This window comes from Mauremys reevesii, linkage group 4, assembly GCF_016161935.1.
Source record: "Mauremys reevesii isolate NIE-2019 linkage group 4, ASM1616193v1, whole genome shotgun sequence".
Taxonomy (NCBI): domain Eukaryota; kingdom Metazoa; phylum Chordata; order Testudines; family Geoemydidae; genus Mauremys; species Mauremys reevesii.
Genome location: NC_052626.1, coordinates 1,950,840 through 2,239,197, shown reverse-complemented (window position 1 = coordinate 2,239,197; position 288,358 = coordinate 1,950,840). Strand labels below are relative to the sequence as shown.

The following is a 288,358-nucleotide window of genomic DNA, read 5'->3' as shown; positions in this document are numbered from 1 at the left end:
TTGTTGATCAAAATAAATATAGGCCACAGTTTTGGTTATCACCTTTGTTTAATAATTTCAGAGTTTTCTTGAATCACTCCTCATTTACTGCTTTTTTTGTTGTCTTGCAAAGCGTGTGTGTCTATAGTTGAATTAAACACAGTCAAGGCAGCTGTGAAGTGCTGCCAGTATTTTAATAAGGGATCCCATAAAATTGTTTCCCTGTTGCCTGGAACAAACTCTTTTATAACCAGGGCTGCAGAGAAGAGGGATGAGGCCTGAGGGACCCACTCATTTTCCCCCCTTTTAAATCAGAAGCCTGGCATAACTGTAACCGGGACGAGAGGCAAAGTCACTTGGCAGACTGATTTGTATTGAGGCACTTGCTGGAAATGGTTACATTTTGCTCTTGAATATGCACTGAATGCTCCACTCCACTTAGCTCAATGCTGTGTCCTTACAATATGAAATGGGAGGAAGTATTTTGCCCGGGGAATTCTATGTTAAATACCTGAAACTTTGTGCAGTCTAAAGGCAAACATTCTGCTCTTCAGAAGTGTCTTTAGGAGCCCCAAGGGGAGTCAGCTCTGGCAAAGAGGACTAAGTAATATCCACAGAGTGGGTGCTCGCTATCAGAGACAGAGAATTTCCTGTGGTTCCCCCTAACAAGCGCACCACTGCAAAGTAATGTAAGTGTGGGTGCTGGGGGGAGGGGATGTGGGGGGAGGAGAGGAAGGGTGGGTTCTAGATGTTCGGGCATGGGCAGAGCGTTAGGGGTAGACTGAAGGACAATGTTAAAAGAGCCCTAATATGAATTATTGGAATTGTACATTCAGCTTCTTTTTATTCTCAAGATGTGCATCAATAACAAACCATTAAGGCCTGTGCAATCAGTCACCCATCTTCAGTTTGTCAGTCCAGTCAGACAGCTACATGTTAGATTTCAGAAGGGTTTTGTTGTTGCTTCCAGTGACTATTACTGAGCTGGTTAACAGCATCAGCAACTTTGATTCTAACATGTTTAACCTGGAATAAATTTGCAGCCATTTGGCCCCCAAACTAATGCTTGTGTCTGCCCCTCCCCAGGCATGAGCTCTGTCTTGCACACAGGGGCGGCTCTAGACACCAGCGGGCCAAGCGCCCGCTTGGGGCGGCATCCTGGGGAGGGCGTCATTTGGCTCCTGTGGAGCTCCCGCCGGCATGCCTGCGGCAGGTCCACCGGAGCCCGGGACGAGCGGACCTGCCGCAGTCATGCCTGCGGCGGGTCCCGTCTTCCCGCGGCTCCGGTTGAGCTCCCGCAGGCATGACTGCGGCAGGTCCGCTCGTCCCGGGCTCCGGTGGACCTGCCGCAGGCATGCCGGCGGGAGCTCCACAGGAGCCAAATGCCGCCCTCCCCAGGATGCCGGAGCCGCGGGAAGAGGGGACCCGCCGCGGGACTGGGGAAGAGCGGCGCAGCGCTCCGCGCTGCTTGGGGCAGCCTACTTTGTAGAGCCGCCCCTGCTTGCACAGTATAATACTGTTCTTAGAATTGCACATTTTGGTGTGGATGATTTGTGTTTGCTGTGCTTCAAAAGCTGAACAGCTATTGTTATTAGCTCATTAAACCTGCATATTAGGTTTGTGATGGAGAGTGGGGGAGCAATAGCAATATACACGATCTGAAAAGATTAGCTTGTCTGGCTTTTTTTTTTTTTTTTTTTTTAATAAGCAGGCCTCATCCATTAGTCAGAAGCCGTTTGAGATTATTTGATCACAATAGAAGTGGAAAAAAGGCCCATTTCTTTTTCTTTTCATTTTGAATTCCTATGACACCAACGTACCAAAGAAAGTTTTAAAATTAATTGCTCCCAGTTTGAAACCTTGAATAATGAGCAACAGCCTGATTTTATGGCCCAATTCCACAGCCTAAAACCAAGGAATTACAATGGAATTGTGATCCCAACGTTAACTGTAGCAGTTAGGGTTTAAAAAGGGCCACTATAATGGCCATTATAGAAGCCAAAGCACCAGGAGCATTGGAACAAAACCCATCGATTCATTAGCCAGCTTCTCCGGCAACTCGTCTTAAGGCTGTCTGGTGAAGCAGCCAATTAGCGCTGAACTGGAGACACAGAAGCAGGGAAATACTTTTTTCGACTACAGAAGTCAAGACAGGCATCGTCTAGAAGCCAGTGATATAAGGATTATTGCAACGGTCACAATATGCACCATACAAGACCGGGTGTTTGTTTTGTATGGAATCCCCACTGAGGAGTGAACAGATCATTAACATTGAGCAAATAATTTGTTCTTATTTGATTAATTTAGCATCTTTTTTTCTGGTGAAATGTCCTTGAGCGTATTTATCAATGCTTTTCCTTCATATTTATCAATGTTTCGGATTTATTCATTATTCAAATTTATTTGAATATTTGTATGTTATCTTGAATAGTTCCCTAAGGCTGTGTCTGTGCCACCAGCTAGGGGGGTGACCCCGGCTTGTCTACACACACTTGCAGCAGCTCGTGTCAAGCGACTGGGAGTATAAATAGCAGTATCCACAGTAGTATGGGAAGTGGCAGCGGGGGCACGGCAGAGCCATGCCAAGTATGAACCCACCTGCAACCAGGGGCAAGTACCTTGGCATGGCTCAGCTGAGCCTCCCTTGCTGCTACCAGTGCTACTCCAGCTACGCTGCTATTTATACTGGCACTAACACAACGAGAGCGCGTTTGAGTATGTGTATGTAAGCAAACAGAACAGGAGTCCTTGTGGCACCTTAGAGACAGACAAATATATTTGAGCATAAGCTTTCGTGAGCTGCAGCCCATTTCATCAGATGCAGCTGTAGCCCACGAGAGCTTATGCTCAAATATATTTGTTAGTCTGTAAGGTGCCCCAAGGACTCCTGTTCTTTTTGCAGACACAGACTAGCATGGTTGCTACTCTGAAACCTGTATGTAAGCAGGGTCTGAATGAACTCTCCTCTGACAGCTAGATAATATGCCCCAACTCTAAAGGAATCTCTGATGTGTCTGTGCTGATAGGGACCAACTCCAGTCTCTTCAAGGTACTTGCAGATTGCTGCAGACAATGAGCTGGGGACCAATGCCTGAACATCCTGATGATCCATACATCTTGTGATGAAGCCTATTGGAAACCTGAGAGCACTAAAAAGATGTCTGAGCTACTGATGGGAGCATGACCCCCTTTGTAGTGCCTGCAAGGATGGAGCGAGAAGTGCTTGTCATGAGCACCTGGCTGAAAGGCAGTAAAGGGGCATTAGCCATGGTAGAGCAGCTGGCTGAGGGAGGGCTCCAGGAAGGAGTGCTGGTCCAATGGAGTCCTAACCCTACCTGCTGGAGCGCAGGAAAAGGTGATTATACTGATTGCTAATGAAACAAGCCGTGATGTTGTTTTGGAGCAAGGGGAGAAGATAGCAGACCTCTTTGAGCCTGAAACCATTGTAGGACCCCAGTGTGAAACTGAAGTTCTGGTAATAGATCCTGCAAAGTTTGACTTTGGAGATTCACTATTGTCTGAGGAGTGGAAGGAAATTTGTTAAAGATCCAGGGTGTTCTCACTGCATGACTGGGACGTGGGATGTGCAAAAGTGGTAGAGCACAACATCAGACTCCATGACTCTCGACCTTTCAGGGAGAGATCTAGGAAGATTGCACTCTCAGAGATGGAAGATATGAGACATCTTCAGGAGCTGATTGCAAATGGTATCATTACAGACTCCCTCGGCCCATACGCCTCACCCATTGTGGTTGTCCATAAAAAAAATGGGAAAATCCAGATGTGTATCAACTACCTCACCCTAAACAGCCGTACTATGGCTGACCAGTACACCATGCCCCGAGTCCAAGGTGCCTTAGACTGTTTGCTGGGAAGCCAGTGGTTCTCTGTGTTAGATCTTTGGAGTGGATACTACCAGATCCCTCTGGGAAAAGAAGATAAGGAAAAGATGGCCTTCATCTGCCCATTAGGGTTTTATCAGTTCGAACACATGCCCCAAGGGATTTCTAGAGCACCTGCCACATTTCAACATCTTATGGAGAAAGTTGTGGGAGACACGAACTTACTGCAAGTCTTAGTTTATTTGGGAGACCTTATTGTATTTGGAAGAACCTTAGAAGAGTATGAAGAAAGACTTACTTAAAGTGCTTTACAGGTGGGCGCCCTATGGACTGAAGCTTTCCATTGATACATGCCAGTTCTGCAGAATATCAGGAAAGTATGTGGGTCGCATCATGTCCCAAGAGGGCGTGAATACTGATACGGATAAAATAGAAGCACGCACTACATGGCCACGCCCACGTATTTACAAAATGCTTAAGACCTTTCTGCGATTTAGTGGCTGCTATTGCAGGTTTGTGAAGAATTATGCTACCATCATAAAGCCTCTGAGTGATCTTACTGGGGATACCCATCCAGCAAGAACAAGTCTAAGATGAAGAGTAAGGAGAGGTCCCCAAAGCCTCCCAGGCAGAGACACTATGGCCCCTTAGAGCCCTTTGGACCATGACAGGACGAGAGATGTGAAAGGGCTTTTCGAGAAATCATTAACTGCTGGAGCCAGGAAAGAGACTGGCTGTGCCTGGAGCTGACCGAGGTGGGCCTGCAGAGAAGGACAGTGAGTAACCCCCGCTCTGGCTTGGGAAAGTACTTGCAAGGGGGGCGGAGCAGAGACTGAGTCCGAGGAGAGGCAGAGGGATCGTCCCACTGAACCAGGACCCAGAGCTGCTGACATTTGGTGGGGTCAGCTCCAACCGTCAGCGGGGTTGTGCAGCTTGTTGCCTTGGCTGGGCTGATACACAGACCCACAGAGCCCTGTCTCCAGCTGCAGATCTTCCAGCGCCCACCAAGCAAGTGCCTCAGACTCTGCAATCCAGCGGAGTGTGCCCTGCGGGGTGGGGCGAATGGTGGCAGGGTAAATGCCAGTTACATACATTTCATTTATCACCGTATACTATATTCGTTAATTGATTTTATTCAACTGCCCCCTGTGGATTTAAATTAGTAGTGACATTTAATCTTAGTCTGTTATACCCTGTTTCTTTAAAGTATTATGTAAAGGAGTGTTAGCTCTAATTTAATTATATGGGATGTACATTATTTATAATTGGTATTTCAGTCAGACCCATGCCCAGGGTGGTTATTATTACTATTTGAAGGGGTTTATTCCTGGAGGTTCCCCAGGCACGCCCTTGAGTGTGTACAGGGGCCAGCCAGGTGGAGGCACTGCCAGTTGGAAATTCCTCTAGGAGGGAAGGGACTGCAGCAGAGGGGTGGATAGAGGGTTCCCACCTCTCCAACAGCACCACTGGGATACTCAGGTTCTCCTTTAACGTCAACAACATCAGGCACCTGGGCACACAGGTGCAGGGAAGAAACAGAAATCATGAGATAAGAGGGAAGGTCCTTTCATAGATCAGGAACTGGTTAAAAGACAGGAAACAAAGGGTAGGAATAAATGGCCATTTTCACATTGGAGAGACGTAAATAGTGGGTCCCTCATGAATTTGTACTGGGATCACTGCTGTTCAACATATTTAGAAATGATCAGGAAAAAGGAGGGAAGGGACCTTGTCAAAGGCTTTCTGAAAGTCCAAGTACACTATATCCAGTGGATCACCCTTGTCTACATGTTTTTTGACCCCATCAAGAATTCTGATATATTGCTGAGGCATGATTTCCCTTTACAAAAGCTATGTTGACTTTTCCCCTAACATATCGTGTTCATTGCTGTGTCTGATAATTCTGATTTTACTGTGGTTTCAGCCAAATTTCCTGGTACTGAAGTTAGGCTTACTGGCCTGTAATTGCCAGGATCACCTCTGGAGCCTTTTGTGTTTTTTTTTAAATTGGTATTACATTAGCTATCTGCCAGTCATCTTGTACAGAGGCTGATTTAAGCAGTATGTTACATGTCACACTTAGTAGTTTTCCAATTTCATGTTTGAGTTCCTTCAGAACTTGTGGGTGAATACCATCTGTTTCTGATTACATATTACTGTTCAATTTATCAATTTGTTCCAAAACCTCTTCTGTCAACACCTCAATTTGGGACAGATTTGTCACCTAAAAAGAGTGTCTCAGATGTGGGAATCTCCCTCACATCGTCTGCAGTGACAGCCAATGCAAAGAATTCACTTAGCTTCTCCAAAATGGCCTTGTCTTTCTTGAGTGCTCCCTTTGCACCTCTATCATCCACAGGTCCCACTGATTGTTAGGCCAGCTTTGTGCTTCTGTTGTATTTTTAAAAAATGCTGTTAGGTTTTGTGTCTGTTTTTGGTTGCACTTCAAATACTTTTTTGGCCTGCTTAACTATAGTTTTACCCTTAACTTGCTAGAGTGTATGTTCCTTTCTATTTTCCTCCTAGGATTTATTTTCCAATTTTTAAAAATGCCATTTTCACTAACCACCTCTTTTGCTTTCCTGTTTAGCCATGGTGTTGTTTTCTTGGTCCTCTTACTGATTTTATTTATTTATTTTTATTTGTGGTATAAATATAATTTGATCTTCTATTATGATGTTTTTAAAAAATTTCCATGCAGCTTGCAGGCATTTCACTTGGTAATTCCTGCGCCCCCCATCCCCCAAAAGATGGCAATTAATGAAGAGGACTGGTTACTCTTACAGAGTGATCTGGATCACTTGGTAAGCTGGGTGAAAACAAACTATATGTTTTTAATACAGCTAAATGAAATTGTGTGTGTGTGTGTATGTGTATGTATATATATAGTAAATGATAGGACAAAGAATGTTGACCATACTTACATGATGGGGTGCCCTTTCCTGGGAAGCAGTGACTCTGAAAAAGCCTGGATTAGGGGGAGGAGGTGGATAAGCAGCTGAACATGAGCTCCCCGTGGTGCGTCGTAGCCAAAAGGGCTAACGTGATGCTTGGATATGTAAACGGGAATCTTGAGTAGGAGTAGAGAGGTTATTTTACCTGGTGAATAGTACAGTTCAAGAAGGATGTGGATAAATTGGAGAGGGCTCAGAGAAGAGCCACAAGAATATTTAGAGGATTAGAAATCCTGCTTTATGGTGAAGGACTCAATGAGCTCTGTCTATTTAGCTTAACAAAGAGAAAGTTAAGGAGTGACCTGATTAGTCTATAGGTACATGCATGGGGACCACATTTGATAATGGGCTCTTCAGTTTAGCAGAGAAAGATCTAACACAGTTCAATGGCTGGAAGTTGAAGCTAGACAAATTCCAACTGGAAATAAGGTGTAAATTTTTACAGTGAGTGTAATTAACCATTGTAAAAACTTACCACAGGTGGGTGTTGATTCTCCATCACTAGCAATTTTTAAATCAATATTGGGTGTTTTTCTAAAAAATCTGCTCTAGGAATTATTTTGGGGCAGTTCTCTGGCCTGTGTTATAAAGAAGGACAGACTAGATTATCACAATGCTCCCTTCTGGCCTTGGGATTTATGAATAATGTGGAGTTAATTTGCTAGTAAAGTCAAAAGCTTGTTCCATTTTATATAGATATTTCTATAGCCACCACCATGTTTACTTCAGATTTTGCAAGACACAAAACCCCTTTCAGCCTGAGCCCTCTCAAATGCCTCACTATTAGCACCCAAGGCATCAAAAGTTAGAGTTCTAGCATCTTCAGGCAGTAACTGTTCACCTACAAGGTCATTGGCTACACCAATCACAAAAATATCCCTGGGCATGTTCATCATCATGTCCCCAAATTCACACTCACGGGCCAGTCACTGCAAATGACATGCAAACTGACGTATAGTTTTGTTGGGCTGCTGGTGAGCGTCAAAAACCATTTTCCTCTTTAGTAGAACAAAGTCTCCTGTGCCAAATTAACTATTGAGGTGCTGGCTCAGCTGCATCGAAAGGGGACTTGGGCTCTGGGAGTCCATCATACATTTCAGTGCTATCATAGTCAAAGCAGTTCTGCAGCAAAGGTAACATAGCTGCATCGGAGACTGGCAGAATCTGTAGATGGTTCTGAAAGTTCTGAACAAACTATCACCAGTCAAAAGTCGAAGGACGTGCAGGCCGCTTTTGTTGCAGCATAGAACTAGTCATTGCCATGATGTGACACTCTGATGTACTCCAGAACATCAGGAAATCGAAGCAAGACATGCAAGTCGGTGGTCAATCCCAGCGTGTAATCATCATGGACCAGTTACGTCAGCAACAGTCTGAACAAACCATAATAACAGTCCAAATAGCAGGGGTTTAGCCCTGCAGGACCCCAACATTGGGTGTGTACACACAGAGAGAGCAACAGGAAGTGGAACACTGAGATCAGGGAGCGGGGAAAAAGGCAACTAACCGAGCTGCTCAGGCAGCCCTGTGGCCAACTGCACGTTCCCCCTCACCCCCACAACAGCGGTGGTCCTGTGCTTCCCCCCATCAGCACCAGTGGGTGCCCTGGAGCCCCCTCCCCCAAGCACCAGTCTTTTGGGGGGCTCACTAACTTTTGCCAAGAATTTATAGTGGAATATGCAGAAAAGGCAGGTCACTTGTATGAGGTGCATAAAAAACACCATGAACCTGGACAGAAGCAGCAGCCAGTGCATGGGAATGCTTAAAAAAGGGGCTAAGAATAGTGCCTAACAAGGCGTTCCCCTTCGTGTTGTATCCTAGTGTTAAAAATGTCTGAATTGTTAGTGTAATCACTCGGAATGCGGGGGCCGGGGAAGGCTCTGTTGTGTGCTTTAACAGCTCCAAAAGGCAAACTGGACATGTGTGAACCAGCTGCTCTTGCTGCTTACTGGACACTACAAAAAGCCCAGGCAATTATCAGAGCAAATAAAGTAATTGTTAAAAGCCATCAAGCTCTGGGAAAATTACTGAGTTAAAAAAAAATGAATCCCAAGGGCATGTAAAAGTAAATAAGGCTCCACAATGGGTCTTTGCTCTCATGACAGAAAATGTTCAGTTGGTCACCCTGAAAAAACCTGAAATACCTGTATGGGGCCTGACTTTCAATGGTCAGGAATAGGCTTGTAAGCCCCAGGAAAAATCAAAAGTGCCCCTGTCTTTAAGGCAACTCCAATGGAACAGGTACATGGGAACACACTTTGTTTTGTGAATGGGAGTTCATATTATAAAGAAGGGAAATTAGCTACAGGATTCACAGGGCTATGCCTAACTGGCGACAGGCAAATACTTAAATCCTTTCAATACAAGCTAGAGAAGGGAGGAGCACAGTCTGCAGATAATGACCCAGGTTGGTCACCATCCAATGGCTTGTGGGCAGGGGCTACTGCACAGCCGCCAGGTTTTAAAAAACTTTCACTGAAACCGAGATCAATTCCTGTTAGAACGTGACCAGTGGGTAAATTAGAGGGGGGGGGCAGGCTTCCCTCCCTTCCTGAGTGCCATGTCCACCAGAACGCAAGGCCCGGTCATTCCGGCTTTATTAACCTAGGCTAGGGTGTGCATGGTTAGTGTAAACACATGTTGAGAGTGGCGGCCTGCCAGACTCTCTCATTGCTCTTCCTCTCTTCCTTCAGATCTGGGATAATGCTAATGAACAATCTTGGTCGCAGCTTTGAAATGTAAATTCTGCTCGCAGTCGTTCTGCGGATTGCTTAAAGGTTAAATAAATGAATATACAATTCAGATCCAAACAATAATAATGTGGTTGGTGTGAAACAAACCCGCAAGAGCGAGGGAATCTTTTGTTCAGGACTGACTGTCTTAGGCTGTGGCTACACTACAAGGCTCTTAGCGACACGGCTGTGATCGCACACCCGTGCCACCAAAAGGCACGCAGTGTAGCTGCTGTTTGTCCGCAGGAGAGAGCTCTTGCCAACAAAGCACTGTTCACACATTGGTAAAAATGTTGTGGTTTGGGTGTGTGGTTTTTTAACACTCCCGAACGACAAAAGCTTTGCCGACAAAGTACCAGTGTAGACAAAGCCTTAAGCTACAGCAGGGGCCCAGTGAGGTAATGCTAAAGGCCAGTGTGTACTGGATCTGCTCCCTGCTTGGATAAGCAAAGGGAGGGCAAGGGCGTGGCATATCTCCATCTCTGAGCCCTGTAGGAAGCCTGAAGCCAATGGGGGACCCTTGTGCTCCAAGACTACCGCTGCCCATGAAGCTACTTAGAGTCTCCTGGAAGGGGAACCAGTTCTGAACAAGAAAACACTTGTTACAGCCTGGTGACAAGATTTATTCCCTTGATGGAAAGCCAAATTAGCCGTGCCATTCTGTTCTTAGTCTGATTGACAGGGCAAATCTCTCATAGGTTAGGGCACCTAAATAGAAGATAAATCAACAAGCAGTAAACTGTGTTACACTTAAATTAATCTTCCATATAACTACAGGGCAGGATGCACAATGGGGCTGTGCGTGTTCCTCCTGGACTCTGTAATGGATGATTATTGCCAAACTGTGGACTAAAGAAAGCAAATTGTGATGGCTCCCCTTTGCCTACAGACAGGCGCCTCTCCTGCCCTGAGGCTGCTACAGATCTGCATCTTAACAGGTTTCCTTAAACAATTGGATGATAGGTCAGAGTTGGCACATTTTACCTTAGGCTTCATTTAACTGATCATTAGAGATAATTAAATAAGTCAGTGGCCTCTGCCTCTGTTTAAGAACTTGACAATGATTGCTGGTGTGTGTGTGTGTGTACGTGTGGGGGGCAGGGGGGTACTCTTTTAGTTCCTTCTTCTTTGCTTGCTTTGCCAAGACGGATATAAACAGAATATTTCAAGTTGTCTGCTTTTGCCCCTTTTCATACCACTCTCAATTGCTGGGTGTAAAGTGACACTGACCAGAAGATTAGTGACAATTATGACTAGAGCCAGGCAAATAATTGATTTTTTCACTTTAGTGGCATTTTGGAAAAACTGGAAAAAAAAATTGGTTCCAGTTGACCTGAATCTGAATTTTTTCCAAATTTTTCATCAATCAAAAAAGTCCATCTCTCGTCTTTTCCAGAGCAGGCAGTTAAATCTGGGTCTTTGATGTCCCGGCTGAGTGGCCCTGAGTCAATGATATAAAATGGGGGGAAGTGTGTGTGTGTGGGTGGGGGAGCACCACGCCCACCTCCTCCTACTCTGGCCATTTTGTGAATGGCCAAAAGTATTGGTGTCGAACTTGGAAATAGTTTCAGGTTGACAGAGCCATGCAGTTTTGGCTGAATAAGCTACTCTCCCCCCCCCCCACAAAAATCGCCGAGTTCTAATTAGAACCCACCTAAATATAAATTGATGACGGGCTAGGAAGGGATGTCACCTGTCTCTGGAGCACATTTACCCACAGTCATTGGTAAAGCGATGCCATTTCAGCAAATCCTGAGTTGCTCACATTTTAAAACTTTAGGGACCAATCCTATAATCTTTGCTATGGGCCTGATCCACTTCCAGCTGAAATAACCATGAGCCTTTCCACTGAATTAAAGGGAAGTTGGACTGGACCATGAGCAATTAGGCAAACTTCCCTTTGAAAATAATGGATTTTTTCCTGAATAAAGACTACAGGATTTTCCTCCATCAATTTAGCTTTTATCTTGCACCAACCAGCTGCCTCAGCGAGGCATCTATTATCATGAAAAGAAACAATGTACATTTTTAGCACATGCAAGCAAAGGCAGCAACATTTCAAGTGTCTCTGTTTTAATTTAAATCAGGCACAGATAAATTAGGTATTTCATTCATGTACGTAAATTTTGAAGAGGCAGATCAAATCTTTCTCAGAGTTCTTCAGAAGCAATAATATTTATGGTCATAAAATATTTTTTTTTCAAGAATTAACTTTTTCCTGCCAAAGAGTAAGCTGTTTCAGCCAATCTAATCATGTCTGTTTATAAGGAAACCTGTACTTGGTATCTGAGCATTTAAGTCCAAAAAGTAATGCAGTACTGTCCAAAAGAGAGCATCTGGGCTACGTCCTGCTTGTCTGATTCACTTGAATAGCCACGCCGAGCACACACAGATACTGGTTTAATTATACAACATGAGAAATTCCCATTAAACAGGGGCTAGATACTACAGCTATACAGATTCATTTGCAGGATCTAGCCCGGGGTGATTAATTGTTAGCAATCCCTCGAGGTCAAGGATGATCTTTCACAGGTTTCATTTTTCATGGGTCCTTTGGTGACTGAGGAGTCTGATCCTTGAGCCATAGTCTCGTTGGCAGACATTGCAGATGGTGTTGGAAGATGGGGTTGGGCAGTGATTTCTATGTGACCATTGTCTTTCTTTTCTGGTGTTTTTCTGTGACCAGGGCAAGGTGATTTTCGTCAAAAGTGGATATTCCCTCTCTGACAAGTCTTCACCAGTTAAGAGAAAATGTTCTTCCTGTGAAAGAAGCCTACATGTGAGTAGTTTAATGTGGGGGAGCTGTTGCTCCAGCAGCAGCACAAATCTTGGCAGAAGAGGCACCTGTGTCCAGTGGCAAGGAGATCCAAGATGATTGGGGCTTTCGCCTCCATTGCAGCCTTCGTCCCCCTTCACAGGAAAATGTGGTCTCAAAATTACTATAAGGGGGATGCATAACTGGTTGAAATATGTATTCAAAGAGTAGTTACCAATGATTCACTGTCAAAATGGGTGGGTGTATCTAGTGGGGCCCTGCAGAGTTCACTCTTGGGTCTGATAATGTTCAATGTTTTCATTAATGACCTGGACAATGAAGTGGAGAGTATGTTTATCAAATGTGTAGATGACTCCAAGCTGGGAGGGACTGCAAGCACTTTGAAGGATAGAATTAGCATTCAAAAGGACTTTGACAAATTGGAGAATTGGTCTAAAATCAATAGGATGAAATTCAGTACAGACAAGTGCAAAGTACTTCACTTAGGAAGGAAACAACAAATACACAACTACAAAATGGGGAATAACCGCCTAAGCAGTAGTATTCCTGAAGAGAATGGGGGTTACAGTGGATCACAAATTGAATATTATTCAACAGTTGTGAAAAAGACTAATATCATTCTTGGAAGTATTAACAGGAATCTTTTGTATGAAGGACACAAGAATTAAATGTCCCACTCTGCACAGCACTGGAGAGGCCTCATCTGGAGTACTGCATCCAATTCTGGGCACCCTGCTTTGGGAAAGATGTGGATAAGTTGGAGAGAGTCCAAAGGAGAGCAATAAAAATTATAAAAAGTTTAGAAAACCTGACCTATGAGGAAAGGTTAAAACAACTGGGCATGTTTAGTCTTGAGAAAAGAAGACTGAAGAGGGACCTGGTAACAGACTTCAAATATGTTAAGGGCTGTTATACAGAGGACTGTGAGTGATTGTTTTCCATGTCCACTGAAGAGAGGACAAGAAGTAATGGGCTTAATCTGCATCGATGGAGATTTCGATTAGATATTAGGGAAAACTTCCTAACTCTAAGAGTAGTTAAGCATTGGAATAGGTTTCCAAGGGAGGTTTTGGAATCCCCATAGTTGAAGGATTTTAGAAACAGGTTGGACAAAAACCTGTCAAGGATGGTCTAGGTTTACTTGATCCTGCCTCAGTGCAGGGGGGCTGGACTTGATGATTTCTTGAGGTTCCTGCCAGCTCTACATTTCTATGAGTCTGTGATTTCTGAATCTTCAAAAGTTGAAGTATTGAATATTCAGTTAAACAAGGTCAAACGGAGCATGTGTCCTGGGAGAAGTGAGAGGGAGAGTCCTTTACATGGTTTTAGGCCCAATAACAAGTTTGAAGAGTTTCACTTTTTATGCAAGTTTATGAACATACCATAAACCAAAATGCAACATTTTTCACCTCTGGAGACCTGATTATTGTGGATCCGTTGGTACAGTATAACTTGTTAATTGCTACAGTGGGACCATATGTAAATACAACTGACATGCTAGAAATACTATATAAAGTTGACAGTGTGGTGCCATAATTCAATAGTCCAGATATTTGTTCACCAGTCCAGAAAAACTTCATCGAGCAGCCAAACAGCTTCCTTAATGGGATAGCTGCGGGTGCCCCTGCCATAGAGAAGCACAGAGCAGTGGGAGTGTGTATGTCATGAGATGGGGAAACCGGGACAGAGAAAACTGTCCTCTCAAACCCTGTAAAATATCCAGGCTGGCCTTTTATACCAGCCAAGGTGAGACATTGTGAAGAGGTGTATTTATAAGCAGAGACAAAAACCTTCAGACGCCAAATCCTCAGCCCCCCTTCCCCCCTGACTGCTTTGCTTGACTCTGGCAGTAACGGTGTGACCAGTGTCTCCATCTCTCTCTCTCTCACATGCACACAAACAACAATGGAAATCTAGGGGCTTTCCTTCCATTTCCACTAAAATACAATGAAGTAGAAAAAAATGGGCCGTCCTTCCTAAGCGGGGAGAACCAGTATATATGTAACAACATGGGTTGCCAGTTACTGTGAATTTAATATACTTACAAAATTGTAATCCTATAACTACTGATACAACGTTAAGTTAATAAAACTTCATCCAGACTGATACCTTCCAAGCTAACTAAACCTGCTGTAAAATGTGTCCTTCTCATGTGTCTTTTTTTAAAATAATTAATGCATTGTCTAGGGATATAAAAATAAATTACTTATAACTATGTCTCTTTTAAAGGCTAATCAAGAAATAATGACTTAATACAGTTTACTAACTCATGTAACTCTTTCCTTCACCTCAAAATAACATTGTGTATTATGAAAAATAGCACCTTCTCATCACTCAACTGATCTGCTAGTGTGTCTTGGAAGTGCTTACATTAGAGCCATAACAAGAGTCATGTTCTTTGCCCTCCAGAGATGATAAGGCCATGTGAGAATCCTCTGAATTGTTCTCTGGCTCAAGCATCCAAACAGAATTGTTATCTAAGCGTCAGTTCCAGAATCTCCATTGCTGGAGACACATGATCCCAGAGGAAGCCCATCTGGACTTTTAGACCTCAAGCAGAATTTGTAGGGCTGGTAGCTAGCAAAATCATAGTTTACTCATAAATGGAGTAGATTTGATCCAGAGATTGTTGAGATGCAGTCAGCATGCTACCCCAGGAGTCCTCTTTTATCGAACAACCCTTTGAAGAACAGCTGTAACTCTATCAGCAGGGTTAGTGGCCAAAGTCTGACCCAGATCAGTCGAGGGGGAGTGAAGAAATCCCTCATTAGCTGCCTCCGCAACTGAACTATCCACCCCCTTCATCCAGCTCATGGTAGGAATCCATGTGGGGGTCAGGATCTGGCAACTGGACCACAGAGATCACCTCTGCAACGTAGTGCAGCCTGAGGCCACAGGACATTTTCTGTGGCCGCTCAGGAGAGGAGAAAGCCCCTTTAACAGCATTCCATGAGCAGCTGCTCCAGGTGGGGCTTCTCTGAGCTGTGCTGTCAGGGAACCAGGCCCCGAACACAGGGTGGCCACAGAAGGTTGCCATGCAGAGGGTTCTTGACCTTTGCAGATCCTGGGGGGCTCTATGGGTTTTGGGGGCAGAACCACAGTCCTGCACCACTCCTTATGCCATCACCTCCCATGGATGGGGCAACCCAGGCCTCTGCTCTCAGCCTAAAGTGTGCTGACAAAAAGCCTGGCAGCTGATTGCTGCAAGGCAAGAGGCCTGAGACACAAACCCCAGCCCCAGAGAGAGGGCTGATGGGGAACTCCTGTTTGGAGGAGGGAGATAGCGAGCACTCTAAAGGCAAGAGACAGGCACAGGGCTGGGAGTTGTCTTTGTAAAGTACCTTCGTAGCTGGGTAAGGAGAAGCTGTGAGGAATCATTGCTCCAGGTGGGGATAGCTGGGTCCAGAGACCCAGTAGAGATGTTGGCATGTGGGCTGAAGGTTGGAACAGCTCAAGAAAGTGGCGGAGGGACTGAAGAAACAGAGGCCTTTCCCACCTGAAACAGGGTCCATGGGCTCAAACCTATCGGAAAGGGGGGTGCTGGGTTCCCCCATCTCTTACCCCAACAAAGAGGGGTTGTATGGGTGTTAAAAGACACCAAGAATGACAAGTTCCAGGTAGATGTCAGGAGATTGTATTGAAGGCCATTCGATTTTTTATTTTTCTGGGTTTTGGACTATTTTTTGTTGACCCCAGAAGGGGAATGGACTGAGCAGTAGCCTAGCCAGAAGTCTAGGCCACAGAAAATGGCATATTGCTGAGGAACCAGAACAGCTAAAGGGGGATGCTAAACTGAAAACCTCCCTGCAACACCACACCTGAACACATGGAGGCGCTCTAGAGATGAGGCGTCTCTACACCATGGTGTTATTGAAACTATTCTTCCTATAGAACTCACATCTACCTTTTATAGTAGAGCTCTGATACTTGCCATGGAAATTCATTAAAAAGTTGACTGTGAACTGATAATGACTATTCGTGTTTGATCAGGCAGAGTGCTCCCAGAATAAAGCAATCACAGAGAGATCAAAATGAGCTATGCCATGGAGCACAAGCAGGAGTGTTCCTCATTTGCTGGCTATTAAACTGGTTTGTTTTCAGGCAAATGTGGCAGGCCAGGTATCCTACAGCTTCGGGATGTGTTTAGAAATAGAATCTGACAAACTGCATGTCCTAATTAAGGATGCATAAAGGAATCTGTATGATAGGAGAAATGCACCTGCAAAGTTCTTATGGGCTGAGAAGATGGAGTTGTAAAATATGAGTCTAGTCTAGTCTATGTGGGTTCTTATCCCACCCTCTTCACTGCCTTCCATATGTGTGTTAACCAGTGTGACTAAAATCTGTCAAGTGTGCTTCATTCACTTTCATCCTTTTCCGAGGAGATTTTTGTGTGCAGTGGTTTTGTTTTTATAAATGTGTCCAGAATGCTTTGTGTTAATATTAGTAAAGGCAGGTCACAGACGTGTTCCTTGCACTTGGAGTAGAAGGTGGTGACATTTGTGATGGTCCTTAGTTCCTGGGGGAGTTTCTTGCACAGTCTACTCTGATAAAGCTCTGTCCCCTGTACAGACGAGCTTTACACTTGTGGTATTAAGTTCCCTGGGGCTCGAGGCAGAGAGCTATTGACCCCCTAGCCCCAGAACTTTATGCTATTTTAGTTAAGTAGGGAATCATCAATGGGGAATCATCATCACATGGGGATTTTTCTATTGAGGGTCTTTGGGGATCAGTTCTAGGCCTGACTCCATTCAGAGCTTTCATCAATGATCGGGAAATAAATATAAAATTACTACTGATGAAATCTGTGGATGATACAAAGATTGGTGGAGTGGTAAATAACGACCAGGACAGGAATACAGGTGAAAGGTAACGGCATCTGCTATACAGGAGGTTATACTAGTTGATTTAATGGTCTCTTCTGCCTTTGAACACTATGAATCTGCTTGGCTCAGGACTTGAAGTGCCTTGGAGATAAGGACTGAATTTTTTACCTTGATTCAATATTCCATGGGAAGCCAGTGCAGAGAGTGAAGGGTAGATATGATAGGCTCCTTTTCTGAGGTGATGCACTGCTGCTTTTTTTAAAATGGAGTCACAAAAGATTAGGGTTGGAAGAGACCTCAGGAGGTCACCTAGTCCAACCCCTTGCTCAAAGCAGGACCAACCCCAACTAAATCATCCCAGCCAGGGCTTTGTCAAGCCTGACCTTAAAAACCTCTAAGGAAGGAGATTCTACCACCTCCCTAGGTAACCCATTCCAGTGTTTCATCACTCTCCTAGTGAAAAAGCTTTTTCCTAATATACAATCTAAACCTCCCGCACTGCAACTTGAGACCATTGCTTCTTGTGATGTCATCTAGGGTGACCACATGTCCCAATAAAATCAGGAGTGTCCTGATATTTAACCCCTTGTCCCATGTCCTAATCAATGTACGATCGGGATGCCATTTGTACTGATATTCAGGTAATGAGGCAAGTGGGAGGGAGGTGCACCCATAGGGAAAAATTAGCGGGTGCTCCGCACCCACCAGCAGCCAATCTCCCCTAACCCTCTGCCCCACCTCCTCTTCTGAGCGTGCAGCATCCCTGCTCCTTCCCCTCCCTCCCAGCACTTCCCGCCAACTAACAGCTGTTTGGTGGTGCTTTGGACTTTCCGGGAAGGATGGGGGAGGAGTGGGGCTGCTGCGTGCTCAGGGTAGGAAGCAGAGAGGAGGCGTGGCAGGGACTTGAGGGAAGGGGGTGGAATGGGGGCAGGGCGAGGGTGGTGAATGGGCGGAAAGAGGCAGGGAGGAACACCCACCGGGCAGAGGGGAAATTGGCGCCATAGGCCCAGTGAGTGGCAGGCGGGCAGGCGAGTGAAGAAGTGAGTGTTGGGTGGGAGACTGAGGCGGGATGCAGCAAGCCAGCGGCTGGCTGGTGGTTGAGGAAGGGTGTGGTGTCAGGGGGGGCCAAGTGGGGAGGGAGTGGGACATGGGGCAGAGTGGGGGCGGAGCCTGGCAGGAGTGGGGGTGGAGTGTGGGCGTGGCTGATGGCACCCCAATGTGTCCCGATATTTCACGGTTGTGATCTGGTCACCCTACTATCATCTGCCACCACTGAGAACAGTCTAGATCCATCCTCTTTGGAACCCCCTTTCAGGTAGTTGAAAGCAGCTATCAAATCCCCCCCTCACTCTTCCCTTCTGCAGACTAAACAAGCCCAGTTCTCTCAGCCTCTCTTTGTAAATCATGTGTCCCAGCCCCCTAATCATTTTCATTGCCCTCCGCTGGACTCTCTCCAATTTTGCGACATCCTTCTTGTAGTGTAGGGCCCAAAACTGGACACAATACTCCAGGTGTGGCCTCACCTGTGCTGAATAGAGGGGAATAATCACTTCCTTCAATCTGCTGGCAATGCTTCTACTAATACAACCAAATATGCCATTGGCCTTCTTGGCAACAAGGGCACACTGCTGACTTATATCCAGCTTCTTGTCCACTGTAATCCCCAGGTCCTTTTCTGCAGAACTGCTACTTAGCCAGTCAGTCTCCAGCCTGTAGCAATGCATGGGATTTTTCTGTCCTAAGTGCAGGATTCTGCACTTGTCCTTGTTAAACCTCATCAGATTTCTTTTGGTCCAATTCTCCAATTTGTCTAGGTCACTCTAGACCCTATCCCTACCCTCCAGTGTATCTATGTCTCCCGCCAGCTTAGTGTCATCCGCGAACTTGCTGAGGGTGCAGTTCATCCCATCATCCAGATAATTAATGAAGATGTTGAACAAAACCGGCCCGAGGACCAACCCCTGGGGCACTCCACTTGATACCAGCTGCCAACTAGATATCGAGTCTTTGATCACTACCCGTTTAGCCCAATGATCTAACCAGCTTTCTATCCATCTTATAGTCCAATCATCCAGCCCAGACTTCTTTAACTTGCTGGCAAGAATACTGTGGGAGACCATATCAAAAGCTTTGCTAAAGGCAAGATATATCACATCCACCACTTTCCCCATATCCACAGAGCCAGTTATCTCATCATAGAAGGAAATCAGGTTGGTCAGGCATGACTTGCCCTTGGTGAATCCTTGTGCTTGCTCTGCTATCTTATCAGTCACTGTATACGATAGCTTTGGCAGCCTACCAGTCTCCAGCAGGTTCAGAAAAAACAAAGGCAATCACAATATCTCTGTTTATCAACAGAGGGTCTGATAATGCTGAACTCCACTGTTAAACTCTTTCTGGATGTAGCAAGAAGACACGGTGAGAAAGGACTGAATGGGGCTGCCTTCTTGTTGCCACAGATGAGCCCTGAAGAGAACTGAAGGTCCAGATTTCAGCAGCTTTCACATTTCAGGGATGAGAGCCTGGGACAAAAGCACATCTTCTTGTTAGTGTTTTAGAAATTTTCACTCAGCTTCATCAGGGTTTGCAAACAAACAAAACCAACCAGAGAGGAAGGACGGTCTTGTGGTTCAGGCACTGGGATGGAAGTCAGGAGCTCTAAATTCGGTTCCCAGATCTTCCCCAGACTCTCTCCGTGACCTCGGACAAATCATTTAATCTCTGTGTGCCTCGATTCCACGTATGTAAAGTGGACATAATAATCCTTCCTTTCTCTCTTGTCTAGTTTGACTGTACATTCTCTGGGACAGGGATTGCCTGTTACCATGAGTCTGTACAGTGCCTTGCGCATGGGTTCCTCCATCTCCACTGGGATCCCTGGTCACTGCGTTAAGACAGATATTACATTATCAATATTACTGACACATCCAAAGCTCCCTAGTTAGACTTCTCTTACTCTGTCATCCAATCCACACAGAGACGAGACGGCGCCCTTCAATCAGAGCTGTAATCTCTAAATGAAAGCGGACTGGCCAACGTGCACTTGGCAGCATGTCATGTGACAAACACAACATGTGGAGCACAATGCAGAGTTTGAACTCATTGCCACGCAACTAACAATCACAGGCATGTTCAAAATGTTTGCCCATTTCTGGACCCGGCCTCACTACATAACAACCCCTTTGCAATGACTGCATAGGGGTTTGGATTCTGTTCCTAGCTGTAGCTGAAGCAGTATGATAAAATTATTTCACCCCCTGCAAAATTGCTGGGCAGTGAGGGTTGTGTGAGTTTCAGGAGCCTGGGCCACTGGTTTCTTTCTCAGGAGGATAGAATGCAAGTGAAAGAAACAATGCCAAAGAAGAAAGTGATGGTGGGGGCAGAGTCAGTGATTAAAAATAAGCTCAGTTCCCCCAAAAACATTCCTGTCCCACTCAGCCGGCTTTCTGGAGAATTTCCCATGGGATTGGTTTTTTAAGTGTTGGCAACTCTGGGTTCCCTGGGGGGGTGTGGATAGAGGGCGGCATCCTCATTGCTGGAATGGAACTAAAGAAAAGACAACATGACATTGCTAAGAAAGCAAAGGAAACTAGAAACAAAAGCTTGGTAAGTTGCCTTTCTTTAGTGATGTATACTCATGTGCCTTTGTTTTCCTTTGGGAAGCCACACAAAAGCAGACCAATAAGAAGCCCCTTTTTACAAATTCCTGTATATATTTCTAGGTTAGTATGTGGCAATATCTTTCTGTTCAAGGACATATTTTATTTTTCACCTTGTTTTCTTTTAGGACCTACAATTTTCACTTTTCTCTGTGCTGAACCACAGTCTCTTGTCTTCTAGGTAAGGATGGAATATAAAACGTTGTTGTATAAGACTAGACATTTCTGTAATGTACTTTATTGTCAATCTGTGACCTATATACCTTCATAGAAAGACATCTGTGTAAACATGAAGGAACATAAATCCACACCATGTAGAAGTCAAGCATCGGAGTTTATTATGTACAGCACTGATGGAGTGTCACCTCGCTTATTAGGCTCAGAGACACTATCAATCAATTGATTACAATGGAATATATGGATTTTCCATGGATGGGGGAAAGTGACGGGGTAGGCAGTTCCACACCCACGGATAGGTCCGGCAGCAAGACAAGATAGCACAGTAGCCAATAGTTAAAATGTTACATAATGTCTCCGCCCATAGTCTCAAGTTAACATTTAATTAATACTTTGACAAAATGTGTGTGTGTGTGTGTGTGTGTATAATATGTTGAATTCTGATTTGGGGTCCATAGGAATGAAGTAGATCCTTTGGTTGTCCAGCAGGTACATTCCTAGGGGTTAAAGCAAAGAAACAGTGAAAGTCTATGGCAATAAAGATTGTCTCCTTTGTGTTTTAAGGCTGGCATTGGTCCCTGGGAAAGGTAGGTGGGAGGAGGCCATATCTTATACCGACATGTTCCAACCTTTCATAAACTCAAGGTTGGCTCTGTGGGAAGAACATCTCCCTACAAAAGAAACTAACGCAACAGAAACTTCTTTGGTCAATTTGCAACTTGAATATGACACAATTATTCAGTACTCAGCTCCAACACCTGGCAATTTGCTGAAGACGCTTATTTTAGCAAAGCAAGGTTATCTTTTGTTTATTCTGCTTTTTCTTAGCTGATCACTATCTGCTAGGCCTCTGGTCTCTTGACCAAACTCTGGACCTTTTGGGCCTGTAAAAGAGCTGGCACAATCCACATACCAGGTTATTTTATAAACTGCACATGGATTTTAACCCTTCAAACAACTGAACAACTCTGGTGCCTTCCTCTGCACTGCACCTGCAGGACTTTTGGGATGGAGCATGATTGGTTGCCTATAGCAGCAATCCAAATACTCTCGTATTTGCACCTCTGCATCTTAACTGTGAATTATAAAGTGAAATGTAACTTGATTTCTGAAAAAAGCAGCATTGTATATAGCACATCATGTCCAACGTGCTCTGCTGGGCTCCTGACAGTCACTTCTCACAGGAACCCAGCGAACAGGAGAGGAGATGGGGCTGGTTATTCTTAATCAAACTGTGATTTTTCAGAGTGCTCCCCTGCTTGAGCTCATAGAAGAGTTTTTATTAGTTTAGATTCACTCAGAGTGAAACTAACTGCCCTTTAATTTCCTGGTGATTCACCAGGCCTGGTTTAACCTAATGCCATTATCTTGGCCACTTTCCAGCTTTCAGGGATAACTCCGGAGCTAAGCTAAGATTTTGTTTTCAAATTGCTGTAAGTGCCTCTGATGTATGTTATTAAGGGTACATGTTGTCAACTATTTCATATGAATTTGGGGTACAAATTCAGCACCCCCAGTTTGTAACTGGATATCGGTTCTCCTGTAAGTCTGATCCAGACAGAGTGGTTGCCCTTTGCATTTTCTCTGTCAGCTGTGAGCCCAATTTCCTCACATTGTCAAGAGGAATCATTTTTCCTTTAAGTGTAATACTTACACATCCTTGAGGTCATTGCATGTGATATAGAATTTTCATTGTTATGCTCATGGATATTATTTCTTTGTTATCTGGCAACCTATAATTTTCCAGCTCCTTCACAATGTTCACAGCTTGGTCATGTATGTTGTGTAAGATGTACGTCAGGTCCTTTGGAAAGGGAGTGGAGTGTGCAAGTAGACTACCCCGCCACAACCCCTTTGTTGTGCCTGCTTTCACCCTGAATCCCATGGCAGTGGGGCTGGCTGCCAGCTTTTCATCCGGCCAGGAGCCCCGTTGCAGTGTAGTCCCTTTGCGCTGCCTGAGCAATGTGAAGGGGCTGGAACGTGGCTGTGTTTGGCTGGCCTGGGTGAGCTCTCAGCTGCCACAGACCCAGGATAGCTGGTCCCTGCATCAGCTCCCCCCTTAGCAGCAGAGCAGAGGGTGCTTCATGGGGCAGGGTCGGTATGGCTGGAGTCCACCTCCCTGGCCATGCTCTACTGGCGTTCAGCCCATTGTGGGCCTGTGACAGAAGCTCTGTGCCGCAGAGAAGCTGGGCATTTTAATTCAGATCATTAGAGTTTTTAACTCAACGCCAGGTAATTACTGGGTGAGTTAAGCTGCCTAGCACTTAACATGCCTGGTGCCAGCAGGTAGCTGATATGTGGATTTTACCCCATCATTTCGTAACACTTAAGAGACAGTGTGGGTTGCCCTGAATGTACATCGGGGCTCTCCTGGGGCATGCCGCCTGCACAGAAACGCCGCTCTGGGGAAGAAATATTTCCCGACTAATTACCGAGGGGAGAGAAAAGTGGGAGTGGATGGTTTTAGTGCTGTGAACACCCCCAGCTTCCGTCACTGCTGGCACAGCCTCAGTGCATAGTCAGGGACCGTGCTGAGAGGACCACAGGGTAAGCCCGTTCAGCGGGGGATCCCTGCATGTGCACTAGGGGTGAAAAGAGCTTACTTAGCTGTGTAAAGGTTTTGCAGAGCAGAGGAGGATGCACCTTAAACCAGAGCATTAATATGCTTCCACGTCATCAAACCCTCAGCAAGTCCAGGTGTCGCTCTGCACTGAGACGGCTGAGTCCTGAGCCTCGGGGAGCCCCTCGCAAAGCCCCATCATCCACTGTCTCCAAACAGCATTCGTCCTGCCACAGGCTTCCCTGCCTGAAGATGCCTTCCTGGGGGAGTAAGCCGTGTGGGGGGAACCGCTGAGTCCAACGGCTTCTCCACGTCCTTCTCTTGCTTTGCTGCAGGATGGGGCTCCAGGTCTCTCCACGGTGTCTGTCATTCCTTGAAACTGGAGCAGCTGGGTTTCTCTCTCTGACCTGAGCAAACCACGTTCCCCATCACCAATCATATGATGAGTATCCCTGGTGTCTCAGCACCCCACAGTATGGCCCTCATGTGTGCATCTGCCCCCTCAGTAACCTCTGCTGTGCCCCCCGCATGCATACCCAATGTGCCTGGTGTGGGCCAGTGCCCCCTATGTGTGCACTCCCATGGCTACCCTCTGGGTGTGCCCCCCCATTGCCCAATGTCGGTGCCCCCCCATGTGTCTATGAATGTCCCACGAGGGCGTCTGTTTTGCTCCTTGTTTCTTGCTCTCCCCAGTCCTGGAAAAGCCTCTGCATGTAACAGGCTGGTTCATGGCCACTGCTAGATCTCTCCCGCCAGTTGGGGAATACAGGACTGTAACCCAGCCCTGATTCAAATAGCAATCACAATCCCCAGAGTAATACAATGTGCGCATGCATCACATCTCCAGATGCAGTTATAGGTCCAAAAGCCATTTTGAGGCCTCCTCTCTGAGGCTGTGGATATCATCCAGTTCACCAATCCATATTTGGAGCACTGCAGCATAAGGTATTCAGTGGTTTGGATGTTCTCACTGCAGTCGCGGAGGGGAGTCTTTGATTTTCTACTTGTGCATCAAGTAGCCACATCTTATATGGTTTGTTTGGATGTGGTTCAGTGTGGTCCAAAGTCTTGTGGCAGGTCAAACCCGGGAGTGTAGCTTGCTGGGTCAGTGATATAATGCTTGTTTGGAATGGTGACACTTTGGCATGCCTGTGCCAGATCCAGAGACGTGAGGTGGTTGCCTGTGGTCCATGCTGGTTTCTGTGATTTTGGGCATTGCTGAGGCATGTTGTCCATAATCTGCTGGACGGGAAGTTCTAGGTAGTCTTTGGCTCATTTAAGTTCTTGTGCTGCGGCTATGTTTTGACGGGTAGCTGTAGGCCTGATGTTTGCTAATACAGAAAGCCACGGGAGAGGCATTGACTTCAAAGCTCCTGGGATGATTCACAGGTTCTGCTTCACTTGCCTATCCACAAGATAAGCATGGCAGCTTCTTGTGTGCACTGGTGCACAGCACTATGCAACTGAGAAAACCCAGGGCCAAGCCAATGTTCATAGCACTGGGACAGCTGATCCCCACCTTGTTCCAGATAACTTTTGGATGGTGTTGATGTGAGTCTTTCTTTTGGAGGTACTCATGAAAGGGGAGTGTGTGGTCAAGAATGACACTGAGCTATGCTGGCATTGGGTCATGACGCACAGTTTCACTTGACAGTGTTTGGTGCCGTAAGCGGTTCTTTGGTCATGGTGGAAAGCAGAGAAAACCGATTTGCAAGCCGTGCACTTTGGATAAGACAGTAACCAGAGCTGTATTCGTTACGGGGAACTCAGAATCGAGGACAATGGAAAAAGGGATCAGGACAATAAAAGATAAACTCAACAATACCTAAACTCTACCCCTCTCATATGTGCTGCCTGTGCTCCCTCCTGGCACTGACCTAGGCAAACAGTGCGTGTAGGCTCAGTCTTTGTATTACTGTAGCACCTGGGAGCCCTGGTCATGGAGCAGGACCCCATTGAGGTAGGCACTGAACAGACACAGAACAAAATGATGAGCCAGACTCCCAAGTGCTTACAATGATCTAATTGGCCATTTCCATCTCTCTGGGTGAAATTCACCCTGATCTGGAAGCCAGCACTAGAGCTGGTTGGGAATTTTTGGACAGAACCTTTTTGTGTGTGTGTTTGTTAGACAATGCCAAGTCATTGAACCTGAGATTTTCCATGGAACTGTATTGGTTTTGGTGAAGCTTTTGTTAGGAAGGTTTCATAGGTTCAGGATTTAATTTATGGTCAAATCCACGGGGTAGCGTTCTTACCTGGGCTCCCTGCTCTGAGTCAGGCAGAGCATCACTTACTTCTCACTCATACATTTTGATGGCCTAAGCGGTGCCCAAACCTTGTGCCAAGCAGGGCGGGGTCGGAAAACAAGAATTCCATTCCGTGAAAAATGTCAAGGTTTCTGCACTTTTTTGTTCTGCACTGAAATGAAAATGAAACCTTTCAAAACTATATGTGGAAAAGGAGAGATGCCCCCTTCAATTCGCCAATAGTTTAGCAGGTAGGGCTAGCCCTGTGCAAGGGTGAATTCACCTCCAGCTTTTAAAGTTACTATGATCCTACAGCTTCAGAAACACTTTCCCATTAAAGCTCTTTGGACTTACTCTAAATCTAGGTCACAGCACCCCACCGGGCGTGATATCCAGCATGATGTATCCAATGCAAACGGCTTGTTGCAAAGCACAGGACAAAATGCAATGACATGCAAAATGGTATTTCTCAGAACCGTACTGAAGGGCTGAATAGATTCTGATCAGCTCACTCTGGCTCTTCTTCCCATTTTGGTCTGCCTGATTTCTTAAAGAAGGTACCTCCTGCCTATAGACAATGTTTGGGTTATTAGACAGCTTTGCTAGGCAGACTTTTTATAAAGACTTTTTATAAAGATTGCTCTTTATAAATATATCAGAGGGATAAATATTAGGGAGGGAGAGGAATTATTTAAGCTTAGTACCAATGTGGACACAAGAACAAGTGGATATAAACTGGACACTAGGAAGTTTAGACTTGAAATTAGACAAAGGTTTCTAACCATTAGAGGAGTGAAGTTCTGGAACACCCGTCCAAGAGGAGTAGTGGGGGCAAAAGACATATCTGGCTTCAAGACTAAGCTTGATAAGTTGATGGAGGGGATGGTATGATGGGATATCCTAATTTTGGCAATTAATTTGGCAATTGATCTTTGATTATCAGCAGGTAAGTATGCCCAGTGGTCTGTGATGGGATGTTAGATGGGTTGGGATCTGAGTTACTATAGAGAATTCTTTCCTGGGTGCTGGCTGATGAGTCTTGCCCACATGCTCAGGGTTTAGCTAGTCACCATATTTGGGGTTGGGTAGGAATTTTCCTCCAGGGCAGATTGGCAGAGGCCCTGGAGGTTTTTTGCCTTCCTCTGCAGCGTGGGGCATGGGTCACTTGCTGGAGGATTCTCTGCAGCTTGAGGTCTTCAAACCACAATTTGAGGACTTCAATAACTCAGACATAGGTTAGGGGTTTGATACAGGAGTGGGTGGGTGAGATTCTGTGGCCTGCGTTGTGCAGGAGGTCAGACTAGATGATCATAATGGCCCCTTCTGACCTTAAACTCGATGAGTCTCTGAGACTTGTTCAGGGAACCAAAACGGGATGCTAGCAGCAGAATTTCTTCTTCAGTCATGAGAGACTGGTTTGTTTCACCCCAGGTTAAAATCTTATGCTTACTAGAAAGCAACAGGACCACAAAAGGAGACACTATGTAATAAATAGACTTTATCCCTAAACACAGCACAAAGGAGCTGTTGCCTGCTCCTACTCCTGCTTCTGTCCTAGCCAGCACCCGCCGGACAATAAAAATCCCAGCAAGATGATGTTTGAAGTGCTATTCATTTCCTTTTGCATATTATTCGCGACCTCCTTGCCATAATGTTCCTACTGATCATCATCAGAGCTCTGCCTGCCCGTGCTCCGCTTTCTGCCTCTCACAGGTTTGCTGGGTGAGTTGCATTGTTTGGCTTTATCCTTAGTAGAGTGCAGCCACTCTTCAGCGGGATCCACAACTAGCTTGGCAGAGGCTGGAACACTGTGTTCCCCTTCACACTGGAGAGTTCAGCTTGCTTTCCGTTGCCGACGAGGGAGTCACTTGTGAATGTAGCGTTAGAAGGGTGAACTCATTGGCTACTTCTCCGTTTAGATGTTGTTCTAAACGGAGGGGAGAGGGGAGATTGTTTCATCTTTTTGCACTCAGCACCATCTGTGAAGCAACTCAGTGCTGCTTTGTGGCCAAATTCTGCTCTGTGTGTGTGTGTGTGTGTGTGTGCGCGTTACTCCCATGGATAGCAGAGGGGATTGTGAACAAGGAGCCAAGAGCACAATTCACCAAGGGCTGATGTATCCGACCCTTGCTGTTAGACATCTCAGTCTAACTCAATCAGCTTTGGGGGTCTGGAAGGAACCCCAGCGGGGTAGATAGCAGCATCATAAGCGAGGTGGATTCTGAGCATTTTTGGACTAGGTTCTGAGGAGAACATTGGGCTCACTGGGTATATCAGCCTCTCTTGCATTTGTTGCCGTTCTCAGAAGGAGAGTGGGGAAGGAGAGCAGGAAGCTGTGAAGAGTGGCCATTATGTGGTGTTCAGATGAAGAAGGCAGGAAGGCTGAGCCCAATGCCCCCAAACGAGCTGCAGGTAAATGGAACGTGTAAGTGCCTGGCAATTATATACCGTGCTGTGTAGCCATCCCCATCCCCTCTGTAGCCCTCACTTGCTTGGGTTCCTGCTGAGAGTCAGGGCTGCGGCCGCGCTGGGCTGAAGTGAAGCACTCCACAGAGTAATTGCAGGAAGCTTGATCTCTGCGCTCACCTGTTCATCCAGGTCGTCACCCAGCACGGTCCATGTGTGACCCTCCCCTGGAACCCTGCCCAGTGCCCAGGGTGCAGTCCATGCTCCCGCTGGGGGATGCTCCCATGACCCCTCAGATCCCCTGGAGAATTCACACTAGAGAGCTCCACACCCACCCCAGCTAAGGGCAGGTAGAGAGGGAGCCAGCTGGGCCAGGTTCCTTGGCAGGGCAGTGCCACAGGAGGAGTGAGGGATTTCCAGAGGCACCATTACAGCCTCCTGCTTCTGGCTGTGGAACCTACGGCTGTTGCGGGGAGCGCAGGCCAAACACTGCAGCACCCCGGTCTTCACTCTGGGGGCTGGAGCACCATCTCCAGTCACACTGAGGTAAATCTGGAGTAACTGCTGAATGCGGTGACTTTTCACCCATGTAAATGAGCTCAGAGTCCGGTGTGGTAAGTGGAGGGAGCAACTCATTTTTGTCCTTTGAAATCAGGTTCTAGTGGCTTTCACAGGGCAGAGGAGAGGAGATGTGTAGGGCATGTGGAATGCTGTGGATTTGCTATTGGGGTGCCCTGTATCGTCCAAACCTGACACAAGCTAGGTAGGATGGTTCCCCTATTTTCCTCGCCCTGCACCAGAGTCTCTTGTTGTGACGGTCTCTTGAAGTCTGTGGATTGGGATAATAGCTACTAAATGTCTATTCTATCATTTTGAATGCATTGTAAGAAACCGCATTACAGTCACATTGCTTGAAGAGTGAGGCCGTTGAAATCTCAGCAGAGAGATTTTTAATGAGTCACAATGCCCCTTTTATTCTGGTTTCCGATTGCCTTGGGCTTTAACAGTGTACAGGCGTCACCTCATTCACCAGTGAAACTCAGTCATCTCTGGGCTAGAGTGTGAACACGGCGCAACTGAGCACTGACAATACTCAGCAACGTTGGACAGCGAGTGAAAAATGCTGCGTAGGACTGAAAGTACAGCAGGGCATATGGGCAATGGGAATGCAACTTCCAGCACAGGAATTTGGCCAGGACACCGAGCTAAGGGAAAGCACTGCCGTGGGTATGGTGACGGAGCATGGAATCTCCATGGACGGGGGAAAGTCCACCAAGCCGTGGAATGCAGAGCCTGCCCGGAAGAGGCGTGATGCTCTGAGGGAGTGCTGCTGAGCGTTTCCCCCAGTGATGCTTGCTGAGTAGATGCAGGCTGCATGGCCTCCTTCGGAAGCAGCAAGCGGCAGCCATGTGGCAGGGAAGATACATAGGAGAGGGAGGCACCCGCAGTGGTGTAGATACACACATGAACTTTGGGGTTCTTATCCAAGCAGGACCTTTCAGCATTCTGAGGTGCCCTTTGTGATGTTATCTGATTAAAATATGACCATGTAGATCAATATAATCGCAACAAACCTTGTACAAAGTGTGTCAAGTAAGGTGTCTATGGAAAAGTTATGATTCACTGAATATGATTGTGCCATTTGCATGCATTTATCATTTTTGTATTTGAAGTTATGAATACTAACTATGTACTTATATTTCAAATGTTTGCTCCTGTGGTAACACCGACATGGTATTTAGCCTGCACATTTTGAAAGGACTCTTCAAGTTAAATGGCCCATCAAAGAACACTTAACTCACAATGGACCATGCAAGACCCCATCTACACTTAATGCACTGTCTTGTGAGCTTTGTAACTAGAATATGGGTGATGGCTTCTACCGTGACTAAGTGAAGCATGCATGGACATGTGACTTGCCCGTGTGACTCCAAACATCATCTTGTTCCCTGTAATTTTCCACAATGAGAACAATGGGTTTCCCTTCACTTAGTAGAAGGTATAAAAGTCCCTGGAAATACCTCAATTTTCCCTCTTTCCTGCTCAGACCTGTGGACTACAATGAACTTGTACTAATGGGAGCATTCTAACCAAGGGACTGAAGACCTTCCAATGGTTTGGAAGCACCCAGAGACTTAGCAAGCCAGCAGTTTGTCCCATCACTGCTACAAGCCTGAACTAATAACCTTGCAATTATTGTATGTATTTGATTCCTTTAACCAATTTTAGCTCTCACCATTCTTTTTTTCTTTTACAAATAAACCTTTAGATATTAGATCCTGAAGGATTGGCAACAGCATGATTTTTGGGTAAGATCTGAGTTATATATTGACCCGGGTGTGTGGCTGGTCCTTTGGGATCAGGAGAACCTTTTGTTTGATTAAATTGATTTTAAAGAACAGCTCATCTTTAAGTCTAGTGTCTGGGTGTTGAATCCAGGACTGGAATACCTAAGGCAGTTGCATTTCTGAATTTTTGTTAGCCAGTGTGGTGAGACAGAAGTTTACTTTTGTTGCTGGTTTGGTGTAGCTCATGGAGGAACAGCTATTCTAGTTTTGGGGTGTATCTGCCCTTTTCCCCAGCAGCTTGTCCTGAATTTGGTATTCTCTGTTGTGACCCACTGAGGCACAGTGACACGCTTCTCTAGTTCCTATTATACTGCAGCATTTTTCATCTTCTATAACCAGGCACCAGTAGGCGCTAGGGGTGAACTAGGATAAAAACGCATATGGAATATCAACACTCCTGCTCACCAAACTTTAACAACTTGATTACCCAGTGTCCTTGCCTGGGCCCCTTTGTGAGTGCTCACTTTTACCTTCTGCAGCTCCCTCTTCAGGGGGTGAAAGCTCCTTTCTGCCTTGGTTTTGAAAGGCTCCAGACTCCAGCCCACCTTCCTCACAGGCCTCCTTGTGTGCAGTCACCTTGTGTTTTCCCTCGAGGATGGAAAAGTGCATGGATTCCAACTCTACTGCCATGTGCAACGTCAAACAGTGTTCATCTGAAGACAGATAAGATGTCTCACAAAAAGTAACTGATTTTTGGATCCTGTCCAATTTTACTTTTCTCTAAATCTAGTAGGATGAGCATTCTGAGTTAGACAGACAACAGGACGTTAGATCTACAAGACATCAGCTGAGCAAGTGTGCAGCACACAGCCTCCTGTGCTGAGAGGCACCCTGCCTGAACTGTCTCCCATGCATCTCTATGGCTCATCCCATACACTAACAATCTGCCTGCTTGGGTTTGGAGAAGCACTGGAAGGTTTAGGTGCTTCTACAAAGTTTAACCCAATTAGAGTGGTTTTAGGTCCCCTAAAACCACTCACTGCTTCACTGCCATGTCCTTCCAGGAGCCACCTCTGCACCCACACCACAGTCTCCTGAAATCCAGCACGCAACCTGTGCCTCTGTTTTACCGCTCCCTGGCTCCAGGTGCCCATTCATTTCCCTGGTCTTCAGCTTTCCTCTGGCACTTTACAACAGCGCCTCACTTACTGCTCTCGAACAGTGACTCAGTCTCAATCTTTCCAGACTACCCCTTTCAGGAGTCTGATTTCTCTTGCGTACCCCCAGGTTATACCTCACTTACAAACTATTTGCTTAAAAAATCAGATAAAAATACAGAAGTGGCCCAGCCCACCATTACTGAAATAGTGCTTACTTACTCTCTCATTTTTACCATATAATTATAAAATAAATCAACTGGAATATAAATATTGTACTTACAATTCAGTGTATAGTATATAGTCCTTATCGGTATGGAATTATAGTTTGTACTGACTTTGCTAGTGCTTTTTATGTAGCCTGTTGCAAAACTAGGCAAATATGTAGATGAGTTGATGTACCCCCGGAAAACCCCTGAGTATCCCCAGGGGTACACGTACTCCTGGTTGAGAACCAGTGCCCTAGTATACTAGCCACTGAATGGAAAATATCTGCTCTGTACACCGACACTGCATCTTCTAGTTTTTTAAAGCAAAGACACATTGTAGGAAAATAAATAAATACATAAAAATCACATGACAAATGGGCAAGTACTAATTAAAATTAGTTTAGCTAGAAGTGGATAGTTTGCCTCTCCTAGGAGGGAAGGGAGTAGCTAAACATTTTCATCTGAGCACCGCTCTGATAATAACTCATTAATGCAATAAAGATTTTGACAAGAACAGAAATGGCACAGAAGAGCAGCAGTCTCAAGAGAGCCTTAAAATGTAACCTTAGCCAAAACTGATGCAATGTTTATCCATTTCTGTGACAATATTATAGCACAGATGAGACACAATGCAAGCTTAAACTGCGTCTATGAGTCTTCAGGCAATAGCTGCCTAGATCTCCTCAGCTGAGGCACTTATGTCTGGGGAAATTCTAAAGGCTCCGATTTCATACAAGACCTTCTTAGTTTGCAGAGCAAAACAAATAAATCAAGGGAGAATGGTTTATATACATCAAAATGCAAAAGATTCACAATTCCTCAAATAATGATCCTCCAGCTTTACTCCATTCTACTGATTTGTCTTGTGCGACAATTCCTTCTAAAACACCACGTTAAGTAGGATCCTCCAAAGTGTCATTTTTTTAACTGGCTCACTGGGAAATGCTCTAGATGATACATTTAATTGTAACGTTTCTGAGGATTGTGAAAAAGGACAGTGCAAGGGAGGCGAATTTGGCTGCTAGAACCTGGGAAACTATGAAGCTAATGAACCTTGTTAGAATTCCAGCCTTTCGCCCTGGATGCTGACGTCTGAATCTCCTGGCTACAGGAATCCGACAATTTCGTTGGCAATGGAAGCCTGAGCTACAGCTCTATGAAAGGACAGAAAATCATAATGATATTTTATGATGCTCTGGCCAATTTCAGTGTGAGATCTGGAAGAAATTCAAACCTCTGTTCCCTCCCAGCACTTACAGACTTAATCTGAACATGGCATTGCTAGAGGTGAGTGAAAACACTTTTTGTGGAAACACAGCAATAGGTATATTGATTATGCCTATTACAGTGTTGTTTCTTGCAGTATACCCATTCGGTAATCTCGAAGCCATTCAGTGCCTGGAGATTCTAACTGATTAAAAGCAAATAAAATTGGCTCCTTACTATGTGTGAGACCCTTAGTGAAGGAAGCCGAAAGCTAGCCAGTGGTGGAGCCTTTGTCCAAAGCTGGATTTTGTAGCCCAGAGGGTTATTTTTAATAGCTGTGGATCTCATCAATCTCATGATTTGGCCTTTCCCACAGTGAATTGTAGGCTGCTCTTGAGTCAAGTCAGGCATTTACAGTAGCTTACTTTTGTCCAGGAATGGGACCGCAGGCAAGACCTGTGCATGGATGAGAAAGGAAAAGGCTCAATATTTTCTAAAGCCTCCTAATCCTGTGTATTGACTGGCACTCCCTACACTGCTGTTTCTGCCCCAGAGGTTAAAAGCACTGCTGGGTTCTTGTAGCCGGCTCCTGATTAGAAGAGCTGTGCTTGTTCAGACTGGGAGTGGAAACAATACTATGCGATTTTCGTGACCAATTGCAGCTAATAAAGAGCTTACGTTATGAATGTCAAGTGTGTAATAAGCACAGAAAGCAGCTAGTGCTCACTCCATAGGTGGAAAGCCAAACCCTTTCAAAAATGCGCGGAGTCCTTTCGAATGAAGAGAACTCCCTCTGCACACGGACATTTCCTGAGCAGAAAAGGAAGCTAAATGTGGGGAGGAAATGATGCAGTTCAGTTCTTCTTCCAGAGAGTCATGGGCACAAAGAGAAAACAGCAGGAAAAAGCTACAGTGTTGCTGTGGATGTATTTGTACGTGTCCCTAGCGCAGTGTTTCTCAGATATGGCCACCATGGCCGCATGCAGCCACAGCCTCCTGGGCAGTGATGGGGGAGCGGGGGGCGCAGCGGAACAAAGCAGTGGCCCCTCCTCCTCGACCCCTAGCAGGGGTTGGGCCCTGCCCCCTCTGGAAACTCAAACACTGGAGGAGCAGGCGCTGCTGAGTTCCCACCTTCCCAGAGGTGGTGGGGTCAGACTTCCACCCTGGGGTGGTGGGCAGCAGGATCCATCTGCAAGGCTCCACATCAGTCTCCATCTCCCAGGCTCACCCCCCACCCCACCCTCACCATTTCTGGCCCCTGCTGCCTTCTTACCCACCTCCCCGTCCAGGGCTTAATTTGTCCCCAGGCTTGCCGGGGCTGAATACATCTGATATTTGTATGTTTGTTAATGTCACGTTTCACAGGCGCTAGCTGGCGGGCTGTGGAAAGTGATTTTCACATACAAGTGTTGCTTTTCACAGCAGCAGACTTACTAGCTAGCAAATCTAAAAACCAAAGAAACAACAACAACAAAAGACAAGAATGTGCAAAGCACCTTGTTTGTGTTTCTATTCTGGTTAGGTCCAGTAAAGAATAGAGACAACAATACACTATTTTTATTATTGAGTCAGTAAACAAAACAAACAAACAAAAAAAAAAACCCTACCTAAATTACAATGATTTGGACACGTATATGTGCATATTTATTTGTTTTTTTCCTAATGTTAATTATGAGCTTTTTTGGAAAAATTGGCAGAGTGGCCACCTGCAAGCATGGGCGGTGGGGTACTAGGCCAGGGGATGCTCTGCCGCCGCCGGACAGCCAGTTGCGAGTTGGGCAGGGGATGTTTTTGCTTTATTATGCCCCATGCAGGTTCTGGGGCGGCTGAGGAGGTGGTATGTGTTGTTCAGCTCCCTGGGTTCATCAATAATGTCCCTGGACTCCAGAGAGATCTTGCCTCCTCAGCCGCCCCGGAGCCTGCATGGGGCATTTCAAAAGCTCAGGTTTTTTGGGAAGAGACGCTGTCACACTGCAGCTTTTCACCGGCGGCTTAGGGTCTGGGGAGGGGAGGGGAGGCCTGGTCAGCCTCTGGCTGATGGGGAAGGGGGGGCGCTCGGGGCTTCTCTGGCTGCGGGAGGGCTCCTTGCTCTGGCTTCAGGGGGTCAGGGGCTCTCAGGGCTCCAGCTGCAGGTGGGCTTGGGAGGAAGTCCAAGATATTCAATATCTTCATTAACGATCTGGAGGATGGTGTGGACTGCACCCTTAGCAAGTTTGCAGATGACACTAAACTGGGAGGAGTGGTTGATACGCTGGAGGGTAGGGATAGGATACAGAGGGAGCTAGACAAATTAGAGGATTGGGCCAAAAGAAATATGATGAGGTTCAACAAGGACAAGTGCAGAGTCCTGCACTTAGGACGGAAGAATCCCATGCACTGCTACAGACTAGGGACCGAATGGCTGGGCAGCAGTTCTGCAGAAAAGGACCTAGGGGTTACGGTGGATGAAAAGCTGAATATGAGTCAACAGTGTGTCCTTGTTGCCAAGAAGGCTAATGGCATTTTGGGTTGTATAAGTAGGGGCATTTCCAGCAGATCGAGGGATGTGATCATTCCCCTCTACTCAGCACTGGTGAGGCCTCATCTGGAGTACTGTGTCCAGTTTTGGGCCCCACACTACAAGAAGGATGTGGATAAATTGGAGAGAGTCCAGCAGAGGGCAACAAAAATGATTAGGGGGCTGGAGCACATGACTTATGAGGAGAGGCTGAGGGAACTGGGATTGTTTAGTCTGCAGAAGAGAAGAATGAGGGGGGATTTGATAGCTGCTTTCAACTACCTGAAAGGGGGTTCCAAAGAGGATGGATCTAGACTGTTCTCAGTGGTAGAAGATGACAGAACAAGGAATAATGGTCTCAAGTTGCAGAAGGGGAGGTTTAGGTTGGATATTAGGAAAAACTTTTTCACTAGTAGGGGGGTGAAGCACTGGATTGGGTTCCCTAGGGAGGTGGTGGAATCTCCTTCCTTAGAGGTTTTTAAGGTCAGGCTTGACAAAGCCCTGGCTAGGATGATTTAGTTGGGTTTGGTCCTGCTTTGAGCAGGGGGTTGGACTAGATACCTCCTGAGGTCCCTTCCAACCCTGATATTCTATGATTCTATGAAGGGGCAGAGCTGGGGGCTAGCCTCCCCAAAGGGGGGACTCCACCCACCGTCCATGCCAGCAGGAGTTGGTGGCCACCAAAAATTTTGTTGTGAGAACCCCATGCCTAGTCTCTGTTTGCCAGAAGCTGGGAATGGATCACTTGATGATTCCCTGCTCTGTTCACCTGGCATTGGCCACTGTTGGTAGACAGGATACTGGGCTAGATGGACCATTGGTCTGACTCAGTATGGCCGTTCTTATGCTCTTATAGGATCCACATACACTGTGGAGATTATTGCAAGGTTATTCCTCCATCAAAGGCTTCATTTGGAACCCATTCCTAAAATACATACTGTTGGCTCAGTCATTGCTTGGTGGAATACATTTCTGTACTTTTGCATTATTATGTTGCCTGCCAGACTTTTGCATAAATGTAAGTCTATTTTGCTGTCGTGTGAACAAATGCATACGATAAGAATTTCAATAATTCTAAAAAATGAAAACAAAGGGAAACATGGATTTGAAATTACTCTGCTCCTTGTGACTAGACAGTGAGGCAGTCCATGACTGTAACCAATTTAAATGGTTAGTTATGAACTGGGAAAATGGAAATGCAGAGTTGTGTAAAATCCATGCAACTGTAGAATTTAGAGCAAAATTCAGCCTTGGTGTAAATGGGCACCAGAGCCGGCTCCAGCGTTTTTGCTGCCCCAAGCGGCCAAAAAAAAAAAAAAAAAGCCGCGATCGGTGGTACTTCGGCAGTGGCTCTGCCGCCACCGCTTCATTCTTCTGCGGCAATTCGGTGGCAGGTCCTTCCCTCCGAGAGGGACTGAGGGACTTGCTGCCGAAGAGCTGGACGTGCCGCCCCTTTCCGTTGGCCGCTCCAGGCGCCTGCTTGCTGCGCTGGTGCCTGGAGCCAGCCCTGATGGGCACTGCGTGAGGTGCTTCAGTGGAGACGTGCTTTCTTACTGCAAGGCATATCCCAGTCTCAGCTAATGTTGCTCCAGACTCTAAACACTGATTTAAAGAGAAAGTTTGTCTGGAACTTCTGGCTGTGACTGTGACCTTCCCTATGTAAACTAGTGCACTGCTTTTTTTTACTCTGCAGCTCCACAGATACTAAAGGGAAATGCAAACGTTCCCATTTGCTTTCCAGCCTTGCTTTCAGAAACGTCCTCAACAAAAGTTGAGCACTTGGAATTCTGAGGGTTTTTGCTTTCATTGAGATTTCACAAAAAAACAAACAAAAATCAACACACTCTCAAAAACCACCATGAGACTGTGTGATTTTTATTCATAAAAAGGAGAATATTTGAGCATGAGAGATAATGAAGTAAAGGAAATAAGGAAAAAGTTAGCCGACGTGTAAACATAGGAATGCCATCCTATTTCAGATTAAAAGTTTATTAAACTTCATAAACAAGGAAACTTTAACTTGTCCCCAGCTCTTACTCTAAAATATTAAAGTTTTTGTCACATGTATATTTTTCTGTTCAATATACCATACTGCTTATTCTCCTGTCATACATTGCTGATTATTTGTGATTATTCCTTTTTAGCCATAACTATATATTAGTATGGGTTTCAATCTAGAAGTCTAAATAATAAGATGAGTGAATTAGAGTGCTTTGTATTAAATGAGGATATTGATATAATAGGCATCACACAAACTTGGTGGAATGAGGATAATCAATGGGACACAGTAATACCAGGGTACAAAATATATTGGAAGGAGAGAACAGGTCGTGCTGGTGGGGGAGTGGCACTATATGTGAAAGAAAGCGTAGAATCAAATAAAGTAAAAATCTTAAATGAACCAAACAGTACCATAGAATCTCTATGGATAGAAATTCCATGCTTGAATATAATACTATGAATATAGCAGTAGGGCTATATTACCGACTACCTGACCAGGAAGGTGATAGTGACTGTGAAATGCTAGGGGAGATCAGAGAGTCCATTAAAAAAAAATCTCAATAATAATGGGGGATTTCAACTATCCCCTTATTGACTGGGTACATGCCACCTCAGGATGGGGTGCAGAGATAAAGATTCTTGACACCTTAAATAACTGCTTCTTGGAGAAGCTAGTTGTGGAATCCACAAGGGGAGAGGCAATGCTTGATTTAGTCCTAAGTGGAGCACAGGATCAGGTCCAAGAGGTGAATATAGTTGAACTGCTTGGTAATAGTGACCGTAATATAATTAAATTTAACATCCCTGTGGTGGGGAAAACACCACAGCAGCCCATCACAGTAGCATTTAATTACAGAAAGGGGAACTGCACAAAAATGAGGAGGTTAGTTAAACAGAAATTAAAAGGTAAAGCGCCAAAAGTGGAATCCCTGCAAGCTGCATGGAAACTTTTTAAAGACACTATAATAGAGGCTCAACTTAAACGTATACCCCAAATTTAAAAACAGAGAACCAAAAAAGTGCCACCGAGGCTAAACAACAAAGTAAAAGAAGCAGTGAGAGGCAAAAAGGCATCTTTAAAAAGTGGAAGTTAAATCTTAGTGAGAAAAATAGAAAGGAGCATAAACTCTGGCAAATGAAGTGTAAAAATATCATTAGGAAGACCAAAAAGAATTTGAAGAACAGCTAGTTAAAGACTCCAAAAGTAATAGCATCAGAAGCTGAAAAACCAGTTGGGCCACTGGACGATCAAAATGCTAAAGGAGCACTCAAGGATGATAAGGCCATTGAGAAGAAACTAAATGAATTCTTTGCGTCGGTCTTCGTGGTTGAGGATCTGAGGCAGATTCCCAAACCTGAGCCATTCTTTTTAGGTGACAAATCTGAGGAACTGTCCCAGATTGAGGTGTCATTAGAGGAGGTTTTGGAACAAATTGATAAACAGTAATAAGTCACCAGGGCCAGATGGTATCACCCAAGAGTTCTGAAGGAACTCAAATGTGAAATTGCAGGACTACTAACTGTAGTCTGTAAACTATCATTTAAATCAACTTCTGTACCAAATGACTGGCAGATAGCTAATGTGATGCCAAGTTTTAAAAAGAGCTCCAGAGGTGACCCCAGCAATTACAGGCCGGTAAGCCTGACTTCAGTACCGGGCAAATGGGTTGAAACTATAGGAAAAGAACAAAATTGTCAGACACCTAGATCAACATAATTTGTTGGGGAAGAGTCAACATGGTTTTTGTAAAGGGAAATCATGCCTCATCAATCTACTAGAATGCTTTGAGGGGTTCAACAAGCATGCTGGCCAAGGGGGATCCAGTGGATATAGTGTATTTAGATTTTCAGAAAGCCTTTGACAAGGTCCCTCACAAAGCTCTTAAGCAAAGTAAGCTGTCATGGGATAAGAGGGAAGGTTCTCTCATGGATTTGGAAACTGGTTAAAAATAGGAAATAAATGGTCAGTTTACAGAATGGAAAGAGGTAAATAGTGGTGTCCTGCAGGGGTCTGTACTGGGACTAGTTCTATTCAACATATTCCTAAATGATCTGGAGAAAGGGGTAAACAGTGAGGTGGCAAAATTTGCAGATGATATAAAACTACTCAAGATAATTAAGTCCCAGGCAGACTGTGAAGATCTACAAAAGGGTCTCTCAAAACTGGGTCACTGTGCAACAAAATGGCAGATAAAAGATATCTTGGAGTCATTGTGGATAGTTCTCCGAAAACATCCACTCAATGTGCAGCAGCAGTCAAAAAAGCGAACAGAATGTTGGGAATCATTAAGAAAGGGATAGATAGTAAGATAAAAATATCATATTGTCTCCATATAAATCCATGTTACACCCACATAGAATCATAGAATATCAGGGTTGGAAGGGACCTCAGGAGGTCATCTACTCCAACCCCCTGCTCAAAGGAGGACCAATCCCCAACTAAATCACTCCAGCCAGGGCTTTGTCAAGCCTGACCTTAAAAACCTCTAAGGAAGGAGATTCCACCGCCTCCCTAGGTAACCCATTCCAGTGCTTCACCACTCTCCTAGTGAAAAAAGTTTTTCGTAATATCCAACCTAAACCTCCCACACTGCAACTTGAGAACATTGCTCCTTGTTCTGTCATCTGCTACCACTGAGAACAGTCTAGATCCATCCTCTTTGGAACCCCCATTCAGGTAGTTGAAAGCAGCTATCAAATCCCCCCTCATTCTTCTCTTCTGCAGAGTAAACAATCCCAGTTCCTTCAGCCTCTCCTCATGAGTCATGTGCTCCAGCCCCCTAATCATTTTTGTTGCCCTCCGCTGGACTCTTTCCAATTTTTCCACATCCTTTTTGTAGTGTGGGACCGAAAACTGGACACAGTACTCCAGATGAGGCCTCACCAATACCGAATAGAGGGGAACGATCACCTCCCTCGATCTGCTGGCAATGCCCCCATCTTATACAGCCTAGAATGCCGCTAGCCTTCTTGGCAACAAGGGCACACTGTCCACTCAGATCCAGCTTCTCGTCCACTGTAAACCCTAAGTCCTTTTCTGCAGAACTGCTACCTAGCCATTCGGTCCCTAGTCTGTAGCAGTGCAGATGTGCAGTGCACATCCTGAATACTGCATGCAGATGTGGTTGCCTCATCTCAAAAAAGATTTATTGGAATTGGAAAGGGTTCAGAAAAGTGCAACAACAATTATTAGGGGTATGGAACAGCTTCCGTATGAGGAGAGATTAATAAGGCTGGGACTTTTCAGCTTGGAAAAGGGATGACTAAGGGGGTCTATAAAATCATGACTGGTTTGGAGAAAGTAAATAAGGAAGTGTTATTTACTCCTTATATCACATGAACTAGGGATTACCAAATGAAATGAATAGGCAGCAGGTTTAAAACAAGCAAAAGGAAGTATTTTTTCGCACAAGGCACAGTCAACCTGTGGAACTCATTGCCAGAGGATGTTGTGAAGGCCAAGACTATAACATGGTTCAAAAAAGAACTAGATAAATTCATGGAGGATAGGTCCATCAATGGCTGTTTGCTAGAAACTGGGAATGGGCAACAGGGGATGGATCACTTGGTGATTGCCTGCTCTGTTCATTCCCTCTGGGGCACCTGGCATTGGCCACTGTCAGAAGACAGAATACTGGTTAGATAGACCGACCTTTGGTCCGACCCAGTATGGATGTTCTTAATCAATTCTGATATTATCTCTATCTCATTAACCTTCATGCAAATTACACTCGATTTATTGCCATTCATCTATATCAATATCGGTAACTATACCTCACACTTTTAAAGATGAATTAACTTGTATATTTCATCTCTGTATAATGCCAGCAGCAATATTTTGCTGGCCACACGTTTAAGGAGAAATTTACATTCTGTTTTCCCTGTGGATTTAAGTGACCAGACAAAGGTTAATTTCCCTTCCAAAGGTGAATGACAACATACTGGAAAGAGGTAGGTGTAAAGAAATGGCTTAATTATCTCTAATGCATTTTTTTTCTTATGTGACTGCTTTATCTTCATTATAGGACAGGAATACAGAAAGATAGACCTTGATGCTCACATTATTGGATAAATGGGTCGTTCACTCTTGTAATGTCTGAGGGCAAAATCCTGCTTTCCCTGGGGATGAAGAGCCGTGGAGTGATGCCCAGATATGTCTGTTATGAGAACCATCCTGCCAGCATATGGCTGGATGGCTCAGGGCTGACAGCTATCAGGCACTTCAGGACTCACTTTTCTTTTCCTGTGAAGAGGTGTCCCCAGCTCATGTATGTTAATGACTGCAGCATATGTGCCGGCTGGCAGGAAGGCAGGACATGCCCTGTCGGGGTTGTGCTGTACCTTCTGGACTCGCAGTCGAGGTCTCAGCTGACTTGTTTAATATTTGGTTTCTGATTAAATTAACTTAATTTAAATGTCTAATTTGTTGGTCTAGGATGGCACTTTGGGCACTGGATTTGTCTGTGATGGTGAATTGGGTACTGGCTCTGTGAGGGGGGGTGTCAATGGGATGGCGGCATCGGTGATGGTGGGTGGCCGTATGGCGTGGTGCGTGGCACAGTTTGTGTGGCAGCTGGTGGTGTTCAGGATGGGGGTGTGGCAGCAGGTGGTGCCTTACAGGATGGGTCTATGGTGGTTTGTGGTGTATGGGTTTGGTCTATGATAATGGGTGCCATCAGGTGGCATCGTGGGGTGCCATTTTGGTAGGTGGTGAGGGCAGGATGGGTCTGTGGCCGGTGGCAGTGGCCTGGCTGGTTCTATATTGGTGGGTGGTGGCTTAGGGGATGGGTATGTGGTGGTTTGTGTCATATGGGATAGGTCTGTGGCAGAAGGGAGTACAGTGTGATGAATCTATGGCAGCGGGGTGGTGGCAGGCAGGATGGCTTGTGGAGGGGAGTGGTGGTGTATGGATTAGACCTGTGGTGGTTTGAGCCATGTGGGATGTGTCTTTGGTGGCAGTTGTCAGGCGGGATTGGTCTGTAGGGGCAGCTGGCAGGTGGGAGGGGTCTGTGGAGGCAGGTGGGAGGGGTCTGTGGGGGCAGGTGGCAGGCGGGATGGGTCTGTGAGGGCAGGCGGGAGGGGTCTGTGGGGGCAGGTGGCAGGCGGGATGGGTCTGTGGGGGCAGGCGGGAGGGGTCTGCGGGGGCAGGCGGGCGGCGTCTGTGGGGGCAGGCGGCAGGGGTCTGTGGGGGCAGGCGGGCGGCGTCTGTGGTAGCAGGCGGGAGGGGTCTGTGGGGGCAGGTGGCAGGCGGGAGGGGTCTGTGGGGGCAGGTGGCAGGCAGGAGGGGTCCATGGAGGCAGGCGGGAGGGGTCTGCGGGGGCAGGTGGCAGGCAGGAGGGGTCTGCGGGGGCAGGCGGGCGGTGTCTGTGGTGGCAGGCAGCATGGGTCTGTAACAGTAGGTGGTGGCAGGCGGGGTCTGTGATGGTGGTTTGTAGAGTATAGGATTGATTTCAAGTCACATGAAGTGTCATTATTTATTGTTTTCTACATCTATTGGTATAACTGACAGACCTGATTTGTTTTCCTCTTTAAGTAATGGCATGCACCCCAGAGAGCTCAGCAAGATTCAGAGCCCCACGTTTGCACCAAAAATAAGTTACAGGGCCCAGAAACATCGTCTTCACCCAAAGAATGTCTTGGGAAACGATAACCATATTGTAAACACTTATAAAAATAAATCTAGAGCATGGCCATCACCTGGGAGACTGTGTTTGTTTCTGGTCATCTTATCTCAAAGATGTTTATTTAAAAGAGCTGCTCCAGATCAAACTGGAATTATTTCAGGGAAGTCCAGTGGCCTGCGTTATGCAGGGGGTCAGACTAGATGATCACAGTCATCCCTTCTGGCATTGGCATATATATTTATCTATTTAAAAAGATATAGCAGAAATAGAGAGGTCTAGAAACCAGCAAGGAAAATTATTACCAGCATGGAAAGTGTTCTACATGCAGAGAGACTGGAGAAACTCGAACTTTTAAACACATTCCTAATACAGGTAAATTAAAATACTATAGAGCAGACTGGTCTGAACTCCTACTTACCCTTTCAGGGAGTACAAGGCTCGGGGATGTTCAATGGAACTGGTTCAGTTACTGGGCTAGCTCCACTTCTGTCTCCTTTCTGCTCTGTCTCTCTCCCACACCAGTCTTGCAGTGGTGGTGCTCACCTGACTGAGGGTATGTCTCTACCACCCACCGGATCGGTGGGCAGGGATCGATCCAGCGGGGGTCGATTTACCGCGTCTAGTCTAGATGCGATAAATTGAACCCCGAGTGCTCTCCCATCGACTCCGGTACTCCAGCACCGCGAGAGGCGCAGGCGGAGTCGATGGGAGAGCTGCAGCAGTCGACTCACCATACTGAAGACACCACAGTAAGTCAATCTAAGTACGTCGACTTCAGCTACGTTATCCACGTGGCTGAAATTGCATAACTTAGATCGATCCCCCACCAGTGTAGACTAGGCCTAAGACCCAGGGACACTGTCCAACATGCCAACTACTTACCACCCTGCAAATCTGACTGGGTAGGATTGAGTCCCTTCCTTCGGGACCCCTGCTCAGTGATACATGACCAATAGCCTTCTCAAAAGACTGTATTTGTATTTTTTGGTGAAACACAGAATTAGAGAAAAGGGTTTTTAAAACAACAAATGGCCGACATGCCTGTTTAGTCTCATGGAATCATACTCACCACTACGAGTTCAGTGAGGTCGGCCTGCCTTCTCAGCTACAGGGACAGAACGGGGCCAGCTCACAACCAAGGTCTCTGTGGCAAACCTTGGTTACAACTGTCAGCATGTCCTGTGTTGTTCTTCTCTCCCGGCTTGTTTCTCAGCCCCTGGTCTACACTGCGGGGATCGATCTAAGTTACACAACTTCAGCTAGTGAATAACGTAGCTGAAGTCGACATACTTAGATCTACTCACCGCGGTGTCTTCAATATGGTGAGTCGACTGCTGCCGCTCCCGTCGACTCCACCTGCGCCTCTCGTGGTGCTGGAGTACCGGAGTCGACGGGAGCGCGCTCGGGGGTCGATTTATCACCTCTAGACTAGACATGATAAATCGATCCCTGCCAGCTCAATTGCTGCCCGCCGATCGGGTGGGTAGTGTAGACGTACCCTCAGAGTCTGAGGGGCTCTCACTCTCTGCCTGCTCAAACTGTTTTTTTCCAGTCAGCGGGAGCATCCATCAGGGCCTATCCTGAAGAATGCCCATGTGTGGCTTCTCCATTATAAGGCAGTTAGACCCATTCGGTCTCAATGAGCTGTGTCTCCTCTGCGGGTGAAGGCATTCGAAGTGCCTGACCCTCTTTGTCTGTCTTACACACCATCTTAGAACTCAAGCGGAGAAATCACATTTGGGATACAGACTGAAATATGCAACTATTACAGATAATTTTGGTCATATTTTGTTACACAAACAACATTTACAACTGATGAAAGGAAATTCTTTTTATGCAATGAACAATCAGTCAGTGGGATTCATTGCCACAACATATCATTGAGGCCAAAAGATTAGTGAGAATCAAAAATGGATTAGACATTTGTATGGATAATCATAACATACACAGTATCATTAAAGAGAAGGAAAAAAGAGTTTTATTAAAGGATATTAACTAAAGCTGGTAAAAGAAGCTTTAATTAGACAATATTCCATCAGAATATGCAGTTCTATTTAAATCAAAACACTTAGTGAAATTGCATCAGTCTCACCAGAGTTCAGAAAATGTGGGAAAAAAGTTCTGACAGCGTTGAAACACCCCATTAGCACATTTTGGAACTGATCATTTTGATTTTCAGTTTGGAAAATATTATTCATATTAAATGTTTTTATTCTGCATATAATATGTATATAGCAGGGCTCGTCAATCTTTCAGAAGTGGTGTGCCGAGTCTTCATTTATTCACTCAAATTTAAGGTTTTACATGCCAGTAATACATTTTAACGTTTTTAGAAGGTCTCTTTCTATAAGTCTATAATATGTAACTAAACTATTGTTGTAGGTAAAGTAAATAAGGTTTTTTAAATGTTTAAGAAGCTTCATTTAAAATTAAATTAAAATGCAGAGCCCCCTGGACCACTGGCCAGGACCCGGGCAGTGTGAGTGCCACTGAAAAGCAGCTTGCGTGCCACAGGTTGCCTATCCCTGGTATATAGTATCATTATATATATTGTGTGTATATAAAAAAATGTATTATGTTACAATATAATACAAAAATATTAAGTCAAAATAAAAACAAATTATTTCAATCAACCTGAAACATTTTGTTTGCCAGAATTTTCCTTTGCAGAGAATTTTGAACATTTTAGTTTTCATTCCAATTTGGAATGAAGCCACATTTCATACTCTCAGAATCCTTCACAAAACGTCCTCCACACACCGTTCTGTCCTCCACACAGCTGTTCTATTAACCCTCATGCTGTGGGGAATAAGATCACCTTTAACAATCTTGAGTTAGACAGAAACTTCTCTGTGGGCAGGTTTTTATATAATTGTCCACTTTGGGGTTTCTTTCCCATTCCTCTACAGGTTCTGATAGTGGCTGAGAGCAGATATTTCAGAAGTGGACAGTGGTCTGATCCAGTCCGTCAATTCCCATGTTCATCTCAGTCCATATACTGCAGCTTGTATGGATCGGTATCTGAGAGGAGTTCTGTATAAAACCATTGTAAATGTGAGGGGACTGTTGCCCCCTTACTAACACTCGGTGGGGGTGTTTTGGCTGCTAGCTCCCAGTACCAAATGGGGAAGGGTCGATGGGAAATCTGGACCCTGAGACTGACAGTCCCCAGGGGCAATGGGGAGAGGCCAATACTCCAGGTCAGCCTGATTGACAGGGTGGGCTGGCTAAACAGGGAGTCAGGAGGCTGGGGGGGTCCCGTCCTCTGTGTGGGCTGGAATTGCCTGGGTCAGACAGAGCGGGGCCGAGCTAAGGAGAGAGCAGGGGCCAGAGCTTAGCTGGGAGCAGAGATGCAGCCACCAGAGCCAGAGAGGCCAGAGAAGCAGCCCAGGAAGCATGTCGGTGCTGGGAGCAGAGTCACAGAAGCAGCCCAGAGAGCAGACCTGTGCTGGGAGCAGAGCTGCAGCCACAGACCCAGGGGGGCCAGAGAAGCAGCCCAGGGAGCTGGAAGCAGAGCAGCAGCAGCAGCCGTGCTGAGGCAGAGTGGAGCTGGGGCTGGAGCTGGAGCCGTCCAGAGCCGGGTGCGGTGAACAGCTGGATAGAGCGAGGGGGACCCTGGGCAGTGGGCCCAGCGCAGGGAGATGCCCCCAGCCAAGGGGCCCTGCAGGCCAGACTTGGAGGGGGATTGTAACCCCAACAGGGTTGGGGTGGTGCTGGGAAGAAGGGTCCTGCCAGCTAGAGCCTGAGAGCGTGTGGGAACCACCAGAGCACGTGTCCGACCCACAGCGTCCCTGCAGCACAGCCAGGGCTGGGGCAGTGGCCTGGGATGTGTGAGGAACAGACTGAACTTCCCTGACATCCCAGAGACTCTGGTTGTGAGTGCCACAGAGCAGGGTGACGGGTTTTCCTTTCACCTTGGTGGGAGGGATAGCTCAGTGGTCTGAGCATTGGCCTACTAAACCCAGGGTTATGAGTTCAGTTCTTGAGGGGAGCCACATAGGGATCTGGGACAAAAAATCAGTACTTGGTCCTGCTAGTGAAGGCAGGAGGCTGGACTTGATGACCTTTCAAGGTCCCTTCCAGTTCTAGGAGATTGGTATATCTCCTTTTATTACCTTTCCTGTTTTTCCTTATTATTTTTTAAACTAATTGCTGATTAAATAAATTGTATTTGCTTTAAATCATATGTAATGATCAGTGGGTCAGGGAAGTGCCCAGTGCAGAGAGCACCCCAGAGTGGGACACCCTAGCCCCTGCCCTGAGTGACCATGACAAGGTTGGTGGTTGAGCCCCCCAGGAATCCTGGGCCCAGCCTTGTTGGGGTTACGAGGACTCTGCCAGACAGGAGTGTGGAAGGGGAGCCCTCGAGGGCAGGCAGGCCTCTGGGTAAAGGAAGTGGGAGCGAGGACTCAGATCCTTTCACTAGCCCACTTCACCGGGGTCATGCAGAAGCCAGGAAAGTTCCCTACAATAGCGGGACCATTCCCCCGCTTACATACGTATCTGTAATAAAGCACATTTCTGTTCCTTACCCCTTGGTGATTATCCTGGATTACTAACAGTATGTGAAAAACAGGTTGTTTAGACACTTCTCCAGTGATAGAAAGCTAATGTGTCAGACAACCTAAACTAATTACTGTGGAAATGACATACTTTGAGTTTCATGGAGCTTGAGCTAGAGAGCTACTGGAAAGGCTGTAGCCAAGCTTGAACGAGTACTCTCCTCTTCCTTTTTAATAATCAGGCTTTGTCTTTGATACAGTGACCCTGAATGTAACCAAGTGGAATTTAAAATCATTTCTGTGTTTTTCATCTGAGAGCTTTGCAGTCACTTCTATGGCCTACAAAGGCATGGACCACACATTTCTTTGTTTCCTCACAGAGACTAAGAGCAGCTGGAGTAATCCTTGATTTTAAGAAAAGGATAATATTGGTGTTTTTTCCCACTGCAGACCGACACCTTCCTGTTATCTTTAACATCTTCTGAGTAATATTTTCCCCATGTATGTATTCCTCCTCACCACTCTCTTAGTCCAGTGTTTGGAGCTGCCCTCACTTTTTTTCTGACAGTGCTCCAATCTCATGATAAGGGTATTATCCAGAAGGCAAAGGCATGCAGAGATTTTTTTAAAAAAAAAGAACTGGACAATGTGGGTATCATTTCCTTAAACCGCCTTCTAAACCTTCTGACGAGTAAATGCAAGCCCAGGCCCAGTGCACAACTGCAGCTGAGGAACATGCTGCATAGCTGAATGGGAGTGGGGCAGACCTTGGCATTCTGGACTGGTTCTCTGTTGTCTGCTCTTCTTCAGGTGTCTATCAATTATGCAGCATGCTAATAACTCCAATGGGCCATTAGAGCAACTGGGAACTGTGTAGGGTTGTTTAAGAGTCACCACATTAGATTTACATCAGCAGGAGATGATCCAACCTTAACGAGGTCTGCAATGTTTGGGGCTCAAGACCACAGACACCACTGGAGAAAAGAGGCCACAAAGTGTTCCAAAAGCTAAGGAGAGGAACTAGGACTGCAAGGAAATGACAAATGATTACTGCTGGGTGGGAAACAGTTATAGGGACAGCTGATTATTTTCCTATCTCAATTCGGGCTGAAATTCAAAATCTCAAATATTCACAAACCACAAAACCAGTTTTGGGTCTTTTCATCAACATGTTTTGTTTTGATCATTTCAAAACATTTGGTTTCAATTTCAACCTTTAAAAAAAAATCAAGTCTAATTAGCTTAAACTTCAAAACAAAAAGGGTTGAATCATAGAATCTCAGGGTTGGAAGGGACCTCAGGAGGTCATCTAGTGCAACCCCCAAATGAATCAGAAAGCTTTTTTTTTCATTTTGAAAATGTCAAAATAAAATGTTTCAACAATTTTGAAATTTTTTTTCAGCATTTTTTGAGTCAGAAGATTCATTAAATCTAAACCTGTTTCACAGTTTCAATGGTGATGAATTGGCATTTTTCAACAATTCCTGACCGACTTTACTAATGATGACAACTTCAAAGGGAATGAGAGTCACTTCCTTGGTGAATAATGTTTTTCATATCACCTGGTTCATGATGCATAAATGATGTAAACACTTTTCTATAATAATAGTAAAATGGCATCATAGGTGTTGGGGAGAAATCCAAATTTTGGTGTGAAATAAAATAATCCTCATAATTTGGGGCAATTGTATAATTTTGTCCTGAAATTGACATGAGATTATTCTATTGATAGTACATGGTGAGAGGAGGTCATTTTAAGTTATATGATGTTAAGTTATATGATTGTAAATATATATATAATAGTTAAATGCTGGAGCCAATTGAATTTTATAATTGATACTCTGTACAGCTAAATGTAAATGTATACATCCAGGAAGAATGAAAGCAGGCCATTCTTACAGGATGGGGGATGCTATCCTGGGAAACAGTGACTCTGAAAAGTAATTGGGGTCATGGGAGATAATCAGCTGAACGTGAGCTCCCAGTTTGATGCTGTGCCAAAAAAAGGTCATGCGATCCTGGGGTGCATAAACAGGGGAATACTGAGTAGAAGTAGAGAGGTTATTTTACCTCTAGATTTGGCTATAGTGCGATGGCTGCTGGAATACTTTGTCCAGTTCTGGTGCCCACAATTCAAGAAGGATGTTGATAAATTGGAGAGGGTTCAGAGAACAGCCATGACAATGATTAAAAGATTAGAAAACATCCCTTATAGTGATAGATTGAGCTCTTTGAGTGTATTTAACTTAAGAAAGAGAAGGTTAAGGGGTGACTTGCTCACAGTCTTTAAGTATCTACATAGGGAACAAATATTTAATAATGGGCTCTTCAATCTAGCAGAGAACTGTCTAACAAGATCTGGTGGCTGGAAGTTCAAACTAGATAAATTCAGACTAGAAATAAGGCCTAAATGTCTGACAATGTGGGTAATTAACCATTGAAACTATTTACCAAGAGTCATGTTGCATACTCCATCACTCACAATTATCAAATCAAGACTAGATGTTTTTCTAAAAGATCTGCTCTATGAATTATTTTGGGGAAGTTCTCTGTGCTATACAAGAAGTCAGACTAGATGATTACAATGGTCTCCTCTTGGAATCTATGAAAATAAATGGTTACAATACAAAACAAAATCATAAAACACCAAACAAGCATTACATTCATTAATAGTTACCTTTCCTATCTAATACAGGAGGTTCCCTCCACAAGTTCACTCCAATGCAGAATTGGCTGTCTTCACGGGAACCAGGAACCAATCACTTATGAAAAATACCCTTGCTCCACAAATTGTCTCCTCAATGAATGGATCCAGAGTCTCTCTCCCACCCTACGTTAAACTGAAATGTTCTTTTGTCTTTATTCACAGACAGGGTGATACTCTGTGTGTGATCATGTTCCACTTTTACCTCCAAGTGGTTTTGATTGTTTGCAGTTGTCTTTGATGGGTTTCCATTGATTGTTCTGTGATGGGGCAATCAGCCTTGCATTACATCATTGGCTAACCAGGAAGAAGAGGAAACTCCCTTCTGACTTAATAGGATGTCACGGAGTAATATTACCCCCGGTGACTCCTTTTTACTTTAAGGGCATAAACATAGTTATATTGTTCCATAAATATCACTTGTACACACATCACATCATGACTATGAACACTGATAAGTTGCAAGCTTTCAATAGAGGCCTTACATGTTACCTTTTTTGGACTAATACCCTGTAAACAATGTGTTTGATGTAGTGAGTTTGTCAGCTCTGTGACAAGAGTTGTTTGCAAAAAACAGGGAAGCCTTTCCCAAGTGGCATGTGTCTCACATATTTGTGTTGTGCTGAGAGAGTTGTGTGAATTTGTGCAGGTGGTGAATGAGGGATGTGACGGACTACATATATTTGAGGTTATTGGCTATACTGGTTGTGTTGATTTATGTCTGTGCAGATTGTGCCAGGAGATTTGTGGGGATGGCAGATGGGTGCATGGGTGCAAGAGCTGGGCCAAGTAATACACCATCTGTGCAGTCTCCTTCATACAACTGATGAAATTGTGGCATGAAATTAGCTGTTGTGTAAGGGTGGGGATTGGTTGTGTTACCTCTCTAATTACAATGGTCTACGACTCTTGGCATATTATAGAGACATCCCTTACTGTAGTTGTACATTGCACGGGTGTGATCCGTAATGCCAGAATGGCTGAGAACTTAGAAATCGGACTGCAATAGACTGTGAAACCCAGCGATGACTCAAGCTGGTGATATTCTGAACAAGAAGTGCTCTGAGCCATGCTTGTTGCTGCATGAATCACTTCACACTGACTCAGCAGACATTTTAGGCTTCAGAGTGATATACAGATTCTGGGAATTTTATACTATAGATGTATTCCGATAAATATCTGAGCAGGTGTCAGACCCTGGGTTTGTTTTTACAGATTGATAACTATTTCATCCAATCTGGTTTGCTCTCCCCTAGCTGGGCTTTCATTAGTCAGATTGTTCCTTTACTCTTGTCCATTTCTAATTTTCTGTATATCGTAGTATCTACAATGAGAGAAACATTAGAAAAATATATAAATATATATTCAGTATATTTAGACTTCTTAGCTAACGTGAAGTCGGAAGGGATGGGGCCACATGGCATTACCGACCTGTCGAATTGTCTATTGTTAGCTTTTATTTACAATTTAAGGCCTGGTCCTGCTCCAATTGTAGTCAGTGGCGCTTCGACCATTGACTTCATTAGAGAAGGACTAAGCCAGTGATACTCAGACTGAGTTTCGGGAGCCCAAGCAGCTCTGTAAAAAGTGTCTCCTGGGGCTCTTTGCATCACATGGTATTAAAAACACTGGGTGATATAATTATTAACAAATCAGGAGTCTTTTACTATATTATTAACCAATTGTAGTTGATAAAATAATAATACTTGGTCAGTCATTTTGCTGTGAGAATTATATATATATATATAAACAATGAATTCACACTACTGAGGCTCTTTTGGATAATGTTGATTGCCAATTTATTTGGCTCCTGAAGCACAGAGTATCACTGGATTAGACCCAAAGTCCTTCCTCCCCACATTGTTAGGATTGCTAATATATACAATGGATAATTCATAGATTCCAAAACCAGAAGAGCCCACTGTGATCATCTAGTCTCATCTCCTGTATAACAAGCCAGTGAACATCTCCAAATAATTTCTGGAGCAGATTTTTTAGAAAATAACATCCAATCTAGATTTAAATATGGTCAGCGATGGAGAATCCACCACCACTGTTGGTAAGTAGTTCCAATATTTGATTACTGTCACTGTCAAAAATGCACATCTTATTTCCAGTCTCAGTTTGTGTAGCTTCAACTTGCAGCCATTGGAGCATGTTACGCCTTTCTCTGCTAGATTGAAGAGCCCATTATGAAATGTTTCTTCCCCATATGGATACTTATAGATTGTAATCAAGTCACCCCTCAACTTCTGTTTGTTAAGATAAATAGATTGAATCTGTCACTAGCCCAGGTCTACCCTAGGGGTGTGTCTGTGTGTCAACCTAAGATACGCAACATCAGCTAAGCAAATAGCGTAGCTGAAGTCGGCGTATCTTAGGTCGACTTACCTGGCCGTGAGGACGGCAGCGAGTCGACCGCTGCCACTCCCCTGTCTACTCCGCTTCCGCCTCTTGCCAGCTGGAGTTCCAGAGTCGATGGGGAGCGGGAGCGGGGATTGATTTTATCATGTCTACACTAGCCATGATAAATCAACCCTCTATAGATCGATCTGCCCTAAGGCAGGTTTGTTAAATCTTTTAATCATTCTCATGGCTCTTCTCTGAATCCTCTCCAGCTGATCAACATCCTTCTTTAATTGTGAGCACCAGAACTGGGACACAGGATTCCAGCTGTCGTTGCACTAGTGCCAAATAAAGAGGTAAAATTAACTCTCTACTCCTATTCGAGATTCCTCTGTTTATGCATCCAAGGATTGCATTCACTCTTTTCGTCACAGTGGTGCACTGGGAGCTCATTATCTACTGTCCCCCAAATCTTTTTCAGATTAACTGCTTCCCAGGATTGACTTCCCCATCTATATATATGGCCTGCTTTTTTCTAGATGTATACATTTACATTTAACCATATTAAAATGTTTGCATCCAATTTATCAAGTCATCCAGATCACTCTGAATCAGTGAGCTGTCGTCTTCATTATTTACCACCTCCCCAGTTTTTGTCTCATCTGCAGACTTTATCAGTGATGATTTTTATGTTTTCCTCCAGGTCTGGAGGGAGGAAACTGCCAAGCTCTTTTAATTCCCTTTGATGCATCTGGCACTGGCTACTGTGAGAGACGGGATACAGGGCTAGATGGACCATTGTTCTGACCCAGTATTGCCATTCTGTCATTGACAAAAATGTTAAATAGTGTCGGGCCAAGAACTGATCCCAGTGGGACTCCAGTGGAAACACATCCACCCCATTTGCAGTTACATTTTGAGACCTATTGGTTAGCCAGTTCTTAATCCATTTAAGGTGTGCCATATTAATTTAATGTGACACTCAGATACCACAGAATATGCTCTGAGGAGAAAGTCCAGGCTATTCACATTAACACACTTAAAACTGTCTTCACTAAACAAATGGGCCCCCCAAATGCCGTGGGAGAAAATGCTTCAATACAGAAATAAAATCCCCTCTGACCACACATTCCTAGTTGTCACCTACCACCCCACACTGGAACCCCTATATCTAGGAATATCATCAAACAACTATAGCCCATACTTCCTGGGAGCCCCATCCTCAAATCTTTCCTGAACCCCCACTCTGGTCTTCAAACACCCCCAAACCTCTCCAAGCTCATCAAAAGTAGCGAGCTCCCCACTGACCAGAACATACCAACTAAAAGCAGCACCAAATCCTGCCAGAATAATCCATGCAAAACCTGCAGTCATATTTCTATTGCTGCAATGATCAACCCCACTCACAACACACTTTTCAAAATGTGTGGATCATGTGCATGCCTATCACAAGTGGGGTTGTGAGTTCAATCCTTGAGGGCCACTTGGGGGGGGGGGGCAAAAAAATCCTGCTAGTGAGGGGGGGGGCTGGCTTGATGACCTTCCAATCTTCCAGTTCTTCAGTTCTAGGAGATTTGTATTATATTTATCTCATCCAGTTCACTAACTACCCCAATAACAATGGTGTGGGTGAAACCAGATAACCACTGTGCTCTGGAATAAACTCACACAGGAAAATGATACAAGAGGAAAATACCACATCATCTGCCGGTGAGCACTTTTCACAAAGTGATCACCCTCTCAGTTCTCATCCTCAAAGGAAACCTGTACAACACTTTCAAAAGATGAGCCTGGGATCTTAATTTCATAATTCTGCTAAATACTCAGAATCATAGACTGAACAGAGGTCCTGGGCTTATGGCTTTTTACAACAAAACACCTTTTGTCCTAAGACTGCAGAGGTGTTAACAGGCCACTCTATCTTGAATTGTTCTTAGAATATGTGCTAAGTACATACACTAAACTAGCTGTTCCACCTTGCATTTAGCTGTGAGACTCAGAATACCTTTCCCAGGCCTGAAGAACAGTGGTTTTGCTGGAAAGCTTGTCTCTCTGCAGCAGGACAGGATGGGCTAGGACGGGAGTGAGAGGAGCATGAGTTTGGTGTGAAGAAATGGCAGTGTTGGCAAAAATTTCGAATGGGGTGACATGGAAGAGCTGAGCAGCATGAGAACACAGCAATAAGCCACTAGAAGATAGGCATACATATGTAACTGGTGTGCATTTCTGGGGAATGGACAGACACAACATTAGCAATTATGCTCTTTAAGTTGATGTCAATAATTCATATGAATTGATAAAGGTGCAGTTACCATGAAGCTCAACCGATTAGCTACAACAGGATATATCACTTTACTTAACATGACCCAACCTGACATAAGCCAATGATGTGTGGCTTGTACATTTTGTTTTCTGTCTCCTGCTCTAAAAATATGGCTTTTAAATGTAAGTAGATTTTACTTAGGGGTAGCCAACATTTTTGCATGTGTGTTTTTAAAAGAGATACAAAAGCTATTTTTAAGTGGTGGGTTCTAATCCTGAAAATCTGAATGTGTGTATGCCACATGGGAAATTATTAGTTAAATTGGAGAAGATGGGGATTAATAAGAGAATTGAAAGGTGGATAAGGAACTGGTTAAAGGGGAGATTACAACGGTTATACTGAAAGGTGAACTGTCAGGCTGGAGGGAGGTTACTAGAGGAGTTCCTTGGGGATAAGTCTTTGGCCAATCTTATTTAACATTTTCATTACTAACCTTAGCACAAAAAGTGTGAGTGTGCTAATAACATTTGCTGAACTCGGGATTCAAAAAAAGAACTAGATTAGTTCCTGGAGGATAGGTCCATCAATGGCTATTAGCCAGGATGGGCAGGGATGGTGTCCCTAACCTCTGTTTGCCAGAAGCTGGGAATAGACGGCAGGGAAGGGATCATTTGATGATTACCTGTTCTGTTAATTCCCTCTGGGACACCTGGCATTGGTCAGTGTCGGTAGACAGGATACTGGGCTAGATGGACCTTTCGTGTGACCCAGTATGGCCATTCTTATGTTATGTTCTTATGCTGATGACACAAAGTTGGGAGGTATAGCCCATATGGAGGAGGACCAGAAAATCATACAAGAAGATCTGGATGACCTTCTAAACTGGAGTAATAGAAATGGGATGAAATTTAATAGTGCAAAGTCATGCATTTAGGGACTAACACCACTAATTTTTGTTTTAAGATGGGGATGTGTCAGTTTGAAATGACAGAGGAGGAGAAAGACCTGAGTGTATTGGCTGATCACAGGATGACTATGAACCATCAATGTGATGTGGCCATGAAAAAGGCTAATGCGGTCCTTGGATGCATCGGGTGAGGTATTTCCAGTCAGGGGCGGCTCTAGCTTTTTTGTTGCCCCAAGCATGGCAATCAGGCAGCCTTCGGCAGTGCGCCTGCGGGAGGTTCCTGGTCCCACGGAAGGTTCCCGGTCCCGCGGATTCGGCGGCTTGCCTGTGGGAGGTCCGCCAGTCCCACGGCTTCGGTGTACCTACTGCTGAATTGCCGCTGAATCTGCGGGACCGGCGGACCTCCCACAGGCAAGTCAATGAAGGCTGCCTGACTGCCGCCCTCGCAGGGACCGCCAGGGCGGCCCTTTCACCCCCCCCCCGGCTTGCCGCCCCAGGCACGCGCTTGGAGCGCTGGTGCCTGGAGCCGCCGCTGTTTCCAGTAGAGACAGGGAAGTGTTAATACCATTATACAAGGCGCTCGTCTGGCATACTGTGTGCAGTTCTGGTCTCCCATGTTTAAGAAAGATGTATTAAAACTGGAACAATTTGGAAAAGGGTTCCGAGGATGATCCGAGGAATGGAAAACCTATCTTAGGATAGGAGACTCAAGGAGCTTGGTTTGTTTAGACTAACCAAAAGAAGGCTGAGAGGAGATGTGATTTCTCTCTATAAATAATATCAGAGGGATAAATACCAGGGAGGGAGGGGAGTTATGTAAGCACCAATGTGGACACAAGAACAAATGGAGATAAACTGGACATCAACAAGGTTAGGCTCGAAATTAGGTGAAGGTTTCTAACCATCAGAGGAGTGAAGTTCTGGGACAGCTTCCAAGGGGAGCAGTGAGGGGAAAAAACCTAAGTGGTTTCAAGACTGAGCTTGATAAATTTATGAGGGGTTGATATGATGGGAGTGCCTACGATGGCTTGTGGCCCATCGGTGACTGCCAGTAGCAAAAATCCCCAACTGAGGGGGACTGGACACTACTTGGGGAGGGCTCTGAATTACTACAGAGAATTCTCTCCCAGGTGTCTGGCTGCTGGGTCTTGCCTACATGCTTTGGGTCTAGCTGATTGTCATCTTTGGGGTCAGGAAGGAACTTTCCAACAGGTCAGACTGACAGAGACCCTGAGGAACAAGAGTTCACTAAAAAGGTGTTAAGTGCTGAAGTTCTGGAAACTATATAGCAGTAGACTGGAAAATAGGCTGCAATGTGCCACTAATGCAACAAGATGCCCAACAGAAACAATTCAGGCAATTCTGTGATAATCTCATGTTGCTATGGTAACTCATTGATGTGGATGTTAATGAGAATAAGGGGAACTAAGGAGGTAGCCTATGAGAAATGGGGCACCCTAAAATCCATGACATGTGGCAGTGCAAATGAGGAAACATGCCTGAGCGTAGTGGGCATAGACGAGAAGGATAAAAGGCGATGCCTAGTCTAAGTGGGTGGGGAAGCACATCAGGAACCACCCAACAGGACGGCCCCCTGATCACCATTTTACTCATCTCAGTGTTTCCCCAGGGATGTGAGTAGGAAAGCACTGATTCTGGACATGTTATGGTTTATCTCTGTCTCTGTGCATGTCTCAGGCCTTGTGGCGTAGTTCATCTGCTTAATGAAACTGAAAAAAAGGACATTTGATAAGGTACTTGTAGTGTAGTGACCACAAGCAATCAAGCACTGTAGCTATTTGAGGGTCATTTAAAAGACAGCCCTTACAGCACATAGGACTCCTGAATGCCTCATGCTGGGCCACTATTTAAATAATTACTGAGGAAATGTGCCCCCTGCTGAATCACCAAACCCATTTCCTGCATCCCTGAGGCAGTCTGAGCAGTCTTTTGTCCTGACCCTACTTAGCTCATAAGAGCTGAAAAGTTCACAGTTCCCTGGAGCTGATCAAAGGGAGTTCCGCAGACCTTGGGTCATGCGGAGCTGAGCTGAGCAGAGCAATGCCCCAATACCTTTAACAGTCTAGGCCTATCTGCTCTGTCACCCCTCTTTGAAATGAGACAACTATCACTGCCCTACCCTGCCAGGGATAAACACATTAAAGCTAGAAAACACTGAAAGGTGCTGAGACTCTGTGACCCTCCCCTTCCCAACAGGGAAAGACCTGGACTGGGGGCCCGTTGAATACCCTTTAATGCTCTGCTCAGGGTGTGTCTCACACTGCTCTGCTAGTGCAAGCAGCCCCTTCAGGCTTCACTCTCACACTGGCATTAGCATGGGAAGCACATCTGAAGTTACAGGCAGGCTCTCAGAGCCTCTCATGAACTATACAGAGGAAGACACCAGCAAATCCCCCCAGCCTTGAACCCCAGAAATGTACTGTGTCCTAAACAATGCAAGCTCATTAATTAGTTCGCCACTTCATCAAAGGATAGTTGACATGCACCAGCCTTTGTAATCTGAGCAGATTGTAAACTGTTCACAGTTCTCAATATACTGGTTGAATTCCCTGCTAAGCTTGGGACCAATCTTCCCAGTTCAAAAATCTTTTCTTCCAAATGTTCTCGTTACCTTCAGAGTAGGTGGGGAAGGAGAGAGGTAGACTCATGATGCCACTGCCCCTTATTTTATACTCTCAGTTCGTGTGCCTGGAAAAATACTGGTTCAAACATGGAGTCAGGCATCACATGTCCGGAGGCTTTGCTGAGTCACGGAGTTAAGCAATCATAGAATATCAGGGTTGAAAGGGACCTCAGGAGGTCTAGTCCAACCCCCTGTTCAAAGCAGGACCAATCCCCAACTAAATCATCCAGGCCCCATTTTGTAAAGCTTGATCAACTGTCTCTTATAAATTTTAAATCTCTTATTTACAATTCCACTGCTGGTCAATGGCTGGTGATGGTTGCATAACACCCATCTGGGTATGGGGCACCCCCTTTGTTTCCACTGGTGAGCTTACTGTGGGCATCTCCCATGTTCATAAAATATTTCAACAACAACCATATAGCAAAATCTCATAACTCCATATAGAATGATGATATACATATTTTGACCTTGCAGGGCATTATTTTTACGAAATATAACGATATACAAGTGATGGATGTGGCGGTCACAGGGTGCTATTTTGAGGTACAATATGTCAGAGATGCAAAGTACCACAAACAGATGTGAGCGTTTACTGATAACTGAATGGGATCTATTTATTATCCATACAAGGATCGGCTCCTTGGAATTTATGTTAAAAGTGAAACCTGCTCCTGGAATAATTGGCTCATTGTCCTTAATTTTGTTGACTTCTTTTCAGTCACCTTATTAAGTTCAACACACAGAAAAACAAACCTTTGGTTGCACATTAGATAGATACAGGTGTGAATCAGACAATTATTCTCTGGCTCTTAACAGATAGATTTGTAATAGACCACCAACAAAACAATTAAAGGAGGTAACCACAGACCATATTAAGGGTTTCAGTGTAAAAGACAAGGACAGTGTTATTAGTAAAGAGATGGTTTAATAAGTGCATGCTTGTCACAACTGTATCAAGAACATAAATGCCGTAGACTTGCTTTTTAGTAGTTTTTATTGAAACCCAATAGAAAAAGATAGTCATGGAGAAAGAGAACCACCATGCTTCCATTTACTAATCCAGCCAGCCTCTTTATCTCCTAAGTAGTGAATCAATATGCTAGAGAAAAGGCATCACATGGTGCTGCATGTGTCCTGGAGTCCTACAGGCAAAGGGGGAATTGGAAGGAATCTCTTTTGAGTTTCCTATGGCGATCTAAACACTTGAGCAGACTTTCTGAGTAATACAAGTTTGGAAAATAAAAAGCCATTACACAACTGTATCATACTAATCAGGGCTCTATCTGATACTTAGGCAGTGTAATCAGTTAGGCTCTGACTACATGCAGAATTGTAGTTACCTACCAAACCCCCTTTCTCTTATAAGAACAAGGGGCACTCCAGAAATTGGCAAATTCAAAACAAAATACTTTTCACCAAAAACTATTCAAGGGGGGAGCTCATTGCCACATGATATCATTGAGGCTCAGAGCTTAACAGGATTCAAAAATACTTATACAGCTAGCAACAATATCCAGAGTTTAAATTGCTGATAGTAAAGAAAAGAAGATATTTGGAAGGGATGTAAAGCCTCAACCTTTGAGACATGAGGCAACTAAATTATTTTGGGTTAGGAGAAAATGTCCCCTGGGGGCAGGTTTGTTACTAACCTCTACTTCAGGACTCTCTGAAGCAGCTGCATAGGCCAGTGTCAAACACAGGTTACTGGAGAAGAAGGACCCTGGTCTAATCCAGTGTAAATATTCTTATTAACCTCTGTTGCAAGTTGTAAGATTGAGCACATTAACTTATATTTTAGAATGGTTCCTTCTCTTCCTGTTGGTCTCAACCTTATCTGCTCTAGATCATATATAGTAGGTCACACAAGGAGATCATAGATTCGTAGTTTAATAAATTCTAAGGCCAGAATGGACCACTGTGATCGTTCAGTGAGACTTCCATTATAGCATCGGCCATTGAACTGTCCCCAAATAATTCCTGTGGAACTCAAAAACTCCCCCAGAGGAAGGGAACTGTGGTTCTGAAGAACTTGGCAGGAGCAAGTCTGATAAGTTCTATTTTCTTAACCCTAAGGTTTTTCCTTTATTTTTTAGTAAAAAAGGCAGAGACGTTAGTGGTCAAAATGTACATGAAATTTGAAAACACGGGACACTCAAGAGTCAGGAAAAGTGAATGCTGAGTCATGCTGGCTGGAAAAGGAATTTTTGTCTCAAGGGGAATCCCAATACTTCAACACTTATTTTCATCCCAAAATGAGATAAAAATTGGAAACAACAAAAATGTTTGTAGAAAAAAGTTTTGAAAAATATCAGTTCACAAATATCAAACCTAAAAATATCAACATTTTCAGTTACGTGAAACACTTCCACACATTGAAATATTGAAGCAGAATGTCAGCTTTAGTTTAAAATGTTGCTGGTGGAAATTTAAAATAAATCACTAAAACCAACATTTTCCACCAGAAGCTTTTGATTCTGATACAAACCCATTTTACAATTCCAAGCCTTAGCCAGGAAATGTTCCCCTAGCTCTCATGCAGAGGTAGAACGCATCACCTCAACTCTGTCTCGTTGTTTGCCTGCCTGGCAATGTACAGATTTAGCATAGAAAACATAATAGTATGCAATAGTTATCTAAAATATTAGCTATGCCCGTCGGCCTAGATTCACAAAGACACTTAAGCGCGGTAACGCCTAACTTTTACGTGTTCAAAATGTCACTGTGGTTTGCAAAGATGGAGTTTGCCATCTAGGCTACCTATACAGTGGAGGGCAGGAGAGAGACACCTCAGAATGGGATTCATAAAAGTCAGGCAGCTGCTTGTCTAAGCTAGCCAATGGGCAGTGCCAAGGTGTGTGTGGGAGGGAAGCTATACTAAATCCCATCTCTCCCTTGGCAATAGGCACCTCAGTCTGGCCTGCAGGGAGGCACCTCCCTCTGCTTGGGATTCTCAGCTGCAAACCTCACATGGTGTTAGGCGCCCACGCTGTTTTACAAGAAGCTTGGGGTGGGGGACGGGTTGACGTCCTTCATAATGTGCAGTCCAGTGGTTAGAGTACTCACCAGGCAAGAGCTTTCACCACCAGACCAGAGTCATTCCCATACTTGCTCTCGCTCTCTCTCTGCTCCAGTATTGAAGCTGTTACATTGCGGATACATAATGAAAACATCCTCTGGCATGGGAATGACTCTGTGGTCTGGTGGTTAGAGAACTCACCTGGGTGACCCAGGATCCGGTCCCCCTCCCGTTCAACAGGGGAGACTGAGGGATCCCCCATTGGAATATCCCATAGCTCAATGGCAAGGCAGAGATTAGGATGAAATTTCCAAATTAATTTTTCACTTCTGGCCTAAGTAGAATTACCACTCTGGAATTTGCCTAACTCTGTTTACACCAAATGTAACAATCTTGGGGTTCATTAAATAACAAACCAGAGAATGAGAAAGGACTAAAGCAAAGTGGAGAGCTTCTGTAGTGAGCTGCTGCACACAGCCGTGCAGTGTTCCCTGCCTCTGCCTCAGCTCCAAAGTCCCACACTCACAATACACGTCCTTATGAGGGAGCGTCTCCAAACAGCTGAGCAACTCCACTTTAAGTCCCTTGGGGAAAATCATTTTGTTGGGAAGGGCTGAGAAGGTAATTTATCGAAAGCCATCATTAGCTTGAATTGAAACCGTTGACTCTGGAGCCAGATCTGGACTTTCTGAATTTGCAGGAAGATGGGCCTGATGCAAAAGCATGGAGCCCATCTCTAAAAGACTCATCACTTTGGGCTAGGAAAAGAGCCAAGGAGTTGCTATACAATCATTTCCCACCTAACAAGAGCTGCTATGATGGATGAAATAAAAATAAAAATGGCTTCCTTTTGTTTTCCTTAGAATTCAAACACTTTAAGATTTCATGTTGCCCAGATTTGATTAAGTAGTAATCATTCACTGTTTCGGACTATATCAATTTAGCACTGAAATACTATAATGTCACAGAAAATGCTTTGCAAATTTATTTACACACTACAGGAAAGTGAAGCAGCATGTATACCCTTTTTTAAATAAAAATTGCTTCAAGGTACAATTTGCTCAAATTGCTGTAATGAGCATTATGAATTTAATTTTATCATGTTTCCACTGTATAATAACCTGATTTGAAAGTATAAATGCAAATTAAATTTAAATAGCCTATAATTTTTTTATAATATGATATTTCATAAATATTTAGCATGAGTGTCTCATTATTGAATCAACTAGTCGTTAAACTGTGTCGATAGTAATAAAGGCAAGGTCATCTCACTTGCATGTATTAAGCTGGTGAGTAACCAGCTTAATACATGCAGTTGGTGAATAGCCTGCCAGGTGCATCGGTTGTGGACTTCTCATGACGTCTAGAGAGACGTATGTGCAGTCCTGGGGAGAAATTGGTAGTTGTGGAACATGTAGGTGCCAATGACAAAGGGAAAGGAAGGAGAGATGTCCTGGAGGCCAAATTTAGGCTGCTAGGAAAGTGATTACAGTCCAGGACCTCCATGGTAGCATTCTCTGAAATGCTTCCAGTTCCACATGCATGGCAAATTAGACAGGCACAACTTCAGGGTCTCAATGTGTGCATGAGAAGATGGTGTAGTGAGGAGGGATTTAGGTTTATTAGGAACTGGGGAACCTTTTGGGAAAGAAGGAACCTATACTGGAAGGATGGGCTCCACCAAAACAAAAATGTAACCAGATTGCTGGCATATAAAATTAAAAAGCTCATAGAGGAGATTTAAAATAAGGGATAAGCGAAAGCGGAGGAGCACATGGTTCGGACAGAAACATCTCTTCGGAGAAGATTTATTAAAAGAGATACATTGGATACTAGTAAGGAGGAGTGGATAGAAGTTGATAAAGTACTGGTAGGAACTGGTGAAACAAGAGTCCCATTCAGTTACATCACATGAAGGCAGACAACTAAATACGGGCAGGCCTCGACTTTACGATGTTCGACTTATGATGAATGGCACTTACAAAGTTTCTCAATTGACACCCTGATTTGACTTACAGCTGGTTTCGACTTTACGATGCTCAGTCCCGCAATGGAGAGTATTGCAGTTTTGAGTTACAACACAATTTTCAGGAACCAGTTGTGCCGTAAGTCCGAGGACTGCCTGTATTGATAAATGTTGTAAGTGCTTCTATACAACTGCTACAAATGTAAATACTAAGATGGGTGAACTTGAGTGCCTGTTATTGAATGAGGATATTGATAGAATAGGCATCACAAAAACTTGGTGGAACAATGGTAATCAATGGAACATGATAATATCAGGGGATAACATATAAAGGAAGGTCAGAGTAGATTGTGCTGGTGGGGGAGTGGCACTATATGTGAAAGAAAGCACAGAATCAAATACAGTAAAAATCTTAAGCGACAAACTGTACCATAGAATCTCTATGGGTAGAAATTCCATGCTTGATTAATAAGAGCATAGCACTAGAAATATATTACTGGCCACCTGACCAGAATGGTGATGGTGACTGTGAAATGCTCAGGGAAATTAGAGAGGCTACAAAAAAAGAAAACTAAATAATAATGTGGGATTTCAACTATCCCCATATTGACTGTGTGCATGTCACCACAGAACAGGCTGTAGAGATAACATTTCTAAACACCGTTAATGACTGTTTCTTGAAACAGCTACTCCTGGCACCATAAGGGGACAGGCAATACTTGGTTTAGGCCGAAGTGGTGCACATGATTCGGGCCAGGAAGTGAATAGAGTTGAGCTACTCAGTAATAGCAACCGTAATACAATTAAATTTAATATCCTTTTAGAGGAAAGTCCAAAGAAACCCACCAACTAGGGTTTGACTTCAAAAAGGGGAACTGTGCAAAAATGAGTAAATTCATTAATGGCAAATTAAAAGGAATAGTCACGAGAGTGAAATGCCTGCAGGCTGCATGGAAACTTTTAAAAAACACCATAGTAGATGCTCAAACTAAACACATACAGTAATAATAATAATAATAATTTAAAAAAGTAAGAGGATCAAAAATTGTCACCATGGCTACGCAACAGAATAATAGAGGCAGACAGAGACAAAAAGACATTGTTTAAAAACTGGAAGTCAAACCCTAGGTAGGAAAATAGAAAGGAACATAAACTCTGGCAAGCCAAGTGTAACAGTATGATTTATCCTGGGATAAGAAGAAAGGTCCTCTGATGGGTCAGAAACTGGTTAAAAGGTTGGATACAAAGGGTAGAAATAAATGGACCTTTTTCACAGTGGCGAGAAGTAAATAGCAGAGTCCCCCAGAGATCTGTATGGGGACCAGTGCTGTTAAACATATTCATAACTGATCTAGAAAAAAAAAAGGATAGCCAGTGAGGAAGCAAAATTTGTGGATGATACATAATTACTCAAGATAGCTAAGTCCAAAGCTGACTGTGAAAAATTACAACTGCTTTCAACTACCTGAAAGGGGGTTCCAAAGAGGATGGATCTAGACTGTTCTCAGTGGTAGAAGATGACAGAACAAGGAGTAATGGTCTCAAGTTGCAGAGGGGGAGGTTTAGGTTGGGCATTAGGAAAAACTTTTTCACTAGTAGGGTGGTGAAGAACTGGAATGGGTTACCTAGGGAGGTGGTAGAATCTTCTTCCTTAGAGGTTTTTAAGATCAGGCTTGACAAAGCCCTGGCTGGGATGATTTAGTTGGGTTTGGTCCTGCTTTGAGCAGGGGGTTGGACTAGATGACCTCCTGAGGTCCCTTCCAACCCTGAGATTCTATGATTCTATGATACAAAGGAATCTCTCAAATTTGGGTGACGGGGTAGACAAAATTCAGTGGTGATGAATGCAAAGTAAGTGATGGGGTCAAAATTAGCTGTTACCACTCAAGAAAGATCTTGGATCCATTGTAGATAAATCTCTGAAAACACCAGCCCAGTGTGCAGTGGCAGTCAAAAAAAGCTAACAGAATGGTAGGAACAAGTAGGCAAGGGATAGAAAATAAGACAGAAAATATCCTTATGCCACCACATAAATCCATGATACGCCCACACCTTCAATATTGCGTGCAGATCTGGTTGCTCCATTTCAAAAAAGTTATCTTAGAATTGGAAAAGGTACAAAGAAAGGCAACAAAAATGATTAAGGATATGGCATGACTTCCACAGTAGATACTAACAAGATTGGGACTGTTCAGCTTAGAAAAAAGACGACTAAGGGTGGATCTGAGAGAGCTCTATAAAATCACGCCTGGTGTGAGTGGGTGAATACGGAAGTGTTATTTAGCCCTTTAGAGAACACAAGAACCAGGGTCACCAAATGAAATTAATAGTAGCAGATTTGAAACAAACATTAGGAATTATTTCTTCATACAATGCAGTCAACCTGTGGAACTCCTTGCCAGGGGATGTTGTGAGGGCTAAAAACTATAACTAGGTTAAAAATTAGATAAGTTCATGGATGATAGGTCCATCAGTGGCTATTAGCCAAGATGGTCAGGGACACAACCATATGCTCTGGGTGTCCCTACGTCTCTGACTGCCAGAAGCTGGGACTGGATAACAAGAGTTGGATCACTAGATAATTGCTCCATTCTGTTCATTCCCTTTGAAGCATCTGGCCCCAGCCACTGTTGGAAGACCACTGATCTGACCCAGTATGGCCATTCTTATGTTCTTATGCTCTTAACTGTTTGTTCTCTAGGTCTTCATGGTCATCATCATCATCTAGCTAAAATGTACTTATCACCTTAATGTCTCAGTGCCTCACGATCTTTAATCTGTGCGGTAGGGCAGTGCTTTTATGCCCATTGTACAGATGGTGAACTGAGAGAGACCAAGGCCCAGGTTTTTACAGGTCTTTGGGCATTGATCCATTCCATGTTGCAAGTTGTAACTGAGTCAAACAGACAATCCCATTTCAAAAGTAATTTAAGAGCCAATGTCTCACTGATTTTCAATGAGAACGTTACAGTAGCAGCTACCTAACAGACTCCAGAAGCTATAGAGATTCTTCCAGCTGCACTAGCTCCCAGTTGTATTGCAGTGTGGAAATCTAATAGCAGAGAATTGTGGTGTCCTGAGAGTGGCAGGTTCCCTGGTCCATCCCTAAGGCCATGCATAGGGAAAACCCTGTGGGAGACTCACAGGGACAGTGCACTGGGAATACTGAGGAATGGGTGATGGTGCAGGAAATTATGCGTGATAATGGTGGAGCCTATGAGAGAGTGATAATTCCTTAAGGTCCCGTGGGATGGGGAGAGGATGGTACATGCCCTGTTCTATATGGCCAGGGGGAGTTTGCCTTGTAGAGAGTCACCACTAGTCCAAGCAGAAGGTACTACCCTGATCTAAGGCTTTTTTAATATTCTGGAGAAAACTAGTTTAAAAGAAATAAGATGAGGGCCAAAAGGATTTCAAAGAAATTATTCCCCAAATAAGAAACTGACTTCTATATGTTTTATGCAGGAATATTATGAAGAGTAAATATTTCCACACTATAATCTGTGCCACTAGAATCATAGAATCATAGAATATCAGCGTTGGAAGAGAACTCAGGAGGTATCTAGTCCAACCCCCTGCTCAAAGCACGACCAACACCAACTAAATCATCCCAGCCAGGGCTTTGTCAAGCCTGACCTTAACAACCTCTAAGGAAGGAAATTCCACCACCTCACTAGGTAACCCATTCCAGTGCTTCACCACCCTCCTAGTGAAAAAGTTTTTCCTAATATCCAACCTAAACCTTCCCCATTGCAACTTGAGACCATTTCTCCTTGTTCTGTCGTCTGGAACCACTGAGAACAGTCTAGATCCATCCTCTTTGGAACCTCCTTTCAGGTAGTTGAAAGCAGCTATCAAATCCCCCCTCATTCTTCTCTTCTGCAGGCTAAACAATCCCAGTTCCCTCAGCTTCTCCTCATAAGTCATGTGCTCCAGCCCCCTAATCATTTTTGTTGCCCTCCACTGGACTCTTTACAATTTTTCCACATCCTTCTTTTACTGTGGGGCCCAAAACTGGACGCAGTACTCCAGATGAGGCCTCACCAACGTCCCTCGATCTGCTGGTAATGTCCCTACTTATACAGCCCAAAATGCCGTTAGCGTTCTTGGCAACAAGGGCACACTGTCAGCTCATATCCAGCTTCTCATCCACTGTAACCCATAGGCCCTTTTCTGCAGAGCAGCTGCCCAGCCATTCAGTCCCTAGTCTGTAGCAGTGCATGGGATTCTTCCATCCTAAGTGCAGGACTCTGCACTTGTCCTTGTTGAACCTCATCAGGTTTCTTTTGGCTCAATCCTCTAACTTGTCTTGCTCCCTCTGTATCCTATTCCTACCCTCCAGCATATCTACCACTCCGCCCAGTTTAGTGTCATCTGTCCCTATGTGATCCCCCAGTAAAATATAGTTTTCTTTCATCTCATTTGAATTAATGAATTTACCAGCCCACTGGCCAATCCATAAGAAATCCAGTTGTTCTTCTCTCTTTCTCCTGCCTCAGAATAATGGCTCTTCTCCTTTCTCAGAACAATAAGAGCTCCCTGCTCTTTGATAATTTTATCACAGTGATCTGACTGTTAATTACATGCTAGTGATATATGCACCGGTTATATTTCACCTACTTCAACAATCAACCATGCATGAAAGGACAAACAGCATTTATTTTCTCAGATTTGCTGATTTCTTCTTGGTAGAACCCCCAATACTACTTGTGATCTGTTTATTTCAGCAATTATTTTAGTAACCTATCACTTCTCATAATATACTGAGCTGCAATTTATCATTATAGAGACCCCAAGCCTGCAAAGATTTAAACATCTGTATAACTTTAAACGAGTGAGTAGCCCCATGGAAGTCACCAGGAGTTTTGACACTGAGTTCAGTAGAGCCAGGCTTTCGCTCATTAAGACGACTCATATACTTAACGTTACCCTTATTCATAAATGCAGCATTACAGTCTAACACCGTAAAAAGATGCAGAGGACACAGGTTTTCCTCTGTATTTAGAATATGATGTACATAACCTATACAAATGATCTGAAAAAACTTAAAATATAGTTGTAAACGAGTCCCCCTGGGGTGTTTCTCCCACCCAGTGGGAGCCCCTGGACATGTCTGATTATAAACACTGGGTGGACCCAGCTGAGGTCCCCATCTCTTAGTCCTTGCAGTGGGTTCTGCTCTTTCTAGGCCTTCTTATATTTCCTTATTGGTGGGGCACCAAAAGGGGCATCAGTGCAACTGAGAATAGACTCTTCCTGGCGCCAACTCCACAGGTAGGTCTACGTAGCTATTTATGAGGGTCTTTCTGGACGGGAAGCTCAGTCAGGATCTCCCCAGAATGCTGACTCTGGAAGTTCAAGTCACTCCTTGCAGGTCTGGGGGTGCAAGTCTCTGACATGGGAGTTCTTCATGTTGCTTCAGGAGCCACTCCAGCCACTTCCAACTCCCTCTGTCTTCCACACCTGCCTCCTTTTTAAAGGCCTCCTTCCTACCATGCATGTTTGGGAGGGATGGGGCTATCTCCACACACAGAGCCTTTGTAGCTCCTGTCCCATCAGTGTGGGGCTTTTACACCCTGGGACACTCACAGTAATTTTAATAATGATGACACAGACATATTTGGAAATATTATCATTCAAAGTGCATAGCTGCCTCTGTGAATTGTTAAAGACGAGTAAACTATGTATTTATATATGACGTCTAAAGCAGAAATTGAGATGTTAAAAAAAATCTGTGTAAAGATAAAGAATTTCTTCCAGCTGTTAATTTTGACTCTGGAAGATCCTAAGTACCTCTTGCAAGCTAGGTAGATATACACCCATTTGACAAAAGGGCACATTGAGGCACAGAGCGGTTACTTGATTTGCCAACGTTTGCACACTGAGTCAATGGCCAACTCATGAGAGAATTTAGGAAATCTGGCTCCAACTGCCCGTATCTAAGCCCTGGTCTACACTGCATTCAGCTATGTGAATAACGTAGCTGGCTCCAAGGTCGACTCGCAACTCCTCCTGCCGGTGGAGTACCAGAGTTCGAACTAGCGCATCTAGATCAGGCATCAACCGTCCCAGTAAGTGTAAACGTACCCTAAGCTCATTGCCTGACATTACAGCACTCTTCAAAGCACATGATAAGTCAAATTCAGAAGTTACTAGATCAACTAAACTACGTGTCCCTTCCAAAGACACCCTACAAAGGGGGCAATCTGTGCATTTATATGACCAGAACAATGCAGGCAAATCCTAGCTAAACTATATTACAGTATGAACCAGTGTCACAGGGTCACTCACCACACTGGGGCCTCCTGCTGGGCGTTTCAGGAATTAGCTCAGTCCCAGCAGGTGCACCCTCGGGTGGTGGTGGCTCTCCCATCCTCGCCTCCGCCTGCACGCTCCTTTCTCTCGGTGTCTGCTTCGTGGCACAGCCCTCCGGCCGTGTCACCATCCGTTTTCCCCCCCTTCTGGGGGACTCCTCCACCAAGAGGTCCATCTACTCCTCACAGCGGCTTGGCAGTCCACAGCCAGGCCGCTCCTTCAGCGGCTCGGGGGTGGGGGGGGGGGGACAGGCCTGCTCACCACTCTGGGCCCCAACCCAGGGAGCCTGCAAAGAGCAGCTTCCTGCTGCCTCTTCCTTCCAGGCCCCTGTCTCTATTCCCTGGTCCACTTCCCCGCAGCCTCAGTTCCTTCCACTCCTGCCTCTGGCTCCCGCTTCTTTGCCCTCTTCCCAGGGCCTCAAGCCTGTAAGTCCTGGCAGCCCACCAGGACCCCTCTAGGAAGTGTTAGGCCTGAATGAAAATATAGCAGACAAAACAGTTATGCTAACCTGACTGAAATCAGGCTAGCAAAGGTTCTGGGTAATCCCAGAATGGAAAAGTATTGAAAAGCAGCATTGTTTAACAGAGCCCTGGAAAACGTGAGACAAGCCTGAGATAAACCAGGGATTGCATGGCTGGCATACCATTAGCTGTGCTAAGGACAGTGTTTGAAGAGCTGATAAGGAACTCTAGTATCCCACGGTTCAGATTCTAACCTTTTGGTTGAGTTATAGGTTTGTTTAAAAACTCCCCTGTATTTCTAACTTTTGGGTGTTGTTAAGATATAATTAATAATCTAAAGTTGTAGACATAAAGTCTAGGCATGTGTGTATATTAAAAGTGTCTAGTTATAAGTTGTTAAACAAAGGGGGGTGGGTTTTGCTCAAGTGAGTGATGTATGATGTAATAAAACTGTCTATATAGGCTAATGCTAAGCTGTAAAAAGCGGCTGGTTCTCACTGGAGACGAGCGGCCTTTTGTTGATGCGTGCACTTGTCAATAAAAGGCTTTAGATCGGACCTTGCTGGTGTTGCCTGTCTCTTTGTGAACAGACAACGAATTTCGCTGTCGGGGTTAAAGCCCCCAACAGAAACCAGTCTTCTCCCTAGGGCTCCCTGCAGCAGACTCTGTTCTGGTCTGCAGCTTCCTTTTATATGGGCCGGCAGGGCCCTGATTGGCTGGCCCAGCCCCCGCCCTAACTGTCTGCAGCCACCACCCTAATTGGCTGTTTCTCCTGCAGCCCCTCCTTTGGCTGCCTGCCGCTCAGCTTCCCTAGGCTGGTTTTAACCCTCTCAGGGCCAGTGCGGGGCAGGCACCTCATCACAACCAGCATGAGAATGAGAGTTTTAATTTGACAGCACAGAGTATATTGTAAAGAGAACACCAGTATAAAAGGACCTCAGCTATCACTGTGAGTAACCGTCTCCCAGGGACAGCTGTCTAGTTTTGTTGTACACGCTCAATGATACCTTTTCACTAATCTTAACCTAAAGGATCTTGAAAGAAGTTAAATTGGAAGGTCAACTTTAATGTAGAGACCATAAAGTGGATGAGACAACTTTGATTGGATGGACATTTAACCTGTAAATGAACAGCAACAAGGAAGAATAAAATGATAAATAGCTCACTCTAAACAAATTACAAATGTTTTCATAACAATTGTTTTACCAGACTGGTTTCTATCTTCTCTCTTTGTCTGGCTGACAAACACTTTTTATTATTTTTGACCTTCCAATGCATCCAACTACTCTGGTAAACCACGTGACTTTCAAATCAAGTCTGATTTAGCTTACAGATGCTGCATGCAACAAACCTTGGACATTTAATACAAACAAGAGGAAGTACTTTTTAACACAACCTACAACTAAACTGTGGAACTCATTGCCAGGGGATTTTGTGATGGTCAAAATTATAAGTGGGTTCAAAAGAGAACTGGATGAGTTCATGGAGGAGAGGTCCATCAATGGCTATTAGCCAAGATGGGCAGGGATGTATCCTCATGCTGTGGGCTACACTAAACTTCTGACTACCAGAAGCCGGGAGTGGAAGATGGAGATGGATTACTCCATAATTGCCCTGTTGTATATATTCCCGCTGAAGCTCTGGTATGCACCTCTGTTGGAGACAGGATACTGAGCAAGATGGAACATGACATGACCCAATATGGCAGCTCTTACATTCTTCTTTTGGAACCGACCAAAAATTTAATCTAAATCTAATGCTGACCTTTTAATGTCGACCACTGTATCTCTTCCTATGAGGCCTGAGCTGTTTTGAGAGATCTCCAAAAGCCACCATAATCCTGCTTCTACTTTTGTGGTTTTTGAATAATGGTTTTATAATACGATGCAATCTATTATTTTATTTGCATGATCTAGTGACTCACAATAATAAGAAGCTATTGTTTCTATTGGAAACTCTGATGTCTTCAATGTATAATACAGTTGCAATCAGATACTTGGAATTACACCAGTCTAAAAACGGTATAACACAATGGCAAACTGAGCCCTCTGAGCAGATTTTAAAAAATGGTTTTCTGCTAATTATTTCTTTAGCTAAAAGACTTTTGTTTTGCAAATAACTGGTGAAATTGCTAATTGTCTCTGTACAGGCTACTTGCAGGCTAGAAACAAAAAAAGGGGAATGATTTCAAAATCTGTTCGGCCACTCGGGAAAGGGTTATTTCCTTTGCCTTCTGTTTAATGTTTTTCCAAGGCTCCAGCCAACAATGGCCATTGAATAGCTAATCCCATTTGTTATCTCCTGTCGCAGTAAACATGCATTATCTAATACATGGGCTTCCAATTTTTTCTGTGTGCCATTGTGCTGAAGCCATGATGAAAGCTTTATTAGCATTAGTCGCAATAGAAACAACAGAGTAACAAATGGCTGTGCATTTGGCTAGTATGTTGGCTTGGCCGCAATGGACTTTCTTGGAAGAGCAGGAAGAGGAAAGAGGCAGATTGATTTCATTTGCTCAAATAACATTTATGTTTGTGTAACAAGGCAGCCTAATCTAAATAAATGTCGTTCCCTGGGCGTTTTAGTAGCAGAAATAATCCACACGGCTCTGAATGCAAAACCACCCATTACTGCCCAAAATATTTTTGGAAGGAGGAAGAGCACAAATTAAAGCGTAAAGTGGGTGCTCTTGCTGAACAGCTGCGCAAATGGCTTTTACTTCTCCACATGTCTAGCCAAACAATGTCACTGAGCAGCCTTTATAGTTCCAGCTGCAGAATGCTGGAGCAGTTTGAAGAGGCCACCTCCTGACATATGCCATTGGTGCAGTCAGATTACTGCAGCTGATGATAAATGTGCCTAGTGCATTTTGTCATTATTGACATATACAGAAGATTGGGAATCGGGCTCTGGGACGGGGGTTTTCAGGTCTGTGTCATCATAGGCAAAATAAATGTACAAAGTCAGAGCCATGCTGGAATACTGTACTGAGTCACTAGCACAGTTAAAACAGCTCCCATTAGAATGGAAATTTTACCCCAGCCCTGCCCCCCAATCCTAAATTATACTTGAGGAATATGAATATGGGGATTGGAGCTCACTGCCCCAAGACATCCTTCAAACCAAGAGATTAGAAAGGTTCAAAAGTTGCAGGACTAATGACAATATCCAGAATTATTACAGGAAATATTAAAACCAAAAATGCTCACAAGAGTTTGGGCACAGATAGAAGCCCTCTTGCTCCAGGATGTAAGCCAAGCTCAAAAGACCAGTTCTGATTACCCAGGAGCTGCCCACTGCCGCAGCTTGCGGCATCTGCCTCTGAAGCACCTGGTGCCGGGTCCCATCAGTGATAGGTAAGGCTAAGCTTTTGTCTCAGATATTTTTAGTAAAAGTCAGGGACAGGTCATGGGCAATAATGAAAAATTCACGGAATTGACTTTTACTAAAAATACCCATGACACAACAGGTAGCCTGAGCAGCTGTAGGGGTGGGGGGCTGGGAGCTCCAGGGTCCCCCTCTGCTGGTGGCTCCAAGCTGCAGGGGTCCCTCCTGCCTCCTGTGGCAGCCAGGAGCTCTGGGGGTCCTCTCTGCCACCCGCGGTGGATGGGAAAAGTGGGGATCCCCCTGCCGCCGGGTTCCCCTTGCTGCCTGCAGCAGCTGGAAGTGGCAGATCCCTCCTGCCACCCGTGGTGGCCAGGAGCTGTGAAGGTACCTCGCAGCTCCCTGCCTTTGCAGGCGGTAGGGGACTCTGCCGCTCCCCGCCGGTGCTGGCTGAAGTCACAGAGGTTTTTGGAAGTCACAGATTTTAATCGCAGCCTTAGTGACAGGACACTGGACTAGATGGAGCACTGGTCTGATGGGATATGGCTCCTGCATCCCTGTGATAATGGTGTAAGCTGGCTGCTTTATACTGCAGCGTTTCTCCTGGGGAGGGGAAGAGAAGCCTTGGGGAGGCGACATGGGTTGTAGTGGGCTATTCTGTGTCCCTGCACATCGGCAGAGCACAGGGCAGGACAACTCAGCCAGAAGGGCCCAGAAGGTTCCAGAACATGGTCTGGCAGTTACCTGACATGCACTGTGGCGATTTCTGTGTCATTTTCATTGTGGGCAACCCACCTGGCAGGTCTCACCCCAGTCAGTCTCTGAGCGCTGAGAAGGGTAGAGCCGGGAGGGAGCATCTTTCACCCCTAGAGGCTACGGACCCTGTGGAACTTCCCTTGAGAGCCATAGGCCACCTGCTCTCCATTGGGACGGCTTCTCGGTTAAGGAGAGCGACCGGGGCAGCACTTAATGAGAGGAAGGTTTGTAAGTTCTTGCCTGACTTAGCTGGGCTTATGGGGAGACACTAATGCCCTAGCGAGGGAGAGCCTTAGAGAGATCTGGGCCTGGGTAGTCTATATGCTGACCCCAATCCCTGTGCCACTTTCGATACAGGCTACAGATCTTTTTCACCAGCAACAAAGACCAGTCATCTATTAAAATATGAGCGGAAGGGGAGTTCCCCAGAGCGTGTGTTAGCGAACGGGGTTCTGAAGCGTTTGAAAGGACTGAGGTGCTGCCATTCCCTCAAGCTCTGAAGAGTCCAACTGACACACGCTACATACTGCGGCTAGCCCATAAAGACTGAACAAATCATCGCTGGGAGAAAATCAGAAAGGGATGTGTGAGCTAAAATGGGGGAAATGTTATGTGGCAACCTTATATTTGAAGGTTTGAAACAGAAACAAAAGGGGGAAAGTCTGTATAAGGAACAAATGTACTGTTTCATAGATTTGGTTAAAAGTTACGCATAATATTCTAAATATTGTTTTATACCATTTTCAATGTGTTTTATGTGCACTGAGTGCTCTACTGAGAAAGTGTATAGCACTTTCTCTCTTTGAAAATTGACTGGAAATTATTCACATCTATTTAAGTTATACATACAATAGCCCTGAGTTTTAACTCTGTGTAATACTTTCTGAAAATGCCTGAAAAGATAAATCTCTGGCCTGTGCTTCAGCAAAGAGTTAAGCTGAGGGGCAGGAGGGAGAGGAACAGATAGTTATATAGAAAAATGCCTGACTATTCCCCTGTCCCTGTTACAATGGATAATATTTATTTTGTACCTTTCATCCAGAGTCCAAATAGTTTGACAGACTATATACAGGGATCACTTCATTCTGTAACCTGAACAGTTCCCAAGTATTCCTTTGTGCTGTGTGAAGACCCCCACCTTCCACCCCAGAGATGGCTGCAATGCTGCGGTGGTGAAGTATTCTCTCTCACATGTTTTTAAATCTGTATTTAAGGCTTTTAGTATTAGTTGTAGTTTTGTTATATGGGAATCTAAATCCTTTCCCAGCTATTCCCATCAGTCCCTGCCCCAACTCATTTGCAGTGTTGGTTTAAATTGTTAAGAATGGAAACTTGATTCACACCCAAGATACTTTGCAACTCCAGGTTCGGTGAATGCAGCAGTTCTCAAACTTTAGCAACTCCCCCCATTTGTATTTAAAAGTTTTCAGGGAACTCCAAGACTCCCACTCAGCACCAGGCCCCGCCCCCACTCCACCCCTTCCCTCAAACCCCACCCCCGCCCACCTCTTCCAGCCCCCTGCTCATTCCATTCCCCCCTCCCTCCATCGCTCGCTCGCTCCACCCTCACTTTCACCAGGCTGCGGCAGGGGCTTGGGGTGCAGGTCACGGCAAATGGGAGCTGAGGAGTCAGTGCTCAGGGTGGAGACCTCCTGCCTCCTCCAGGGGCCGCAGAGACGTGCCGGCCACCTCTGGGAGTGGCGCGGAGCCAGGGCAGATAGGGAGCCTGCCGTAGCCCCGCTGCGCCGCTGGACTTTTAGTGCCTAAAATCTCCCAGTTTGGCTTCAGTAGCTTCCGGGAGCTAGAGGGAGGGGGAGGAGCTGACCAGTGGGACCCGCAGAGTCCTGGAGAGCCCTCGGGGACCCCCAGGGGTCCATGGACGCCCGTTGGAGAAACGCTGCCCTAATGGATATATGTTCTAGAAGCTCAGTGGCTGCATGTGAATGTGACTTGCCTGGTCCTGCCCAGTTATTGTAGCAGTTTGTTTCTGGCCCCCCACCACCCGCCGTCCCTCGTGGTGTATTCTGTGCAGTGTATCAAGACAAAGAAAAGCGGGTTCCTGACCTGAGAAACTGGCAGTCTATACACTGACCTCTGACCGTGAGATGAGCCCCTCAGAGCACCTGAGAGGAAGTGCGTTCAGGAAGAGACGGGGATACAAGGGAACACGACTGTATCGCCAGGATAGCAGATCAGAGGCCCCTTGTACACATAGATCCATAAATCACAAGGCCAAAAAGGAGCACTGTGAATAATCTAATTTGACTCCTGTATAACACAGGGCACACATGGAGAATAAACGACCCCCTCAGCAACATAGGGGAGGCCAACAGCAGCCGCACCACGGCTCTCCCCAGAGGCTGAGATCATGTGCATGGAAGGTCCCCTTTTGCAGCAGGCAGGGCTGCTAGCAGGGGACCCAATGTGAATCTAGAGGAGATGTAGCTTATTATTCCCCCGGCAAACTTTCCTTTCTGCTGCTCCCTGACGTTTTTTTGTAACCCGCTCGTCTCCACTTTCAATATCTTTCACCGTTTCCCCATGTAAATAAAACTGGTTTCGCCTCGTACTGTCCACTTCAGGCCATGAAAACAACAGCAAACACCCTGTTCTCCTTGTGCTGAGTGGAAATCATTTCACTCTTCTTATTCAGCTGTCTGCAGGGTTCAAACAACATGGGGCTCGGCATCAGCTTTCATCGTCCCTCTTCGGAGTCTAGGGCACGCATGGACGTTAGTATTATAGTTCAAATAAAATCCAGCCCTGTGTGAAGCAAGCTAAACCTTCAGTGTTATCTTCACTGGGTTGACCGCCCAGCACAGAGTAGCCAAGGCTGAATTGACACAGCACAGGCTGGAAATTTAGGTGGTAAAAATGTCCTGTAAAGGCAGCTCGAAATTGAAATGCCCTCACAGCAGCTGACCAGGCTCGCTTTATATTCATTGCCTAGCCAGAGCCCATTGGACTCTGTGGAAATGTCTAAACGACTTCACTAGGTTCTGGGGCCAGCCAAACGGCTAGTGTCTCCTTCCATTGGGCTCCAGGTGCCTGGTTACCTGCCTTCTCTCTCTGCTGCCAGCATGCCCTGTCAACGAGGGTAGGTCTCCTCTCCTGCCCTCTGCCAACCTCTCTGGACGAATGACATCATCAGTCACCGAGCAGCTTGGCAGACTCAGAGTCGATTCAGGAAGGGAGGAGTCAGCTTGAAGGAGGCTTTGCGAGTGGCTGGGTTTCCCTCCCACTCACCATTAATTGCTTCTGTGTGTAAGTGCTACGAAGTTGGGAAGTGTAGCTTCACAGGAGAAGGCAAAGGTTCCAGACTGATTTTCCTTATACTGGACAGACTGAGCTGAGGGAGGTCATTGGGCATATATGCCACATTGGACTTCAAAATGGATCTTCCCCACAGTGGAGTTGTATAAATTAGAGACATGAAAATGTTGGAAAAGGTAAAGAAGTGTTAAACATTGGGGGAGGAGGCGGTTTCTCACTTTCCCATCTTTTCACTTTACGGCAGGCCTGCACAACTCGTAAAGCGGCGAGGGCCACATTCCTCCAAAGACAACAGCCGAGGGCCGAAACCTCCCGGCCCCGCGGAAACACCCCGCCCCAGGGCCGCCCAGCCCTGCGGAAACAAACCCTCCTTCCCCAGCACCGCCCCACCAAAACAGCTGTGGGCCAAAAAGGAAGGTTGGGGGTGGGGAGGTGATACTTTATTCTAAATCAACCGGGGGCTCCCAGCTGAAGACGTGGCTGGGAGCCCTCAGGGTCAAATTAAAGGGTTCGGGGCTCTGGCGGCTGGGGGAACCTGGCAGGGCCGGCTCTAGGATTTTTGCTGCCCCAAGCAAAAAAAAATTTGACTGCCCCCCGTCCCAGCCCTGGGCTCCCCCCAGCTGCCCCAATCCTGGGCTCTCCCCCCACTGACCCACACCCCCCTGCCACCCCAGCGCTTGGCTTCCCCCTGTCCTCCCCACCAGTGCCCTCCCCCCACCCTGCTGCTGCACCAGCCCTGGGCTCCCCCCCACCAGTGCCTCCCCACCCCCACACACCTCCTGCCTCCCCAGCCATGGGTCACTGGTAACGCTCCCAGGACAGGTCATTCAGCAGGAATTTTGGATGTGCACAAAACACAGACAGGATTGGTTCCCATATGGTTACAGAACTGCAGTAAAGTGGAACAATTTTCAGCTTGTGTGCTTGGAAGATATCTGGATGCATATTATAAGACTGTCCTCCATAAATGAGGAAAAGTTGAGGTGCCTTTATTATTCTTTTGTTCCACTCTTTCTTTCTATGAGGAATTTGCCAATGCAATATCACTGTCTTCCTTAAACAAACAAAAAGGCAATGGCTGTTGAAAATAGCAATTCCAGTGCTAATAAGCATTTCTTGCTCAATTTTATCCTGCTTTTTCTACAGCAAGTTACAGTGGATCAGTATATTTGATTTGGGAGAAATGAAGTAACAGCTGCCCAAACTGAGCTTGAGCACTCCTGAATTTTGAGGTGTTCAAATTTGGAAGGCAGGTGCTGGGGGGGGGGAGGCTGTGGGCTCCATGGGGGAGCATGGCAGCAATGTGTCTGGAGCTGCATGGAGCCAGACACGCTGGTCTGAGTGGCACAGTAAGGGGGCTGGGGGTTGGTGATGGGGTTGGGCGGTCCTGGGGGCAGTCACGGGACCGGGCGCCGGGGTGGTTGGTTGGGGCAGTGGTTCAGGGGGACAGTCAGGGGACAGGCAGCGGTTGGATAGGCATGGGAGTCTCAGGGGTTTATCAGGGGACAGGTAGGGGTGGGGTCCTGGGGAAAGTTGGGGGGGGTCTCAGGAGGGGGCAGTTGGGGACAAGGAGAAGGGAGGCTTAGATAGGGGCTGAGGTCCCAAGGGGCAGATGGAGCAGGGGTCTCGGGAGGGAGCAATCGGGGGACAAGGAGCAGCAGCATTTAGATAGGGGGAGGAGTCCTGCGGGGCAGTTAGGGGGCAGGAGTCCCAGGAGAGGGGTATCAGGGGATAAGGACCAGCGGTGTTAGATACGGGGTGGGAGTTCTGGGGGGCAGTTGGGGCAGGGGTCTGGGGAGGGGGCAAACAGCGGCCGCATGCCGGGATTCAAACGGCTCTGGGCTGCTGGCAGTGGCGAGGAGCCCTGAGCCCTTTAAATCTCAGCCGCGACTGGGAATCAAAGGCTCTGGGCTGTCCGCAGTGGCGGGGAGCCCAGAGCCCTTTAAATCCCAGCCGCGGCCGGGAGTCAGAGGGCTCTGGGCTGCCCGCAGAGATTCCCAGCCGCAGTTGAGATTTAAAGGGCTCTGAGCTCCCCGCGGCTGCCGGCAGCCCAGAGACTTTTGATTCCCAGCCGCGGCCGGGATTCAAAGGGCTCTGGGCTGCCCGCAGAGCGCCGTGTGCGGGGGATTTAGCTTCCCCTCGCGGGCCGCACAGTGAGACTCCGCGGGCCGCATGCTGTGCAGGCCTGCTTTACGGCTTCCTAGTGGAAAATAGGAGGAGGAAGGGGAAGAAATCCTGAATCTCCAGAAACCAAAACCAGATAACTAAAACATTTTGGAAAACATGTCACGAAAATAGAAGTGACATTTTAACTCAACACAAAATGAAAAATTGTATTTTGTTTCCATATGTCGATATGAAATTACATTTAAAAAAAATCTGGTAGGGAAATTGAAACAGTTCATCAACACAGACATTCTGCAAAAAATTTTGATCTCAGTTACGCTGAATTCTCTGATGGGGAAACTGGCCAAAAAATTTGACCAACTCTATCTACCTGTAATAACATGGAATTCTCACTGCACTTGCAGGCACTTGGTCAAGCAAAGAAGACTGCATTTGTCCCCAACTCCCCCAGAATATTACTCTGACATCAAAGATGCATGAAGATAGCTCTGAAATGGATCATTTTATCCACAAAATTACAAGACATTTCCTCACAATAGGAGGGACTCCAAACAGCCACCCAAGCAGAGGACCCTGGGATTCACCAGTGTGTCTGCAACACAAAACAAATCAGAGCTCCAGCTTTCTTCCCTCTCACCTTGTGTCATCCATGAATGAGGGAGTCTTGTGAGGATGAAGTCAAGGAAGATATTCATAGGCCTCAAGGTAAGAGTTTGGGTACTGATTTTGATGGAGCAGGTTCTGATCCAAATGGGCATACAAATAGATTGATAGAATCCAAGGCCAGACGGGACCATTATGCTGATCCAGTCTGACCTCTTGTACAACACAGTCCAGAGAACCTCACCCAAGAATTCCTGGGTCCTGACCTCAGAGTGTCGGCGGCAATGTCAGTCTATGACATAGAGTAATTTTCGGTTACCTTAACGCCAGCTCCACCCCAAACAGAGCTCCAAGATATGGCCAGCACTATGAGCTCCCTGGAATAACCCACTGTCCTCATGAACTCCATGGTGGACTAAATCGAAGCCCAAGGAGGCAACAGCAATGAAAACCTCAGTGCAGGACACTTGCTGGGGATTCACGACCACCTGAGGTTGAGAGTCAAGGGTTATCGACTCTTCCAGGCCTGTCATTAATTCCCAGGAAATGCCCTATGCCTCCAACATTGTTTACATAACAGCACATGACAGGCTCATGCAAGTGAGATATGCCTCTCTCCAGTGAAAGGGAAAGCTTAGAAACACCTACAGTTTTTTGCCAGTTACAATGAAATCCATTCAAAAGCAGTAACTTCACAGCAAATTGTATCAAGTCAGTGCAAATGGCATTAAAGACACCGGGGTCAGGTGCAGCCACTAAACTGAGCACTGTGGCAGTGAAGCATTATTTAGGCTTCTTTTGACTAGCTGTCTACTTCAGAGCAGCTCTTCCTCTACGAAGAACACAGACAGGTCCCAACTGATTTGCCTCGGAAATCCATGCTCACTGTATTGCAAAATACTCCCTCCCACGTGCTCCGGGTGAGTCATTCATTTTATGTTGGTGGGTGAGTAAATATCAGTCCGTTTTCCTGTCATCTCTTCATCATGGTGATGTTATGTCAGAGCTGGTAAATTTCCCATTAGTTTTGCAAGGTAGCCTTACTGCCCTAAGATTTTTAGTCTTTCAACACTCCTGCCGCTTTGCAAAACTTAATGTTTTAGATTCATTGCTCTGAAGTTAGTTTAATGTTTCTGTCCTTTTTCACTGTTGTTTTTTCTTGTGTTAAGTGCACTGGAGGCTTATTCTGGGACCATGTTTATTATTTCAAAGAGCTGAGGTGTATTTCCATATCTGCTTTAGCTTAGAGCTCAGAAATATTCTCTCAATATCTTTTACGTTGTCTGTGGGAGTGCGCACTGACTGCTAAGCTGACTGCTTCTCTGCTGCTGTCTGCCCCTCTGCTATAGCCTGAGGGAATGAAAATCATAAAAACCAATATTTGAACTCCTTCCAGCTTTCTGCCCCTTTGAGCATTAGTCTGTCTACCCAGCTGTGGCCCAATATTGAGTCAGCTCGCTGTCACACAGCACGGCTGGAAGTTCGGAAAGGGCAAGACAAGAGATAAAGGGGCTGCTGGGGGATAAAGATTAAAAAAAAGACACAGTCAGAGATTTGTATGAGATTCATAGAGATATTTCTGCATTCAGTGCCATGCTGGGCGCACTTAAAAAGTTCCAATGGTGTGAAATAGCCATCGCCTCTGACAGAGAGACCTGATCTTTCAAATGGGAAATGCCATTGGAAACAGGAGAATCTTTCAAACCAGCAGAAATGAATTGGTTGCCTCTCTCCCATTCACACTCAAACAGTAACAATAAAAAACAGACTCATTCCCCTTCTCCCAATGTCCTCGGCCTTCTGTTCATTCCCACCTCTCACTGTTTTCACTTCTTAAAATTTTACTCTTTCCTTCGTTGTATCATTCTCCACCCTCCCATCTCCCTTTCCTGTTTTATCTCACCTTCCTTTGCCTCCAACATTTTTGGCTGGCACGACACAGCTCATCTCCGGAGATTTGTGAGAATCCTGGCCTCCCAGATGATTTTCTTTTTGCGAAGTGACAAAGAGTGTTTTTAACAGAATTGTACTCATTTTTTAGTTCCCATATGCATGCATCCAAAATCTGTTGATGACTCAAATGTAGGAGAAAAGTGTAGCTTTTCTATTGATTCATATTAGCTAAAGTACTAAGAGGACATTCCTTCAAAGGGTCCTCACAAAATGAAGAACGGTAGTTTTATGAAAGAAAGCAAAGTCACTGAATTGATGAGAATAGTGCAGGATTCTGTATAGTCGATAGCAAAAGGAAAAGGAAGGCTATATCTAGGAAAAAATCCAGAGTTGTTCATGCATGTGTAAGGTTAAAATTAGAGCTGTCACTTAATTTCAGTTAATGCATGTGATTAATGCAAAACAAATTAACTAGATTAAAAAATAGTTCTGATTAATCACAGTTTTCTATCACATCGTTAAACAATAATAGAATACCAATTTAAATTTATTATAAATATTTTTGGATGTTTTTCTATATTTTCAGATATATTGATTTCAGTTACTACACAGAATACAAAGCATACAGTGCTCACTTTATATTATTATTTTTTATTATAAATAATTGCACTGTTAAAAAGATAAACAAAGAAATGGTATTTTTCAATTCACCTCATACAAGTCCACTCAGTCCGACTTCTTGTTCAGCCAGTCACTAAAACAAACACATTTATTTATATTCACGTCTTACATACAATGTCACCTGAAAGTGAGAACAGGCATTTACATGGCACTGTTGTAGCCAGCATTGCAAATATTTATGTGTCAGATATGCTTAACATGCGTACGCCCCTTCATGATTTAACCTTTAGACATAAAGTTTTATTTTTTTTAATTTTTGAGAGCAGTTATGTAAAAAAAATTCTACATTTGTAAGTTGCACTTTCACGATAAAGAGATTGCAGTACAGTACGTGAACCCAAGACTGTCTACCACAGGGCACTGGTATCCAATATCAGATTGATGGCAACCTCTTCAACCATTCTCATCTCCGTGCCAGAACTAAAGTAGTATCAGCAACAATAACCGAACTCCAGAACGCAGATGATTGTGCTGTAGTTGCACACTCAAAGGAGGATCTACAAACAGCCCTAAATTGCTTCTCTGCAGCTTACAAAAGCCTAGAGCTAACTCTGAACATCAGCAAAAGAAAAGTTCTTCACCAGCCAGACCCTGGTCAATTATGAGACCCAGCTGTAGATTGCCACGGACTCGCAGGGGCGAAAGAAAATGCAGGCCTGTTATTTACCAACACTGAATGACTAACGAAGAGGCCAGGGCAATACCGGTATGGGCAAGTTTTACAGGATGCAGACAGGAACTCATCTCAACAACAGCAAGGAAGATCTACAGTGACAAAGAAGAACTGGAAAATGTAGAATACTTTGCCTATCTTGGCAGCCATCTCTCACAGAGGGCAGACATAGACGTTGAGATTGAGCACAGAATTCACTGTGCCAGCCTTGCTTTTGGCAGACTGTCTCGCTGGGTGTTCAACAATCACATCAGAACACACACTAGACTTTTAGTTTATGAAGCGGTGGTAATGGTCCCAACTCTCCTCTATGGCTGTGAGACTTGAGTGACCTACAGAAAACACCTGAAATATCTGGAATGCCAGCACCAGCACTTTCTTCAGAAGATCCTCAACATAAAGTGGGAGGATCATCGCACTAATATCAGTGTCGCCACAGAGGCCAACGTCATCAGTGTTGAGGCCCTTATTATCCAACACCAGCTGAGGTGGAGCGAGCACTATGTGTGCATGCCTAATGTACACTTACCAAAACAACTGCTGTATGCCCAGCTCACCAAAGGAGAAAGGAAACCAGGAGACCAAACAAAATGCTTTAAAGACACTCTCAAGATAAACATCAAGAGATGTGGCATTGACACCACACACTGGGAGACAGCAGCCCAGGACAGGCATAACTGGGGAAGACTTGCCAGAGAGGGAACGTCCACTTTTGAGGAAAATTGCCTTGCCCTGTTCTCAGAAAAACACCAGAAAAGAAAGGAAAGATGATGGTCACACAGCAATCACGGGCCAACCCTGTCGTCCAACACCACCTGCAATGTCTGCTAACGAGGCTGTGGCTCAAGGATTGGACTCCTCGGTCGCCAAAGGACCCATGGAAAATAAAACCTGTGAAAGATCATCCTCGAGCTCGAGGAATCACCAACGATGATGACAGTTCTTGTATGAGGTGTATTGGAAAAAAATGATTTCTTTAGTTTAGCTTTATTACAGTGCAAATATTTGTAATAAAATAATAATATAAAGTGAGCACTCTACACTTTGTATTCTATGTTGTAACTGAAATCAATATATTTGAAAATGTAAAAAAAAATCCAAAAATATTTATAATAAATTTAAATTGGTATTCTATTATTGTTTAACAGTGCAATTAAAACTGTGATTAATCGTGATTTTTTTTTAAAATCTCGCAATTAATTGCAATTTAAAAAAAAAAAAAATGTTCAGCAGCCCTAGTTAAAATGTATCTGAATTCTTTACAGGTACCTAGCACCAAATGAAGGAATACAAACATTGTGTCCTCTCTCCCAGTGCATGGCACTGCAGTGATGGGGTTCAGAATTTAGCTCTGTGAGTCCATTGCTGTACCTGCATACTACAGAACTTTCAAACATTTCCCGTTTTATTCCTTGTATTACAGTAACCTCCAGGAACTCCACATGAGCCCAGGGCCCCGCTCTGCTAGGGCCTGAACAAACCCAGAGTGAGAAACAGCCCCTGCCTTGAAGAGTTTACAGTTTACATCAGTGGCCCCAAACTTTTCACAGTCTTGCCCCCTTTATCCCTGTCCGTGCCTCCCAGGAGCAAGGCTATGGCTCGGGGGACGGGGGAGATGGGGTAAGAGGGCCGAGGCTGGGGCCGCAGCTGGGGGCAGGGCTGGGGCTGGGGCTGGGAATGGAGCTGCAGCCAAGGGCCAAGGATTGGGTCTGGGGCCACGCCTGGGGGATTGGGTCTGGGGCCGGCATCGGAAGCCACGGTTGGGGGCCAACCCTGGGGATGGGGCTGAGGGCAGGGCCGAAGAGGGCCTGGGTGGCGCTGCCTCCCCATCCCCCACTGGGCTGACCCGGGTCCCGCTGGGCCGCCCCAAACATTCCACCCCTATAGTTTGGGGACCTCTGATTTCTCTAGAGAAGAGAACCGAAGGGATGGGAGGAGGGAAGTGTCAGACGGTACACGAGGTGTAAATGTTAAGTGAGGTAATTCACCATTGGAACAGCATACTAAGGACTGTGGTAGCTGTTAACAGCACCTGTCTTCCCCCCCTCTCTGGGCCAGCCAGGGCACCGTCTCTCAGGTTTCTGGCTCACCAGCCATCGCGTCTCTTGGGAGGAGACATGCATCCCTCTCCCTCCTGACTGGGGCATTTCCAGGCTGCAGGGCTCCCTGCCTGCACTGTGAGTTCCCCCAGCTAAGTCCAGCTGCCTAGACAGGGCTGCCCTGCATTTCCCCTCTGGGACCTGAAACAGTGCAACTGCCACAGTTAAGTTATCCCACCACTCCTGCTAAGCACGTCCATGTCTATAACAGGCCTGGAACCTCTGTTCAGTCATGAATTAACCCTTTATCAATGGAGTCTCAATATGAAATGTGAGCAAAGCGTCCTGCAGAATTTAATACACAATTGTCGTCCCCCCATTGACTTCTTTAGGGTGGTTCAAAAGAACCTCTAGAAAGGACCTCACAATGATCGAATTGTACAGCTTTCTAGCACTCTGCTGAGGCTCTTTGGAGCTGTGTTGCTTCCATCCCTAACAAATGGGGAGTGCACTTTTCTATAAGCAATGTGTGGCTGCTGTGGAGACCTTGTTATGGGGGGCAGGTCACGGAGTACCCCTCTGCGGGTGCTCCGGGCACTGCTCAGGTTCTGTGGCTCCGCTGCAGATGAAATAATATTTTTCATAAACCTTCTCTATCATTTCCAATCTGCCGGGGGTGGGTTTTGCCTGTAAGGGAAGCATACCTCTGTGTGTACATTTGCTATAACTGACTTATAGCAGAAAATGGTCAGAGCAGCTTTGTCCCCCTAAGAAGTTGGGGTGACCAAACTAGCTGTGTTCCTTGGCAGCAGTTCAGTCTGGCAGTAAAACGGGTAGCTTTTTACGTAGGGCTCTTTGCAGCATGAGAACTAACTGGGCCCAGCAGCTGTCTCATGCAGTGAGAAATGACCTCTCTTCCTCCTGGGACTGCTGTCAAACTCTTCCGTGCGTCTTCTTTGGAGTTATTTCTGAGTGGCCCAGTTAGCAAAAGAGTCCTCCAAGAGCAATATAGCCAACATCCACCCCAGAGACAAAGCTTACGCTTTGTTATTCATTCTTCTCAGGACAAGGGCTTGGAACCTTTAATCCATTTATCCGGACTTTGGCACTGGGGAAATCTTGAGAAAAAGAATGTTTAAACATAGAGCAACTTTGCTGCATTTTCTATATTCTCCTGCCTGTGGTTGCTGCTGATTGAAAACTGTGTGGGATTAAAATATTTTCTTCCTTGCAAACTATTTTTACCTGTTAAGTCATCCCATGATCTTATGCTGGTAATATTTCCTTGACAAGAGACTGTGAAATTACAAATGTATGGAGTTCAGCATTTTGATTTTGTTGTCCAGTCAGGCAAGACAAGAGGACGGGCAGGGTGAGAGAACATTCCTGATCCAACACACAGGTGCTAGGACTTCCAATCCCATAGATACTCTGAGCCCAATCCAGCTTCCACTGTCGTCGAAGGGAGCTGTGTGGGTTCTGGAGTGAGGAACTGCCCTTGTGGTAAGGGTAGTACTGAGTGTGCAGTGATTGCAGAATCAGCCCCAATTTTTAATTAGCAAAAGTGGCAAAAAGAAAAAAAAGAATGAAAAATGCAGATTTCTGTTAAATATGAACTTTCCATCCTCATGGTGACAGTCTGTCTCTTGGGCGGCCCAATTCTGGTCTCCCCAGCACCAGTTTTACACAGGGGTCCATTCAGTGGAGTCATTTCTGATTCACTCAGCCGGCAAAAGTAATCGGACCCGTAGGTTCTACTGGTGGCAAAACTGCATGGATGGCACCAAGCTGCCTTAATGGACCAATCTCTTGAGACCTAGACTCTTTTTTCTTAGGCAGTGTAAGCAACGTCTTAATTCAGGCTGAATGAGTCTAGAGATAATGGGTTGAAATGCACCCTTACTTGGGTGACCAAGGCTCTTTACAACTGGGTCAGTGTATCAGTCTTGCGTCCATCAAAATGTAAGGTGACTCTTCAATGGCATGTCACCCACAGATATCCCTGCCGTGCAAGTCAGAAATCCTATGCCCAGAAAGCAGAACTGGAAGGAAATAGCCCCATGTTATCAGCTCTCTGACTCAGAGACTGATGGTTTCTGTTCAGGAGCAACCAGTACTGAATGTTAGGTAGCATTCCTGATGTTTTAGAAAAGTTACTGCAATAAAGAAATTAATGAAGGGCAATTTATTAGCAAAATTCCAATTAGTTTAATTAGATTATATTATTTTCCTCTTTGCTGCTTTCTAATTCAGATATATGAGAATGAAAATTAATATTAATGTATTGTGTTTATTCAGACTTAATGAACTGACTGGCATGGTTTGCCAGCATTTAGCTGTCTGATTTAAATGTGGCTAAACATTATTTCATAAAATCTATTTTTGATAACGACTTTCTTACAGATCAGAGTTCAGTAAAATGAACTGAATTATCACTTTCTTTCTTAATCATTTCATAGAATCATCATGCAGTAATGGCATTGACAGGCTTAGAGAGACGGACCTTAATGTTACTGTAACATATTGTAATAATAAAGGCACTTTTTCTCCTTCCTATATAAATGTTACCTTGGTGGATGTTTGGAGCCAATTCAGAATCACTGTCCGAGAGAGCTCAGCAGATCTTTCCTTTCTCCATTTAGCTCTCCCCTGTTCCAGGATAAGCAATCGTACCTTCACCCCTCTCCCAGCCTCCAATCTCTACCGGCTCTTCCCCATTTCCACGGTCCTCGTGTTCAGGCACTGGCCTCCAACTCAGACATAGGGTGAAATTTTCAAAAGCATCCAAGTGACTCGAGTGTAAATCTTATTTCCAAAGATGGCATCGGTGCCTCGTACCTGGGTGCCCTTCTGCCTTTCAACTGTACAGCTTTCCTACAGCGACTGCCTCCAAAGTACATCTCTCCTTTGGAATCCGGTTTAGTGACAAACTCACAGTTCTGCTCACCAAAGATCTTCCAGCTCTCCCCAGGACTTTGTTCTCCACTCACATCCGGCTGCCCCCCTACGTCACTCCATTCCCAGACTGCCAGCCTGGGCACTGGAGAGCTTCCTCCCCGGTCTGTCTGAGATGCAGCCAAGAGCGTCGCTCACAAGCTGGCACGCAAGCCACTGTCGCCTAGCCACTCCAGGCATGTTCTTCAGCTAGAGACTAAAATTCCCAGCTTGGCCCCTCAACATACGCGCACCCAAAGGACCAATGCCTCATGACGTTCCCTCTTTGCTCAGGATCTTACAAGCTGATCTGAGTAGAACATGATCTGGCAGGAGTCCCCACCGCTTCCCCCCGCCCGGCGTCTCGCTGCCCTGGCTCCTTTGTCTCACACTCGGGCTGGGCACAGGACGTCCTGTCGCTGATGCTACTTGCTCAGGTTCGGTGCCAGTGATTCTCCCAGGTACAGCTCCAATCCGATCCCTCCAGGCTCGCGCGCCCCCTCTCGCGCGCTCTTTCTCACCACTACCTGCCCATGGAGGTGGGGGCTGTGCCCATTGGCACTCTGGGACCATCCTTGACACCTTCCCATGTGTCTCTTTCCAAATGGAAGCTTTTGTCAAGTCCTCTCACTTCTCACTCCAGCTGCAACCTCCCCACAGTCTGCCCTGCTGGTTCCACTGATTTCCACTGGGCTTAGGACCTCACCTTCCTGGACTGCGCCAAGCTCCACCTCCCACGACCCGCTGGATATTGTTTCTCTTCCGCCATCCAGTCAAACCCTGAAGTCGAAGTTACCGTACTCGCCCAACGTTCTAATCATCTCACCCCCGACGCAAATCCTGGCACTGGTTTCCTGTTTCCTTTCGCAGCAGGTTCAAACACTTCAGCCTCATTATCCAGCCCCATCCCTCCCCCCCATACATCCCCTGGGGTGGAACCAGACATTAAATCATTCATTCAAAAATATCGTGAAATTCATCAAAGCAATTATTCAGTGATCAGCTCTTTTCCCCAGTGTGCCCCGGCCACCTACATAGCAACTCTCATTTCCTACTGCAGCCCAAGTGAGGCACCGTGCTACACCAATAGCTTTACCGGTCCCTTCTTTTCCTTGTCCAGGTACTGCCTACATCCTTCCTATTCCTGGGAACGTTTCCTTTCTCCGGGGCACCCAGACAGCTTACCTTTTTAGCAAGTCGTCCACCACTCACCTTCCACCCCATATGCATTGTTGAGTGCGATTAGAATTGCAGTAGAAAATAGAGGCCCCAATCAGGTATCAGAGCTCAATTATGCTGGGAGCTGTGCAGATATTTAAGCAAATTGTTATTCAAAAAGCAAAAATAATTTTAAAGGAGAGTGAGTGTGTGAGAGAACATCCCTGGAACTAAATGCAACACAAGAAGTTATTTTATGAGCCTTCCCTTAACCTTTTTGTTGCATTTATATTGTAAGCTTGTCAAGGCAGGGGCCTTCTCTCTGCAAAGTGTTTCTGGGTTTGCAGCGTTTGGGGCTGTATTCTAAGGATGCCGGCATTAATTGTGCTTGCAGCTACAGGGTAAGATGCAGGCGGGGTAGGCAAGATCCAAAACGTGCCTAAATTACTGAAAAGTCTTCTTCTGTCATGGAGATGGGTAAATCAGCTAAGATAAACAGGGAATTACCTGACCCCAGGGCTGACCTCATCTAAGTACAAAGCTTCAACAAAAAAATGGCCGTAGAATATTTCAAACAGGGCATTACAATTTTTAATTGTTTTTTATTTCAGTTGGCATGGAAAAGCAGGAGGCCATGCTGTACCACATCTCAGCCAATGTTATTGCCTCGTTTTGTATCCCATAAACTGTATTATACTGCTGTCATGTACATTTTATATGCACTGTCTGTGTGAGATTGGGCACTGCTCTTAATGGATCACCTTTACAGATCACACTCTGCCTTTGGTAGTTTGGCATGTGGGAGACTGGGGACAGAGCCATAGCAGAGGAAGAAGGTGGATGAGCCATCCTGCTTGCATAGACTGTGGTCATCCTGGGCAGAGCAAAGAAAGTTCATGCTCTGAAATGCTGTTCTTTCAGAAGGTGCCGAGTTTGCACCCACTAGCACTTACCAACCAAAGCCCAGTCGAACAATGTATTTAACTTTAGATAAGTTCATGGAGGATAGGTCCATCAATGGCTATTAGCCAGGATAAGAAGGGATGGTGTCCCTAGCCTCTGTTTGCCAGAAGCTGGGAATGGGCGAAAGGGGATAGATCACTTGATGATTCCCTGTCCTGTTAATTCCCGCTCAGGAACCTGGCACTGGCCACTGTCAGAAGACAGGATACTGGGCTAGATGGACCTTTGCTCTGACCCAGTATGGTTGTCCTTATGTTATTAACATCCATTGACTACAAAACTCTGACATGCGCTGAAGTGTTTGGCTGAATCGGGGCCTATAACCCAATCTATCCCGCTCCCACACGTTACCATGGTTCAAACAGGTTCTCACTGATGTAAGGGGGGGCTAGAATTTTGCCCTAAGTATCCAAGACTATGACTTAACATGGTTTGTGATAAACAGAAATAAAGAGACAATGGGTTCTGTCTTCTTTGCACCTACAGAAGGAATCCAGAGCCTTTGAACGCTGACTCCTCTTTGCAAGTGTTAATTTCACCTTGAGCAAGACTCACTTTTACACTGATCAGTGACACATGGAACATCCTGGGCACTTTTCCTCAGACTGTTGTTTAAACTCTATAGTAGTGGTAACTGTAGATTAAGGAAGCCACTTTCCCTCTTCTGGAAGGGGAATGGACTGCCAGTAAGGAGAGTGAAATTGGCCTGAACTTATCACTGCAAGGTGAGATACTGCTCTAAGCCCACATGGTATTTCAGAATACTTTCCACTTCAGGAACGTTTGTTTATTTGTATCATCGTCACTCCAGAAATAAAGGGCCTGTTTAAAACAACCTACTTTTTAATGAGAAGCATGGCGAACGTATAAGTGAGAGAGGTCTGAGCTGATGGTAATTCAGCAGCTGTTTGCAAATGGAAGAGAAATTCTCATTGTCCTGCCCTCTTTGACCTTTTAATATGCTGGGCCAAATCGTCACATGTTCCTCACAATGCATCTGTCCCAAACTTAATGGGCACAGCTGGTCAAACATTTTCTGACAAAACAGATTTCTGTTAGGAAAATGCTGATTCCACAGAATCAAAATGTTCCGTTGGGAATAGGCCGAGGTCTTTGAAACTTTAGATGGAAACCAGGCAGGTAGGCAGGCTGGCTGCCCAGGCACCCTGATTTCCCCAGCATTTCTCGGGCTCCCAGTTCTTGGCAGCCCAGCCAGTGGGAAGCATGGGCCAGTCTGCCCCAGAGCTGGGGAGATGGGATGGGACAGTTTTGAAAAGTTCCATTCTGGTTCTTCCAAAAAGGAATTTTTAGAAGATGTCCTGCGGGTGGGAAATTTCTCGCATCTGACTTTTCATTCCTATTGGGAACAAAAAAAGATATTTGGAAATGCAAAATTTGCTGTGGGATGGAAATTCCGGTTCTCAAATAGCTCTAGTACTGGGACAACCAATGGGGGCAGAAAATCGTCATTAAATGCAGTATGAGCATTTCAAAATTAAAATGTAGCTGCTGGGTACAACTGTGTAAGAACTCAGCAGACTGCTTCAGCTGAAGTGTTAAACAAATTGTACCTGCTTCAGGCTTCCGACAATTCTGCCTGCAGGGGATAAATTGGAGTGGATTCATTTGTATTCCATTTTGTGTCCAACACTGAAGAGAGGTTGGAGTTACATACCACCAATTTCATCTTTGTACTTTTGTGTCTAGCAGTTAGGCGAAGGGGCCATAGAGTTCTTTGGATGGCTCTTCTCCATTGTACTCATCGTTACATCCTGATGCCTTAGTGTTCTTGTATGTTTAACAGTAACAGGTTACGCCCATATACCAGAAGTTTACCCTTGCATGAAAATATATTTTGCAACTGGACATACATCAAAACCTTAACAATCAAAGATGGCCACAGCCGGAGATGGGACACTGGACGGGAGGACCAGTATTTTCTCTCTCAGTTGCTTGGCTGGCAGGTTCTTGATCACATGCTCAGGGCTAGCTGATCACCATAGGTGGGGCAGGAAGGAATTCCCTCCCACGTCAGAATGGCAGGGACGCTGGGATGGGGGGTTCGCCTTCATCTGCAGCATTTGGGCGCAGGTCACTTGCCAGGATTATCTCGGTGTATCTCACTTCATTTCCCTCCCACTGAGGGAGCCTCAGGCTGTGGTGCACCTCGGGCCCACCTATTCGCTGCTTGTGGCACAGAACAGCTGAATCTCCTGTAGGTTGTTGGGTTTGGTCCCCTGGTGCTGGGTGGTGTTGGTGGCTGCTTGGTGTGCTATACAGGAGATCAGCCTAGTCGGGGTTTTCAAACTTCATGGCACCACCACCCCCTTCTGATAACAAAAATTACTTCACAACCCCAGAAGGGGAGACCGAAGCCCGAGCCCGCCCAAGCCCCACTGCCCCGAGTGCGGGGCCAAAGTCCAAGCCCCACCACTCCGGGCTCAAGGGCTTCAGCCCCAGGCAGGGGGCCTGTAACCCACAGTTTGAGATCCGCTGGACTAGATGATCTACTGGTTCCAGCTGGCCTTAAACACTATGATTCTAAGTTTTGCCCTCACGGATATGTGCCTGACTCACACTGATGTCAATGGAAGTGGGCACATGCAACCAGTGGCAGAATGTGGACTTGTGTATAACTCACATCTTTCTCGAAATGTCGTCTGTGAGCGGCAGACTTTGGCACAGGAAAGCCTTGTGGCAGAAGGTGATGGTAAATGACAGCTTGAAAATTGCTATCATTGGTTGTTTTTTTGCACATGTTCTTGATTTGGAAGAAGCTAAGCATTCAATTTGCAGGTTAATTTTGGATATATTGTACCATCCTGCAGTCACACTGTGGTAATTATTTTATCTGTTTAACAGACGATGTTATCATTACAGAGACGTACTTTGCCTGGTGATTTCCAATGTGAACCCAGACTTTTGAATATATCACAAGGCTTTCCTCTTAATCAAGATCTGCTTTTAACCTCTAGAAATACAAATACTCTGATGGTGTAAGTGAGTGACCTCTAGCCCCCTTTATAGGTTGATTTACTACCTTGGACAGAAGACCTCAATGTTCAATTTCATGCATTTGTTCTCCTCCTTGAAAACATAATTTTGCTGAAATCTCAAGGAAACCTGACTCCTAACACCATGACATCTATTTCTGAGCTCCTAATGATTACAAAGACAGAGACATTTCTGATATAAAACCACAGGATTTTGGTTTCTGCTGCCCTTGATATCCTTGATTATAATTCAAAATAGCTACAGAATGAACCCACTGGCAATGAATGAGCAATGAATATTTAATGGATATGAAATACAAAGTATGATTTTTCAGATTAGAGGTTTTCAGGACATTTTAGGAAAAGACATACAGATCAATGCCTATTTGCTTTTTCTTTGGACTAAACATTATAAACCTCAATGGCATTTTTTTAATATTAATGAAACATATTTAGCTCTTGTGAACAGATAACGCTGCTGACTGTTGGTGATACTAACACCGGAAAATTGATCAATGAAATGGTCATAGCACCATGGTGTTGTGTGTGTGTCAACACTGGACTCTGAGGGATTTGCTCAGGTTATTTAACAGAAATATATTGCATCTGTTTTGCATTTGGTGTACGAATGCCATTCTGTACATGAGCAATAATAATCAATAATCAAGTAGGTCGCTCTGCTAGCAAACCAAGAATTTTCCAAAACCCACCCAAATCTCGATCACTTTTTATCATTGTTTCATGGAACTGAATCCGGCTTTGAGCCCAGTCTCTATCAAAAGAGATCTGAACTGATGATCCTCATTTTATGATGCAGTAAATCGAATAAACAAACTGCCATGATGTCTCAGTGCATTGGCTGTCAGTTTAATGTACTTTTACTTACTGTTTCCAAGAATTTTCCACTTTCAGTTTTTATCAGAAGAAGCAAATCATCTGAATCACTGGCTCTCGGTAAACATTGTCGGGGCTTCACCATAGCTGGGGCCCGACCAAATTCACGGTCCATTTTCGTCAAACGACCAGGGGTTTAAAATTGTCAATCTCATGTTTTCAGATGTCTACACCTGAAACGTTACCATGGGGTTGTAACCGTGGGGGCCAGAGTGGGGTATTGCAAGACTATTGTAGGGGGTCGTGGGATTACCACCCTTACTTCTGCCCTGCAGCTGGCAGGGGCATTGCCTGCAGAGCTGGGCAGCCAGAGAGGAAGGCTGCTGGCCGGATGCCCAGTGGGTTACCATAGGTCCAGTTTTCCCAGCAGTCTCCCGCTCCAGTGGAGGAGTAACAGCTGCAGCCGCCCTGCATGGGGGAGGGGAGTGACCGCTGGAGCCTGTCTGTGCGGGATGGGGGAGGTAGCAGCTGGAGCCAGTGGTGTATTATCGCCTAGGCCGACAAGACCTAGGCCTAGGGTGGCAAATTTTCATAGGTGGCAAATTTATAATAGCAGCATTTTTGTGATCATGGCATCAGTGATTCTACGCGTATTGAAACCACCAATGACAGCGCGACACCATTTAGTAAACATACTCGCGAGAAACCTAAATGTTAATAATATGACTGGAAGGTCTCACATACTTTTATTTCTTTTATTGTATCTACATAAAATAAAAAAAATAAATATTTGATATACACCGGACCCCACTTGAACGTGGGGTTCTGGATCCAAGTGCGGTCCCGCGCTATAAGCGAACTCACGCTATACAGACGTGCATTCAAGTGAGGGTCTGCTGTACTTGTAATTTTATTTATAATAAAACTTGTAAATGTTCAATTATTTTAATGATATTTAGATTCATTTTAATTCAAACAAAGTTGTAAAAAAACTAAGCCAAGTTCATATGGGGCCAGGGGGCGGCAATTATTTCAGGGCCTAGGGGTGGCAAAATCATTAATCGGCCACTGGCTGGAGCCTTGGCCTCTCTGCTCAGGTGGGGGTAACAGCTGGAGCCACGGCCTGTCTGTGTGTGTGTGGGGGGGGACATTTGCCCGCTTATCTAAGTCCATCTTGTGCCACATAAGCTGAGAAGTGGATTTAACAGACAGGAGAATCTGGCCCTCCCACTTCTGTCAACAAGGCTCCGCTCCAGGCTCTGGGTCTTTCCTGCCCTGCCCATTGCCTGTTCCTTATCCTTTCCTCACTTGTCTCTCCTTTTCTCCTGCCAGAATCCTGTTGCTAACTGCATCTCACTTTGCTGCCTTCCAGCTCACCTTTCTCCCCTCCCTTCAGTCTCCATCCTTCTTCCAATCCAGCCTCTCCTCAGCTCAAAGGCACACCATAACTCCGCCCTTAATCTCCACCTCTACCTGCCATTCTTCCTATAACATCTTCCACCCATTCGGTTCCACCAAGCTGCTCTCAATACCCTTTGCCCAGGTCCAACTTGCTGTGTCATTTATTCCAACAGCTTTCAAATCTCTATATTTGTACAGCACCTAGCATGAGGGGGCCCTCTCCTGGCTAGGCTGCAGGTGCTGCTATGCTACAGATGTACCATAATACACATTATTACATCATAATCAATCAATGCACAATCATTCCTCTTCTCCTCCTCTTCAGAATAATTGTAATATGCACTGACCCAGAACACTTCGGAGGAATATTTAAAAAGGTGACAGCCCTGACCTGGAGAATTAAATCATACCATGTAAAAACTGTCCTATTAAATAGCTGCAAAATTCAGGCCAAAACCACAATAACAACAAACATACAGAATATATCCTGGTGGGATATATGCTACTCACAGGGGCGGCTCTACCTTTTTGGCCGTCCCAAGCAGTCATGCGCGGGAGGCGCCCCGGAGCCGCGGAAGCAGTGGACCTCCCGCGGGCATGACTGCAGAGGGACCGCTGGTCCTGCGTGGCTCGGCTGGACCTCCCGCGGCTGCGGACGGTTCGCGGGTCCGGCGGCTCCGCTTGAGCTGCCGCAGGCATGCCTGCGGGAGGTCCAGCCGAGCCGCGGGACCAGCGAACCGTCCGCAGTCATGCCTGCGGCAGGTCCGGTCCTCCCGGGGCTCCGGTGGACCACCCGCAGGCATGACTGCGGCAGGTCCGCCGGCCCAATCTGCTGCCCCCCCGGGAAAGGGCCGCCCCACGCGCGTGCTTGCCGCGCTGGGGTCTGGAGCCGGCCCTGGCTACTCATAATTAAGTGCAAAGCAGCATATGGGGATGAGAAAGAGAACAAGAGCACAGATATGATATATGAAAAGAGAGAGGGAGAGAATGAATGGGTTAGATAAGCACTGGAATGGGTTCCCTAGGGAGGTGGTGGAATCTCCTTCCTTAGAGGTTTTTAAGGTCAGGCTTGACAAAGCCCTGGCTGGGATGATTTAGTTGGGAATTGGTCCTGCTTTGAGCAGGGGGTCGGACTAGATACCTCCTGAGGTCCCTTCCAACCCTGATATTCTATGATTCTATGTGTGTTAGGTGAAGGGAAAGTGAGTAGCACCATGTAATAATACCTTATACATGAGCAACCTGCTCTGAAACAGCTGTTAGTTAGGAAGGAATATTTGTGTTGTAGAACAGCAAGTTAAATGCTGAAACAGCAAAAACAAGACCCAAAGCACAACACATTTGTCAGTGTAAGGTTACAAGAAGATGTGTGTGCTGGAATGACAAGCAATCCACAGCAAGACACAAAGGGTAAGAGACTTGTCCTGTCTGAAGCTATTTCCAGTGTTGTAGCTGTGATGGTCCCAGGATATTAGAGACAGAGTGGGTGAAGTAATAGCTTCTATTGGACCAACTGCTGTTGGTGAAAGAGACTAGATTTCAAAGAGCTCTTCTTCCCATCTGGGAAAGGTACCCAATAAAATACACTACCTCACCCACCTTGTACGAACATGCAGAACTTTGCTAGGGCCAAATTCTTTCCTGCCCTTAATCATACAGACTTCCTGACATGCTAAGAGACTCTTGCTCACGGAACAGCAGAAGCAAAACAAAATCTTTACAGGAGAGTTTTTTTTGTAGAACAGCGAGATGTTTGAATCAGACAAAGACAGAATCAGATTTGGGTGCAAATGGAAGGCAGTGGATTTGAACCCAGTTACTCCAGGTTTGACATTGGGCCATAGTTCCTCTTTTGATGAGTGACTGCTTACTTCCTTTTAGTAGCTGAATAATTCTCTGGGGTTGGCCTAGCCTTCAACCATGGTTATTAAGACTTGTGAACATTAGAGAGTGGCCAGCCCAAATCACTCACCGTCGGGTCATATGAAATTGAAGAATAAGGATTTACAGTCATTGGGGGGAAATAAAAAACATCTGTCCCTGTCAGCTGATTGAATTCCAGCTGCTGTATGTCAATCCAACAGTGACCTTGTCATACTTCACATCACTGTATGTTGTGATGGCACAGACTGATGGGCTGCCATCTACTAACATATTCTAAACAGCGGAGGTGTGGGAAGGACGTGCCAAGGTGGAGAGTAATATGGTTTTGAATAACATTTTCTCTTTAGAAACCTAGAAAATCATGTGACCCAGTGATTCACAATAGAGCTCAGTGCCCAAGAAATGTTCAGCTGCAAAACAAAAGCATCCCAGGATCACTCCTCCATGTGGGCATGTCTGAGATTTCATCTGACTGACCACCCTTGAATCACCAGGGCCAGCTGTTCTGGATACTCCAGAGGCCAGTCTCCTAGTTAAGACAATCAGATATCACCCAAGAGTAAGAGAATGGGTCATTATCATTCCATTGAGAGTGATCCACCAACTATGATACTTTCATACCAGGTTATCATCATGGCCTCCTCCACTGGGAACGTCCACCCATATCATGGAACAGGTCCTCAAGGAATCAATTCTGAACCACTTAAAGGAGGGGAAAGTGATCAGGAACAGTCAGCATGGATTAACCAAGGGCAAGTCATGCCTGACTAACCTAATTGCTTTCTATGATGAGATAACCGGCTCTGTGGATGAGGGGAAAGCAGTGGATGTGCTATTTCTGGACTTTAGCAAAGCTTTTGATACAGTCTCCCACAGTATTCTTGCCAGCAAGTTAAAGAAGTCTGGGCTGGATGAATTGACGGTAAGGTGGATAGAAAACTGGCTAGATGGTCGGGCTCAACGGATAGTGATCAATGGTTCCATGTCTAGTTGGCAGCCGGTATCAAGTGGAGTGCCCCAGGGATCGGTGCTGGGGCCGGTTTTGTTCAATATCTTCATTAACGATCTGGAGGATGGTGTGGACTGCACCCTTAGCAAGTTTGCAGATGCCACTAAACTGGGAGGAGTGGTTGATACGCTGGAGGGTAGGGATAGGATACAGAGGGACCTAGACAAATTAGAGGATTGGTCCAAAAGAAATATGATGAGGTTCAACAAGGACAAGTGCAGAGTCCTGCATTTAGGACGGAAGAATCCCATGCACTGCTATAGACTAGGAACCGAATGGCTGGGCAGCAGTTCTGCAGAAAGGGACCTAGGGGTTACAGTGGACGAAAAGCTGAATATGAGTCAACAGTGTGCCCTTGTTGCCAAGAAGGCTAATGGCATTTTGGGTTGTATAAGTAGGGGCATTTCCAGAAGATCGAGGGATGTGATCATTCCCCTCTATTCAGCACTGGTGAGGCCTCATTTGGAGTACTGTGTCCAGTTTTGGGCCCCACACTACAAGAAGGATGTGGATAAATTGGAGAGAGTCCAGCGGAGGGCAACAAAAATGATTAAGGGGCTGGAGCACATGACTTATGAGGAGAGGCTGAGGGAACTGGGATTGTTTAGTCTGCAGAAGAGAAGAATGAGGGGGGATTTGATAGCTGCTTTCAACTACCTGAAAGGGGGTTCCAAAGAGGATGGATCTAGACTGTTCTCAGTGGTAGAAGATGACAGAACAAGGAGCAATGGTCTCAAGTTGCAGAGGGGGAGGTTTAGGTTGGACATTAGGAAAAACTTTTTCACTAGTAGGGTAGTGAAGAACTGGAATGGGTTATCTAGGGAGGTGGTGGAATCTCCTTCCTTAGAGGTTTTTAAGGTCAGGCTTGACAAAGCCCTGGCTGGGATGATTTAGTTGGGTTTGGTCCTGCTTTGAGCAGGGGGTTGGACTAGATGACCTCCTGAGGTCCCTTCCAACCCTGAGATTCTATGATTCTATGATCAGCCTATTGACTCCATCGGTCTTGAAGGGGATTTCTTTCCTGGCAGGCAACTCCTTGCGGACAGGGTTGAGTTCCTCTTACAACATACAACCACTGTTCCTGCCAGAAGCAGAGGGTTTTTCACAAGCACAAGGGCTGTAGAATAAAACCACTTGTACACCAGAAGGTCATTTCTGCCCCATGTTATGGTTGTAGTGTTGAAATATTATTTTCTTTATTTCCTGGTTCAGCTAGAAAGAGTGATCCAGGGAAGCAGATAACTGGGTAGCAGACATTTTCAAGAGAGAAAATTTTTAAAAGCTGTAAATGCAAAACATATTAAATGTTAATGTGCATCTTCTGTTGGCTTGTTCTCTGCCCTTAGCGCTTGTTTTCATAGAATCATAGAATTCAAGATCAGAAGGGACCATTATGATCATCTAGTCTGACCTCCTGCAAGATGCAGGCCCTGCCCCATGCAAACCTCCAGGGCCATTGCCAATCTTCCCTGGAGGAAAATTCCTTCCCGACCCCAAATATGGCGGTCAGCTGAACCCCGAGCATGCGGGCAAGACTCTCCAGCCAAACCCTCTGGAAAAGGTTATATCATACCATTGACCCATTGTACTATTTACCAGTGTGGCACTTAATTGACCTATTGACTAAGCCCGTTATCCTATCATACCATCCCCTCCATAAACTTATCTAGCTTAATCTTAAAGTCATGGAGGTCCTTTGTTCCAGTATTGCACTCCCCTGATGGTTAGAAACCTTCGTCTAATTTCAAGCCTGAATTTCCTGACTGACAGTTTATATCCATTTGTCCTCGTGTCCACATTAGCACTGAGCTGAAATAATTCTTCTCCTTCCCTGGTATTTATCCCTCTGATATATTTAAAGAGTGTAATCATATCTCCTCTTATCCTTCTTTTGGTTAAGGAAAACAAACCGAGCTCCTCAAGTCTCCTTTCATACGAAAGGCCTTCCATTCCTCGGATCATTCTAGTGGCCCTTCTTTGTACCCGTTCTAGTTTGAATTCATCCTTCTTAAACATGGGAGACCAAAACTGCACACAATACTCCAAATGAGGTCTCGGACTAGCACCTCCTTATCCCTACTAGAAATACTAATGCAACCCAAGACCGCATTAGCTTTTACGGCCACATCACATTGCCTACTCATAGTCATCCTACAATCAACCAGGACTCCTAGGTCCTTCTCCTCCTCCGTTACTTCCAACTGCTTATAACTAAAGTTCTTGTTAGACATCCCTAAATGCATAACCTTACACTTCTCACTATTGAATTTCATCCTGTTACTAATACTCCAGTTTACAAGGTCATCTAAATCTCCTGGAGAATATCCCGATCCTCTTGCAATACCCCAACTTGGTGTCATCCGCAAACTTTATCAGCCCACTCCTACTCTTGGTTCCCAGGTCAGCAATAAATAGATTGAATAAAATCGACCCAAAACCGAGCCTTGAGGAACTCCACTGGTAACCCTCCAACCGGACAGTTCCCCTTCAATACTACCTCTGCAGTCTCCTTTAACCAGCTCCTTATCCACCTCTGGATTTTCATTTCGATCCCCATCTTTTCCCATTTAACCAGTAATTCTTCATGCGGTACCGTATCAAACGCCTTACTGAAATCCAGATATATTAGATCCACCGCATTTCCCTTGTCTAAAAATCTGTTACTTTCTCAAAGAAGGAGATCAAGTTGGTTTAATCCATGCTGTAATCTATCCCAGTTGCCACTTCATTAGCCTCATTAAAGACAGATATTGTGCCATTCCAAGATTATCCCTAATCTCCAAAGTTTTAAGCGGTCCCACTTCTTCTTTCTTGGTTTTCTTCCTATTTATATGGCTAAAAACCGTTTGCTATTGGTTTTAATGTCCATCTCCACTTTGCCTTTCTCACAGCTTCCTGCACCCTCTGACCTCAATAAGGTAGGTTTCTTTGCTGATCCCTCCCATTTTCCACTCCTGGTACGCTTTCTGGACCCTCTAAGACGCTTGCTCATCCAGCTCGGTCTAAAACTGCTACCGATACATGCCTCTGACAACTCCTGCAACTTCAAATCTGCCCTTAGATCCCTAAATATGTTAGCCCAGTCCACTTCCCTAACTAGTCGCCTTAATTTAGTAAAATTAGCCCTTTTGAAATCATACACCCTAGTCTCAGATGCACTATTGATTATCCTCCCATTTATTTGGAAACGAATTAGCTCATGATCACTCGAGCCAAGGTTGTCCCCTACAACAATGTCCTCAACAAGGTCCTCGTTACTAAGGGAAAATCTCTGTGCTAACTGCTAAAGTCCTTAGATAGGGTACAATCATTCCTCCCTAAGAAGGAAGCTCCCTCCACTCCAGTTTCCAAAGGGTTTTAGAGAAAATTCTGGCAGATGCTTGATAGGGCTCCCAGCCCAACACTACATTCTGGGGCTATACCAGGGTGTACCAATGTCCCCTCGAGACAAAAGGGCAAGAGATCAGTTGGGCTAATCTGCTGTACAAACACTATCTCTAAGCTATGTACATTTTGCAGCTCCTACACTGAGTCAGAGTAAGGAAATATGCCAGAGCCAATCAATCCTAGAGGCAGCAGTACAAACCTATCCATTGGAGCATTATACCTTAGCGGCGTGTCTCCCAGGGAGGGTAAAAAGATTAAGCTGAGATGAGCTGTATGTTCTCTCACACGCCTGCTCTGTCTCTATTTCCCCTGTAGTGATGGTGATGGCAGGCTGCTCGTCAAGCACACAGTCATTTCTAAGCTCATCACCAATTAGCCACCTCACTTTCTGTTGGTCCAGGCTAGTGGCTGATCCAGCTCTGCCACCTTTTTATTCTGGTGCTGCAAGTTCCAGATTTTAACTGTGCTGATAGCAGACATTAGTTCAAGAAGCCAGGGAAACTCTGGTTAAAGCATTGCAGAGTTTTCTGTAAAAACAGTAGCATCTGCGAAGCATGAGCAACTTGATGGCTTTGTTCTGTAGCAAGGGAGCATTGCACGGATCAGCTCGGCCGTTACCGGCGGGTATTAATGTGGTCTATGGGAAACTGTCTGAAAGGATTAAGGAGACATTTTACAGTCTGCATCCAAGACTCACACATGGAAACGATGGACTCTGTGCTGCCAGACTGAGTAGCCAATTGACTGGATACAGATAATTAAGAGAAATCAAAGGATGCCTCCCTGCCAAACTAATCAATAACATGCTAAATAATAGAGAAATGCAAAGAGCTCATTTCTGAATGAGGACGGCACCACAGTGGCATCTGCTTTTTCCAGCACTGTAATGGAAAATAATCCCATGTTGGATACATTCCGTAGTTAGCAATGGGTGAACTTTACAACAGGGTGGAATACTTCTGAGTTTTGGGACCAATCTCCTCATCCATCCTTATAATATTCCCAGAGTTTAACCATTAGAAGCTATTCTGAACTAGCTGGTTACTAGCATCAGTATTTTAAACATAATGCCTGTGGCGTGCCACAGTCACTCAGGGATTAAGGAGCTGGCTAGCACGCCGCATTATTCTGGTTCTGCTTCCAACTGGTTGTGCTTCAGCGTTACCCACGCAGATTCTGTCTGGGACACTCTGAGTTCCACAATACCCACACACAGAGAAACACTAAATTGGGTGCCAGGCAAGGTTGCTGAGTGAAATCCTGGACCCACTGAAGCCAGTGAGAGTTTTGCTCCTGATTTAATGGTGACCAGGATTTCTCCCTGGCAATGCAGGCAATGAAACATCACCAAGTAACCTGCACGATGCTACATCATAAGGCGCTACGATAAAGGGCCGGCTCCAGGCTGCTTGAAGGAATCGGTACATGAGAATAACAGTTGCAGCAGACCAATGAAACACAGATTTGAAAAGGCGGTTGTGACACAAAATAAACGTGACTTCGTAGCTCAAGGTTGCTTTATCTGGGAGCATTTCATTACAGAATACGGTGCGGTCGCTTGGTTGGTACCAAAGGGATGAGGGTGTGGGTAAGCACAGAGGCACTGCCTTACTTTAATACAGAGCAATCTCACAACAATGAGATGCTCCTTAAATAAGTTCATTCAGTGACAGCTCATTGAACACAGCTGCCCAATTACATCCTACATATACTAAGGCCTATTTTTGTCCACAGGGCCGGTGTGTGCAAACATGAGGCTGGTACCAGTAATCAGAAGGCTATCCTGATTAGCAATCAGGTATGAAGGCAATTTGAATAGTGCAAAGGAAACTGAAGACTCCAAGATTGAAAACTTTTCTTTCACCTTAATTATCTCATTTTTCACATGTTAAATTTAAACTTGTCTGACAATCTCACATGACAGCAATGCCATTGTCAACTGGATTGAACATAAACCAATTACACTGACCGTTTTATGCTATCGATAACGGCCTTTCCACTTGTCTCTCTGCTGATCACGGCAAAGCAGATCATTTAACCCAGTAACTAACATGGGATGGAATTAAGGCCCTTTCTCTCCAGGCAAATTAGTTAAACACAGTAACACACCCACATTTCCTCTGGTTTGGGTGACAGGGCTCAATGAGCACCGAAACGTAGGGCCATTTAGAGTAAGCGTAGTGAATAATGACCCATGTTAATGGACGGGGCGCTACGGCTGCACTAAGGTTCCACTTCACACTTAGAGCCACATAAGGATATTCTCCAAATCAATCTGTTTGGTTTGTATCATGGCATTGTGGAGACATTAATGCCAGGCCAGATTCATGCATGGACATGGACTGGACACAAATAAAGCCTGGATGGGAAGTGAGAATTCAGTTTGTTCCTCTCCATCACCAAACAACCAATACATAAATAGCTAATGAGCATATAGCCGGGCTCAAGCCTCCTTGGAATTGAGCCCTCCTCAAAAATAGTTACAGTCATTTATTTATTTAAACAAACTTCCCTGAGGGATGTCCCACTCCCACTTCCCCAGTTATTAAATTCTCTAGGCCCAGGAGTCTCATGATGCTTAACCTCTCCTACAGAGCTCCATTGCTCGCTGTTACTTGTTAGGATACATATATTCAAGTCTGTCTGCGAAGGCCTATACTTTAAGAATTTAGGTATATGTTTATCATTTAGCTAGTTATAGCGGTATAAAAGAAAGAATCTGTGTAAGGGCCTTCTCTCGCTGTGCAGTCTGCGGCTGTTAGGAAGGTGACCCGATCTATCACCTCCAGAGAAAGGGGAGAGCCTAGAAGATGTAAAAGGAAATTTAGTTTGATAGTTTTCTGTCTGGTAAGAACTCACTTATCAATAGACACAGCTGGGAAACCCTTATGTCTGTATAGATGTAGTTGTGAACGCCTCACTTCTGTATTGTTTTGTATGTTTATTTGCATGGTCTCTGTCTGGTTCTGTGATTGTTTCTGTCTGCTGTATAATTAATTTTGCTGGGTGTAAACTAATTAAGGTGGTGGGATATAATTGGTTAGCTAATCGTGTTACAATACGTTAGGATTGGTTCGGTAAATTTTAGTGGAATGACTGGTCAAGGTATAGCTAAGAATATTACTATATAAATTAGGGGCAAACAGGAAATAAGTTGGGATTCAAAAATAAGGAAAAAGAAACTTGGATTTAAGCTTGCTGGAAGTTCACCCCAATAAACATCGAATTGTTTGCACCTTTGGACTTGGGGCACTGTTGCTCTCTGTTCATGTGAGAAGGGCCAGGGAAGTGGAAGAGTGAAGGAATAAGCTCTCTAACATTACTGTGATGTACAGAAGCAGGTGTCCTCTCTTTCTTGGGCGAACATCCATTAACATTCTACACCTGTTTGAAACTCTTTGCATCAGATGCTGGTACAGAAGTGGGTGAATTACAACTCCCTGCCCCACCAAGCAATAAAACTTGGAACAGCCTGGGACCCGTGTCCCTGAAGGGATTGCTTTCAGTTTGTTCTCTCCTGGACTCTGAGTTCCGCCACAAATCACAGCTTTATGGGACCCATCTTCTGTTGGTGGGTGCACATATCTCAACAGTGGTAGTCCAAGAACATGGCCTTGGATACCACAGGACCGCTAGCTGAGCCATCCCTTCAACATCTTTGAAACAAAGGGATAAAGGCTATATTATTAGGCTGACACTCGAATGTCCTGGGAATTAATGAGATTTTGTTTTTAGGATGTCCTACTGAATGTGAAATAATTACATTCCACCACAGGCACTTGTGTGGGATGTGGGGTGCCAGTTAGTGGGTATTGGTGACCTTGACACTGTAACTTGCCTCTAATCCACTCAAAAGTTAAGAACAAGTTTGATAGCCCCTTTCTCCCCATCCTGTGTTGGGCCTGAGAGACTAGTCAAAGGAGTCCTGCTGCTGCTGTGCAGTCCTGCAAACCTACTGAAATGGTCACGTCTGCTTTTTGCTTAAGAGACTTTCTAAATTGTCCTGCCATGTTGTGTGATGGCTCATGGGCCATTCCCTGAAATCGTGATGACTCTCAGCTCACTACTGGAATGTGCACATGTGGCCTCAGAGCAGCTGGAGGAATCATTTAGAAGAGTTATTCCATTAAATAAACAGCTGTGAACAGCACATAGAATTGGGAAGAAGGGAAAGATATTTTGCTATGATTTTATTTTCCCCCTTTTCAGAGTGGGGCATAGCGGAGGTGGTCTCTGGTAGCATCTCCACTTTTGCTGCTCCCGCTGTCCCTGTTCTGGGGATATATAAAAGAACATCATTTCCGGGGCTGTCACGCTGATGGCTTCCAAGCTAAAAAATGAAAGTTTTGCACAGCTGTTGAAGTAACCTCTCAGTAGTGAGATGCAAGCTCAGCTGTTCTTGGATTCAGCTAAACATAGACAGAGAAATGATAACATCAGAAAGAAGCAAGAAGGGAATTACAATGGGATTCAGTTTAGTAGAGATGAGTATGTTCTAATTTCTAGCAAAAGTACTATCAACTTTACACTTGAAAGAGACCAATGTCGGTTTATACAAAGGCTAAATAATAGCTATTGCTTGTGGCAAGACTAATTGCTCAACAAAATAATCAGAGAAAAGATGCTGATGTGGAAAAAAGGAATGATAACAAGAGTGTTATCCCCCAAAGGGAACAGTTTAATAGTCTGTGCTTTATAGGACCCTGAGGGGGGTCCAGTTCAGCAAAGCACTAAGTCCAATTGATTTCTGTGGGTCTTAATCATACACGTAACGGGTGACTGAGCAGGGACCAAAATGAAGACTCGTGCATGACCTAGGCAAGCCACTGCCAAGAATTCATATTGTTATATTGACGCCAGACCATGGGATGGAACTAATAAACCCCTATTTCTGATTGAGTTAACGAGGAAGCTCATATTCCATTGGATTGGTACAGACTCTGCAGAAAGGAAATGCTTTGAAGGATCCATGGGACTTGTGCTGTTTCCTACTTTGACATATTTTCTTAAACATTTTAATCAGATCCACAGACAATTAGAAATGTTTACTAATGGAAGAACATGAAATCAAATGATACTTTACTGGATTCAAATCACAATTCGTCACTGTTTGAAAGAAAGAAAAAGAGAAAAAAATACCTTGTTAAAGTGTGTGTCAACCTATCTAACCCACCTGTCTATCAAGAGAATAATAATCACAGTGTCTAGACAATTATCAGAGGTAGAAATCCTGTGATTCAGAAATTAATGGTGGAGTGTTAACAATAAGAATCACGTTTTAGCCAAGCGGTTATTGTTTTAGGTGCAGCGGGTGATCTGATTTGTATTATAAGAACCTTTCTAGTCAAAACAAATCGGTAAAAATAAATAAAGTTTAAAGCTTTATTACATTTTTCTAGTCAGCTTACATAATGAGTGTTCCAGGAAGAAAATTGAACTATCAGTTTTTACAATTTCTGGGAATGTGCCGCATTCTATGAGAATATTGTATACTTGAATAGAAGTAAAATTGACTGTTTATGCTGGCTTTATGTTCCCACTGAATTGCTAGTTCTCTGCTCCATTCCAGCACCAACATAACTTCTCCCTGATATGTTTAAAATTACACGTGTATTATATCTTAAGCTAATAGATATCAAAATTGTATTTCAGAAGAAAAATGAGAACAGGAGATGTGATTTTGCTTCCTCCATGTAACAAAATAAGATTCTACCCCATTATTAAACTTAACATGGTTCATTGAGTGCTGATTTAAGGATTACATTGTACTCTGTGCCCAATGCTAGCTGAAAACTACTTAATTCCTGAAAAGATATTTTAAATGGGGAGGAAGCAGTGTGGACTTCTGCATGAAGATAAACAATTCACATTTGATTCTTACTGTACAGCTGCAACATACAAGCTGTGCTCTGAAGAACAATTCACTGAACATCTGCCTGAAAACTCATTTTACCCTGAGTCTATTTTAAAAACATCCTAGAAAATGCACTGCTGGGAACAGCGCTGCATTCCCAGGGCAATGGACATTAGGTCTTTTCCAGTTCTGGTTTCCACGATTCTATGACTCAACTGCTTGGAGTAATGCAGGCATTAGATGAGCAATTTTAAATTGGAGTATGATGTGGAGAGGAAGCCAGTGCACCAAATCCTGATGTCCCTGGGCCTGAGCCAAAGCCTTGCAAACTCAACAGAAAGACTCCTGTTGACTTCAGTGGGCTTCGCATGAGATCCCATAATCATGCCCGTAAGTCCTACAGAAGTGAATGGGAGCACTGCTCAGCACAGAACCAGGATTTGGCCCTATGTAACCATTAGATAAAGATTCTTCATCTAAACAGAGGCTGCTGAATAGAAATGTTCTGCACCTTTGACCATGGCTTTCTGACCCAAGATCGGAATTCCTCTTTTATAGCCCCAAATAGCTAATATGGAACTCCAAGGTTCAGTCCCATTTCTGGCAAGATAATGTCCTGGGTTGCAAAATGTTATTATGGGAATTAACATCTAAAGAAAAGCAAGAAATCAAATGGAACAGGAGAAAGTGAGGAAAGGATAAGAATGTCATGTTAAAAGCATGAAAACAGGAGATTTTTGCATGGGAAAATTTCTGCCATCACAAAAACCCATAAGAGATGACTGCAAGAAAGCCTAGTGACAAAGCTACCATATTTTATGAACATCTAAAAATGAGCAAGAGGAATTATATTGAGCCCAGAGCATTTACTGGCTACTTTCATTTACTTATTAGTTGGTTTGAACAGAGCTGTCCATGACAAATGGCATCACAAGTTCCCTGGGAGAGATAAAAAGGACAGAAACAAACCCAGCTAGAAAAGACATTTGACATATCTCTGTTCTCAGGAAAGGCTACTGACTTTGTTTGTCAGCAGTGATCATGTGTTTCTTGCATATAACAAAGTGAAACAACTAATTCATCAATCCTCCTGAATGTTTGGGGGAGTATCAGGCAAGTGTGGCTGCTCACAACACCCAAAACCAAAACTGACTTAGAAACGGTGTGTCAAAGTTTTACTGAGTGAATCTTATCAGGATTCTTTGTTCCTGTGATGACTAAAAAGAGGGACAATGAAGCCAATGGAACATGAAAGGACCATGAACAAAAGAAAAATCCTCTTCTACATCACATGAAAATCTGCTTTATTACATTTTGGAAACTGTCCTGCATTGCATATGTTTGAAAGTTGTATCTCATGCAATAGCACAGGGTTTCAGGTGTTTGCAAAGTATAAACAGATTATATACATTCGAGGTCAGATTTTTAAATTCTCTCTGCACTTGCCTAACTCCAGTGAAGTCAGTGGGCTTAGTTTTTGGCTTCGATGGAAGCAGAGTTAGGCAAATGCAAAGTGCTGTGGAAAACGCTCCTCCCTGATTTTTTCACAGAGTTTACTCAGTAAAAGCAGGTGACCAGATCACCACTGGTTTAAACAGACACGATTCTATTGGTATCAATGGAGCTACAGCCTAATTTTCACTAGCTGTGGATCTAACTCACCATTTCTAGCTGTCTGTAAGTTACAGCTTGGGAACTGCCAACACAGAAGTTTATAGTACCAAGAGCCATGAGGGCCCAGTAGACACACAGATGGGCAAGAATGGGACAGAGACAAAGCCCTAAGTGTGAAGAACAAAGTCCATCTCCAGATAGTCACTCACATCTGAGTTCTGAATCAGAAGTAGCCCCACTGAAATCAGGCTGTGTCGACTAGAACCAGGACACTTCAAAGTTACCCCCTTGACACTGGGAGGAGGAGAGCAGAAATGTTCACACTTAATGAGACGCGTGTAAAATGAACAAACACTAGTGCTTCAGGGGAGACCTTGCTGACTGCATCTCTTTACTTTCTGCTGTGTCACGGAACCATCTCTCCCCTGCTTTACAATCCTGTTGTGGATGTGGCTGAAACCTGGTGAGCAGGTAGAAAGCTCTCAACAGGCACTTGTGAGATCTCAGAACCCCCACATTTGAATGACAGCTACACCCTGATCCAGCCTCAAATCCAAACCTTGCACTTCCTCCTTGGCCCTTCCCCGGTTACGATTCCCAGGAGAGAGTGTGAAACCAGAGCAAAGCTCTGCACGGCAAGAGCAAAACTGCAAAGGGGCAAATTGTGTATCCACCCTATGACTCATTACAAAAGACAAGAGAATGACTGGTGGATGCACTAAGTAGGGACTCATCAACCCCCACAACCTCTCCCCAGCCAGTCACTGTCGTACCAAGGACGGGGGCCCTGTGGAACTTCCAAAGACTCTCTCCCCCCTTTCATCTTCCCAGGCCTGTATTTTAATGTCCCTGTGGTACGTACACAGCCGCATTACCATAGCAACTGAGCATCTCAATAATTTAATACATTTAACACCTAACACCCCTGTGAGACAGGCCAATGCTATTGTCACTGCAGCACAGAGAGCTAAGCTGTCTGCCCAGGGTCACAAAAGCAGCCTGTAGCAGCAGAGGGACTAGAACCCAGGTCTCCCACTGCCTTGGCTGGTAGCCGAAGCACCAGGACTCCTTGGACAGTGGTACCATATTGGATTCAATGGGAAGATAATGACCAAGGTACACTCCTGAGACGGCTGTTTAATAACAGTTCTGGTATATATACGTGGGGGCCCTTTTCTAACCGCAAACAGTATTTCCTTTTGCAGTGAACATTGACCTCCGCATTCTGGCAACTAGAAACAGCACATGCAGGCCAATGTGCCAAGAGAGAAGGTGCTATTTCTAATGCTGTTCAGATTGAAACTACTAGTGTTAAAGCACATCAGGAGATTCCTGCAAGCTTCCTCCCTCTTGGCTAAATGAACTGTTGGAAGGCAAACATCCAGGGCTAGAATCTCTTGATTTTGTAGGGCACCCAAAATGGGAACATGCTCGAATCCATCACACTATACATTAAAAGCCAATATTAAAAAAGTTGGAAAACTGAAAAAAATAATACAACTAAGTCATGCAACTTCAACTGAGATTTTAAACTGAGGTAAGCAGAGAGATGGCAGCCTGAGAGGCTATACTGCCATGTGCAAAATTACTGAGCATGAAAGATCTGGTGGACACCCCCATGATATTCTTATTCGAAAAAGGTACATGTTATGAGAAAGGTACAGAAAGACTACGGCAGGGACTCTCAGTCCCAGGGAAATCAGAGAAACAATTACATCTTATCAATTGAATGATTGTTTGCAGTGTTGTTGTAGCCATTGTGGTTCCAGGATATGAGAGAGACAAAGGGGATGGGGAGAGGGGGGTGGGAGGGTGATATCTCTTACTGGACCAACTTCGGTTGGTGAAAGAAGCAAGCTTTCGACTAACACAGAGCTCTTCTTCAGGTCTGACCTGTGCAACTCTGTGTGGTTTGAGAGGTTGTCTCTTTCACCAACAGAAGTTGGTCCAGTGAAATATATTACCTCACTCCCTGTATCCAACTGAATGACTGGAATTAGTGGAGGAGAACACTTGATTTCTACAAAACAACTCAATAGGCGCTGCCTGGCTAGTTAGCAAACCCTTGGTGAAACACAACTACTTTTGTGACAGGTACATGCAAGCAGTGCAGCTGAGAAACCGTAAGTAACCTTCCAGTATATTACAAAATAGCGTAGCATGTGGTGCAAGGTAGCATGATGGGCCACTGATAATGCTAACCGATTTATTTGGGCATAAGCTTTCGTGGGTAAAAAACCACTTCTTCAGATCCATGGCTGTGCATCTGAAAAAGTGGTTTTTTTTACCCACAAAAGCTTATGCCCAAATAAATCTGCTAGTCTTTAAGGTGCCACCGGACTCCTCGTTGTTTTTGTGGATACAGACTAACACGGCTACCCCCTGATACCTAACCCTAACCGTAACCCTAACCCTGATGGCTTGAGGCATCCCAGCAAATACAAATGACAACGTGTGTTGTAGCATGTATATTAAGGCCCCTTTGTGCTACAAACAGGAAGCAGTCCAGAAAAAGCTGGGACCAACAGAAGTGTCTAATGGAAGATGAACCTTGCCAAAGGTTTTGGCTGGCTCAGCTATGGAGCCCTTGTTAGAAGCTTTTCCTTCACCCCCTCCTATGGCTCTTGCCACGCAGACAGAGAGCAGAAGACCAGAAGTCTATAACAGGGTTTAAAAGAGAACTGGATAAATTCATGGTGGTTAAGTCCATAAATGGCTATTAGCCAAGATGGGTAAGAATGGTGTCCCTAGCCTCTGTTCATCAGAGGATGGAGATGGATGGCAGGAGAGAGATCACTTGATCATTGCCTGTTAGGTTAACTCCCTCTGGGGCACCTGGCATTGGCCACTGTCGGTAGACAGATACTGGGCTAGATGGACCTTTGGTCTGACCCGGTACGGCCTTTCTTATGTTCTTATGATGCTGCAGAGCCTTGCCTGTGTCCCTGTCCCCCATTCCCCATCCTCCCCCCACTTCTTAGCAGGCCCAAATATACCTGGAGTGCACACCCCTGGTTCCACCCCTTACAACAGTTTTGGAGGGTCATGAGTCCAGGGTCTTCATCCCACCTCTTCTGTATCCCATGGGAGGGGTAAGGAGTGAGGTTGTGTTCTGGCCAAGGCCAGGCTTTTCTTTAGCTTTAGTCTTTCTTATGCCTCCCTGATCCCCCAACATCTCTTGCCCTGGTTGCTTGACCTTGCGTGAGAGAGAAGCCAGGCAGCCTTCCAGTGTATATGCCTATATTACACTCCCACCATATGCTGGAACACGTTTAACTCTCTCCCATATCTCATTATACTTTGAGCCCCATCTGGCTGGACAGAAGCAACACACGGGGTCTTCGTTCTTTGTTCTTTGTTCACACATATTAGTAAAGCTATAAGAGTATCAAAAATCAAACCCAAAATTCTATCCCAGGCTAACAAACAGGCCAATATACTAACAGCCCTTCCACCTGCTCCCAAGCTGCTGTGATCTGGCTGACTTCTGTCTTCCCAATGAGTCACTCCAGCTTTCTGAGGTGCCCAATGACTTGGGGTAACATCTGACCTGGGGAAGACCCGGAGCCCCAAGATGTCATGCCAGCTCTTCGTTCAGGATAGACCATCGGCTATGATGACGGCAGAGGGGAGTCTGTGAGGTGTTAGCCAAGAGGGGAGTTCTGGTGAACCCTGGGGTGAGGGAACAGACAAACCACAATGCAGATGGGATTCACCAGGTCCAGACTCAAGAGAGATTTACAGTTGTGGAGCTCCAAAACCCTCCCACTGCCATGCAGGTTGAGTGCCAATGAACTACACTGAGTTCCTGTAACAGAGAGACTCCTTTCCTGCAGGAGAAGGGGAATTTTAGTAATCCCAGGGCCAGATCCTGGCACCTACCATAGCTCTTTGCACTACTCCCAGCAGCCAAAGGGGCCATGAGCCTGCCGCAACTGGCCAGATGAAGAGTTGCTCTGGCATGTCAGGGATGGTGAGATGATGTAGAGTCCGCTCTACCCAACCCAGCGAGCAGTACCTGGCAGCAGGGGGTGTGGCCCGTGGGGAGGGGCCTGGTCAGAACTCAGCCGCACTCCACCATTCTCTTTAGGAGGGTTGCAGCAGCCAATGCAGCTTAGCTCAGCCGCGGGCTTGGAGCCAACTTGGCCCTCAGACCGGTGAACATGCTGGGCTTGGTTGGCACTGACCAGTCTCTTCTCCCTTCCCCCTGCAGTGACTATATTGCTCAGATCACTGACAATTGCCTCTCTCAGTAGAATTTTTTCCCTCTTGCTTGAACCTATCCACTAAGTCACTGATGTAGCTTTCGTCATGTCATGATCACATAAACAGTATTAGAAAAACCGAATGAGTCTGCCAAATAAACAGGCAGGTTATTATCACCACCAAATCTTAACTGGATGCCAGTGAGGAGACCTGTCAAAGGAAAAGTCACAACTAAGCATAGACTTTTAAGCTGCATAGGAAATTACTGCATTGCCTTGTCAGCACCCAATAGCTCCTTTATCGAGCTCAGCCCAACGCGCTGCATGGTGGCCAGAGGAGCTCGCTGCTGTGGAAGTTGCACATGGCACCATGGAGACTCCTTGATTCAATCTCTCTCATTTGCGCTGTCTGTCTTTTAGTTACATCCTTTAGTTTGGCCCTTTCACTGAACTCACAGGTTAAATAAATAAGAGAAAATACCGTTATTTAGATTTAAATACTAAAAAGCTGCCTATGCAAATATGAGATTAATTATCAAGCAGGCATGACGTGCTCGTGTTGTGAAGGCCCCACAAGTGGTAACCGTTTTAGGATTTATTTTATACAGTTGAGCTTGTTAAATTATAAAATATTGGGCGTTCATGAAACAGCATCGAAATGAGAAATACCTGGCACGCCGGAGGGTATTGCTTCACTTGCTGGCCTTACATCCGCGGGTTACTTCAGTGGTGGAGGGTCTGGTAAACTTGGAGCCAACTTGTTCTGAGGTACATGAAATCCCTGGTGATGTGTCCTGCCTCATTCACTCTCACCAGAGCCCAAGAGTGGGAGCCACAGAGGTATTTAGCTGCCTAATTCCCATTGACTGATTTCAGTGAGAGTTAGGTGCTCAGCTACTTTGTGAATCACATGCCAAGTGCCTGCCCTTTGATTGCGTTCAGATGACCCAGGAATCAGAAAAAATACACACTGGTTAGCCTGACAGTATGTGTTCCCTGGGCTGACCGCCATAACTTAGAGCTGGTCAACATCACTGCACTAGTTCTCATCTGCTTTTCTCCCTCCTTTTCCAGGCACTTCCCCGCCCACCTTCCCTCCTGGACCTGGATGGCTACGTGGTGTTAAACACCATTGACACCTGGTTTTTGACGCACGCACACACAAGGACCACTTAGACCTCTGTTTACGTCACTGATGAACTCGGACCATAATGATTTCTAACTGATTAATTCGATTTGAGATTTGGTGTAACATCATTTATCAAAGTTTTATGCATACAAATTAAGTATCCTGCTATTTGGAGCTGTTACGATCCCAGGATAAAGCAAAGCCAATTTAATGATTTCCTAGCAGCTTAAAACAGATGTGAACCAGCAAACCAGCATCTCATCATTTTCCTGTCAGTAGCTATGGAGTTCCCTAATTTGATTAGCGAGCATGCCAATGCACAGATACAATGTATGACCTGCTTTGGGCAGGTAATAAACTCTTGTCAACATTCGTTTGCTTCAAGCTATGCTAGTGTTTTCACATCCAGCTGCAAGAGTTTCATTGGCATGGAAATTTTAAATATTGTTTTCTGTTAATATGCTGCTTTCATCAGTCAGGTGGTTTACAGCTTTTTAAAAAAAATCTTAAGCTGAACATCAAGCAAGCCAAAAAGAGCAAGGGCTATTGATTCACGGACAGGTACGTGGCGTGCATGGGAACAATTCCAGTTTTGGTGCTTGCAGGTGGAATAACTGCCTAATATAACTGCCCACACTTTCACAGGCCTTGGGTGGCAGACCAGTCCTCGCCCACAGACAACCTGCCAACCTGAAACATATTCTCACCAGTAACTGCACACCGCACCATAGTAACTCTAGCTCAGGAACCAATCCATGCAACAAACCTCGATGCCAACTCTGCCCACATATCTACACCAGCAACACCATCACAGGACCTAACCAGATCAGCCACGAAAGCTCATGCTGCAAAACGTCTGTTAGTCTATAAGGTGCCACAGGATTCTTTGCTGCTTTTACAGAACCAGACTAACACGGCTACCCCTCTGATACTTGCCTAATATATGTACCCAGTAATTCTACATCCATGTGTAAGTGCACCCTGTGGGCACAGCTCCCGCCTCCAAAGAGCAGAGGAAGAATCTAGAAAGGTAGATGTGAACAATGGCAGTAGTAACAAATGGAGCATTTAGCTCTGGTTCTGTTTGTGAGCACCCCTGTGGGACAGCAGGAGAGAGGGGGGCAAGGAGAGGAGGACCAGGTCTGGTGCTGGGGAGGGGAGATGTTCCACCCTCAAAGGAATCCTCAGAGGTAGGAGAGGGCAGGGGTGGAAGGGACAATCAGCAGGGGGCAGAATAGGGTGACCAGACAGCAAATGTGAAAAATGGGGACGGGGTGGGGGGTAATAGGAGCCTATTTAAGAAAAATACCCCAAAATCAGGACTGTCCCTATAAAATTGGGACATCTGGTCACCCTAAGGCAGAAATCCAGGAGTTGCTAGTGGTGTGGAAGGAACCAAGCGAGGACAGACAGAAGGAAGGAACCAAGAATGCGGAGATAAAACATCAAAGCGGAAGAGCCGAAATCAAGGCGAGGAAAGTGGGGAGGAAGTGAAAAAGGAGGATGAGGAATGAAGGTGAACAAAGGAGAATTTTCCACTGAGCAAAGCTAAAAGCAACATCTCCTTTGGGCAGTAAAGGCCTTGGCTTGCAGCTTGGCATTATTACCACGGTGACCCTGCAATGGACAATTGAACTGCTGCTGCTGAAACGATTCCCTGGCTTCAGTTAAGCTGCTTCAGACAGTTGCTTTGCCAGGAGTTCTGCCGCTGTGGCAATGCCAGTCATGTGAGTGGGTGGCCCAGAGAGCAGGAGAGGAGAAGTGTAGCCATTGGGGTTTATGTGGTTCTGATGTCGTTGTCCAGTTTGAGGTGCTTTTACCTATTTCAGAAGAGGAAGGACAATGATAATCCCCTGCCCTCATTTTCCATGCGTTTCTTTTGAAGAAGCCCAAAGCCAGAGCTAGATTCCTATGGGTCTCTGCTTTGTAGGATCCGCCATGCAGCCACCTCCTCGTTTCTCCAACAATCTGAAATAAGGGACAGTCTGTCGGAGTCCCACCAATGAGGGTAATGTGCAGAAGTAAGAAACAGGTAAGTCTCCAAAGGCAGAAGGCAGCAGATTGCTGATGATGACACAGAGCCCATCATGGGCACCCAATGGCAGGCAAAAACTTCTCTTCATGCCACTTTCCCCAAATGGAATGTTTTGGCAGCCCAAGATTCAGTATTTACTGGTCTCTCTGTAAGCCACTGCTCAAGTACTAGGTGTACTCTGGTACCAGTCACCTAAATTCTCTAAATCAGTAATATAGAATCATGGGGCATAAGTACAGAAAATGTCCTCCTCTGCATCAGCACAGAGAAAATAGTCATCATCCTTATTACTGTCAAAAATAGCACGGGAACCCAATATAATATTTGTCCTGCCGAGTCTCAGTTTCTGCCCGATTTCCATTTCCCCCCATTATCTGACCCATCGCTTTTCTAGTATCTCTTAGTGTTCCATTCAGCCTCGCAGTTATTCTCTGTTTATTTCATATAGAATGATTATGTGTCTTCTGCCTGTGATTTATGACTGTAAATCATCTTCGCCCTGAACACAGTAGCACAGCTCTCCACATTTATAAATCTGAACTGTTACTGTGGCACTTGGAAGATGAACACCAAATCGCCAAACCATTGCTATGACACTCAGCAAGAGAATGTTTAAGCAATGCAGAGTTTGCTCATGAAGCAATAAGTCACAGACTCAATGTAGGCTGGAGGGACCTCAAGAGGCCATCTACTACTCGCCCCCATGCTGCGGCCAGATTAAGTGTAACTAGACCATCCCTGACAGATGCTCATCTAACCTGTTCTTAAAGACCACCAACAATGGAGATTCCACAACCACTTAGTAACCTGTTCCAGTACTTAACTACCCTTACAGTTAGAAAATTTTTCCTAATGTCTAACCTAAATTGCTCTTGTTGCAAACTGAACCGATTATTTCTTGTCCTTCTTTTAGTGGACATGGAGAACAACAGAGCTCCATCCTGTTTAGAACAATCATTTACATATTTGAAGACTGGTGTGTTCCCCCTCAGCCTCCTGATTTCTAAAAGAGACATGCCCATTTCTGACAGCCGTTCCTTGTAGGTCAGGCTTTCTAAATCTGTTATCATTTTCATTGCTCTCCTCTGGACTTTCTCCAATTTGTTCACATTTTTCTCAAAGTGTGATGCCCAAAACTGGACACAATACACCAGCTGAGGCCTCACCAGTGCCAACTAGAGAGAAATAATTACCTCCCATATTTTACATACAATGATCCTGTTAATACATCCCAGAATGACAGTAAACTTTTTCAGTGCAGCAGCACACTGCTGACTCATAGTTGACTTGTGATCCACTATAACCCTCAGCTCATCTTCCACAGTCATGACTGAAGGGGGATATAAAATCATGACTGGTGTGGAGAAAGGGAATAAGGAAGTGTTATTTATCCCTTTACAGAACACAAGAACCAGACATCACCCAATGAAATTAATAGGCAGCAAACAAAAGGAAGTATTTCTTCACACAACACACAAATGACCCGTGGAACTCTCTGCCATAGGATGTTGGGAAGGCCAAAACTGTAAATGGGTTAAAAAAAGAAATAGACCAGTGCCCCGGGTGGGGGGTGGGGATTGGGCTAAAGCCAAACCCTCAGGGCTTCAGCCTCGGGTCGGGGGCTTGTAACCTGAGCCCCACTGCCCTGGCTGAAGCTGAAGCGCAAGCCCCACTGCCCAGGGTTGGGGGCTCGGGCTTCGGCCCTGGGACCCAGCCAGTCTAACACCAGCTCTGGTGATCCCATTAAGCCGAGGTTGGGACCCACTTTGGGGTCCTGACCCACAGTTTGAGAACCGCTGGACTAGATGACCTGATGGTCTCTTCTGGCCAAAATGCTACTATAATTATCACACAAGAGGGTCTGGTCTCAGTGATACAGAACAGGCTTTCAGACCGTTTACACGTTCCTAATGAAGGTTCACCCCAGAGCCAATGGCAGACATTTTCTTTCGCTAACCTGTCCTCTCTTCAGGTGTTATACCACTGCCCGTCACTCCACTATCTGAGCATCTTCTATGTCAAATTGCTCGCAATAGTTGCATCCCCTGAGTGGATTTCGTTGGGAGCCAGCTCTTCTCCTTTTAGGGATAAAAACTGCTTGATATGTGGTTTGATTGGGTTTTTTTTTTTTTTGGCTCTTTTTTTCTTGCGGGGGCGGGGGGCAAGTTGCCTCATTCGTCAGCCAGTTAATTTTGGGTAGGTTTGTCATCTGTGTTTACCTTTTTGCGGTGGCAGGCTAGAAAGGCCATCCAGCCTTCCTGTTCAGTAAGATCATAGACTCATAGATCTCCAGGCCAGAAGGGACAATTAAGATCTGTAGTCTGATCTCCTGTGTAGCGCAGGACAGTGAATTCCACACAGTGACGCCTGCAGCAAGCTGGGCCACTGGTGGAGCTCGAGCGTATTTTTCAGAAGGACGACAAGTGATGGAGAATCTGCCCCAGCCCCAGGTAAATCATTCCAGTGGCTAAATACTCTCCCAGTTAAATGCCTGCACCTTATCTCCCATCTGAATTCCATCCTGGCACGACCCATTCAGGCCCTTGCATGAGGGCAGAGGGCAGGGAACGAAGCATTAGGAGTGTTTCCCCCCAGCTTGCACAGTCCACACAAATGCTGGTGATCCCTTGCTGCCTACCAGGACAGATCACCCGACAAGGAGCAGGGACAGCAGAGAGAATGTCCCCTCCCCTCCCAGCTTTGCACAAAGCTGTCCTGGGAAAGACTAGGTCTCCTCTGCCCTGCCAAGAGCTGCAGGGCCAGGTCCCTGGGTGCCCCCAGGTCCCAGCTCCACCCCGCATGGTACGATAATGTTTAGTGTGTCTCTGTCACAGGGTGTCAGGAGGAGAGTCTAGGGCAGGAAGCTAATGACTTTGGGAACTGCCCGATGTGGGCAGCAGTGGGTGCTGGCACTGACAGAGCTGACACGTTTTATTCTCCGTGTATCACCGGATCATGCTGGGTGAGAGAGACGCAGACACGAAACAAACCAGCCTGATCAAAAGCTCAAGCTTAAAGTGACACTGACCCACCCTCCGATGGGGCTTTTGGGGGCTCTTCATTCTGCCAAAGCCGACTGACTTCCTGAGTGCAGCAAGGTTAGAAACTAAGAAGTTGCTTACCAGTGGGTGGCTAGTGGGCATGCTGACTGCAGCTTCTTCTCTCTTGCCGCTGTTGTCCGGCTGCTGGCATGGAGAATGACTTGGAGAGTTGGCATAGACATGCCAATGACAGTGTGCTGCATAGATTCAATGGCAGCCCCTCATACATCAGCCTAGATGTGTGGCAATGCTGGCCATGTCTTAATCTGCAGATCCATGTGACAAGCAGCATTCATCATATGACTCACCTGCCTTCTGTCCAATCACAGGCCACGCACCAGATCCAGGTGGGACCTGCCACACGGCACGAGGCAGAAGACACTTGCGATAGGTTCACAGAAGTCATGTCACCCACACGCTCCTGAGCCCACCCATAAATGTCACCTTTGACTATGCGATCAGGCAGCACTGACTGACAGTAACACAGCGAGTGATGCCACTGACGGGCAGTGACTGCAGCGACGTGAGGAGACCTGTGCATGCATCAGAGTGGGGTGACATTCTGTGTGAAATCCTGACATTGCAACGTGGGGGTTCCTTCTAAATCAGCTGTATCAAAACCTTTTGTTTTTTGATCAAAATCATTTTCCCCAGGAAAGTTTCAGTTTCAATGAATGGGCATTTTCAGAAGGAAAAATGCTTTGGTGGAAAATGCTTGACCAGCCCTACACAGTCATCGGCTGAGCTCCCCCATGATGATGTGGACACACTAAGCCAGTTCCGTATTTCAGGACACACAAGAACAACACAGCTACAGCAGCTTCGTGCCCTACCTGTTGGCACAGGGTGAACCGGACACTATGCTGGAAGCACAGAGTCCTCTAACCACATCTCACACGCATGGAAAATCAGGGACCTCCTGTCATAAAGATACAGCTAAGGGTAACATAAAATCCCTCCTGAGCAGCTATACTGAATCTTTACCTGTAAAGGGTTAAGAGGCTGAAATAACCTGGTTGGCACCTGACCAAAAGGACCAATAAGGAAAGAAGATACTTTCAAATCTGGGGTGGGGGAGGTTTTGTTTGTGCTCCCTTTGTTGTTCCCTCTCTGGATGGACAGAGAGAACAGGCAGGAAAAACATCTCCGGAAAACATACCTGAAATGAGCATCTAAGATTACAAAAATTGTAAGTAAGGGCAAGGAAATGTGTTAGATTTTGTTTTGTTTTGTTTTAGCTTGTGAATTTTCCCTATGCTACGAGGGAGTTTTATTCCTGTTTTTGTAACTTTGAAGCTGAGCCTAGAGGGGAATTCTCTGTGTTTTAAATCTGTTTTACCCTGTAAAGTTACCTTCCATCCTGATTTTTGCAGGAGTGATTCTCTTACTTTTTTATAAATAAAATTCTTTTTTTAAGAACCTGATTGATTCTCAGTGTCCTAAGAACCAAGGGGTTGGTCTGTGCTCACTTTGTAACCAATTGGTTGGTAGATTATTCTCAAGCTTCCTCAGGAAAGGGGGTGAAGGGGCTTGAGGAATATTTGGGGGAAATAGGGATTCCAAGTGACCTTTTTCCTGAATCTTGTCTAAATCACTTGGTGGTGGCAGCAATACCATCCAAGGACAAGGAAAGAATCTGTGCCTTGGGGAAGTTTTTAACCTACTCTGGTGGAATATAAGCTTAGGGGGTCTTTCATGCAGGTCCCCACATCTGTACCCCAGAGTTCAGAGTGGGGAGGGAACCCTGACACCTCCTCAATTAGCTCAGGGATGATGATGGCTTTATTAACCGTGTAATTTGCATTCAGCAACAATAACGGAAGAGCATGTTGTCCTGTCTCATTACTGTGCACTGCAGCAACACTCATCCTTTGTAGCAGCAAATGCCATGCTCTGTCTTCAGAGCGTCTGCCAGGGCATACGAAACTATCTGGACGCGTACGTCTGGGGTGCACATTCATAGTGACTTCTGCAAATTCTGTTCAGCTCTGGTTCAGTTAACACTAAGTCCAGCTTCCACACAGCCCCAGCTTATGCCAGCAGAACTTTTCATTTTAGATCTTTCACTGGTTGTGCGATGTTAAAATGGACGTACACATTGCACACAGAAAAATACCCTTTGTCCTCTGCAAGCACCGTCAGATGCCACCTTAGTCTCCCTCTGTGCCCCAAACTTAATATGAAGGGAAAGGAGATGAGCTGAAAATTGTGCTGGCAGGGTGAGACCTGAGGGATAAATGATTAAAAAGCTTCTAGCTCAAATGGGTTTTCAGACAGCGTGTCTTTGACATGTGTTACTGACCATCTATGTGTGGGGCCAGATTCTGCCTCCTGCCCCAGTACCTGACTGTAAAGTAGCCACACTGGGCAGGGGCAGAAGCCCCCCCGGCAGAGAGTCCATGTTGGTCTGGAGCACATGGCCACCCTGGCATGGGGCACCGGGAGGCAGCTCAGGGCCAGGAGGTTTCTGTGCTGCAAAGCCGTACACACCCAGGCTGGGAAAGGTGGCCAAAAAATAGAGCAGCACCTTGGGTGCCTCTCTTGAGACCGGGGGTTGATGCAGCCCAGAATTTGTGTGGCACAAAGGTGGCTTCATTTGCCCCACCCCTGCCCTTCCTAGGATACATCTCCAAGAAGACAGAGCAAGGATCTAGTGAATGGTGCTTAATTAAAGAGGACCTGGGCTTGAGAGCATCTCTCCTCTGCTCATTTCCAACCGGAACTTGCTTTAACTTACGGTCATGTTTTTAAGTACGTAAAGTTGGATGTATCAATATTTCTGAAACTATAAAGTTGGAGGAAAACAGAAGAAAAGGAAACAAAAACCCAACAACAAACAGGCCCGTAACTGAATAATCTGGCTGCCCAGGGCCAAATAGATGATGGACACTGACATCTCACCCAGACAGATTTGTGTCACCTGCTGACACGGTCTGCACCTCGAGCTGATTGGCCATGCATGCGGCGTGGAAAACAATACGTTTCAAAGCTCGCTTTCGCCCTGCCTTTTAGCCAGCCCCTGGGTAACCAGTCATATGAATTCAGTTCTCCCTATTCAAGTTACAGGAAGGTTAAGGCACCAATAAATCATTCCAGCTGGATACATAAAGGCAGGGCTGTTAGACAGTAGGGTGGCTTCGTTATTTATTTAGGCTTGCTGCTTTAAAAATGCTTTTGAAAACTTTATTTAATCCATCCAGGCTGTGGTCTCAGGAGAATTGAGGCTTCGACTTCAATTCCACACTGCTGCGTGGTTGAGCCTATAAAGCACCATGGTTTCTGATGCAGCAAAGGAACAGCAGCTTTGATACTTGGCAAATGCTGACAGTATGAAACAGAGTTTAAATGATTCATCACGTGATTCCATAGCCTGTGGATCTCTGCAAGGAGATAGCCAGCTCTCCAGAGCTCCTTCCCAGGGCATGTCTTGTGGCTCAACAGGAATAAGCCAGAAGCATTTTCCACAGGAGCAAATCCTTCTCAAGGTACATCCGAGCAAGTTAGCAAGGAAGAAACTAACACCAAAGGATTCCCCAGCATCTGGGCCTGGAGTCCAGCATCCTGGGGCATGTCTCCAGCAGCCCTTCCCTAGAGCCCCGGCTGTGCACCCTTCATGTCCCTGAACCCAGGTGCACTCCTCTGACATCCAGCAGCACTGGGCATCACACTGCTTCTGGCTGCTCCTGGCTCTGCCTGGGCAGATGGTCTCCAGCCTGCAGGTCAGTGCTTCCTGGGTGTGGCCAGGTCCCCTTCCTATGACCACCCTGTGTCACTCAGCACCACTGGATTCACACCCTACACACACTTGTAATGATCCTTGTACAAAACATGTCTTGGGAGGTATCATTTGGAAACTACAGCTAAAGCAGGTATGTTGGGAATGTCCCGTCTATAAACACAGGAAGTGTTAACCTCAAGTGTCAAGGAATTGACTCAACAGATGGGATGCAATATTACTGTGTTATAAGAGTGTATAAAGTGAGGTCTTTCCTGACAACTAATGCCATGCCGTTATTGATATCATTGTGAAATGTCTGTATTAACACTGTCTAAGGAATTATGGCTATGCTGTGATATGAGGCTGTATGGCCTGCCCAGACATGAGGGAATGTCACAGCTCTCTACTTGTTTCCTGTGTAAATTAAGCCTGGTGGAATCAGAAACAACGGAATCCCCATTTACACAGAAATCATACCCAGCAAGGGAAGAAAAGCATGAGGTCACCTTGCCTGTTAGAAACATAGACTCATAGAATATCAGGGTTGGAAGGGACCTCAGGAGGTCATCTAGTCCAATCCCCTGCTCAAAGCAGGACCAACCCCAACTAAATCATCCCAGCCAGGGCTTTGTCAAGCCTGACCTTAAAAACCTCTAAGGATGGAGATTCCACCACCTCCCTAGGGAACCCATTCCAGTGCTTCACCACCATCCTAGTGAAATAGTGTTTCCTAATATCCAACCTAAACCTCCCCCTCTGCAACTTGAGACCATTACTCCTTGTTCTGTCATCTGATACCACTGAGAACAGTCTAGCTCCATCCTCTTTGGAACCCCCCCTTCAGGTAGTTGAAGGCTGCTGTCAAATCCCCCCTCATTCTTCTCTTCTTTAGACTAAACAATCCCAGTTCCCTTAGCCTCTCCTCATAAATCATGTGCTCCAGCCCCCTAATCATTTTTATTGCCCTCAGCTGGACTCTTTCCAATTTTTCCACATCCTTCTTGTAGTGTGCGGCCCAAAACTGGACACAGTACTCCAGATGAGGCCTCACCAATGTCAAATAGAAGGGAATGATCACATCCCTCAATCTGCTGACAATGCTCCTACTTATACAGCCCAAAATGCCATTAGCCTTCTTGGCAACAAGGGCACCCTGCTGACTCATATCCAGCTTCTCGTTCACTGTAACCCCTAGGTCCTTTTCTGCAGAACTGCTTCCTAGCCATTCGGTCCCTAGTCTGTAACAGTGAATGGGATTCTTCCGTCCTAAGTGCAGGATTCTGCACTTGTCCTTGTTGAACCTCATGAGATTTCTTTTGGCCCAATCCTCTAATTTATCCAGGTCCCTCTGTATCCTATCTCTATCTTCCAGCGTATCTACCACTCCTCCCAGTTTAGTGTCATCTGCAAACTTGCTGAGGGTACAGTCCACACCATCCTCCAGCTCATTAATGAAGATATTGAACAAAACCTACATCTTGTTTTTAATCAATGTGTTTTATTTTACTATAAACCAGCTCACTGCTGTGTTTAAAGGGAACGGTGTATTCCCTCCAGCTAAGGTGATCAGCTGTGATGTATTTTTGTGTCTTTAGAGGAACAAATGAATGAATGTATTTCTCAGTGCTGTCCAGGAGAGTGCTGGACATCGCAGAGCACATGGTTTTGGGAAAATTTGAGACTGGGAGTGTGTTGGGGGTCATGCTGCAAGGTGTAACCAAGATTGGTGGAAGCTAGAGTGGGGCTGTAGACAGGCTCCTGGGGTCAGAGCTGCTGACCCAGCACTGCCTGAGTGCACTGACATTCGGGGTGTGTCCTATGTGCTTGTAGGCAGGCTATGAGCAGCTCAGGCTGGGAGCTCCAGCAGCAAACCATTGGAAGGGACTTAGGGTTCCTAGGCATGTGGAGACACAACCCCGCACTGGTCTGGGCTGTACCCGGCAATGACCACATTGACAAAGACATAGATAAGCTCTTTGTTTTCCTCTTTAACGCCCATTGCTGGGTGAAGTGCAGGGCTCATGGGTGAGGCCTGGGAACAGTAACTGGACTAGGAGTCGGGAGAGCTGGTTAACTCCCAGCTGTCCACACTCTCCCTGTGTGACCCTGGGCAGTCACTTCATCGCCCCGTGCCTCAGTTCCCCAGGTATACAATGGGCAGAACAAGATTCCCTTACTCTGACCTTATCTGTACAGAGCCTAGCACACAAGAACCCTAGGTGCTGCCAGAATTCAGATAGTCACTCATCACCACCATCCACACAATCCCACATGGGCTGCAAGAGAGAAAGCCTCCCCCTGCTCTTTCACCAGCACCTCCGCAAGGTGAGTAGGAGAAAGCTGGTCTCCATGCTGGAGCAATTTGTAATTTCAAGACATTTGTGGCCACCTTCCCCCCTGCATTTTCAGTGTGAGCCAAGAGCTGGTCTGCTATTTCATCTCGAGGACTGGCCCTTTCTGCTGCCTGCTGGAGCAGCTCTGATCATCAGTTCCTGCTGGCAGCCGGGAGGAGACAAACTAAGCTGGAGATAGCCTCCATCTCATCACCTCTGCTGGCCCATCAGCAAGCGGCAGCCTCCTTCTATGAGACAACTTGTTACATTTGAATTACTAGAGACAGTTATGAGTCCTGCTCCACACAGCATGGTTATTTCACTTTCTATAAAATTGCACACTAAATGGCATCCTTTCCAGTCTCTGGAAAATATAAACATCTGGGGAATGGTTAATTACTAACGCTGGCAATTAATTAACTCTATATATTGCTTTTCATTGTGAGTGCAACTCAAATGATAAACAGTGGAGTTGAACCTGCAAATCAATTAAATCTAATAGAATTGTAAAAGCTTTCCATTCTTGCTCTCCTTTCGTAGAAAATGGGTAACACACACACACACACACACACACACACCCATAAATGCAATTTATTTTTATCACAGCAGCACCTTTTATCATTGTTATAGTTAAGGCTATGTCAGGTTTTCCATTATAAAGTCCTTTCCCAGTCATTTGTAACTTTGTCATAACATTCCCTCTACACTTTGAAAAAGTATTTTCAGCCCAAATGAATTTTTCTTTCTTATTTTTAAGTAGCCGTTTTTAATTATGGATTTAAATAAGCTGGTTTTGGACTCACGTGTTTTAATTCCAAACTAGCCACAATATCACAGTTAAAGTTGGCAGGAGCTATAGTCTAAATATTTGTAGCATGTTGAAATAAACCGTAGCTCCTTAGACTCCAGTGTTTGGCTCTGGAAGTCAGTAGGAGCTGCATACTGTGTCAACATGCAGAATTCAACCTGTGATTGTTTAACTCTCTGCGCATATCAGGCTTTTTCCTCCTAAACATGCTTGCTCTACAAGCAAATACCCAGTGCAGCATTCTGAACATAGAGATTAGAGAGGAGGGTGACCCTGAGAAGCCTGGGTTCTGAGATTGACCAAAACAAACCAGCAGGTTTGCAAAATCCTAGTACATCTTCCAGATTCTGCCCATGCTCCATGGTTGGGGGCCTGGAGCTGAGCTCTCCTTAGCTGGCTCCCCGCTTGTCCTCCTGGCCTGTGCTCTGGTGATGAAATCCAGTAGAGCTGGTTCTGTGTTCTCCAGTGCCATGCTAGCATTCCTGTCTTCTGAACCTGTGAAGCCCATGTCCCTTTGCCAGAGCTGACCATGGTGGGTGAAGCAGATCTGGTTGTCAGCAATATCTGTGGCTGGGTGTAACATCCCTAAAAACCTGGGCAGATTATGGAGCTTAATAGCTCTGAAAGACCTGTCACTGAGTCAAGGGCCAGGTCCTCTGCCCTGCACCACCAGCTCTGCTCCACTGCGGGTCAGTGTCTGAACGGTGAGACCATACCTCTTTTCCTAGGATGAAGAAGAGACAGTATGATGAGCACCCCAGGGATGGAAGAGGATACAGTGGTGGGATGAGGGCTGGGGAATTCAAAGGAAAGAAAACTGAGAGTTGGAGGAAAAAGAGAATGGAAGGGAGGGGAGGAGGCAGGCTCATGGCAACGAGAGGCTGATGCAGCCAGGGATGAAATGCTGTGCAAGGAGCGTCACCAAGAGAGGTGTCTCTCAAGCATGGTCTCTCAGGGTGTTCCAGGGGGTGGAAGTGGTTCTAGACTTCCCCTACATAAGGCTGTGATTTCAATGCCAACCTGTGGTGTTTGCCTCTGTGAAACACTCCTACAAATGTACCCTGTTGTCCACCTGCCCTAGTCCATCTGTTGGCCAAATTAACCCATGCATGGCCATTTTAAATTATTCCTTATACTAGTCAGTCCCCTCCAGCCCCTTAATTTGTGTTGTTTGACTATGAACTACCTCCAGTTACCTACAACTTACGATATAGAGGCATGCAGAGAAGAATATGGTATGGGAGCCGTATCGAGAGGGGATATAACCTTGCTCCCTCACAATGTGAAGCTGCAGTATACACTGCCCCAAGTCATGCTGGCCTGGTTTGCTGTCACATCTCATTGCAAGCTCACAGCTCCCCTCACTGTCAACGTTAATGGCTGTCATAAGAGGTCCTCCTGTCCTGTACGCATTTTGGCAGATCACATTAAATGGTAAAACCTGCACTGTCTTTAATGCTGGAAAACATGAAGGGTATGGACAGGCAACTGAAAATTGATCCTCACACAAATTCAGGGTAGTTTTCTTGGGCTGTCTTTTTAACAACCTAATCCTGTCTGCTGGCAACATCTTTGGTCATGAGCCCCTGCTTGAGATAACTTCAAAGCTTAAACTTGCTCATGGTATTTCAACCAGTTGTTAGTGTTGAAGCCACAAACTACTTTTAAAAAAAGTTTCCACTTAATTAAATATGGGTAAAAGATCAGAAAAAAAATTGAGGCCTGAAGATCAAAAGGATGAGACGTGATGCAGGAAAAATTATTTTGTGCTGCTAGAAATTCTACTTGGAGAGAAGACACAAGGGTCAGAATACAGAACATGCATGTTCTTGTCACAAAGGACAGATGCTTCAGCACAGTCACTACAAGAAATTGACATTCAAGCCAGATTTCTCATCCTGTTCTAGAGCGAAGGTCAAGTACTGAGCAATTCCAGCTGCACAACGATGTGCACTGTTAATCTCCTCTCTCTCCTGACAGGTTTCGGAGTAGCAGCCGTGTTAGTCTGTATCTGCAAAAAGAACAGGAGTCCTTGTGGCACCTTAGAGACTAACAAATGTATTTGAGCATAAACTTTCATGGGCTAAAACCCACTTCATCGGATGCATAGAATCAGGGGCGGCTCCAGGCCCCAGCACGCCAAGCGTGTGCTTGAGGCGGCATGCTGGTGGGGGAGCTCTGCCGGTCGCCGGGAGGGTGGCAGGTGGCTCCGGTGGACCTCCCGCAGGTGTGCCTGTGGGAGGTCCACCGGAGCCGCGGGACCAGTGACTGGCAGAGCGCCCCCCGCTGCGTGCCGCCGTGCTTGGGGCGGCAAAATGGCTAGAGCCGCCCCTGCATAGAATGGAACACACAGAAGATATTGATACATACAGAGAACATGAAAAGGTGGAAGTAGCCATTCCAACTGTAAGAGACCAATCAACTGAGATGAGCTATCATCAGCAGGAGAAAGAAACTTCAAAAGCTCATCTCAATTGACTGGCCTCTTACAGTTGCAATGGCTACTTCCACCTTTCCATGTTCTCTGTATGTATCAATATCTTCTGTGTGTTCCATTCTATGCATCCGATGAAGTGAGCTGTAGCCCACGAAAGCTTATGCTCAAATAAATGTGTGAGTCTCTAAGGTGCCACAAGGACTCCTGTTCTCTCTCCTGAGGAAATGCCAATTGCAGGTGAAATTCCAGAGGAAGAGGACACATTGCTGAGTATTCCTTAGTGCACTGGCAGGAAATCTGGGCCAAAGATTAATTATTCCATAACAAACAAACAAACAAATCAAGTAGATCCTTGGAGAATATAAAAACTAGTTGTTGTTTTTTTAAAAAAACATATTTCTGCTGACAAAACCATGTCTGTCAATGTCAGTTGTGGTGCAGGGAAAAGCAGTCACCTCATTAGAAGGATGAAAAGCCCCGTGAGCTCTGAGCATGGAGGATAACTCCACTGACACACACTAGACAGAAGAACACCTCACTTTGTTTTAGAAAGCCCACAATGACAGGCTCATCTAGAGAATATATTTTGGGGGAATTACATCATCATTTTATTTCTCTGGAGGAAAATGAACATAAGGTGACAGTTAATTCAGGCTCTTCACTAATGTCCCTGAAGGAAAGTGATTTATACTGAAATTATTCAAATGCAGTCTTCCTGTACATTCGTCACTTTGATCCTGCATACAGGCCAAATTGAACCTGAAGGTTGTTTCGTGGAAAGCGACATTGCAGCTAATGGGATAAATTCTGCTCTTCACCTCAGCGGGTGTAAATCTGGATTTAAGAAGGTGACTCATTGGCCGGTGTGCCCCGGGTTGGCTGGGCATGGCAGACCAGTTTCTCCTCCTTTAGCATTCCCTGCTCACAGAGTCCCACCCCTTCCAGGGTAAACCAAGTAGTGCAACAAATAACAGGCCTTCCACTTCCCCTGGGACTTTGGCCCCAGTCTGGGCTCACTGGTCATTACCCCAGTCTCTGGGGTTTCATTATCCTTACTGCTTTGTGAGCGGCTTTGCCCCTCCTTCCTTGGTGGGCTGGGAGGGACCCCAGACCCTCCCTCCGCACTGGGTTCCAGGCCAGGGACTCTGGAATGGGCAGTCAAGACTTGGCTACACAGACCCCAGTTGTCCTCCCAGACCACTTCCTTCCTGCCTTGTTCTTGGGCCTTTGCCTCAGCCTCTCCCAGGCAACCAAGATATCGGCTCTGCTCTCCCTCCACCTCCTCACCCCTTCCCTGCAGAGATTCTAGCCCTTTGGACACCCAGCTGCTTCTGCTGCAAGGGCGTTTTCTCCACCCGCCCTGCTCAGCAGGAGTGGTACCGCTCCCCGCAGCCCCCTCCACCAGGGTGCAGAATCCCTGCTGATCCTCCCCAGCTGCTTTGGGATCCCTGGTGCAGAGACACCTTCCTCCTCAGAGGTGCTGTCTGCCTGCAGCCCCACTCAGCTGTCTGGCACCAGCCAGGTTTTCCTCACTGAGCGAGAACCACAGCTCTGCCCTCCTTCCTGGCCAGGGCCCGACTGAGCCAGGTTCAGCCCTTTCTACTCCTCCTTCCAGACTAGACACCTACTGCAGCGATAGCGGGGCAAAGCTGGTTGTGCCCAGGGGCTCCCATTAACCCCTTCCGGCCCAGAGTGGGGTCGGTGCACCCAGTTACACCAGACCAGCACCATTACCCCCAACTGTAACTCTAAGCAGAATTTAGGCTCTATGTTAAGGGCAGTGTTGAGTAATATATGCTGGCTAGCATGTAAATACATATCATATAAATAAGGTGTATTATCCGCACTCTCTCTCTCTCCCTATATATATATATAATGTGCCTAATGTTACTGGTGCTTAATACGTAGTAATACAAATATTGCTATGTATCATTAAGCACAAACATAGTAACATAGTGATATAGCCTAAACTGGCCTAGACCATGATCCTGTTCACTTCTGCTAAGTATCCCAGAACTCCTCGCATTTGCTGAAGTGACCATTTGGCACAGGCAGACGGGGAACTTGTCAAAATCAAGATACATTAGTTCTATGTCTTAATACAAGCTAGTGAAATACCTTCACGGACCAGTACCTGGAATGCTAATATCCAAAGCAAAAATAAGAGAGGAGCAAAGGAACAAATTGAGGGCCTGGGACAAACTGATAAGTTGGATTTTAGTGTAACTTGAAAAATCATATACAAAATACCAGCTGAAATGCGTAACTCGGGGGGCGCATCTTCTCCAGAAGGTGAATGTAATATCGCTGTACAGGAATGCTCCACTGAGACCAGTGTCATACAGAATCTTTTTCCTCTACCATATTAAAGAACCTGACTGGCATTGCTTATTTTGGCTTCCGAGTATCTTTCATAACAAAATAACAAACCAAAGTGTGGCTAAGCAATTGACTGTACAATTTGTCAAGACTGAGATTGTCAAAGGAACCTGAGGCATTTAGGTGTCCAGCTCTCAGGTGGGCTGCTAAGAAACTCCAGGATCACAGGCTACTGCCTCCTCTGCACCCTGCCTGGAGAGAGATTGGGAGCCTCGACTTCCACACTACCCATCTCCCGGGCTCTCGGCTCCGGGTCTGATTTGAAATGAAAAACATGTACCCATCCCTCAAATGTTTGTGCAGGCAGGAAATTCCGTTCCAGTTCTGCTCTACCCAGAAGCATTTGTTTTCTTGGATGCTGCACAGTGTTGGAACACGCGGTTCCATACTACGTATCTTTGCCTTCAGTATGGCCACAAGCTGGCCTGCAAGCACCAGAACTCGCTTCTCTCCTAGTTGAACTAAGTGACAGAAGAAAAAATCTAGCAGCTCCAAGGCAGTTCACCAGAGTTGTTCCCTCAGTGTCCGTATCCGCTGCCTGGTGTAGAGCCATACCTAAAAGAGATGGATCCATGCTCCCTCTGAAAACCTGTTTGCCACTCCTGTTCACCTAGCTTTGCTCACTGTCCTACAAACACACACTCCACTACACAACAGATTAATAGAGGAGCTATCGAAACAGGCAAAGCAGAGGTATTTTCTTTTAACAGAGATCCTTCTAGGGCAGGACAGTTAAGCAGGTTCCTCTTCAGGGACAGACAGCCGTGCTGTTAAAACTAGGATGGAGCAAGGAGGGTATACGGCAGGTTTAGGAGAATGGCAGTGGTGGACAAATTAAAGCCTCTCATTGGTCACCTGTTTGAATCCAGCCCTGGTTAGTAATTGCAGTGTGTGCTTGGTACAGTGGCAGTTCGGAAGCTGTGGTCACAGCAGCTTACACCCAGCAGCATTGTGTGGTGTCATTAATGCATGGTATGGGTCTGTGTCTCTTGGCTTATGCTTTGCCTGGGAGCTGTTTGAGTGCAGGGGCTCTCTTTTTGTTCTGTGATTGTACAGCGCCAGGCACAATGGGGCCCTGATCTGTGACTGGATAATCCAGATGCTCTTGCAAAACAAATAATAAACAAGGACAAGGTACATGTTGCTATCTGAGGCTTTGCAATGGTTTATGCAAAATGAGTTGGTGGTTGGAGTCCCAGTCCAAGGTCCCCTGGAAAGGTGTCCACACTATACAAACCACCATCTCTAGTACCACGCACCCACAAAAGGAGCCCAGGCCAAGAACCTGGCTGCTTCTACAGCAACCGATCTAAACATCTGTGTCCTAAGCTCACCCATATACCAGACACTTGCACGTTACTAATTACTATACATGTGCCCTGGTGTCTGAAACATGCATTCAAAATAATGATGACTGGGCCCATCGTGTAAAGTAGGATATGTATCGACAGACCAGACAGTTCGTTCCCAATAGCGTTTAGAGTGCCACTCCAAACACCAGACTTAATACAGAGCCAGTAAATTAATGAGTCCTTCAAGCCACTGAATTAAGCCTGCTGGTACAGGAAAATATACAAGGTCAAACTATTTACCACCCCATTGTCCCTATGTCCCTCTAAATTAATGAACATAGCCAAAGAAGATACAAAGAACACGGGAATGTACAGCTTTAATTAAATCTGCTTTCCAGTTCTCCTCTGAATGCTGAATTTTGAACTAGCCATCATGCATGATGTACTGTGTGCCTACTGCCTTATTGATGGTAATCTACATTGAGCTGCGAGGGGATCCATTAGAGATAAAGTCCACAGCATAATTAAGAACAGGAGTACTTGTGACATAATTAAGCAGCACCATTTCCCCCCTTCCTACTGCTCTCCAGTCACTTCTTCAATAGTTTATTTTTTCTTTCGTGCTGACCTCTTATTCCCACACTTTATTTCATTGATATAACAGTAATGCAGCTGTCCTGTGAGGCTCAGAACCTGTTGTCTATGGTAAGTTTTTCTTTTTGACCAAAAGAGTAAACCAGGTCTCCACGGAGAAGTCTGTGTGGCATAACACACAGGGAAGGCAGCCATAAGCCCTGTAGTTCTGGAATAGTTTTGAAGGGTCAGCAAATGCATGTGCTTGAAAATAATCTTGGAACAACAGAAGGCCAAAAAGTGTTCATCTTATGCTCATTTATGTGAGTGGGATGAGATTTGTGAGTGAAACAAGCAGGTGATGACCTTAGAATTTGTTTTAAAGTTTTACACTTTTCTTCATTTTATATATGAATTGCAAAATGACAAAGTATTAGTAAGCATATTAAGAGTAAAAATGTAGTTCTGAGAGCCTAGTGTAGAGTAATAATATTTCTATAAGCGTATGAAGGAGAGGCTAGTGTTGATCTAACTAAAATAGTATATGCATCGTTTTTTATTGTATTTTCGTATATCGTTTGAGGGATAGCACTGATGTTAGGGAAGGGTTAATCTTGTGGTTTTATTTTTATTTTTTTGTCTCTGTTTTTTGGAGTTGTGTCAATTTAAACATTGTATTTATTTATTGGTTTATGTGCAATGGCTAAAGTGCTATTTTAACAAACATCAAACTTCAAACATTTCCATACATAGATAATGTTGCCATATGTACAATGAGTAGAAGAACAGGCAAATGACTCCCTCCATATAAAGAACAGTTGCACACCATGTATTACAGCGTTTCATAGCCAAAGCTCTGTTCTAATCTTTCCTGCTTAGAGTTTCTATTATTCTCTTACTAATGTTCCCATTTGTTTAAATGTTGTGTACTCTCCCCGTCCAACCACACTATGGCAGGGCAGAAAAGGTGGGGGAGTTGTGTTGTATGTAAGAGAGCAGTATGACTGCTCAGAGCTCCAGTATGAAACTGCAGAAAAACCTGAGAGTCTCTGGATTAAATTTAGAAGTGTGAACAACAAGGGTGATGTCGTGGTGGGAGTCTGCTACAGACCACCAGACCAGGGGGATGAGGTGGACGAGGCTTTCTTCCAGCAACTAACAGAAGTTGCTAGATCGCAGGCCCTGGTTCTCATGGGTGACTTTAATCACCCTGATATCTGCTGGGAGAGCAATACAGCAGTGCACAGACAATCCAGGAAGTTTCTGGAAACTGTAGGGGACAATTTCCTGGTGCAAGTGCTGGAGGAACCAACTAGGGGAAAAGCTCTTCTTGACCTGCTGCTCACAAACAGGGAAGAAATAGTAGAGGAAGCAATAGTGGATGGGAACCTGGGAGGCAGTGACCATGAGATGGTCGAGTTCAGGATCCTGACACAAGGAAAAAGGGAAAGCAGTAGAACAGAGACCCTGGACTTCAGAAAAGCAGACTTCGACTCCCTCAGGGAACTGATGGGCAAGGTCCCCTGGGAGAATAACATGACGGGGAAAGGAGTCGAGGAAAGCTGGCTGTATTTTAAAGAAACCTTATTGAGGTTGCAGGAACAAACCATCCCGATGTGTAGGAAGAAAAGTAAATATGGCAGGCAACCAGCTTGGCTTAACAGTGAAATCCTTGCTCGTCTTAAACACAAAAAAACAGCTTACAAGAAGTGGAAGATGGGACAAATAACCAGGGAGGAGTATAAACGTATTGCTCAGGCATGCAGGTGTGAAATCAGGAAGGCCAAATCACGCTTGGAGTTGCAGCTAGCCGGAGATGTTAGGAGTAACAACAAGGGTTTCTTTAGGTATGTTAGCAACAAGAAGAAAGTCAAGGAAAGTGTGGGCCCCTTGCTGAATGAGGGAGGGAACCTAGTGACAGAGGATGTGGACAAAGCTAGTGTACTCAATGCTTTTTTTGCCTCTGTCTTCACAGACAAGGTCAGCTCCCAGACAGCTGCACTCTGCAGCACGGTATGGGGAGGAGGTGACCAGCTCTCTGTAAGGAAAGAAGTAGTTCGGGACTATTTAGAAAAGCTGGACGAGCACAAGTCCATGGGGCCGGATACGCTGCATCCGAGGGTGCTAAAGGAGTTGGCCGATGAGATTGCAGAGCCATTGGCCATTGTCTTTGAAAAATCATGGCGATCAGGGGAGGTCCCGGATGACTGGAAAAAAGCTAATGTAGTGCCCATCTTTAAGAAAGGGAAGAAGGAAGATCCAGAGAACTACAGGCCAGTCAGTCTCATGTCAGTCCCTGGAAAAATCATGGAACAGGTCCTCAAGGAATCAATTCTGAACCACTTAAAGGAGGGGAAAGTGATCAGGAACAGTCAGCATGGATTCACCAAGGGCAAGTCATGCCTGACTAACCTAATTGCCTTCTATGATGAGATAACTGGCTCTGTGGATGAGGGGAAGGCACTGGATGTGCTATTTCTGGATTTTAGCAAAGCCTTTGATATAGTCTCCCACAGTATTCTTGCCAGCAAGTTAAAGAAGTCTGGGCTGGATGAATGGACGGTAAGGTGGATAGAAAACTGGCTAGATGGTCGGGCTCAACGGGTAGTGATCAATGGCTCCATGTCTAGTTGGCAGCCGGTATCAAGTGGAGTGCCCCAAGGGTCGGTGCTGGGGCCGGTTTTGTTCAATATCTTCATTAACGATCTGGAGGATGGTGTGGACTGCACCCTTAGCAAGTTTGCAGATGCCACTAAACTGGGAGGAGTGGTTGATACGCTGGAGGGTAGGGATAGGATACAGAGGGACCTAGACAAATTAGAGGATTGGGCCAAAAGAAATATGATGAGGTTCAACAAGGACAAGTGCAGAGTCCTGCATTTAGGACGGAAGAATCCCATGCACTGCTATAGACTAGGGACCGAATGGCTGGGCAGCAGTTCTGCAGAAAGGGACCTAGGGGTTACGGTGGACGAAAAGCTGAATATGAGTCAACAGTGTGCCCTTGTTGCCAAGAAGGCTAATGGCATTTTGGGTTGTGTAAGTAGGGGCATTTCCAGAAGATCGAGGGATGTGATCATTCCCCTCTATTCAGCACTGGTGAGGCCTCATTTGGAGTACTGTGTCCAGTTTTGGGCCCCACACTACAAGAAGGATGTGGATAAATTGGAGAGAGTCCAACGGAGGGCAACAAAAATGATTAGGGGGCTGGAGCACATGACTTATGAGGAGAGGCTGGGGGAACTGAGATTGTTTAGCCTGCAGAAGAGAAGAATGAGGGGGGATTTGATAGCAGCCTTCAGCTACCTGAAGGGGGGTTCCAATGAGGCTGGATCTAGACTGTTCTCAGTGGTAGAAGATGACAGAACAAGGAGCAATGGTCTCAAGTTGCAGAGGGGGAGGTTTAGGTTGGGCATTAGGAAAAACTTTTTCACTAGTAGGGTGGTGAAGCACTGGAATGGGTTACCTAGGTAGGTGGTGGAATCCCCTTCCTTAGAGGTTTTTAAGATCAGGCTTGACAAAGCCCTGGCTGGGATGATTTAGTTGGGTTTGATCCTGCTTTTAGCAGGGGGTTGGACTAGATACCTCCTGAGGTCCCTTCCAACCCTGAGATTCTATGATCTCTAAGCTTATTGTGGGTGAAAGATCGGTGCTACTGAGTTAAGAAGACAATTTGGTCCTTGTGGCTACTTGGGGTGCCCTTCATCCTGCTCCATTCTATATTTTAGTGCCAAGTTGATTATTAAGAAGCTATTTCAGTATTGCCTCCTTCAGAGAATGGCTACTGAAATCCACTGAAGTGGTTGGATATTCCTCAGCCAGAGGCTGAAGCAGCTAACCAAGCCATCACTGGTACACATGGTGATACACAGTATGACCTCCCCTCACACAAACACATAGACTGTTTCGCTCGACCTACTAGCTACATGGCTGTGCTGTTAATGTGAGTCATGACAGAGTCCAGCTTACATCTTTGTGTGCTTCAGCAGAAATGGTGTGGGTTTGCACTCAGAGTTACAGCCCCCTAGCAGTCATGGCAACAGGCTGTGTGTTCAGGATTCTTTGTGCCTAGGCCACACTTAGGGTGGCCAGGTGTCTGGTCAGATCTACTGAGTCTGGTTACTGCAGGTGGGAGACGTGGAGAGGTGCCAAGTCACCACCCACGCCAGCCCCTACTCAACCAGAACCACCTCCTACCAGCATCAGGCAGCTGCAGCGGCCAGCCCTGGCTCTGAAGGCGAGTCCCCACTGACCCACGCAAGGAGCGGGGAGAGGGGAAAAGCAGTGAGTGATGGAGGGAGGGGGAAAGAGGAGCAAATGGGGGTGGGGCTTCAAGGGGAAGGTGCAGGTCAGGAGTGGGGCCTCAGGGGAGAGGGGCGGGGAGGGGGAAGGTCTGGCACTCCTGCGGGAGTGTCTGGGTTTTAAATATCACAAAGTTGGCAAGCCTAGCTTCACTCATGCTGTAGAGCCACTTTGCTGCTGTTGTAACGCCTACCAGTCTCCTCCACCCAGTTAACGCCTGACTAGTCAAGCCAGTGGAGCCTGCGAGGGAAGGTGAAACGCTGAGTAGTCACCACCCACCCTGCGGCTGCAGGACTGGAATCATAGAATCATAGAATCATAGAATTCAAGATCAGAAGGGACCATTATGATCATCTAGTCTGACCTCCTGCAAGATGCAGGCCACATATCCACCCACTCCTTAGCAAGTGAAAAACCTCCAGGGCCATAGCCAATCTTCCTGCAAGACTCTCCAGCCAAACCTCTGGAAAAGGTTCTAAGCCCGTTATCCTATCATACCATCCTCCATAAACTTATCTAGCTTAATCTTAAAGTCGTGGAGGTCCTTCTGTTTCTGATGGTTAGGAATTTCAGCCTGAATTTCCTGACTGACAGTTTATATCCGTTAGCACTGAGCTGAAATAATTCTTCTCCTTCCTGGTATTTATCCTCTGATATATTTAAAGAGTGTAATCATATCTCCTCTCATCCTTCAGCTCCTCAAGTCAGGCCTTCCATTCCTCGGATCATTCTAGTGGCCCTTCTTTGTACCTGTTCTAGTTTGAATTCATCCTTCTTAAACATGGGAGACCAAAACTGCACACAATACTCCAAATGAGGGGACTAGCACCTCCTTATCCCTACTAGAAATACCCCCAGCTTATAACTAAAGTTCTTGTTAGACATCCCTAAATGCATAACCTTACACTTCTCACTATTGAATTTCATCCTGTTACTAATACTCCAGTTTACAAGGTCATCCAAATCTCCCTGAGAATATCCAACTTGGTGTCATAACTTTATCAGCCCACTCCTGGAACTCCACTGGTAACCTCCAACCGGACAGTTCCCCTTCAATACTAAGCTCCTTATCCACCTCTGGATCCATCTTTTCCAATTTAACCAGTAATTCTTCATGCGGGAAATCCAGATATATGAGATCCAAAAGAATCGCTGACACCAGCCCACTGTGCCAGTTACCTGGGTCCTGAGGCACTAGGGGGTCTGTCTACACTGCACTGTAAACCCAGGTCGCTGGGACCCACGCGTGTGGACTCAGTGTTTCCAAGCTCCTGTTTAGCATCCACACTGCATTGTAAACCTGGGTTTGCGATTGCTGGACCCAAGTCTCAGAAAAAAGCTAACAGATCTACACTGCACTACACAGGCCTTCTGACTCGGGTCTGCCGCTTGAGCTGCCTCCACACTGCAAACTGACAGAGCCTCAAGACTCACTCGCATCCCCCAGGTAGGTGCTAGGAGTCGGGCCCTGAGTGATTGCTGACCCGAGCGACACAGATTGGCATGTGGATGGTAGGGGCTTTGGCTCCAGGCTGAGTGTGAGCCCAGGTTTACAATGCAGTGGATCTGGGACTCCTCTTCAGGGTTACCTTCCATCCACGTGGCTTTCCCCATCAGCCTCTGTGCACTGATGGCCTAGAGACCTTTCTGTGGCATGGTATCCCTCCATGCACAGGCATCCATCCCCTAGGCAGGTTGTAGGTGGTTCAGAGAGCCACACGCCCTCCCGGCGGCACAGCTGGACAATTCCGTCCCTCGGCAGTAACAGGCAAGTCATGTCATGCAGCTGGTTCTCTAGGCCAATGGTGCACAAACTGGGGGAATGTGCAAGAGGTTATCTGGGTGGGGGGTGAATAAACTTTGGTCTTTCGCTCTTTTAAAAACCCAGCATATAAATAAAAGCACAGACTGGCTTATTTTCAACAATTTGGTAAGTTTCAAAACTACAGTTGGCCTACATTGGCATTAAAATTAATTTTGATTCTCATTCATTTTAAAGCTCATTTAATGATTAATAATTGATATTAAAAGACATGAACAGGCAACATATATAATAATAATTGAGAGCCTGGGACTCTCGAGTGAGTCAGACGCTCTCCCACTAAACCGAGTGACCAGTCTTGTCTCCGTGCGTCCCCTCCACCTTCCAGTGTGAAAACCAAGGCAGATTACAAGTAATGGAGGAGTGGGGCATGACAAATTCTGTGAATAGTAAGGGGGGACGACTGGAAAAGTTTGCGCCCCACTGCTCTAAGTTACTGCACCCTGGACGATACAGAGAGCCGAAAAAACGATAAAGACGATAAAGTCATTGCGGAGAAACTAAATGGATTCTTTGCTTCAGTCTTCACGGCTGAGGATGTTAGGGAGATTCCCAAACCTGAGCTGGCTTTTGTAGGTGAGAAATCTGAGGAACTGTCACAGATTGAAGTGTCACTAGAGGAGGTTTTGGAATTAATTGATAAACTCAACATTAACAAGTCACCGGGACCAGATGGCATTCACCCAAGAGTTCTGAAAGAACTCAAATGTGAAGTTGCAGAACTATTAACTAAGGTTTGTAACCTGTCCTTTAAATTGGCTTCGGTACCCAATGACTGGAATTAGCTAATGTAACGCCAATATTTAAAAAGGGCTCTAGGGGTGATCCCGGCAATTACAGACCGGTAAGTCTAACGTCGGTACCGGGCAAATTAGTTGAAACAATAGTAAAGAATAAAATTGTCAGACACATAGAAAAACATAAACTCTTGAGCAATAGTCAACATGGTTTCTATAAAGGGAAATTGTGTCTTACTAATCTATTAGAATTCTTTGAAGGGGTCAACAAACACGTGGACAAGGGAGATCCGGTGGACATAGTGTACTTAGATTTCCAGAAAGCCTTTGACAAGGTCCCTCACCAAAGGCTCTTACGTAAATTAAGCTGTCATGGGATAAAAGGGAAGGTCCTTTCATGGATTGAGAACTGGTTAAAGGACAGGGAACAAAGGGTAGGAATTAATGGTAAATTCTCAGAATGGAGAGGGGTAACTAGTGGTGTTCCCCAAGGGTCAGTCCTCGGACCAATCCTATTCAATTTATTCATAAATGATCTGGAGAAAGGGGTAAACAGTGAGGTGGCCAAGTTTGCAGATGATACTAAACTTCTCAAGATAGTTAAGACCAAAGCAGATTGTGAAGAACTTCAAAAAGATCTCACAAAACTAAGTGATTGGGCAACAAAATGGCAAATGAAATTTAATGTGGATAAATGTAAAGTAATGCACATTGGAAAAAATATCCCCAACTATACATACGATGGGGGCTAATTTAGCTATAACGAGTCAGGAAAAAGATCTTGGTGTCATCGTGGATAGTTCTCTGAAAATGTCCATGCAGTGTGCAGAGGTGGTCAAAAAAGCAAACAGGATGTTAGGAATCATTAAAAAGGGGATAGAGAATAAGACCGAGAATATATTATTGCCCTTATATAAATCCATGGTACGCCCACATCTCAAATACTGTGTACAGATGTGGTCTCCTCACCTCAAAAAAGATATTCTAGCACTAGAAAAGGTTCAGAAAAGGGCAACTAAAATGATTAGGGGTTTAGAGAGGGTCCCATACGAGGAAAGATTAAAGAGGCTAGGACTCTTCAGCTTGGAAAAGAGAAGACTAAGGGGGGACATGATAGAGGTATATAAAATCATGAGTGATGTTGAGAAAGTGGATAAGGAAAAGTTATTTACTTATTCCCATAATACAAGAACTAGGGGTCACCAAATGAAATTAATAGGCAGCAGGTTTAAAACAAATAAAAGGAAGTTCTTCTTCACGCAGCACACAGTCAACTTGTGGAATTCCTTACCTGAGGAGGGTGTGAAGGCTGGACTATAACAATGTTTAAAAGGGGACTGGATAAATTCATGGTGGCTAAGTCCATAAATGGCTATTAGCCAGAATGGGTAAGAATGGTGTCCCTAGCCTCTGTTCGTCAGAGGATGGAGATGGATGGCAGGAGAGAGATCACTTGATCATTGCCTGTTAGGTTCACTCCCTCAGGGGCACCTGGCATTGGTCACTGTCGGTAGACAGATACTGGGCTAGATGGACCTTTGGTCTGACCCGGTACGGCCTTTCTTATGTTCTTATGTTCTAAAACACAACATTTCCACAGCTGGCACGTTCCAGCAGCCAAAGTGCTTGCGGCTCGTACAGATAATTATTTGATGGAATTCATATTCTATGTTTGATATTTCATTCCCCTCAGGCATCCTTTAAAAACGTTCAGTTTGTGTTTCAGGTCTGTTAGGGTGCTGGCATTGGCAGTCACAGAGGTGACGTTCTCTCACAGACCAAATACACCACTGATCACTGCAGGAACCGGGGACATGCTTTCTGGCTCACCATTCTTACTACACTCTGACAATGGTTACGCAGGGGAATTCACATGACCTAAGGAGGAGAGGCATGTCATTTTCACAGAGGTTACACCACAAGCATTACTCACCATGTAAGAGCACACCTTATGCATCCTGAGATGTCCAGAGTCAGAAAAAATTGCTAAGTGAGTCAAAAAGAGTTTAAATCCAAGAGGAAGGGAGGAAAGATAGTGCCATAAAGAAGCGAGCTAGGATCGTGAATTGAATTTTTGAGAAAATTCAAGATATAGCTTCTAAAGCACTGGCTGAATTAATTGCTATCACTGTTGAGCAAATGACTTTTCAATAATATTGACAGGTGCATGGTCCCTGATTCTCTGACCATTTATCCTGCTCCACAAAACCCATTCCTGGCTGCAGAGTGAAGAAGGGCCAGAGTTGCTTTAAAAAGCAGATTAAATAGAGCCTTAAGACAGAGCAAACCCCTGACTAGACTCACAGAGTGTAGGGCCCCGATTCTCAGGGACTGTCCCTCCACTAGGGGTCTGGATGGAGTGGGCGTGGGATGAAGGTCCCCATAGGCCTTGGTAAGCAAAGAATACCCACAGCACAATGAACCTCAGTTGTGCCCATGACCGGCCCCTATGTCAGAGGCTGGGCGCAGGACCTGCAGAGACCTCTGATGCCATCTCTGCCCCAGCTACTAGTGCCTCTGCACAGGGGCATTCACAGGTCGCATTTCCACCCAGTTTAGGCCACATTACACTGCTCTGGCACCATGCAGAGCCATGCTGTAACTAAGCACCAGGCCCACCGGCGTTTGCCACAGGGATGAGATGGATGGAGAAACCACAGTGTTGGGAGATACATATTTTTATTTGATGTTTTGCTTTTAAAAGTCCATTGTTACATCAAAGTTTCCACAAACTCTCTGGTGCTCTATGAGCGGCTTTGTCAGCAAAAGCACTGAGCCAGATCCTCAGTGTGGCAGGGCTGCTTTGAGTCCCACTGGCAAAGGTATTCAGGTGCTGAAAGATACAGAGAGGCACCCAGTGGGATTTCCAAAAGTGCCAAGAAGCCTAGACTGCTCCAGCCACACTCCCTACCAGTCTCTGGTCTGTCTAAGAACGTAAGCTCTTAAGAATGGGTCAGACCAAACGTCCATCTAGCCCAGTCTCCTATCTTCTGACAGTGGCCAGTGACAGGTGCTTCCAAGGGAATGAACAGAACAGAGCAATTTATTGAGTGATCCATCTTGTCATCCACTCCCAGCTTCTGGCAGTCAGCAGTTTAGGGACACCCAGACCATGGGATTGTGTCCCTGAACATCTTGACTAATAGCCATTCATGGATCTATCCTGCATTAACTTTTTCCATTCTTTTCTGAACCCAGTTATACTTCTGGCCTGAACAGCACCCCCTTGGCGACAAGTTCCACAGGTTGATTGTGCATTGTGTGAAGAAGCTCTTCCTTTGGTTTGTTTTAAACCTGCTGCCCATTAATGTCATCGGGTGACCCCTACTTCTTGAGTTATCACTTCCCTGTTCACTTTCTCCAGACCAGTCATGATTTTATAGACCTCTGTCATATCACACTTAGTTGTCTCCTTTCTAAGATCAACAGACCAAGTGTTTTTTTTAATTTCTCCTCATATGGCAGCTGTTCCATACCCCTTATCATTTTTGTTGCCCTCCTCTGTATTTTATCTAATACTAATACATCTTTTTTTGAGATAGGGAGACCAGAACTGCACACAGTATTCAAGATGTGGGCATACCATGGATTTATATAGAGACAGCATGATAGTTTCTGTTTTATTATCTAGCCCTTTCCTAATGGTTCCTAACATTCTGATCACTTTTTTGACTGTGCTGCACATTGAGCAGATGTTTTCAGAGAACTATTCATGATAAGTCCAAGATCTCTTTCTTGAGTGGTAAGAGATAATTTGGACCCCATCATTTTTTATGTATAGCTGGGATTATGTTTTCCAATGTGCATTATTTTGCACCTATCACCATTATATTTCATCTGGCATTTTATTGCCCATTCACCCATTTTGTGAGATCCCTTTGTAACTCTCCGCAGTCAGCTTCGGATGTAACTATCCCGAGTAACTTTGTATCATCTGCAAACTTTGCCACTTCTCTTTTTACACTCTTTTCCAGATCAGTTATGAATATGGTTCCAGTATAGATCCTTGAGCAATCCTGCTATTTACCTCTCTCCACTATGAAAACTGAACATTTATTCCTATCCTTTGTTTCCTATCTTTTAACCAGTTACGGATCCATGACAGGATCTTCCCTCTTATCCCATGACAGTTTACTATGCTTAAGAGCTTTTGGTGAGGGATCTTGTCAACGGCTTTCTGAAAATCTAAGTACACTATGTCCACTGGATACATCTTGTCCACACGCTTGTTGACCCAAAGAATTCTAATACATGACCTCCCTTTATCAAAGCCAGGTTGACTCTTCCCCCAATGTATTGAGTTAATCTGTGTCTGATAATTCTATTCTTTACCATAATTTCAAACCATTTCCCTACTGAAGTTAGGCTTACCAGCTTGTCACAGTCAGAATCGCCTCTGGAGCCTTTTAAAAAAAATAAAATGTAGTTACGTTAGCTATCCTCCAGTCATCTGGAATAGAGGCTGATTTAAGTGATCGGTTACATACCACAGTTATTAGTTCTGCAATTTCATGTGTGAGGTCCCTCAGAACTCTTGAGTGATACCATCTGGTCCTGCTCCAGGGGCTGCAGCCTGAACCCAGACATCTACAGTGCAATTTTATAGCCCTTCAGCCTGAGCCTCGTGGGCCTGAGTCAGCTGACATGGTGTTTTATTGCAGCATAGACATATCTTGAGAGGCCCCAGTCACGATGGGGACCCAAGATGCTACATGTACACAGCCAGATACCGCCCCTGCCCTGAAGATTTTGCAATACAAGTAGAAGAGTCTGGTGACAGTACCGTTCAATTCATACATTTTTTTCCAAAACCTCCTATATTGACACCTTCGTCTGGGACATTTCTGCAGATCTGTCATCTAAAAACAATGGCCCATGTGTGGGGATCTCCCCCACATCCTCTGTGGTGCAAACCGATGCAAAGAATTTATCTGGTTTCTCCACAATGGCTTTTTCTTCCTTGAGTGACCCTTTAGCACCTGGATTATCTAGCAGCCCCACTGATTGTTTGGCAAACTTTCACCTTCTGATGTGTTCTTTTGTAAAATGCTGTTAGTTTTTGTGGATTTTGCTACTTGATCTTCACATTCTTTTTGGCCTGTGTAATTATACTTCTTCACTTGACTTGTCAGAGTGTATGACCCTTCATATTTTCCTCCCTAGGATTTGACTTACAGGTTTTAAAGGATGTCTTTTTGCCTCTAATTTCCTCTTTTACTCTGTTGTTTAGTCATGGTGACATTTTTTGGTCCTCTTGCTTTTTTTTTTATATGGAGTATACATTTAATCTGAGCCTTTCTATGATGGTGTTTTTAAATAGCTTCCACGCAGCTTGCAGACATTTCACTCTTAACATAAGAACATAAGAACATAAGAAAGGCCGTACCGGGTCAGACCAAAGGTCCATCTAGCCCAGTATCTGTCTACCGACAGTGGCCAATGCCAGGTGCCCCTGAGGGAGTGAACCTAACAGGCAATGATCAAGTGATCTCTCTCCTGCCATCCATCTCCATCCTCTGCTGGCTAATAGCCATTTATGGACTTAGCCACCATGAATTTATCCAGTCCCCTTTAAACATTGTTATAGTCCTAGCCTTCACAACCTCCTCAGGTAAGGAGTTCCACAGTTTTGACTGTGCGCCATGAAGAAGAACTTCCTTTATTTGTTTTAAACCTGCTGCCTATTAATTTCATTTGGTGACCCCTAGTTCTTGTATTATGGGAATAAGTAAATAACTTTTCCTTATCCACTTTCTCAACATCACTCATGATTTTATATACCTCTATCATGTCCCCCCTTAGTCTCCTCTTTTCCAAACTGAAGAGTCCTAGCCTCTTTAATCTTTCCTCATATGGGACCCTCTCTAAACCCCTAATCATTTTAGTTGCTCTTTTCTGAACCTTTTCTAGTGCTAGAATATCTTTTTGAGGTGAGGAGACACATCTGTACACAGTATTAGAGATGGGCGTACCATGGATTTATATATATATAATATAATATATTCATTCTCTTTCTCTCTATTTTTTTTTTTATATTCTAACATCCTGTTTTTTTTTTTTTTTGCTTGCACTGCACTGCACTCTTCAGAGACAGAGAAACTATCACGATAACTTTTTTTCTTTTTCCTTTCTAGCTAATATAGCATCATGCATGTTGTATGTATAGTTTTTTTTTTTTTTTTTGTTTTTTTTTTTTTTTTTTACATTTATCCACATTAAATTTCATTTAATTTAATACTCTTGCGACTATTCCTTTTAATTTCCATTTAATTAGGCTTCTCATTTCTGTGTAATTCCCCTTTCTGAAATCAAATACTACTGTGGCAGATTTCTTTGGTATTCTGCCCCCACCCCCCAAAAAGGAAGTTACATTTGATTACTTTAGAGAACCGTAGGGTTAGAAGGGACCGCAAGGGTCATCTAATCTAACCACCGGCCAAGATGCAGGATTTGTGGGGGCTAAACCATCCAAGATACATGGCAATCATAGAATTATAGAATATCAGGGTTGAAAGGTACCTCAGAAGGTCATCTAGCCCAACCCCCTGCTCAAAGCAGGACCAACCCCACCTAAATCATCCCAGCCAGGGCTTTGTCAAGCCTGACCTTAAAAACCTCTAAGGAAGGAGATTCCACCACCTGCCTGGGCAACCCAGTCCAATGCTTCACCACTCTCCTAGTGAAAACGTTTTTCCTAATATCCAACCTAAACCTCCTCCACTGCAACTTGAGACCATTACTCCTTGTTCACCACTGAGAACAGTCTAGATCCATCCTCTTTGGAACCCCCTTTGAGGTAGTTGAAAGCAGCTATCAAATCCTCCCTCATTCTTCTCTTCTGCAGACTAAATAAGCACAGTTCCCTCAGCCTCTCCTCATAAGTCATGCTCCAGCCCCCTAATCATTTTTGTTGCCCTCCACTGGACTTTCTCCAGTTTGTCCACATCTTTTTTGTAGTGTGGGGCCCAAAACTGGACACAGTACTCCAGATGAGGCTTCACCAATGTCGAGTAGAGGGGAATGATCACATCCCTCAATCTGCTGGCAATGCCCCTACTTATGCAGCCCAAAATGCCGTTAGCCTTCTTGGCAACAAGGGCACACCGTTGACTCATATCCAGCTTCTCATCCACTGTAACCCCTAGGTCCTTTTCTGCAGAACTGCTGCCTAGCCACCCTATCCAGCCTCCTTTTTAAAACCTCCAGGGATGAAGCTTCCACAACCTCCCTAGGCGTCTGTTACATTGTCCTACTGTGCTTACAGTTAGGAAGTTTTCCTGAGATTTAATCTAAATCTGCTATGCGGTAGTTTCAACCCACTGCCTCTTGTCCTGCCTCTGTGACAAAAAGGAATATTTTTTCTCCATCTTTTCTTATGGCAGCCTTTCAAATATCTGAAGTCCGCTACTATATCCCCCCGTAATCTCTTCCTTTCCCCCCATACCTATTCTTTTGGAAAAAGTGATATCCCTCGTTGCCAGTACTCCAATCATGGGAGTTGTCCCACCAAGTATCTGTGATGCCAATTAAGTCATAATTATTGTTGCTTTTACTGACAGATTCTGCTATATTCACCTCTTGGATCAGATCCACTTAGGACTAAATCAAGAACTACCTCTCCTTTTGTGGGTTCCTGGACTAGCTGCTCCAAGAAGCAGTCATTAATGGTGATTAGAAATGTTATATCAGCATCCTCTCCTGAGGGGACATTCTCAGTCAATGTTGAGCTAGTTGAAAACCCCCGTTATTATTGGGTTTTCTGTTTTTGTAGCCTCTCTAATATTCCTGAACATTTCATAATAACCATCACAATCCTGCTCAGGGTGGTCAGAGCTATATTCCTACCATTAGTATAACACTAGTGTAACAGTGTAACGCTGTTGCAAAAACAGCAAACATCATTCTGGGATGTATTAGCAGGAGTATGGTAAGCAAGACACAAGAAGTAATACTTCTGCTCTACTCCGCACTGATTGGGCCTCAACTGGAGTATTGTGTCCAGTTCTGGGCATCACATTTCAAGAATCATAGAATCATAGAATCTCAGGGTTGGAAGGGACCTCAGGAGGTCATCTAGTCCAACCCCCAAGATGTGGACAAATTGGAGAAAGTCCATAGCAGAGCAACAAAAATTATTAAAGGTCTAGAATACATGACCTATGAAGGAAGATTGACAAAATTGAGTTTTCAAGTACATAAAACATTGTTACAGAGAGGAGGGAGAAAAATTGTTCTTCTTAACCTCTGAGGACAGGACAAGAAACAATGGGCTTAAATAGCAGCAAGAGAGGTTTAGGTTGGACATTAGGAAAAACTTCCTAACTGTCAGGGTGGTTAAGCACTGGAATAAATTACCCAGGGAGGTGGTAGAATCTCCATCATTGGGGATTTTTAAGAGCAGGTTAGACAAACACCTATCAGGGATGGTCTAGATAATACTTAGCCCTGCCTTGAGTGCAGGGGACTGGACTAGATGACCTCTCGAGGTCTCTTCCAGTTCTGTGATTATATTTGTAATATTCAAGTATGGAATTTCAATCCATAGAGAGTCTATGGTACAGTTTGATTCATTTAAGATTTTTACTAGATTTGACTCTATGCTTTCTGTCACATACAGTGCCACTCCCCCATCAGCACAACCTATTCTGTCATTCCTTTATATTCTGTACCCTACGATTACCATATCCCACTGATTATCATCGTTCCACCAAGTTTCTGTGATGATTATTATATCAATATCTTCCTTTAATAGCAGACACTCAAGTTCACCCATCTTTGTATTTAGACTTCTAGCATTTGTACACAAGCACTTATAAAATTTGTCAATATTTAGTTCTCTGCCTTCATACATAAAAGCACATTCTGCAGCATTCTGAATAACCCACAAATTGCAGGCTGTCGTCTGCTTCTAAAACACAAAAAGCCCCCACTGATGCAGAAATACCCAGCCAACACCCATCCATGAATATTCGATAGTGTGTATTCAAAATGTTGACAGATTTTTGGATACTTCACTCTGGGTTCCATTTTGGGGGGAGGTGTTTAGTGTTATTTTTCAAATTAAGAATATGCTTGTCTGTTAATTTAGGGCCTGATCCCAATTTCATTGGAGTCAGAAAGGCAGAACCACATTTCAAAGAAGCAGATGGGTTATTTAGCGACCATTCTTATCATTTAATTGTTTCTTTGATTTAACTGGCAGGGAGATGAGAGATGGCTGAGCAACATGATCACTCTGCAATGAATGAGCCATATACTAGACAAACAACAGAACTCTCCAGGTCCATTTACCCAGCTGCCAACTTGGGGAAATCAAAGGAGAGATTGTGCTAAGGGAGGATGAGGTAAATCAATTCAGCAAAGTGATGCTATCGCTAAACATGGGATTGTTTGAATGCTTGTAGGTAGCTTTGGAAGCTAAATATATTTGCTATTGCTGCAAACTATGGATGATGCTGTGTTTTTTTCAGTCACTATATGAGAGGTCTATTCAAACACAATGTTTCTCAGAGCATAGCTGATCCTTTAAATCTCTGGCTGGCTACTGCAGAATGTCTCTTCCAGAAGATGCATTTCATAGAATCACAGAAGATTAGGGTTGGAAGAGACCTCAGGAGGTCATCTAGTCCAACCCCCTGCTCAAAGCAGGACCAATCACCAACTAAATCATCCCAGCCAGGGCTTTGTCAAGCCTGATCTTAAAAACCTCTAAGGAAGGAGATTCACCACCTCCCTATGTAACCCATTCCAGTGCTTCACCACCCTCCTAGTGAAATAGTGTTTCCTAATATCCAACCTAGACCTCCCCAACTGCAACTTGAGACCACTTCTTCTTGTTCTTTCATCTGCCACCACTGAGAACAGTCTAGATCCAGCCTCATTGGAACCCCCCTTCAGGTAGTTGAAGGCTGCTATCAAATCCCCCCTCATTCTTCTCTTCTGCAGACTAAACAAGGCCAGTTCCCTCAGCCTCTCCTCATAAGTCATGTGCTCCAGCCCCCTAATCCTTTTTGTGCCCTCTGCTGGACTCTCTCCAATTTGTCCACATCTCTTCTGTAGTGGGGGCCCCAAAACTGGACACAATAGTCCAGATTTGGCCTCACCAGTGCTGAATAGAGGGGAATAATCACTTCCCTCGATCTGCTGGCAATGTTCCTACTAATGCAGCCTGATATGCTGTTAGCCTTCTTGGCAACAGGGGCACACTGTTGACTCATATCCAGCTTCTTGTCCACTGTAATCCCCAGGTCCTTTTCTGCAGAACTGCTGCTGAGTCAGTCAGTCCCCAGCCTGTAGCAGTGCACAGGATTCTTCCTTCCTAAATGCAGGATTTTGCACTTGTTCTTGTTGACCCTCATCAGATTTCTTTTGGCCCAACCCTCCAATTTGTCTAGGTCATTCTGGACCCTATCTCTACCCCCAAGGATATCTACCTCTCCGCCCAGCTTAGTGTCGTCCGCAAATGTGCTGAGGGTGCAATTAACCCCGTCAAGCAGATCATTAATAAAGATGTTGAACAAAAATGGCCCCAGGACTGACCCCTGGGACACTGAATGATACTGGCTGCCAACTAGATATCGAGCTGTTGATCACTACCCATTGAGTCTGACAATCTAGCCAGCTTTCTATCCACCTTATAGTCCATTCATCCAATCCATACTTTTTTAACTTGCTGGCAAGAATACTGTGGGAGACCATATCAAAAGCTTTGCTAAAGTCAAGAAATATATATATTTTTTAAATGGAGATATCCTATCTCCTAGAACTGGAAGGGACCTTGAAAGGTCATTGAGTCCAGCCCCCTATCTTCACTAGCAGGACCAAGTACTGATTTTTTCTCCAGATCCCTATGTGGCCCCCCCTCAAGGATTGAGCTCACAACCCTGGGTTTAGCAGGCCAGTGCTTAAACCGCTGAGCTATCCCTCCCCTGCTCTCATCTCATCCACAGACCCAATTATCTCATCATAGAAGGCAAACAGGTTGGTCAGGCATGACTTGCCCTTGGTGAATCCATGCTGACTGTTCCTGATCACTTTCCTCTCCTCTAAGTGCTTCAAAATGGATTCCTTGAGGATCTGTACAGTGATTTTTCTGGCAACTGAGGTGAGGCTGACCGGTCTGTAGTTCCCCAGGTTCTCCTTCCCTTTTTAAAAGATGGGCACTATATGTGTCTTGTTCCAGTCGTCTGGGACCTCTCCCAGTCCCCATGAGTTTTCAAAGATAATGGCCAATGGCTCTGCAATCACATTAGCCAATTCCCTCAGCAGCGTTGGATGCATTAGATGGACTTGTGCATGTCCAGCTTTTCCCAATAGTCCTTAACCTGTTCTTTCACCACTGAGGGCTGCTCACCTCCTCCCTATGCTGTGTTGCCCAGTGCAGCAGTCTGGGAGTGGACCTTGTCTGTGAAGACCAAGGCAAAAAAAAGCATTGAGTACTTCAACTGTTTCCACATCATCTGTCACTAGGTTGTCTCCCCCACTTATTAAATGTCCCACATTTTCCCTGACCACCTTCTTGTTGCTAACACACCTGAAGAAACCCTTCTTGTTACCCTTCACATCATTGCTAGCTGAAACTCTGTGCTCTGGCCTTCCTGATTACACCCCTGCATGCTCGAGCAATATTTCTAGGAATGTCTACAAAAGGTGCCCACAGAACAGACTCCTCATGGTTGATCAGATCTTTGGTTCATCTAGTCCAGAATCCAGCCTTCACCAGTGGCCAAAATTGATATTTCAGAGAAAATTACACCACCTGACCGACAATGACCTTTTTAAATAGACTCATTCCTTCCTGACCTAATCAGCCTGTATCCACCTGCCTAATCTTAACATTAAATTCACTGCCCCATCTTAACATACATAACTAAAAGGATTTGATATGTTAGGTATGCTCCCAGGCATCAGGTAATCCCTTCCTATCTAATATCTCTGGCATTTTGGTATCATATAAATAAATGAAATTTTGAGCTCTCAGCAAGCATCTATTTTAATTGTATAGATTTTTATTTTACTTAGAACTTGGATAACTTTTGTCCTTGCTTGAATTATCCGGACTGTTGTACATGTCAGTGAAAAGCATGCAGGAGCTGTTCAGTGGTGCAGAATTGCATAACTCAACACAACAAACATATCTATATTAAATACGTAATACATGGAGGGGGGGCAAATGCATAATTTAGCACCCAGTTTGCTTGCACAGCTTCTTACTGAAAAAACGTACAGAGTATTTGAGATTCCTGCTGCCAAGAAATTAACGACACATTTTCCTACTCCATTTCTTCAGCTAAAGGCTTCTGTTCTAGATTGCACTGCTGAAGTCTGGTGGATTTAATAGTCAAAAGGAAGGCAGGGCAGGTAATATACGGGTGAAGGTAATAGTATTCATATGATTTAGGATAATCATTTAAGAAATGGAGAATAAACAGTGAAGCATAGAGCCTGCAATTCTACAGCAGAATTTCATTACTGCCTGCTGCAATTGCCTTCATCTCAGTTACTTGAACCTTTAGAAAGTGTGAACAGATGGTATCAGTTGCTTTAACTATATATTTAATTTACTTTTGCATGACTTTTTTGTTATGTATATTTCAATTAACTGGCTTCCCTATGTTTGTTACACCATCAGACTAATAGTGCTTATATGATGGTCATACATAACTCTGTGTTGGCCCAGAGAAGAACAAGAAGATGTGTAGGTTATTTTAACCAGAAGGCTCAGTCTTTTGACTAGAGATGGATAGGTTTATAGTTACTGTATTAGACACAGACTGTATGCCATCTAACCGACCAATACTGGCAAGTGAGTACTGCCAACAAAAGTTATTGGCCTCATATCATGAGTGAATCAAGGAGCATGGTGAAAGCAATCTTCTACATAACCGTTAACGATAACTAAGATAAAGTGCCTACAACCATGGTATCTCCTTGCAAGTAGTAACGTTCAAACATTCTGATTGTTCCCTTTGAAAAAATATTGCAGTGAAAGTGAAAAGCATCCTCTCCATTCAGTGAAAGACTCGTGAGTTACACTGCACATATGCTTTCCGTGCACTATGTCTTTAAATGGAGGAAGGGTATGCAGATGGAGTCAGGGCCAGCTCTAGGCACCAGCAAACCAAGCCCGTGCTGGGGGCAGCACAATTTCAGGGGCAGCTTTCCGGCCACCCCTTATTTTTATTTTGATTTTTTTTTGCTTCGGCAGTTGCGCTCTCAGAGTTTTGGGAGAGAGGGTTTGTGCTTGGGGAGGCATAAAACTTAGAGCCGGCCCTGCTGGGAGTAGCTACACTTTCCCTTTACTCCCCAAGTGCTGTATGCTCCAGCTTTCATCATCAGAGATAGCCAAACACTGCAAAACAATGTTCAGGTGTTTGCTTGTGGCTGTTTGAGTTGAACCTGTTCATGCCTCTTCTCGTATACAATTCACACACATTCATGCAAATAGATCTTTGTTTGCATGGATGTTTGGAGAATGGCTGTTCTTCGGACAAATATCCATACTTGTATGCAAGCAAAGGAATTTGTGTGCTAACAGGGCACTTGCTATTTTACAAGGAAATACTGAGACAGTATCGGTCAGCATGAGAGGCAGAGGTCTCAGCACACTAGTGACCTGGCAAAAGAGAGTTTTAAAAGAGCGATTTGAAGGAGGATAAGGGGGCGGGAGGTTGTGGATGTTTACAGGGAGCTCCTCCTGCAGGTGAGGAGCAGCAAGGGAGAGAGCCTGGAGGTGCTTCTTTGACAGTCTAACAAATGGGTGATGGGGGCTGGCATCATGGGCTGATCAGAGGCAGAAGCTGACAGCTCAATAGTGAATGAAAGATACTAGGTAAGGTGGGCATAAGCTGTGAAGACTCTCAGAAGTGAAGGGAAGTAGCTTATCTTTGATGGGCTAGAGACTTATGTTACCAATCACACAACATGAATAGCAATTAGTGATTAGTTCAACTGAATCGTTTGTGGGTTTGTCACAAATTATTCTGAGCATGTTTGCAAATAAATATATTTAGAAAAATCACTAGTGGGTCATGAATGATTTGCAAACAAACAAAAAAAAGAGCAGGATAGAGGCAGTCCTTGACTTTACAATGTTCGAGTTATGACAAACCGCACTTATGACGCTTCTACATTGATACCCTGATTCGATTTACGACTATAGGTTTTGAGTTTACGATGCTCGGTCCTGCAATGGAGTAGATTGCAGTTCTGAGTTACGATGTTCTGACTTACAATGTAGTTGTAAGGAACCAATTGTATCATAGGTCTGAGGACTGACTGTATATATAACATTTCATAGTAATTCCTCCAGATCTTTTCACCCTGTATTGGAAAATCCCAGAGATTTGACAGTTAGATCTGAATGAAAAAAACGTGCCAAAGCTTAAATCTATAGCAAAAAGACTGCAAATTTTATTGGGGAAAAAAATCCTTCCAGATGTTTCCAGAGTATCAGATTTTGGCTCCATTTTGCAAGCTCAAGGCGAAATACTGACTAAGGGCTTGGCTACACTTGCAGATGTGCAGTGCTGGGAGTTACAGCTGTCTTCGTACATCTGTGTAAGGAAAGCGCTGGAGTGTGGCCACACTAACAGCTACCAGCGCTGCAGTGTGGCCACATTTGCAGCATTTGCAGCACTGTTGGGAGTGGTGCATTATGGGCAGCTATCCCACAGAGCACCTCTTCCCATTTTGGCACTGTGGGTTGTGGGAAGGGGACGGAAGGGTGCGGGTCATTCCGCTTCCTGTCCCAACGCCCCGTGATGCATCGCTTCACATCCCTGCAGTCACTGTTTTTCCGTCCACGTTTGGCGCCATTGTGACTCTCCCAACGGTTTCTGTGCAGCGCGATTTCTGTGGGAAATGAAGCCCGAGCTGATGAGGAATATGCTGATGAGTCTCGCCAGCACATCACATTTGGCAGTTGAGCTATTCCTTCAGCTCCAAAGTGACAGTGAGGAGTCCGACGATGATGATATCGAGTCGCCTGATGCGTATGACACTAAATTGCTTGTGGCATTCACGGAAATGCTCAGCACCGTGGAACGCCGCTTTTGAGCTCGGGAAACAAGCACTGAGTGGTGGGAATCACATCGCCATGGAAGTCTGGGATGACGAGCAGTGGCTGCAGAACTTTTGGATGAGAAAAGCCACTTTCATGGGACTGTGTGCTGAGCTCACCCCCACCCTGCGGCGCAAGGACACGAGATTGAGAGCTGCCCTGCCAGTGGAGAAGCGGGTGGCTATTGCAATCTGGAAGCTGGCAACTCCAGACAGCTACCGATCGGTCGGGAACCACTTTGGAGTGGGAAAGTCAACTGTTGGAATCGTGTTGATGCAAGTTTGCAGGGCCATTAATCGCATCCTGCTAAGAAGAACCGTGGCTCTGGGGAACGTGCAGAACATTGTGGATGGCTTTGCACAAATGGGTTTCCCTAACTGTGGAGGAGCGATAGATGGGCCGCATATTCCTATTCTGGCACCACCCCACCTAGGATCCGAGTACGTTAATCAGAAGGGGTATTTCTCTATGGTTCTCCAGGCGCTTGTGGATCACGTGGGCATTTCATTGACATTTACACAGGCTGGCCTAGAAAGGTGCATGATGCACGCATCTTTCGGAACAGTGGCCTGTTCAGGAAGATGCAGGCCGGGACATTTTTCCCAGACTGGAAGATCACAGTAGGGGACGTCGAAATGCCCATTGTGATCCTTGAAGACCCCACTTACCCGTTACTGCCTTGGCTCATGAAACCCTATACAGGGAAGCTTGACAGGAGCAAGGACCAGTTCAACTACAGGCTGAGCCGGTGCCGAATGACTGTGGAGTGTGCTTTTGGCCGTTTAAAAGGGCACTGGAGATCTCTGTATGGGAAGCTAGACTTGGAGGAAAGCAGCATCCCTGCGGTTATATCCGTGTGCTGTACCCTCCATAATATTTGTGAAGGGAAGGGTGAAACATTCAGTCAGGCATGGATCGCCAAGGTTCAACGCCTGGAGGCTGAATTTGCACAGCCAGAGAGCAGGGCTACTAGAGAGGCCCAGCACAGGGCTGCAAGAATTAGGGATGCCTTGGGGGAGGAATTTGAGGCTGAAAGCAAACAGTAATGTTTGTTGCCTTGCACGGGAGTGAAGTGCAGTGGTTACAATGTTAGTAGGAATCTGTTTTTCCTAAAATGATTTGCAGTGCCTGTTTCTTTACTGGGCTATGGTATCTTTCAATTTCTGCAATAATAAAGACTGTTTTCAAAGCCAAGAATTCATTTATTGAAAAGAAAATAACTTTATTGACAGACACACAACATTTTGGGAACCTAAAAGGGCAGGGGGGTGGGGTGGTGGACTGTACAGTCACAGGTTTGAATATGTCCTGCCTGGAGTGCTGTGCAATGACTGCTGCACTTCAGGATGAAAATACTGCATGGTGATGGGGGCTGAGTGCAGAGGGTAAGGGTCATAGTTCTCAGGGCTGGTTGGTGAACGTACAAGTGTTGGGGGCAGCTGGTGGTGGTAAGAACCTGGATGCTGGGGAAGGGCGTTTGGAGCTGACATTGGGGCACAAGGGAAAGAGCTTTGGGGCGGGGGGGGCACGTTAGTGCTCTGCCTGCATGGCTATGAGTGACTGGATAGAGTCCGCTTGGCGTGTCAGGATGCTTATCAGCTGCTTTGTGCTTTTCTTCTTAGCCGCTGCGTTTCTCTGGCGGCTCCTGCTTTCCCTTTCCCTCCAGTTCTGCAGGTTTTTCCTCCAGTCCTGCACTTTCTTACTGTCTCTTGGAGACTGATCCATAACTGCTTTCAGCATGTCTTCTTTGCTTTTTCGCGGCTTCTTCCTGAGGTTTTGTAGCCTCTGAGCAGTCGATGATACGGGCAGTCCAGTAGTCAAGGACACTTTTTGAAAGGCAAAAATGGCACCAGTTAACAGAGGGAGCATTGTTTATAATCTCATCCAGACAGTTATTCCCACACAGTGAAGGAGTTTACAGTCTTCACTTTAGCATACTTTTCCCATACCAAACAGAGCGCACATAACCCACAGGAGCCACGAAATGGTGAGGAAGGGGGACTGATTGCTTCAGGGGGGTTCTGTGCATTGGGGACAGCAAACAGCTACAGGGGGCATCTGCATTGAACACTCTCCCAACATTTTCCACAGGAGTTACTCCTGGAAGATATCTCGCTGCTGCGGGTCACCTGGGAAGAGCGGGAAGGTCTTCTACAGTGATGCGGATTCCACCCTGGCCCCTATGCAGCTTGCCTGTGTGCAGCAATGGTCCCCCCACCCCTCGTGGCACAGTGGCGCGGATGTGTTAGCCTGACTGAGACAAGGACCATGGTGGCTCTCCCTATAAACTTGCGCAGGCGCATTGCCCACGCTCTGGCTGAAACTTTTGAAGAGATTACCGAGGCCAATTACCGCGATGTGATAGACCACATCAATGGGCTATTCCACATCTAAGCATGCATGCATGCAGCCCTAACCCCCCTCCTCTCCCGAAACATTTCCATGCTGAAAATAAAAGCCGCTTACCAGGAACCCGCTCCTCTGCTTGTCCTTCACCAAGTACCGGCTGCTGCGACTGGCTACCTTCCTCCTGGCTTGAGAAGAGCTCCTGGCTGCATGCCTCCTGGGACTCCGGGGTGTCTCCCCCCACCCCAGTACCCTCACTCTCGGTTTCCTCCCCCCACTCCTCCTCCTCCTGTCCCCCACCCCGCTCAGAAGTGTCCATCGTGGCCCTCAGAGTGGCAGTGGGGTCACCCCCAAGTATCGCATCCAGCTCCTTGTAAAAACGGCAGGTCGTGGGGGCAGCGCCGGATCGGCGGTTTCCCTCACGGGCTTTGCAATAGGCACTCCGCAGCTCCTTCACTTTAACCCTGCACTGCACCGCGTCCCGGTCATGGCCCCGTTCCAGCATGGCCTCTGATGCCTGGCCAAAGGTATCGTAAGTCCTACGGCTGGAGCGTAGCTGTGCCTGCACAGATTCCTCCCCCCAAACACTGATGAAGTCCAGCAACTCGCCATTGCTCCATGCTGGGGCTTGTTTGCCACGTGGAGCCATGGTCACCTGGAAAGATTCACTGATTGCACTCCACACCTGGCTGAGCAAACAGGAAGGGGATTTTTAAAATTCCCGGGGCATTTAAAGGGCGGGTCACCTGAGGCCAGGGCAGTAGAGTCCGAACTGATGAGCAGAGTGGCTGAACAAGCATTCTGGGATACCTCCGAATACCTCTGGAGGCCAATTACCATGCTTTTGGTGGCCACACTGGCGGAGCAGCGCTGCATCACAAGCGCTGCAATAGTTATACCCGAGGCAGAGCAGGAGTACAGCCAGCGCTGCAGCCAGGGAGATGCAGCGCTGTATGTGCCTTGCAAGTGTGGACGGTGAGTAAGTTGCAGCACTGTAAACCCACCACCAGCGCTGCAACTCTCCAGTGTAGCCAAGCCCTAAATGCAGGAGATCAACAGATTCTTTTCTGCTCACTCTAACCAAACCTCAACCTTCCTGGCTGTAGCAAGCATCCAACAACCAGTCCAACAGCTTCTCTCTGTCAGTAGAATGTCCCTAACCCACAGTACACGTCCTCATAGAATCATAGAATCTCAGGGTTGGAAGGGACCTCAGGAGGTCAATGATGTCATCTACAGAGTTTCTGAGGATCACAGTGAGCAGCTTTTTCAGCTGCAACACTACAGTTTAGTATTTCAATATGGCTGCTCTAGATGTAATCAAATTGCTTTACAAATAACACTAACCCTAACAAGGCAACACGATATAAATGAGCAATAACTATAAGTCATTAGTGTTTCCATCATACTCCCTTCCATCCCCACTTGGCCAGGGTTTAATTCTGCAGTAGCATCTCTTTAAAAAAATGAAAACCAACAAACTAAAACAGGGCTTAGCAATGACTTGGCATTATATTTCTTACTTTCTTCACACTTTTTCTTATCTGTGCTTTCTCAAATTGTCTGTGGATTCTTCATGGCTACAGAGTAGTCTCACAGATTGATTCCAGTTTCACAGACAATGAGCCCTCTAAATAATGTGAATAACTGGGAAATATCTGATGATGAAACTGAGCTTGAGTCTGGAAAGGAGTAAAGAACAAAGTGCTGCCATTCATATCTCACTTTTGGGAATACAACTATGTTTTAAATCCCTGAAGCCTCTGTAATGTACAACAGATCTGAATGTGTCCCATTGCAGTGAAATTTCCACTGCTCGAGCTGGCAAGAGAGGAGATCTCTCTGCTTCTGGTGTGGCTGCTGCTATGACTATCTCATCTTATTCTGTCTTTGTCCCTTGAAATTAAAGGAAGCCATGTGGATTTTGAGTTGGGGAGAATTTCCTGCTTTTGTTTTTCATCTCTCCTTTTCTGACCACATCTCCTTGGGCCACCCAGTGTTCAACTACCACATGTAAAATGCAATACAATAAAGTAACATAGAATAGAACTGAGCAATGCCTTTCCACTCTCCCAACTATGAGAAAACCAAGGTATTCAAACAGCCAAGTTACAGCTTATTGATTTTAACAGCCTCCCAATTTTCCTTCCTATTTCTGTCTATACTTTTCTCCAATCTCAGACAAGAGCCTCTTCTCAAAATGATTGAAGTGAGATAAAGCTTCACATATTTGAAAGCAAAGTTCAAGATTTATCCAAAGTGTAACTCCTTGTATAGAAAGCATGGATGAATTTGTCCCCAAATACTTAAGACATTTTATGGCCCCATTCCTTCAATCAGACCTAAATACACCAGAACAAACCTTAAACTTCACCTACAATAAGACAACAAACCTAGGTTTTGTTTCCTTAGACCTTTAACAAGATCCATCACAACAGGCTACTAATGAACCTAAGTCGTCATGGGGCGAGAAACAACATATTGTTATGAATCAAACACTGGCTAGCAGACAGAAATCAAAGAATAGGGTAAATGGTCAATTTTCATCATGGCCAAAGGTTAACAGCAGGGTTCTCAAAGTTCTATGATAAGTCCTGCGTTGTTTAATAAACATATTAATGACCTGAAAAGAGCGGTGAGGAGTGAGGGGGCAAAGTTTGAAGATGACGATGTTATTTAGGATAGTCAGGACCAGAGAAGGTCATGAGGAACTTCACAGAGACCTAAAGAAGCTAGGGGAATGCGCAACACAATGACAAATGAAATTCAATATTTCCCATATTGTTCACAATCCCATTCCTTTGTTTGCTTTTTTTTAACCACAATTGTGCATTGAATAAAGGTCTCTACTGAGCTGTCTACAATGACACTCAGGTCCCTTTCTTGAATTGATACAGTTAATTTAGACCACTGAAAAGTATAGATGTAGTTTCACTTTCCCCTCATGTACATTACTTTGCATTTATCGATATTGAATGTCATTTACCATTTCGTTGCCCCTTCCCCTAGCTTTTTTAGGTCTCTCTGAAGTTCACAGTCCTCACTGGTCCTGACTAACCTAAATAACTTTATGTCATCTGCAAAAATTATTAAACAACACAGGTATGGAACCTTCAGACTCCGGCTGTAAACCTTTAGCCATGATGAAAAGTGACCATTTGGAGTATTATGTGCAGTATTCATCCTATCGCCAAGGGTATTGGAGAACTACCAGGGGTTCAGAGTAGGGCAATGAGAATGATCAAAGGCCTGGACAAACTGTCTTATGAAGGAAGATCAAATATGTCAGGATAGTTACCTTAGAAAGGAGTCTAATAAGAAGGAACATGATAAAATTACATAAATAATGAATGGACTAAAGAAAGTAGAATGAAAACTTCTGTTCTTCCTTTCTCTTAGCACATGAACATGGGGCTATTTGATTAAATCAAAGAACGGCAATTTCAAAACTAATAAAAGGAAATACTTTCCCCACAAGGTGTGTAATTATACTGTGGAACTCACTGCTATAGGAAGTAATAGAGGCCAAGAACTTAGCAAGACTCAAAAAGGCACATTTATATGTCCAAAAAGAATGTCCATCATTAATGCTAATAAATTATGGAAGGGATATAAAACCTGCTGCGTCAGGGCTTCAACCAATCTCTAACTATTAAAGACCAAAATAAGACCTAATGGTGGGGGGGCAGATTATTGCACATCTGCTATTGTGGGATTCTTACACCTTCCTCAGAAGCACCTGGTGCTGGCCACTCTCGGAGATGGGATACAGGTCAAGAGGACCTAGGGTCTGAGCCAAGCAGGCAATTCCTATGCAGGGTTTTTTGAGGGCGGGGTTGGGCTTGTTTTTCTATACTTATGCACATATGTATTTTGGAGTGAAACTAGCAAAATATCCTGGACATGGCTATTCCCATATTTCCATCCTAGCCAGTAGTTTCAGGTTGCCATGACTGTGTCTCGCCTTCCTGCTTAGAAGTCCGGCTGAGAAACAGGCTGACTCATTTTCACACTCAGTGCTTTCCTGCAATGACTCTGTTGGTCTGGCCTTAATCCCCAGCGAAGGGTAGTCCATATGATAAAGCATAATTCAGCCCTGCCAGAGCATGCAGTGTATGTGCAAAGGAAACTCGAGTGACTCAGGCAACGTGGGTACAGACTCCTAACCTTCAGGAGATAGCCAGGTCAGGTGTGAGGCCATTCCCAGGTCACTGCCGGGGAAGTATCCTGCCCCCTAGCCGCACTAAACCAGAGCTGAACGGATTCAGGAATACAGTTCTTGTGCTGCGGTCTACAGCTAGGCCTCTAAAGGTGGTTACTGATGGGCGAGCTATTAACTGAAAAATACAAATAACTTCAGCTCTGCCCCAGTGACCAGTAGCTTGGCTGGTCACCGGGGAATTGCAGTGCTGAACTAACCAATTTATTTTGCCCTAAAGCGTCTGTGAGTTTTGATGCAAATGAATTATAGAACCTATTATGAAAGTGGCTTATATCATTTGTCACCGAGTCCCACATTTAGTCTTAGAATAAAAAGCCTCTAATTGTTCTATATGCTATTTATAGAATCATTATGCATCTATATTTAATTATAATACTTTTATTTAGAAGGCACCCCTCTGTCAAAGGTCTTTCGAAAGCTGCATAAGCAATTAAACTAAAATCAGGAAAATAGCATGAATTAAAGCTTGTAAAATGTAAAAGCAAAATATTGTGGAAATAAAGCAGCAACAAGCAGAAGGAGGCAATTTGCTTTTGAAAAGCTCAAAATTGGAAAAAAAATTAAAACAGGCTTTCCCAGTAGTTATTTTTTTACTAGGGGTTTGTTGTAAAACCAGTGTAGAATTGTTCTGTTGTACAGTGAGAGGGAACCATGCCTGAGGGTTTACTGCAATCCTGCATGGTGGCACAGAATTGCAGCCAGAATGTAAAGATCCGAGACTCTACCTGGTTGGCTCTCACTATATAATTAAAGAGGCATATTTAATTGCTTACCTTGGCCTCAGCTGCACTAACGTGTACAAGGTAATGTCTTAAAATGAGTGAAATGAATAGTTTTAGATTCAGTTTGGGGGGAAGGGAACTTTCTGGAGTTGACAGTTCCACCTTTATAACCCACTGGGTATGGCTATTATTTTCTGCCGGGACTCTGCATTTATTCAAAAGCAGGATATTGTTGTGTCGAGCAATGGAAGCGAGTGAGGGCTTTCCTTGGGTTCCAGTGCCTGGGGCACTGGGTGTGGAAATCAAACATCACAGAAGCTGCCCAATGGGTCTCTCAGATGTTACTGTGCAATGCTTATATGTTCAGTGTTAGTCAATTTTTACACTTTCCTTTTTACATCTTGTTGCCAAAGTGTGATCATATTTGTAATGAATCTGCTCCTTCCGACAGCCCATCCACGAGCTGCTACTAGAAAAACAAACAAACTTTTAGTTAAGGGCTTGGAACCAGATCCTGCAACGTTTTCTGAGGGGGAGGGGAGCTATTTTGAGCAGCCAGGAATAAGGAGCAACTGCACTCACAACTCACGTAGCCATGGTGAGTGGTTAGGTGGAACTCGATTACCTTCCTACTCAAATCAAGGGGAGTCTTTCCACTGACTTCAATGGGCATTGGACCAGGCTGTTGGTTTGCAAGTGGCATTTGCATGCACATGTACTCAATCCATGTGCACGACTATGGTAAACAATCACATCTTTTATGTGCATTTGGCCACAATTTAAAAAATCATCCCTTCATTATAAACATTAACATTTCTCTTTTGGTGTAATGGAGGCAAAGTCGTCCCTCACTGGTAACATGCTGATAAGCTGTGCCTTTGCAGGCTATAACATAGCAACCAATGGTAACCACTCCAATTGTTCTAGCGAAAACACGACAAGAAGCAATGGTTCCCCTTGTAGCACTAGCTGGTGGCCAGGTGATAGCAGGATCGTATAGGCGTTAACAAAGGACATCACACCAGCAAACACTGGGAATGATTTGGATTCCTAGTCAGGCAATGTTCATGCCACAAGGAGACAGACACCCAGTCCTGTACGTCAGTATTCAAATGCCACACAGAAGGGAAAACATCACTTTTCATTTTGGAAAATCACCTTAGAAAGAAACTGAGCCACAGCAACAGCAAAATTAGACATTTTACATGGAGGGCACAGGTGGGAGGCTTTTGTTTGCATGGTTAGTTGCTGGGCTTTTTTGTTTCTGGGGGATATTTGGTGCTCTGAGTACCTGCTGTTGAGTTCATATTTCTGGTTGGATTATTTTAAAAAACTGCACAGGTGCCAACAGCTGTGGATCTATGGCACTTTTGTTTTTTAAAAAATAAATAAATGGGAATAAAACCAACCCGAAGTCCTCAGTCTTGGCAGTGCTGGGGCACCTGTTGAGAGGTCACAGCACCCCCAGGGGAACCACTGTTCTCAGAGCATGTTTCTGAACAGGAACTGCAGGGCACAGCCCCATTGTCACTCAGAGACCCAAGAGTCAGACTTCTCAGCTGTGCAACGGATGACTGGCTTAGATTAGTTCCAGTTCAGATGAACCGCTGACCTGGTTTTCCACAAGGGAAAAAAACAAACAAACAATTAATTAAAGAGAGAAAGTCAGAGCCGTATCGTTATGATGCTTGAAAACTCTCAGGCAACAAGCTATGTTGGTCAAATTCTATTGTAGTTTTGGCTTCATTATTACCCACCTACTTGTTATAAAAGCCAATCAATAGCCATAAACAAGGTAAGCCTCAGTGACTAAAGAACATGCTCACTGTGATTTGTTCATTGCAGTAAGTACTAAGAAATGGTGTGTTATTGTTATCCACTGCGAGCCTGACGGCCGTTCTACACTGCACCTGCCATACAGACCAGAACTACACGTAAATGAGAGCAATGTAGAAGTCTCTTTATCATGGCTGACTTTGAGAGGTGCATGACAGCCTTATAACGCTGTGAGACACAGTAACGCTCCCAATAACTTCTCTGTGAGACACTGCTGCCAAAGCAATTCAAGCTGTGCCTAAGCAGTAGGATTAAGCCCTAAATTAACTTGGAGAATGACTGTCAGGACTAGATGTGGCGCTTCAGGAAAGGGTTGAGGCTAACAATGAATGAACTGGTCTCAGTGACTTAGAGTGGCTTCTGTTACAAAATTACCATTTACCAACAATTCCCACACCATGATAACAGATTTTTCAGGATTCCCCTTTCATAGAATCTCAGGGTTGGAAGGGAGCTCAGGAGGTATCTAGTCCAACCCCCTGCTCAAAGCAGGACCAATCTCCAACTTTCCTTAGAGCAGGAGATAGCAGTGGTGCCTCCGATGCCCTGCTGCACTAACAGTGGGTAACTGGTGACTATCATAACACGACTATATAAATCCCTAGTATGCCCTGCCCTTGAATACCGCATGTCATTCTGGTCGGCCCATCTTAAAAAAAAGATATAAGCTCTGGAAAAGGTACAGAAGAGGGCAACAACAATTATTAATGGTATGGAACAGCTTCTGTATGAGGAGAGATTAAAAAAACTGGGACTTTTCAGCTTGCAAAAAAGATGACTAAGAGGGGATATGATTGAGGTCTATAAAATCATGACTGGTGCAGAGAAAGTAAATAAGGAAGTGTTATTTACTCCTTCTCATAACACAAAAACTAGGAGTCACCTGATGAAATTAATAGGCAGGAGGTTTAAAACAAACAAACGAAAGGACTTCTTCACACAACACACATCCAACCTGTGGAACTCATCGCCAGGGGACAGTCTGAAGGCAACAACTATAACTGTGTTCAAAAAGGAACTAGAAAAGTTCCTGGAGGACAGGTCCATCAATGGCTATTAGCCAAAATGTTCAGGGATGCAACCCCATGCTCTTGGGTGTCCCTAGCCCCTGACTGCCAGAAGCTGGGACTGGATGACAGGGGGTGGATCACTCAATAATTGCTTGTTCTGTTGATTCCCTGTGCAGCATCTGTCACAGACAGGACACTGGGCTCGACGGACCATTGGTCTGACACAGTGTAGCCGTTCTTATAGTCTTATGAGTTTTTAGTGCCTTCTCCCCACAGGCTTTGCTCAATTTTAGAAGCAGGCTGAATTCAACATGCGTTGTTAGTTCTGAGATGCTAAGAGAAGTTTCTGCCACTTCCCATTTCCAGACAGGACGTGAAGCAGTGGAATAGCGAGAGTGGCTGCCTTGGCTCTCTGGACTGTATTGGAGGGGAGGGCTCCCAACAGGCTGACCGCCTGAAAGAGCGAGTGTGGGAGAGGTGGTGGCCGTGGTGCTGTGCCGAAGGAACACAGAGTTTGCAGTGCTCATTACATAACCAGTTGTGCTGAGCTGCAAACTCAGCTGATGGGAGGAATCCACTCGCATGACTCATCTTCATGGAGGGAGGGTAGAACAGCCGACGCATTTTGTCACCTTTAACATCCCACAACAGTGTCTCCGTTGTCAATAGACCTTTCCTGTTGGGCAAGATGTGACGGCTTCTGTTGGAGAGCAGCACTTCATGTTAGTTAATGTATCTCTCCCATCTGGGATTTACAGTCACAGAGGCTCATAATAGAACCCTACAATATGGGAAACAGCAGTTATAAGTGACATTAATGCAGGCAGCAACTTACAAGCGCTCAATAAAGTCTAAACCCTAAACACATTCTTATCATTCCAACACCTATTTTTAATACTAGCGCGCAGGCGAGCCAGACTGCTTCCAGCTCTGTATCTGTCCGGTTTCAATTGAGCCATGGGGACTTTGGCAAGTTCCTGACTCCAGACTCCACCAGTTCAAGATCTACCCTCAACTTCCAAACAGCTAATGCTCCAGTCCCAACACCTCATCAGCAGCGACATTAGGCTTAATTGGACAGTTATTCTTATGTCTATTACAGTCGCAGCTAGGCAGCCCATCCAAGATCCGGGCACTCCCTGGGGCCAGGCACTTCAGAGACATAACAAGAGACAGTCCATGCCCTAAAGACACAGAAGTGACTTGCACACAGTAAGGGTCACACAGCAGGTCAGCGTCAGGATGGAGAACAGACGCGAGGTCTCTTGACTCCTAAGCCAGTGCCCTATACATCAGAACACATGGCCTGCTAATCCCTGGTGCTGACTGTATGGTGCGAACAAGTCTGAAATCACACATTTGTGGCCAGCATTGGGAACCTGTAATGGGTTCTGTATCAATGCTTTGGGTATTTTGCAATGCTGCTTATGACATCCTGTAAACTGGGCCACATCTCTGTTCCCATTTAAGGTGGTTTAGAAGACTGTCCTGAGAGAAAACTTAAATTTACTTTATGTCATTAAAGTACTTTAATCACTGATGTAGTGATAGAAACTGAATTAAGGATCACCCCCTTCTTCAAAACCAGTTTGCATTGCTGAAACAAGCTGCACCTAGTTATTTAACTCACTTCCATCTAATCACTGTGATAAAATGTGCATCATACCATAAACCAGCCTAATAAATTATTCTCGTATCTAAATTCCTCAAATTGTTCCTATCCAATTAGAGCAGTTTAGCCTGTTCTCAAACTAATTTAAACTGCATTACACATATTCAAAACATCTAAATCACTCCAAAGCTGATACAAAAACTGCTTTACATTCTACAGTCCAATGTGATAAATGATTCTGGGTGCACATTCCATTCAATCTTAGATTTCATACTTTAGGGGTTTTTTTTATTTTTATGTGTCTCATTTGAAATGTCACATTGCAGGATGGCAAAAGGTTAAACTCCGCTGTAAGGTGAAAGTTCTAAAACCAAGGATTGAATATGGCTATCAGAAAACACTACACATCTTGACATGACAGAGAACCTTAAATCAGCTCACCAGTTATCACATGCATATTTTTTCCAATTGGGAAAGTGCTATAAAAGTTTAAACTATTAGCGGCAATAGCTGGGTTAATAAAGGGAACTGTTGTTCTTGGGGCGATCCAAGTTCTCTACACATGTTCCCAGCCTCCTGAGGGCATTTGGGCTAGATCACTCATTGTGCAATAACAAGGTGTCCGTGCTTGAGATAGCATAGTTTTCTCTTCACTTAGAATAGCACATAAATAATCGGTCGCTCAATAACAGTGTGAAGCATACTTGGTCAATATTTACTTTGTAAAGGTGACTGTTTTAATTTGTAAAGTCTCTCACAAACCATTCAAAACCACTCAAAACCCATTCAAAACCACTAGGAATGAACATCTATACAATAATAAAATTCCAGGGTTGTCAGGTTGCATGTTACTCTGAAGCCTGGAAAGGCCGTTGAGTCAGTGTGAAGTGATGGAAACAGCTACAAGCAGGGTAGAGAGGGCTTCTTCTGCAGAATGTCATCAGGTTCAGTCAGTTCCGTGTGACAGCTTGTCCCTGTAAATGTCTGCGCGCTCCCAACTTCCCAGCGCACAGCTTCACATTCATATGGGTGTCACACCCTGAACAATAATGCTGCCACCACCACAGACAGCTGTTTCCATCCGCTCCCTCTGTGTCTGTCTCCTCCTCTGCTGGGTCCAGATATAACACTGGTGACACAGGATTTCTAACCCCAAAGTGCCCATAGCTCCTGCTGCCTGAGCAAGAAGGAGACTAAGTGAGCAAACGGTGCTATGAAAAGGGGGAAAGGTCACTGAGAGGCACGAGTTGCCAGACTGCTGCTCTTGCTGCTGGGATAGCACGAACCAGCCAGGTAGGGAGCGAAGCAGCGATTAAAAACAGAACAAAGGAATCGGCTGCTGCCTGGAGCGACTACAAACAAAGCAGTGAGGGGGAAACCAAGCAGCCGCCTTGGCTGGCAGGGTGCAAGCAGGCAGAGAGCCCAAGCCCAAGTACAGCCAAAAGGAGTGATTGTGCAATGTAAGCACACCGCCAGGAGAGGGGGCAACCAGGCGCGGAGAGCACAGGGTAAAACAAACAGGAAACAAAGAATTTCCCTGTGGCAAAGACGACATGCAGGTGGCAAGAACTGCAACAGGAGAGCAGAGAAATGGCAACTTTTGTGGGCAATGTTGGTGAATTTGACAAAAACCGCAGATCATGGGTGGCGTACCCGAAAGAGCTTTGAGCAATGTGCAGCCTGCAACTCCTTTCCAGATGGACGAGTTTCAATGTTGCTGGCAGTGATGGGTCCTAAGGCACAGGGACTGCTATGTGACCTATTGTCTCCAGCTGTGCCTGGAACTGCCACGCACATTGCAATTACTGCAGCAATGCAGCAATATTTTTCTCCTTGATGATAGAAGAATGATATTGGTTCCATTCATTACATCAGAGCAGGGTGGAGGAATTTGTCTGTGTCCATCTCCAGATATAACGCACTAGGCCCTGGGAGAACCAGAAGGACGTTGGAGTCAAAATGTCTGTGGTGGTTGGAATGTGACAGCTGGTCAGAGAAGGTGGGAGTAACAGCTACGTGGGGCAATAAGGAGGGAGTTGTTTCCCTAGCCGGGGGGCAGATCTGTGCACGGACTCTGGGGATCATGGATAATGGCTGTACTGCTCCTATGTCCCAGCACATGGAGACAAGAGCTTCATTTCTGGCTCTTTTACACCCATGATTTTACGAATTACCTGCATGACTACATGGGCTTTCAGCCACCAGGCCAGTTCTAATTTGTGAATTTTCATGCAGTCGTGTAAAAAAATAAAATAAAAAAGGAAGGGGAGGAGCACACCAAAAAAGAATGTGTTACCGTACATCTCCACAAATGTGTGACTAAGGGTTCCATGGTACGGCTGCTCAAGCACTGCAGAACATGCATCTCAACCACTATGGGGCCAAACACAGAAAAGCAAATTGATTTTCACTCAATTTACTGCCATGGAATTTCAAAACTAAAAGTTACTAGCTGAAATGTACTGTGTTGCTATCAAGAATAGCATGCGACCTAAAGACAATCTAAGGGCCATCCCGAAACGCTACGCAGAAGAGGATTGCCCCATACACCTCTTGCATGGTTGCTTTGGGCTACCCAGATCTCAGCTGCAAGTGCTGTAGGATGTACATGGGCTGTATACCACATGTTCCCCAAAGGAGCTGGACAGCAGGGAGTGGGCTCCACCCTGCACACCAGCCAGGAAGGCATTTTGCTGCAGGAAGATGGGCAGGGAATGCATGAAAGGGCTTTTACAGCTGTGAAAGGACTCTAGCAAAGACTTCCAAGCGTCCTATGAAGCACAGTGCCTTCAGGAACTGCCCCAGAAGTGGGGCAAGCACATCCTCCCGTCCTCACGGCTGTGCCTTTCACTGCAAACATCCACCTTAAATGAGCGATTCTTTCATTAGATTTGGGAGAGAAAGAATCCACCTGTTGTAGGGTGAAATCTAATTCTGCATAGATCCTGATGTATTGACACCATTTGCTGTTTTGTAAAATATTTCATTATTCTATCATTATGGGACACGTATGAGTTTTAATAAATGATTTGAACACTGAAAAGCACTGAGTTGGGGGAGTATCAGAAAGCCTACGTGATAATTAACAGACTACTCCTACTGAGCTTGACAGTAAACACTTGCTGTAGAATGAGACCATGAATTATTTTATTTAGGAGAGAGGATGGCAAGCCGGAATTGCACTGTAATTAATGCAAATGAGAAATTTCAAGGTCAGAAAAATATGGGTCAGGTTAAAAATAATAGATCTCAGTATAAGACTACAACCTTTTCCTAGAGAAAAGGAAGCACTTCAAGTGCAGTTTCATTTTTGCCCTCTACTCCCAGACTGTCCCCCCCCCCCCCCGCACACCCTCAAGTCATCACAGGAAGGAAAATTAAATATAAAATCTCCAAAGGAAAAAATGCACTTAAAAGTGACCTTTAGATCTCAGTGCACTCCCTCTGCACCTGCTCCATTTTCCTTTCTCGGAGACTCAAGGAAAACAAGGCTGTAGTATCGAATGATATTTTGGACTCCATTCAACTCTCCTCTCTGAAGTCATTCTAGATCTCATGTCTTGGTTCATCTACACATAGATCAGGAAAAAAAAACCCAGTGAGCTCCAGAATGAGATTAGGGCACACTGCTCTCACACTGAGCTTTGCCTTAGTGTCAGCAACTTAAGCACATCCCATTAATTAAGCTGTTAGATATTTATAGCAGCTCAGAAGCATGGCATGTCAGCTCCCTCTTCACCACCAGCTAAGTCCCAGTGGGGAGCGGCATGTGTGCTATTCTGCAGTGCATTAGCCTCTGGCAAAACATTTTTAAAAATGAACTGCCTTTAGGCTCACATGTCCCCTGCTATATGCCAAATATCTCCCTTTTACTTCAGAGAGAGTGGCACTGGTGTGCCTCTTGGCAGACCTAGAACCTCGACTGGAGAAGAGTGGCACCAGTGTGATGCTAGGCAGACCCAGAACCTCAGCTGGAGGAGTGGTACCAGTATGATGCTAGGCAGACCTAGAACCTTGGCTGGAGAAGAGTGGCACCAGTGTGATGCTAGGCAGACCCAGAACCTCAGCTGGAGGAGTGGCACCAGTGTGCTGCTAGGCAGACCTAGAACCTTGGCAGGAGAAGAATGGCACCAGTGTGATGCTAGGCAGACCTAGAACCTTGGCAGGAGAAGAATGGCACCAGTGTGCTGCTAGACAGACTTAGAACCTTGGCAGGAGAAGAATGGCACCAGTGTGCCATTAGGCAGACCTATAACCTTGGTGTGAGATTGTCAGATCACGTAAATTGTGGTGGCTGTATTGAAATCAAAGCTGATGTACACTAGATCTTGGCCAGTGGGATGAACAGTGAGGAGGCTCAGATGGATCACAAGTGTCAGACTTCTGGGATTGTATTAAAAAAGGAACCAGCCAAGACTGTCTAGTATTAAAAAAAATGTATCTCTTATGCTAAGTAGCCCGTGTAGTGTAAAACAGTCACTGCTGAGCGTCCAGAGGGGGGAATATTAGAGGTGGAGCCTCCAGTTGATTATGGCTATAGCAGTATACACTGCAGTGGGAATCCCAAGAGCAGGGGAGCAGCCCAGTGTGTGTATGTATGTACTACCAGGTACGGTCTTTAATCACATAATCATATACTATTTTCTCCACCGGTGTCCTGTTTCCTTCAGTGCAGTGGATGTATGCTGCTCAGTGCATGAACCAGTACCACGTAGTGAGTTAGGCTGTTGTCTGTAGGTTGTATTGTCAAGTCTTGTGATTTTGTCATGAGACTTCTGCTATTAGCTAGAGCTGGGTGAAGAATGGAAATTATTTTTGTGGAGGATTTTGAAAGTTTACTTTTGTTTTGATTAGGCAGGAAACCCCAAAATTCAAAAATCACTTTGACGCAATTGAAATGTTTTGTTTCAATTTTGACTTCATATTATAATATGTAAAATAATACATAATCAAAATCAAAAGTCACTTTTACAGGAAAAGTCAGTGTTTTAGTCTAAAAATGTTGAAATGGGATATTTTGACATTGTTGGGACTTTTCTCTGACAAACCCAAATTTCAAAGTCAACATGATTTTGTAAAGTATTTTCATTTCAACAGAACTGCTTTGTCCAACATAAAATTGTTCCATTTGAGTTTTCCCAAGTAGCTTCACTATTTATTATTTTTCTTAAAGCCTCAGCTTCTGGAATCATATGAGCACAAGACTCAGTTTCCACTGGGAAAAAAAAAGTACATTTCTAACCTTCAAGCTTGTAGAGAAAAGCTTGAACTTTTATCTGCAAGCACTGGAATGGGTTCCCTAGGGAGGTGGTGGAATCTACATCCTTAGAGGTTTTTAAGGCCTGGCTTGACAAAGCCCTGGCTGTGACAATTTAGTTGGGGATTGGTCCTGCTTTGAGCAGGGGGTTGGACTAGATGACCTCCTGAGGTCCCTTCCAATCCTGATATTCTATGATTCTATTAACTTGTGACCAGAGTCTATTACAGGAGGGGGATGGGTGGATTTCTCTGTCCCTTGATGTGCAGGAGCTCAGACTAGATGATCACAATGGTCCCTTATGGGCTTAAACTGTATGATAGTGTGCCCAAATACACTGGAGGCATTTGGATACTACAGTGATGAGCACCATATTAAAGCTCATGAGGAAATTAATAATTCCATATTTAGTGCAGACTATCATGAGTTGCCCTACAGAGATTATAGAAGAACTCAGGGATCTTGGAAGAAAACTGAAGAAAAGGAAAGTCCAAGTGATCTTCTCTGAGATCTTATCCAGCCACAAGTGAGAGAAGGCAGAGAATTTTGTTGGCTGTTTTATATGAAGCTGAAGGTTTTGGTTTTGTGGAACATTCCAGTGGGAGAGAGAGCTATATGAAATGTGACAGCCTGCATCTCAGAAGCATCTTTTAGCTGGAGTAGCCAGGAGGTCATTAAACTAAACTAACAATGAAAGGGAAGGGTGCTAAGAAGACAAATGCAGAAAGACCTCAAACAAATTGAACTGGTATGACTAAGAATGTGAAGAGAACAATGTATTCAAATACAATCTAGATGGAGCTACTATGAGGTTGGTGCATAACTGATTGGAAAATGATTTCCAGAGAGTAGTTACAAGTGGTTCAAAGTCAAGCTGGAAGGGCATAATGAGTGGGGTCCCGCAGGAATCAGTTCTGGGTCCAGTTCAATGATTTAGATAATGGCATAGAGAATACACTTATCAAGTGTGTGGACGATACCAAGCTGGGAGGGGTTGCAAGTGCTTTGGAGGATAGGATTAAAATTCAAAATGATCTGGACAAACTGGAGTAAATAGGATGAAATTCAATAAGGACAAGTGCAAAGTGCTCCACTTAGGAAGGAACAATCAGTTGCACACATTCAAAATGGGAAATTACTGCCTAGTGAAGAGTATTGTGGAAAGGGATCTGGGGTCATAGTGGATCACAAGCTAAACAGTGTCACACTGTTGCAAAAAAAGCAAACATCGTTCTGGGCTGTATTGGCAGGAGTGTTGTAAGCAAGACACGAGAAGCATAAGCATAGTTTGACTTCTGTATTTGGAGGGGTGGTTCCAGTCAGGCCAATGGGGCCGTGTGTGGAGGGGGGGGGACAAATTCCATGCCTGGCCACAGGGGGGCAATTTCAGATTAGGGGTGGCGGATGCCACTTTAACCGTGATTCCAGGGACTACTTAGGCAACTGAAAACTCTAGTGTTTTTGCAGATAATAACTTAGAAATATTTGACAATTTTAAATCTAACCAGTGTCCCATAAGTGACTTGCCACAAGATGTCAGAACATGTTAGTACTAGAATTGAATGGGTCTAATATTTATTTAACCTGTTATGGGGTAAGAGGGAAGGTCCTCTCATGGATCAGTAACTGGTTAAAGGAGAGAAAACAAGGGGTAGGAATAAATGGTCAGTTTTCAAAATGGAGAGAAGTAAATAGTGGTGTCCCCCAGGGGTCTGTACCGGGACCAGTGCTGGTCAACATCTTCATAAATGCTCTGGAAAAAGGGTAAACAGTGAGGTGGCAAAGTTTGCAGATCATACAAAATTACTCAAGATAGGTAAGTGTGAAGATTTACAAAGGGATCTCATAAAAATGGGTTAGTGGGTAAGAAAATGAAATTAAATGCTGATAAATGCAAATTAATGCACATTGTAAAACATCATCCCAAATATACATATAAAATGATGGGGTCTAAATTAACTATTACAACTCAAGGAGGACTTCTTGGAGTTATTGTGTATAATTCTCTGAAAATATCTGTTCAATGTGCAGCGGCAGTCAAAAAAGCAAAGAATGTTGGGAATCATTAAGAAAGGGATAGATAATAAGACAGAAAATATCATAATGCTGCTACATAAATTCATGGTAGGCCCACACCTTGACTACTGAGTACAAATCTGGTCGCTCCATCTCAAAAAAGATTAATTAGAATTGGAATAGGTACAGAGAAAAGCAACAACAATTATTAGGAGTATGGAACAGCTTATATATTAGGAGCGATTAAAAAGTGTGGGGCTTTTCAGCTTGGAAAAGAGAAGACAAAAAGGTGATATGATAGAGGTATATAAAGTAGGTGGAGAAAGTAAATAAGGAAGTGTTATTTACTCTTTCGTATAACACAAGAAGTAGGGGGTCAGCCAATGACATTACAAATACATTCTGAATTACAATTGAATTACAATTACAAGAATTACTTCTTGTATCCTGCTTATAACACTCCTGCTAATAAATGTATTAGCAGGAATGTTATAAGCAGGATACAAGAAGTAATTCTTCCTCTCTACTCTACGCTGATTAAGCCTCAACTGGAGTATTGTGTCCAGTTCTGGGTGCCACATTTCAAGAAAGATGTGGACAAATTGGAGAAAGCCCAGAGAAGAGCAACAAAAATGATTAAATGTCTAGAAAACATGACCTCTGAGAGAAGATTGAAAAAAGTGGGCTTGTTTAGTCTGGAAAAGAGAAGACCGAGGGGGGACATGATAACAGTTTTCAAGTAAATAAAAGGTTTTTACCAGGAGGAGGGAGGAAAATTGTTCTTCTTAACTGCTGAGGATAGGACAAGAATCAGTGGTCTTAAATTGCAGCAAAGGAGGTTTTGGTTGGACATTAGGAAATACTTCCTAACTGTCAGAGTTGTTAAGCACGGAAATAAATTGCCTAGGGTGGTTGTGGAATCTCCAACACTGGAGATTTTTAAAAGCAGGTTAGACAAACACTTGTCAGAGATGGTCTAGATAATACTTAGCCCTGCCATGAGTGCAGGGAACTGGACTAGATGGCCTCTCAAGGTGCCATATGATTCTATGATTAATAGGTGGTAGGTTTAAAACAAACAAAAGGAAGTTCTTCACACAATGCACAGTGAATCTGTGAAACTTGTTTCCAGCGGATATTGTGAAGGCCAAAACTATAGCAGGGTTCAAAACTAGATAAGAAGTTCATGGAGGATAGGTCCATCAATGGTTATTATCCAGGATGGTTAGGGATGCAACCCATGCTCTGGGCATCCCTAGCCTGTGACTGCCAGAAGCTGGGACTGGACAACAAGGGATGGATCACTTGATGATTGCTTGTTCTGTTCATTCCCTCTGGGGTACCTAGAATCATAGAATAGAATCATAGAACCATAGGATAGAAGGGACAGCAAAAGTCATGTAGTCTACCCCCTCTGTCAAGATGCAGGATTTGTTGTGTCTAAAACCATCCAAGACAAGCATTGACCACTGTCAGAAGACAGGATATTGGGCTAGATGAACCATTTGTCTGATCCAGTATGGCCATTCATATGTACTCTTATTCCACAAACTGCATGGTACTGCAGGCATACTGGCTTGATTCCCATATCTTACATTGTATGGTGATGCATTTTGCAAAGATGAAACAAATGAGAAAATTAAAAAAAAAATCTATGTATTGATGTACAAATAGTTCTTAACTTCCGAAATCCTCCATGGTGGACAGTATGCTGCTAACAGATAGTTTTAATATTTCTTTGTAGAAATAAGCCCACTAATACATTTTCAACAAATTATCAGGGAGCTGCTACAAACTTCTATAGACATAATTAAAATTAACAGAAACCCACGCAGTTACATCTCAGTGCAAGTGACAAGAAATTATAATATATTTCTACTTTTATAACTACATAAAGAGCCATTATTTACTTCCAGGAAAGGGAAATCTATTTTTATAGGAGAAACAACAAAAGATTTAAGAGCTATATTTTCATAATACGACATGATTTTCACTATAGAAAATGATCTAATAAAACACATCCTGAAGAAAATACAAATAGGACTCGCTCAAACATTCAGGGTGCTGAAATAACCATTACAGTTGCATATGCTGCTATTTTCTCCCTTCTGTGAGATAACGAAAGCCCATTCATAGTGGATAACATCTCACAATGATGGGTCCCAAAGCTGCAACTGAACATAAATCCTAGCAATTCTGTTATATAGCACATCCACTACATTGGGAAGTGACAAACTAGCACGTCTGTCTATGAGCTGCATTGCTGTAATCCAATATTGGCCAGTTAGGCTGGGGACTATATCTGAAAACTACCCCTGTTATATTCCCGTATAAAAGGAGCAAGTTCAAGTGAAACATGCACTATTTTTTTACGTGGAAATCTTTGAAACATAGAAAAGAAAGATAAAAACACATTGAAATCCTGTTACAGCATGGCCCTTTTCTACCTGGGAGTGCTGTCTTTATGTATATACCGTGTCTAGCACATTGCGGGCTCCACCCTAATCCAAATAAATGATCATGTTGATTTCATTTTGCTGCTCATACATTGTATTAAAACATCATTTTAACCCAAATCATTCTTAGGGGGACTTGTTAGTTAGTCACTGGGCCAGATGCTCATCTTCTTTCATTTATTATTTGCATTACTGTAGCTGCTAGCAGACTTAGTCAGAGACTACTATGCTACGGGATGCACAAACAGAGAACATAGAGTTTACAATTTAAATTATAAGACACGAGACAACAGATGGATACAGACAGGCGAATACAAGGGAACTGTGACAGGTTGTCACCCCCAGGTGTAGTCTGGGAACCGCTATGGGCTTTAACCCCCAGCTGGGTTGGCCAGCTCACCCTGCTATGTTGGAGATTCAGCCATTCCAGGTCCTGTTATCACCCAACACAACAGCAGGTGGCACCACACACCCAAACGGAGTATAAACGCACACACTGGAGTATAAACCCAAAACTACACCATCTTGCACTGCACAGGGATCTGTACAGTGTATACTCATTAATAAAGTTTGCCCCTCCCTCAATGTGGAGAGGACAATGCGCACCTGGAAAAATCATGAAGCAGGTCCTCAAGGAAGCCATTTTGAAGCACTGATGAGGAACAGTCAACATGGATTCACCAAGGGCAAGTCATGCCTGACCAACCTGATTGCCTTCTATGATGAGATAACTGGCTCTGTGGATATGGGGAAAGCAGTGGATGTGATATACCTTGACTTTTGATATGGTCTCCCACAGAATTCTTGCCGGCAAGTTAAAGCAGTATGGGCTGGATGAATGGACTATAAGGTGGCTAGAAAGCTGGCTAGATTTTTGGGCTCAATGGGTAGTGATCAACGCCTCAATATCTAGTTGGCAGCTAGTATGAAGCAGAGTGCCCCACAGGTCGGTCCTGGAGCCGGTTTTGTTCAACATCTTTATTAATGATCTGGATGATGGGTCAGATTGCACCCTCAGCAAGTTCATGGATGACACTAAGCTGGGGGGAGAGGTAGATAAGATGGAGGGTAGAGATAGGGTCCAGAGTGACCTAGACAAATTGGAGGATTGGGCCAAAAGAAACCTGATGAGGTTCAACAAGGATAAGTGCAGAGTCTTGCACTTAGAATGAAAGAATCCCATGCACTGCTACAGGCTGGGGACCAACTGGCTAAGTAGCAGTTCTGCAGAAAAGGACCTGGGGATTACAGTGGATGAGAAGCTGGATATGAGTCAGCAGTGTGCCCTTGTTGCCAAGAAGGTTAAAGGCATATTGGGCTGCATTAGTAGGAACATTGCCAGCAGATTGAGGGAAGTGATTATTTCCCTCTATTCAGCACTGGTGAGGCCAGATCTGGAGTATTGTGTCCAGCTTTGGGCCTCCCACTACAGAAGGGATGTGGACAAATTGGGGACAGTCCAGCAGAGGGCAACAAAAATGATTAGGGGGCTGGGGCACATGGCTTATAAGGGCAGGCTGAGGGAAGTGGGCTTGTTTAGTCTGCAGAAGAGAAGAGTGAGGGGGGATTTGATAGAGCCTTCAGCTACCTGAAAGGGGGTTCCAAAGAGGTTGGATGCCTGATTTCAGTGCAAACTTCATCTCCGCCTCAACTATGGGGCTGCAGACAGCATCTCCACATTGCTTCCCTTCCTCAGCCACCACCTCTTGTCCATCGGGCCTGCAGGAGACCGTCCATGTGGAGGGGAAAGGAGGCTACTCTGGATGCGCTGCCTTGCATTGCTGCCTCCACTCCTCTGTCATCTTGTACAATAATTTGCAGCTGAGCATTTTATGTTCAGGGAGAAAACGTGCCGGATCCTCTGTACATGCAGAGCAGGAGATGGTCAGAAGTTCAGTCAGTCAGATCAAACCAATTCTCACCACCGCGCTAGTCCTCAGCGAGGGCGATTTCCAGCACTAAGCTCAATGTGCGATGCCCAGCCATTCCGTTTCGAGGGAATGTTTTGAAAGCAATTAAGTGACTTAGCAGGCAAGTCTCGTACTCCAAGATGATTGAAGCATTCAGAAGTTTCATTGTGACTGACAGTCAGTGAAACTTCAGCTTGCAAGTCACTTGGAAGCTTTTGACACTGTCACCGTAATCTGGGAAGCTGTTCTTTTAAAAAAAAGGCACAAGTATCACGTCTAGGGAAAGTGTATGCGTTTTCTTCAATCCTACTCTGCTCATACTCAGAAAGAGCTGAACTGTTTTTGCCCAACCGTTCCACACACACAAAATAGTTTACCTTTGTGCAGACCCCAAGCCTGGAAAGTCCCCAGGGATAGTTTCAGAACTTTACCATTGACTGAAAACAGGAAGTGTAAGGGAGCCTGTGCTGGCACTTGAAGTGTGACAGATCGTGACCTGCACCTGACTGCAGTAGCTGGAAGAAGACTGCACTGTGGATGATTTTGTTTTAAATGATTGCTGCTGTGACATCAGTACAGTGCATGTTTCCAGATGCCCTGCAGCACAAGAAGCACATAGTCAATGTATTTACTTGGAAGGTGGTTTCTTTTTTATCCAAAAACTTGACAGGATTGACCCAATTCTTTCTGCAGTTTTCAGATGTCTGATTTTTTCCCCTGAGCTCTCCACACATAAAAGAAAACCTTAGAGGCTCAATGCCTACCTGTGGTTCTGGTTTACAATACTGCCACTGCTAGCTTTGTGGAAGCATACCTAATAGCGGTAAGTTATTAAGCAAAAAAAGTGTCACCATTCAGAACTCAGAGGGAAAATAATAACCACAGCACTTCTTTAGAGTAGGAGCTCTTCCTCTTTCTTTTCACACAAAACACCCATCAAAATCTATAGTCATGGTTTTTTCCTTCCTCTCATGTTCACAAGGCATTTCATTATAAAATGTAAAGCAACGATTTCAAAAACTGAAAAGCAGGCGGCTTTAATAGGCTGGGATAAGAGGAACAGGTTTCTGAAGGCTCTAGCTCCATCACCAAAGGAGGAGAAGGATCTGATACTAGAATGGAAACTTGGTGGATCTGTCCAAAATCTGAAGAGCTGTGTGTGGCTTGAAAGCTTGTCTCTGGCCAAGAGAAGTTGGTTCAATAGAAAATATCACCTCACTCACCTCATCTCTGCCCAAAATCTGCCTAATCCCGGTTAGTGTACGAGAGAATGAGGAGTGTATTACTGCCTTGCACCATGTAGACATCTGCATTGTCCTGGGGCACACTCTAGATTTATTCTTTGGAGCATGGCTGTGAGAGCTTATGCTGAATGGGGAAAGATGTCCAGTTTGCATGCATTGTGATAGCCTTTACAAACACAAACACATCCTATTTTTTCCACAGGCCCTCCACCTCATTCAGTGCATAGAATGATTGCAAAAAAATGGGCCGTATTAAGGTTGCGTAGGAAACCACAAACCTGGCATTTGCCTACTTTCCAGTGCCTGACTTTCCTACCCACAAAACATTTTTTAAATAATTGTGATGATTTGTATGTGATGAATATTAGACCAAAAGTAATACTGTCACAACAGAGAATGGACAGATCTCGTGAGGATGGAGATTTTACCAATTCCTGGTGCATCCTCAGGCAGAAGTTTGAGTATTTCAGCTAATAAAGAGTGGGAGCAGCATGACCCTTACAAGGAATCATTGACTGAAGGGCTCTGCTGACGCAGACTGAGGGAGTGGGCCCACCAGTCTCCCCCAGACACAAATATCTGTGTGGATGGGGAATGGGCCGGCTTAGCCATCTCCCGAAGAAGACAACAGGACTGAGAGGGTCTGCTGGGGGAGGGGCATTGGGCTGGTGATGGGTTATGCCAGGAAGTATTGATAAGAAGGCATCCTGGTATGAGAGCATCATCTTCTCACTTCTATCTACTTCAGCTAACCAGAGAGGATTTTTTGTTCATTTATCTGCTATCTGCCTGCAGCAGTGCACAGTGGTGGAAAACAGAGTGAGAGCCCTACTCCAAGGTCTTGGGAGCCCTAGACAAGGCTAACACTTACTGGCACATCTGCTAAGGACAGGGGGAATCTGTCAGCAGCTCCTTCCAGGGCCCTGAATGCCCGCTGCCTCGGCATCTGCTGACAGTGGCGGATGGAGCTGGATCAGGAAGTTCTCCCACATGTCTGTAGAGCTCCCTCACCCCTGTTCTAAGAACCGGGGTAGCCCTAAGAAAGAGGAGCAAAGGAAACACTTGCTTTGTTAAGAGAAACGAGTTCTTGGATAAAAAGGAAGTTGCAAAGGGCAGGGTTTTGTTTTTGTTTTTGGGGTTTTTTTTAATAAAGAGGAACATGTCTGTGGAAAGCAGAAAGCGTCTGCATTCCTTAGGGCAGTGCCTGGGCTCACCTTCACGTTGATAAAGGGGAACAATGTGCTGAGGTGCTGCAGCTCAGCTCGATGGGGAGAAATACGCTGCAACAGAGAGAGCCAGCACAAGGCTCTGAGTACCACTTACGCCCTACTTAAGCCCTTAATGCACTGGGGCTAGGGTGAGTGTTTGGCACCGGGGAGATTTCACTGTAGCAACACTCAGAGTTCAACTTTAGTCCTTTCGTTTTCCTGAGAAACACTTCATTGGTAGGAGCCCTGGCAGTGTATACAATGCTCTTACATGCCCCTGACTGGGTTTTTTTTTTTTAATTCTTTGGAGTACTGCTATGAAATGTAACTCCCCCTTCACTTGTGGGGCTCCTGGGAACACTTGTGAGCTTCAGTTGGGAATCTGCTATGAGAAGTTTTCTTTTAGGCAGCTAGCATGTCTGTGCAGGTCAACTGCTTGCTTCACTCCATTCTGCCAGCCCGAGGAAGAGCCACTCTTTCATGAGCTTCCCAGGTGAGTATTGTTGGGAAACCACCAGCAGCTAGAACCAGCCGGTGGTTGTGTTTGTAGTGCCTACAATGCTTCTCTTGGCCAGGTAACTGAAGAGCTCGCTGTACTCCTCTTCCATTCCATGAGCTGCCAGTAGCTCACTCCCTGCTCTCTCCCCCGACAGCCAGTTCTACTGTCCTAACACGAGCAAAACTCCCACTGATTGCGTCAAGATGGCAGAATTTGATTCATTTACAAGAGGATGGAGGTGAGAGCCTTTAAAAAAAAGACAAAACCAAAAACCCCAAAGATCATGCACATTTTCTGCACCTGCAACCTCTGGAGAATGTGGTCAGTAGCATACTGACATGGTGTTAATTTCTTGGAATGTATACTATAGCGTAACCAAATAAACGTTTACAAACAGTCATCATTCACCTTCATTAGCAGAATAATATATCCAGGAACCTTCACTCGGTTTTACATTACTTTTGCAGAATTAGCTCTTTTTCTGTCTAATGTTCATTGTATTACATTCACACTCTGCTCTTGAGGGGAACAAGATATTACTTTCTTTCCTCTGAAGAACTTCCTCATAATTTAACGGGCAAAATGTCAGAAATAATGAAGTAAAAGATGTGGCGAAACCACCGGCAAAAGAAATAAGTCTTTCATCTGGTGAGTTTGTCGTAAGATGCTATTTGACACATAACTGCTTCATTTATGGACTGTCAGATTAAAAAGCAGCATCTTTCTCTAGTGGAGTAGTAGCAGATGGGCTGGAATGATGGGATATATACAACTCGCACAGCTTAGGCTTTGCAGAAGTTGGAAATGAATACCTAGGATAGAGAAATACTGTCATTTAAGAAAGGGTTAGAGGCCAGACTGCTGGAAAATAGTTATGAGATTGCTTAACTGTTGTCACAGCCTGCCCAGGCTATTTATCAGGCATGTGTCAGTGTCCAACTCTGGGTTTCACAAAGCTAGTAATAAAGATTTTCGCTATCATGCCTTTAATCTGTTTTTGAAGTAAGTACAGAAAAATAAATTGAGTGCAGTTCTTTCCATACTGGACCCAAACTGAATTTGTGTTGCTAGATAACTAACAAAGCTGATTTCAAAGCTATGGGAATTTCAGCTCCCATCAAGTGAAACGTACCCCTGGGCAGAAGGCCGGCCCTAGGCCTGCACTCACTTAAGCATGTTTTGAGCCACAGTTACCTCAGTAAAATCAGGGTGTCTGAACTTGTAATTGCAGTAGCTGGTAACAGGGCTGGTGAAAATTTCCTATCAAAACTGATTTTCAATGAAAAACTGGGTTTTTGACAGCATGAAAATTTTCATGAAAAGTGTCTTTCTACAGAAAGAACAGGAGTACTTGTGGCACCTTAGAGACTAACAAATTTATTTCAGCATGAGCTTTCGTGAGCTACAGCTCACTTCTTCGGATGCATGTGAAATAAATTTGTTAGTCTCTAAGGTGCCACAAATACTCCTGTTCTTTTTGCAGATACAGACTAACATGGCTGCTACTCTGAAATCTTTCTACAGAAAATGTTTCATCAAACAATCGAAAATGGGAAAAAAAAAGTGTCCAAAACCTGAAATATTTCTGTTAAAAATGAAGCTGTGCCACCTCAGGAGAGTTGTGGTGGCTAATGCACCCAATCTACCCTATTGGCTATGCTCTCTGGCCAGACTATTTCTCCCATGATGCACCATGGCTAAGGACTCACCAAGAGGGAATAAAATGATGCATCTTGGGAGATGCAGTCCAGACAGAGAACTGAGCCTCGAACTACAACTTCCAAGAGGCAGTGGCGTGCCATTTTTAATCAAAATATTTCAGTTTTCAGCCAAAATAGTTTGGCCAAAATATTTAACTGAAAAGTTGAACATTTCCGTAGAAAATGTAAAGAGGTTTTTTTAAAAAGTTTGTGTCAGTTTTTTCCATGACAACCTCCCCCCCCCCCACACACACACACGCTGCCCTTATTTTCTGGTCAGTTCTTGTTGGTAAATCCAGTTTGTTTCATCCAAGTTTTTTCCAAAGCTGCACAGCTCAGGCTGTTTGTACCTGTTTGAGCCAATTCTAAAATAACTTCTTAGAGCATGTCCTTGCCCCGTCCAGTTCTCCTTACATTTATGATGCACCCGTCTGACATTGTTCCATAATTTACTGTCTTGACATTGTTACGTAGTAAGTTGTGTTGTTGAGGCCAGAAGGTCATAAGGGAATCTTCACCCTCCACCCCCTCTCTGATCTTCTTCCCTTATTCTACATTTGCCCCGGCAGTTCCTCCACCCCAGCCTCCCTTTAAGAAACAATGTTCATCTTGGTTCTCATGTTATTGGTGTCCGTCACAGCCATAGAAACTCTGATGGGGCTATTTCCTGTTGGCATTAGGCAGGCCTAGCTGATGTCCGTTGAGTTGCCTTGTGCCTAGCAGGGTACACTTCATTGTGTACCTTGATATTGAAAGCACAGCCAATATTGATCATATACTTCAACAAGGCCTGACCTGCAGTGCTCCCTGTGACTCTTGCAGGCCTCTCTTGACTGTGCACAAAGACACAGTGGTATCGTTAAGCACATGGTAGGATTAATTTGGCAGTGGCCTTGGATGGTCCTCACTGGAGGTCTCTCATACGGAGGGCCAAAGCCCACCCTGAAATATGTTAATGATACCCCACTGCATTTGGCAATGAGAGCAGGCCTCTCATTGGCCTCTGCATGTAATGTGTTATGCAGAAATGACAATTCCTGTACAAGATCCCGCCTGAACTTGCACTGTACGCTCAAACCAACTCAGAAGCCAGCCTTTACTTAAGGTTAAAAATAATTTTGGGTCAAATATTTTTGCTGCCAGTGCAGCTGCCAAGGGTCCCTTGGGAGGAGGATTGGAGCGGCTCCATCACTGAAAGCGAGCTGGGATTCGCAGGGCAGAATATAGGGAGAGGCAGGGCTGGCCAGACCTAGAGGAGGTGTGGTGAGAGCTGGCCAGGTCCAGAGAAGCTGCGACCACATGAATCGTATGGTGCTCCACCTCACACCGCTGCATCCCGGGGTGCTTTTGTGAGCAGGTAACCATATACGGCAATTTCAATTACGTTTTTCTTAACCTGGCTAAATCTCTCTATTAGAGCTAGTTGGGAATTTTTTGAAACACTTTTTCATTGGGAAATATTGATTTGTTAAAACTAAAACTGTGAGATGCGTTGATTTTCACACACACACACAAAAAAGGAAGCAAAAATGTCTAAATGGCCTGCTCCAACATATTCTAGCTGAAAAGTTGAATGTTTTTGAATTGGAAACTATTTTCTCCTTCAAAATGTTAGTGAATTTATACTAAAAAGGGGTTAAAATTTAAAATGTTTGAAATCAAAATGAAACACATTGATTGACCCAATCAGAAATAGTCATTCAGCTGTACTGTGTATTACTTTAGTTTGGACATATGAATACTTTGAGATATTGTGTAGAGCCACAAAAACCAAGTGAGTGTAATCCACATTAACAAACAAGGAACTGAGAGAAATTAAATCATTCCCATAAACGACGTTTATACAAGTATACTTTATTCCTTGAAGATGGCTGCATGGTTTCAGCACTCTAGTGCAGCAGGCTGTGCACTTTCAAAGATGAGAATGCAAAGAACCACGTGTTAAAGGTGGGATCTTGGAAAGCACTGTGTGTTGGTACAGTTGACTTTTGGGAGCAGAGTTAGACTAACGCTGAGCGCTTTGGAAAATCCCATCCTAAATGTGCACACATCCCAGTTTTTCACAAACGTATTTTATAAACAAAGGCCCAGCCTCCTTTTATGGAACATGCAAAATTGTCATGAGCTCAGTCAAGAGTTGGGGCACACAAGAAATCTCCATTCCTTCAGCTGCAGCACTCACATGAACAAGGGGTCCAGGAGTTAGTTAGTAGAGAGAGGTTCCAGCGGTTGCATTACGAATCTCCTTAGCTCATCTCTGACCCACCTCAGGACTGTCACCCAACACCACAGTTCAGACGCCCTTTTCCACTGCAGTTTGTGTGTCAGCTCTCCACCAAAAAACCCTGCAAGTGAGAAGTCTCCAACAGATCTTGGCCTGGGCAGTGAGCCCAGTCTCTCAAGGTCTCCAGGGAGACAGTGCCTTAAGCTTGTCCTAGAAACAGGGATTCCCATGTTGTAACATGGAACCAGGCAAATGGTTTTGGATATCATGTTTCCCCCAGTTATTTGCATCAGACAAATAAACAGATGACACTAAACTACTCAAGATAGTTAAGACCAAAGCAGATTGTGAAGAACTTCAAAAAGATCTCACAAAAAAAACGAAGATTGGGCAAAAAAAAAAAAAAATGATTAATGTGGGATAAATGTAAATGCACATTGGAAAAAAAAATAACCAACTACACACACAACATGATGGGGGGCTTATTTAGCTACAAAGAGTCAGAAAAGATCTTGAGAGTCATCGTGTTCTCTCTCTCTGAAGATGTCCGCGCTGTGTGCAGGAAAAAAAAAAAAAAAAAAGGATGAGAATGAATAAAAAAAAAGGGATAGAGAATAGAACTGATAATATATTTATTATATAATATAAATCCATGGTACACCATCTCGAATACTGTGTACAGATGTGGTCCTCTCAAAAAAAAAAAAAAAGATATAGAAAGAAAAGGAAAAGAAAAGAAAAAACTAAATGATTAGGGAGAGGAGAGGGTAGGGGAAAGACTAGACTAAAGAGGCTAGGGAGTTTCAAAAAGGAAAAAGAGAGACTGAGAAAGGGGATAAAAAATATAAAAATGTTGAGAATGTGAGAAGAAAAAGATAAAGAAAAATTTAAAATTATTAACTATTTACATAATACAAAAACTAATAATAAATAAATGAAATTAATAAAAAAAAAAAAAAAAAAAAAAGTTCTTTCTTCTTTTAGGACACAGTCAACCTGAGGGAACTCCTTACCTAGAGGAGGTGTTGGAGGCTAGGGACTATAACATTGTTTAAAAGGGACTGGATAAAAATGGCTATTATAAATCCATAAATGGCCATAGCCAGCTGGTAGCCAGATGGTGTCTCTAGCCTCTGTTGAGATCAGGAGATGGGATGGCATGAGAGAGAGATCATTCACTCATCTTTGGTTCACCTGCTCCAGGCTGGCATTGTACTGCACCTGGCACTGGGATGGACTGGACCTGGGACTGACCATGGACCTTCTTCTGCTTTTTCTGACCTTCACTTTTTATGTAATCATTCACTGAGTTGTGTCATTGAATGACAGTAGCCCACAGCTGCCTGGCAGACCCCTAATCTGTCCTTTCCTCACCTCTGCGTTGGTGTCCTACTGTCTAACACTTGCATTCAAATCAGATGGGCAGCTGCGGCACAGAGCTGCTGCCGTTAACATGCTGAACAGGTCTAGGGCAGGTTTACCCTGGCTCTCCAATGTAATTTGTATGGAGCATCACAAGCTGCACAACGTGTAGACAGGGGCTGCCCATTTTGCTTTTTCTGGGCAGGTTGTTTGCCTATCGTTAACTGAAGTGACTTTAGATTATTTCTTTTATATCCAAGTGAGAGAAAATTGCTCATTTCACAAAAAGACATTATCCTCAACCCCTCTCCACCCAAAAAAACAACAACAACCCCAACTACAAATCCCACACACCAAGCCAGGGTGTGTGGTGGGAAGAGAGGTTGAGGAGGGATAAGGAAAGATTTGTTTTATTAAAATAGTGAAAGTGAAAATCAAATGCAGTGAACTGAATAGTTGGTAGAAGAGAAATGTATTGTCCCCAAATTTTAAAGCTATACGGTAATGACTGATTCATAGTGTATGCAGCTACTCTAGCATCCATCTAGATCTTTTAAAAAAAGAGATTTTTTTTTAATATGGATATTTACACTGCTAGTTTAGACAATAAACCCCAAACGGTGGTAAAGGTTTTTTTGGAAATGTGTCCTATTCTTAGAAGTACTGACTAGAAGGAAAATATATTATTTTGTTCATTTGAATACAAAAATACTTTTTCTAGTAAAGTTTAAAACTCCCCAGTCAATCCCCAGGTTTTATCATTTTTTTTTAAATAAAAGCGAGGCTATTTGCATTTAACCTTAAGTTTAATTTATTAGAGCTAAGACGACACAATGTCTGTGAATATATTTAAGCAGAATCAATGGACTTTATTGCAAATATAAGCCTACGCTTTTACCCAGGTGACATTCTGTTGTCTGGAATTGGAAATTATCAGTTTATATCTAATAGGGTCTTTTTTTCCCTTCCAAGGAAATCTTTGTTGTGATTTGGCTGCGGTTTGTGCTTGTATGTTTTGGGAGGCATGAGGGTTTAACACTGCAATTAAATGTCTTTCTATAAAGCACATCAGATCAGACACAAGGCCAGGTTTAATACTGGCAATCTTACAGTTAAGTGAGGCAGCTTTTGTTGAAGGTACTAGTATCTCTATTGTCTAGATTTTTGCTCACATGCTGCATAGAAACAAGCTGATTTGTATGAAAATGAAAATGGTACTGAACTGTAATTCTATTTTCAATATTCTTCTGAGTATCAGAAAAGGGCTTTTCAGCCCCCCATTATTCAGCGTAGACGCTGACTGCTCTGCTAATGCAGATGGTTCGGTTTACTTTGTTGGGGCTTTCTTGGTCCCAGCCAAGTTTGGGAGTATCCTGAGATTTGGCAGCTAACCCTGAATGTCAATGAAATTCTGTGGAATGAGATTTCATTTTACAATTTTCCCCATGGAAAATATCCTCCTTAATAGTGCTTGTGCATTAACAATTGCTGCCACTTGCTGTTCCCTTCTGATCCTCATTACCAAACGCTTACTGGACTCGGTGCAGTAGACGCAGTGAGCCTGGCTTTCCACTCTGATCCTGCACTGCATTTCTACCAACACAAGATTGGTGGAGGCAGCCCAGGGACCAGAGAATCAAGCAGGCAGGCGCAGCCAGAGAGGGGATTTCAACAGCATCTCCTGAGGCATGAGGAGATAGAGCTGGACTGGGTGACCCCTCCTTCCAGCTCCCCACAACCAGAACTGTGCTGGGATGAAAACCCTCCCTCAGGAGGCACCAGGTCCCAGGCAGCCCCATTCCCTCCCCAGCCAGGGAGCCTAAGGAAAGGAGACACCCCAAGACAGAAACTCCAGCTGGCAGGTGCAGACACAGATGCAGGTTGATTTGCCATGGACAGCCATGAAGTCTGCAGGAGATACCTACTCCAGTTCTTACGCTGAACAAGTCCCCTACCCTGATTGGCTGCTTTTTCCTGCTACCTCACCGTCTCTTCTCTTCAATCTCACTCTGTGCTCCTTTCTATCTTCTCCTCCCCCCCACTGTGCCCTTTCCCAGTCCTCCCTTCTAAGCTAATCCCCTTCAGTGAATGAGCCCACAGATGTCCCCCTTTCAGTGAATGTAGGAAGAGCCTCCCAGGCCCCCTTGGCACTGAAAGGAGACTCCTGAAAGTCCACCTTTGAATAATAAGGCTCTCCAGGCAGCTCACAAAGCCACTCTTGTTGGAGGTACTGAAGGCTGACACAACCAGAAAGCTAAGGCCATTGTTGTAGTACATTGTCAATGCCAGAAGCAAGCATGTGTAAAGGTTGTGGCTGCGAATGGTGCTCTTTGCTCATTGGGTCACAAGGTCATTTTCAGCCCTGCAGAGTATTTGCCAAACTCGACATTATGCAATGAAGTAATTGCGAATAAAAGCTCATGGTTATATATATTAAAATAAATAAATAACCACCCTGCCTGCACCTGAAAAATCTGTCACAAGTAGAACAGTCTCTTTGTTGGCAGTTGAAAGCATCTGAGAAATGCCATTGGGAGACCAAGAAACTGAATATGTGTTCTTCATTGTCTCTGCTTCTCCACTCTCAGAGAAATCAGAGAACTGTCACTTGGCTGCTGTCCTTGATTGTTGGCAATGTGAAATTGGAGGGCTGGGATTCATTGACATTTTTATCAGAATTGACAGCTAGGTGGAGGTGCTAATATACCGTCAAGACAAGAAATATACAGTCCAATGTGTTTATTGCTTGATATATATGAGCAAGTGTATAGTGAGGGCACAGGGAGTTACTCGCCTGAAGATTTGTATCATGTAAGGTCCTTTATTTCTAATAGAATTTGATGCTTGGTTTTAGTAGGTTTAAATAACTAATGCACCTTTAGGAAAGGCAGAGGAGGAAGCAGCATTTGTCAAAAAAGGGAGTGATGGGAGTCTTCCCTTCACCACCATGATCAATAGAGCGATAACTGGGATATTTCCAACAGCGGCAGCTGGGTGAGATGAAGAGAGCTCCTGCATTAGGCAGAAGGCTGAGACCGAGAGATTGGTTTGCAAGTCTCGATTCAGTGCAGTCCGGCAGATGCGTTTCACTCTGTTGAACAACCACTGACTGTTTGTGCTTCCATTTGAAAAATGTAAATGATCCTTCATTTGTCATACAAAAGAGGAAACAAATGTAAATCCAAATGGAATTCTCTTTAAAAATGAGCTGACTTTTTAATCTATTTTTTGTCTTTCTTGAAATTGTTTGCACCATGCCCATGCTTCCAGCAAGACATTCCTCCACCTGGCTTCTTCAGTTTTTGGAAAGAGAGATGAAGACAAAAAGTATGAAAAATTACTCTCAGTGAAAGAGGATAAATACACGTAGTGAATGCATGAGCTGCTTGGAGCAGGGAAGTTGGAGGCTTGCAGACCCTGGTAATTGTGCACTGCCATCATACCCACTGCTGCTACTCAGCTATGTTGTTTTCAGTATGAGCAGGTAAAAGCCCTCAAGGATTTACGACAAAGGTCTTCACTAAAGACTTCCTCCTGCCTTAGAAACCTGTCTCCTCTGTTGAGTGCTTTCTGAAATCCCAGGACTTCAGGCTATAATTCAAGTCTGCATCTCACCCAGCTGGGAAATGTCAGTCGAAAAACATCTTTTCAAATGATTCAAACTTTGTGAAAATCTAAAATAAGCTGGCTACTTCACATTTCTGCCATTGACAGAAGGGGGGGCGGGGTCTTCATGTATGTGGTGGGGATGGCTGGGTGTGTGCCTGAGGCAAGAAGCAGCTTGCCCTTCCCCAGAGGAAGAAGATTTGTATTAAATGTATAAATAAATTGAAAATGTATAGGTTTGATGGAAGGCAGGAACCAAGAGTATTCTCCCGTACTTGGGTAGGTTTGTTTAATGCATCTGTGAGTTCAAACTCAAAGTAAAAAACCTTTAAACTTTCTACATTCTCTAATTCTAGCACATCTGATCTGCAATCTCTATGCAAAATTCTTAGCAGCATTTAAGGTTACTGGTGCAAGTCATAAGGTAAGTAGAACACCAATGAGGGGAAAGGAGACATTATCTGTACTCACAATGTGAGTACAGGCACTGATTAGTATTTCAATTATAAACATTTTGTCAATGATAGTAAAATGCCCTTTTTGGTTAGAAATACAGTTTAAAATCCTAGGAGGTGTGTTTGCCTGCTGATCTCTCTTCCCCTAGAGCTAGTCTGTGTTCAGCTGGGTAGAACAGGTCTTCTCCTGGAGGAATGAAATGCATTTCCCTTCCAATCTCAGCTAAGGGGGTGCTGGTTGGGGGTGCGCTAGCTCCTGGGACATGCTGGAGCCGAGTCCCTCCTTGTGCCTCAAGCTGTACTAACCAGGGTTTCTCTGCCACTCATTGGCCAGCCTGCTGGAGTGGGCTATGAGGGGAGCTGATTGGCTCTCATGCCCCCCACCCTCCGGAATGTAAAGCCTTCCCAGGTGCCCGGGCGCCATCTTGCCATACTGCTCCCCTCCACCGCCCCGCGGCTGGGAGGTACCAACCTGTGTTTGCAGGATTTGGGGTGGCTGACCCAGTGCCGGGCTGGGGATCAGGAAGGGATATTTTCTGCTGGGATAAACTGGCAGGGACTGGAGGGTTTTCGCCTTCCTGGCAGCATGGTGGAGGCCCAGCTCCGGTCCGGAGGGGGAAGAATAGGAAGGCAAACGTTTGGAGTAACAAGGGAACGTTGAGTTCGTCACCACTTGTGGCCAGTGTCCCATTCAGATAGAGGCTCCCAGGGCCAGCTCCCAGAGGGGAATGGGGCCTGGGATATGCCTGGGGGGCCTTTGCCATAAGGGGAAGGGGAGACCTGGACCTTGGCAGACTGAGGTCCCCTGAGTGTCTTTTACCCCCCTGGCAGGGACAGGGCGAGAGGAGTCAGCAGTGAGCTGAGTCCTGGTGCCAGGCTGAGGAGGGTCTTGCCAGAGGTATCGGTTATACGGTGGGAGGCCTGTGACCCCGCACTGGGCCCAGTTAAACAGCTGGTAAGGCAGGGAAGGCATGACCAACACCGCTCCCCGGTGCAATGTTAATAAAGTTTCTTCAAGTTGCCACTTAACTTCATCCCTGTGTCTGTCATTCAGTTGTAAGCAGATTATGTTCTTATAATTATTGATCAGGATATGCAACTGATTATTATAACATGCCTATTGATTGGAAGTACTAAATCTCTCAGCTTTCCATGAAACAAACCACATTCAGTTACACTTAGTCCACCACTTCAAGTCAACGGTATTGTGCAGTCACCGTTCAGCCTCGCCATACTGTTGTAAGTTCTATATTTTAGATCAATTGCATCTAGTTGAGTCAGGGCCCCCTCTTGCCTAACTCTTGATGACAATGAAGAGTCCTCCAGGATACACAGATAGTGGAGGTAGGTATGAAAACAACGAGGCACCAAAACCCTACTTATCCAAGGGCTGAGCTGGTCAGGAAGCTGAAACATGTATAGAAGTTGTCAGCTGGTGTAACAGGGCCCCCCTAGATCCTGCCTCTGCTCTGCTCCAAAAACCACTCAGAGACCCTCAGGTTCAGCACTCACCGGTGCAGTTTATTTACAGGGTGCAATCCCACCACCTTCTCACCCTGTACAGCTTGGAGTTTTCAGCCTTGATGACTCCTTAGCCTCTGCACCCACAAAGGAAGGGCTACCCCTCTCCTTCCCCTCTCTGGCTTCTCCTCTGCTTCCGTCCTCTGGGCCTGTATGTAGCCCCAGGCTAATTGGGCTGGCAGCCATTTCCCCTTTGTCAATCAGGCACAAGTTTCTCTAGCCAGCTCCAATTTACCTCCCTTAATTGGAGCTGGGTCACAGAGGGCTGGCTCAGCAGTTCCTGGTTAGCACCTTGTCACAGCTGGCTTCTCAGAAAGCTTCCTTCCAGTTTGCCCAAGGCCCTGATCTCTAGCACATTGAGATCAATGGGAAGATTCTCACTGACCTCAAAAGACTCTTGGATGGGAGAATATTTGAGCAAGAAACATGATGGTGAAGAAGAACTCCCTCTTCCTATAAAGATAAACTTCCAAATTCAGATTAAATCAGGTGCTAAGCACATGTCCTTGCAACACCAGGAAGCACATATTATAAAACCTGTGGTTGCATGGAGCCCAAACAGGGAGAATTTTCTAGCCTCATGTCCGGTGTCTGTAGAAGTGTCTGCAAGGGGATCCCACCCCTCTATACTGATTTTGCCAGCTGCTAAGGATCTTCCACCATCTGCTCACCTCAGTTTTCATGCCCCAGGTTGCACAGAGGTCCTTCTAGAGCCTGGAACACAAAGCGGACTGTTTGACCATGCAGTTGTGGGGGAGTAGAGTGACTACCTATAAGGAGATGTGCCAGAAGCTATGGGATACAGCGTTGGCTTATCGCTGCTTCCTCCTAGCCGTTGGCTGAAAGGAACAAGGAGGAGCTGTCACACAGCTGGGCCTTGACTCTCACCAATTCCAGGGGCTGGGATTCAAGCACATTCTTGGTTTTTTTTACCTTCTATGAAACAAGCAAGCACTAATGCAGGGCTGTCCTTAGGGAAACGCCGCATACATGGCTGCGTAATGCACCCCGAAATTTGGGGCACCCCTGGGTCTTAGTGTCCATCCTTCCACCTCTTCCTCTCCCTGTTCTGACCCTTCCTGCAGGCTCCCACAGCTGGTGGCTGCAGCCTGGTGAGTTTTCCTCCAGAGGGGATCTAGTAACTGAAAAGTGAAAAAGCCTCCAGCCTGTCAACCCTATTAGCACAATGCTGAAACTGTTAAAGAGCCATTCAAGTGGTAATGAAGCCATTTCACAGGCATGTGCCAACCCCCAGGTATATACTGTCAGTTTCTGAATTTACTGACAAAACCAGTTGTGATCACTGTCATAGTTACTCCGAACAGGTCAGTCTACAGGACCTTAGTTTAAAATTTGCTTTAAAATATTTCATTAGTGTGTTGATGAAGATTATAAAAATCACATCTCTAAAAAAATCCTTACATAGCTTTTTAGATACACAATCTGAGTATTCATCTTTAGCCTTAAATGTTTGGATCTTTTGAAAGATTTATTTTTTTTTTAAAAGTCTGAAGACCACCCTTATCTAAAATACACATGCGAGCCCAGGCTTCCGTCGGGCATAGGGGCACCAGTTTAACAATACTGCATAGAGCTCCATAAATCCTCAGGATGGCCCTGACTAATGACATGCTGCACTATTACCAGAGCTGGGTGTCATTTAAAGGTATTAATCTGAGAGCTGCTTGTTTCTGTTGATGCAGGACAATCCCATGAAAGCCCTCAAGGGGAACATGGTGTTATATCCCTGCCATGGCCGACATCGGTCAGTAGCATCACAAAGTAAGCAGTGTGGATGACATTCGGTCTCGTTGTTGACATATTTGATTAAGAGTATTTTTGTTAACTTATTATGTCTGAAGCATTTTTATTCTAAAATTTAGCCTTTGCTTTTCACAAGGAAAAAAAAAACTGTTTGCATTTTTCCAGTATATTAACAGGCTTTCGAAACGTGACACAAAAAATAAACACAAACAAAATTACTTCACTCGATGAGGATCTAGCATAGTCCTTTCTGTGCACTTGGGAGTTGCACAGGCCTTTCTCTACAAACTCACAATGACAAACAGATACCCCCAGTCTCTTAATATATTCACCACTAAATACATTTGTTAGCATTCAAGTTTGCTGTGGTTGTATAACAAGTGCCCCCTGGCTGAGTGTGTGCATGCCTGCAGTTTTTTCTGAGTTTCCTCCACTCACAGTATCCCCTGTCAGCCGCTGCGCTTGTCAGGCGGGATTTTGGTGAATCAGCCTGTGACGGTACTTCCCATAAGGCTTTATGGAAATATGCTTAGAATGTGTTTTATGCTACATATGCCATGTAACATATCTCAAAGGTTATGATCTACTGAATGTATTAATTCTATTTGTATGCGTGTGTCATTTTTGTATTTGAAGTTATGAATGTTGGTTGTGTACTGGCTTGATTTCTAAATAAACTTAGTAGAGCATTTGGTCAGTTCCTAGAGAAAGGAAAGTTGAAGTTAAGTACCTAATCAAGAAATACTCAAAGGACAATGGATCTTGGAATGCTCCAATCCACATAAGAAGTCTACTCCAGGACCTTCAAGGTAGCATGTAAACAATGGGTGCTACCTGTAAAAACTGTGAGTCATACATGGACATGTGACTTGCCCAGGTGACTCCAGAACTCCATCTTGGAGCTGGACTTTGCATAGGAGTGAGGAGGGGGTCTCCACCCACAAGAGAAAGTCAATTTAAAGCCCGGGGAGACCCTTCCATTTTGTCTTCAGCTAGCTAACAAGAGAGCCTCTCCATCTCCCGGGATACTTGAAAGAAACTGGAACAAAGAGCAGTGACTGCAAGGGGTGTGAGTGATTGCTGGACCCAGGCTAAAAGGAGATTAGCCTGTAAAAGGGAGCATTCTGGAACTGGTGAGGATCCTATCTGTATCTAGTTTGATTAGACATAGATTTGTGCATTTTATTTTATTTTGCTTCGTGACTTACTTTGTTCTGTCTGTTACTACTTGGAACCACTTAAATCCTACTGTCTGTATTTAATAAAATCACTTTTTACTTATTAGTTAACTCAGAGTGTGTGTTAATACCAGGGCGAGCAAACAACTGGGCATATCTCTCTCTCAGTGTTATAGAGGGCGAACAATTTATGAGTTTACCCTGTAAAAGCTCTATAGAGGGTAAAATGGATTTATTTGGGTTTAGACCCCACTGGGAGTTGGGAATCTGAATGTTAAGGACAAGCACACTTCTGTGAGCTGTTTTCAGGTAAACCTGCAGCTTTGGGGCAAGTAATTCGGACCCTGGGTCTTTGTTGGAGCAGATGGGAGTGTCTGGCTCAGGAAGACAGGGTGCTGGGGTCCTGAGCTGGCAGGGGAAGAAGTAATAATAATATATGGAGATATACCTATCTCATAGAACTGGAAGGGACCCCAAAAGGTCATCCAGTCCAGCCCCCTGTCTTCACTAGCAGGACCAAGTACTAATTTTGCCCCAGATTCCTAAGTGGCCCCCTCAAGGATTGAACTCACAACCCTGGATTTAGCAGGCCAATGCTCAAACCACTGAGCTAGTCTGGTCACATCAGGTAGCAGCTTCTGGGGGTGGGTGGGGTTCTGTGATCCAACCCATCACACAGCCCTCCAGCCAAGTCACACTCTGTCCATGTGAGAAAGAGACAAACCCCTTCTTGGCTTCATAATCCAAAGTGTCCTCAACATCCTGCAGCCCTCCCTGGGCTCAGTCTCCAACTAACCCAACAGGGCCCATCACGGTACTCTCTCTTGGTCCAGCTAGGTTGCAAGGCTCCTACTCTGGAATTGAGCAGCACCCTGAGGGCTTCTTCCCTGAGGACTCCTTGCCTCTCCTTGAGTCCTCAGTGACCCCAGGCTTCCTGCCAGAGGCACCGGCTTTGTGGGTGCTCCATCAGCCCCCCCCTCACTCCCCCAGCACCTCTCACCCATGGGCCTCACCTATCAGCACACTTCACCTGCCGCAATCAGCTGTTTCGCGGCATGCAGGAGGGAGGAGCGAGGACATGTTACGCCTAGGGAGGGGGTGGAATGGGGCAGGAAAAGGCAGGGTGAGGGTGGGGACCTGGGGCAAAGCCAGGGGTTGAGCACCCCCCAGCATATTGGGAAGTTAGCACCTGTCCTTTGTGCTCTTGGACTCCGTTTGCTGACCACAGCTCCCTGCTGAGTGAGTCTAGTGCAGCCCCCTTCCCTGGGGTGCCACACTTCTAATTCTCTTCCTTAGGGCGTAGCCACTTGGGGGGGTGGGGAGAAGCAACCTGATCCCAAACCCAGGGAGTAAATATGTATAGCAGCCTTGTACAGCATCCCTCTAGTAATTGCTGATCTATGTTTCCCTGGGCCACTTCCCCACAGCCCATCTTAGTGGAGCCCCAGCAGCTATTCCCTCACTCCCCTAATCTCCACCAGTAACTACCTGCCTTGGCCCTTGCCGCTACCCAGGACCACTTCCTACTCCCCCACTCCCTGCTAGCAGTCTGCTCTCATTGTGCCCCTGCAGCTCCTTTTATATGGGCCTGTTGGGCCCTGATTGGCTGCTCCCTGCAGCCTCGCTCATTGGCTGCTTCTCCTGCAGCCACTCTAGGCCGCTTGGAGGACCTCTCTATTGCTTCTTTCCTAGGATGGGTGTGGCAGGACCATGAGGCCTCCAGCAGGGGGTCTCTGGGCATAGTCCACCCATCTTACCTTGATTGTCAGCAGGGATTCTAACAGAAATTCAGAGCCAGGTTCTGTTCTCAGATATACCAATTTGTATCTGAAGCCGCACCACTGACTTCAGTGGAGTTTTTCCAGATTTCAATGGTGTAAATGAGATCAGAATCTGGCCCAGAATTCTTGGTAGATGGGTCTTTCAGATGGCAAAATATTTAGACAGTAGCCCTACTTCTACCACCCTTCCTGACACTGAGCAATGCCTCAGTCTGTGAGCTGTCCTACTGACTTCGCTCACGGAGTGAAGCACTACTCAGTGTATGGGTGCAGAGTGCAGCCCTTGGATTTTAGCACCTCAACTTGGCTTTGAGCAGGCATTTGCCTTCACGTCTTTTCTTCTGTGCAGAAGAGGAAGAGGGGAAGGAATACCCTCCACTTGGTTTACCTTTCAGCATGCCAGGAGAGTTTTACTGAACATGCTCAGAGATTTTTTTTTTTTTAAACTTATGGATATCATTTACATTGGCTGATGTGCCTAGATTCTTCACTCTGTTTCAAACCAGCCAGCTGACGTCAGAAGTGATCCTATTAAAGTGTATTGTAAGTCCCTTTTTTGATACCTGTCTAGTTCATCAATTAAAACGGAATAAAACCCCTGAAGGATACTGATCTGACATAAGCATTTAACCGTCTTTAGCACTAAGAAAGTTGTACGAAGGAGCTTCTGGACTCTATTTTACATGTTATCTAATAAAGATTAGCATAGTGAGATGGCAATACAATTCACCACGTTAAAATATTGGTTACCCAGTATGTTTAGAGAATCTTTTTCATTCTGTTCTATGTAGGTTCTTTTACCATTCTCCTCACCAGGGTATCCAAACACCTTCCAGGCAGGAATTAAGTGACATTACTAACATCTGTCACATGAGATTTGAGCTCTCTCCTCCTTTCCTAACAGGGACAATTGTGTGTGCAGCGGAGTGTTTTGTTTTGGTAGGGTTTTGTTTTCACTTTTTGAACTCGTTTCTGTCTCCCACACAATCTTTACTCTTGTGGCACAAAGTTCCATTGTGCCCGAGGAGCAGAGTTAATGGCCACTGTCCTTATCCCAAAGCTTTAATTGAACTTTCAGATACCCTGGGCCCCAGCCGAGTACTATGAAGACAAGGAACAAGAAATCTATGGGAAGCCAGCATAGAGTGGAGGCCAGGTGTGATGGGTTCTTGGTAATGTGCTGGAGTTTCCCAAGCATTGCAGGCTTCATGACCAGGCATATAACACTGCTGTAGTCTACACAAGAAGTGAGGAAGGTGTGAATAATTGAGGCCAGGTCAGGTTGGATTCTCCTAGCCTACTGAGGATTATAGAAAGCAGGGGCGGCTCTAGACATTTCGCCGCCCCAAGCAGAGCGGCATGCCGTGGGGGGGCGTTCTGCCGGTTGCCGGGAGGGCGGCAGGCGGCTCCGGTGGACCTCCCGCAGGCGTGCCTGTGGAGGGTCCGCTGGTCCCGCGGCTTTGGTGGACCACCGGAGCCTCCCGGTGACCGGCAGAGCGCCCCCCCGCAGCATGCCGCCCCAAGCACGCGCTTGGCGTGCTGGGGCCTGGAGCCGCCCCTGAGAGAAAGGAGTACTTAAAGATGCTGCTATGTGAGAGCTCAACATCAACAAGGAATCCAAGAATATTCCTAGATTAAATCCCAAATTGATCAACTGTGGGTGTGAACCTTCAATCAAGGCAGTGCGCAGCTGCAAACTCTTCAAAACACTTTCCTCTGCCTACTACTATCAGCGCTGTCTTGCTCCGGTCTCTTAGTATACAGGCATGGGCACCAACTTATATGGGCTCCTGGGGCTAAAGCCCCAGGAATATTTACACTCAGGGGCTCTGCTCCACCAATATTTGGAGCTAGGTTTCTCCCCTGCTTGGAGCGCCCCTCCCCCCCCACCCCCCGCCCGGGCGGGCGCTTCCCCCTCCCGCCCGGAGCTTCCCTGCCTGAACGTAAAGAGCGCGCAGCGCGCATCTCTCTCCCTTGCTGCTGCTGCTGCCGCCGCCTAAGGGCTACAGCATAACAGCAGTGCGAGCTGCTGGTGCTGCAGCACCTCAGGAGGGGGAGGGGAGTGGAGGGGGCCGTGCCGTGCTCGGCAGCCCTCCCCTCCCCCCACCCCACCCCCACCTGGAGGAGATGCGAAGGGGACTTCCGGCCAGGAGACGGACATCACTCACCTTAGCAGCTGCTGGGGCTTCCGTGAGTGTTTGACCCTATGATTCCCCCCCAGCCCCCACTCCTGCCCAACGCTGGGCAAGGGGCAGCCCCATCCCCCATCCACAGTGAAGTTATGGTGAGGGGCAGCAACATGGAAGGCCATCTGTGATGGCAACCCCCCCCCCCCAGTACCCACCATAGGGGAGGCGAGTGGGCTTTCTGGACCTGAGAGGGGCCCTAGGAGCATGTGCAGTGACTGTGGTGCAGAGTGAGTGTGCTGGGGGGGGCAGGGCGGGAGAGGAGGGGTCCCTCCCCTGGAGCTTGCTGCTGCCGGTAACGCAATGGGGGGGGAGTCCTCTCTGGCCCTAGCCCTGGGGCAGCCTGTCTGCACCCCAAGTTCCTCATCCTCAGCCCTGCCCCACCCCAAAGCCTGCACCCCCAGCACCAAGCACGCTCCTGCACTGTGAACCCCTCATCCCCAGCCCCACCCCAGAACCCTCACCTGAGGGGAAAAACGTGCAACTTAAATTTGGTGGTCAGTTTGGAGTATCATTGTATTTAGCACAATATTTGATTATTTTACACCCTTCAAAGCATGTAACTGGTCGTATACAGGTGTTTTCTCTGAATACTGTCTGTGTGCCTCAGTTTCCCCAATGCATTTCTTAAGGCTCTAGATGGTGGGATATGGGGGTGTGATTGTTGTAAAGCCCTACAGGGCCAGTGTGATGGTGTCTGCACAGAGAATGGCCGACACCCTGTCTCCAGGCAACTGATGGCCTGGGCCCCTCCCCTGCAAAGGTGCCAGCTGAAGGTTTTGGAGACAAAGAGATCAGGTGACCTCCTGGCCCTGGGAAAGGAACTGAGCAGAGAGGAGTGGGGGCTGAAGGGGGTTTGGGAGTCTGGAGCTGGCTGGGGAACAGGCATGAAGTGCAGACAAGGGGGTCTGGCTCATTGCCCCCAGAATGGACCCAGCTGAGGGGTCCTGTTCTCTGTACCTACAAGCTCTGATTCAGACTGTGTTCCTGTCATCGAATAAACCTCTGTGTTACTGGCTGGCTGAGAGTCACGTCTGACTGCGCAGTGGGGGGGCAGGACCCTGTGGCCCCCCCCCAGGACCCCGCCGGGGGGACTCGCTGTGGGAAGCGCACGGAGGGGCAGAGGATGCTGAATGCTCCAAGGAGAGACCCAGGAGGTGAAGCCGTGGGAGCTTCTTGCCCTGGGGACAGGCTGTGCCAAGGGAGAGGAGGGTCCCCAAAGTCCTGACTGGCTTTGTGGGGAGCAGTTCCAGAGCATCGCCCGGGGACTCCGTGACACCTGGTACCCACCATAGGGGAGGCGAGTGGGCTTTCTGGACCTGAGGGAGTCCCTAGGAGCATGTGCAGTGACTGTGGTGCAGAGTGAGTGTGCTGCAGGGCGGGGGAGGAGGGGTCCCTCCCCTGGAGCTTGCTGCTGCCAGTAATGGGGGGGGAGTCCTCTCTGGCCCTAGCCCTGGGGCAGCCTGTCTGCATCCCAAGTTCCTTATCCCCAGCCCTGTGCCCCCAGCACCCCAACCCTGAGCACCCTCCTGCACTGTGAACCCCTCATCCCCAGCCCAACCCCAGAACCCTCACCTGAGGGGAAAAACGTGCAACTTAAATTTGGTGGTCAGTTTGGAGTATCATTTTGTTTAGCATGATACTTGACTATTTTACACCCCTTTAAAGTATATAACTGGTCGTATACAGGTGTTACAAAGTGGGAATGTTCTTAATGTTTTCTCTGAATACTGTGTGGGTGCCTCAGTTTCCTCTCTGCATTTCTCAAGGATCTAGATGGTGGGATAAGGGGGTGTGACTGTTGTAGAGCCCTAGAGGGACAGTGTGAGCTGTCTGCACAGAGAATGGCTGAAACCCTGTCTCCTGGTAACTGATGGCCTGGGCCACTGTCCTGCAAGCTGCCAACTGAAGGTGTTGGAGAACAAAGAGATCAGGTGCCCTCCTAATGCCTGGAAAAGAGACAAAGGCCAGAGGAGGGAGTGTCAGTGCCTGTGCTGACTTCTGGGAAGTGCACGGTGTGGAAGGGGATGCTGTGATGCTTTGGAACAACTCCATACAAAGCCAGTCAGGACTCTGGGGGAGCCTCCTCTCTCGGAGCATACTGTCTCCAGGACAAGAGGCTTAGACCTTCCTGGGTCTGACCTCGGCGCATTCAGCATCCCCTTCCACATCATGCACTTTCCGCAGCGAGTCTGCCCAGGCGGGGTCCTGGGGCAACCAGAGGTCCCTGCACCCCAACTCTGCAGTCAGATGTGACTCTCAGCCAGACAGTAAAACAGAAGGTTTATTAGATGATGGGAACACAGTTTAAAACAGAGCTTGTTGGTACAGAAAACAGAACCCCTCTGTCAGGTCCATCTTGGGGGGTGGGGAGCCCAGAACCAAGTTCTGGGTCTCTCCCCATTTCCCCAGCCAGCTCCAAACTGACACTCCCTCCTCTGGCCTCTGTCTGTCTTCCGGACAAGGAGGCCACCTGATCTCTTTGTCCCCAACACATTCAGTTGGCATCTTGCAGGGGAAACTGAGGCACCCACACAATATTCAGGGAAAATATTAAGAACATTCCCACTTCATCACAACAGGTGGAACAAAATATAATACTGTATATTGAAGCAGGCAAGTGCTGCTTCTGACTTTCCACTTTTAATTGACCCTTGTAATCTTGTGGCACTGACGCGTTGTAGCTTCATTTTATATCGGCTTACAGGGCGGGAGCGGGGGGGCACCACCATTTTGGGCCTCACCAAAAATTATACAAACCTGCCGCCTATGTATATAGGCCTGTTTGTTAGCCTGGGATAGAACATTACTTTTGATTTTTGACAGTAATATGTGTGAACAAAGAACAAAGACACTGTTACATCTGCCCACAAACAGATGAAGTGATAAGAGATGGGAATTTTTAAAGTGTTACAGGGTATTGCTGGCACTGGGGTCTGTGTCCTCTGGCCAGTTTACCTAGTGGTTGCATTCAGTTGTTGATAGGACCTGAAAGAGAACTGATCCTTCTGGGATTCGAAAAGCAAGGGATCTAGTGGCGGAGGTGCAGTTTCCCATCACTGCTTTTTGGGAGCATCCCTCCAGCAAGGATTCCAAGCACTTTAGCACATTCTCCTGGATCCCTGCCACCTCTCTCAGGCAAGACAGCAGGATCTCATAGTCAGCAGCGTCCAGTGCCGCAGAGGGTGAGGAGGATGAGAATGGATGTCTGCCCTCGAACCACTCACAGCAGGACATCATCCATCAGCACCATTAAAGCTGTTTCCAACCCATGTCCTGGCCTGAATCTAGATTGTGCCAGCTTTAGGTTATTAGCTTCAATCACATGAACTTGTAGTTATCCTTTGGCTCGTTGTCTATTTCCTCTAGGCATTTACATTATGATTTAGGGTTAACCTTGTCCGCCATTCCACCTCTCCCATTATTTCAGTGCGGGGAAGGGACTTTGGCTGGGTTTGTTTTACTCACTGATTTTTCCTGGCCAGGTCTCACACAGATCGGTCTGGGCTGTCTGCTCAGGGGGTACTGCCCCTGCCGCCACCTTGGCACAAGACAAAGACCAGCAACAAGCGCAGTCTCTGTGCTCAGGGGGCTCAGGTGTGAGTTGTTCTGAGTGAAGGGTCTCAGCCCACGCGGTCCCGTGCTGTCTCTAGGCACAGTGGGCAAGGGAAGGCAGAAATCTGTGTTGCCTCTGGAGGTGCATCCCTGCCACCCCACGTACCTGTGCTACGTGCCGCGTGCTGAAAGCCTGGTCCAGCCCTAGCTTGTAACCGCTGTTTCTATTTAGGAGAGACAAGCGCCATTTGCAGAGCAACCAAAGAAACAAAAAGCTGCTCTGCAAAGTCGTGTACAAAGACGCTTGGGTTTAGCCAGGGACTGGAGCTCAGGAAATGCAATGATGCAGGATTTGTTTCTTAAACAAACAGTGGTTTCTATTACTTCTGTTTAATTATTCATCATTAATAAGGTGAATAAGTGAGGATAAAACAACTCTGGAAGAAATGACGCCTGCTTAGCTGGCTTTAGCTGTAACTGACAAATCCTTACAGAGGGCCCATGTGCTCCAGTGGAGTCAATCACTGAACTAAGAGCAGGGCTGGAACCCAAATCAATTCAACAAACAAGTCAAGTGGTTAGAATCGAACAGGAGAACAATTCCATAACATAATAATACGGAAAAAATCAATAGACGGCACAGCTAAGGAATTGCTACCTCCCAAGAACAGACGCTGCTCAAAATATGTGGGCACTGGTGTATTAATTTAGATGGAATCAATGGGCTAAAAGTGTTAACATAACCCAGTCGCTGTCTGACATTAAATGATGTTAAACCACATCCGGGGCTTGGTGTACAGAGACTTCAGCCTGCTTAGCAACATGGCAAACTCCCTATTCATTTGTTTTCCATCTTGTATTAAAGATGCAGAGAAGAAACAACAGTGAAAGCATCTGAAATGTAAAGTGTTAAATGAGGCTTTTCTTTTAACAGCATTTCTTATTTCCTTTCCCTGTAGACTTTTTTAAAAAAGACAATCCCCTGTTGTTTGCCAGTCTCTTAGATGGCAATAACTGTCCTTTGGGGAAAAGACGAGACGCTGGTTGGGATGGGCTGGAGACGTGGTGGATGCTGTTGTTGAAGTTTAATTTTTAGAGGTAAAAGTGCCCTAGTTTGACAGTCTCTTAGCTAGTATTAAAGATTATAACAACTCTCATCCCAGGTGGTATTTAGGATGCAGCTGGAGCCGGGATGGGCGGCAGTGCTAACGAGGTCCCTCTCTCTGACTGTTCTGGTCAGGACACCTTTTAGGAACATGATGATGAAGACCCGGGGTCCCAAGAAAAGGTCGGGGTGGAGCCAGGACGGTGAAGCTCGTTCCAATAGCTTTTGTTTTTTCTCTTTTTTTTTGTTGTATTTTTTTAAAGACCCCAAAAGGGGAGAGCTGGGTGCTATAGCTCATCCCCTCATTGTTTTGTCTACTAACTCGGCCTAATATTACTAATTTTGGTTTACTAATTTTTGGCTCTGTATTTCCTGGTTTTAACAAGCATAGTTTTAACAGTTTTTAAAGGTTTTTTTGGTACAGAATAATTTAGTTATTCTGTCTCTTTTGTATTTTTATTAATATTTGTTATTAACATTTTATGATTTTTAAATACTTTTTACAGTTGAGCTCATAATTTGGATAAATGTTCAGGTTGCAACATCATCTTTTTTTTTTAAATGAGTAAATTTTGCCTAGGATTGGAATTTTTTTATAACATTACAATTACAAAGTTGATTTCAGTTTAAGTGTTTAGAAAAAGGTGCTTGTTTATATTTCAAGGTTTGGAGCTGAGAGCAGAGCCATGGGGCTGAAGTCTGGCAGCCCCTGCAGGGCTGAAACCAGAAGCAGAGCTGTGGGGAGCCCCGAGCCTCAGTGTTACCTGTGGGGCAGAAGCCCTGAGCCCCAGCACTCCCCACAGGGCTAAAGCTGGGACTGGAGCTGTGGGGCTGGAGCCCTGGCTCCCTGCCCCCAGCCCCGGAACCCTGTGGGGCGGAAGCCCTGGGACCCCCTGCTCGGTGGCTGAAGTCTGGAGTCCCAAGCCTCCCCCCATGGCTGAAGCCTTGCGGACCCCTCACCCCCATGAACCTGATGGCTGAAACCAGGAGCCCTGACCCCCACCACCCCAGCCCTGGAGTTTTATAGCATTTTTGGGGGGAGGAGAGGCTCAGAAAGAGAGAGGTTGAGAACTCCTGCTATAGACAGCGGTGGGGAACGGTGGTCATTTTGAGTAGGGGCAAACGTTCATGGGATTTCTCACAGACAACAGGGGAAGCTGGATAAAGCCACCTGATATCACAAGACTCACAAAATATCACTAGAGCCTTCAACTCTCGGAACCTTGCCTTGCTCTGCAATGCACCATGAGCAGACAGGCCCTGCGGCGGAGGCACCTCACTGCTGCATCCCAGACGTTCGGATGCTGCACGGAGAGGCTGACAGTACTAGGCTACCCTCCGCTGCGCTGCACCAAGGGCACCTCCCAGCAGGCCTGAGGTTTAGACCAGTGCCACCCACCCTAGCCAAGGTTGGGTCTTTGTCCCTCTTGTCTGCCTCTACTTCCAATTAATGAACTTAGGTCTCTCCAGAAAACACCACACCTCTTTGTGCGTTGTGTGTGCACTTTTCTTTAGGCTTTTCCTCATACACTTTTTCTTTGATCTATGGTGGATCCTTTTTCACAGTCTCCCTTTCCTTTGTGGTAACTCCATGCTAAAGCTGCCAATCCACTTTCAGGTGAGGTGTCTCCCCACTAATGGTCAGGTTCAATTTTTAACACTTCCCTTAGGGTTTAAGCACCAAGGCTTTAGGGTCACAGTGGACAAGCAGCTGAACAGGAGCTCCCAGTGCAATGATGTGGCAAAAAGGGCTAATGCGATCGTTGGGTGTAGGAACAAGGGTGTCATGAGTGGGAGCAGACAGGTGATTTTTACCTCTGTTTATTGCGTTGATGAGAATGAGACCTGATTACTATGCACCCAGCCCTGCTGTCCTCAATTCCAAAAGGATGGTGCAAAATTGGAGAGGGTTCAGAGAAGAGACACAAAAATAATCTGAGGGCTGGAGAAAATGAAGGATCTCAGCTGGTTTAGTTTATCATAAATAATTTCAAGAGGTGACTTCCAATGGATAGAGGTTATAACCAGACACATTCAAATTAGAAATAAGGCAAAAAACAGAGAGGATGATTCACCTTTGGAACAAACTATCAGTGGGAGCGGTGGATTCTTCATCTCTGGCTGTCTTCACATCAAGACTGGATGCCTGTCTGGAAGATACACTTTAGTCAAACAAAGGTCATTGGCCTCAGTTCCTTGCCTGTGATGAACCTTGGACTAGATGATCTAATTGTCCCTTCTAGCCTCAAAAGTCTACCTCCGCATGTCTCTTTGTGTGAGAGCGGTTTGGTATCTTGGTGCCTTGAAAGTATGGTGGGCCAGATCCTCAGCTGCTGTAAATCAGCCTCACTTATTTGACATCAACAGAGCTCTGTCAGTTTACACCCACAGATGAGCTGGGCCCGTCTGATTACTGTGCCTGCTGGCAGGAGCAGAGTTTATTTTTCCTGTAATTGTTCTTAATTAAGTTTCAAACTCAGACTATCTAATTTACACTAAGACTGGGTATCTATTAACCAGGGAGTGAGTAAGCCCGTTCCTGCCTGAATAGAGGCTTTTAACACCATTCATAGCCTCTGTTGCAGAATTAATGGACATTTTGGGAATAACAGAACATTGTTAAATAAATTGGCAAACATTGGACTAAATGATAAGGCCATCTGACAATGTATGTAGCGCGGCGCATACCAATGGCTTATTGTAATGAAAGGCCGTGGGACAGCTTTACTTCATTCTGGTCTAGCCAGACTGGAGCTGAACAATGAAAGGCCCTTGCCCACTAGAACACTTGCAAAATGATAGAAAATGAGGGTTTCCATTATATGCAACTCAACCTTCTGCTACAGAGGTCTATCCTCTATAAAGTTGACAGCAGAACAATTTTCTTATGAGTGAAGGTTCCCCATATTGAGAGAGAGGCTGTGAAAGCCTTATACTGAATATAATAGTCGTATTCATATTAAGGGGATATCACATAGCTGGATTACTATTGCCATTAATGTGAATGTTCTTTTTGCAATGTGGAATGTATCATAAAATGTTTCAGCTACAAATGATTTAACTGAATATAGTAGAATATAACAAGCCACATGGCAATGACACTAGTAGGATGTTAAAAGTGGTATGCAGACTCCCGTCAGAATTAGGAAATATGCACATTAAATTTGCCTGTTTGCTTTTCCACTATGTTACCCTGGCCCACAGTCCGTTCTACATCTCCAAAAGAATGTTATTGTGTCTATGTTTAGAGTTTATATCAAGTCTCTGTGTACAGGACCTACATTAGTAACTGTGTCAGCACCCATATACCACACAACTCTCTCCCCAGAAGCAGAACAGACCTCAGGTGCAATGCAAGTGATGAACCAGTGAAATCTCATGTCACTGCTTATACATGCACAACATAGATTTTCTTCATTGTAATTCAGGAAAGAAACAACTATTACAATGGTGACTAACCTGTTAAATTAGGCCACAAATATATGCCAAAAATATTTACACACACACTTACACTTTATATTGCATACTAGAACTGGTTGAAGTTTTATGAACTGGAAGGTTTTCATTAAAAAAATGACCATTTTTTGGGGGGGGAGAAAGATTGAAAAATGTTTTGAGTTGCAATTTTCTTAAAAAGTTAACAATCAGTAAAAGCATTATTTTCTCATGTATTAAGATTTTGGTAAATGGTTTACAAATAATTGGGTTTTCAGTTAAAAACATTGAATGTGGGTTCAGTTCAAATTTCAATTAAAAGATTTAATGAAAACAAACAAAAAGAAAACTTTGAATGTTGGATGTTTTCATACAGTGTTTTGGGTTATTTTTGCCACTCTACTGTATACGCACTAGCTGTGTCAGTACAGTCTAATTTATTGATAAAATGACTTCATGGACAGTGTCCCACAGATTAATACACAGTCAAATTAGTTGTTACTAATCTAATATTTTATATTTTTTGCAAACTAGTAAGTGAGTATGTAACTAACAATTAAACACACATACAGTCCCCAGCTAAAACCCCTCCAATGCATCATCAAGGATCTACAACCCATCCTGGACAATGATCCCACACTTTCACAGGCCTTGGGTGGCAGGCCAGTCCTTGCCCACAGACAACCTGCCAACCTGAAGCATATTCTCACCAGTAACTGCACCCTGCACCATAGTAACTAACTCAGGAACCAATCCATGCAACAAACCTCGATGCCAACTCTGCCCACATATCTACACCAGCGACACCATCACAGGACCTAACCAGATCAGCCACACCATCACCGGTTCATTCAGCTGCACGTCCACCAATGTAATATATGCCATCGTATGCCAGCAATGCACTTCTGCTATGTACATCGGCCAAACTGGACAGTCTCTATGGAAAAGGATAAATGGACACAAATCAGATATTAGGAATGGCAATATACAAAAACCTATAGAACACTTCAACCTCCCTGGCCGCACAATAGCAGATCTTAAGGTGGCCATCCTGCAGCAAAAAAACTTCAGGACCAAACTTCAAAGAGAAACTGCTGAGCTTCAGTTCATCTGCAAATTTGACACCATCAGCTCAGGATTAAACAAAGACTGTGAATGGCTTGCCAATTACAGAACCAGTTTCTCCTCCCTTGGTTTTCACACCTTAGCTGCTAGAAGAGGGCCTCATCCTCCCTGACTGAACTAACCTCGTTATCTCTAGCCTGCTTCTTGCTTGCATATATATACCTGCTCCTGGAAATTTCCACTACATGCATCCGATGAAGTGGGTATTCACCCACGAAAGCTCATGCTCCAAAACGTCTGTTAGTCTATAAGGTGCCACAGCACTCTTTGCTGCTTTTACAGATCCAGACTAACACGGCTACCCCTCTGATACTTAACAATTAAACTGTAATATTTACACACGAGGACATAGTTAAAGTTACCATTCCCTGACTTTTGACTGACTAATCACACAGAAAGAAAGAAAGAAAGAAAGAAAGAAAGTTCACTCTCCAGAACCTCAGAGTTCTGCTGTCTAAAGGAGTTGGTACTAGCACCTGTACATACATTTCATTCCATTTTACTCTTTGGCTAAATAACTCAGAAATCCTGGGTGCCATACTTCTTAGGACGTCCCCCAGAAGTAGCCTCTCTCCTGTATACCTAGGAGCTCCTTGGGAAGATTGTGCATATAGCAGTAAGGATATATTAACCACCACCTGACCAGGATGATGATAGTGACTGTGAAATGCTCAGGGAGATTAGAGAGTCAGTTAAAATAAAAAAACTCAATAATAATGTAAAAAGTGACAAAGAGTCCTGTCGCACTTTATAGACTAACAGACATATTGCGTCCGACGAAATGGGTATTCACCCACGAAAGCTCATGCTCCAATACATCTGTTAGTCTATAAGGTGCCACAGGATTCTTTGTCGCTTTTTACAGATCCAGACTAACACGGCTACCCCTCTGATACTCAATAATAATGGGGGATTTCAACTCTCCCCATATTGATTGGAGACATGTCACCTCAGGACAGGGTGCAGAGATGAAGTTTCTTGACACCTTAAATAACTGCTTCTTGGAGCAGCTAGTCCTGGAACCCACAAGAGGAGCGGCAATTCTTGATTTAGTCCTAAGTGGAGCACAGCATCTGGCCCACGAGATGAATATATCTGGACCACTTGGTAATAGTGACCATAATATAAATTAAATTTAACATCCCTGTGGTGGGGAAAGCACCACAGCAGCCCGACACTGTAGCATTTAATGTCTGAAAGGGGGACTACATAAAAATGAGGAGGTTAGTTACACAGAAATTAAAACGTAAAGCACCAAAAGTGAAATCCCTGCAAGCTGCATGGAAACTTTTAAAAGACCCTTTAAAAGAGGCTTAACATAAATATATACCCCCAAATTAAAAGAAAAAAACATAGTAAGAGAACCAAAGAAGTGCCACCATGGCTAAATACCTACAGAGAGACCAAATATTTAACAAAGGGCTCTTCAATGTAGCAGAGAAACATGTAACATGATCCAGTGTTTGGAAGCTGAAGCTAGACAAATTCAGACTGGAAATAACGTGGACATTTTTAATGGTGAAAGTAATTTACTAGTGGAACAATTTACCCAAGTTTGTGTTGGAGTCTCCATCACTGTTAATTTTTAAATCAAAATCGGATATTTTGCTAAAAGATCTGCTCTGGGAATTATTTTGAGGAAGTTCTGTGGCCTGTGTTTTACAGAAGGTCAAACTACAGTGTCACGGATGTCCCTCCTGGCCTTGAATCTATGAATAACTGATTTAATAGCAGCTGAAATGGCCAATGACCATTGATTATTATTGATTATTGTTATTCGGTGGAGGACATTTCCTATCGCGCTGGATCAAGTAACAGTTCTCAGTTTTGTGTGTCATTGCATAACCAGGCTCTTTTCAGCTTTGCTTTTTGTTTTGAAAACTGCCGCTGTCATCACCACTGCAGGGGAATGGAAAAACCAAGCAGCGCCATTATCGACTGGCTGGATGCCACACCCTCTTACCAAAATATGGCTCATCTCGAATCAGATTGCATCCTCTCTGGGGAAGGGACCGTAACTTCCTACCTGTCCTGTAAAGCACACGCCCAGCTCACTATTGCAAGCTATAAAATAGTTAACAGAGGGTCTATTTTTCGCTACAGGATAGGTTACTATGCAAATATTTTTAGCAAATACTAATACCTCCATTGGACAGGCAATTCTATACAGCAGACATCTCTTGAGAAAATGGAATATCCACAGCATTTGAAATGTGAGTGCTATTTCTGTCCCCGAATTAATATAGCTACATTATTTTCAAGCACTACAGTAAATGTTCCCCCTGACCTGGGGTTACTGTAATTTTTTCGCTCTACAAGATATAGGAGGTTAGTACTAAAGTGCAGGTCTCCCACTCGTTCAGGACAAACTCTAACCGTTAGCAGACAGGAGAATGTCAGGGGACATGCCTATAGGCAAGGTGGAGAGTGGTTGCAATATCACTACACGTTTCCAGCGTTGGGTGTAAGATCCATGTTATTTTCTTGCAAGGGCATTTCAGCAAAAGCTGCACTACAAACTGGCATAACAAGTAGGAATCCATTTAACTGACATACACCTACAAATATGTTATTAAATATAAGTGGGTGAGCTCAGTCTGTAATAGCAACGAACCTGGTTCCTCCCTGGAGTCCGTCAGTAGCCTCTTTGCAGGTCTCCATCTCCAGCCTCTCCCCACTCCTGAGGCTGCCCTTGATATCTCTCAGAAGACCTGGCTCTCGGGGTCAGTCGTGATCTGTGGGAGGTGGAGGAAGCAGGAGTTACACCAGGTCTCTGTATACAGGTGTAAACAGTTAGCAGGGAAGATGCCAGTAGATGGGGCACAAGAATATGCAGTTTAGTTCCTGGGTTTTACAGAAGCAATAAAACTTCCTGTTGTGAGTGACAAATGGCTTCTTCTGGCTCCTCCTTACATCACCTCTCAAGGCCATTCCAATGAAAGGTCCTGCTCACCCACTCACACAATTTATGATTATTTTTTATTTATTTTTGAAAATCAACCCCCTGGCCTGGCCCATCTTTACAGTTGTTGAGGTGAGCTTTGTAATGAGAAATATCTGATCCGTGTGACACTACAACACAAACAACAAAACAACAAAGTAAAATATGGGAAATATTTCATGAGCAATTTGAAGTGTGCAAGTCATCCTATCTACCAGTTTTAACACAGAGTCTACATGGACAGCAGCCTGGTGGCTGAACTAAATTGAAGATTGTAGATAAGTTGCAATAAATATCAAAATAATAGTGTAGACATTCCCATTGTATGACACTACTGTATGCCGCCTCTTTGAAAAACAAATGTCTGCTATAGAAGGTTTGTAAGGGAAGCCAATTCCCATTGACAGTTCTCTGCTACTATTGCATTCTGCTGTTCCAGTGCATGTCTGTGTGCGCACATGTACACACCGCTCTCTATCCATCCTCTTTCATTACATAGTCATTCCTCCTGGAACACTTCTAGATACTCAGGAAACTCTCCAGCTGAAATATCGATTTGAAGAGAAGGCTAATAAAGATTTAAAGTGTGAGATGAAGTAGATAGTTTTCACCTATTAAATTGTTCAATAGCTTCCAAGCTGATGTTTACTATTAAATATACTAAAAAAAAATTATAAAATGTGATTCCTGACAACTTGAAATGATCTGCAGCCCTTCCTGGCACAAAGCACCACTGTATTTCCAGGAAGGAGGCTTTGTGCCAAAATACCCTACTATCTTTTGGATTTTTCACCAGTACAGTTTCATTCCCTTTTACTCTTAAGGGTGAAATTTACCCATGGCCACAGGGATCTCACAAGGCTTTCAGTGCAGTGTAAGTGCTGTGAGTCTGAGGCATGGTGTTGAAGGGATATGAGTGGGTATATAGTGGGACCATTCACCTCCTGGCAATGGGCACCCTAGTCTCGGATGACCATGAGCCCCAGAATAGTGAAGAACCATTTCAGCATAGCTTTATCAAACCTCATGAAGACAGGGGAAAATACAACCAGCAGCAGAATCCAGAACCTTTCCTGGAAAACGCAGACCCCATCACGGCACTATTGGTCCAGATGTCTCCGACAGCGGCGGGTACCTCTCACAGGAGATAGTCACCACAGGGCCACGCAGAATGACTCAGGCTATTACTGTTCTCTGTGCCGGGGCATATGACATCTTCTCTTGTGTTAGAAAGGTATATGTGGTCCCAGTAAACCACAACATACAGGGATGCCATTTACTTCCCAGGACAGCTCTCAGGAGACCTGCCTTTAAGAGATTCCCTGAAACCCAGAAGGCTCTTTTCAAAGGTTTTAAACATTTTGAAACAACCTGACAGTGGGTTTTTGTTGAATTCCACCATAACTGTTACACTGTCCTTTGCTTGTGTCAAGGCTGTGGTGTTATATATACCGGGTTTTATTTTTGACATGAGGCTTTCTTCCAAGTGCCAGCTCAGTAAAGCTATGACATGCTGAAGTGGGGGAAGGAGACTCTCCCACACAGCACATGTTTGCTTACTGTCATGGAGTGTGGGGGGAGACCAGGCCCTGCACCCCCGGCTTCCTGCAATTCACCGCGACTCTCAGCCAGCCAGTAAAACAGAAGGTTTATTTAGATGACAGGAACACAGTCCAGGACAGGTCTTGCCGGTACAGACAAAAGGACCCCCTTTATTTAGGTCCATCTGGGGCCCCAGGTAGGCCACAGCCCTGTTGGGGCTCCCCTCTCCATTTCCCAGCCAGCTCCAAACTGAAACTCCCTCCAGCCGACTCCTTTCTGGCCTCCCCCCGGCTCCTCTCCCAGCCTTTGTGTCCTTTGTCCAGTTTCCCGGGCAGAGGTGTTACCTGGCCTCCAACCCCGCTCCTGGGTTCTCCTGTTACATGCTCAGGTATCCTCCCTTCCCCAATGCCAGCAGTCCCAGCACAACTTCCCTGCAACCTTCCCAGGTCAGTACTCCCCACTCAGTATTCAAATAACACAAGAACATTCCCACTTTGTCACACTTACAAATCCCAGGGGCCCAGCCTCACCAACTGTGTTATTCAGAATGGCTGCAGCCCACACATCAGGGATCTACCTCTGGGCATTATGCTTAGACGGAGGGCAGCCCACACATCATGGGCTGAGTCCCTTCCATTATTCACAGAACTAAAGACTCAAGAGCTTGAGAGCTACAGTTTACTTCTCGTAACTCTTATTTCCTGGATGAAGACATGGTAACATAGAGCTGAAGCCAGCAGTGCACCATTGACAGCAGGTGGAGGGCATGAGCTGCTGGTGCAAAGGCTGCCCGTGACCAGCACTCTGGTTCGGCACCAGGACAATGCAGCTGATTTCCAGCACGATGCCAGGAAACACATCTTGGGTTTAAAAACAAACAAACAATTTTTGTTTTTATTTCTTTGTAATGATTCTCAAGAAGGCAATGGTAAAACAAGTGAGGCCATTGCCTTCCTATCGGCATGGCCATGAACAACCTAGGGTGTAAAAGGCAGCACATCATTCTGGCCATGGGAAAGAAATGATAGCCAGAATTGACCCACCGCGTACCAGTTTGTCTGAGTTCCTGAAGATTGTATATGCTCTGCCCAGCATTCCTACCTGAGAACAACCAACCAGAATCAAATTAAAAATCTCAAATTAAATCATTCCAAAGACCATATTAAAATGGGCTCTGATGATGCTCTTACTCCGAGCAGTAAGAATTTAAACTAGACTGTTCTCAGTGGTGGCAGATGACAGAACAAGGAGCAGGGGCGGCTCTAGGCATTTTGCTGCCCCAAGCATGGCAGGCAGGCTGCCTTTGGCCGAAGCCACGGGACCAACGGATCCTCGTGGTGACCGGCAGAGCGCCCCCAGTGGCTTGCCGCCCCAAGCACATGCTTGGCGTGCTGGTGCCTGGAGCCGCCCCTGACAAGGAATAATGGTCTAAAGTTGAAGTGGGGGAGGTCTAGGTTGGATATTAGGAAACAATATTTCACTAGGAGGGTGGTGAAGCACTGGAATGGGTTACCTAGGGAGGTGGTGGAATCTCCTTCCTTAGAGGTTTTTAAGGTCAGGCTTGATAAAGCCCTGGCTGGGATGATTTACTTGGGAATTGGTCCTGCTTTGAGCAGGGGGTGAGACTAGATGACCTCCTGAGGTCCCTTCCAACCCTGAGATTCTATGAAAACAACAGCAACATGGTAGTGCTGATAAACTTGGGGGCATTTCAGTGACACGTTGAGCAGAAATATCCCTTCCCTCCAATAACAGTTGTAACACGTGCTGTGCAAGAAACGGAGTCAATGCAAGAGACATTCTGCACAGCCATACTGAGAGAAAAAGGAATTTGCAGTTAGCAGAACCAATACACAATGGCATTCTTACTCCATTATTCTCAATTATGAAATGTTCACATGAAGAGAAGAGAGGAAAAACAAATTTAGGGTCAGATTCTGATCTTACTGATACATGTGTAAATTGGTGGTGTTACATTTTAATCACGTGGTTCATTACTGCTTTTCAAAGCACAAGAACAATATGTCCCATTTTCTGTCCTTCCTCCCCCATAAGCAGTGTGTATCCCTCTAATTCACCTTTCATTTAACAGCCAGTACTTTATTCCTCACACATTTTAATGAGGATCACTGCCCGGGAACTTAGCTATCCCAGATCATCATAAAGCCAGCGGTGAGGAGGAATGCTGCAGCTGTAATAGAGGAGAAGGCCTTGCTGATTCCAGATGATTCCTAAGCCTGTATTGCACCACAGCACACTAGCAAACATATGCCTTTGCCTCGCCTGCCAGCTCTGCACGTTAGGAAGCTCACTGCAGCACTTCCCATCTTACCAGTTGCTTGTGCACTAATGACGGGTGAGTCGCACAAGGTTCAGAGTTCAAGTGCAGTCTGGATAAACATGCAGAAATTCAGATGCTGCCCCAACCCTTATCTGAACTATTCAAAACCTGAGTCTCAAAAACTAAACTAGAGACCTCTTGAACACAGACTTTCAACAAGACTTACGGCACTTCCAAGTTCAGTTGTGGGGAATCCTTATGTTTTCAAGACCAGTTAGCTCCTTTGTGTTCAGCATAGAGCAAACACACTAACCCAGGTGTGCCAGGTGCTGTCTTTTCTGGAATTCTGTGTAGAAGGCAGAGGTGAGGCAGGAAGATACACAGTACATAACAAAAGCTCCTAAGAGCTCTAGCTATCCAAAAATCACAGCCCCAGCTTCTACTCCAGATACGGGATTTGAACAACAGTGACTTAGAACAACTGACAAAGACCAATCTGATAACTGACGGCATGGAGGGTAGAAGAACTGCTACTGTTGATGGGGATTAGGACCACTGGTCGTCAAATACAGCATTTTGGATCAGTGTTTGAAGGTTCATGAAAAGCAGAATTACTCAATGGAAAAGAAGTGGCTTAATTCTTCTCTGCTGCCCTGGGTCTCTATCTAGGAAGGAAGGGTTAATGAATGTTGGCTTAATTAGTGCAACTTGAATGAACAACATTTTTTTGTGAGTTTGAGGGTAAATTAAGACAACATTTAGCTCTGCTTCTTATTAGCTGCGCATAAATTCTCCCAAGAGCCTAATTAGCTCTGTCACAGCAAGTGTCTCATCCATTCACACAAGGGAATGTATCCCTTTGCTATAGATTTTGCCTGGTAATAAACTGCACTAACAAATAATAAATTCTCATTTCTTCTTTACCAGTTATATTGGCCTATATCTGGGATCTAGCTGAACTGCACACAGCATGGGCCTGCACTCTCCCAGTCCTGGGGACTCTCTGGGCAGGGCCAGGCCCCTGAATAATCTACAGTAGCCTCTGTGTGCCTCTAAATTAAATTAACCCTCAGCTACTGATAGCCCCAAGTAGGGCCGGCTTTAAGCTGGTTCCTCCAATTCCCCAGTGCCTAAGAGGGCCTTGTGCCTTAGGCGTCTTTTTATTTATTTATTTTACTCACCTGGCAGTGGAGGTGGTCCGCTCTGGGGCTTCGGTGGCATTTTGGTGGCGGGGGGTCCTTTGGTGCCGCGGAAGACCCGGAGCAGATCCCCCGCCGCTGAAGTGCCGCCGAAGACCCAGACCACCACCGAGTATTCAAATCAGGCCCTGTTGTTCATAAAGCCCACCCTGGCCCCAAGAGGCCATGCCACCTACCCTGTCACCAGGGAGAAGAGATGGAGCAGAAGCCGCTGCAGTTCCTTTGCACTCACATGGTCCTTGTGGGTTCAGATACACTGGCTTTAGGGGCAGATCCCTCCAGGCACTTTGTGCTAGAAGTTTGGACCAACAAAGCTTTCAAGAGCCAGTAGATTTGCCATATAACCAATGTTTGCAGCAATTAAAAACAAAACAAACTCACAAACTGCTTCATCACAGCTATTACAGAAACCAATGTACCTGCCAGGTTAAAAATAGAGTTATTCTTTCTCAATGTGTTCTTAAAAATAAAATCACTAGAGAAACTGAACATCAGAAGAATACTACGTACTCTGAAGACATCTTGTTGCTCTTAATTTCAAAGAAATGGACTCAATTGGTTTCAAGTATGATTTTCAAATCAGGGCACTTCTCTCAGGCAAGGTCACTGTAGTATGCAACCTCTCTGCTGAGACTCACTTGTGACTGAAATGGGTTATCTCACCTTTAATGTCAAAACCTGGCCTAAAACACGGTCACCTAGCACAGGGTTTGAATTGTGTTTTCCGTCAGCAGTATTAGCCTTGGCAGAGAACCAAGCACTAGCTATTTTTGTAGTACAGCATTGTCTTCATGCACCACGCAGTGGCATAGGGCATGCCAAGATAACTGGCTACTTCCACTCTCTAGTTCATAAGACAATAACTTCACTTTTCTGACAAACCATTTACTTATTTTCAGAGAAGATGAGAATCTTTTCTATTGTCTTGCTCTTGCATTGAAAGGGAAAGTCAGCAGTCTAAGGGGAATTCATTTGAGGCCTCATCTGGAGTACTGTGTCCAGTTTTAGGCCCCACACTACAAGAAGGATGTGGAAAAATTTGAAGGAGTCCAGCGGAGGGCAACAAAAATGATTAGGGGGCTGGAGCACATGACTTATGAGGAGAGGCTGAGGGAACTGGGATTGTTTAGTCTGCAGAAGAGAAGAATGAGGGGGGATTTGATAGCTGCCTTCAACTACCTGAAAGGGGGTTCCAAAGAGGATGGATCTAGACTGTTCTCAGTGGTACAGATGACAGAACAAGGAGTAATGGTCTCAAGTTGCAGTGGGGGAGGTTTAGGTTGATTATTAAGAAAAACTCACTAAGAAGGTGGTGAAGCACTGGAATGGGTTCCCTAGGGAGGGGGTGGAATCTCCTTCCTTAGAGGTTTTTAAGGTCAGGCTGACAAAGGCCTGGCTGGGATGATTTAGTTGGGGATTGGTCCTGGTTTGAACAGGGGGTGGGACTAGATACCTCCTGAGGTCCCTTCCAACCCTGATATTTTATTATTCTATCTCTTTGTAAGAAAATTTTCCGAGTGATTTTTATTTACAAAAGAAAGTTTGACACAATGTCGCCCAAGTCCTGACTGGTAAATTAAAGCTTCTGACACCGGTTTGTGATTAAGGCACATGGATAGTGCAGTTTGAATGAACTGAAACTACTATTGCCCAGGCTGAACTATGTTTCTGATCAGATTTCCATCTCCACTGCAAGCAATGGAGCACGCTACAGGAGAACTTAACGCACAACTATAATTTAAAAAAAAAAAAAAGTATATTTGCAAACTACTTTTCCAACTATCAATGACATGTTCTCAGGACTTCGAGAGCATGTCGTTTTAAAAGGAGCAAAGTTTTAAAACTTTTTCACCTGTCCTCTTGGTTTGGAAGTGTCTCAGTTGAAATAAGAGCAACGGTTGCACTGTTCAAAGCAGCCTGCATTTTTATATAGTTATCACTGATGAAAGCTGCATGCTGACCATATGACCTCTCATTACTCTTGGTATTTTCAAAGTAAATGTCACAATTATACTTTTAAGAGAATTCAGAGCACCTGGTTGCTTTTTTTTTTTTTAAATATAAGCCTTTCATTCCTGGTAGCACCAGCAATATATTTGGAAGATGTAATCATGATTCATATTGGCCCTATATTTTAATTATCTTCAGAGATTTGCTCTAACATGTAGGTGGTACCTTCTAAAGTTGCTGTTTTATCATGTATAGTTCTTCCTGCTTGAAGCACATTATGATGCAGAAGGACCATGTTTAGACAGTCATTTTCTCAATTGTGATGTGGAACTTTTAAAACTTTTCTTCTGAATTCAAATTTTAAAGTAGGAACATAAACTTAAATAATCCAGAGGATATTTTTGTCTTTATTTAGTTGGCTTTCCCCTTGTGCCATAGCAAACACTTTTAAGCAGGAGTCCTGTACTATATCACCAAAACAACGAGGAGTCCGGTGGCAGTACGCCTGCTGCTGGAGCAGTGTGGATTGTCATTCTAACTGGGTGGTTGCAACACCACTGAAATTTGACAATTCCACTCACTGAAATTTGGCCCCGCTGCCCCTTCATACAGATGGGCCAAATGGTGTTGTGATGTGATTCACTTGGAATCTGGTCCTGTCTGGTGACACATGGGGAATCTGCTGAAATGTTGAGAGCTGGTGGCTCATGCGTTGTGTGGTCAAAAGAGAGGGAAGACACTCTGGCCATAGAAGACTTGAGATCCCTGTGAAAGGAGGAAATGAGCAGGGACTGGAACAGGTTCTCTGCTTGGGGTTGGGGGAGGGACTGGAATTTGCCCCCCTCTGCCCCAGAAATATCTGAATTGCCACCACTGTTTGTTAAGGCAATATTCGCTTTTTGCAGCTATCATAGAGATTGACTGGCTTTCACCATCTTCTGTGCAAAAACACCCCACCCAAATTCACAGCAGCAGAAAGTGCACTAGGAAAACTGAGTTTCTCTCCTGAGGAGAGAGGTTATGTATGTGTGGGGCCTGGTCCTAGAACCGCGTGGCTGCAGCTCGAAACCTGGACACATCCCTCTGTGTCTCCTGGCACCCGCTCAGAGAGTTTTCCCTCTAGTGCACATCCTGGGGCTATGTGGTTACACTGGCTTCTCAAGTGGCTCTGTGGAAGCGAGCACTTAGAACTTATCCTGAATTTCCTATGATTGGCATGTTATCGTAAATATCCTCACTGCTAATTTTTGATTTTGGGACATTTCGGGGGAACAGAGGGCTGTGTGGGAACAGAGTCTTCTTGTCTAAGCAAAAAATTCACAAGAAATTGACATGTTAACTACAGTTTTTTTCTGGTGAAGAAAGTTCTGCTGTGGCCCATCTAATTACACACACACACACACACACACACACAGAGCAATGTTTGACCTCCAGCTTTTTAGATCACATATTTACATGTGAAACTTGCTAAAACTTTTTAAAGTCAAAGATAAATCGCTTTGGCATTTTCATGGGTCCTTAACTCTTCCTTAGAGAAATATCAACCACATGTGGTACTTTGGAAGCATGAGGTGTCTACAGCTGGTTCTTGGCTGCGTGTGTTCTCCGTGTGCTGCGCTGGCTCTGGCCCCACGGCCTGTACAGCAGGCTCCAGTCAAACTGCCCAAAAGACCACAGACCCGTTTAAGTAGCAAAGGCACCCGGCCAGGTTCATTGTCAATGAAGCCTGGTCCTAGCATCCCGTAGACTCTACTGGACCATTAACACATGTATGCCTGTTACAATGGACTAGCTCAGTGAGTGGCAGGACTTTCCACTCCCCGCTTGGCTGGCCAAAGACACCCCCTCTGCAACCCCTCTTTTATACACTGATACAGACAAGTTACATATTGCCCTTCGGACGTGGTTAGTTACCACCCTTTGCCTTGTACATGTTAGTTGGATCAAAACATCTCTATCCATCACCCTGTCATCCTGACCTTCTCTTTCAGAGTGGTTAGTGTGTCCTGGTATCAGCTTCGGGAAACGTGTTTACACCATAAACTGGTAGCAGGGTGTACTGGCACGATCCTTTTGGAATGTGTTTACATGAATACTTAGTGCCTAGGAGCGCTTGTGTTTCTGTGACACTCGTCTTGTTCTTGTCAAGTTCATGTATCGGATAGTGACCCTGCAAGCAGGCCTCTGCTTTGTAACAGAGCAGGACCTGACTCAGCCTGACTCTTGCCAACTCTGCTTTATATCAGCAGGGCTTGACTGTGTTTGGATCTTAGGTCTTACATTAGAACTTTTAAATGAGGCCTCATGTCTCAGGCTCTCTCTTTCCACTACACTCTCTGCATTAGAACAAATCAGAATTTACACCTGTTGGCAAAAACAGACTTCCAGAGAGGATCAATGAAGCAGTTTTTGTTTAAATTTTGTTGCTCAAGTTCCAGAACTTAAATTTAAAAGAGGAAGGTTATTTGAAAGCAGCAGGTAAGATATCAGTTTCCGTAATTACACTAAACCAGATGAGCTTTAATGATTGTGTCAGATGAAACCAAAACTCCTCTTGATCCTGTGAAAAGCTGGAGAGAAGAGGGCAATGACCCCAAATATCCCCTTCCCACTGCTGCTTGCTTCATGTCTCACTGGCTGGGTTGGAATAAGTCCCCATAATGCCAAGGAGATACCAATTCTTGGGATCAAACACAGTCTTAGGGTCCATGAGTCCCAGCAATGGCTGGGCTTATCTCTCTCCTGCTCATTCTGCAGCATGAAGGACAGTGGGCTCTGAATCTGAGAACCCGGCGTTTGCAAATTTTGTGCCACCTGCCAGACTCTGCCTTGCCCTTAGAGACGTTGTGCCGGATTCAGCCCATCTGTGGGGCCTACCAGGGAGTTCAGAAGTAGAAAGACAGTTTTTTTAAAAAATTGCTTTCACTGCTATTAAAATGAGAGGGGGAGGGGAATCTCTAAGGTTTCTCCACCTCCTCCTGAGGTGGAACTGGCCACAGAGAGAACGGTGGCTTTCACTTTGGGTGCTAACGTTCTCCCATGGTTCTGCTCTCTACCACAGTACATAAAGCTCTTCCTTCACTCAAAGTTATATAAATGATTGCATCATTGCTAATAAAGCCACATGTTCCCAGCTACTTGTGCAAAGTGGCTTTCTAATAGCCTGCATCATTAACTAGAGACATTTTAAAGCCATAGAAAAGAGCTGTAATAGTAATAAATTGTTAAAGAAAAAAAGGCAATTGATATAACTGCTTCCAGAGTAGTTGGGCAAAGGAAAATAGGCTTTCAGCAAAATGAATGAGTCAGAGTACAACATTTACAGTCTCAAAAAATACAAGGCTTGGCCATTTTTTGGATAATGGATAAAGCTAAGATTATGCTGGTTATTAAAATACTTTACAAATGTAAAACTATAAAGGAATGAATACAAAAGAGGCCCTTTTGAAAACTTCCTAGAAATAAGATTGAATCTTTGTAACTTCATTCAGAAAGATAATAAATTACCTCTTATTTCAGGAATATTATGAAAAAGGCAAAGATTAAGGGCCCTGCCATCAAAGCGTTTCCACACAGCTCCACAGATAGCTCGATAGAAATATCCCCCACAGATAGGAAGCCTATTAAATGGTCTGTTGGGGGACTGCTACCCTGTAGATCAAGCAGATATGTTTTATGTGTTGGTATTGTACAGCAGAGGAGAAATCATTTCTCGGCAGTGGGAATACAATCTCTTGTGCTTGCTGATCACCCAGGGATCAGTGCAGACACCACGGTATTGATTACCCAGCTTTCGGGGGGATAGTTCTTCATTTCCAATGAATGTATTTTGCTGCATTAGTTAGTGAAAGCTCTGTGACTGATGAGGAATGTATCTGAATACTGAATATTAAAGAGTACTTTACTGAGATTAGTCAATCGTCTAATAGAGACACAGTATCGGCCCAATCCTCCTTCCAGCAGGGTTGAACCTTGTGCAGTTCTTGCTCCTTAATGACCGTACCCTTAACTAATGAGTTAGCTGGCCCCAATCCTTCAAGCTGACCCCTCCGCACCTGCACAGAGCCCCATTCAAGTCATGATCAATGGGATCGAAAGAAGCACAGGCGTCCCCCCATGGGGAAGAACACGTTGGTATTTACTGAGATGAGGCGCTGTCTGGGGCATCTAACTAACTGTCCCACTCTGGAAAAGGAAGAATGAGTGCACCTGTATCCCGAGTCTATGGGCCATTCACAGCTGTCCATGCAACAGAACAGTTCTTCTGAAGGAAGGATCCACATGGGCCAGCTACTCTGATGCCCCATGCTACCCAGTGCATGTGAGCAATTTCCGATAGGTGGCTCCTAAGAAGAAGCCCCAGGACTTTGCTGAATTCCAGCCAGGGTACCAGGGAATGGCAGCAGGGAATCCACCTGTATGTTGCTCTTCCCAGTAAGTTCTGGAGAGCATCTACTGAATTATTAGACTATGTTACTTGAACAGGGTCGAGCAATCAAAGCCGCTGCCCACAGCAGCCAGCACTTCCTCCATCTTCCCCCAGCTTCATGTTCCGAGAAGGGGAATGGCTTTGCAGTCATAGCTCACTTCCCCCAGTGGCACTAGCAGCTGCTCCATACAGTTTGGCCTGGGAGTGCTGCCATGCCAGGATGCAGCAGAGCTCGCTGTTCCCACCAGGCCCCAGACAGAATGGAGAATGTGCCCAGATTCTGAAGCTGAAGGAAACGGAAAGTTTTCACATTGGTTTGTTCCCGCTACATGTCGTTGTGCAGGAGAGAAGCATACGGGCCCTGACTAATCCTTAAATATTGTCTCTTCTGAGACTCATCCATGAATCTCACAGCAGTAGAAATGTAAATAGGAGGAATCCATTTCATTGATGCTTCCCGGGGCTCTTCAGCCCACATACCAGTGAACTGGTTGGTAGTTGAATGACTCCCAGTCTCAGGGGGATTGTATTGCAATCTGAGCTGTTCAGATATCATAGAATCTCAGGGTCGGAAGGGACCTCAGGAGGTCATCTAGTCCAAACCCCTACTCAAAGCAGGACCAAACCCAACTAAATCATCCCAGCCAGGGCTTTGTCAAGCCTGACCTTAAAAACCTCTAAGGAAGGAGATTCCACCACCTCCCTAGGTAACCCAGTCCAGTGCTTCACCACCCTCCTAGTGAAAAAGTTTTTCCTAATATCCAACCTAAACCTCCCCCACTGCAACTTGAGACCATTACTCCTTGTTCTGTCGTCTGGTACCACTGAGAACAGTCTAGATCCATCGTCTTTGTAACCTCCCCCCTTCAGGTAGTTGAAGGCTGCTATCAAATCCCCCCTCATACTTCTCTTCTGCAGACTAAACAATCCCAGTTCCCTCAGCCTCTCCTCATAAGTCATGTGCTCCAGCCCTCAAATCATTTTTGCTCCTGATCACTTTCCTCTCCTCTAAGGGCTTCAGAATTGATTCCTTGAGGGCCTGCTCTTCCTATTCAGTCGGATGGATCTAGCCAAAAAGTCATGTGATGTTTGACTCTCCACATTGCTTTGGTGCATTAGAAAAAAAAAAAAAGAAAAAAAATCACACCACAATTTATAGCTGAAGAGACTGTGACAGAGGGGACTGATTCATGGTTCCTGCTCTCGGGCCTAATTCATTGTTTTGAATAAAGTCAACGCAGTTGATCGCTGTCAAAATAACAGGTGTGCTAGTATTTGTTGATCTGCTCAATGCATTTGTAATGTCAGTAGAAGACTGACTGACAAATTACTCACTTCCTGATAGGCTTTCAATGACATCCCGCTGGCTCGCTCCTGGAAGCAGCTATTCAGTGGGAGAGTCACTGTGGCCTATCTCTGAAAAGCAGCACTTCCAGGAATGGGTGTAAACCAACATACAACCACAAGTCAGCCTCTTCCCACCCCCAGTATGCTTCAAACCCTGAATAGAATGAACAAATCTGTGTCTCAAATAGCAATTTTTGGGAAGCAGCAGATTTGGGTACCAAAAACTGCTTATGGAGCACATACTACACTGAATGAGGAACCAAAGTAACACATTAAATCTAGGCATGAAGCCACAAATCCTGAACAAGGTCCAACTGATATGAAATACAGCAGCTATTTTGCTTAGCAACACCAGTTGCTATGATCAACACTGGAGTGCTATGAACATCATAAGAATGGGCATAGTGGGTCAGACCAATAGTCCATCTAGACCACTATCCCATCTCTTGACAATGGCCAGTGCCCGATGCTTCTGAGGGAATAAACAGAACCAAACAATTATGGAATGATCCATCCCCTGTTGGTCAGTCCCAGCTTCTGGCAGTCAGAGGCTTAAAGACACCTGGAGGGGTTGTGTCCCTGACCATCTTGGCTAATAGACATTTATGGACCTATCCTCCATGAATTTATCTAATTCTTTTTTACACTCAGTTATACATTTGGCCTGCACAATATCCTCTGGCAATGAGTTCCACAGGTTGACTGTGTGTTGTGTGAAGAAATACTTTCTTTTGTTTGTTTTAAACCTGCTGCCTATTCATTTCATTGGTGACCCCAAGTTCTTTTGTTATGTGAAAGGATAAATAACACTTCCTTATTCGCTTTCTCCACATCCAGTCATGATTTTATAGACCTCTGTCATATCCCTGCCCCGTCATCTCTTTTGTAAATTGAACAGTCTCACATTTTTTTCATCTCTCTTCATATAGAAGCTCTTCCATCCTCCTAAGAATTCTTGTTGCCCTTTTCTATACTTTTACCAGTTCTAATAAATCTTTTCTGAGATGAGGCAACTTGACTTGTGGGCAGTATTCAAGCTGTGGGAATACCATCTAACCAAGTATGCACATTCCTGGCTGGTATTAAACACACAGATTTCTCGAGTAACTATATAATGCATTACCTTCAAAGAGAACACCCTGACCCCTCACAATGATGAGGAGGGAATGATAGAATAATGGAGGAGGCTGTTTTGTTTGAACTAGCAGGTGCAATGTACAGGATAAATATTGAAAAGCATATGAAATGTAACAGGTTTGTATCAATGTATGATAGGCAAGTGGAAGGAGGGGTATCTTTGTACCAGTCTAGGGGACAGCATCCTGGTATGTTGACTGAACTGGTGCTGCATCATGGTCATGTATGTGTTAGTGTACCTGTAAACATTGAGATGGGGTGCTAAGACTGAACTCTATCATCAATAAACATGGCGGAGCTCCTTCGCAGCTAGACTGAGCCTGTGGTCTTTCTTTAGGAGTAGCATCAATCTCTGCAGAATCAACACGCTGCACTCGCTGCTATTGCAACTAACATTGGTGCTCCAAGAACAGCAATACTGACATTGCAACACCAGCAAGACTCTGCAGCACCAGTGACCCCGACCGCTGATTTGGTAAGTGGTGAGCTGCCCGCTCTTAGGGTCACAGCCTGAGATGGCAGAAAACTCTGAGCTAGGGAATCCTCTCATCGCCCCACTGCAAATCCCCACAGAGTTTGATAGGATTTGGACACGCTGGGTAACAAGTGTGTGTGGTTAATATGAAGTCAAAAAGAAAATGGGGAAACAGGGACTGGAATTTATAAGGCAATGGCAGAGACTGTAGTGAAGAGGAAATGTAGACTGTTACAAACTATGCCCATGGCTGTTAGATGTCTAAGACAACAGGCCACAAACCTGGCAGGGCAAGTAGCAGAAACAAAAAGAGTTAGAAGCAGCAACACAAGCAACAGAGTGCTGGGAAGTGCAAGCAGTCCAGGCACACGATATGTTGCAGCAAACACAGGGACGGAACAGAGGATTTGAAACAGCTGTAGAAAATCTGCACAAAAGAAATGCCATCCCCTGTCATAAATCTTGGTGGGCAGCAACAGGCTTTGGGTGCTCCCATAGTGCCAGAAGGGTGCAGATGGACCCTTAGTGCCAAATGGATAAAGCTGGTGCAGATGGACCCTTAGTGCCAAATGGATAAAGCTGGTGCAGATGGACCCTTAGTGCCAAATGGATAAAGCTGGTGCTAGGAAAGTGGAATGACCCAGGGCAACAGGCACCAGGCAGACCCTAGGCAGGGGTCACTGCACCACAACTACCATTACATGATGAGAGCCAGGTTCTGGCATAACCTGAGCCAAAACCTGTGGTGCCTGCAAGAACAGCAGAAGTAAGTGTCAAGGGACAAGAATTATCCAATGATGTAACTAGATTGGCAGATAAAATGGCTGAGGGCACAGCACCGTTAGCACAGCACCCGAACAGACAGAGGCCACAACTTGTTCCTGGGGGGTTGGATGAAAGAGTATAGAAATAATAAACCAACAGTGAGTGGGTTAACACCTCAAGTGGATTCATTAACACACGGAGCTGTCCAGAAGTGGTTAACTGTAGCAGGGAAGGTGTGACGAGTTCCCTGGGGTACAACCTGGCACTGGGGTACTGCTGAGTCCTCTAACTTACCAACCTGGGCTCCCTCTCACGCTGCGATGCTGTGACAAGCTGCAAACCCCTCCAGGTACTGCACTTACACAGACATCCACAGGCAGGGATATACCTGACTGAGTTACATGAATGCTTCTCATGAACCAACAACAGAGATGTTCCAGCCAATTACCCCCCAGGTCCCCAGCTCAGGGCCCCTGTAGAGGAGCAGACTCACCCCTGCGGTGCCTCCTGCTGGTGACTTCCGGGAATTAGCTCATTCCAGCTCCAGAGCGCCTTCTGCAGGCTGGTGATCCACCTGTCCTCTGGCCCCCATGTCCCTCCCTGGACCCCGGTGCCCTTTTAACTGCTGTGCTGCCCCCTAGCAGTAACCCCTCAGTCTTAGGGTCTCCCCTCCCCAGGGAACCCCCAACCCACTATTCCCACCTCACCTCAGTATAAGGCAACTGCCAGACATTGTCTAGCCCCACGCCTGCCCTGCTTCACTCAGGTACCCTGTCTCTAGCTCCCTGCAGCTGGGCCCTTCTCTCTCTACAGGCAGAGGGAGACTGTTGAGCTCCTGGCTCCCAGCCTCTTTATACAGGCCAGCTGTGGCCTGATTGGGGTGTGGCCCAGCTGCAGCCACTTCCCAATCAGCCCAGCTTATAGAGCTGCTTTCTCCAGCCACAGCCCCCTCCCAGGGCTGTTTTTAACCCCTCAGGGCCTGAGCGGGGTGACCACCCTGCTACAACCCCACACCTGTATTGTCTTGCCCTGGGAAGAAGCCTGACCAGTGTGAGTTTATAACCCAGTCTGCCTCTCCATCAATGTGAAAAGACGCACCAGCCTTTGTTCCGGAGCTGAGGTTTCCCCAAGCACTTCAAGCAAAATACACTGTTTTAGGTAAAAATATCAAAGAGGTTTATTAACTACAAACAGATCAGTTGTAAGTGGTTATAAGTGGTCGGCCTAAAAGGACAGAGATGGTCAGCAAAGAAAATAAAAATAAAAGGGCCAGTCTATAGTCTATAAACTAAACAGGATTTGAATCAAGCACTATTCTTACCCCACTGGATGTTTCATGCACAAACTTCCCTCCTGAAGCCTGGACCAGTCTCTTCAGATGATCTGCATCTTCTTGGCGTCCCGGTTGTTTCTAGCATAGATGGCAGAGGAGAAAGGCACCTGCCTGCTGCAACTGTGCCTGGCAGACACTAGTGCCGGTGGGCTTTGCTGAGTCCCAGTGAGCGACCTGTTCCCAGTGTGTGGTGATCACATAGTTGATTAATGGGTGGTCAACAGCTGCCTGGGCAGGGATCCTTTGTGTGTCACTAGCAAACTTACAGCACATTTCATACAGCCCCGTCTCATAACTTTGTGCACACCAATGATATACACATTTGGAGAGAACTACGGGTTTCAGCAGATTATGACCTTTCACATGAAACCTTATATGGTATGCTTTGTATGAAATATCACACCCGTATATGAATAATGAATACGGGGGCTACGGGGAATCATTCTGAGGTGTGTCGCTGATGGGTGCTCTAGCAATCTATTTGGCATGCAGAGAAAAGCACCAGACACTGGGAGAACAAATTCAGATTTTCCAGGAACATGGGTGACACATGAACTGCCAGCTGTGGAAGGCTACCCACCACCCCTGCCCCTTCTGCCCAAGGCCCCGCCTCTTCTGTCTTCCCCCACCCCACTGGACCCCGGAGTCCCCCCACTGCAGCCGCCGGCCCCCACCCGAGAGGGTGGGTGGTGTGGCCCCAGCCCCAGAGCCCCAGGAGGGTGGGTGGTGTTGTATCCTTGAGGCAGCCGGTGTAGGAAGCAATCACTTGAGGCCAGAGAGCAGACAGCTAACCAAAACCTCCATTTTATTTACAGAGACAGAGAGCTCACTCAGCCGGTTGAAACCGGCTGAGCTATCCCTTAATAGTCTAACTCAGTTGCCATAGTAACAAAACCCATGACAACCAAATACACAACATATTCCTCCCCCCCTAATAAGAACATCCCCTAAATAAAACACACACTAAACTAGAGAAGGAGGGTAGACTGCCTCCATTCCCGGCTAAACCCTGGGGATTATTTTGCCCCATAACCGTGGGTTCGCCCTAACTAAAGATCCAGCCGATGAGGAGGCCTTCTGTCTCTAGGTGGATTACGGCGAACTTCTGGTGTTGTTGCACCCGAAAGTACTAGGGGCTCAGGGTCCGCAGCACGAATAGGTGAGGAGGTGGTATCAGCTCGTGCTGGGCAAAGGGGTATCTCAGCTGCCGGCAGTAATGGAGGAGAACAGTCAGGAACAGGTGACTCATGATTCGGTGTCTCACCAGGAGGGGTGAAGTCAGACCCCTCAACTGCAGATGGGTCCTGAAGACTGGCATGACCCGGCAACAGCTGATCTACATGTTGCCGCCAGGTAAGATTCTCTGCAGTCCGGACTGTATAGGAAACAGGTCCTGTTTGAGTGATGACTGTGGCCGGGACCCATTTAGCTCTGGAAGTATAATTCCGAGCCAAAACTGGCTGCCCTGGGCTAAAAGTTCGGTCTTTTGCTCTGGGTGCCCGTCTGATGACTTGATATTGCTGCTGATGTTGCACAGTTTGTCTGGGTTCAGAAGGTTTCAGCAGATCAAAGCAAGTGCGCAGCTGTCGTCCCATCATTAGAAAGGCTGGGGAAGCCTGGGTCGTAGCATGAGGTGTGTTTCTATAGGAAAGTAAGAAGGTATCCAGACGCTTTTGAATGGAGTGTTGTCCCTTTGCTGATTTCAAAGAGTTTTTCATTGTCTGCACAAATCTTTCAGCTAATCCGTTGGTGGACGGATGATATGGTGCTGACGTGATGTGGTGTATCCCATTTGCCTTCATAAAATTTTGAAACTCCTGAGAGACGAACTGCGGTCTGTTGTCGCTCACAAGTTGTTCTGGCAGACCAAAACGACTAAAGAGTCCTCGTAGTTTTTGGATAGTACTCTCTGCAGTAGTGGACTGCATTATAGAGACTTCTGGCCATTTAGAATGGGCATCTACTGCCACCAAGAACATGCTTCCTTCAAGGGGGCCAGCAAAGTCAACGTGAATACGTTGCCACGGGTTTTCAGGCCAGTCCCATGGGTGTAGGGGTGCCCACTGAGGTGCATTTCTTACACCCTGACATGACATACAAGCTTTTGCCTTCTCTTCAATAGCACTGTCCAATCTAGGCCACCAAAAATAGCTTCGTGCAATTTCCTTCATGCGCACTATTCCACAGTGACCGGAATGTAGCTGTTCTAACATCTGTGATCTCAGGGGTGGTGGAATAATGACACGCCTCCCCCACAACAAACAACCAGATTGGACCGATAACTCCATCTGCCTGGACATGTAGGGAACAAGGTCGGGTGAGACCGGAGAGGTTTGTCGAGATTTTCCATGCATCACCAGGTCCATAACTTGGGATAATACTGGGTCAACGCGGGTTGCCTTCTTTATCTGAGCAGCAGTGATGGGTATATTCTCTACGTGTTCAAAGTAGAAGATTTCCTTTTGGGCACTATCTTGATATTTGACCGGTAAAGGCAACCTTGAGAGGCCATCTGCATTGCCGTGCAGAGTGGATTTCCGATATTTGATTTCATACGTGTGTGCAGAAAGTATCAATGCCCAACGTTGCACACGACTAGCAGCTAACGGGGGAATGCCTGTGTAGGGTCCAAAAATTGATGTCAGAGGTCGATGGTCTGTAAGAAGAGTAAACTTTCGCCCAAACAGGTACTGATGAAACTTCCTAATTCCAAAAACAATTCCTAATGCCTCACGTTCGATTTGGGCGTAGTTAGTTTCTGCTTTGCTTAGAGTGCGTGAAGCAAAAGCAATAGGTCTTTCTTCTCCCGAAGGCATAATGTGTGACACGACCGCTCCCACTCCATAAGGGGAAGCATCGCAGGCCAATTGCAGGGGTAAGGATGGATCAAAGTGCGTTAGAACTTCAGAATTTAACAATGCATCCTTAGCTTTGTTAAATGCAACATCACAGGCTTCAGTCCACTTCCAGGCCTTGTTCTGCCCAAGGAGCTCATGAAGTGGTTTTAGCAGTGTGGCTAACTGTGAGATGAACTTTCCATAATAGTTCAGTAGTCCTAGAAATGAGCGTAGCTGGCTTACATTTCGAGGTGGGGGAGCCTCCACAATAGCTTTAACTTTTGCAGGGGCCTTATGAAGACCTGCAGAATCGATGATGTGTCCCAAATATTCAACAGAGGGCTTGAAGAATTCACACTTGTCTTTGCAAACTCGTAGGCCATACTCTTCCAGTCTTTGTAGGGTAGCCTCTAAATTCTTTAAGTGATCCTCTTCATTTCTTCCAGTGACCAGGATATCATCCAGATAGCACTGAACTCCTGACAAGCCACACAAGATCTGGTCCATAGCCCTCTGGAACAGGGCGGAGCCGATGTGATTCGAAGGGTAGGCGACAGTATCGATAAAGCCCCTTATGAGTCACAATAGTCAACAGCTCTTGGGACTTTTCATCGACGTGCATCTGTAAATATGCTTGACTCAGATCAATCTTACTGAACTTTTGTCCCCCAGCCAGGCCTGCGAAGAGGTCATCGATGCGGGGAAGCGGGTATTGTTCTGCACACAACACTGGGTTGACAGTGACTTTAAAATCACCGCAAATCCGGAGAGAGCCATCTTTCTTCACTATTGGAATGATAGGAGTGGCCCATGAGCTATGGGTAACTGGTATTAGGACTCCATTGGTGACCAGGCACTCCAGGTCTGCTTCAACTTTTGGCCTGATGGCATATGGCACAGTTCGGGCTTTCAGATATTTTGGTGGACTGCCAGATTTAATGTTCAATGTCACAGTGATTCCCTTCATACTTCCCAAATCATCTCCAAAAACAGCAGCATGTTTCCTTAGTATAGGGGTTAGACTGGTTTCTTCTTTAGTCATCCGGTGCACTTCTGCCCAGTTCAGTTGAATCTTCCCAAGCCAAGACCTACCCATTAAGGCTGGGTAGTCACCTCTCACCACAAACAGTGGCAATTTAGCTGCCTGTCCATTGAGCTCCACCTTAACATCAATAGTGCCCAACATGGGCACAGCTTCACCTGTATACGTCTTCAGAACAGTTTTTGTTGCCTTAAGCGGAAGATGCTGTAGCTTTTCCTTATACACAGTCTCCGGAACCAGCGAGACAGCTGCACCGGTGTCTAGTTCCATGCGTATAGGTTTGCCCTCCAATAAGGGGGTTACCCAGTATTCATGTGAGCCCATTGCCAAAGACAAAACATGCAGTGGCACTTCCTCTTGTGAGGAGGTGTCACCTTGATCATCCTGGGTCTGCTCTAGGGTATGCAAGGTTCCTCTTTTTGTCGGCCAGACCACAGGCCTCTTTTTCTTTTGTTTACAGGCACACTCAATGTTTCCCTTTTTGCCACGGTGTGTCGACACACCAGGTCCTTACACCAACATTCTGATGCCTGGTGACCCAGCTTACCACAGTGGTAACATTCTTGACTCTGCACCGTTTTGTGGGTCAGTTCTTGTGACACTTTTTGCACCCTAGGGGATGCACCGATGTATTGTGCCTCCCTTGTAGCCAGTTCCATGGAGACAGCAATATCAACAGCCTTCTGTAATGTAAGCTGAACCTCTGTCAGTAGGCGCTTCCATATAGCTTCACTGCAGAGGCCACACACTAACCTGTCACGCAGGGCATCATTTAACATCTCTTTAAATTCACAGTGTTCTGCTAGCTTTTTTAAAATGGCTACAAATTGTACAACTGTTTCATCTTCCTTTTGGTCTCTTTTGTGGAACCTATATCTTTCAGCAATTACCAGTGGTTTTGGGGAGAAATGAGACCCCAGGATTTCCACAATGTCACTGTAAGATTTAGTCTCAGGCTTAACAGGGTGCAGTAAGCTGCGTAGCAGAGAGTAGGTTTTAGCCCCTACAACAGTTAAGAATATTGGCACCTTCTTCGCTTCTGTAATGTCATTTGCAATACAAAAAAGCTCAAAACGCTCAGTATACACATGCCACTGCTCTGTATTCTCATCAAAAGGCTCCAGGGGCCTGGTCAGAGTAGCCATGATTTTTAGTTTCACTTTCACAGTCAGTGCAAACAAGCAGCTTTTTTTCTTTGTTTGGTCTTTACCTTGACTTCTACTTCCTTCTGTTACTGGAGCAGCACCAGGATCCCACCCTCGTCGCCAGTGTTGTATCCTTGGGGCAGCCGGTGTAGGAAGCAATCACTTGAGGCCAGAGAGCAGACAGCTAACCAAAACCTCCATTTTATTTACAGAGACAGAGAGCTCACTCAGCCGGTTGAAACCGGCTGAGCTATCCCTTAATAGTCTAACTCAGTTGCCATAGTAACAAAACCCATGACAACCAAATACACAACAGGTGGCCCGGCCCCGGCCCAAGCCAGGGCTACCACACAGGGGGACTGGAGCCGTGTCCAGAACAGGAAGCAGTAGGAGGGGGTGACTGGGGGCCACACCTGACTGTTTGGGAAGGCACAGCCTCCCCCAGGCTCTGATACCTCCCACCCATATGCAGGAGCAGGTAGCAACCACCACTGTCCTCCCAGAGCCTGGGTAACAAACAGAGGGCTGGCTTTCCAGACCCCTTGCTGTAACCCAGGGAGCCCCACTCCCCTCTCACAGCTCATAAAATCTTTGTTTTCAAGTATTTTTACATACCAGTCAAGTCTTCCTGCCTGTACTTTAAATGGACCTCAGAGTAATTAATTTATCTTGTCTGCACCGTTTCCTAGGTTGTGCTCTCCCTCTTCCTTCTGCCATCTTTGTTTAAAACTTCTAGCTAGTACAGAAACCCCACCACAGAACGATGACGCCATTGGGGGGCGGGACACCAAGAAAAAGCTTCAGGTAAAAACTTTATTTAAATATGTGCAGTAAATTAATTATTTTAACCCTTCAAGAATGTAACAGCTGAAGAGACTATTAAATTTCTTGCCAAGCAACAGAAATGTGTTAACTCTGCTTCTAATCCTAGCGACAAACTAATATATGAAACATGGCTTTTCCTTATTTCTATATAGTAGTATCCTTAAAAGTAAAGGTAACAAAGTAATGGAAACTGCATTAAGTTAACTAAATTAATACAACAAAGTGGGCACATGACAGGATTTTTACCAATTCTTATTAAAGGTTTTAAGTGAAAAGTTAATAACTTGGTTATTTAAATGTTTAACTTTTGTTTACCTGTTTGTTTTTAAAATGCTTTGCCTTAACTTTAAGCTCTTAAGGCCTTATCTTGTATAGTTATAAATACTAATCTGGCACCATTAGTCTTTAATTTTAAGTTTGTCATATATCTTGTCCTGTATTGTTGTATAGATATTGTCAGGTGACTTTTTTTTATTTATTTTGTAGCAACAAAACCTAATTTCAGACTCATTTTTCAAAATTGAAGTGGTGCAGTATTTTAATATTATGATTGGCTATAACCATCGGAATACCAATTTTTTGCAAAGCCCAAAAGCCCTTGGTTATAAATATATGCACATTTCTGCTTCAGTAAGCAAAGCAATAGCAAACAAAAAAAGGTGTTTTTTAAAAAAAATTAATCAAAGGCTTTTTATTCCAAGAAAATAACTGAAGGGGAAAAATCTTCAACATTAATGCAAAGCTAATATAAACAAAATGTCAGCTTCTGTTCTGGATTTCAAAATACTTGTTTATAACCTTAAATATTAAAATATAGTTATAAGAATGTTATAGCAAAAATGTCAAAGTGTTTGCATAACCTGTAACTAAACTTTATTTTGGTTTAATATTCAGCTATTTTCTTTTGGGTTATGCTAAAAAAAAAAGTACTGCTAGTAAGGTTTATGCTTTCACATATGTAACCAAAGTTTATTTGCTGTCAAAAACAAATTAATTCTAAAAAGCTTGGGCAATAATTCTGTTACTAACTCCCCTGCTAAACAGAGTGCTTGGGGGAGGAGGGGAGGGCAATGCAGCTTCTCACAGAAGATTGAGAGCATCTATTTTAGCAGTTGAGCACTATATTTATTATGAAAAAAAATAGCAATGCATGGTAAGTGAAAATGAATATCTATGCAAAAACTGCCAAAGAATCTAAAATGGGTATATTTGTGCTAAAGAAAAGCATTACTTGTGTTATACAAGACTTGATTCCTATTACACTGTAAAGAAACTAAACTAATCTGTATATAAATTTGGGTTATTGAAAAAAGAGAAATGTAAAACCAAACAAAAATGTTAATATGTATGCCTGTGACAAGGAACCAGTTCAATCAGCACACCAGGATGCTGTCCGCTCGATGCCCCTCCTGCCACTTGCCTTTTATACGTTGAATGCAAACAAGTTAGGTATTACATTTCACATGCTTTTTGTTATTATCCTGATCCTTCGACCTGCTAGTTCAAACAAAACTTCCCCATTCATTCTCCTTGTCATTCCCTCCTTTTCTTGGGAGGGGTCGGTGTGTTCTTGCACCATCCCTTAAGAATGAGTTTCGGTAGTTACTTGATAGATCTGTGTGTGTTTGTACTATGCTCTCTGGTCAGGAATGTGCTCACTTGGTTAGTTGACACCTAGTGTGTTACTATTGCACCAAGGCCAGGCCTACTCTGGTTCATCCTCTTAGTTATGCCTAGGGCTTTAGCAAGTCCTATGTCCTCCGGTCATCTGATGGCAGAGGCTGATTTAAGCAATAGGTTACATTCCACAGTGAGTAGTTCTGCAATTTCATATTCCAGTTCCTTCAGAACTCTTGGGTGAATACCATCTGGTCCTGATGACTCATTACTGTTTAATTTACTGATTTGTTCCAAAACCTCCTCTAATGACACCTCAGTCTTGGACAGTTCCTCAGATTTGTCACCTAAAAAGAATCTCCCTCACATCCTCTGTGGTGAATACTGATGGAAACAATTCATTTAGCTTCTCAGCAATGGCCTTGTCTTCCCTGGATCCTCCTTTAGCACCTCGACCGTCCAGTGACCCCAATGATTGTTTGGCAGGCTTCCTGCTTCTAACATACTTAAAAATGCTGCTGTTAGAATTTGAAGAGGAACTAGCTAAATATAGAAATGCTTTCTTGGCCTGTCTGATTATATTTTTACACTTGACTTGCCAGGGTTTATGCTCTTTTCTATTTTCCTCACCAGGATTTGACTTCCAATTTTCAAACGACACCTTTTTGTCTCTAACCATCTCTTTTAATCTGTTGTTTAGCCATGGTGGTATTTTTGGTCCTTTTGCTTACTTTGGTTTATTTATAATGGAGTCTACATTTACTTTGACATTTATTATGGTGTTCTTAAATAGTCTTCATGCAGTTTGCAGACATTTCACCCTTCTGACTTTCCAAGTTTAATTTCTGCATGACTATGTAACGGAGTTGGGACTCACCACCTGGTGCCTCCTGCTGGTTGTCTCCAGGAATTAGCTCTGTCCAGTAGAGCGCCCCCTCCTGGTGCTGTCCCGTCTGTCATCTCGCCCTCAGTTGGTGTGTGGACCTGCGTTGCTCTCAACTCATGGCATCCTCTTTCAGGACCACTGCCCTCCGTCAGTGCCCCTTAGTCCATCCACACCCCCCTCTGGGGGGGGGGTTGATCAGCAGTCTCTCGATGCCCCAGCCACCATGTCCAACCACATGCCCCAAAGTCTAATCCCTCTCCTCAGGGATCTGGTGCAGTCTGGGATGGCCGCTCCCTACGGCCGGCGGCTGGGGGTACTGCAAGGGCGGGGGGGACCCAGGCCTGCCCTCTACTCTGGGTCCCGGCCCAGGGACCCTCTGGCGGCAGCCTCGCTGTCCTCCTTGTCTCCCCTCGTCTGTCTGCTTCCCTGGACTGCTTCCCCTACGGCCCCTTGCACCCGCTAGGCCCTTCCCTTCAGGGCCTGCAGTCTGGCAGGCTACAGGCTGGAGCTCCCTTCTGCTCCCTGAGCCTGGCCAGCACTGCGCTGTCCACGGTGCTAGTCTCCCAGCTCTGGCAACAGACCTTCCCCTCTCCAAGGCCTGGGATAGACTGACTGCTCCCTTCCTGGGCAGCCTTCTTATAGGGCTGAGCCTGGCCCTGATTGGCTCACAATAAGCCCTTCTCTAATTGGCTCCCTGTCTGCACAGGTGCCCTGACCTGCTGCAGCTCACACTCTCTGGGAGTGGGGCAGTCTTCCCCACTACAGACTAGCTTCCTCATTTTTGTGTAATTCCCCTTTTTGAAGTTAAGTGCTACTGTGGTGGGTTTCTTTAACATTTTCCCCTCTACAAGGATACTATATTTAATTCTTTATGGCTGCTATTACCAAGTGGTTCAGCTATAGTAACCTCTTGGACCAGATCCTGTGAACCACTTAGGAGTAAAGCAAGAATTGCCTCTCCCCTTGTGGGTTTCAGGACAAGTTGCTCCAAGAAGCAGTCATTCAGGCTGCCTATACATTTTATCTCTGAATCTCCTACTGTGGTGACTTGTATCCAGTTAATATGAGGATGGTTGAAATCCCCATTATTATTGCATTTTCTGCCTTGAGCTTCCCTAATCTCCCAGAACATTTCACAGTTATTGTCACCATCCTGTTCAGGTGGTTGATAGTATATTCCTACTGCTACACTTATTGTTCAATCACAGAGTTTCTATCCGTAGAATTTCTGTAGTACACTGTGATTCATTTAAGATTTTTTACTTTGCTTGACTCTGCTTTCTTTCACCTATACTGCCACTCTCCCACCAGCACGAACTTCTCTGTTGTTCCAATATATGTTGTACTCTGGTATTAGTGTGTCCTATTAATTATCCTCCTCTCACCAAGTGTCCATGATCCATATTATATCAATATCCTCACTTAATGCCACACACTCTAGTTCATCTCAGCATTTCTATATAAGGACTTGTACATTTTGTCAATATCCAGTTGCTTGCCTTCGTGATTCATAATTAAATGAAACTCTTGTGTGAGTGTTTCTCTTTGGCCCCTAACTGTACGTTACCAACATCTTTCCTGCCTTCAGCCGTTAAATTCCCCTAGCCCTTAAATTCCTCCACAAACTTTCTAGTTGTACATGCCAGCAAGCTGGTTCTGTTTAAGTTCGGTGGAGTCCATCCTTCCTGTATATGTGCCTCCTTTCACAAAAGATTCCCCAGTTTCTAATAAACCTAAAACCTTCCTCCCTACACCAGCCTCTCATCCATGCATTAAGACCCTACAGCTCTGCCTTTCTTTCTGGCTCTCTGCTCTTCTCTCTTCATTGAGGAGTGTCCAACAGAAGGACTCTGCCCTGATAGTCAATGTCCCCCATATGTTGGTGTACTGAAGACTGTTAAAATTAGAAGCTGACATTTTAAAGGGTTTTCTGGTTCTGCTTGCAGATATGGGGGCTCTGATGGATGCTGTGTGATCTGGGTCCTTAGCAGGTAGTCTGCAAAGAGCCCACTTGGAGTAAGTAGGGCTGAGTTGTGCCTCTCTGTCTTAGAGAGCAGCCTGATTTGTGTCTCTGTTTTTGGCTGTGTGTGTTGGGGTCTGTATTTTAAGTATTATGCTGCATCCTTCCAGAAAGAGAAAATACAGAAATACTCTAACTTCTGTGTGTATGCCATGAACATCACACACTCCAAGTCATCTCCACAAATTCAACAAATATTGCCTTCTCTGATAGTTCCAGTGGAATGGAGCTATGACATTTTCCACCAGCTTGGGGAACCTCACATATGTGGGACTCAGATCTGTCATAGGAGCTATAGAGCTCACTGCATCAGCAGACAAGGAAAACCATGGAACTCCTCCTACTTAGAACAAGTGCAGAACTGGTTTCCTAATTGCAGCCTGTTGTTGGTTGTTATAATGCTGCAACATCCCAAAACACCTCCAGATCACAAAAGAACCCACCAATCAAAACCATATATGAAACCAGTGCTGGGATAAGCCCAAAGACTTGAAGAACCATACTGAACCTGTGAAGGACCCCAAAGACCTCATTGAATCTCCCTACCATAACCATGCTCCAGCGGATGCAGCTACCCACATTTGTTTTGGTGGAGAGTTGAGGCAGGGATCGTATGTTCTACTGCCTCCATCCTATGCATACTGGGGTGGATGGTAGTCCCATTCTCCTGTCAAGAGGATGCATGCAATGTGCTACCAAGCAGAGGAGCAAGGGGACATCAAGTATGGCTGGATCACCCTCTGTCCCTTGTGTACCCTGCAAAGACAAAATCCACTCTGGCCTCACTGACCTCTTCTTTCCAATTTAGCCACATATTTCTTTTGCTTTATGCATACTTCAAAAGTTTTTCTTGGGCTGCTGGGCCCCTGGTGGCATTTCTATAAAGAAGAAATTATTCTATAGTGGCAGGAGGAATCTCTGCCAGGTGAATAAACAGAAGACTCTTGCATCAACAGGGGAATCTTAAATAGGAGTAGAGAGATTATTTTATCTCTGTATTTGGTACTGCTGTGACCACTGCTGGAAAACTCTGTCCAATTCTGGTGCCTACAATTCAAGAAAGATGTTGATACATCGGAGAGGGTTCAGCGAAGAGCCATGAGAATGATTAAAGGATTTAACAAACCTGCCTTATAGTGATAGACTCAAGGAACTCAATCTATTTAGCTTAAAGAACAGGTTAAAGGGTGATTTGATCACAGTTGATGAGTACCTACATGGGGAACATTTTTTATAGATCTTCAATCTAGCAGAGAAATGTATAGCATGATCCAATGGCTATAAATTGAAGCTAGGCAAATTCAGATTGGAAATGAGGTGTAATTTTTAATTGTTAAGATAATTAATCATTGGAACAATTTACTAAAGTTTGTGTTGGATTCTCCATCACTTGGATTTTTAAATCAAGATTGGATGCTTTTTCTAAAAGATCTTCTCTAGGAATTATTTTTGGGAAATTCTCTGGCCTGTGTTAAGCAGGAAGTCAGACTAGTTTATTTCAAGGACAAAAGGGACAACTGTAATCTACAAATCTATGAAAACCACTTGAAAATTAGCAGAGTGTTAGGGGAAATGTTTGCTATTGGTCCTGATCCAAAGCCCAGTGACACCAGTGGCAGTCTCCTCTTGACATCAGTGGGCTTTGCATCGTGCCCATTGATCCGATCTGGGAAGCTGCTGAATGTTTTCCAGAGCATGATCCGCTCACTTCCCCAGAGCTAAACAGCCCCTTTCAATGTGATGAATATGACAGAGATGCAAGTAGTAACTACTCAGTAATTAGGAAAACTGCCTTGCTATTATGGCTACATTGTTCTTTACGAATCCCCAGGTATTTTTGGAAGTCCAGATTTCTGTGGTGAACAAGAACCCTTCAGACCATGTGTGCATCCTAACAAATGTTCCACTTTTTCTTCCGGATTCAGCACTCGCCATAGTTCCCCAGGACTTTGTTCTTGGAGATTGGGTTGCTTTAATGTGCTCTGTGTGGGAGGCCTTAAAATGTAATCACAAATGTAATTGCAGATGGGGAATCATCATTGAGTGGGAGTGTTTGTATAAGGTCTCACAGGGATCAGTTCTTGGACTTGCATTATTTAATATTTTTAGCAATGAGCTGGAAGAAAGCAAAATCATCACTGATAAAATGTGCAGATGACACAAAAATTGAAGTGTGGTAAATAATGAAGAGAATAGGTCACTGAAACAGAGTGATCTCGATTACTTGCTAAGCTGTGTGCAAGCAAACAGTGTGCATTTCAGTATGGATAAATGTAAATGTACATCTAGGAACAAAGAACGTAGGCACTACTTATGGGATGGAGGACTTTATCCTGGGAAGCAGTGACTCTCAAAAAAGGTTGGGAGTCACGGTGGATAATCTGAAATATGAGCTTCCAGTGTGATTCTGTGGCCAAAAGTGTTAACATGATCCTGGGATGCTTAAACAGGGAATGTGGAGTAGAAGTAGCGAGGTTACTTTATCTCTGCATCTGGCACTTGCATAACCACTGCTCTAATACAGTGTCATGTTGATACATTGGCGAGGGCTCAGAGAAGAGCCACGAGAATGCTTCAAGGATTGGAAAATATTTCTTATAGTGATAGACTCAGTGAGCTCAATGTATTTAACTTAACAAAGAGAAGGTTAAGGGGTGATTACAGTCTATAAGTACCTATCCTGGGACCAAATATTTGATAATTGGCTCTTTATTCTAAAAGAGAAAGTCATAACATTGCCCAAGGGCTGGAAGTTGAAGCTAGAAAAATTCAGACTGGAAATACATTTTTAGCAGTGAGAACAAGTTACCAAGGCTCATGGTGGATTCTCCATCTCTGACAATTTTTAAATCAAGACTGGATGTTTTTTTCTGAAAGATCTGCTGTAAAAGTTATTTTGGGGAAGTTCTATGCCCTGTGTTATACAGGAGGTCAGAATAAATGACCACAATGGTCCCTTTTGGCTTTGGAATCCATGCATGAATCTGTTAATTCAAATGATTTTCTGGTGCTGCAGAGATGCATTATTCATAATGACCAGAGGCAGGGTTTAGGAGTCAGGAAGTGAGCCCCTGAGTTTCTTAACACATACACCCCTGACATCATATTCCCCCTTCCTTCTCATATGACGCTTGCAGGAATAATCTACAAATAGCAGATATCTGCAAAGCCAGAATGGGGGAAGACTGACTAGAGACTCATGCTAATGCTACTTTTGCAACTTTAATGTGAGTCTTTGGAGTTGGGGACATTGATGCCAGTTTTCTGCCTGCAGGCAGAATTAAATGCTATAGATCTATGTAACTCTAGAGCAACAATCTTACTGCTGGTCATTGGGAGAGGTCAGAGAATGTGATATTTTTGTATGTACCAATTAAATGAGCTAGTACATTATGCATGTGTGTTAATTTGATTTTTTTTGAATTGGAATTGATACTAATGGAAGAAGCTGTTTTTCTTCAATTTGTTTCCCATGGAAGCACTGGTAAAATGTATATTATGTCCCACTTCTAGCTTGTCTTGTAGTTCATTGACATTTCATTGACATATAAATGTTTGGACGTTATTGTGCAAATTCCCTTGAAGAGAAGTAAAAAGCTGGAGCAGAGGGACGTGATCTCATATGTGGAACCCTCCCTCCAGATGATGCCATGGTGTCCTCTCACACTGAGGATACCCCTCTGAAGGAAAGAACCCAGTTATTAAGGACAGGTCCTCTTGACCTGCTGCTCACAAACAGGGAAGAATTGGTAGGGGAAGTAGAAGTGAGTGGCCACCTAGGTGGCATTTGACGAAGTGGCTATTCACCCACGAAAGCTTAAGAGTCACTTTTCACCTAGGCATCAGTGACCATGAGATGGTTGAGTTCAGGATCCTCATAAAAGGAAGAAAGGAGAGTAGCAAAATACGGTCCCTGGACTTCAGAAAAGCAGACTTTGACTCCCTCAGGGAACTGATGGGCAGGATCCCCTGGGAAGCTAATATGAAGGGGTCAAGGGGTCCAGGAGAGCTGGCTGTGTTTTAATGAAGCCTTATTGAGGGCGTAGGAACAAACCATCCTGATGTGCAGAAAGAATAGTAAATATGACAGGCGACCTGCTTGGCTTAACAGTGAAATCCTCAGTGAGCTTAAACTCAAAAAGGAAGCTTGCAAGAAGTGGAAATTTGGACAGATGACTAGGCAGGAGTATAACAATACTGCTCGAGCATGCAGGGGTGTAATCAGGAAGACCAAAGCACAACTGGAGTTGCAGCTAGCAAGGGATGTGAAAGGTAACAAGAAGGGTTTCTACAGGTATGTTAGCAACAAGAAGGTGGTCAGGAAAGGTGAGGGACCCTTACTGAATGGGGGAGGCAACATAGTGACAGGTGATGTGGAAAAAGCTGAAGTACTCAATGCTTTTTTTTGCCTCGGTCTTCACAGACAAGGTCAGCTCCCAGACTGCTGCACCGGGCAACACAGTATGGGGAGGAGGTGAGCAGCCCTCAGTGGTGAAAAAACAGGTTCAGGACTATTTAGAAAAGCTGGACATGCACAAGTGCATGGGGCCAGATCTAATGCATCCGAGGGTGCTGAGGGAATTGGCTGATGTGATTGCAGAGCCATTGACCATTGTCTTTGAAAATTCCTGGCAATAGGGGGAGGTCTCAGATGGTTGGAAAAAGGCAAATATAGTGCCCATCTTTAAAAAAGAGAAGAAAGAGAACCTGGGGAACTATAGACCAGTCAGCCTCACTTCAGTCCTTGGCAAAATCATGGAGCAGATCCTCAAGGAATCCATTTTGAAGCACTTGGCAGAGAGGAAAGTGATTAGGAACAGTCAACATGGATTCACCAAGGGCAAGTCATGCCTGACCAACCTGATTGCCTTCTTTGATGAGATAACTGGCTCTGTGGATATGGGGAAAGTGGTATACCTTGATTTTAGCAAAGCTTTTGATACGGCTCCCACAATTCCTCACTCTTATATAGTGGGATTTTCATCCATAGATTTCAAATCATTTAAGAAAGGTCAGGGTCATTATCCCCATTTTACAGATGGAGAAACTGAGGCACATGAGGGGAAGGGACTTGCCTAAGTCTACCCACAGTGCACTTGCCTGACAGTAAATAGAGCCCAGTTCTCCCATTTATCACTGTGGGTGGATTGGTTTTTTTCAAGCTCATTGAAGTTTTCCATCTGAAAAATATTTCCATCAGCCATTGTGGCAGTCATAACTGACTATTTTCCTCTGAAATATTTCTATTTTGACGAAATCTTTCAATGTCCTGATTGAAAAGAATGAAACAGAAACATGTTTTGGATTGTCACTGTGACGTAAGAGGAAAATTCCCTTTTAATTTCTACCTAAAATGTCACTGCGTTTCGTTTTTTGAACACAAAATTGGTTTCCCATTTACCCTTTGGGGCTTTTTTGTGCCTTCCCCCCCGATACTTTCTGAAAAGCCCTGAAAATCCACTTCCCACACACAAACTCCCTCTTTTACTGGGGGGCGTAACAGGGGAGAGGGATGTTAAGAGAGTGTGCAAAAGTATGACCCCCCCACATACACACTTTTCATGATTTGTTGCTGGTCTGCTACTGGAAATGTAGCGCAGGAGAACTGTTGGTGATCTGACCTGCTCTAGTGTTCACCCACACTCACTCATTGGAGGCAAAGTGCTCAGAAACCCTGAAATCTCTGCCTGCCAGAAGCCAGCAGGGGAAGGCAGGGGTGAAAGACTCCACCGAAGCTCTGATACTGGCCAGTGCCAGAGAGAGGAGTCTGGGCTCGATGGACCATTGGGCTGCTGCCATGTGGCAGCTCTTGTGACGCCATGGGGATGGATAAAGCTCGCCGCAGTCAGATCATAATAGTAGGGTAACAACAGCAGGAGGGGGAGAGGAACATGCAGCACAGCCCAGCAGCCGCCTGCGGCTAGTGGCAGGGAAGCATCGTGGGCTGAAACGCGCTGTTGTCCTCCTGAGCAGGAGGAAGGTGCTGCTGGCGAGCGCTTCCTGTTGATTGTGGAAAACACAATAGCGGGTGCGGTGCAGAGACACGGCTCTAGTCCGGGAGATCACGCGGCAGAGTCTGATCCCATTTGCACCTGTGTAAACCTGGAGCAACTCGACTGACCTTATTCCAGCTTTGTGCTGTGGTACCTGGCCAGCTCCCCGGCTGGCTGGACTGCCCATCTCTTCTGCGTACTATGGAGGCTCTGGCCTGTCAGCGTGAGCAGAGGGAACCAGGTTTCCAAGCCTCCCCCGCCTCCGTTTCGCACAGCAGCACAACCAAGAGCAGGATTTAGCCACTGAAATACGGTATCACTTGGTTAGCTGGAGGTGGGCAGCAAGTCCTTCCCTGCTAGCACTGACCGAACGCAATTCTGAAATGAAGCAGACAAAAATGTCCTCGTTCCCGTAGGGCCCTGCCCAGGCTAGGAGGCTTTTTCTAGACCACCCGTGATGCTTGTTCGCTGTGTGGGCAGCCTGCACTCCCCTCTCTGTGGGATGAAAGGCAGAAGAGCCCAGAAAATCCACTTCACACACACAGACTCCCGCCCTGGGATGGTGCTATTTTGTCAGCACTCAAAACGGCTCATTATTAATAGAACACAAGAGAAGCTTTTTAATCAGGCCTGAGCCACTGGACGCCTGGTGAGGAATCAAAGAGAGGACAGGCAGGCAGACCTCATTCATCGCGGATGGGGAAAATGCCAGTAATTGCAATTCCTCTAGGGACTCTGGATACATCTTCCCACAAACCGAGGCCTCCTTTGCTTGCTAATGAACCAGGGCTCTGAGGAGCCTGAGGGCAGGGCCGGCTCCAGGCGCCAGCGCAGCAAGCAGGAGCTTGGGGCGGCCAACGGAAAGGGAGCGGCACGTCCGGCTCTTCGGCTGCAACTTAGTGGCGAGTCCCTCAGTCCCTCTCGGAGGGAAGGACCTGCCGCTGAATTGCTGCCAAAGAATGAAGCAGCGTGGTAGAGCTGATTGCGGCTTTATCTTTTTTTTTGTTTTTTTCGCTGCTTGGGGCGGCAAAAATGCTGGAGCCGGCCCTGCCTGAGGGCACCTGAATTGCAACTGCAGAGTGTGTGTTTGACCCTGCAAGGTGCTGAGCACCCTGTCTCCTGGGGGCGGAAATAGCTCGCATCGTCCAAGGTCAAGCCCGCATGGTGTCCACCAGAGGAATGTTGCTGGAGCAGCCTGGCTGATCAAAGTAGAGAGACTCTCTTTCAGAGAACAAGCCGTCTTTAAAGTTCAGGCGGATGATCTTATCTCCCTCTTCCCAGAGTCTGTGTTTCAATGTTTAAAAGGCCATTATGTGATTGGAAATTCTCTGAACAATTAAGCACTTGTGTTTTCCTATTTAAAAGCATAATGAATATGGATGGCATTGCTGTCGTTAGTTTGCAGCATGTTCATACTAAATTATCAAAAGATTTTGAAAGATGCTAGAACTGTGACTAGAAGAGATGATTAGCCAAAGAAAGCTGTAGCAATGGGAAGACTACCGCAGAATGATTTATGCTTGGGGGTGGGGGGTGGGTGGATTGCTGTGTATTGTATTTTGCATAATACTTGAAAGTTTTCCAATCCTTTCTGCTGAGTTTAAAATGCTTAATCATTCAATTCATACATCGGTTCATTTGTCTCATTTCCATATAGATTCTTAATAGGTAAATTTCAGGATTGTCATAGAATCATAGAAATGTAGGACTGGAAGGGGCCTTGATAAGTTATCTAGGCCAGTCCCCTGCAGTGAGTCTTCTGTAGATCTTCCCTGGCAGGTGTTTGTCTAACCTGTTCTTAAAATCCTCCAAAGATGGAGATTCCAACCTCGCATGGTAATTTCTTCCAGTATTTAACCACCCTGACAGTTAGGGACGTTTTTCCCCCTAATGTCCAACCTAAACCTCCCTTGCTGCAATTTAAGCCCATTGCTTCTTATCCTGTCCTCAGTGGTTAAGGAGAACAATTTATCACCCTCCTCTTTATAACAACTTTTCATTTACTTGAAGATGTACCATGTGCCCTGCTTAACCTTTTCTTCTTTAGACTAAACAAACCCATTTTTTCCCCAATCTTTTCTCACAAGTCGTGTTTACTAGACCTTCAGTAATTTTGTTGCTCTTCTCTGGACTTTCTCCATTTTGTCCACATCTTTCCTGAAGTGCGATGCCTGGGACTGGACACAATACTCCAGCTAAGGCCTTATCAGTGCTGAATAAAGTGGAAGAATTGCTTCTTGTGTCTTGCTTACAACACTCCTGCTAATACATCCCAGAATGATTTTTTTTGCAACAGTGTGATATTGCAGCCATCCTGCCTGACTTTGTCACAGCAGCTAAGGACGCTTAATCTACTTAGTTTACTGAAGAGAAGGTTAAGGGGTTACTTGATCAGAGTCCATAAGTGCCTACATGAGGAGAAGATTTCTAGTAGAGGGCTCTTTAGTAGAGAAAAGCCACTACGTGACACAATGCCTGGAAATTCAAGCAAGAAAAATTCTAACTGGCAACAAAGTGCAAGCAAGAACAATTAGCCATTGCAATAGCTTATCTAGAGAGGTGGCGGATTCTCCATCACTTACTGGAACATTCTAGAATAAGAGTTAAATCCATCTGTGCAGGAGACAGAAGTTTCTTTGGGAGCTGGTCCAAGATGTGGAATGAGCTCCCCCAGGAACTATCACTAGCCTGCCCACCTTCTGCTCCAAAGGCGAGGCAGAACACTGCTTCTCCCTGCCTTCTCTAACATAGAGAAATAGATTTTATTTTAAAAATAAGACCCTTTATGTAATGCAGCTTTTCCACTAGATCTCCACAAGGTATTTTCTATGCATCTGTGGTTTATTCAGCGATCTGGGGGATTTTAATCACAAAATGGTAAGTCCAAGGAGAAGGGAGAGCTGGATGAAGAGAAGCAGCAGTCAGTAACTTTAGAGATTATGATGTATGCAACATACATTCTCTATAAAAATGTTAAAACTAAAATGCCTCCATGCTGACTAATAGGACTCTATGTTTCCAAAACTAAACTGGCTCATTTTTAAGAGAACTATACCTAGGAACGCTGTAACTGCAGCTGACATTCCAGCCATGTGCACATAGACTAACTTCCCAGCACCTTCTCCAAACCCATGCTCCTTCCTCCAACTTCCATGCTACTGAGAGAAGGCTATTTAAACTACCACAGCCTCAGGGGAGCTGTGTCTCTGACACTGTCAATTTACATATTTTTTTCTATTATTTAATCCTAAAGACTCTTCTCTCCTTGCTTGGCAGAAATGTTTCCAGTAACTTTAACACTCATGTTTGTGGTTTGATGCTAAATCTATTTGCCTGCATATACCTGTTAGATTATGTAGTATTAAACTACAGACCCCTAAACAGTTTTATTATGAATGAAAACAATAAGATAAATATTATCTTCATTTAGGGAAATACTCAGGCATTGGCTAGACACATAAAATTTCCAATGAACACAATACCAATGTGCATTATAAATAATTTCTAGAAATATGTTCTTAAAATGTGTTTGGCAAGCAATGCATACACCCAGCCTGCCTTAGACAAAGGAAGGTGTATTTGCTTGTCTGATTATCCTGGTCGTCATGCAGAGACAACGAAGGTCCATTTACGCATAAATTAAACCAAGCTATCAAGCTAACAGTCAGGGGAGAAGACAGCACGTTGTCTGTACCACAAAAGGAGAGGGCAAATTTATCAGTGCAAAGGTTTACTGGTCTATAAAGACAGGAAGGGGGCTGAACCTCAAGCGCTAAGCAATTGAATCAACTGATTGTATGCAATATTACTGTAATAGAAAAGTGTCTTGAGTACGGTTTTCTATGAAAGTCTGTGATTAATCTCATTGTGAAATGCATGCACTAACACTCTGTGAGGAGATATGGAGGCTTACTGATTGGATCCTTTAACGTCGGAGACCAAACGCAGGGAAAAACAGGCTCTACCCCACACCGGAGGGAAGGCAGCTATCCAACCTTCTCCAATGTAAATTAAGGGTTATGAAATCAAAGCAATGGAAGTCCCATTTACATACAAATCAGCAGGAGGCTGGGGAGTCCACAGGAATGGACGAAGAGCAGGAAGCCTTCTTACCTCTTGTAAGAGGGGCAATGAACTTTGGGGTGATATAACAGAGACAAAAGACATTTGAGTTGTCCATCATTTGTGGGATTCCAGGGACCAGACCTCTTGAAATCGTCTCCTTCATCCAAAAGGCCTGAAGTTTCTGGGAACTGAGTTTTGGTGAGAAACATGCCTAGGCAAAGATTGTAACTTGCTGAAATTAAGTTTTAGTCTTAGAAGGGTATTTTCACTTTCTATCTTTTCCTGTTATTGCTGGTATCAATGAATGACTTTGTCTAATAAACTCATTCTGCTTTCGTTATAACCCGTTTCAGTGCTGTGATGGAAATAAGAGTGTTGTCAAACCCCAGTGAATTAATGAGCTGCAGTGTGTTATCTCTGTAAAGGAGCAACAAACTCAATAATTTCTGTGAGTGTTCCAGGAGAGGGCTGGGCACTGCAGGGGGTGTCTCTGGGGAACTCAGGAGTTGAGGTTCACGGTTTGTTACTCGGAAGGCAAGGTGTGGACGGGCAGAGCCCTGAAGAGTTTGCTGGCCAGGCAGACAAGCTGGTATGTCAGGGAGGGTTGCATAGCTTGGCAGGAGCAAACCTCTCACTTGCTGAGGCTGACAGGGGGAACACAGGAAATCACAGTAATGGGAACCTCAGCAGTTTGCCACATTGGCAGACAGAAAAATCAGGACTTGGAGGGTGCTGGGGTCACTCCGCTAACAGTAAGTGCATGGTGGAAGGCAGGGTGTAACCTGCAAGCTTGTGGGCTGGCTGCTGATGTCCAGGCTCTGAGCCACAGCACCATGGCATTGAAGGCACCCAGAGGTGCAGGGCAGTGGCGACACAACCCCTCACTGGTCTGGGTGAACACCAGGGTGTCACACATACACCAAGAGACAAAGAATGCAGGTCACAGTTCTGGGGCAGGGGGCTGAATTTTGCACAGCAATGCCACTGAAAAGGACTCGAGGGGCTGGTGGATACCAACTCACAGTGTGATGTGATGGCTCGGAGAGCAAATGAAACAACTGGATGTGTAAGCAGGGGAAGTAAGGAAGTGTATTTCCTCTGGATACAGCCATAGCAAGACCATTGCTGGGCCCGGTTCCAGGACTGGAGTCCATACTTCAAAAGAATGTTGACAATCTGGAAAAAGGTCAGAAAAGAGCTAGGAGGAGGATTCAAGGTCTGAAAAACCTGCCTCAGAATGAAGCATGTGGCAAGGCACCTCCTCCACCTTGGCCGGCTCAGTGCCTCCCTCTCCAGCGGTGGGGTCCGGGAATAAGGCAGCCCCACTCTGGATGGGGTTTACCCTCCCACTTGCAGTGGAGGGGGAGCAATATTTCCCACTGTTTTCCAGGCAGACCTTGGGGCAGGCCCTCTGTCAAACAAACAAACTCCACCACAAAACACAGGGGAATAACTTTCCCGCCCACCCCAATCCCATTGAGGGCGGGTGGCCTTGTTACTGGCCCTGGGGAGCCAGCCCTTCCCCTAAACAGGCAGTCTGTTCTGTAGCTTCTCCTGGAGGGAGGAGAGCAGCCCTCCATCCTGGAGCAGGCTATGTCCTTGCTGCCACTAGCCCTGCAACAGCTTCTCTCTTCTCCTCCTCTCTCAGCAGAGCAGGGGCTTTTAAGGGTCTCAGGAAGCCCTTAATTGGACTCAAGTGTCCTTAATTGACTGGAGTTAACCCCTTCTCAGCTGATAGGGAAAAGGGCCTCTAATCTACCTGCTTTCCAACACCCTCTTGCACTGTGGGTGCTGTCCAGGGTTCTCTGCTCGGTGCCCCCTTCCAGTTCCTTAGTTTTGGCCTTTACCCCCACGCCTGTTCCTGTTGTTGCCTTTGTTGTCCCCCGAACTCAGTTGGGTTCTGGGTTTAGTAGCCCCTCCCCAGGCTTGTGCCCACCCACCTCCCAGCACCCAATAGGAACACCCCCTTGCAGCCATCCTGCCTGACTTTGTCACAGCAGCTAAGGACGCTTAATCTACTTAGTTTATTGAAGAGAAGGTTAAGGGGTTACTTGATCAGAGTCCATAAGTGCCTACATGAGGAGAAGATTTCTAGTAGAGGGCTCTTTAGTAGACAAAAGCCACTACGTGACACAATGCCTGGAAATTCAAGCAAGAAAAATTCTAACTGGCAACAAAGTGCAAGCAAGAACAATTAGCCATTGCAATAGCTTATCTAGAGAGGTGGCGGATTCTCCATCACTTACTGGAACATTCTAGAATAAGAGTTAAATCCATCTGTGCAGGAGACAGAAGTTTCTTTGGGAGCTGGTCCAAGATGTGGAATGAGCTCCCCCAGGAACCATCACTAGCCTGCCCACCTTCTGCTCCAAAGGCGAGGCAGAACACTGCTTCTCCCTGCCTTCTCTAACATAGAGAAATAGATTTTATTTTAAAAATTCCAAAATAAAACACTCCACTGCACACACTTCTCCCCCAGGACAGAGGCTGAGAGAAGACATGACAGTTGTTAAAGATGTTCCTTAATGTGCTAATAGAAGGCAGTCAGATCCTACGATGAGCATGGTATAAGAACCTATATAGAATGGAGAAGAAACCTGGTGGTCAGGAAGCAGGACCCTCACTCATAATGCATTAAGAAATCTCTGGACTGCGTCTGAGAGTGAAAGTCCAGCTCGATCTCTCATTCACTGCCCATCACAACTAGGCAGCACAATGAAAGCACTGCCCCTGCCAGCTGTGTGGGGGAAGAGGGTAACTGACACAGACCTTGAGTGAGCTCCTCTCATCCACATACCAGGTGGCTCCAGCAGGAGCCGTATCAGCCCACCTCTGGGAGGAAGGTCAGCTGCACGTTTGAACCACTGAGGACACGAGCCCCTGGGGCCCCAAAGAAGACCGGATGGAACCCCAGTGGATACGTAAGTGTCATAAACAGATAGTTAAGGGTTAATGCCTCTTTTACCTGTAAAGGGTTAAGACGTTCACCTAGCCTAGCTGACACCTGACCAGAGGAACAAATGGGGGAACAAGATGTTTTAAAAGGAAGGAGGGAAGTTTCCTTTGTTTAGTCAGTTTCAGTTTCAGCTGGAGTGAAAAAGATCAAGGAACCAGCCTCTTATCAGAGTAGTAAGTTTTAGAAAGGAAAAAATAGGTTTATGTTTATTTTCTTTGTAACTTGTCTTGGTACCATTAAGGGAATTATCAAATTTGGGTATTCTTGTGTGTATTAAGATTTTTGCCCAGAGGAACATCCTCTGTGAGGATGGTATGCTGGTATGCTAATCTCTCCCAGAGGGTTTTCTTTTACCTTTCATTTATTTAATTAAAAGCCTTCTTTTTAAATACCTGATTGATTTTTTCCTTGTTTTTAGATCCAAGGGGGTTGGATCTGGATCCACCAGGAGTTGGTGGGAGAAAGGAGGAGGGATGGTTAATTTCTCCTTGTGTTAAGATCCAAGGGGTTTGGATCTGTGTTCACCAGGAAATTGGTGAAATCTCTCAAGGCTACCCAGGGAAGAAAAGTAGTGCTTGGGGGTGGCTTAGAAGTGTCCATGCAGGTACCCACATCTGTACCCTAAAGTTCAGAGTGGGGAAGGAACCTTGACATGGTGAGCAGCGGTGAGGGATTTTTTTAGGAACCAAAAGCCCGATTTTTTTCCCCTCCTTTGGGATGCTGAGGAAGCAGTGAAGGAGAGATACCCTGAAGGCAAACAGATAAGAGATTCTAACAGAGGGCTTTTTGTTAGAAGGGAAGCTCCAGCTGTGATCACTGGAGGGTCATTAACATTTTGCCAAGGCAACTCACAAAAACCTGTTTTACTTGTTTTTTTTGTAAAGACACATTACAGTAACCAAAGATTCCAAGCTGTTTCCCCCTTCCCCCCTCAGATAGCTAAGGTAGATCAGGGGGAAAATGTCAGGCAAAGAAAAAAAAACATCCAACAGCAGCTGGAATTAGCCAAACTCCAGGCTGAGGAGAGCCAAAAGGAACATGACAGACAGATGGCCAGGGCTGAGGCTGCACACAAAAGAGCTATGGAGGAGAAACAAAAAGAGATGGAGGCGAGAGAAAAAGAGATGGAGGAAAGGGAAAGAGAGAGAAAGCATTAACTGGAATTAGCAAGGGCTAAGCAGGAGTTACCAGCCAACCCTAACAACCCTTCTCCAGGTACTGCTTCCCATCCCAGAAAATTCCCCACCTACAAGGCAGGTGATGATACTGAGGCCTTCTTAGAAAATTTTGAAAGGGTCTGCCTTGGGTACAGCATCTCTACAGACCAGTACATGATAGAGCTGAGGCCACAGCTCAGTGGACCTTAGCAGAGGTGGCGGCTGAAATGCCTAAGGACAGCATGAACGATTATAAACTTTTTCAAACCAAGGCCAGAATCAGAATGGGGCTAACACCTGAGCATGCCCGTCGGCGGTTCCGACCCCTAGGGTGGAAACCAGATGTGTCATTTACCCAACACGCCTACCACATTGGAAAGAATTGGGATGCCTGGATATCAGGAGCAAGTGCTGAATCTCTGGAAGCTCTGTCCTTTCTAATGCAAATGGATCAGTTCTTAGAGGGTGTCCCTGAGGAAATAGAAAGGTACATCCTAGATGGGAAGCCCAAAACTGTAACCGAGGCAGGGGAGATTGGAGCCAAATGGGTGGAAGTGGCAGAAAAGAAAAAAAACTACTAGCAATTGGAGCGAATATCAGAGGGGGCAAATCGAAACTAAACCCTATCACCGGGGGCAACCCAAGGCCCCACCTACAACCGAAGGAAAGCCCCAAACACCCTATTGTCCCACCTCACCAGTCTCCAGAAACCCACCTCAGCCCAGTGACCAGTCAGCTGGGCGATGTTTTAAATGTAATGAACTGGGACATAAAAAGGCCCACTGCCCCAAGAACCCCAACCGATTACAGTTCATTATACCACAATCACACCAAAGATCCCCAGCCCAGATGACTCTCAAATACCCTCAGAACAAACGGAAACCTTGAGAGTGGGCGGAAAGAAGGTTATTGCGGGGAAAGACACCGGGGCACAAGTGTCAGCTATCCACCAATCCTTAGTGGATCCCCAATTCATCAGCCCAGAGGCCCAAGTGACAATTCACCCATCCATGTCAAAATCTTTAAACTTGCCTACAGCTGAGTTGCCTGTCCAGCACAAGGGCTGGTCAGGAATGTGGACTTTTGCAGTCTATGACAATTATCCCATCCCCATGATACTGGGGGAAGACTTGGCCAACCGTGTGAAGCTGACCAAGAGGGTGGGAATGGTCACACGCAGCCAGGCCAAACAAGCTTCCACACCCATCCCTGTTCCTGAGCCGTCCACCGGGGCCCCATCCGTGTTACCAGAGACCCAGACAGAGGTGGTGGAACCGGATCTTCTACCCTTGAATGCTACAGCCGTAGTGAATCCAGTCCCAAAACCGGAACTGGCAAAGCAACCAGCCCCAGAACCGTTGCCAGCACTGATTCCAGCGCTTGCAAACCCATCTACCACTCCAACGCCAGAGGGCACCAGCGGGCCTGAACTGGCAGAAGCAGAAAACAACCCTACCCCAGAGGCTGAGCCAGAGCCTGAAATATCACATAGTGCACCAGCATAGAGCAGTTCACAATCAACGAAAACAATCCCATCACCTACATCGCTTCCAGAGGGACCAAGCCCAAGTCCACAGTCTAAGGAGGAACTGGTGTCTCCAGCATCAAGGGAACAGTTCCAGTCTGAACAGGAAGCCGATGACAGCCTTCAGAAAGCTTGGGTGGTGGCACGGAACACTCCACCGCCTCTCAGCTCTTCTAACCGATCCTGGTTTGTTGTAGAACAAGGACTTTTATACAAGGAGACTCTTTCTGGTGGACAACAGGAAGATTGGCGTCCTCAAAGACAGTTGGGAGTTCCAACTAAGTACCGGGTAAAGCTCTTAAGCTTAGCCCATGATCATCCCAGTGGCCATTCTGGGGTGAACAGAACCAAAGACAGGTTGGGGAAGTCCTTCCACTGGGAGGGAATGGGCAAGGACATTGCTAATTATGTCCAGTCTTGTGAGGTGTGCCATCGAGTGGGAAAGCCCCAAGACCAGGTCAAAGCCCCTCTCCAGCCACTCCCCATAATTGAGGTCCCATTTCAGTGAGTAGCTGTGGATATTCTGGGTCCTTTCCCAAAGAAGACCCCCAGAGGAAAGCAGTACATACAGACTTTCATGGATTTTGCTACACGGAAAGCAAAGTTCAGAGTGGAGAAGGAACCTTGACAGTAAGTTAAGGGGTTTGCGCACTTAGTGTTCAACTCAGGAAGTTTGTTATTGAAAGGGAAAAGGAAGAGAGAACTGTGTGTGTTCAGTCTGTTGCCTGACGTGCAGTCCCTGAGCAGACAGGTTCCCAATCCATCCTTCTGTTGTGTGTGCTAGGGGACAGCTCTCCATTTTGGTCCATGCTCGTTTCTGCATGAGGTGGCCAGGCTGTCTCCTGTGAGCACTTTCAGCTCTGAGCTGTTGTTCCCTGTTCACTTTTCCTTCTCCCCTTTGCAGTCAGCACGGAGACCTCTGTCATTCCCACTACCCATCCCATGACAAGATCAAACCAGATGGATGCGGCTAGCGTCTGGGCTTCCCTGGTTTAGCAACTGCTGCTACTCCCCATCCATTCTGCACCGGCTCTCCCTGGCCCAGCGAACAGTAGGAATCAGGTTCAAGGATCCTGCATGCATCCTCATGGTGACCCAGTACATGCCTGAGCAGCAGCTAATCAGCCTTGAAGGACAATTGCTCCCTCTGGGTCCCTGGCTTAGGAGCTAGATGGGGAAGGAAGGTGATGGCTGAGAGCAAAGAAATCAGAGATGCTGCTGGGCTGGTGATCACAAGTGGGGAGTGGAGGAGCCAGTGTTACTGAAGGACAAGAAAAGAGCAGCTCAGAGGCCGTGCTGGAGAAAGAGCAGAATTTGGCAACTGCCCGGACAGGGGGACACATGGGAGAGTCAGTGCAGAGGGGCAGAACATTGCAGGAGGGTAAGGAGAGGAAGCGAAGGGTCACACGGGATGAGAGCAGGAGACTGAGCCAAAAGGAGAAAGAGAGCCAGGCAAAGTCAGCATGCCACGATGATCAGTGTCATATGCACCTGATGCCAGCCAGCCAGCCAGCCAGCCAGCCTGCCTCAGACTCCTCGCCACTTGTCTCCCCTTCACTCCTCTGGCCATGTGGAGGGGCCAAGAAGGGAGGTGGGAAGCACAGATCTGCTGGCCGCATGGAACAACTTCTGCAACTAAGCAGGTCTCTGTCCTCCCCGCTGCTGCCTTGCTCCAGCCTGTGTGGGGTGGATCCATGGGGGATGCTGCACTCAGTAGAGCCCTTCCTGTATCTACGTCCAGCCTGGATCCACACCGGGTCTAGCGGTACCTGCAGGGCACGGCCATGGCTCAGGTATTTCAATTACTGCACATTTGCTCGTTGGATGTCAGCTCCATTGGATAGGAAGGAGCAGAACATGCGATCAGTGCTGGGAAATGGCTGCTAGCAGACAAGGTAACGGAGTTCACAGTGAACATCGGGATTTACGAACAAAGCATCAGCACCCACTCCGCAGTCACCTTGCAGCTCCAGTCCTACAGAATGAACTCTCAGGGATCGACCGGGGATAATCCAGCACTAAGCCAGGAACAATTAGCAATATTAGTTATCCCTCTTTGAGGCCATCCTAAATTGACTGACACCTGCCAGGGTTTCAAGTCTTCGTTGTCCTAGTTTCCAAGCTGAATTGAATAAGTTAATATGAGGTGTCAAGCAAAGGCAGAGGGATAGATTACTATGCACTGCGTAGGCAAAGTGTGCTCAGAGCCCACTGGGCAAATAACATGCTGTTCTCTCTCTTTAACAAACTCAGAGTCTGCCTCCAAAATTGTGGCATGCACGATACCATCACAGCCCAGACTGTCCCTGGCAGAAGAGTGGGCTGCTCATCCCCATCTGCAGAGGTAGCGAAGCAGAGCGAGGGGAGCAGGCTGCACAATCCCCAGAGACAGAGCAGTGAACGTACCCCCCGGATGTCCAGGAGACTCTGGTGCAGAGCCTGCGTGAATCAGGAGTGGGCTCCATCCCACAGCCTATCCATGTGTACTGTACTGTGTCGTGAACTGTATAACTGCTCCACAGATATCCTGAGTGATTCCACTCATGAACTGAAATGCTGTTTAGAAATGCTCAGTTGCTACAGAACCACGTATTGTGCAGCAAGATGTCAGCTCTGAGGACCTGTTTTTAATTCTCAGCCTGTGAGTATCCAAGTTTTTTTTCTTCTTCATTATCCATATCATGGTAGTGCCTGGAAGGCCTAGCCGCGATTAGGGCACCATTCTGCTCAGTGCTGTACAAACACACAGGGCCTGATCCAAGTGCCTCTGTAGCCACCGGGTCTCTGTCCAGCACCTTTAATGGGAGTTGTATCATGCTCACTGGGAGAAAAAGTCCCTGCCCCAAAACACTTGTCAAGACAGACCAAGGAAATCTCAGTCTCCCCCTCTTACAGATGAGCAGCCGAGGTACAGAAATACTGACTGGCTGGCTCATGGTCCCGCAGGGATCTGACAGCAGGGCCAGGAGCTGAGCTCAGCTCTCCTGCGTGCCCAGCCAGTGCCTGAACCATAAGACCATCCATGCTTTCATCAAGTTGTGTGCCAGCAGTGTACCGTTTCTCTGATGGTGCACTCAGTTCGCATTCGAAGCAGCCAAACTGAAATGTGTGGGTTTTTTTTTTAATTTACCTTGTTTTCCCTTCAAAATTTCTAACTTTCTTATTTAAAAGTCTGGAATGAAAACCTGAAAATTAGGGCTGATAACTATCTTATCTTCTTTGCAGTGCAGTCGATCTTAGGAACGTTCAAAAGTGGGGTGAGAATACACTAATTAAAATGTTATCTGCCACATGGAAACTTTGAACTTGATAACACTTGGAAAGATAAAACGGCTGCAGCAGATGAACGGAAATGGAAAAGTTTTAGAACTACCAAACTTATTAATTTTTTCTATGCCCAGTTTTTTCCAAGTCCTGTGTGGTAGACAAGGGGACGCAACATGCAAGTGGGAAGTCAGCTGTACGTAGCTCTTCATCATTCTGAACTCAAAGATTTTCTTCCTTGCATTTGCTGAGTTGTGTGCATTACTGTCGAGACCAAAGGGCACCACTCATAAATAAATTAATAAACACAAACAAATGAACTTTGGGCAGATACGATGCTGAGCTGCAAGACTGAGCCAGTGAGAGAGGATTATGGTATAAATGATACCAAGTAATGAGCTCCATGCACCCAGTGCAGACTCCCACTGCCATCAGAGGGGATGCACTAATGCAGACAGAGGGGTGCTTTCTGTGAAGCTCAGGATGTGGCCTGTGCTCTTGTTGCACTTTTTTGCAGGTTCTGTTTCAGCGGGGAAGGTCTGTGGGTTTTGAGATGCAGGTTCTATTCCCAGGTCAGACGTGTGGGATTTCCTCAGAGTCCATTGTGCAGATGGAATCACTGAAGAAGAATGCCCAGGTTTTTTTTTTAACTGCAAACTTCGAAGAAAGTTGGCCAAGAGTTTTGGAGGTGCAGGTGAACAGAAACTATCCAGACCTATCCTGTCTGTGTCTTGCCCCGCACTGCAGCGGCTCTAGCAATTAATGGCACATTATTCACACCTCATACTTCCCATAGGGGAGTCACTCAGTAGCAAGCAGTGTCCATTGCGAGTCCTAATTTTGTCTCCCTTATCATTTTGCACTGGTAAAGTGTTCTCCACTAAAAATACTGTAATTGCCTTCAGGGTACAGGAGAATTATTTCTAAGTTTGAAGGTCAAAGGTCCAAGTCTTTTAAAATGAGAGATGCCTGAAAATTACACTTTTCAAAAACTTTACCTGGAGTAACTTTTTCAGGAGGAATGTAGAGAGGGGTGGTGACTGCTAATTAAAGTGATGCAAACACTATTATCATTTTGTTCATGGTTTGATAGATAGATAAATAGATACTACATGGCTCTGGGAAGAAGGATAAAGGAGTTTGAGGCGCAAGTCATGTTCTCGTCCATCCTCCCTGTTGAAGGAAAAGGCCTAGGAAGGAACCATCAAATTGTGGAGATAAATGCACGGTTACGCAGGTGGTGTCGGAGAGAGGGCTTTGGATTCTTCAAACATGGGTTGTTGTTCCAGGAAGAAAGATTGCTAGGAAGAGATGGGATTCCACCTAATGAAGAGATGGAAGAGCATCTTCACAGGTAGGCTTAATAGCCCAGTGAGGAGGGCTTTAAACTAGGTTCAACGGGGGATGGAGACCTAAGTCCGGAGGTATGTGGGGAAGTGGAATATTGGGAGGAAACACAAGGAGGAGGTTGCAACAGAGGAGGCCTCCTGATTCATACTGAGAAAGTAGGGCAATCGGCTAGTTATCTTAGGTGCCTGTACATGAACGCAAGAAACAAGCAGGAAGAATTGGAAGTCCTGGCACAGTAAAGGAAATATGATGCGATAGAATCATAGAATCTCAGGGTTGAAAGGGACCTCAGGGGGTCATTTAGTCCAACCCTCTGCTCAAAGCAAGACCAATCCCCAACTAAATCATCCTAGCCAGGGCTTTGTCAAGCTTGGCCTTAAAAACCTCTAAGGAACGAGATTCCACCACCTCCCTAGGGAACCCATTCCAGTGCGTCGCCACCCTCCTTGTGAAAACGTTTTTTCCTAATATCCAACCTAAACCTCCCCCATTGCAGCTTGAGACCATTACTCCTTGTTCTGTCATCTGCTACCACTGAGAACAGTCTAGATCCATCCTCTTTGGAACCCCCTTTCAGGTAGTTGAAAGCAGCTATCAGATCCCCCCTCATTCTTCTCTTCTGCAGACTAAATAAGCACAGTTCCCTCAGCCTCTCGTCGTAAATCATGTGCTCCAGCCCCCTAATCATTTTTGTTGCCCTCCGCTGGACTCTTTCCAATTTTTCCACATCCTTCTTGTAGTGTGGGGCCCAAAACTGGACACAGTACTCCAGATGAGGTCTCACCAATGCCGAATAGAGAGGAATGATCATGTTCCTTGATCTGCTGGCAATGCCCCTACTTATACAGCCCAAAATGCCATTAGCTTTCTTGGCAACAAAGGCACACTGTCGACTCATATCCAGCTTCTTGTCCACTGTAACCCCTAGGTCCTTTTCTGCAGAGCTGCTGCCCAGCCATTCAGTCCCCAGCCTGTAGCAGTGCATGGGATTCTTCTGTCCTAAGTGCAGGACTCTGCACTTGTCCTTGTTGAACCTCATCAGATTTCTTTTGGCCCAATCCTCTAATTTGTCTAGGTCCCTCTGTATCCTATCCCTACCCTCTAGTGTATCTACCACTCCGCCCAGTTTAGTGTCATCTGCAAACTTGCTGAGAGTGTTGTCCACGCCATCCTCCAGATCATTAATGAAGATATTGTACAAAACCGGCCCCAGGACTGACCCTTGGGACACTCTGCTTGATACTGGCTGCCAACTAGACATGGATCCATTGGTCACTCCTCATTGAGCCCGATGATCTAGCCAGCTTTCTTTCCACCTTATAGTCCATTCATCCAGCCCATACTTCTTTAACTTGCCGGCAAGAATACTGTGGGAGACTGTATCAAAAGCTTTGCTAAAGTCAAGGAATAACACATCCACTGCTTTCCCCTCATCCACAGAGCCAGTTATTTCTTCATAGAAGACAATTAGGTTAGTCATACATGACTTGCCCTTGGTGAATCCATGCTGACTGTTCCTGATAGGAATAAGAGAGACTTGATGGGGTAACTCACATGACTGGAGCACTGTAATGGATGGGTATACACTGTTCAGGAAGGACAGGCAGGGGAGGAAAGTTGGAGGAGTTGCACTGTAGGTAAGAGACTGGTATGATTGCTCAGAGCTCCAGTATGAAAGTGGATAAAAGCCTGTTGAGAGTCTTTGGGTTAAGTTTAGAGGCGAGAGCCACAAGGGTGATATTGTGGTGGGCATCTGCTATAGACCATCAGACCTGGAGGATGAGGTAGACGAGGCTTTCTTCACACAATTAACAGAAGTTTCCAGATCACAGGCCCTGGTTTTCATGGGGGACTTCAAGCACCCTGACATTTTTTGGGAGAGCAACATAGCAGTGAACAGACAATCCAGGAAGTTTTTGGAGAGTGTTGGGGACAACTTCCTGTTGCAAATGTTGGAGGAACCAACTGGAGGCCGTGCTCCTCTTGACCTGCTGCTCACAAACAGGGAAGAATTGGTAGGGAAAGTAGAAGTGGGTGTCGACCTGTGCAGCAGTGACCATGGGATGGTTGAGCTCATGATCCTGACAAAAGGAAGAAAGGAGAGCAGCAGAATACAGACTCTGGACTTCAGAAAAATCAGACATTGACTCCCTCAGGGAACTGATGGGCAGGATACCCTGGGAAGCTAATATGAGGGGGCAAGGAGTCCAGAAGAGCAGCTCGGCTTAACAGAGAAATCTTCAGTGAACTTAAACACAAAAAGGAAATTTACAAGAAGAGGAAACTTGAACGTATGACTAGGGAGGACTATACAAACATTGCTCGAGCATGCAGGGGTGTAATTGGGAAGGCCAAAGTACAATTGGAGTTGCAGCTGGCAAGGGATGTGAACGGTAACAAAAAGGGTTTCTACAGGTATGTTAGCAACAAGAAGGTCAGGGAAAGTGTGGGCCCCTTACTGAATGGGGGAGGCAACCTAGTGACAGGTGATGTGGAAAATGCTTTATTTGCCTTGGTCTTCACAGACAAGGTCAGCTCCCAGACTGCTGCACTGGGAAGCACAGTATGGGGAGGAGGTGAGCAGCCCTCAGTGGTGAAAGAACAGGTTAAGGACTATTTAGAAAAGCTGGATATGCACAAGTCCATGGGGCTGGATGCAATGCATCTGAGGGTGCTGAGGGAGTTGGCTGATGTGATTGCAGATCCATTGGCCGTTATCTTTGAAAACGTGTGGTAATTAGGGGAGGTGATTGGGAAAAAAAACAAATATACTGCCCATCTTTACAAAAAGGAAAGAAGGAGAATCCAGGAAACTACAGACCCCTCAGCCTCACCTCAGTCCCTGGAAATATCATGAAGCAGGTCCTCAAGGAATCCATTTGAAGCACCTGGAGGAGAGGAAGGTGATCAGGAATAGTCAACATGGATTCACCAAGGGCAAGTCATGCCTGACCAACCTGATTGCTGTCTATGATGAGACAACTGGCTCTGTGGATATGGGGAAAGCAACGGACATGATATACCTTGACTTTAAAAAAGCTTTTGAAACGGCCTCTCACAGTATACTTGCCAGCAAGTTAAAGAAGTATGGGCTGGATGAATGGACTATAAGGTGGATAGAAAGCTGGCTAGATTGTCGGGCTCAACGGGTAGTGATCAATGGCTTGATGTCTAGTTGGAAGACGGTATCAAGCAAAGTGCCCCAGGGGTCGGTCCTGGGGCTGGTTTTGTTCAACATCTTCATTAAAGATCTGGATGATGGGATGGATTGCACCTTCATCAAGTTTGTGGATAACACTAAATTGGGGGGAGAGGTAGATATGCTGGGGGGTAGGGATAGGGGCCAGAGTGACCTAGACAAATTGGAGGATTGGGCCAAAAGAAATCCGATGAGGTTCAACAAGGACAAGCGCAGAGTCCTGCACTTAGGATGGAAGAATTCCATGCACTGCTACAGTCTTGGGATCAACTGGCTAGGCAGCCGTTCTGCAGAAAAGGACCCTTGGATTACAGTGGATGAGATACTAGATATGAGTTAGCAGTGTGCCCTCATTGCCAAGAAGGCCAACGATATGTTCAGCTGCATTAGTAGGAGCATTGCCAGCAGATCGAGGGAAGTGATTATTCCCCTCTATTCGGCACTGGTGAAGCCACATCTGGAGTATTGTGTCCAGTTTTGGGCCCCACACTACAGAAAGGATTTGGACAAATTGGGGAGAGTCCAGCGGAGGGCAATGGAAATGATTAGGGGGCTGGGGAACATGACTTATGAGAAGAGGCTGAGAGAACTGGACTCATTTAGTCAGCAGAAGAGAAGAGTGAGGGGAGATTTGATAGCAGCCTTCAACTACCTGAAGGGGGGTTCCAAAGAGGATGGAGCTTGGTTGTTCTTACTGGTGTCAGATTACAGAACAAGAAGCAATGGTCTCAAGTTGCAGTAGGGGAGGTCTAGGTTGGATATTACGAAAAACTATTTCACTAGGAGGGTGGTGAAGCACTGGAATGGGTTACTTTCACAGACAAGGTCAGCTCCCAGACAGCTGCACTCTGCAGCACGGTATGGGGAGGAGGTGACCAGCTCCCTGTGGAGAAAGAAGTAGTTCGGGACTATTTAGAAAAACTGGATGAGCACAAGTCCATGGGGCTGGATGTGCTGCATCCAAGGGTGCTAAAGGAGTTGGCCGATGAGATTCCAGAGCCATTGGCCATTATCTTTGAAAAATCATGGCGATCGGGGGAGGTCCCGGATGACTGGAAAAAAGCTAATGTAGTGCCCATCTTTAAAAAAAGGGAAGAAGGAAGATCCAGGGAACTACAGGCCAGTCAGTCTCACCTCAGTCCCTGGAAAAAGCATGGAACAGGTCCTCAAGGAATCAATTCTGAACCACTTAAAGGAGGGGAAAGTGATCAGGAACAGTCAGCATGGATTCACCAAGGGCAAGTCATGCCTGACTAACCTAATTGCCTTCTATGATGAGATAACCAGCTCTGTGGATGAGGGGAAAGCAGTGGATGTGCTATTTCTGGACTTTAGCAAAGCTTTTGATACAGTCTCCCACAGTATTCTTGCCAGCAAGTTAAAGAAGTCTGGGCTGGATGAATGGACGGTAAGGTGGATAGAAAACTGGCTAGATGGTCAGGCTCAACGGGTAGTGATCAATGGTTCCATGTCTAGTTGGCAGCCGGTATCAAGTGGAGTGCCCCAAGGGTCAGTGCTGGGGCTGGTTTTGTTCAATATCTTCATTAACGATCTGGAGGATGGTGTGGACTGCACCCTTAGCAAGTTTGCAGATGACACTAAACTGGGAGGAGTGGTTGACATGCTGGAGGGTAGGGATAGGATACAGAGGGACCTAGACAAATTAGAGGATTGGGCCAAAAGAAATCTGATGAGGTTCAACAAGGACAAGTGCAGAGTCCTGCACTTAGGACAGAAGAATCCCATGCACTGCTACAGACTAGGGACTGAATAGCTGGGCAGCAGTTCTGCAGAAAAGGACCTAGGGGTTATGGTGGACGAAAAGCTGAATATGAGTCAACAGTGTGCCCTTGTTGCCAAGAAGGCTAATGGCATTTTGAGTTGTATAAGTAGGGGCATTTCCAGCAGATCGAGGGATGTGATCATTCCCCTCTATTCAGCACTGGTGAGGCCTCATTTGGAGTACTGTGTCCAGTTTTGGGCCCCACACTACAAGAAGGATGTGGATAAATTGGAGAGAGTCCAGCAGAGGCAACAAAACTGATTAGGGGGCTGGAGCACATGACTTATGAGGAGAGGCTGAGGGAACTGGAATTGTTTAGTCTGCAGAAGAGAAGAATGAGGGGGGATTTGATAGCTGCTTTCAACTACCTGAAAGGGGGTTCCAAAGAGGATGGATCTAGACTGTTCTCAGTGGTACAGATGACAGAACAAGGAGTAATGGTCTCAAGTTGCAGAGGGGGAGGTTTAGGTTGGACATTAGGAAAAACTTTTTCACTAGGAGGGTGGTGAAGAACTGGAATGGGTTACCTAGGGAGGTGGTGGAATCTCCTTCCTTAGAGATTTTTAAGGTCAGGCATGACAAAGCCCTGGCTGGGATGATTTAGTTGGGTTTGGTCCTGCTTTGAGCAGGGGGTTGGACTAGATGACCTCCTGAGGTCCCTTCCAACCCTGAGATTCTATGATTCTATGATAAGGAAATGGTGGAATCTCCATCCTTAAGAAGTTTTTAAAGCCTGGCTTGACAAAGCCCTGACTGGGGTGATTTGGTGGGGAATTGGTCCTGCTTTGAGCAGGGGGTTGGACTAGATACCTCCTGACGTCCCTTCCAACCTTGATATTCTATGATTCTATGATAGAATCTATTTACAGAAATTGGTATGTATAATATTATATAGCAACGCATGCTTTATCAATGTGCATGGGCCCACTCAATGTTTTATAATGCCTAATCATATGCGGCGGGAAAGAATGAGTGGAAGGAGAGAGAGTTACAGGGACCCAAGGTATCTCTGAATTTCAAAGCTCAGCTGGATACAGCTGTGGTAACCAGTCACTACCCATGAAATTAGTGCTTAGCACTATGACTTGGCAAGAGCTCTGCAAAGACATGCTAGTGTCTTCCTCATTTCCCAAGTAATACTTACTGTACGATGAGCTATTTCTTTAAGAAGAATAGAAAAGAAACATAGGAAATTACTGGAATATAAATACAGTGGTTTGGAAATTGAAATGTTTTCAAAGGTGTCCAGGAGAACCCAGCAGCCCTTCAAGACTGACGTTAGGTTAAAATATGCTGGGTTCAGGACGGGTGCCCTTTTAATTGAGAGAAGCTTTCAGAAAGATAATTTACTGAGGAATTCTGCATACTGCAGAGTGTCTTATTATCCATCCAGTCCTCAAAATAATGATCTCAGTTAGAAATGCTAAGTCTCTCTTTAGAAGTTACACCTGCCAGCTTAAAATCTATCCACTCCTACCTTGATGGTCCTTGAAGAGCGGACTGCAACCATGCTGGGTAAGAAACCATGAGGAGAAAGATTTTTAAATGACAGTTCTAAAGATCCCCAGGATTTTATTGTAAAGGATGGAAGCTAAGGTTGAGGTATTTTGTTTTTCTCATTAAAGCTCTCCAGTTTCCTGAAGTGCGTTTCTCAGGGAAAAGGTGATCCTGAGAAGCTACATGGTCAGAGGCTTGTATCACAAGTAAAATGAATTTAAAAAGGCACAGCCAAATAAAAGAAGTCAGAGGTGATTCTCATGAGCAAGCAGAGGGCTAGGTTTGTCTTTGTTATGCATGTCTGGAGTCTTGTTTGTTACAGTTCTGATCTTTGACAAAAAGCTAATTACAACTCACATAGGATATGCTTGCTGCCCTTCTCCTACAGGAAGACAGTGAATACACACAGAGAGAGGCAGATTCCTAAAGAAGAAACAGGAAGGTGTGGCCACATTTTGATTTTTTAAAAGCCTCGCTTGAGACGTCAAAACTACCCCCAAGTTTGGAAGCAGCCTAGAGGGATATGGAATATTTCATTCTCTCCAGAGTGAGCAAGTTTCCCTAATCACAGACTCAGACTAAAATAATTCTCCTGCTCACTTTAATTATTTCCCTGAATCTAAGGGGAATGAAATCAAACACATGCAAATCCAGCTTTGGCCATATATACACAGGGCTGTACAGCAAACCAGCACATTAGCCCATATGTCACCCACTCCTCCTCATAGTCTAAGGAGTCTCACAAAACTGGGTGACTGGGCAACAAAATGGCAGATGAAATTTAATGTTGATAAATGCAAAGTAATGCACATTGGAAAACATAATGCCAGCTATACCTACAAATGATGGGGTCTAAATTAGCTGTTATCACTGAAGAAAGAGATCTTGGAGTCAGTGTGGATAGTTCTCTGAAATCATCCACTCAGTGTGCAGCGGCAGTCAAAAAAGCGAATGGAATGTTGGGCATCATTAAGAAAGGGATAGATAATAAGACAGAAAATATCATGTTGCCTCTATATACATACATGCTGCGCCCACATCTTGAATACTGCATGGAGATGTGGTCGCCCCATCCCAAAAAAGATATATTGGAATTGGAAAGGGTTCAGAAAAGGGCAACAAAAATTATTAGGGGTCTGGAACGGCTTCCATATGAGGAGATATTAATAAGACTGGGACTTTTCAGCTTGGAAAAGAGGTGACTAAGGGGGGATATGATAGAGGCCTATAAAATCATGAGTGGTATAGAGAAAGTAAATAAGGAAGTGTTATTTACTCCTTCTCATAATACAAGAACAAGGGGCCACCAAATGAAATTAATAGGTAGCAGGTTTAAAACAAACACAGGAAAGTATTTTTTCATGCAATGCACTGTCAACTTCTGGAACTCCTTGCCAGAGGGTGTTGTGAAGGCCAATACGGGGTTCAAAAGGGAGCTAGATAGATTAATGGAAGATATGTCCATCAATGGCTATTAGCCAGGATGGGCAGGGATGGTGTCCCTCGCCTCTGTCTGCCAGAAGCTGGGATTGGGTGACAGGACATGGATCATTTGATGATAACCTGTCTGTTCATTCCCTTTGGGGCACCTTCCATTGGCCACTGTCAGAGGACAGGATACTGGGCTTGATGGACCTTTGGTCTGACCCAGTGTGGCCAATTTTATGTTCTTTTGAGTCTAAGGCAGGAGGTGGTGGAGTCAGAGTATGATCTGGCTAGCAGAGTGGATCCTAGTTGATCACTCTAGCTGATGTAACTCATATTGACCCTTAGGCTGCTCTACATTAGGGGAGCAGGAATGTTGCTTAGATCCACTGTCCCCGCCCCCCCCCCCACACACACAGCTGGACCTGGGGATTTAACTCCAAGTTTCATAGTCAAACTTTCCCCTGTATGTGTGTGTGTCTGGTGATTTAGTGCTGGTGAAACAGCCTGTTTTACACACATACAGGGATACTGACTGGCTAACAATGTACCATGAGATGTTTGTTATACAGGTTGGGCTTTATTAATGCAGCAACGGAACAATTGTCGTAGGAAATACCTTGAGACATTACAAAGTTTGCTCCAATAGCTTGTGATAATTGTATTTTACCCCAGAAAACAAAATGCTACCTTTGATTGTACATCACACCACGGGGCCAGGTCACGAACATTTGCTTCTTTGCAAATGTTCACTATAAAAGATGCCCAGCATACATTTCAGACACTGAAATGGCTACAACAACATTTACCAATGATCAGGAAACTGATCACTGAGAAATTTAAAAGGCCACATAAAAGAAGAGAGCAAGGATACATTTTGACCCCAGGAACCTCTCACGCTGCAGCTCGGTACATGCAGTAGAATTATAACAGCATCCAGGAAAATGTCAGTGAAGATATTTTAAAAGCTCTAATGAGGGAACAAACACACAAGTCTAGCTGAGAAAGCTAACAAGGATAGCAGAGAGGTACTGAAGTGTGGACCGCCCATCATCACAATTAAGTAGGTTGTGTTTGAAGAGACACAGAAGTGGATTGGAGCATTGTAGAAATTATCAGCTAACTCACTTAACATCCTTCCCCCAGCAGACTGCGGCCTCTAAACCCGTGTGTTAGAAGTACTGAACACAGGCATATTTTCATCTCCAATTTTCAGAGCTGAAGGGAAACAGGTTGTTCTGCAAAAGAGCATGTTATTGGGGTGGAGGGCAGGGCATCTTCCTGTGAGATGGAAAACTTAGAGGCCAATATTGTAGCTTACAAAATATTTGCTATAAGGTGTACGTAGGAAATAAATCGTGCACAGTCCTTGCTGGCTGTATGTACAGGGCTGGATGTCACCCTATTCAGACAGAGGACAGTGAAAGCCCCATTGGGATGAATGCTGAGAGAGAGAACCTAAGACAGAAGAATTTGCCTTTTATTTTTAAAGTTAAATATTTCAGCTTTGCATAAGAAATTCCAAGTTCAAATATTTCGTGGAGGTTTTTCTGCAGTTTTACATATGGAGAACAATTCGCTTCAGATTCTCTGTGGCATCCTTTGAGAAACTCTCATTAGGAATGTAACTAGAACTGGTTGGGAAATTGTTGCCAAGTTTGTTTTGTCAAAAATGCCGATTTACTGAAATTGAAACTGTTTATGAATCAGGGCTGGTTATGATGAATTTTCCAGCTTGGGGGAAATAAAATTGAAAACAAAAGTTTTGAAATTGTTTAAATTGAAAATTCAGGGTTTTTTAATCCAAAATGATTTTTCACTTAGAATTGTAACCTGATTAGACTAAAGTACTGTTTTTTTAAAAAAGGAAAGAAAAGAAAAGGTCGAAATCAAAACCCAATGTTTCAATTTTCAATGTGATGGGGCCCGCACCGTCAGTGCTTTCTGTCCGCTGAGTGTGGAGTTGCAAGCTTGTCTGCTCCTGGCGCCCCCTGTAGGTTGTTGACCTCACTAGGTGGGTTTTCAGTGTCTCAGCCCAGGTCTAAGTCACACAGTTAATAGGTGAGTGGGTGAATCCCTTCTGGGGTAACAAAACTTAACAAATGGTCGGCCCCCGCCAGGGTTTGCAGCCCCATCTCTGGGTCTGTTTAAATTCCAGCCCCTTTCTCGGGCGTTTAGTAAAGAGTCTTGTCCCCTTTTTTGGGCTTAGGTCACTTCCTGAGTGGCTGGTGAGGGGACCCAGGCCCACCCACTCCTCGAGATCCCAACCCAGGGACCCTCTACACAGCAGCCCCAAACTGCTTCCCTTAATAGTTGCTGCTGCTGCCTTCCCTGGGCTGCTTCCCAGCTGGTCCCATAACCTTCACCCATTACATTAGGGTCGCAGTCCTGGGGTTTTCTCTCTCCTAACCCTGATTGAGCTGGGTCTCTCCCAGTTCTCCTTGCCTGGAGTGTTTCACTGTATTCCAGCCCTTCCTTACCCTTCTGGTCCCAGCCAGCAACTGAGCTACTCATCCCCTGTAGCTCCTTAACTAGTCCTGCTGGACTCTGATTGGCTGCTTCTTTCCAGCCTCTCTAGCAGGCCTGAGGACCCACCTTCATTGCTCCTTCCCTAGGGCACGATGTGGTAGGACTGCAAGGCTTCCAGCAGGGGGCCTCAAATGGCCTGGGACACCCTATCCCGGCCAAATTTCAGGTTTTCAATTCATGATAAGTTTTGAAAATTTGAATTTTTGTTCTGATTCAAAACAAGAAAAAATTTTGCACTCTCAAAAATATTCCAGGGATGGGAAAACCGTTTCTCAGCCCTCACTCAGCAGACACAGACTTGCCTGCCAGAAGTCTAGCATGCATCCTTGGAACAATCAACTGGCATACAGAGACACCTGGGATACCTGTATATCAAGTAGGGAAAAATAAGCTAGAGACAAAGAACGGAGATACCTAAGCATGGAAGATGCTGGAGACTTTTTCAGAATATGATACACTCATTGAGAGAAAATCATTCTACTCCTGCTGATGCCAATGTAACCTGACTGACACCAGGAGAGTTACTGCTTTACACCTGCATACACGAGAGAAGAATCAAGTCCTCCTTATTTTCACAACACCTGTGTCATTGCTAAGGCTCTGGCCTAGCAACCTCAGTAACCTTTGTTTTGTTTTCCATCTCCTGGCTAAATCTTTTCCATTTTGCCCTTGAAAGAAAGATGAAAAACAAAGCCTGGGACACAAGAATGGCAGCTAACAGACTTCTGAATCTCAGCTATCATTTCACTATCAGATGGAATGTAATCTGAGTCCAGGTTGCAAAGCACGCCTGGCAGAGAGTAACGGGAGTGGACGTGCTTCTGCAGAGCTACAGATAGGACTGCAAGGCCCTGAGAGACGTGGGAGGTCATGTGACAAGCATATACAAAGGCTGTAGCAGAGTGATCCTAGTTCTTCACCTTTAGTGTTGAATGGAGGGAAGATATTACAGATGGTGGCAGGTTCTTGATATACTTCTGAATCTCGGGGATCATTTTCCTGGCGATGTAAGGTGCAGCAGATTGCAATGAGCCCTGAGGGGTGGATCATCCATACAGAGTGAAGCGAGTATTGGTGCAGCTAAGCAGAGCCATGAATACAACTCCAAAGAACCCATGAAAACTGTAGGGAAGAGCTCAGGTGGGGACAATCCAGCCCCTTGGCAAAGTTACTGACAGGGTTCCATTGTGCAAGAGGGGCTGCTGGTACCGAGGGGACCCTGCAGGGGGTGCTGGTCTCATTCTGCTGCGTGAAACCTAACTCCGGGCAAGCTCTCTGCACTGCAGTGTGGCGGGAAGAGGAAGGGCTGGGAGATGGTCAGGATAGTGTAATGGGGATAGTGAGGTGGAGATCGAGGACCTACGTTTACCCAGATCTGCCCATCTTTTCCTCTGCAATGGGAACGGGCAGGGTGGCAGGTAAGAGCACACGGAAGCTACTTAACCCAACAGCCAAAACAGCCTTCTTTGAACAGCTCCGCAACCTGCCCATAGTCTAGGGAGGGGGAGGAAGAAGGATTCCTCCCCTCTGTGCCTCTGCCCAGCTACTTGCAAGCTCCCAGGCTCGCAGCTCCTCAGCAGCTCACCTGCTGTATTGACGGGGAGCAGGGAGCTCAGAAGTCCTGGCTCCCATGTACTCAGATGCACAATTTCTCAGCAGCCTGGCCTCTCTTCCTCTGTGGCAGCCTATGGGGAGGACTGCCCCAGGGCCAGCGTTCCATCCCCTTGTGTGAAGAATTCCAAATGTTTGATTTTCATTCCAAATCAGAATGAAACCAAATGTTGAAAAGTCAAAAAGCCTCTGAAAAATTGAGTTACTTTTTCCTCTGATAAGAATATTGCTGAGAAGCGGAATGATTTCTTTGTAGCATTCTTAACGTATGAGGTTGGTGGGGAGAGTTCTAACCTGGTGCAACAGATGAGGACCCTTCAGAGAGTGAGGTGTTAGAAGAAGAGGTCCTGGGTCAAGCAGATAATTAAAATGCAATGTCATCCGCTCCAGATGATCCAGCCCAGATTCTGGTAGGAGCTAGATCAGGAAGTGGCTGAGCTACTAATACAAACATTCAAAAAACAAAACAAAACAAAAACCAGTCACTGGTCCAGAAGATTGGAGAGAAGCAAATGCTGTTTCTGTGTTTACGAAAAGCTCCAGGGGTGATCTGGGGAATTGCAGACCAGTGATCCTTACAGCTGTATCTGGCAAATTGGTTGTAATGACAATTAAAAACAGAATATAAAACCAAAACGTGTGTGAAAGAATGTGATTTGATAAGGTCTGACCAGTATGGATTCTATAAAGAAACTCGTGTCTCACTAATCTATTAGAATTCTTGGAACATGTTAATAAGTAAGACTCAGATTTTGTCACAGATATTTTTAGGTCATGGGCAATAAACAAAAGTTCATGGAAGCCTGTGACTTGTCCGTAATTTTTAATAAAAATATCTCTGAGATAATGGGGAGGGAGCAGGGTCTAGCACCCACAGCAGCCGGGGGCTTTGGGGTCCCCCTGCCACCCACCATGGCTGGGCACCTATGTAGTCCTCCCACTGCCACCTGCAGTGAATGGGAGCTGTGAAAGACCCCCACCACCCATGGGGGCTGGGAGCTCCGGGGTCCCCCTGCTGAGAGCTGTGGGGCTGCCTGCTGACAGCTCCAGCCCTGGGGCAGAAAATGTCACAGAGGTCTCAGGAAGTCATGGACTCCGTGACTGCTGTTACCTCTGAGACATAATTGTAGCCTTATTAATAAGTAGTGGATAAAGGAGAACTGGTTGATAAACTTTATTTTTATTTCTAAAAAGGCCTTTGACAAGGTCCCACAGAAAGGACCACTAAAGAACCTAAGCAGTCATAGGGAGAGAGACAAAGTATTGTCCTGGAGAGGGAAAGCAAAGGGTAGGGTTAAATGGTCAGCTCTGGTCAAGGCAATAGGTGGAAAGCAAGGGGGCTCAAGGTTCGGTGCTAGGTCCAGTGTTGTTTAATGTATTTACTAATGCTCTGGAAAATGGGATGAGCAAGGAGGTAGCAACGTTTGCATCTGACACACAGTTATTTAGTTTAGTCGGGATCAGAGAGGACTGTGTGGAACTTTAGACCTAAACGAGTTGGGTGAACTTGCAACAGGATAGCAATGAAATGCATTGTTGATAAAAACAAAATTATGTACATCAGAAGGGAGAAGCTGAATTACCCAGACACCTTATTGGGAATGTGGAGATGAATGCTTTGGGAGGGGAGAATGAAAGCGGGTGACTGATGGAAATGGGGGTGCGGGAAGTGACTTTTGTGGAGCCAGGGCTTTGCTGAGCTGGGGAAGCTTGCTGCTGTGGTTATGCTTAGCTCTTGGCTTGGTGGCAGAGGGGTTTTGGGCAGAAGCGTGATTCATTGGGGCGCCCCATGGAGCAGGGAGGGAGGGTAAATGATTCCCTGCCTCCATTCAGGGTCTGACATGCTCCAGAGGATTGGAGCCGGTGGGGCGGGAAGTAAGAGCACTGGTGGAGCCTGTGGTTGTACTGGGAGTTCTGGACTTTGTGAGGAGCCTGGAAGATTGGCTTTGAAAAGTGGCCTTGAGCCCCTCAGAAATGACTCCAGCCCCCCAGTTTGGGGTTAGGTGAGTCTACAGAAGGCAGCTGACAGACAGACATAGAAAAGTCACAGGAACACACACCCTTCTTCCAGGGTCGGGAGGACAACATGAACCAACACAATGCACCTGGCACTGGCCACTGTCGGTAGACAGGATACTGGGCTGGATGGACTTTTGGTCTGACCCAGTACGGCCATTCTTATGTTCTTATGTTCTAACCAACTCTAATCACAGCCTGATCATAGAATCACAGAATATAAGGGTTGGAAGAGACCTCAGGAGGTCTTCTAGTCCAACTCTCTGCTCAAAGCAGGACCAATCCCCAACTAAATCATCCCAGCCAGGGCTTTGTCAAGCCTGACCTTAAAAACCTCTAAGGAAGGAGATTCCACCACCTCCCTAGGTAACCCATTCCAGTGCTTCACCACTCTCTGAGTGAAAAAGTTTTTCCTAATATCCAACCTAATATCCATTCCCCAGTCCATTCTCATGTGTACAGTGTGCACCTCCCAGGGTTTCATGAGGCATCATAGAACATTGCTTCATGGAGCCAAGAAATTCTCTACAGAGCAACAGGACCTGTATTTTCTTATGGTAAGTTCTTAAACATCCCCCTTTCACATGGCTGCCGATGTTCAATCATTGGGCACCTTCTATCATGGTGCACTTCATTTCTATGGGCAGAATTTCAAGGCTAGGAATGAGACACGTGTCTGAAGCCATTATTCTTATTTATACACCAATATCCAAACATCAATTGTTGCTGAATTATTTCAGTAATTAGTCAGTACCCGAGTGGAAGAAGAGGAGACATCTACAGCAATGCTGTAATTTAGCAGAAATTGCAGGATCTTTTGCATATAATCCAACAACTGTACTGTAGATGTAATTAAATTCAAATTGTTATTAAACTTAAGCAAAACTAAGTACATGATAATGTCTAATAAAAGCAACTAATTATAAAGCATCGTTATAGAGGCATTGCTCACGATGTTGTCATTAGGATTCTATCTATAATTCCACTACCAGCCCCTCTTACACATTATTATTATAGCGTTTCCAAACACAGCGCTAAAGGATCCATTGGAGGCTGCTATTTTAGTGCCCTGTTTTCACATAACGGCCTCATGAAAACTTTGGGAGGAGCTCTCTGGTTGGGATGAAATTGTCCAGCCTTAGTCCAGTGTTCATGCGTTTACTGAACCGGAGTAAAATCCTCTAGCCAATGTTAAATTATACCAGGGTGAGAAATATGTTGACTGGGCTAGTCACATTGTGACCTGGACGATGTCTAGTTCAATCCCACGACACCTGGCTTTCCCGACTGGCTGGAGTTCTGAGACCTGGCTGGTCCTTTTCCCACCGTTCATCATGGTCTATCAGTACTTCCTTAGCTTGTCTCCTGTTCTTAGGTGATTGAGAACTGCTAATATTACATTTTCCTACCCCCTCCAGCTGAATTTCCCCATCCCACTGTCCCCAGCCATTAACAAGTCCCATCCTGTCACAAGTCCATGAGGCAAGGACAGGAGTTGCCACCCCAACCTCCCCTGTATCTCTGCAGCAGAACAAAGAGCAAACACATCAGTCCAGAGCTAGTCAGTCTCTGCCCTTCTTCCTTTAGGCTGGAGATAGAAACAAAGGGAAGAAATAGCCTCTACATAAGCCCTTCTCCCAGTTTCCTTGAACTACTCCAGCAGGTGATTTGGTGTTTGAGCCCTTCAGCACTCCAGACACTAGTTTGGTTTAAATACAACCTAGAATTCCAATCCCATTCTCAACAGTGATACCAAGGAGCTTGTTGACACATCTTCTTCTGCCGGCCAGCACTGCTCTGCCTTGAGAGAGGTGCTTTAAATGTGCTGGTCAATAGCTGGGTAATAAACTGGTGATGGATTAAAATGACTTGTAAACCAATTTGCAGGAGGTGAGTCATTACTCTGCTTGAAAGACCTCAGTTTTCATCTCTTATTTTCCTAAGCAGATATTTATTATAATACAGGTTATAAAACTGCAACGTTTACCTTGTCTTGAGAAAATTTAGCATTTTTAAAGGCTCATAAATGCTTTATCGTGCATGATTCTGAATAAATATTAGATTGCTACACCAGATCCGTATTCAGTTCACCAGAATTTATAGTACTGCCAAAAGCAAAGAATGCTCCTGGCTGGTTTGGTCGGTCACATTAGGACCCAGGGGAAACTTTCAATGGATCTGTCACCTTCCTATGGACAGCACCCGTGAGGGAAGGGAGATCTTCAAATCTCTCCTATTAACATGAGTTATTATGCACTAAATGCCACAGTATAAACATTACCCTTTACTGCTTCACTAGATTCGGCTCTGAATCAGAAAAGCACTTCAGCATGTGCTTTCGTGTGGTGCTCAACAGGGATGTTTTACTGAATTGGGGACTACATGTCTCCATGAACATTCTGGGGTGACAAGAAACGCCTCCCCAGTAGCCACTGCACCACTCATCAAATGCTAGCAGGCAGCACAACCCACCAGCGTAGTGTGCAAGGAGCAGCACTCAGGGGTGCCAGGAGAGAACAGACAACTCTGTAAAAATTAACTGCCCAAGATCCCTGCCCATCTGACTGTGCTCAGACTTTGGGGAACATCTTGTGCAAAGTGTGTATTCCCACTCTTAACAGGTGGTTAGCAGTGTCCCTCTCACTGATCTTACACCCATCACCAGACAGAGGGGCGGCCGGTGGCGGAGGACAACACTCTGAAGAGTTGGCAGCCATGGGGGGAGTGAATTGTTCAATTCCATCTGTAGCTTAGGAGGTCTCTGAATTCCCCGCTGGCGCTAAGCTTTCACATAGCAGCATCCATGAGTTCTATCAACCCCGGCTAGATTGGAGGCTCTGCCCCATCCTGCCAGATGAGGACCTAATTTCAATTATTCATGTCTTTGTCACATCCAATCTGCCCTACAGCAACGTGACATCCCTGGGCATGAAGCCTTCCGCACTCAGGAAACACCAAATAGTACAGAACCCTGAAGCAACACTGGCTACTGCGAACAGCCAAACCTACTCTGTCCTCTCTACCCTGGCTTCCCAGAGAATATCAAATACAGTCAAAGGTCTTCATCCTTACCTAGGGGTGCCCTATGGCCTGGGCCAGGGAATCTAAATGATCAACTAAAGCTCCAGGATGAAGGCTGCGGTTGACAGTTTTGCTCCTCTGGCACCAAGATGCTCTCTACCGTAAGGGTAAACTTGTCTGTGCAAGAGATAGAGCTTTCTCAGGGCTCAGTGTCCAGACTCTGGAATGAAATCCCCAGGAACTAAGGACCATCGCAAACTTCACCCCTTTCTGCTCCAAATGCAAGGTACACAGTTCTTTGACCATTTTTCCTCTAACACACACACACACACACACACACACACGCACAGTTCCAAAACAAGACACTCCACTGCACAGACTACTCCTGGTGACAGGATGAGAGAACAGAGTTGCTTATGAGTTAATGAGGTGTTCAGATACCACGGTGATGAGCATGGTCTGAGAACACGAAAGGACCTTTTTATTAATTAATTAATTATGATTATGATTATTATTGCTCCCATGCTAGTCACTGGGTACCTATCCTTACAAAACATAAGAACATAAGAACATAAGAAAGGCCGTACCGGGTCAGACCAAAGGTCCATCTAGCCCAGTATCCTGTCTACCGACAGTGGCCAATGCCAGGTGCCCCTGAGGGAGTGAACCTAACAGGCAATGATCAAGTGATCTCTCTCCTGCCATCCATCTCCATCCTCTGATGAACAGAGGCTAGGGACACCATTCTTACCCATCCTGGCTAATAGCCATTTATGGACTTAGCCACCATGAATTTATCACCATGAAAGTGATTGCTAATGTTACTAGGACCTATCTCTGTGTGGTAAGGGAGCAATAGACTTTTCGTTTTGTCCTTTTTTTTTTTTTGCCCAAGGAATCAGGATGCCTATTTACAAGCTGACTTCCCCTACCAGAGTAACTTACTCACTAAAGTTTCAAGAGAACCATTTTATTTTTCCAGCTTCTTACTTGGTGTGCTGTGTTGGAATGAATCACATGGAACAGGTCATTTGTAGCACATGATGTAGTGTTATAAATAAAGGTAACGTTTCACCTAAGGTGGTGATAAATCAGGGGTGAATGAAGAGGTAAGTTTTGCTTTTTTTTAAAACACGACTTTTAAATTGGTTTCAAACAGTCCTTGTTTCCAAGGTATAAAGAATTGAATCCACTATTTGCAAGAAAAGGTTTCCAAAGGACGCATGCATTATATAAGACTTCAGAAAAACAGCAGAACTTTTGCTCCATAGCCAGGCTGTTTTCTAGCTTCCTTCAAGGAATATGCAGTGGGTCATCCCTCTCCAGCCATAGTTAGAACCATTACCAAAGCCAGAGAGGAATACTTGTTTAATGTGAATGTCTCAACTGAACCCTCGTTTCATTATTGTTCAGGACTATATGCCAGAGGCAGAGTGATAGAGAAAGCAGCCAAGATACATCTCTAGTCATCTTTTTTCTTGGAATCACTAATCCTCTGTTTGTGTGACCCTTTCTGTTTCCCTGCAGAAACATCAGTACTACAACATATCTCTGGGTTGGGCACTGGGACCCTCTGTATTTCCAAGGAAGATGACATAGGTACCTATATCAGGTGAACAGGCTTTGTTTTCCCACTGTTTCCATCCTCTCTGAGAGGAACACGACACATTTGATTATACGTAGCCTGTCTCATAGGGAATTTCCACAAGCACTGGCTTGAGGCAAGTTATTGTCTTTGACCTGGCCACCAGGACGCACACACTGGAGAACTGGTCCTGAGAGATGGGCCATCATCTGACCAAACTGGGTTACTTACTATGTTCTCATCTTGTTTTAATTCATAATTAAAAGCCGCGAGACGTGGCACATATAATACAAATAGTCAATAGCACTAGAAGTGCAGACAGAATGGAGAATGTGAACAATACCAGCTCTAGCTACAGTTATTTATTGCTTGTCTTTGTCCACAATAAATCAAATGGCCCCTGTGTTTAGGAGGAATGACATGTACCGAACATGGGATGCTATGATCAGCATATTTGAACAGTTCTTTGTCATGTGACTATTTCTGTGTTTTGCTTTGCCGTGCTTGACAACTGTTTTTTTTCTAGGAAGGACATTCTCTGTCTCTAAAGGGGAATGGTAAAGGAGAGCATTTGTATTCTTACACGGTGCCAGATCATGCCACTGGCTAGGAGAGAGAACTTGTTGTGTGACCATCTCTTCCTCTCCTGAAGCCTGTTGTGATGATATGCCCCTGTCAGAGTGCAAGGGTTGGGATGCACTGACAATAGAAGTGAATCTTTTGTAACTCCCCAGCCCATGTCATGTGACTGGGGCCAGGGGATCCAGAGCAATATCTTCCCAGCACTCCAATGAGTGCCTGTCTAGAAGGGGATATGGCTGAGAACTAGGGAAGGTTGTTGCAGGTCTTTTCCCAGAAGCAAGTGGCATTGCACAGAAAGCAGAGAGGGTGGGATCCTGTCTCTGGCAGACCCACAGGCCCCAGAAATCTGCAGTCCTACCTGAGAGCCATCTCCCTCCCCATCACACACTGCCATGGTGGCAGTCAGTGAAAATGCTGATTGTAGACTCTTCTTGCTAAAAAAGTGAGGGTGCTCCTGAAAGGGCTCTGGAAAATTCTCCCACTCCAGTCCAGAATAGCCCAGATTTGATTTGTTTCAGGGCATGCTTCATGGCCCATTTATTTCCTCTGGCCCTTGGAGAGGGCTTGGTGGACTGAGATACAGGCCAATGCATGGGGACACTAGTATCTGAGTATGAGCTGCGGCTTGGTGGGAGGGCTGAGTTGACTGTATCACATTTTGGTTTTGTAATTTTAACTAGCTGGCAGGGTGCCCAGAGCATGGGGATGAGACCAATTATTTATGCTAAATAAAATAAAATTTCTAGGAGGTGCATGAATGGGACTAAACCTGCTCGATGTCAAGAGGACTGTGATTCACATAATAAAGACACTTTTTTCCCCTGGGAAACCAGTGGCTGCCAAATGAGACCATGGCCCATTCGTATATTACAGACTTGCTAAATCATGTGAAATTAGAAGTTAACAGGTGGACTAATCACAGAACGAGTTATTTGATAACCAGGTCAAAGCAGGATTATTGTGAACCCTGGACTTGACTATGCAAAAAACATTGGATATAATCAAAGCTAATGAAACGTTCATCCCAAAGGACAGTGTTAATGAGTAGTAAATAAACTCAAATGTATCTAATTAAAAATGCATGCCAAGGCACAATAAATGGATACAACAAATGCCAGGACTAGATTTCTTTGCCATATGTGAGAAGACAATTGCAGCATAGCACAACTCCGCTGTGTCTGCAGTAGCATGCATGTAATAGAAACAAACATTTTCCAAGAAGGCCTTGCTCTCTGCACAGATTGCAAAGAAATGGAAAAAATGCAGCAATAAATTTCTGGAGAATTGCATATGGGAAGATGCAAAACAAAGTTTTTGTTGGGTACCTAAATAAATGTACGAAGCAAGATTGGTTTGTGAGTCTGGACATGAAAAAGCTCCTGGAGCTCATTACGGAGTACACACAGAACGCATGTACAGAAACAATAACAACTGCTGATGATCAAATAAAAAACGAAGCTTAGAGCAGGCCCAAAATGAGCCCACGTGGCAAAGTCATGTTGGTGTACAGTTTAATGACGAGAGGCAACGCTCAGAGCTGGAAGCAGCAGACAGGAAGTTCTGCGAGTGCTGGGATGGAAGAGGAGTGTACTGTGCAGATGCCACCCTTAGCCCCAGTTTTGTTTTCAGCTATTAGCAGGAATGTCCATATTGTGTAGTCAGCAGCCAGTGGCATTGGAACAATTGTTATAGTGGGGGTGCTGAAAGCCACTATAAACCCTGTATATGATGGAAACCACTTCAAGCCAGGGGGTGCTGCCATAACCCCAGCACACTTAGTTCTTTCACTCCTGTCAACAGCTGCATAGTTTCTTCACCGGTAGCATTTCTAAACCCATTATCTGGAGATAGCCCATTTTTATGCATAGTGCTAAAGTTGGAGAGTTTATATCATTTGCAAATAATCAATGAACGTTAAGCAAAAATGGTTCTTTTGAAAAGAGTTTGCATCACTCTCTTCCTAATGCGAACTAATCAAGCTGAAATTTAGGGAAAGAAAGTAGGTTAAGTGCTGGTCAGAACCATCAAATTTTATTCTTCTCCAAAGGATTGCAGTCATAAAATATATTAATGTCCTTCCTGCACATATAGGTGGCTTTCTTCATTTCGCTGCTGCTTTCAGCATTAACCGAATGTTTGGGGGATAATTGTGTTGCAATTCCAGGTTCATTATTATTCAAACACTTTACATCCCTTCATGATGGGTGTAATGACAAGAACAGAGGATATGAATCCATTCCTCAGACTGTGCCTTAATTGGGAGTAAGCAGGATATTTGTCCTCTCTGCGTTATTGTCCGCCGACTTGTGATGAGGTAGGGAGCATTTTGCAGGTGCCTGGCACCAGTTTCTTAAAATGTGGTGAAAATATGTGGTACGTTTACTACATGGTTCTTCTCAGGAAGCTTAGAGGGTCATCCCAGTGCTCTCCTTGATAGAACAATAGCCCACCCAGTCCCTCCTGGTCTCTCTATGAACAGCAGCGCCTGTGGCCCACCCAATTCTATAATTGGTTGACTTGTGTGTAGCCCGTAGACAGCAGCTACCTCTGAGAAAATGATCCAGTCAGAGAGAGAGGCTCAGGTGGAACAGCATTAACGGGTGACATGTTTGGGTTTGAAAAGAGCTCAAGTAAGCACCCTCTTCTCTGCGAGGGAAATTAACCCCTTAGGACAATTTACTGAGGGATTTGGTAAATCCGTCACCTCTTGCTGTCGTTAAATCTAGATGTGATGTCTGCCTGAAATGTTCCTCCTTGTAACTGGGCTGGAGAGCATCCAATTATGCGGCCGGGCTGGCTAATTCCCTCTCCTGCAGGAATCCCGGGGCAGGGATCTCTGGCCTGTGTGATACGGCAGGTCAGACTAGGTGACCACAATGGTCCCTTCCTGGCTTGGACTGTCCGAGTTCCATCACTGGTAACGATAACAGCTGATGTCAAGCGCTAACTCCTCTGCGTTCAGGGAAGCAGACCGGCGGGATCGCAGGCGATAGGCCCAAAGTCGGGTATTGGAACCCGCTTTATCCTGGGAGTCCATTGTCCTGCCCCTGCTCCAGCCAAGCCCAGGCTGTCAGGCCAGATAGTCCTGCTGCCTGGGAAAGAGGAGAACAAGAGAGCTCCAGGCAGCAGCTTTAAGCAGACAGATGAGGTGACACAAATAACGGAGCCAATGGTATTTCCCAGACTCAGGCCGTTGCCATAGGCTTGGGCTCGCCAGCAGTTCCCTTGCAGTGGGATTTCCGCTCTGAGGGGGCACTTCCTTCTCTCTAGCATATCTAACAGCCTCGTCCCCTCCCTTCCCCTGAAGGGGCATCTCTGGTTTGTCTGTGCCACTCCCGTGCCGGGGCAGAATGTGTAGGACTAGTCGTCAGGAGGGCCAGCGTGGGCGAGGCTATGAGTGTATTCCCAGTGAGCAGTCCCTGCTCGGCCCCCTCTACAGAACTGGCATTGGAGTGCCCCTTGCCCAGGGTGCCTGGTGTGGGGAAGCCCCTGCACCCGTACATCACCCACTGTCGCCCACAGTCCGGATCTTGCTGGAACTTGGACTGTTGTTCCAGGTTTGAGCTGCTTGGGGGAGGGACTGCGTCTCACACAGCTCCAAGTGAACCAGAAACAGAGCACAATGAAGACAGGTTGAGGGGGAAAAGAGTTCTCCCCTCCCAGCTCACTCCTTAGAAGCTTTTTCTCTCAGGCTACAGCCACACTGTGACCTGGGGGTGATCCCCCTTCTCATGTACACATCCTTGCTCTAGCTCTCATCCAGCCAGCCCGAGCGTTGCCATGGCAGCTTGGATGGTGGTGGCAGACTGAGCCATGCAGAATACAAACCCCTCCAGGGACGAGTGGGTTGATACTCTCCAAAGAAGCCTTTCCCTCATCCCCTTTTTGGGAGAGAAAAGAATGGGGAAGGTCAGCTGCAGTAATGGGCTGATAAAAATCTTGTATCCCACAACATCATCCAGAGCGTCTCTCTCACTCTCTCTCTCCTCATATATTTCATTGGCCACGTTTTCAGACCGGGGCTTCGAAACCACCAGAATGGATGTTGTGAAGGCCAAGACTATAACAGAGTTCAAAAAAGAACTAGATAAGTTCATGGAGGATAGGTCCATCAGTGGCTATTAGCCAGGATGGGCAGGGATGGTGTCCCTAACCTCTGTTTACCAGAAGCTGGGAATAGGAGACAGGGGATGGATCACTCTGTGATTGCCTCTTCTTTTCACTCCTCTCTGAAGCACCTGGCATTGCCCACTGTCGGAAGACAGGAGACTGGGCTAGATGGACCATTGGTCCAACCATTTAGTTGGGGATTGGTCCTGCTTTGAGCAGGGGGTTTGACTAGATACCTCCTGAGGTCCCTTCCAACCCTGAGATTCTATGATCCAGTGTGGCCGTTCTCGTGTTCTTATGTTATGTTGAAATAAGTGGCCTGCTATCCAGATATAGAGAGAGCCTCAGAGACTCAGTAGGGAACACTCTCCTCAGCTACACATCCCACGTGGGGTTTATCTCTCATTTGCCATCATCTCCAAGGCTGAGCACCTGAAGGAGAAACAGGATGAATCAGGACGTCCTATTGCAGTGCTACTCCTGTGTCCAGCCCCGTGACAGGAAGTTCAGGAGAGGCCTCGCTGAGTTTCTGCACCATTCTGGGGCTCAGCCAAGCAGAGGCGGCAATCCCCTCCAGCAGGGCACATTGTCCCTGCTAGTCCTCTCTTTCTTCTATTTACGTTGTCAGCTCTTTTGTGGCAGGGACCGGCCCCCGTTTTGTTCTGTGTTAGAACAATGCCTAGGAGTGGGGTGCTTGTCAATGATGGAGCATGCCAAGCACTACGAATAAAGAATGATAATAGCAATCATGAGCATACGTTTGACAGATTAGTTATCTTCCCGGTGACTAGCCCTCTGGTTCTTTGTACACTCTAGATGTTAGAATTAAATGACCTTCTCTGTGGGAGTCACATTTATTGTTATCTGCAGATAAACTTCTCACCAAGTCACTTTTCTAAGCTGGATTTTATAGTACAAAGTGAAATGTTCACCCTGTTAATGTTCACCCTTTTGCAGCTGGGATCAGGGACAGTACCTCAAACCCCCTGTGATAAAAGAGGGCAGGGGGGAGGGTAGTTCCCTTTTATGGACACCCAGCCAGCCAGTTAGCTACAAAATCCCTCTTGGTAGCCATTCTCCACTTGCTTTACCTGTAAAGGGTTAGAAAGTCTCACTGTGATGCATAGATAAAAGGACGTGAGTGAGCACCTGGCCAAAAGAGCCAATGGGAAGGCTAGAACTTTTTAAAATTGAAACAAGACTCCCCTTTTGTCTTCTGTTGTTGTTCTCCAGAGAGAGGAGAGACAGAGCAGCTCTGCTGTAAGAAGCTTTAAACCAGGTATGAAAAATCATCAGATCATACCTAGAAGTTACTTATCTGAAACCCCAGATATGTAATTAGATCAGGGAATGTCTTGGAAGATTCAATTAAGTTTGTCTCTTTTATTTCTTTATGGCTTGTGGACTCCTCTGCGCTAACCCCCAAATGCTTTTGTTTTGCTTGTAACCATTAAGCCGGGCCTCAAGAAAACCATTCTTGATCCTTAATTATTACATTAGCTCTTTTTAAATCTAGCAATAGCCTCAGTTCCAGATGTATTTTCTTTCTTTTTGTTTTTAATAAAATTTACCTTTTTTAAGAACAGGACTGGGGGGTATTGTTTGTGTCCTAAGAGGTTGGTGTGTATGTTGTTTAATTACCTGGTGGCAACAGCTGATTTCCTTTTTTTTTCCTTTCTCAGCTCTTCCCTGAAGTGGAGGGGGGGTGAAAGGGGTTGAGGGTACCCCACAGGGAGGAATTCCCAAGTGCGCCTTCCTGGGTTCTCAAAGGGGTTTTTGCACTTGGGTGTTGGCAGCATCCACCCATCCAAGCTCAGAGAAAAGCTGTAACTTTGGGAGTTTAATACCAGCCTGGAGTGGCCAGTATTAATTTTTAGAATCCTTGTGGGCCCCACCTTCTGCGCTCAAAGTGCCAGAGTGGGGAATTGGCCTTAACACCCCCACAGAAGATCCTCTCAGAGTTAAGTATTAGAGGGGTAGCCGTGTTAGTCTGGATCTGTAAAAGCAGCAAAGAATCCTGTGGCACCTTATAGACTAACAGACGTTTTGCAGCATGAGCTTTCGTGGGTGAATACCCACTTCTTCGGGTGGGTATCCGACAAAGTGGGGATTCACCCACGAAAGCTCATGCTGCAAAACGTCTGTTAGTCTATAAGGTGCCACAGGATTCCTCTCAGAGTTATCACCTCAAAACTCAAACTCTTGTGTAATGTCAGGCAAACACTGCTTTTCATCCCCCCAACGATCTGAATGAAACTCATTTATCAAGTATTCTTTCTTCAGTACTATAAGTTTTGCCTTCTCCCCCTTCCCCATACCAGTGCATACAGATCAGGGAGAAAAAGAAAAAAACCCATAAAACAGAAGACTTCCTTCACTGTGACATTTATGGAATATATGTCAAAAGTTTTTCTGTAAAGATGCTTGCCTATAAATCACTCCTTAGCTTTATATACACCATGCTCCTGAAAAGACCAGGCTTTTATCCCTAACTCTTCACTGTTCTTTTGGAAGAAGTTTCCTTCAATATATCATTCGGTTTAACATGCCCATACTTTCAAATACAAGTAAATGTGATAGAGTTTTCAGCTACTTATCATGAAGTCGTGCCTCATATGGTGATACCCAGGGGCTAGTTTTAGCAGACAGCTCATAAACTAGAATGCTTTTAGTGATCCAAAAATGTTATAGACCTAGAATTCCAAATCGTAACAAATAACAAATGAGCAAGATTGCAATATTGAATAATAGTATTTAACAAATTTCATTGTTGATTATTTCTTGGCATTTCTGGGTGATAGTGGCACAAACTGGGCATCTGTTCAATTGAAGTCTGATTCACTCATGTGTGGACAGGTAGCACGAGATTTGTGTGCCACGGACCTGCTTTCTCCCACTGGCCCCGTGCAGAGGGATGAATTTTGGTCCTGGTGAATAGAGAAAACAGCAAGACAGCCACAGGCATTCAATCCATTTTGCAAATTTTCCCTGAGAACTTTTGTACCCTCTTTGTATAGAATGTGCTTTCATTCCAGAAGCTCACAGCTGCCACCTGTATTTCATTGCATTTCATTTCATTTCCTAGTGACCCGCAGCAAGGCAAGATCCCACTTCAAACATATCTTATGTGAAGGGATTACTTAGGGAAAGTACTGAATAGATCACCATGGAGACAGCAGGGCAGTGCAGGTTTCCACACACTGCACTACCCATGAGCCCTAGTGCTGACCTGCAGGGGTGGCTCTAGGTATTTTGCCACCCCAAGCACGGCAGGCGGGCTGCCTTCGGCGGCTTGCCTGCGGGAGGTCCCCGGTCCCGTGGATTCGGCGGCACGCCTGCGGGAGGTCCCTGGTCCCGTGGATTCGGTGGCACGCCTGCGGGAGGTCCCCGGTCCCGTGGATTCGGCGGCACGCCTGCGGGAGGTCCCCGGTCCCGTGGATTCGGCGGCTTGCCTGCGGGAGGTCCCCGGTCCCGTGGATTCGGCGGCACACCTGCGGGAGGTCCGCCAAAGCCACGGGATCAGCGAACCCTCCTCAGGCATGTCGCCGAAAGCAACCTCGCGGCGACTGGCAGAGTGCACCCCGTGGCTTGCCGCCCCAGGCACACACTTGGCGAGCTGGTGCCTGGAGCCGCCCCTGCTGACCTGAACTGGGAATCTTTGGGAGTTAGAGGATAATTAATTCTCTGTGCTCCTTTGTATCCTTGGCCTCCCTGTGGAAACTATCATCTCTCAAAGAGCTTCTCAGGCCCAGCTAGAGTGACCAGATAGCAAGTGTGAAAAATCAGGACAGGAGGTGTGAATAATAGGCGCCTCTATGAGGAAAAAGACCCAAACTGTCCCTATAAAATCCGGACATCTGGTTGCCTAGGACCAGACCACCTGTGCCCAGTGCCGGTCCCAAGGCAGTCAGGATGGGGCCAGTGATGTGGACAAAGGTGACTGTATTCAACCTTTATTCCTCTCCAAATCCAGGGCTCAGCTTGACCCTTAGCACCAGTTAGAGCAGCCTCAGGGTTACATCAAGCACCTCTTACATTGTGCAGTCTCTTGTATCCATCCTGTTTTGTTCAGCTTGAAGCCCAGAGAAGAATTCCATTTGCCAGTTTGTATGCATGGTGAAAACACAGCTGCTTGTTCGGATTTTTCTTTGAGCTGTCAAAACATTTAGCGTAGCTGCCCTTCAGCAGTATTTGACTGGAATTACATTAAAAGGGCTTTTGACTTTTTTCATGAATTAAAAGTCCAAACTCTGACCTGCCTAAAACCTTGCATGAAATGTGGTTAATTAAATACATTTCTATCTCTGGGTCTATGAAAATACACTGGTCCCCAATGTTATTTGGGCTATTGGCAGGTATAAGTTCACTGCGAGTTTTATTTTGGATCAGTCATGTAGCCTTTATCACAGTACTTGGAATGAACAGTTTTGCTGAATAGGGTGCAAACTCTCCATCAAATGCAACCAAATCATCAGAGTTGGACTAGGAACCAAAATCTCAGGTCACAAGTTCTTAAATACTGGTTGCTGAGCCCCGCAGGCTGCACTGAAGCGGGGTGCTTGGTGTGGGACGAGGTCGAGCCTCTCCCCTTTTAGTTCCCCCTCCATGCCATGCTGCAATCCACAGGACAACCAAACCTGATTGACTTAAAACCTTGCAGGCGGACTGTAGCCAATTCTGTGTCCTTGTGTTGGAGTGGCACTCCCCCCAGCCACTGAACAGACAGAGGGCAAGAAGGAGGTGGGAAGTTTGGAGAGAAAGAAGAAAGAAGGAGCAGCCCCCCAGCTGGAGCTGGAGCAAGAGGCAGTGGTGCGAAGGCAGAACTAGGGGCTGATAGTGGAAGAGCCAGCTGCTGCGGTGACGAATGCAAAGCGGACTCCTGACTCACAGCCTGGAGCCGTGGGACAGCAGAGAACAGGAAGGTGTGAGTAACAGTATGGGCGAAATTAGTTTTTGTAAAGACCCATCCACTCCCAGTCTTTATTCAGGCCTAATTTGATGGTGTCCAGTTTGCAAATTAATTCTAGTTCTGCAGTTTCTCATTGGAGTCTGTTTTTGAAGTTTTTTTGTTGAATAATTGCCACTTTTAAGTCTGTTGTTGAGTGACCAGGGAGATTGAAGTGCTCTCCGACTGGTTTTTTTAATGTTATAATTCTTGACGTCTGATTTGTGTCCATTTATTCTTTTGTGTAGAGACTGTCCAGTGTGGACAATGTACACGGCAGACGGGCATTGCTGGCACGTGATGCATATATCACATTGGCAGATGTGCAGGTGAACAAGCCCCTGATAGTGTGGCTGATGTGGTTAGGTCCTACGATGGTGTCCCTTGAATAGATATGTGGACAGAGTTGGCACCAGGGTTTGTTGCAGGGATTGGTTCCTGGGTTGATGTTTTTGTTGTGTGGTGTGTAGTTGCTGGTGAGTATTTGCTTCAGGTTGGGGGCCTTTCTGTCTAATTTCTCCATACTAATTTCCCCCTACTGTTACTCACACCTTCTTGTCAACTGTTTGAAATGGGCCATCCTCATTACCACTATAAAAGTATTTTTCCTCCCTTGGTATTCTACTGTTGAGAACAGCCCATTTTAATTGAATTGTTTCATTAGCACTGATCCCTCACTTGGTAAGGCAACTCCCATATTTTCATGTACTGTGTATATATACCTGCTACTGTATTTTCCACTCCATGCATCTGATGAAGTGGGCTGTAGCCCACAAAAGCTTATGCCCAAATAAATTTGTTAGTCTCTAAGGTGCCACAAAGACTCCTCGTTGTTTTCCTCATTCTGTTCTCTTCAAAGGAGCTCCCCTTCGTCACAATGACACTCACACTGGCTCCGCTTTGGCCATAAGCTCCCATGAACAATAGCAGCAACAAAAGGAGAGAGAGACCCAGAGGAAGTTGAAATCTTTTAACAGTGCTGTTCCCCAAGCAGAGTCCTGACTCCAGAGGGGGAGAAGTGCCAGAGCCTCCAGGAAGCCTACAAGGAACTTCACAGTTGCTATGGATTTTTCATGAAATGCGCTCAGATACCACAGT

The 288,358-nt window shown here is 45.4% G+C and overlaps 4 long non-coding RNA genes across 9 annotated transcripts; 2 read left to right on the top strand and 2 right to left on the bottom strand.

The window, feature by feature from the left end:
- The first annotated feature begins 74,329 nt into the window (after window positions 1-74,329).
- Window positions 74,330-104,037, top strand: LOC120405030. Of its 5 annotated transcripts, none has more exons than XR_005598326.1 (4): window positions 74,330-74,573; window positions 75,392-75,526; window positions 80,154-80,454; window positions 103,936-104,037. It is a non-coding gene; the product is annotated as an uncharacterized LOC120405030 (long non-coding RNA). The 5 variants fall into 5 exon arrangements; XR_005598327.1 differs by lacking the exon at window positions 103,936-104,037 and adding an exon at window positions 91,180-91,432; XR_005598329.1 differs by lacking the exon at window positions 103,936-104,037 and adding an exon at window positions 90,342-90,397 and having other exon boundaries at window positions 75,392-75,518.
- A 39,148-nt stretch (window positions 104,038-143,185) lies between these two features.
- LOC120405031 lies at window positions 143,186-171,392 on the bottom strand. Its single transcript, XR_005598330.1, has 4 exons — window positions 171,296-171,392; window positions 170,711-170,858; window positions 166,310-166,458; window positions 143,186-143,313 (listed from the first exon to the last, which is right to left on the bottom strand). It is a non-coding gene; the product is annotated as an uncharacterized LOC120405031 (long non-coding RNA).
- A 34,871-nt stretch (window positions 171,393-206,263) lies between these two features.
- On the bottom strand, window positions 206,264-237,180 carry LOC120405137. The gene is made up of 3 exons (XR_005598402.1): window positions 236,619-237,180; window positions 211,491-211,611; window positions 206,264-206,466 (listed from the first exon to the last, which is right to left on the bottom strand). It is a non-coding gene; the product is annotated as an uncharacterized LOC120405137 (long non-coding RNA).
- Window positions 233,636-265,695, top strand: LOC120405136. Of its 2 annotated transcripts, XR_005598400.1 has the most exons (6): window positions 233,636-233,777; window positions 233,989-234,103; window positions 251,506-251,626; window positions 256,597-256,984; window positions 258,897-258,961; window positions 265,565-265,695. It is a non-coding gene; the product is annotated as an uncharacterized LOC120405136 (long non-coding RNA). The 2 variants fall into 2 exon arrangements; XR_005598401.1 differs by lacking the exons at window positions 258,897-258,961; window positions 265,565-265,695 and adding an exon at window positions 257,569-257,969.
- The last annotated feature ends 22,663 nt before the right edge of the window (window positions 265,696-288,358 follow it).